The 274,549-nt window shown below is 42.2% G+C and overlaps 3 protein-coding genes and 1 non-coding gene across 4 annotated transcripts; 1 reads left to right on the top strand and 3 right to left on the bottom strand.

The window, feature by feature from the left end:
* Window positions 1-19,418: 19,418 nt before the first annotated feature.
* Window positions 19,419-53,038, bottom strand: CYBB (cytochrome b-245 beta chain). The gene is made up of 13 exons (XM_065901388.1): window positions 52,920-53,038; window positions 50,674-50,769; window positions 48,943-49,053; window positions 39,629-39,713; window positions 38,791-38,936; window positions 36,038-36,228; window positions 32,130-32,259; window positions 29,917-30,009; window positions 26,677-26,930; window positions 25,731-25,893; window positions 23,931-24,077; window positions 21,573-21,697; window positions 19,419-19,629 (listed from the first exon to the last, which is right to left on the bottom strand). Exons 1-13 carry the CDS (start codon window positions 52,962-52,964, stop codon window positions 19,503-19,505), a joined length of 1,713 nt encoding a protein of 570 aa, XP_065757460.1. The 5' UTR covers window positions 52,965-53,038; the 3' UTR covers window positions 19,419-19,502.
* A 38,106-nt stretch (window positions 53,039-91,144) lies between these two features.
* On the bottom strand, window positions 91,145-143,058 carry XK (X-linked Kx blood group antigen, Kell and VPS13A binding protein). The gene is made up of 3 exons (XM_065901243.1): window positions 142,814-143,058; window positions 135,597-135,859; window positions 91,145-91,971 (listed from the first exon to the last, which is right to left on the bottom strand). Exons 1-3 carry the CDS (start codon window positions 143,056-143,058, stop codon window positions 91,145-91,147), a joined length of 1,335 nt encoding a protein of 444 aa, XP_065757315.1.
* Window positions 143,059-154,949: 11,891 nt separating this feature from the next.
* Window positions 154,950-249,842, bottom strand: LANCL3 (LanC like family member 3). Its single transcript, XM_065901239.1, has 5 exons — window positions 248,961-249,842; window positions 171,751-171,874; window positions 170,635-170,832; window positions 162,584-162,791; window positions 154,950-155,559 (listed from the first exon to the last, which is right to left on the bottom strand). The coding sequence occupies exons 1-5, from the start codon at window positions 249,531-249,533 to the stop codon at window positions 155,400-155,402; spliced, it is 1,263 nt and encodes a 420-aa protein (XP_065757311.1). The 5' UTR covers window positions 249,534-249,842; the 3' UTR covers window positions 154,950-155,399.
* On the top strand, window positions 235,117-235,189 carry TRNAA-UGC (transfer RNA alanine (anticodon UGC)). Its single transcript has one exon. It is a non-coding gene; the product is annotated as a tRNA-Ala (tRNA).
* Window positions 249,843-274,549: the final 24,707 nt, after the last annotated feature.

Here is a 274,549-nt window from a genome sequence, read left to right as displayed (position 1 = left end):
GAAGAGGGTGGGGTCCCGAAAAGTCCAGGGAAGAGAGTTTCGCAAGGAGGGAGGGTGTGATCTGTTGTCATGCATGAAGGAGGTGGATGGCATCCCTTGTGGTTGCAGCTGTGGTGACAGTTGCTGCCCACCCCACAATCTCACTGATATCAGTGGACTTTTCTGTCATGTCCAACACTCACTAGTCTTCCTTTCCCAAGAGTTAGAGACAATTTTCATACACGACCGCAAAACACGACTGTCCTCTGTGTTCCGTTCTCAGTTTCCCGTTTCTTGGAGCCCCACTAGATGGTAGACAGCTGAACTCTCATCCCGCAGCAGGAGACAAAGGGACACATCACTCAGAGCTCCTGTCCAGCACGCCCTGGAGGAAGTCTGTAAGAGGAACCCAGTTTTCTCCATTCAGGGTGGTTCTTTTCCACCTAGAATGCTGCTTCGAGTTGACCATCCACAGAGCACCTAGGGCTTCAAGCGACACCAACCCCTTCCACAGCCATTCACCTCTCACATCCAATCGCCCCAGATAATCACAGGTACTCCAGGACCCACGGTGGCCCTAGATCTGGAAACCATACTGCACTATATTCAAGGATTATGCCTTAAGCATTTTGTCAAAGTAAATGGAATCACTAAAATAGGTGCACGTTATTCTTACTCAATGGTTAACTGTTTACTTAACATCATAACCTAATTTCGCTCTTATATATTGTCACTAATTAAACTTCTGGGTTTGAAAGTAGGATTCTCTTCCAAGATCATCTATTTTTTTCCATTTTTCAACTTTTAATTTTGAAATAACTTTCGACTTGCAAAAAACAAAAAAAGTGAGAAAAATACCACAAAGAATTCCTGAATACCCATCCCCTAGTTTACCCAAATGTTATCATTTTTCATGCCACAGAGAAATGATAAAAATAAGAGAGTTAACATTAGCAAAATACTGTTATCTGATCCACAGTCCTTAAGTTCATCAATTGTCTGACTAATGTTCTTTTTCTGGTCCAGAATCCAGTCCAGGTCCACATGTTGCATGTAGTTGTTTTGTCTCCCTTAATATGGAACAGATTTTCAACGTCTTTGTCTTCCATGACCTTGACATATTTGAAGAGTACCTGCCCAGGTATTTTTTAAGAATGTGCCTCAATTTGGGTTTGTCTGATCTTGACTGAATTCAGGCTATGCATTTTAAGCAATTTTAGCAAGAATACCATAGACGTGATTTTCCAAGATCATCTTCTGAGGTAAACTCCTACCCTCCATCCCAGTGAACGCCAGTATCTTCATTCATTTACCTTGATCCTTCGTCATTATTCTATGAAGATCCAGGGTAGTAGTTAAACTTGGTGGGAGACACACCACCCAGATTCAAGTCCTAACTACTTTGTTTCCTAGAGGTATGACACTGGGAAAATTGCTTAATATCTCTATGCCTCAATTTCCTCCTCTGAAAAGCAGGAATAATAGTTGTGAGGATTCAATGAGGTGAAGCATATAGCATCTTTAGCACATAGCAGAAGCAAGAAGATGGAGCCTCCCCCAGCCTGGGTCCATATAGGAGGAAAATGTTGAACAGTCTCCCCTCACCCCCAGCCAACATGCAATGGTCATGTAGTATAGCAAGAAGTAAGCTTCTATTGCTTTAAGTTGGTAAGATGTGGAAGTTGTTTGTTACTGCAGCAGAGCCTAATCCTGACTTACTGACATAGAAACTGAGATCAGAAGTAGGGCATACTGTGACAAAACCTAAAATAGGCCTTCCCTGGTGGCACAGTGGCTAAGAATCCACCTGCCAATGAAGGGCACACGGGTTCGAGCCCTGGTCCGGGAAGATCCCACATGCCGCGGAGCCACTAAGCCCATGCACTCCAACTACTGAGCCTGCACTTTAGAGCCCGCGAGCCACAACTACTGGGCCCACGTGCCACAACTACTGAAGCCCGTGTGCCTAGAGCCCATGCTCTGCAACAAGAGAAGCCACCGCAATGAGAAGCCCGCGCACCACAATGAAGAGTAGCCCCCGGGCTTCCCTGGTGGCGCAGTGGTTGAGAGTCTGCCTGCCGATGCAGGGGACACGGGTTCGTGCCCCGGTCTGGGAAGATCCCACATGCCGCGGAGCGGCTGAGCCTGCGCGTCCGGAGCCTGTGCTCCGCAACAGTGAGAGGCCCGCGTACCGCAAAAAAAAAAAAAAAAAAAAAGAGTAGCCCCCGCTCGCCGCGACTAGAGAAAGCCCACAGGCGGCAACAAAGATCCAACGCAGCCAAAAAAAGAGAAAAACTTAAAGAAAAAAAACTCTAAAATAAATGACTTTGACATAGCGATCTGTTGGTGAGTGGCAAAATAGCAGATACTGAAGGCTAAAAAAGTGAAGATCTTTGCTATGCAAGAGGCAAAGCATTTGTTAAAAATGTTGCCTGTAGTCACTTGGGAAGAAAATCATGTATCTATTAAGCCTGTAGATCTAGGAGGGAAAGATGGAAAACTTAATGTTGGCAACGTGCTCTTGGCTGTTGACTGAGAACTGACTGGCTTGCAGGTAGAAATTACAGTAACTCCTGGGTATCAACCAACATTCCTGGACTTTGAGCTTAATGCTGTGACAGGAAGGGAGACCTTTGGGGTTGTCAACCTTCGGCAAGGGCTGAGCGTATTTTGTATACAAAAGGACCATGAACTACTGGTGCTCTCCACAAATGTCAAGTATTACTTGTAGGCATGTGGCAGGATGGCACTTTCCAGTTCCCTTGATATTAGGTATAATATCAATATTATTAGGTACAAAATCAAGAAGTAAAGAAGTGAAGCCAAAGAAGTAAACACAGTTCCTTTTAAGTCACATTAAAAAGTCGGGGCTCTATTCTGAAGTAGTAGGAAGCCTTGAAAGTTTTTCAAAAGAGGAAAGACATAAGATGGACTGACCGGGATTGCATTTCCCACCGAAATTTAGAATAGGCTAAAGTTTTGTAAGCGATATCTATGCATGAATCTGATCATGTGAAATCTGATCAAAATATCCAAAAAGTAACATAACATAACATATCATAACATACCATAACACAACACAACACAACATGGAGTAAAAGTGAGAATTCCCTTTCACCTAACCCCAAATCTCTCTTACTTCCTCAGATTATCATATCATTATTTTGGTGTGCATCTTTTCAGAACTTTTTACATATACCTAATTCTCCTGTGATTTGTCTACAGGCAGACATCAGAGATATTACAGTACCAGACAACCACAATAAAGCGAATATCTCAATAAAGCGAGTCACACACATTTTTTGGTTTCCCAGTGCATATAAAAGTTATGTTTATACTATACTGTAGTCTATTAAGTGTGCAATAGCATTATGTCTAAGAAAACAATGTACATACCTTAATTAAAAATAATGCTGTTGGAAAAATGGTGCCGACAGACCTGCTCCACACAGGGTTGCCACAAACCTTCAATTTGTAAAAAACACAGTATCTGCAAAGCACAATAAAGGGAAGGACAATAAAATGATGTATGCTTGTAATAATTCTGAAATCAGAAAACCAATAAACAACATTTACATTATTATGACATTATAACATTATACATAATATAGATCATTATTTTTTATTAGTATTATTATCTTCGAGCTGAGTTGTGCTAGTATTATTTTTCCTTCTCTATGGATCTAATGTCATGTCTATACCACTAAAGAGAGAATATTCCTAGAGTGACGTCTGAATGGATTCCTTTTTTTTTTTTTTTAACTCCCATCAAATGCTTTTCCCATATGCTCAAGAAACCCAACTCTCTAACACTTTACTTATTCCATCAACTTCCTTTATTTCCTGGAGATCGTTTTGGAGCACTCTTCTGCTTCTGTCTGAAACAGCTGCTCAGCCTGAAATACACCACAGCCATAATCCTGGGACGTTTTTTCTCTGCTCTCCTGGGTTAGAACAATTGCTTTCTAGATCCTATTTCCTCATTTGTTTTAGATTACTTCCTCATTTTTCAAAAATACAGCCTCAAGTGACTTCTCAGGAAAGAGTTACGGGAGGTTAATTTTAGTGTACCTAAAAATCTGAAAATGTCTTAGAGTTCCAATCGCTCCATGTACCCACTAACACCAAAAGTTTTAATTTTAGCTGTATTGGTCGATACGAGGTAGGATTGCCTTGTGATCTTAATTTGAGTTTTCCTGATGCCTGATAATATTGAGAAATTTTCATGTTTATTGGCTATTTAGATATATTTTGTTGAGAAGTGACTGTCCAAGTGTTTTATTCATTTTGAATTTTTTTGTCTCTGTTACAGATCTGTATAAGTTCTTTATATATTTGGAATATGAGTCCTTTATGGATATATGTATTGTAATTATCTTCTCCCCATCTGTGACTTGTCTTTTTACTTCCTTAATGATATTTTTTGATGAACCAAAGTTCCTAATTTTATAAAGTCGGATTTTTAACTTTTTTCTTTTATGGTTAGTGCTCATCGTATACTGTTTATGAAATCTTTGCCTACCCCCAAGATCATAAATATAGTCTCCTATGTCTTATTCTAGAAGTTTTGTTCGTTACCTTTTCCATTTAGGTCACTTAGGTCTATGCTAATCTCTAATTTTGGTAGAGGTCAAGGTTTATATGGTTCCATATGGATGTAGAATTGTTCCAGCACCATTTATAGAAAAGGCCATCCTTTCCCTTGACTTAATTGCAATCGTACATTTGGTTTACATCAAGTTAATATATTAACTTGATTTATTAATATATATTAAGTTGAATATACATATAAACTTGAAAAAATATATATAGCTTATTTTACATCCTTGCCCTTATACCACACTTTCTTAATTATTATACCTTCATAGTGTGCTAGTAAGTTATAAATTGGGACAACCACTTTGGAAAAGTTTGAAAGTGTCTATTAAAGCTAAACATACACTACTCAGGGACTTCCCTGGCGGTCCAGTGGTTAAGACTCTGCACTGCCACTGCAGGGGGCATGGGTTTGATCCCTGATTGGGGAAATAAGATCCCGCATGCTGCACAGCACAGCCAGGAATAAAAAAATAAAAATAAAAACCTTCAAAAAATACACTATTCTAAAAAAAAAAAAAATACACTATTCTATGATCAAGGAATCTGACTCCTACATATATGCATATGTCTACCAGAAGATATATAAGAATGTTTAGAGCAGCTTTACTCATGATAACCCAAACTTGGAAACAAACCACATGTTTATTAATGGAAGAATGGATAAATGAATTTCAGTGGCATCACACAATGGAAGATTACACCACCATAAAAAAGAACAAACTTCTCCTGCACACAACATGGATGAATCGCAGGAAGATTTTTGAGCAAAAGACACAAAACTGCATATACTACAGGATTCCATGTGTATGAAATTCAGAGCTTGCAAAAAACAACAAGTATATGATATTAGAAGTCAGAACAGTGGTTACCTCTAAGGGGTAGGGGATTGACTGTCAAGGGGCATGAGGGAAATCGGGTTCTGGAGATGTTCTATATCGCGATCTTCATGGTGTTACACGGTGCCTACATATGTAAAAAATTCTCGAGTTGTACAGTCAAGATTAGCGCTCATTATACAACTTGCTTTACATATATTATAAGTCAATAAATAATTCGAGGGAATTCCCTGGCTAACTGCTGGCGGTCCAGTGGTTAGGACTCGGTGCTTTCACTGCTGAGGGTACGGGTCAATCTCTGGTGGGAGAACCAAGATCCCGCAAGCCACGAGGCATGGCCAAAATAAATAAATAATTCAAGAAAAGGAAAATGGAAGTCAGAAAATGTCTTTATTCTGCCTCACCATGGAGTGTTTAGCTGGGTTATGGGATATAAACTATGTGCTTCTTTCTCTCCGATTCTCTCAAATGCCTCCTTTCTTTCCCTCTTGGTCAGAGCCCCATCTGTGTGGGCTGGCTCCTTTCCTCCCCACACAGACTTCAATGAAATGTCCCGACGCAGAGTATGATGTCTTCCTAGTTCCTGACACGTCACTGAGGCTGGACGATGCAACCCAAAAGTGTGACCAATATTCCAACACCAGCCGGTGTCCTACAATTCAATTCAGTTCTGACACCATCTACCTGGAGTTATCAACAGATTACACAAGTTAAAGGCTCAGTCCCACAAGATGGCTCCCATTTCAGATGCCAATCACAAGTCCCAGGTTGTCGCCTGTACTTCTGACCCACGGGCTATAAATTGGGGTTCCCACAATCCCCTCCTCAGCTTTGATAATTTGTTAGATCAACTCACAGAACTCAGGAAAACATTTTACTTTCTAGATTACCAGTTCATTATAAAAGGATACAATTCAGGAATAGCCACATGGAAGAGATGCATAGCTTGAGGTATGGGGGAGGAGCCGCAGAGATTCCACACCCTCTTGGGATGTGCCACCCTCTCAGCACCTCTACGTGTTCAGCAACCTGGAGGCTCTCCGAACTCTGCAGTTCAGAGACTCTTATGGAGGCTCCATCACACAAGCAGGATCAGTTATTAACTCAATCACCAGCCCCTCTCCCCTTTCTGGAGGATAGGGAAGTGGAGCTGAAATTTCCCTGCTTCTAATTATGGCTTGGTCTTTCAGGTGACCAGCCCCTATACTAAAACTCTCTAGAATTCTATCCACCAACAGTCGTCACATTCGAACCAAAGATGCTCCCATCACTCAGGAAATTCCAAGAGATTTAGGAGTTCTGTATCAGCAACTGGGGTCAAAGACCAAATATTAGAACAAAAGATGTTCCTAGCACCTATATTGCTTAGGAGATTACAAAGGTTTTAGGAGATCTGGCCAGTAGTCTGGAATATATATATATATATATCTTATATTGCAATGTCATAGGAGGTTATAGTCCCATGGAATGGATCTTGACCAGTGGAAAACAGACAAGAGGAATACACTGGCAAGATAAATTCCCACCCCTTTCTTTCCAGCAAAACTTTGAGGGCCTTAGTTCAAGGTCTTCTAGTTGCCAGTGTTGGTAGAAACAGTTTGAGTCTTTCTGCATTATGGGTTAACTGTGTTTTGATTTGTTTGATTTTGCTTTAATTTTTCTTCTCTGTAGGCTATTGCCATCTTGCTTTAACCTGATATTCTGAAATGTTGTAAAATTGTGTCTAGTTGTGGGGATGTGTTTTCAATGTACTGGTTACTCAGTGGAATCTATCAGCATGATGACTTGTGTCATTTAGCTCAGATAAATTATCTTATCTCTTTGATGCTTTTCTCCCACCTGCTATCTCTGTACTCTTTCTGGAACTTTCATTGGTTGGATGAGGGATTCTACTCTTGTCAGTCACAGTTGTCACCATTCTCCTTCTTTATCTCTGGTATCTCCATGTCCCTAAACCCTCTGGCATTCTTCAGGATAGGTAGGCATCTTCCTAAGCTTTAGTCTCCTCCTCACATAATTCTGGTTTTGGTTTCCTCCATCCCAGTTCATGAATCACCACTCCTCTACCAATTATCCAGCTTCTAGGAATACGTTGAAATCTTTTATCCCTTGATGGTCCTCTTCTATTCTTTTTGCACGGGTTATACTATTATTATTTTTAAATGTGCTTTATGAGTCTTGGGAGAAAGAGAAGGAGAATTGCTTAGGGTCAGTTCACCATCTTGAACTGTAAGTGTCTGAATTTTTATTGTGTAGTTCAATCTGTCTTTTCCATGTGACTTGTGGGTTTCACGACTATTTAACAAGGCTATGTTTTTTCTAAATGCTGGGTATGCTTTGGATTCATTTTCCCAGTATAATCTTCACTTAGAGAAGAGCTTATAAGTTCTCTGCCATCTGAAAGCAATCAATACCACCTTCAGCAGAACTTTATCCAGCAGGTCAAAACTTCCTCATTTCTGAAAATAACTAATTTTGTTTTTAAATACCAGTAAGAAAGTGAAAATTAAAAGAAAATTTTTTTTTAGTATATTCTGTATTTTTCACTTTCAGCAGAAGATTTTTTTTTTTTTTTTTGTGGTACATGGGCCTCTCACTGTTGTGGCCTCTCCCGTTGCAGAGCACAGGCTCCGGATGCGCAGGCTCAGCGGCCATGGCTCACAGGCCCAGCCGCGCCGCGGCATGTGGGATCTTCCCGGACTGGGGCACGAACCCGTGTCCCCTGCATCGGCAGGCGGGCTCTCAACCACTGCGCCACCAGGGAAGCCCTCAGCAGAAGATTTAAGGAATTGTTTCTGTAAGAATAAAACTGCTTTTCTTTTTCAATGCCTTAAATATCATGTAACTTTGTTTTTCCCTCCCCACTTTTAAAGCAACCTAATTCTTGATTTTTATCTTTAAATTAATTGTAAACAAAGTTTATTTCTTTAAGGAAAACCTATACAAGTTCTCCTTCCCTTTCTCCAAGAAATGTGGACATTCCTGTACTGGAAATTAGACATACTAACTTATTATTAGACATACTAATAATGCAAAACTTAAGCTGTCTAGGAACACCCTGAAATGAGTCATTCTCAATATCTGCACTTTCCAGATAACTGAAAATTTACCCTTTAAACATAGGCAAAAATCTTACCCACTGTGCATGAATATTTAGCTGACTCCACATGATTTAACTCTTTTGTGAAAGGAGTATTAAAAACATCATTGCCATTACACATGTTATTGTGTCAAATTGTAGGTTCTAATGAGTATTCCCAGCCCTTTAGGTTCTGGCCAGTACACTGACCAGAGAAAAAGCTCAGTGTATATAGCATTTGTTGAATATGAATGAATGAATGAATGAAGACATACAGTACCAAAAGAAAAAAAAAAAGAAATACAGTACCATGATGCCTTTAAGTTCTGTTGAGGTATATGGACCTCTTTGCCCTCACACTAAATGACCCCAGATTGCTATGCTTCTGAGTTACGGGCCTCTCACTGTTGCGGCCTCTCCTGTTGCGGAGCACAGGCTCCGGACACGCAGGCTCAGCGGCCATGGCTCACGGGCCCAGCCGCTCCGCGGCATGTGGGATCTTCCCGGACTGGGGCACGAACCCGCGTCTCCTGCATCGGCAGGCGGACTCTCAACCACTGCGCCACCAGGGAAGCCCGCTTCTGAGTTTTTGAGTCTGCTTGTAGCATTTCTTTCTTTGTCCTTTCTTTAGGTTCTCAGATGTCACTTGGTACCATTGTGTGTATACCTCTAATAATTCTTCGCTCTTCTTTTAACCCTGGGACCAAGATCACGAAGCTTGCTATGGCAAGTGTGAAAAAGCTCTGACTGAATTTCAGATTGGTTTTGGCAGATTTGGTTTCAGAATTTAATGTACTGTTTGTGGATTTTAGTTCTATTTTGGCAGCTCAGACACTTCCTCCTGCCCTCATCCCCAGTTTTTAGTTCTGCTTCCGACAGTAAGATTGCCCGATAGCTTATTTCTACATAGACAGGACAACGCGCTAGTCATTTGGGTAGAACTGTCTAAAATAAATTACCTGTATTTTCTACGTGGCAACGATTTGGGATCCACGATCCCAGGGATTTTCAAAGCAAGTAAAACTCCACATATTCAAAGGATATAGTGTTTTTACTCATAGTGAAGCCAACATGTTCTTTATGGTAACCCCCAGAAAACTTTCCCATGCAATGTGAACATGAATATAATCACCTTCAACTCTCATCCTGGACCCCCCCCAGATTTGGCACTAGTAGGCCGAATCTGCTCCATTCTACACATTTCACCTTTGAGCAAGCTAGCCTGGGCATACTATCACGGAAAAGGTAGAGGAGAAAAAGAGAGAAGAGAAGCATGCCAGGTTTCTTGAGGTCTAGACTCTGGAACACACACATCAATTTCACTGCATTCCATGGGTCAGTGCAAGTCACAGGGATAGCCCAGATTCAAGGGGTGAGCAAATACACTCCTCTTGACAGAAGAAACTGTGAAGCCACATATCAGAGGACGTGGATACAGAGAGAAGTGGAAAATTGGGGGCACACTGCAATCAACTGAAATGTTATTTACTTTTTTTAAAGCATGGAAAAAGAATCACTCCATTTTATTTTAATATTCCCTATTTTGTTTCACTCCGTCTAATTAATGCTGTATCATCTAGTGATGTTTCATTTTTTCCCTATTTCCACCTCCACTCTCGATATACAATATCTTAAAGAGGAAGAAGATTTCTCAAAATGCATTTTTCTACCTACCAAGTGGAAAGAAAAATTTGCTGAATGTTTTCTACAAAGGAAAAAAGTGCAAAAAGTCATATTCCTAAAAGGAGTTTTACAGTCTACTTTCATTGTGAGTTGGATGTGGCCTTTGATCTCAGTAAAGTCACAGGCACATTGGCCCTAGAAGAATGAAACACCGAGTAATAAATGCACCAGGAAGTTGACAGCAGAGTTGCCTGAGTTTAATATTTTAGCCAGGGATAGGTGCTGCAGAGCTCCCAACTGGAAAACAGGATCATCAGATAGGTGTGCTGAACTTCATTAGCTACATATGGAATAATTACCATGTGAATCGTGTGCTCTGGTGATTTTCAGCCACTACAGGTGCGTTAACTAACCCCAGGACATGCTTAGATAGCATGATTCTTTTTTCTTATCAACCAATGCAAGGATATCTGAAATTTGCTCTAAAATCTCAGGAAAGACAAAGGTGATTCCTTCCTTCTGCCCTGAATTCCCCACCGTCCCCCATCTGATCTGAAAGAGTGATGTTTAGCTTCTACGTGAGTGGGAGGGCTGGTGATTTTCTTGTTACTTAATTGGGAACTGCATGACTGGAAAGAGGAAGCCATGTTTAGTAATCAAGTGACCTAACATAATGGTAAACTTGTTGATTACTTAATATTCTAATGTAATTCTGAAACTTATGAAGGTCTTTTGAGCCAATTTTTAAAACATAAGTCAGATTTACTGTATTTGGAGTAGTCTTCTCTGAAGGATGAAGTTTCAGAATATAATACTTTGGGCTGTTTCCAGAAATCAGACAGGTACAGTTCTCAGAGTAAGATTGAGAAAATAAATTCATAGCGGCCACTATTCATGTCCAATGTTTCTTAGTACTTCCTTGTCCACAGAATGGTATATACCCAACAACATTTAGAGTTGAGAAACTGTCCTTTTATAACTTAGCTTCTTCCTCATGCAATTTTACTTCATAACACACACACACAATATTGACGATAACTGGCCTTTTCTGTCAGATAGAAATCCTTTATGCACAAAATAAATATAAAAATGTAGATTACATAAATATTATTGAGCCACTCTGAAGGCTTCTTTTCTCCAAGCAAAATCACTCCATTTCTTAATAGGTCCATTTGTAAGTGAAAATTAGGTTACGGGATAGTGACGTAGGAGAACCCAGCTTCCTGATCTCCCTACAAAGATTAATGACTGGACACTCTCCCTGAACAAAAACAGCTCTGGGAGACCGCTAGAGTCCACTTAGGAACTTTCAGCAACACCGTGGAACAAAAAATCCTGAGAACAATCGCACACAAAGAAAAGAAAAACGAATTCTTTCTGCCCCCATCACCCCTCCACCCCAGCCCCTGCAGCTGGCATTGTTCAGGGCTAAGAAGGAAGCTCCCAGTTAGAAAGAGTTCCCCTCACCAGAACTCACCCCTTCCTTAAGAGTGGGGTGAGTGACAGCGTCCTCAGCTTCCTGGGACCCCTCACGAAGGTTCTGCTTCAGTTTCACGCCACCCCACCAGCAAAGCTGAAATGTCAATACAGCCGGCTACGAGCTAGGAAGGAAAGCACAGGCTATTATTAGCAGACACGTAGTGGGAGAGAGCATGATTCACAGAGACCCGCTCTGCGCAGAAACTCAGATTTTCCCACTGATGAAGCCAATGGCCAGCACAGCTGCTGCAGACGCGCTGCTGATCTCTCCAGCTTTTGCCCCACAAGTATTCAATGACGCTAACTACCTGAGTCTCTCCCCGCTCCCCACCTACTGCCACCCCACCCACCAGAAGCGGGATCACACCTGCAGCCAGTGAGCTCTCTGCGGCTGGGCAAGTGTAAGAGGCCAGCCGCCTGAGTCCCTCCCCACCCCTATCAGAGCCCTGGAGCCATGCTCACAGCCGGGTGGAGCTTCTGCAGCTGCCTAAGTGCAAAATCCCAGCCTACCCCCCACCCCTAGGTGATCCCACGGCCATGCCTGCTCTGGAGGCTAGCCCCTGTAGCTGTGCACCACTGCAGCCTGCAAGCCCGGGGGAGGGTGTGTAGCCACGGGTGAGTGAGCAGCCATGGGTGAGTGCACCCACAACCACAGCTGCTTGTGGGCCCAGATCAGGCCGTGTCCTGTCACTGGCCAGCACCACCCTGCCCACCTGTGCCCACCTCCGGCTTTGCACCTGCACGCCCCCAGCCTGAACCCATCACCAGCCTCCACTGCAGGGTGCGCACCCAGCAGGGGAGGGTATGCAGCCACAGGAAAGCATGTGAACAGCCAGGTCCCCTGCAGCTACTAGAGAGCACATAGTTAGCCCGACCCTTGCTACCGGCCCTGGTTCCCACCACTACGAGTGTGTCTGCAACTAGCCTCAGTCACTACATGGGCACCTGCAGCTGGCCTCCACAACCAAGTGTATGTATACCACCAGTTCTGGCCACCCCCACCGCCTACACTAGCTACTGGAACTGGAGGTACAGTTTAGGATCCTAACAGCCCTTGCAGCCACTGCAGACTGCCCCCAGCCCCCGCCCCATGCAGTACTCACCAAGGACCACACAGCGGCCTGAGCTGAAGAGACACTGCACTTCTCCAGACCACACTTGGCACCCTGCACCAGTAGACCCAGGGTCACAACATGATCCAGTATGCCCCCTTCTGCAGGTAAAAGGCTTCCCTTACAGAAGTCAGTCCATCAAGTCTGGAAGAAATGACTGCTTCTTCAAATATGCTGACATCTATTGAAGGCTACAGGGATCATGAAGAATCAGGGAAACATGTCTCCACCAAAGGAATACAGTAACATTTCAGCAACTGGCCCCAGAGAAATGGAGATCCAGGAATTGCCCAATAAAGAATTCAAAATAATTATTCTACATATGCTCAGAGAGCTACAAGAGAACACAGATAAACAATTTAATGATATCAGGAAACAATACAAGAACAAAATGAGAAGTTCTGAAAAAGATAGAAAAAATTAAAAAGAACCAAACAGAAATTTTGGAGCTGAAGAATACAATAACTGAACTGAAGAATTCAATAGAGAGCTTCAACAGTAGACTTTAGCAAAGAGAAGAGAGAACCAATGAGTGCGAAGATAGACCAATTGAAATTATCCAATCAATGAGCAAGAAGAAAAAAGAATGGCAAAGGATGAAGAAAGCCTAGGAGAATTATGGGGCACCATAAAAAATAATGTATACATCATTGGAGTTCCAGAAGGAGAAGAGAGGGGAAAAGGAGAAGAAAGCGTATTTAAAGAATAATGACTGAGAGCTTCCCAAACATGGGAAGAGATTTAGATATCCAAGTTCATGAAACTAATAGGTCACCTAAAAATTTCAACCCAAAACCGTCTTCTCCAAGAGATGTAAAACAAAACAAAACAACAACAACAACAAAAAGCTGTCTAAAACCAAAGAGAGAATTTTAAAAGCAGCAAAAGAAAAAAGAAAGACTCTCGTACAAGGGAACTTCTATAAGGCTATCAGTGGATATCTCAGCGGAGACCTTGCAGGCCAGGAGAGAACGGGATGATATATTCAAGATGCTGAAAGAAAGAAGCTGACAGTCAAGAATACTTTACCCAGCAAAGCTGCCTTTTAGAATTGAAGGCCAAATAAAAACTTTCCCTAATAAACAAAAGCTGAGGGGATTCCTTACCACTAAATCTGCCTTACGAGAAATGCTGAAAAGAGTTCTTCAAGCTGAAACAAAAGGATGCTAATTAGTAACATGAAAACATGTGAAAATATACAACACACTGGTAAAAGTAAGCATAGGGTTAGATTCAGAATACTGTAATATGGTGATGTGTTGACTACTTAACTCTATATAAAGGTTGAAGGACAAAAGTATTAAAATGGCTATAGCTTCAACAATTTGTTAACGTCAATAGTTACACAATATAAAAAGATGTAAATGGTGACATAAAAATATAAAAGGGCGTAGTAGAAGGATTGAGTTTTTGTATGTAATCAAAATGAAATTATCAGTGTACGATAGACTGTCATATATATGTTTTATGTAAGCCACATGGGAACCGCCAAGCAAAAATGTACAGTACATACACAAAAGGTAAAGAGGAAGGGTACCACTAAGGAAGGTAAAGGTAAAGCATACCACTAAGGAATTCCTCAATTTACAAAGGAAGACAGCAAGAAAGGAATAAAAGAAAAATAGAACTACAAAATGGCCAGAAAACAATTTAAAAGATCTCATTAGTAAGTCCTTACCAATCGATCATTACTCTAAATGCTAATGGATTGAATTTTCCAATCAAAAGGCAGAGAGTAGCTGGATGGGTAGAAAACAAGACCCAACTAAATGCTGCCTACAAGAGGCTTACTTCAGCTTTAAGGCCACACATAGGCTCAAAGTGAAGGGATGGCAAAAGATATTCCACATAAGTGGAAACAAAAGAGAGGAGGAGTAGCTATACTTATACCAGACAACATAGACTTTAAGGCAAAAATGGTAACAAGAGACAAAGATGGTCATTATATAATGATAAGGTGGCCAATTAGTCAAGAAGATATAATAATCATAGATATATATGTACCCAGTATTGGAGCACCTAAATGCATTAAGCAAATACTAACGGATCTGAAGGGAGAAATAGACAACCATCCAATAATAGTAGGGGACTTCAATACCACACTCTCAACAATGGATAGGTTATCCAGACAGAAAATTAACAAGGAAATGTTGCACCTGAAACACAATTTAGACCAATGGAACCAACAGAAATATACAGAACATTCCATCTAACAGCAACAGAATACACATTCTTCTCAAGCACACACAGAACATTCTCTAGGATAGATTAAATGATAGGTCAGAAACAAGTGTTAGTAAATTTAAGAAGATTGAAATCATAAGTATCTTTTCTGACCACAATGGTATGAAGCTAGAAATCAATAACAGGAAGAAACTGGAAAATTCACAAATATGTGGAAATTAAACAACATGTTCCTGAACACCAATGGGTCAAAGAAGAAATCAAAGATAAATCAAGAAATATCTCAAAACAAATGCAAATGGAAGTGCAACATGTCAAAACCTGTGGGATACTGCAAAGAGTATATCTTAAATGTTCTCACCACAAAAAAAGCGATGGTAATTATATGACAGGATGGAAGTGTTAGCTAATTCTATCATGGTAATCATTTTGCAATATACAAGTGTATCGAATCAACACATTGTATATCTTAAGCTTACACAATGTTACGTAGCAATTGTATCTCAATAAACCTGGGGGAGAAAAGAAATTGGCAGATTATTGAGGTTTAAGAATCCAGATATTTTGTAACCATCATTATAAAAATTGGTTCAGTGTAATTTCATCAGTGTGTGACAGAACGACTGGGTGAAAGACAATTGGAGAAAATGATATTTATACAGTCAGTACATATTCCCCAAATGCTAATTACTAATTACAAAAGTAAAATAATACCTTTACGTTTATAACAGAAGAATCTGGTGATGAAACTTAATACCACTAATAACAGGACAAACTGAGAATGCCTACCTCCTAATACAATGCACTAAGGATACAATGTCACCTATACGTAGACTATATAGAAAATGTTAGTTTTGTATCAGTGTTAAATTTCTTGGATTGGTTCATTGCATTGTGGTTATATAAGTGAAAGTTGCTGTTCTTTGGAAAAACATTATTTGGTGAATCATCGTGCTGTACGCTTTAAATATCTTATAATTTTATTTGTCAGCTATACCTCAATAAAGCTGAAAAAACATCAGAATAAATAAAAGTAAAAATTAGCATGAATCCAGTTAACGAATGTTTCTAAACTAAGGTACCAAGATAGTTAGATGGCATAAACCAGAGGTTTATACCACCACTGTTACCCAGCTATTCTCGGTGCAGAATCTGTACCTAGCACAATAGCTTTAAAAATATCCTTGGTTACTTATACCTTGTCTAATCTGTTAGTGTGGTGTAAAGAACATGGGCTTTTTAGCTAGAAAGATATGGACTTAATTTTGACACAGTCACCCAGTAGTTGTGGGATAGTTTGAGCCTATCAGTTATCCTCTCTCAGCTTCAGTATTTTTGTTTGTTTGTTTGTTTTTTTTATCAACGAAATTGGGATAAAATGACTTACAGTGTCCTGAGGGATTAGCTGAAGTGGATGTAAAATGTTTGGCATAGTAGGTGTTTATTAAACATTAGCTATTTCTATTATTGACATTTATTTCAGTTAATGACCTTCCCCCCCCCCCCCCCCGTGGCAGCATATGTCCACACCTCTATCCCTTTCCTACATGGGGCGGGGGGTCATAACTGGTTGACTCACTTAGAACAATGACCAGTACAGAACCATGAGCACATATATATATATACTCACCACCTGATTTGATGGCAGCTAATTGCAAAGTTAGAACCGAAAAGGTGAGTGGAAATGAAAAAAAGAGGTCTTACACTAGGACTTCTTTGCCTTTGAAATTCTGTCTGCAATGTCAGGTGACACTCCCTTGTCCATTCCCTTATACCAGTGCTGTGAGGGTCACCAGGACATTAGTACAGAACTCAGTACTCAGTTTTCCCTTCTCAATCCAGAAATTGTGCAGTGTTTGACATATCTACAAAAACACAGAGAACCTCAATCCCACTGGGGCAGAGAAAATCTTTGCCACCTGAATCCACCCTTGAATATGAAGATCAATAACACAGACACAGAGAGAGCTCATTCGTTTTAATAATTGAGCACAGTTTTGATAGTTCTTCCCAAGAATTATCTCCCAGGGTCCCCCCACCCCCCGTAAACTATTCACACACAACAAGTATTCAAATTTCATAAATGCAGTGTTGCAAAAGCAAAAGAAATAAGAAAAGCCTTCATAGCCTTGAGATTAAAAACAATGCTTAATTGTTTTCTCACTACCTGTTACTAAATACTAAATGCTAAAAAAGCTGTGCAGGCAGCCGATGGCTGGGGAGAAGAATGGAGAAGGAAGCTCTCATAATGACAAGAGCTTTTACACTCATTTTTCATCTCATAACCAGGATAACACAGGGAAGATCTCTCTATTTTGGTAACTCTGTTGGTGTCAAAAATAGAAAACCCTGGGGCTTCCCTGGTGGCGCAGTGGTTGAGAGTCCGCCTGCCGATGCAGGGGACACGGGTTCGTGCCCCGGTCTGGGAAGATCCCACATGCTGCGGAGCGGCTGGGCCCGTGAGCCATGGCTGCTGAGCCTGCGCGTCGGGAACCTGTGCTCCGCAACGGGAGAGGCCACAACAGTGAGAGGCCCGCGTACCAGGGAAAAAAAAAAAAAAAAAAAAAGAAAAGAAAACACTGGAGAAACATTTTCAGAGCAACAAATGGAGTTGGTTTTACTTACGCCACGCAGGTGAGCGAGGGCCCAGATTCTCAGACTCCTTATTAACTCTGGCTCACACTTTGGTGTAAAGAACTGAAGCTATCAACACAGAGCCTGAGTCATAGTAATAACACAATAAAAGTTTGTTGAATGAACGAACTGATACCTGGGGTGCAGTGCGAACAGGCTGGACCTAAGTTTCTCTTTGCAGAAACAGTCTTGGGACATTGTGGGGAGGTGACATTCTCAAAGCAAGCCTGACTTGTCAGGACCGACCCTCAGTGCCCGAAGCATCCTGGGAACCCAAAGGAACAACTGAGTTCTTACTAGTTCAGCCCAGTCCCCTGAATATGCCCACTCAGCATCAAATTCATGGCCAGAATTTCAGATTCAATACCATATGTTATCAAAATAAAATGAGTATGTGTGTAGCTCCTGCAATTACATTCAATACGTATAAGACTTTAAGAAATCTGGGGTAGAAAGTGACCCCCTTCACCTACCATTCCCTTTTGCCTTTTTTCGCTTTCTCTCACTCTCCTTCTATTCTCTTCCCCCTTCCCTCCCCTTTCCTCCTAACCCCATCTTCTGCCCTTCCCCCCTGCTCCCTTCTCTTTCTTTCTCATTATCAAAGTTGAATACTTCTAAATATCTGTGGCCCCAGAGGATATAACACATAAAGCTGTTTTTAGTTCCCAGAAGTAGGAGCAGTCCTGAGGGGGGAAAAAAACCTTTCTGGCCACATTAACAATGATTTAGAGACTCTCAAACTCAGGAATATCCAGAACATTCTACCGGGTATGAATCCAATACCTACACAGTAAGCTAGGGATTTTAGTTTCTGGGATGTAAATTTCATCATGATCATGATGATAGAACAATAAATCGTTAGTTACACCAGTAAGATCTCTTTCGCATGTGTATTTAAGTAAAACAAAGTGTGGATGCTGTTTAAAGCAGATGGGCGTACCAGATACATATTTGTCACAATTCTTAATTTCAGATTCACAAGTGCTGGCTGGAGGAGACTGTTTCCGGCAATAAATCAGTTTGCGTTTCTTTCATAGCATAAGGAGCCGGCCAGAGTTAGAACAGGAGTTCAATTCTCTGCCTCTATCTCCCTTTCCTGCATGTTTCAAATAAAAACGTTTGGACAGGACAACCTACTGGTTACTAACCTTAGCCTGTTCTTTACCTTCAAGAGAATCAGGTTCCTTTGGTCAACAAGAGTCTCAGAAGTGATTTCCTCAGATAATCCTGTTTAAAGCTTTCAATTAGTTCTACCTTGGCATTGTATGGTTTTAAAGGTCCTTTCATTCATTCAGCAAACTTTCATTGAGTATCCACTCTCTGCTGGGGCATACATTAATTCCAGTCGGTCTAATATTCTTTTGTAGGAGGAATCTCTGACCCAGTTAGGCTGCTGCATTGGTAAACTGGAGTGTGCTGTCACCATTAAGCGATGAATCACTCTCAACATATGTTATCTCTTATTTGGAAAATTTCCTTTGATAGGACAATAATGATAACAAAGATGACACAAAAGGGAATATGAAAAGTTACTCCCTGGTTTGCTTCTTCTTTGGGGCCGTATACAAACCTATTTCCAGGCAGCCTGGTATTGCTGAAAGATCACCAAACCTAGAGTCAGATGGTCTAGAGCCAGTCTCAGCTTTAATCTTAGGGAAGCTACTTCACCATTTTGAGCCCCCATTTTTTAATCCTGAGACCAGAGTCTGAGAATCCTTGCCCTACCTTTCTCTGGAATTACTGTGAGGAAACAAAATGAAAAAATGTGCATATAATTGCTCTGAAAACCATAAAGCCCCATACAAATGCAAATTTATGACTGTTAAACAATCTTTGACATTCCTTTCAGGGCAAATCATCACATTATAGTTTCTCTTTCTCTCTTTTTCTTGAAAGGAGGGAACTTATATTATCAACTGGCATTATTGGGGCATTTGGCGGTACAACCCACATTTATTTCCTCATGGAAGAGACCAGTTAGAAATTTTCCTTATTGAAAATGAAATGCACTCCCCTGGGGCCAGAGTCAGAGTTGGAGATGCACTGTTTATTGAGGGTTTCAGCCAAGGCTTCCGGTCCACAGAGGAAAACTCCTATTCTGGTACTTTTGGGAAAGAAAGAAAAAAGACAGTTTCAGGCTTTGGGATGGGCTCGATTACAAAGCACATGGGGGGATTTCCTATTGATTTCAGGCCTCAGAGCAGAGTCCCCTCTGCTCCTTTGTCCTTCCGCAAATGACAGAGTTCAGGTTACCATGAGGGAGAGTGGCTCGGCCCTGTTTGCGGGGCTGGGACGGGCGGGCAGCTGGCTACTTCAAAAGGCAGCTGACTTCTCTGAAAAAATGACATGCAAGCAGGGTTTGCGGAAACTTCTACTACAGGGAAAATGAGGATGAATTTGTGAGCCTGTGGGCTACTGCCCTTCAGGGCTCTATGTCCCCAAACACTCCAGCATCTTAAAATCAAGGACAAACCCGCTTCAGGAACACCACCTCTGCCAACAGCTTCGTGTGACTTCATCCCTCAACATTTTAGACTTTAAAGCCTTGCTCCTCTAGCTCTGGTTCCGGACCAGTAGCCTCGGTGTCAGCTTTTTAAGAACGCAGATTCTTAAAGTGGGTCAACTGTGTTTTTAAATTGTTATAACTTCACACCTTTTTGAAATCTGCCCTACAAAATTGGTTTGGCTTAAATGTCAAAGCCGTGACAATTTGTTCTTTGATGTGATTGTATTTCCAATTTCTTGTTCACGTAAGATTTCAGTAAAACTCAAAAATCTATTCAAAACCAAGAATGTAGATTCTTTGGCCCTACCCCACATGTACTAAATCAGCGTTTCAAAAAGCTTCCCCAAGTGATTTATACGTTCATCAACGTGTAAGAAGCAATGGCGTAAAGAGTGTATTTATGGTGATTTCTTGAGTTTTTCATGTGTTCTAGATTTTAGAAATGCAGTTTTCAGACTTCTAGCCCGCCACGCTACACAGGAGAGCATGGAAGAGTGGAAATGGAGCCTGAAGCCAAGAGACAGGTAAGTAGCACTTCTCCTCTTGAGCTTCATTAGAAGTCTTAGTAAACTAAGGCAAATAAAGGTTGCCTGGAGATGTTCTGAGAAATGTTTGTGACTTTAAAGAAGAAAAGGGAGAATCTGAAAACCTAGAGAACGTAAGAGGATAAGCTTGCGAGACAAGCAAGAACTGTAGTGCTTCCTTTGCATCCTGTCTCTTTCTTAAGCTACTTTCCTTTACCAATCAATCTATTCGAGAAACCAACCAAGCCTCATTCACTCTAAAGTGTAAATGACTGATAAAGAGTTTCAAGAACAGTCAGTACAGTAGGCAGGAAAAACTTAGAAATACCAAGGAATAGTAGCACAATGAAAACTGACCTAAAACAGTTTCTCAACCTCAGCACTACTCACATTTTAGGTCAGGGATATTCTTTGTTGTGGGGAGCTGTCTTTTATATTATAGAACATTTAGTTTCATGATGACCAAAGCTTTAGTGAGGGCAGGAAGGACCTGGAATATCTGTCAACTTATGATCTTGGACCCAAAAACTATAAATGAAAGTGGGGACAGTGTCTCCTTAGTAATAAATATAAATCATAGAGAATTAATAGAAGTAGATACACGACTGAAATTTAGGAGGTGAAAGAAAAGAACTGAGTTATGGGCCTATGTGGGGGGAACAGGGTTCAGAAAGTCTGAGGTGGGGCCTGGGAATCTTTGTTTGGTGTGATTTAAAGACTTCCTCTTAAAGTCAGAGATATCTAGAAACCTTTATGGGTGTGAATATGGTAACCTAGGTATTTTAGTTTCCACAATACATAAATCTAGCCATGTTTGGAAGCTGTTGCTTTATGTAGACCATGAGCCTCAAGAACACCTTGGCAAGAGGGAAGAGATATGGGAACATATGTATATGTATAACTGACTCGCTTTGTTATAAAGCAGAAACTAACACACAATTGTAAAGCAATTATACTCCAATAAAGATGGTAAAAAAAAAAAAAAAAAAAGAACACCTTGGCGGGGGAATTCCTTACTTGGGGTGTTGACTCCCAATGGTCTTGAACTCATTATCCCAGTTGGGCCGTCCATACAAGGTCTTTTGTTTCAGGCCTGTGATCACATCTTTCTCCTCGTCATGGTGCACAGCAAAGTGATTGGCCTGCAGGAAAGGACATGAATCCAGACAAAACAGGCATGCTGTATAAACACACACAGATACACTTACATATCTCACAAACCAAGCTCTAATTACCATTCTAACTGTATGTATTTGGGGCAAGGCACCATGCTGGAAGCTAGAAGGTCAACACTGAAGAAACCAGTTCTCAAGTAATTTACAGTCTAGAAAGGGAGACCAAAGAGGAGGCACAAACATCTCCATGAGGACAAAGAAGGGAGCACGGGTGGGAGGATATGGGAAGGTTTCAGGGTGGCCACATTTGCGCCAGACTTTGAAGTGTGGGTAGGATTTAAATTCTCTATCTCACTGTTTTTCTCTCTGCAGTACGTCTGACAGTCTCTTCTCACCCTAATATACTCCCGCTCCTTTGGGAGAATCACTAAGAATTAAGACAACCATAGACTAAAATGTATTCATATTTTGGTAATGTAATGAGACATCAAACCAAGCCTAAAGCTACTCTGTGTGTGTGTGTGTGTGTGTGTGTGTGCAGTCATGTGTTGTTTCCTGTGACCATTCTAGGGGGCCTCAGTTTGAACAACAGGTATTTTTTAAAAATAAAAATGGTTAATTACATTTATTTAACAATCAAAGCAGATTTTAAATTCACTGGACAGGGAATGGATGATGGGGATGGAAGAGGTTAAGAAGGGTAGTTACCCTGGTTTGATAATCCTGTAGGGACAAAGTTTTGCAAAGCAAAATAACTATTTTTCAATGCAAAGAGATTTCCCACTTAAAAAACTGTGTCTGGCTTTTGAAAAAAACAAAACTGCAAAGCAATTTATATATTATACATTTTCCCCCTGGGTTTCATTTTTATCAAATTTTGTTGTTGTTGTTTCATTTTTAAATTGCAGAAGTGGCATCTTAAAAGCACTTTTTCTGGAGCAGCAATTTTCATGGTCATGTGTCCCTGGACCTACGTTTGCAACAAGCCTTTCCTAAGACTTGGAGAACCTATGATAAGCGATATGCCAAAACCTAAATGAGAAGAAGTCGGTTTTCACAGGGACCAGGTAGGTGCCTGTGAAAACTGTCTTGGCTGAGGAGCCATTGTGTGGGGATGGCCATCTGAGGCAGTGGCCAGGAGTGGGCAGAGACCCTTGCCTTACCCCCTCACTCAGGGGGACAGTCATGCTGCTTCCAGGCCAAGTCACTAATGTTTGCTTATTTAGAAAGATGTTACCCCCTGGGAATCATTAACTTGTTTCTGAGTTTCTCAGTCTCATCACTTTGGACATTTGGGGCCAGATAATTCTTTGTTGTGGGGGGCTGTCTTGTGAATTGTGATTATCTTATCAATAATTGTAATTAACTGTAATTGTCTTCTCAATCGAAAATTCACATTTCCATTGCTAAATGTCTCAGGAGGGAGAAAGCATATATACATATACACATACACACACACCTATATATATATATATATATATATATATATATATATATATATACATATATATCACCTTCATTAGATATATATTGATTTATTTACAAATGATAATCACGAACTACTGGGAATACTAAGAGAGCAGGTTCTGGAGCATTTATTACTTCGATGCCCTTGGACAAATGACCTAACCTGTTCTGGGCCTTGGCTTCCCCACCTGGAAAATCTGGAAAAGAATAATAGCTACTTCATAAGGTTGTGGTGAGGGTTTAATTAGACAATCTATGTAAACACTAAGAACAATACTTGGCGCAAGCATACACTTAATAACTATCGCCAGTTATTATGACTCCTTGTTAAATGTATTATGTATAGTATAAAACATGCACAAACATAAATTAAAGGAATATATACACATATATATGCATGTGTATATATAAATACAGACACAGAGAGAGAGAGAGAGAGAGGGAGAACGAGAGAGAGCTGATCTTTTCTCTATTTTCTTCCCATAACCCCATAGATCATCTTGTCCACCTGGTTCGATACCCCTGGTGGAGGCATTGCTCTAACAAGGTCAGACTCATGGCTTTGATTCCCTTGTAGGCTCCCTAGCTTTGACCCGTCCTACAGATACCAACTTTGAATCTAATATCAACCGTCTGAACAAATGGGGATACTGGGTCAGAGTGAATGTGCTGGATCACCCGAACCCATCGACTGTTCTTAAAAACAGTACACAAGACATTCCAATAACCAAGGGGAAGTCGGTAAGCCCTGGGCACTGTGGGAGGGACCTGAGATTGGGGATCTTTTCCTCACCTGAGACTCATCCCAGCCAGTGAGGTAGATGTTGTAGCTGAGGAAGCCGGAGTTGTCCTTCTCCTGCATCTGGGTCTCCAGCAGCTGCAGCAGGTCTGCAAACCACTCAAAGGCATGTGTGTCCCGGCACAGCCAGTAGAAGTAGATCTGAGAGGGGGACAGACCGTGAAGCAGATTATGTTTCTTTCTTTATTTTTATCTTTTTTTGAAGGATAGTTGATGTATAATAGCATATAAGTTACAGGTGTATAATAGACTGATTCACAGTTTGAAAGGTTATACTCCATTTATAGTTATTATAAAATATTGGCTATATTCCCCATGTTGTACATTATGTCCTCGTAGCTTATTTATTTTACACATGGTCGTTTGCACCTCTTAATCCCCTACCCCTGTCTTGCCCCTCCCCACTTCCCTCTCCCCACTGGTAACCACTAGTTCTTTCTCTGTATCTGTGAGTCAAGCAGATTATATTTAAATTGGGACCTATCAGCATTGAAATATGGATTTCTACCCTCCCCACCCCCACCTTTCCCTGCTGCTCAGAATGCCTGGAAACATGGGTTTTCAGAAAGCTCTAGATATTTGACAAACTAGCTCACATGAACCTGCTCTGGCCTTCACACGGCAGGGCAGAAAATAAATAGCTTGTTCTCAGAAATCCGTAGCTTAAGAAGAAAACATTGGCCCACAACTTTCCCCCTGGGTCTGCTCTTGCCCTCCTAGGATCCCCGGCTTCCCTTGACCCTCCTCTCAGAAAGACCAATAGGATCTAGACGAGCCATGGCTACCACCGCGCTACTTCCCTACCCGCTACTGGCGGACTTCCCTGAGTTCGTAGGGGAAAAAGTAGTCCTACCCACACCTCCTCCACATCGAAAAGAGGGGAAGGGGAGAATGAAAAGTCAAGGTAAGCTCAACGTGCCTGTTAGAGGTTCTCTCTACAGCTATTAGAATGACTCAAGCTTTATTAAAGATGTCCTTTATTGGGCAATGAAACCAAACTTACATGTAACCAAAACATCCCCCAGGACTTTATTCTGAGAGGACAGCCATAAGAAAGGAAAAAAGTAAAAGTGTCACGAAAGGACATGTCTCCTGCCCTCCCCCTGCAAATAAATGTGCTGGGGGCTGGAAATGGAATCCATGTCAATATCTAACGTAAGATGATAGAAAAATTATTCTATCCTCTCAATGGAACATGAAAGAATCATCAAAAATGATTATCAGCAAGCTTGTAACAACACTGAAAAGTACTATATGTTTTAAAAAGAGCAGGACATGAAATTGTACATACTCAATATATACAACTTTCTAAAAATATGTAAACATGTTGGAAGAGAATTTACAAAAAGTGTAACTATTGGGTTGGGGTTGTGGACACTTTCTATTCCCAGCTCTCTTCTGACTTTCCAGTAATGCTACACAAATACAGTATATTTGTACTTTCAATAATAGGCTTGCTTATAGAGAACCACATTTATTTATTTGTTTGTTTGTTTATTTTTTTGGCTGTGCCACGCATGGCTTGCGGGATCTTAGTTCCCGGACCAGGGATCAAACCGGCACCCTTGGCAGTGAAAGCGCTGAGTCCTAACCACTGGACCGCCAGGGAATTCCCAGAAGCACCTTTGACTTATCAAACAGCCCTTCTGTGCAAAGCCTGCCTCTCTGAAACTACCTAGAACTTGTCTTCACTTCCCCCAGTCTCTGCCAGCCTCTGCCCTGAAGGCTCTTTGAGGCTTCACTTGGCAGACTGTGGTGAATGCTCCAAGCCCTCTGAAAAAGAAAAGAACCTACCTTTTTGAGCCTCAGATTGGGGGCTTTATTGCAATACTTGTACCAGACCGACTTGAGAATGGATGCAAAGGGCGTGACCCCAATCCCTGCTCCCACCAACATCACCACCTCATAACTGAACACATCTTCACTGGCAGTGCCGAAGGGCCCGTCAACAGCTATCCTGGAGGGAAGCATGGGGGGAGATAGTTACACGGACACCTTGCTCTTCAGAGGAGGATGGGGCACACATTATCACTGCAGGTGTGCAACATGTCACTTCAAACTGGGACAATGTATTGATGTGACACTTTGTTCTGTGAGATAGCTTTCAAGTAACCAACTCAGTGTGAACATCGGGGTTGGAAGTAAGAAGAATTTTTAGCTAACTGAAAACATTTGGTAACTCTCAGGGGTGTTTTTTTCATGTCCCCAACCCCGTTCACTCACTACGCACGCGCGCACACGCGCACACACACACACACACACACACACACACACAAATGTCTGTGTCTCTTGCCAGGTGAGCCCACACTTGAAATTCCTGCTTACACTGTACATTAAAGTGAGAATTTTCCATGTCATGATATCTTATAAATTTAATATCTCTACTTTATGTTGGTCTATTCATTGAGTTATTTGACATACTTTTCTTCAGCATCTACTAAGTGCCTGACACCATGTTAGGCGTGTGGGAAGAAAGAGGCCAAGTGAGTAACATCTGGCATTTACCCTCAAATAATGTACACCAATGAAATTTTAAGTATAGCTTTGATTGCAAGTTAATATACCTTGGCCTTGACCCTTACAAATTTATAGGCACTGGGGAATATCCATGATTAATATTTGATTCAAACATTTTATATTTCATAGAAGATTTATACATATATGCATAAGCACAGCACACGTATAAAACGGGGAACACCGAGATAGCTCCCTATAGAATACGTAGGCGCTTTGTACTCACTTCGGTAGTTTCCAGGCATCTTGAAACTCCTGCTTATCACAGCCACAAGCTTTGAACAGTCCCTCCGTCCAGTCCCCCACGATGCGGACATGGATGCTAAAGAAGTCTTCCTCGGGGGCAGAGGTCAGGGTGAAAGGGTGCCACTCCAGCCTGGACACCACAGGGCACTTGACGAAAATGTATTGGCCCACCTCCATCTTGAATCCTTTTTTCTTCATCTGCAGCTCGATGGTTTTGAAAGGGTGGGTGACCACCTATGGAACAGAATGTGTCTCTGGAAATGAACCTTTCCGCCAGTACTTGCCTTTTCAGTGTCCGTATGGATAAAAGGCTGAGCTAAGATGCCCCACACAGGTCCCTTCTTCAGGGCCAACACAGCAGTTCTTCCAGCAAACCTGCCTCTCGCTGGCAACTGCCCTCGGCTGTAGCCCATGGCCAACAGTGAGCTGGGGCAGGGATGCAAAGGCCTGGCCCTTGTCCTCACTTTGGGACAACTCCCAGGGGCCATCGCAGCTGCAGCACTTCCTGTAGGATCAGCTGAGGCTGCAGTTGCAACCACTTCGGGCCAGCAATTTCCTTCCCCCAATCCTGCCTTTCTTTTCTTTTACAGGTTCACCTCCTGAGAACATACCCCGATAAGACTTCTGCATGCAGTTCTCTGTCTCAGAATCTTTGCCAGGGAATCCAACCTAAGACACCAGCTTAATGTGATTTTTTTTTTTTCTCTAAGAAGACAAGGCAGTTGCTAGAAACAGGAAGAAGAGATGGTTTCCTGGGGCTTCCCTGGTGGCGCAGTGGTTGAGAATCTGCCTGCTAATGCGGGGGACACGGGTTCGAGTCCTGGTCTGGGAGGATCCCACATGCCGCGGAGCAACTAGGCCCGTGAGCCACAACTACTGAGCCTGCGCGTCCGGAGCCTGTGCTCCGCAACAAGAGAGGCGAGAGAGTAAGAGACCCGCGCACCGCGATGAAGAGTGGCCCCCGCTTGCCACAACTAGAGAAAGCCCTCGCACAGAAACGAAGACCCAACACAGAGAAAATAAATAAATAAACTATATATATATATAAAAGAAAAGTACACATTTAAAAAAAAAAAAAAAAGAGATGGTTTCCTGCTCAGCCTTCCTATCTCCCCAAGGGATGATCAAGAGCCTTAGCAGCCGGACAGAAGCAGAAGGAGACCCCATTGGCTAATAATATAGCAACATCGCCCAAACCAAGCCTAAGGTGCTGGTCTGTCTGTGTCCCAAGTCCCACCTTGAACCTGCCTGACTCCATGCATCGTTTTTACATTTCTCCCTACCCGGGGAATACACCATCCATCTCTCCCAAAGCCAGGCCCCACCCACCTGTCGCCATCCTCCTTCTCCATGTACCTGAATGTTCATAACAGCTTTGTTTACAATAGCAAAAAAATTGGAAGCACTCCAAATGTCCATCAACTGGTAAGTTGGTAAATAACAAAATGATTTCATTGTAATATACAAAGTAATATGTTTCTTTGATGATTCCTGAGATCCTAGAGGGACTTTATATGTGCAACTGAAAACAAACCAAGGGACATCAAAGGAAAGAAAAATCAATAGAAACCAAATAGCAGATTCCTAATGTTGACTGATATACACGAGCTTTTCTTTTCACCTGTGAGGAGTAGGACAATAGGAAATCCTTTTAGGAAAAATTGCCAAGCATTTCCAAAACTTGTGATTCAAATATAAATTATATGACAAGGCTGTAACCAACTTCCCTTCATCACTGAAATAAGGAGGTGTAGAGCTTCATTTTGAAACAGAAAATAAAAATGGATGAAAATGAGTTTGAAAATTATGTTGCTCACGTTGCAATTTTGTGTGGTGAGAATGAGTTCCACCATATTGCAATTTTGCTACCACAGGGAACATCGGGATAGAAGGGAATAAAATGCACTAGTGGACAGCATTGTCACCAGAATACTTTTGGATAGTACCTTGTTTCTTATGTGTGTTTACATGAGAAGAAAATGAATACTTATTTTCTTCACAGGCAAACAAGTTTGCCTTAGAAATAGGCTTAGAGGAAATACTTGTCTGGTTAGTTCATTCTAGTCTAGTAAGGGAAATTTTGTGGTGGTTCTTTTTGCTGATCTGTGGGCTTTTTCTCATAGTACAATATAAATATCATAAAAGGAGAACTGTTGTGGCCTCCTATATTTCAAGGTTTCCAATGCCAGCTGGACTGACTTTACTATGACCTTCCATAGATGCCAAGAAAGAAGAGCTAGGGTGGTGGAGTGGAAGATTTTTTGTGTTTTGCAAAAGCAACCCATGGTAAGCTTTTGGTAAATACTTTCTGAACTGAACTGAATTAAATTTTATTTGATAAAAATAGTCCTGTCTGATGTTTCCTGAAACTATAATAAGGCAATTCCGTTTCTATTTATTTAGTTGGATATTTATTTATTTAATGATAAGAAGCAGCATAGACGTGTGGGGAAAAACCACTATATACTTGAAGTTAGCGGATTCAATTCTAAATGCAGTTTAGTTATTAGCTCATTTGAGACTTTGAGTACATTAACTCTGATACTCTGTGACTGTATACAAAGCACAGAGACCTGCCCTTGGTTCCCTGGTTCTTTTGGCATCTGAATATTTTAAGGCTCAGTGCATGACCTTTTGAACTCACCTCTTTTGCTTCTTTACTCTTTTTTTTTTTTTTTTTTTGCGGTACGCGGGCCTCTCACTGTTGCGGCCTCTCCCGTCGAGGAGCACAGGCTCTGGACGCGCAGGCCCAGCGGCCACGGCTCACGGGCCCAGCCGCTCCGCGGCATGTGGGATCCTCCCGGACCGGGGCACGAACCCGCGTCCCCCGCATCATCAGGCGGACCCTCAACCACTGCGCCACCAGGGAAGCCCTGTTTCTTTACTCTTAACTAATCACATCATCTCTCTATGCTCCTCCCCTCTACATACACACACACACACACACACACACACACACACACACAGGGATTCATTTACACAAAACATTTGGGTTCACTTTTCAACAGAAAATGTTAACTTCTAGTTTCCCCAATTAAAAGGCCCAATCATCTGATTATCAAGCTAGGTACATTGAAACAAACTGTAGGTCATCTCTCTGCTCTAAGTTTAATCAAAATAAACTGAGTAAAAGTGAGATCTGACAATGATATAGAGAACTTGGATAGACTTGTCCATGATATAGTTAGATAGTATTAGTAATTCCTAACCCAGCCAATACCTTGGTGATGACCACCTTCTGTTGAGATCGCCAAAACCGTACCAACCTCTCACAGAGATACAGGAACATGGGACCCACTATCCATTTCCAAGTCTGTAATCAGAGCAAACAATGAAAAAAGGATGTGTTATGGGGCGGTAGTTGATAAAAGATTCGTGGGGACAAAACATTTTAGAAGTTCACCTTTTTTGGTTTGTTTAAATATTCCATGATAGACTAGTAAATTTCTTCTAAAATATCTAAAGTTAAAATAAATTTTTGAGCCAGTAAAAATGAACATTCTCCTTGCCCACATTGGGGAACTATATCTACAGTATGGAACTTTCCCAAGAGGAACTTCCCACAAGAATGGGATTTCCTCCTGTTGTCGCAATAGGAGTTGCAATAACCCTACAGCAGAGTAAGGTTGGTTTCAGAATTAACATTTCTCTAAAGGATAGCATTTCAACAACATCGTATTTTTAATGCAACGTTGCAATTACTTTCTCTTGGTCATGTAGCCAAAGCTTCATTCTTTGCAACATGAGAAATTCCACGCTAGAATTTAGCTCTTCCTCCAATATCCTGGCAAGTTCTAGGAGCTATGCAATGCACTTTCTCTAGGGTGCTCTCTTGTCAGAATCTGCAGTGTTTCAGAACACTGGAATTACCCCGTGGCATTACTGGCTATACAAAAACATTTAGGCCAAACAGATCCATCCTGGGATTCAGTCAGTTAGGTTCCTAGATGAATATCTGAAGTAGCAAAGAATTTTAGAAGTCGATATCATCTAAAATACAACATTCCAGAAGGGATTCCAAGAGGGAAAAAAAATCCCAGAGTGCTTCCCATAGTCTCGCCTATGATCTTTCTATGAAAAAATTTTAAGAAAGTTATTGTTGGAAGTTGAGAGCACCCAAATGTCCCTATCTCCAGCCTAAGTTGAAGAATATCTGCCCGGAAGTCATAAATGCTCTGCTACTGGCCTTCATTTTCATGGGACAGTTTTTTCAAACGGTCTAGCATCATCCATCTATGTCCTGGCTGCCACCTGGGGCCCCATTGAACGGAGCCAGGTCTTGGACATCACTTCTAATCTCCCCAGAAACCCAGGAGCTCCTCTGAGGTAGATGCCTGTGAAGGTAGCAGCGCTCTGACTTAGCTGTCTTCAAGGAAATGTGCCTTCCCCAGCTCATAAGAGGACCTGCAATAGAGTTCCCTTTTAATCCTTTCTATTGATGTCTGCATGTAGTGGGGGTAGTTCACTGATGTGTCTGCTTGCTTTCATTAATGAGCAAGGATGCTGAAAGATGTTGAGTCCGCAGACAGCATGCTGTCTCTAGACGAAGAGTACTCCTATATTATGAGAGTCAGAAAAAAGGAAGGAGAAAATGGGTTGGGAAATTTGCCTTTATATTATACTGTGCTTACGGACAAAATAATCCTCCTGTTCAGAAGCCCTGTACAAAGGTTGATTTTTGCTTAGTTTTATACCAATGGCTAGCATAATAACCAATACGGTATATTGCTTGCCAATGGGGGAAAAGGTATGAAGATCACAGCGTCCACTGCTCACTCTGTGGAACGGAGATATTGAGAATAAACAAAACGGAGTTCTTCAGAGCTCCCAACAAAAGGTAAATATTTCAGCATCTTTTCCCTTGGTCATCCTTGCCACACTCCTGCTCTACCATGAAGTGCCAATGGCATGACCCTGGCTCTGCAGCCTCCTTTATGCCTCATAGACGGGACCTCCTGATACCTAATGGCAGCTCTATGTGCCACCTCACAAATTTCATTCCCAGCTCTGAAAGCTGTAGAGAAAGTCTTACTTCCTGGAATCTGAAGAGGCTCCTGCCTCCTTATAAATCATAATCTGAGCTTTCCAACTCGGCTCAGGATGGAATCCCTCTGAAAATCATTAACTGGTATTATTGTGGCCATCACAACCAGAAGAGAAGAGGTAGAACTTCTTGAACCCAAAAGCACTTTAAAAAACAATACGTTTCCAAGTTTTATATCAGGATGTTCATAACAGACTAATGTAAAGCTTACTTTTCAAGAACTAATTCTAGACAATAAGCATAGCAGAAAAACCCTGGATACTTATAACATCCTAGCAGTTCCGTGACATTCATAACGGACAACTCTATGACATTTGTATCTCTTTCTTAGACACAGTTTGAAGATTGTTGGTAATGAAACTATAATAGCTACAATGAATTGTACATACCATAGGAGGGTTCCCAGAGAACTCTGGGATTGGGCAGTCCTTTATTTTTCCCCATTGTGAGATGTTTTGATAACATTCTCTTGGCTTGTGTTTCAACAAACTCTCTGCGGTCTGCCCACGTACAATTCGCCTGAGGAGGAAATGTAAGTCCAGACCATTTAGAAACAAGAGATTAAATTCTTAGTTTTCTGAGATTCTGACATATTTTTATTAGTATTCTCATATGGTTCCTATACTTTTCACTTAAAAGTAATACTTCTTGCCCCCTCCAAATAGATTAGAGGAAGGGAAAGAAAATTCATGATCTTTAGCAATACAAAAAAAAAATATGGGGACTTCCCTGGCGATCCAGTGGTTAAGATTCCATGCTTCCCCTGCAGGGGTTGTGGGTTCGATCCCTGGTCGGGGAACTGAGATCCCACATCCCACATGCCATGCAATGTAGCCCAAAAAAAAGAAAAAGAAAAAAAATATGTACAATGGCACAAAGGATATTTATATATAACATTATAGAGGGTAAGTTTTGGATCATCAGTACATGTTTTCTGAAAGGCAACATTTGTGCTTCTGTTTCAAGTATTATTCTCATTTATAAACAAACAAATAAAAAGAGAAAAACTGCAAATCCAACAGAGCAACCGCTGGCCCATACAGTACCATTGTGCAAATTAGAACAAGATGCCCCCTCTTTGAGGACAGCTCTAGAGGCAAGAGCTTGGCCAGCAGAGCATGGGCTAATTTCCTTCCCCTTGGCCAGGCACCCTTATGTAGTTGACAACCCATACAACCATATACAGTAGCCCTGAGGCTTAGTACAAATCTTTTATTTGTTGTTTCAAAATTGTCTAAATTCAACCAAAACATTTAAATCCACTTAAGACGACTTAATTTTGTAGAGATTATGCCATTCTCACAGACATCAACGCTGATGGTGTGTCCCTTGAAGTGCTCGGAGCCCATTCACTTCAATTCAATAAATATTAATTGAGCAACTACTAAAACATAAGACAATGCAGGTTGAGTGGGAACAGAGGGAGGGAGGCACAAAGTTAAGTCGTGTCCCTGACCTGAAGGAACATAAATGACAAGGTCTTCAGAATATATAATAAGAAAAGACACAGAAGGCCCTTTGCTTCGGGGACCTAAAAGTTTGTTTGGGGGACCTAAAATTTATTATGCCAGTTGGTATATTCAGAGGATGTTTTTTTTTTTTTTTTTGCGGTACGCGGGCCTCTCACTGTTGTGGCCTCTCCCGTTGCAGAGCACAGGCTCCAGACGCGCAGGCTAAGCGTCCGTGGCTCACGGGACCAGCCGCTCCGCGGCATGTGGGATCTTCCCGGACCGGGGCACGAACCCGCGTCCCCTGCATCGGCAGGCTGACTCCCAACCACTGCACCACCAGGGAAGCCCCAGAGGATGTTTTAATTCAAGGTCACTAACCATCGCTTTCTATCCCTAGGTCTTGGGGAAGAGAATTACCATGTATTGAGCATCTATCACATGCCAAGCCTGGGAAAGGCACTGCACACAAATTATTTCAGGTAATTCTCATAACAGGCCTGAAATGTAAGTATTAGTACTCTCATTTTATGTGTGAGGACGCCAAGGCTTAGAGAGACTAGGTAACTAGAAGCAGAATGATTTGGTGAAAGCAATTCTGGACCCAAGCCAGACAGCCTTGGTTTCACATCCCGCGTCCACCCCTTGCTAATTTGGTGGCCTTAGGCAAGTTATTTAACTTCTTTTGAGCCTCAGTTTCTTCAGCTATAAGATAGGTATAAGTACCTCATTAAAAGTTCATTTTAGTAATCAACTGGCATGATGCATATAAAACGCCAGACACAAAGTCAGCGTCCAGCAAATGATAACTATTAAAGTTCTTAATGTTCAAGGTCACTTGGGGAGTAAGTGATAGAAAAAAAATCGGATTTTCTCCTTCTCTTCTCAATGCCAGGACCGGAAGTCAGAAAACCTGGCTTTTAATCCCAGTTCAGCTGCTACCTAGCCAGCAGACCGAGCAATCAGCCAACCAGCATAAGTAGCAGATTCTCCTCAGATGGAGAACGGGGTACATATATCTCCTCTGCCGGCTCCAGAGGAAAATACATATCTATGAAACTATACAAACGTAAAGTGGTGGAATTACTAAGCTAGAGAGGGGAAGAAATTCAGTTTTGTTTTGTTTTTTTTTCTCTAGGATTTTCTGAAACAGCTGGATGATGACCGAGTCCCATTTAAAGATACTCAAATGCTTTTAGGAGAGTTAAGAGAGTCTTCGTCTACACAGATTTTTCAGTGCTTAGAAAGAGATGACCAGGCGTCAGGGTCAGCAAGTTGATCAAGAATGCACTTGAGGACAGGGAACAATATTCAGTATCCTGTACTAACCTATAACGGAAAAGAATATGAAAAAGAATGGATATGTATAACTGAGTCACTTTGCTGTACACCTGAAACTAACATAACATTGTACATCAACTATACTTCAATAAAATAAATTTTAAAAAAAGAATGCACATGAGGGGTTGCCACAGGCTGCTTCTCTCCACCCTTCCCTTTTTTAGGTCTCAGCCACTTCTAGGCTGACTTGACTCAGACCAGAGTCATTGAGCCTTGACACCTACTTCCTCCACCCTTAGTTATCTGGAGCCCCATACCCACCGGGGAACTTCCCAGGTCTGCTTTTTGTGTGCAGGTGGGAGAATCAGCTAGTGTGAAAGAGTAGAAAAAGGAAGCGTGGTATGAAAGAAGGGTCCCAATAAGGCAAACTCTCCCAGCCACACATCCAGGCACCGTGTGTCTCTATGAGAGCATTCATCATGGCCTGCCTTAGCCCATCCGGTCTCCAACCCCAGCTATGCCACAGATAAACTGGTAGTGGCTTGGCTACACACTTTACCTTTTTTGGTCTGTTTCCTTGTCTACAATTTCCCCTGGAAATGGGAATAGTAAGGGCATCTCTACCTTTTGGAGATTAAAAGAAACATTTCATGTCTGCAACAAATGCTCAGTAGAAGCTAGCTTTTCCCTTTATTATGTTAGGATGCTTGAAGGCAATAACCATGTATTTCTCCTTCTAGTATTCCCCACAGTGCCTGAGATAGGTCCTCATACACAGTAGGCAATCAGTGAATGATTGGCTTGAATCAAAACTCATTGAACGGGGACTTCCCTGGAGGCTCAGTGGATAAGAATCTGCCTGCCAATGCAGGGGGCACGGGTTCGAGCCCTGGTCCGGGAAGATCCCACATGCCGTGGAGCAACTAAGTCCGCGTACCACAACTACTGAGCTTGCGCTCTAGAGCCCGCGAGCCACAACTACTGAAGCCCTGAGCCCTACAGCCCGTGCTCCGCAACGAGAGAAGCCACCGACTGCAATGAGAAGCCCGCACACTGCAAGGAAGAGTCGCTCCCGCTCGCCACAACTAGAGAAAGCCCACGTGCAGCAACGAAGACCCAACATAGCCAAAAATAAATAAAATTAAACAAACAAAAAAACTCATTGAACGAGAGCAAACCCTTTCACCTGATTAATCATTAACCTCTCTGGTTTGGGAGCTTGTCTAATTTTCTAGGGATTAAGCCACAGGAAACATCATTGGAGACATCCGAGACCCTGCCAGCACTCTCAGCGTGCTTTCTATATGCTTGCAAAGATATTCAAAACTTTGGTGTATTTTTCCAGCTTGCTATAAATAACCGCACTATGAATAGTTATGAGTCGGGTACCAGAAACTAAAGTGGTGCTGAGTGGTTTCTATCAAAGTGACTTCTGTTTTCCCCTCATATTCCCTCAGCAGACAGGCTAAGGTCACACAAAGACAGGGAGGTCACTGTGCCTCTAACAGAGCATCACATCCGGAAACTGAGGGACATAAAATACTTGCTCTTGGAGTTTAAATACTCACTCAGCTCCATGGATGGCGAGACCAATGAAGAAGATCACAAAGAGATGGTGTGTGTACCAAAACACTTCAAAGTAAGACCTCCTGATGGTTTTGGTGGAGGAGGTGATAATTAATATGAGGCAGAGCGTGATGACAACTCCAGTGATGCCTGCCAGCCGAGTCACAGCCACGTACAGGCCTCCTTCGGGATTCTGTAAAACACACACACACACATTATTTGTAGGCTCTCAAAAGCAGGGCTACCTATTTATAAAGTGTCCAGTGAACAAGGCAATAGGCATTTTCATCCCCCCTTTAGATTATCCTAACCATCCCCCCAACAGAGTGGTGTAGAATTGGAATAGATATTTCCAAATTTTAAAAAGTCTTACATCTTCTTTACCCATTCATCCGATGATGGACACTTAGGTTGTTTCCATCTCCGTATATACAATGGAATATTACTCAGCCATAAAAAGAAACGAAATTGAGCTATTTGTAATGAGGTGGATAGACCTAGAGTCTGTCATACAGAGTGAAGTAAGTCAGAAAGAGAAAGACAAATACCATATGCTAACACATATATATGGAATTTAAGAAAAAAATAATGTCATGAAGAACCTAGGGGTAAGACAGGAATGAAGACACAAACCTACTAGAGAATGGACTTGAGGATATGGGGAGGGGGAAGGGTAAGCTGTGACAAAGCGAGAGAGAGGCATGGACATATATACACTACCAAACGTAAGGTAGATAGCTAGTGGGAAGCAGCCGCATAGCACAGGGAGATCAGCTCGGTGCTTTGTGACCACCTGGACAGGTGGGATAGGGAGGGTGGGAGGGAGGGAGACGCAAGAGGGAAGAGGTATGGGAACATATGTATATGTATAACTGATTCACTTTGTTATAAAGCAGAAACTAACACACCATTGTAAAGCAATTACACTCCAATACAGATGTTAAAAAAAAAAAGTCTTACATGGTTGAGGTATCATAGGAAATATCAATTGATACACAGAAACAGTTCTAAGGGAGTATCAAATAAAGTATCAACTATATGTCCTAAAAGGCTCTGAAGCTCTTTCTCCCTTTGATTTGAAAAGTGTCATAGTGCTTAGTTTGTAGATGTATTCTGTGCATGCCTAACATCTTAGGCTGCGTTCCTCCAAAGCAGATCCTGAGATGAGGATTTAGAAAGAATGCGCTCCAGAAGAAGCTGGTAAGGAGATGGTTAATAGGATAGGAAAGAGGAACAAGTCAGGTAAGAGGACAATCTCGGGCCAAATCTTCAGCCTGATGCTTCAGGGGAACTGTGGAGGGTAAATTACACCTTAGAGTTTATCCTGACTCAAGGCAAGGGAGCTGGGTTTTCATGGCCTGCACCCATCAGTTATTGGTTAAGAGCTGCTCAACGAGACAGCTATCCAGGCCCTTTCAGATATGGGCAAAGGGACTTTGGGCAAAGGGACTCCAGTAGCCCCAGGGCAGTCCTTTGAGGAACAAAAGCAAATAGAGGAAATTGAAAGTGAAAGCACACAGAAGGGTAGGGGAGCACAGACATAGTAAAAGTGACCTGAAGAGATCTGGGCACAGCACTGCAGTGTCAGCTCACTCGATATGTTCACACGGCCACCCTTACGTATCATTGTACAATGAACAAGTAAAAGAAAAATTATCCAAGACATTATAGAAGAAGAATTTCTATTTTATTTGATGTGCTTTAATTCCGTCCCTAAATAGACCAGGCACATTTTTTTATATCAGCCTGAGGATAATTATTTCTACAAAATCATGGAACTCTTCTTGTAATCTATTCTAAACAGACAAGGAAACATGTTTGGAATTCGGCACATGAAGATGACTTAGAGCTTCTCCCTCTGAGTGTAGAAAGCCTCAGCAACTGCTGGAAGGGAAAAAGTCCTTGCCTGAGGGTTCCCCAAATGGCTGCCCCTGGAGCAATTAGCAGACATAGGCCACCTCTCAGATGTTGTAGGCAAGAAAGAGGAAATGCATTGCTGACAGATGTCAGCTGGTGGCTGACCTGGTATTAACACCTCAGCCAGAGGGTTCCCTATTTCACATAAACAATTTCATAGAACACCAACATCAGGCAAGGTCATTCTGTCACTGTGATGGACTGACACAAAAACGAGACCACTCTGAAATCTTATCTGAGCCAAGACAAAAACATGGGTGACTGCTGCTTCTTGACCTATTACAGATTTAACTCCGTTCTTCTGCCTCCTAGAAAAAAAATTATTAAGATACCCAACGCTGGAACTGTCCCCAATTCCTGACCATACCTGATCCAGAGGAAATGCTTGCTTCCTGAAACCCCTCCCAAATCATCTAACACAAGTCCCACAGCAAGCCTTTCTCAACACCCTCCTGAGATGCCCCCGACTTCCTCATAGTGTGAGGTCTCTTTGCTGCAGTAAGTAATAAACCCAACTTTGTTTGACTAGACTATGTTCCTGGCTTTCTTTGACTGTTGGGCATTGCCGTGGATAAGCCTGTGTTACTCCAGGCTCCACGTATACACATTCTGATAGGTGACTTTAAGAAACTGGAGAACATCTAGTGACCCTCTACATATGGGATCAGGAGTGTGGGAGACATTTTCTCTGTGGCCACATTCTTAGAACCTACAGAATTGTCCCTCTGATAGTCAACTTTTGTCATTGTTCTGACCAAGTAGAATTCTTCACTCACTGAAATCTAATCCTCAGTTTTAATGTCTACAGAACATCTGAATCAGGAAATAAGAGGCTTACCTTAATTCTTTGTCGAGCAAAATTGAGGTAAGTTTCACCAGGCTTATCTCCAATGTCAGAGAGTGCTATTGAATAAGGGTCAGAATTGTTGACTCGGGCATTGACACACCACTCCACATTAAATAGGTGTGCAATGGTGTGAATCGCTGAAGAGGGCACAGAAGAGAAACAAAGAGGGTGAAGTGTGTGTACAATTTTATTTGTAGCTGGGTTTCTGGCTGCAGCCCCTGACTCTATGATAAGTTAGTGGAGATTTGATAAGGATCCCTTCTTACACCACCACCACCACCTTAATAATTATAATAATAACACAAAATATACATAAACACATGAATACTATCATATATACATATGTATATATATATATATATATATATATATATATATATATAAACAATAATAAAAAGAAAGTGTTTAGCTAATAAAGGTTATCTTAAGAAATTCTCAACTTATGGGCTATGGCCCTTGTAGGATTATTGCAAGAAATCCATGAATCTACATGTTCAACCAAGTATTTAAAAGATGAATGAATAAAAGCTCTCATATGTGGACTAACAAACAATTTTGATGTTAAAAAGTGTGTAAAAGGGTGAATACACTGGGATTTTTATCAGAAGAGCCTAAGGGGAAAAAGTTTTAAGACCTGAAGGAACAAATCCTAGTGTTGGGACGGCAGAAAGAGGGGCGAATATTTTTTCATAGAACTCATTCAAAAAGTACACATCCAATCACCACCTAGTCTACCTACAAAGGCTGATCCCTTATTTTAAAAATATCTTAGAGGGAACACTCTGGTTCCAAGTTTTCTTTGCAATCTCAAATATCTTAATGAACATACCAGTGTGAAGTGCAATCATCCATGCCACCATTTTATGAAAGGTGAGGTTCCTGTCCAGTTGTCTTCGAATTCTTGTTGAGCAGCACTTTGGATTAAAGGGAAAAGAATGAAATCGTAATTGTTAACAAGAAAGTTTTCTCTGTGCCAGGCATTAGACACATATCATCTCATTTAATTCTTATGACCACCCTAAAAACTACATCATTCTACCCATTTGACAGGTGAGAACACTGAGGCTCAGATAGATGTAGTCATCTTCCCAAGGTGAAACAGCCAATAAGTGGCATGGCTGGCTTAACCAATGTTTTAGGTTCTCGTACTAGTAACATAAAAAGCCTCTCATGGAATCCATTGCTTAATTGTATAAAATATGAATTTGGACAGAAAACATCTAACTACATAGTTTCTAGTTCAGATTAATTTATCTAATAACGAGGGGATATAGAAATTTTAACAGGACAGGACTGCCCTCAAAGACCTGAAGGTCCATGGGGATACAGACAAGTGAACAGTTCTAGAACAAGTGAATAGTTTTAGAATAGCACCCTTTCAGGACATAGACACTATGAGAGGAGAAAAAAAGTGTCCACCTGCATATGTTGATAGAGACAACATAACAAGGGAGATCATTAACAAAATAATCATAGCAAAAATTATAATAGTACTTACAAAGAACTTGTGCAAGGAGCTGCTTTAAGTGTTTTTTTTTTTATTGTTTTTAAAATTTTTGACCGCACTGTGCAGCACGCAGGATCTTAGTTCCCTGACCAGGGATCGGACCCTGCACCTCCTGCAGTGGAAGCGCAGAGTCTTAACCACTGGACCGCCAGGGAAGCCCCTAGGAGCTGCTTTAAGTGTTTTACATGCATCGACTCATTTCATTCTTACATTAATCCTATGTGGGAGGTACCATTATTATCACCACATGACAGATGAGGAAACAAAGGCATAGAGAAGTTACCTTCCCTTAGGTTGCATAGTTAATAAGTGACAGAGCTGAGGTCTAAACCCAGGCTCTCTGATGCCAGAGATATCAACATTCTGACATTTCATACCTTTTATGATTACCTTGGCATTAAAATGGCATTTTGGTCAACTGGTTAGTGTAATTGTCCTACCGACATATGTTAGAAGATGTGGGTTTGAATCTGGATTTATGTTAATGCCCAAAGTAGAGAAAAAAAACAAAACAAAACCTGGTTTCTGGTTGAATCAGACAGAGCTTTGTTCTCTGAAAAGTGGTCAAGTGCTCGCTCTGGATGCTTTGTTTCTAAGGCTAGATGTACTGCCATAGAGATTCAGAAAACTTTTAAGGAGAACAGAGTGAAGTGCAAAAAACCCCCAAAACAAAACAAAAAGCTCAGGTATTTTAAATACCTGGTTCCAAACATATTCAATTTCAATATACGGGTGTTAAATATTTGGCTTATTTATTTATTTGGCTTATTTATTTTTAATAAAATGTTCTGGTTTTATAGAAAAAATAGAATTGCATAGAAAATTGTGCTTACTCCACTACCTCTGAGTTAGCTACATCTAGGGAGGGCAGGCTGTTTGGATCATGAAAGCAGGTTCCTGGAACTGCAGAAATACCAGTAAGGAAGACACTGAAGACTTCAGAGAAAGGAAAAAACATTTAGGCTTTATTGAGTGACTTCTGTGAGCCAGGCAGTTTACCCACAATCATTGCCTCATTTAATGTAACCAGATAAGTATTACTGTCCTTATTTTACAGATAACAAAACTAAAGCTAACTCTCACATTGGCTGGGATCCAAGACGATTTGTCTTCAAGGTTCATTCCCTTTTCCATGAAACCAAATGTAAAGATATAGTCACTATTATTCTACATGTCTAAAAACCAAGACAAGAAGTTAAGTGAAAGTACTCTATCTGGAAAGTGAGGTTAGAGGGAGTAAGTTTGGGAAGGGAAGGAAACCAATAAAGGGTGTATTAGCACATCAACGACCACTACCGTATCTTATCAGCGGGCTCTCCGATCAGGGAACTCTGGGAGACTGTGTAGGATACGCCCCCAGAGGTTTGTTACCTGAGGGGTTAGGAAACTTGGGTAGTCTCTACCAACTCCTATCCATCATTGGCTGAGGGCTCTTCCCAGGGCATCAACTCCCTGGCATTTCCGGCTTGTCCCAGGAGAGGGCTGAAAGAAAATCCTCAGGCAGAGAAGGACCTGAGCTGGCAGAAGACAGCTGCCCCATGTACTGGAACTGACAGTGCAGAGGGAATACGGGTGGAACCCTACCAGCAGCAGCTACAACAAATTGTTCACCGGTGACTCAGGCTCTCAAAATAAGGGTTTCCTGGTTGAAATCATTTCTTTTACACTTCTGTTGGTGAAGAATTGACTGTCCTGTTTTCTTTTACAGCCTCATTGTCTTTTGTGTTTATTTCAAGCGCCGTACATTGTTTTACTCCTTTGTAGTTTTTACAGTTTTAAGGAAATATATTTTTCCTGTTTCCTGATTGCTAGGTTCCTCCACAGCTTCGTAGAGTCCTTCTGGTAGGCAGAATTGTAAGATGTTCCTCAATGACCTTATATAATCTCCTCCCCTTGAGTGTGGGTGAGACCTGACCTATAACTATGATAGGATGACACTCCTGTGATTTTGTTACATTATATGGAAAAAGGGATTTTGCAGAGGTAATTAAAATCCCAAATTGACCTTAAGAGACAGATTACCTGGGTGGGCCTGACCCAATCACACGAGCCCTTTAAATCTGAGTCTAAAAGTCAGAAATCTTAGGTGCAAGAAGTATTTGATACGCTGCTGCTGGCTTGAAGATGGAAGGGGCCACATGGCAAGGAATACACCTCGGATCTGAGAGCAGCCCCAGAGGAACTGTCAGCAAGACACAGGGACCTTAGTCCTGCAGCTGCCAGGGACTGAATTTTGCCAACAAGAAAGAGCTTGGAAGATTTTACCCAGAGTTTGCATATGAGCATTCAGCCCAGTTGACGCCTTGATGTCAGCTTTGTGACACCCTGAGTAACAGGATGCTGGACTTCTGCGCAGCTGTGAACTAGTAAACGGGAGTTGTTTTAAGCCTCTAAGTTTGTGGAAGTTTGTTACACAGAAATAGATCACTTAATACAGTCCTCATTGGAGTGATAGACGCAATTGGAGTCCCAAGAATGAGAGAATGGGAATTAGTAGGGTCAGAAAGCAATTTGCCATCAGATATATCTGTGCTGGACCCCAGCCCTACCACCTAGCTGTGTGACATTGAACAATATGCTCAGTTTCCAGCTTTCTCACCTATATATTTATCATAATTATTCCCTCGTAGGTCTGTTTCATAGATTCATTGAGAGGTATTTAATAAACACTCGCGCTTTTTTGGGTATCATTATTTAACTTTTCAGCTAGTATGGCACGGCTCCCCAGCTAGAGGGTAAGCATCCTGGGTGCAGAGCAATATATCATGTATTTTGAACAATCCTTACATAACTATTTGGTTAAATGACATGTTCACTGTCCTAGAACCCAAGACGATTATTCTAAACCTATAGAGATGTATTTACCCACATATCTATACATGCCAAACGATTTTTTCTTTTCTACTTCCAGACAAATTCTTTTGAAACTTTTGGAGGAAAAGATACTTGCTCCTGCATGCTGAATTTGAAGAAAAGGAATGTAGTTTTCTCATGGTCTTTACACTGTCTCCATAGTTCTACCCTTATCATCATCAACATGGATCGTCAAAAATATGAAACAATAGATTTCAATGTCTCTTATCAGCTTGAGCAACAAACTGTTAGAGAAAAGTTAACTGAGTGCCAGGAAAATGGAGAGATGTGCTTGGGAAACACAAGGTCCATTCAGTAATGGTCTGATCTTAATAGGTGGTTCCAAAAAAATGCTATTTAGTATGAAATACATACATTTTATTAGAAGAAAAAACGGAGACTCTTAGTCACTAATGAGCTAGTAGAACTAACTAAGGTCCTACCAGGGCACCAATCCCTCGTTTTTCCAAGCCACCCTCTATAGTGTGGTCAGGAACGGCAAACACATCCAAAGAGAAGCCGTAAGCCATGATTATACGGGGCTTCCAGATATGATTTCCTCATCATTTCCTGACAAGGGGGCAAGATGGCTGGTTGGTGGGGTAGAAAGGGAGGGCTCTGCTGCCTGTGACTGCCCAGGGCTTTTTTCTCCCTCCCTACCACGCAGAAACCATTTTTATGCTTTTGAGTCACTTGTGAATTACCGCCAGCCACCTACTAATTACCCAAGCTGCCATCATGCACAACAGCTTCCTCACCGAACAACTGCTCTTCTTTTTGCCATCGACTTCTAAAGGGAAGTTCCTCTGTTACTCTCAACTAGAGCCTTGCCCAATCTCAATAAGCTAACATTCAAGTGCAAGGGAGATTATTGAGTTATCTCGGCAGCTTGCTATGCTCGATTCAAACTGTGAGAGCAAAAAAATTCAAAACATCGAGAAATGGAACAAAGAAGTGCATATTTAATGGGGCAAAACATTAGCTTCTGTAACATGAGTGTTATGGAAACTTTAAAGTTCTATTTTATGTACACCTGGGCTCGCCACAGGTGCCATGAATGAATCTGAATTAGCTATTTATATGCAGTTTGAGAGAAATTGCAAAAGCCAGCCTTGAATCTACAGAACTCAGGCAAAGAAACTAACAGTAATGTTGAAACCTGGTGGCAGTAGAATATGTGATAAATATGAAGAACACCACTGGATTTGTACAGCACTGCCTATAATTTTGAAATTACATGTTTATCTTCTATCTCTTCCATAAAGCTCTAAGCTCCCTGAGCTCATGGCTCATCCATGTCTTACTCTCTACTCACTCTACATCCACTGTGCTTAGCATATAGTTGGCACTCAACACATATTTGTTAACTGACAACTCATTAGTTGACAGGCTTAGTCCATTAACCCACTTTTAGAATATCATTCATATTCATTCTTACACTTGCATTATCTCACCTGCTTTTTAGCTAAAAACAACAACAAAAAGAAAAACAACAACTATGAGACAGGAAGTCCAAGAGCCTTGCCCTGGACCACATGGTCAGATATAGAGCTATATCGAGGGCCTCTGACTCCCAGGCTATATAAGGTTAGAGAAAAGAGCTCACTCTCTTGCCTTCCTGTTTCTTTCTGATCTTCAGACTAGAACTTCCAACCAAGTTGAGGTTATTAAGGCTTCTTTGGGGACTTCTGTATGCTGAGTCCCACCATTCCCCATTTCCCTCGACAGAGCAGGCTCAGAGTCTTTACCCCTAGTTTTCCTGGGTGGGCCAACCCTGTGGTTTTCTTTCTTTCTCCAGTTCTGTGACTGTTAAGTTTGCATAAAGGCCTACTAATAAATCCTTGAAGTTACAACACCCCTGTCACTTCTAGCCTAGGTTATTCAGCCTGCCCAAATATTCATATATACATGATGGCCTTTCTAAGACCATAGGACCACCACAAGAGAGTTTTTTTTGTTTTTTGTTTTTGCGGCACGCGGGCCTCTCACTGTTGTGGCCTCTCCCGTTGTGGAGCACAGGCTCTGGATGCACAGGCTCAGTGGCCATGGCTCACGGGCCCAGCCACAAGAGAGTTTTGAGTTTAGGTGGCATGCGGGAAAGTGAACAGGCTCTGGAGGCACAAGCACCTGGGTTGGAATCCCAACACTCTCAATGAATTTCATCCGCACCTCACTAGCCTGACATGCAGATTTCACGAGGTGAGGTCTAGGAAGACTCAGTAAGTGGCCGGTGTTATAATTTCCAACATTGGTCACAGCATGTGTACTCATTTTAATCGCAATCAGAATAGAAGGTTCTTTGCCCAGTTAACATTTCAGATTGGGAAATCTGGAGGAGGGACACACCCCATCTGTAAAAGAATCTTACTTGCTGCTAATTTTTAAAAATATTTTCTTTGACATACAGGTCTCTCTGGTTAGAGAGTTGAGTGTCTCTGCAATTTGAAGAGCTGCCTCATTTCACCCCTGTCTTTAGAGACCCTCATGAGGATCTTCCCTCCTTTTAGGCCACAGGAAGCCTAAAAGTGGCCATTACAACATGTGCCACTCATGGGGCATGGCCACGCAACGGCATCGCAATTTGGGCCTGTGGGGTAACAAGGATTTCTTAACAGGCTGTCCTGGCGAAAACACTGCCTGTTTCTCAGGGTTTACTTCCTCTAAATAGAAAGTATTTGAACAGGGGGTGGGGGGAGAATAAAAAAGCTACAGTCCCCGAACTTCATTTAGCAAATGTTCATTGGGCACCTGCGATACACCAGATGTTGTACTTTACGGGTGGCTCATCAATAAAACTTTGCAATTACCCTATGATCCAGCAATCCCACTCCTGGGCATATATCCGGACAAAACTCTAATTCAAAAAGATACATGCACCCCAATGTTCATAGCAGCAATATTCACAAGAGACAAGACATGGAAACGACCTAAATGTCCATCAACAGGTGAATGGATAAAGAAGATGTGGTACATATATACAGTGGAATACTACTCAGCCATGAAAAAGAAGGAAATCATGCCATTTCCAGCAACATGGATGGACCTAGAGATGATCATACTAAGTGAAGTAAGTCAGAAATAAAGACAAATACCATAGGATATAACTTATATGTGGAATCTGAAATATGACACAGCTGAACCTATCTACGAAGCACAAACAGACTCACAGAGAGAACAGAGAGAACAGACCTGTGGTTGCCAAGGGGGAGCGGTGTGGGGGAGTTTGGGGTTAGTAGATGCAAACTATTACATATAGAATGGATGAACAACAAGGTCCTACTGTATAGCACAGGAAACTATATTCAATGTCCTGTGATAAACTGTAATGGAAAAGAATATAAAAAGAATGCATATATATGAATAACTGAGTCAATTTGGTGTACAGCATAAATTAACACAACATTGTAAATCAACTATACTTCAATTTAAAAAAAAGAAAACTTTTCAATCAAATGGAATTCTACCTCTGTGGTTTCTTAGGTTAAAAAGATGATTTTGGAAATCCTTGTAATCAATGTCTACTGTTAGTTGTAGCCTGCTAACCCTATATTAGTAAATCAAGTATTGTATAGTTCTCAAAGAAAAAGAATCTCCTTAGGATCAATGTGAATTTAGTAAGACTAGAGAAAATGAGGCAGAGCTCAAGGCAAGTTTTGTTATTGGCAGTTTAGATCACTTTCCTTCACCTACTTAGTCTTCGATTACCAATTAAGTATTAACATCTCAGCTATACATTTAAGGTCCTAGTTTACCAGCAAAGCTCCAGCCTGACCTCAGACACCTGCCCTTTAAAATCCCTACACTCCCATAAAAGTAGATTGTTTGCTTCTCTCCACTATAAATGACCTCTACTTAATAGCTAATTTTTTTTTAAAGCTAGTTAATATAAAAAGAACATCTTATTAAAAGGAAAAAGAGAGGCTACTAGTCACTAATGGGCAGTGGAATGGGTCCCACCAGGGTATCAGTCCCTAACTTTGGAAGAGCTGCCCTCTATGGTGTGGTCAGGAATGGCAAACATATCCAAAGAGAAGCCACAAGTCATGATCACACAGGACTTTCAAGGATATGATTTCCTCACCATTCCCTGTGATTTTGCCCATACCGTTTTCTCCATGTAGGATGTCTTTCTCTCTCCTTTATATCTCGTACAGGCTTATTTTATCCTTATATGCCCATATCTGATGCCACCTTCTCTAAGAAGCCTTTTTCCATCCCCTGCGCCACCTGATATAATTTCCCCCTCCTTTGATGGATTCCCTGTAGCTCCTTATTTGTAACATTTTGTGGGACCCATCATATTTTGCTTTGTATCATATTAATGTGAGTACATGTGCAGATTCCAAGTTCCTCTTTTCTCATCTTTGTATAACAATATCAATAAGAAATTCGTATACCATTTTATAGATTACAAAAGCTCTTCCTACATAATCATTTTTTTCTTCTAGCATAGTATATTAGGGGCTCTCTGGATTGTTGAAGTGAGGGTGAAAGAGCCCGGGCATTTAGAAAGCTCTGAACTCCTCAATTCCATGGACATAACACCTGTCACATTCATTACATAGTGACTCATAGCTCATTGGTCCCATCTTCTTTGGATATTATCCACAAAAGAGATTTTCTCTGACTTAAAAGTTTTGAGAAACATGGCACTGTGAGATTAATTCCCAAATTTCACGTCAGTCTCATAAATCTCTGTTTATATACATATACTTATATGTCATATGATGTATGTCTGTGTGTGTACATGCATATGTACTTTATTGCTATTGTTGAGGTATATGTTGATTGGTTGTTGTTTACTTTTTGTTTGTTTGTTTTTAATGTCTGTTCCAGGTTAAATGGCTGTCCCAGGGAGCTCCACCAACAAATAATATAAAAATAAACTAGAGAATCAAGCATTGCTTGGCTTGTGAATATTGTACAGAGGTTGGAATCCTCACAAACTCTTGGTTTGCTTTTCCTATTGATACAGCCACTATGGAGAACAGTATGGAGCTTCCTCAAAAAAACTACAAATAGAACTACCATATGACCCAGCAATCCCACTACTGGGCATATACCCTGAGAAAACCATAATTCAAAAAGAGTCATGTACCACAGTGTTCATTGCAGCTCTATTTACAATAGCCAGGACATGGAAGCAACCTACGTGTCCATCATCGGATGAATGGATAAAGAAGATGTGGCACATATATACAATGCAATATTACTCAGCCATAAAAAGGAACGAAATGGAGTTATTTGTAGTGAGGTGGTTGGACCTAGAGTCTGTCATACAGAGTGAAGTAAATCAGAAAGAGAAAAACAAATACCATATGCTAACACTTATATATGGAATCTAAAAAAAAAAAAAAGTCATGGAGAACCTAGGGACAAGACGGGAATAAAGATGCAGACCTACTAGAGAATGGACTTGAGGACACGGGAGGGGGAAGGGTAAGCTGGGACGAAGTGAGAGAGTGGCATTAACAAATATACAGTACCAAATGTAAAATAGATAGCTAGTGGGAAGCAGCCGCATAGCACAGGGAGATCAGCTCAGTGTTTTGTGACCGCCTAGAGGGGTGGGATAGGGAGGGTGGGAGGGAGGGAGATGCAAGAGGGAAGAGATATGGGAACATATGTATAACTGATTCACTTTGTTATAAAGCAGAAACTAACACACCATTGCAAAGCAATTATACTCCAATAAAGATGTTTAAAAAAAGGGGGGGTGCGCATTGAGCTTGATGGCCTTCGAAATTCTGAGGAACTCAAACTTTGTAAATGTTGGTTCTTACCGCACTGGAACCCCTGAGGAAAGACAGTAGATTTCGACAGACTGGCAGCAGAATCAGCATGCAGTTGAAATTCAGGCAGGCTGCAGGGGCCCTGGCCAGTGCCAGCGCTGACTGGAAAAGGCAGGATAAGAAGCAGGGTGACTCTTGTGCGCCCAGGACACTGCCCGCCCCACTTGCCTATACCCACTCCCCCAGGCTTCCCAGCATGAGGCCCACACTCAAGAGATATCAAGTTATAGGGGCTTCCCTGGTGGCGCAGTGGTTGAGAGCCCGCCTGCCGATGCAGGGGACATGGGTTCGTGCCCCGGTCCGGGAAGATCCCACATGTCGCGGAGCGGCTGGGCCCGTGAGCCATGGCCGCTGAGCCTGCGCCTCCGGAGCCTGTGCTCCGCAACGGGAGAGGCCACAACAGTGAGAGGCCCGCGTACAAAAAAAAAAAAAAAAAAAAAAAAGAGATATCAAGTTATCTGGGAAGGAAGGTCCTTTAGAGCCAGGGCTCTTCTTCATCATAAATGAATAAAATGTTGGGGTGGGGATCAAGGGCCAGATTAAAATAAATATTATGAATATTTTCAAACATAAAGAGAATTTGAAATAATTTCACAATGAATACCTGTTGATTCATCTCCAAGATTCTACCTTTTACATTTTACAATGGTTGCTTTAGCACATGTCTATTCACCTCTCCATCCATCTACCCATCCCTCTATCCATCCATCAATGCATCTTATTTTTGATGTATTTCCAAGTAAGTTGCAGATATTGGTTTACTTCCTCCTAAATATTTAAGCATGCATATCATTAACTAGAGTTCAGTATAGAAATTAGGTCTTTGTAAAGAAGATTTTCTTAGCACATAGACTAACCTCAACAGTAACTAAGTTCGTATGGTATAATTGTTCTTTGTAATGCCTAAAGAAGTTGCATATTTTGGAGGAGGAAAATGCAAAGGGAAATCATCCTTTTCAGCATCAACCTGAATAAGTTAACAACAATTATAATAGTGTAGTGGAATTATATGTTATAATTATTTATGCATATGATGTATAATACATATTATAATTAGTATTATTAAGTAATGGTTTCAGTATGATGTAACAAATGATATCCTCTGGGGGCAGCCGTAATTGTACTTATTTTCTTATTTTCATTTATGAAGAAGAAGAGCCCTGTCAGTTCAAGGAAACTGAGAATGTTATTGGACCCAAGAAAAGTCAGGGGCCTTTGCTCTGCCAGTCGAGTCAAAGAACGTGATCTTTGGGCAAGTTCCTCAAAGCCTCCATATGTAGGGAGAGGCTTATTTCCTGAAGAGTATTTCATAACATGTCATTAGGAGCAGGGCTTTTCATGCACAAAAGTTAATAGGAATCGGATGATTTAGAGAATATAGGAAGTCCCACTTGTGCCACCTGTGTCACCCCTGGATCGATCTTTCCAACCTGGCCATCCATTCTGGAGTCAGTATTAGATTTCTCCTCCAAGCTAAACAGTAGCACAGTAGTTCTTGGGAGGGGAAGGATGCTGCCGGGACCCTCTGCCACACTTCTGTCTGTCCCACACTGGAAGGCCTACAGACTCTTGCCCAGGGGGTTGCAATGGAGGGAGTGAGGCCGATGGTGCTCTTTGGGTTGGTCAGAATACTTCGTTAAAATGTTAAAAGGAATAGGAACAAGAATCTCTGATTAGACATGGGAGCCAGTCAATACTGAGGGAGATGGAACTTATACTTACCCCAAGAAGTTTTCGAGTGTAGAAGAACTTATCTGGAATATCATAAACCCGGTAGTACCAGACAAAGAGGAAGACGTTCATCCCCAGCCATACCAGCTGCACAAACAGAAGTGGTTGCGTGAAGTTGTCATGTTTCAACAGGTAGATTTCACAGCAGTTTAGAGTCAGACCAGGGTCAGGACTTCCCCAAGTACAGCCTTTGATTAAGGTGGTTACAAAGCCAGCTCCTTCCTGCAAGAGTATCACTACACTTCTCTGTAAGTAACCTTTCCTCCCTGTGTTGTCCCCCGTGATTGTTATACTACTTGGGCCGTATGCCGAGTTATTATCTATCTCCCCTCCTTTCTTTCTCCTCCTTTTAGATCGATAGATGACAGCAGGTGATTCTTCTTACAAAGAGAAGGGAAAGGAATCTGTTCCTATACTGTCCCCTGCACCAGCAGGACTTTGTGTTTGATTCTCACAGGTGGGATTACCTCTCTCCGCCACACAGCATCCCGCCCCAGCTAGTGGAGTTCTCATCAGCTAAAATGACAAGGCTTTAATTCTACTTGATAAGTTTTGCTTCACTTTTTAATTTTTTTTTTTTTTTTCGGTACGCGGGCCTCTCACTGTCGCGGCCTCTCCCATTGCGGAGCACAGGCTCCGGACGCGCAGGCTCAGCGGCCATGGCTCACGGGCCCAGCCGCTCCGCGGCATGTGGGATCCTCCCGGACCGGGGCACGAACCCGTGTCCCCTAGCATCGGCAGGCAGACTCTCAACCACTGCGCCACCAGGGAAGCCCTGCTTCACTTGTGAAAGAGGGAATATTCAGCATCAATGAGGGAATGAGAGGCATGGGATTTTTTTTTTTTTAAAGGGAGATCCTTCTAGATTGTGACTGCTCATTTCATCCCAAGCACTGACTGCATCAAATGATGACTCTACCCAGTCCTCCACCTTCAGCTCCACAGTAGCAATCTGTTCTTAACTGTGCTTTGAGGCTATTTGATGTCCTTCGATGCTTGAGAATAGTCTCTCTTTATAAAGAAGAAGGTACTAAAACCACTTCTCCATTTCCTAACCTTGTCATTTTTACTCTTGCCTTCCAAGCTGTGGATTCACTTTCAAGTATATGAGTGTATAATTTAGATAGAGGTCACTTCCCTGGGAAAACTGTGGTAAGAGCTAAAAGTGTTTATATTTGAACTTATTTTTTAAAGGAGTAATCTGTTCTTCAAATGGGGATAAGAAATCAACTTAACAGCTTGGAGTCCTCAGAACAATTCTGTATTGCATTAGAGTGTTGATTTGGCTTAATTTTTTTTAAATGACAAAATATTTGTGATTTTTATTTTATCTGTGCCACTCATTTCTCTCTACCTCTACAGCTCAAAGAGTCATATTTACTTCACGATAAATTCTTTCAAAAAATTCATACATAAGTGTTCTTTTTAACATCTGGGTAATACTTTAATTGGCTATTTGGAAAAGCTACTTATAAATTACATTTCTATCTTCCCAATTGTCTGTGATTGTTTGCTGAGACCACCATCTTAAAAAAATAGTTGATCTATGTTATGTTAAAAACTAAAGAAATCATGTCTGTTCGAAAATTAGCCATATCTTTACTTACAAAAATTGTTTCTCAAGACAGATTATATTGATTTATATACAGCTAAATATAATATATATCATATATACGCTATAAATATGTGTCTAGATAGTTTTTTTTTCAGTTCCCTTCCCTTAAATTTTTTAAAACCTCACAAATAACTAAAGTTTACCTCAGAGAAAAGAAGATACTTTTTTAAAAAAGAAAATTGAGAACTTCAATTATTTTTGGTGTCATTACTGAAATAAAGGCCAATTTCCCATACATGAGCCAGTCTTGCATTTGTTATTTGGAAAACTGTATAAAATTTCAGTTGCCCATTTTTAGGTGGTATAAATACATTAAAAATAGAGAAATTTGCCTCTGAGTAAACAAGGAATGAAATGTCTCCTACTCCCACTGTGAAATGCTGGCTAATTTATTACTCCTAAAAACTCCAGAAATAAACTAGGTGAAGTGAGACCCCAGATACATTCTTTCCATTAATAAGTTTGGAAGAATGGACTCACTCTGCTTACAGATGGATGCATGCTCACATAATAAATCAGTTTCAACACAATTTCTCAAACAAAAAAGCTTTGCTCTATTTTCATTTCCAAGAGAACCCAAACAAGTCAGAGAATTTGTAATTTCATTCTCATTGGTACTTACAATGACAAAGATGGAGAGGCCCTCATTCACAAACAAGTTCCCCATGGTGGCAGAGGTTCAGTGCCTCGAGTGTGCCTTTCTTCTCTGCTATGCTCTTCCTCCCATGAGGAAATGAAAACAGCAGCCTTGGGGCAATCTGTTTCCTTTTCTATTATCAGAAATTAGCTAATCATTGGTCAACTGAAAAGCTTGTCTCCATAACAAATTTAAATCTTTAACCACAAAAAAATGACAGAAAAAATGTCTACCATGATCCAATCACAACTAAACATAGTGGGAAATGAAACTAATTTCTACAGCTGAGAGGCAAATAACAGTACAATTCATGGTGTTTTACACTGTGAATTAATCTTTGGACTGATCAGTTATCAAGTGTCAATTTTTAAAAAGTCACCCAACTAGCCATGACTTTGGGCTAGGTAAAAAACATTAAATAGATGTGGTATCTTCTGATAGACCGGAGCAGCATTTGCAGAGTCTTGTTGAGAAAAATTATAACAGGTGTGATCGCTGATATTTATAGAATGCTTACTTTGTGCCAATTTTCTAAGATATGTATGTGTGCATGTAAATACATGTGTATGTACATATATACACACACATATGTATATATGAGTTGATACATATCTTATGTGTGTGTCTACACACAAAGACACCCATACACACACATACATAAATTCAGTATATAAATAAATTAATTCGATACTAACAATTCAACACTATAAAGTAGTTTCTATTATTAGGATTACATTTACAGATGAGGAAACTGAGACCCAGAGCCGTTAAGTTACTTGGCCAAGGTCATGCAGTTGGGATTTAAAACCCAAGCAATTTGGCTATACTTTTAGCCACGATACCAGAAAAAAAAGCCTGACAGTGGCAACCACATCCCAGATCACTCCTAATACAACCATGGGAAAAGAAAACATAACAAATAGACCAAAACGTTTGAATGACTGTAGTATTCCCAGGCGGACGTGACATTTTTCTAGGCAAGGTAGGTAAACAGGGTCAGAACAAAGGTATGTCAGGTGTGGTAGATGCCAAAGGCAGATTTAGCGGCTTTTTTTCTCTGACTCCCATCCAGTCTTCAGGACATGAAAGAGACAGAAGGGTAGGATGGTAACCCCTGATTGCATCAGGGTGGTTGTACAACAGCTAGAGTGAATAGAGAGGTAAAAGAAGAAACTGGAGGAGCGAAAGGGAACAAGAGAAGAAAAAAGAGGAGAGGCCTGAACTCTTTGGGTTATTGTCTATGAAGCACTTGAGACAACCTGCAGAATTATGACCGTGAGTATAATAATATTGTTTTTCACTTTTTAATATTTAAGGAAAGGTACTCCACTGTGACTTTCTGCGTGGCTCTTGAATCATAGGTAACCCACGTAAAAGACAGTCGGTTCCCTGGTTCAGTTACACACAGAGATGAATTCAAAGACACACAGTTAGACCATCAAGTTATATGCCGGTTATTTGCCTCTCTGCTCTGGGATTTATTCCTCAGCCTTTACTCGCTCTGTTCTGTTTCAGATGAGGAACAGAGGATGGAGGATGAGGGACACCCCCCGCTTTCTGCTTCAAGAGGCATCTTGGAAGTGGCTGCCTTTCCACCGGAAGCTCCGGCTCCCACCGGCCAGCCTTCCCCACTGTGGCCTGAGCTCCTGCTGGCCGTCACCACTGTAGTTCCAGCTCCTGCCACAGGCCCTGGCTTCTGGGCTTGACTTACACCACCTCCTGCCAGGTTTCGTCCAACCCGGAGGGCGGTCACCACTTCCTGTACTTGTTCTTGATGTTGCCTCTGCGCCCACGTTGGGATTCTCCACTTTCCCATCATCCATGTAGCAAATCCCTGGGGTGAAATTCCCTCTGCTGAAATAGGGTGGTTTCTGTTTTCCTGACTGGACTTTGCCTGATACAGAAAGGAATTCAGACCTGTACTCATTTTCTGGTGGAATTAAGGAAGGGAGGCATATATACCTAATGAGGAATAAAACACCTTAAAATCTGCTCTCCCTCTGTCTGTTACTCTCACATTCTTTCACAGTGATGACTGCAGCTCCATCAGGCTCTTTGAAACTTACCAAAGTCTTCCCCTCCCTACCCCTCCTCTCTTTTCTCTTTCCCAGCCTACTGGGAAAGGGTTGATCTTCCCTTATTCTATCTTAATCTTCAAGTCTCTCCCACATTTTTTCATGTACCTCCTGAGGCCCGTGCTCTGCTGGGGAAGCAATGGAGAAGGGACCCTGGATGCTCATATACTAGGAAATAATGTTCCTCGAATATTTCCCAACTTCTTTCCCCTCCCTCCGCAGTTTGAGAAGAAAATTCAAAAAAGAAAGAATATTTTTGTGGGTGATCAACCATTCCCTCCTATGGCTTTTTTCTCCTCCTTTATAAAAGTAATCACAGGGCTGTGAGTAGAGCTGTCTTATGAGCCTTAAGAACTTCAATCAGTTTCACAGCTGGAGGAAGAGAGCTCAGTTGCAATGAAGAGTAAAATCTTTCTTTTATGGAAAGTAACTTCCCTTTTGAGAACACTGTTCCAGTGAATTTCAACGTCCTCTGCTCTTGAAAAGACAAGCAGAGGGTTTGATAAAGGAGCAACAGGTACTGGTTGACTGGTATGGACTGGACACCAAGAATGAAGAAAATTGAACCTCTGTGCATTAGCTAACCGTCTATCTTCTCCCGGTCACTTCGGCTTCCACTGCCTCCTAAACTGTTAATGTCAAGTTAGACTGTGATGAATGTAAGGAAGTATTCACCCCTTCTAGCAGGCAGTAATGACCAACACCATCAGGCTTGTGATTGAAATCCTAGACGCCTCTTGCAGAGGGAAAAAAGAGAGAAGCAGTCCCAAGTCTCTAGGAAACCCCCTGATTTTGCATCCTGACAATAATCCCTTCTTGATTTGTCAAAGTAAAGAAGTAGACTCTTAATTTCTTCCAAGAAGGATGTATGGAATGCTGAAGAAAGGGGGTGTGTTGCCACACCAAGATGCCTGATGAATTTTGTTCCTGGTGATGATGAAAAATGGATTTGTGTTCCTTTTATCTCTACTGTGCATGCTATTTTTTTCAGAACTGCCATGATTCCACCCTCTGTGCATCCATGAGTTACGTGGCCCGAGTTTCCTTGCTTAAGGATGACAAATGAGAGGACTTCATCTCCCTAGATACGGTGATTGTCCCAGGGGTGGGCATTTGACCCAAACGAGGCCAATGAGAGTTATTTGCATGAGGAGGGAGTTGTTAGGGACTATGGAAGAGAGTGGGTGAAGCTTTTCTTTCTTTGTGAGTGATGCATGCCTGCTGCTGCCATAGACCATCTCTATTACCTTGCGCTAAGAAGCTGCGTAAGAATTACACCAACACAAAATCAGATCAGTAGCTGGGGAAGGATTGAGAGGTTTTGAGACAAATACGATGACGAGGTTTGCATTCTTGGGTCTGATCTACCTGAGACACTTGGACATCTCAGTTATTCTTACAGATTGGGTTCCCTGGAAGTATACTCTGAGGTGGAGGTTAGTGTTCAGGAGTTCGAGCTGAGAGTGTCCTTGGAGGTACACACCCGTGGAAAGGAAGGAAAGATAAGAAAACAGGAGCGGGCAGAAGGAGAAGTTGAATTATCATGTGGGCACAAGAAAGGCCTCCGCAATCCTGTAGGCACCACTACCATTTCCTGCTGTAAAAAAACTTTGAGTTGGCTTTCTACCGCTTATATCTAGAAGGGTTCCTACTAAAGCATGGTGTAATGAAACCCACTTTAATTCCATAGCCATGGTCTCAAAGGTTAGTGGAAGTTGAATAAGGCAGCTGGAATGGGATCCAGACGTTCTATTTCCTGTTTGAAGGAGAAAATAACAAAGTGAAAGAACAGATGGTCAGGGAGGAAGGGGCAATTTTCTGATGTAAGTGATTAAAGGCATTAAGAACATGGTTTTACCTGGTATTGTATTTATTAGAAAGTGAAAATGTCTGGTGGTGAGGATTTAAAATTTAGCTCTTTAGGTTAAATGTGATTTGCATACATTTATTCATGAGAATAAGGAAGAAAATGAGGAAAGCTTACATATTTTCTCCTACTGATCATTGATTTGAATTTAAAACTTTCCAGTATGCTTCCTGTGTAAATTATTTTCTCTTGAAAAAAAATCTATTTTTACAGACTTATCTTGGTCTTAACAACAGCCAACATTTGTAAAGCATTTTACACATGCCCAGTGCCTTATGTGCTTTATCTCATTTACTTTTCATGACCACACTATAAGGTATGCAAAATTATCATATGCATTTGAAGTAGGATGAATATTGCCCCCCACCACCACCCAGAGATGTCTAGGTACTGATTCCCAGAGCCTATGAATATGTTACTTTACATGGTTAGAAGGACTTTGCAGACATGATTAAGTTAAAGATTTTGAGATGGGGAGATTATCATGAATGCTTCCGGGGCGGCCAGTGTAATCACAGGGGTCCTTATTAGAAGGAGGCAGGAGGTTCAGAAGCATTGAGAGAGGATGTGAGGGATGAAGCAGAATTCAGACAAGAAAGAAGATGTTATGCTGCTGACTTTGAAGATGAAGGAGGAAAAGCCATGAGCCAAGGAGTGCGAGAAATGCAGCTCTAGAATCTGTAAGAGGCAAGGAAGTGGATTCTCTTCTGGAGTCTCCAGAAGGAATGTAGATCTCCTGACACCTCGATTTCAGCCTGGTGAAAGTGGTTCCAGACCTCTGACCTCCAGAACTGTAAAAAAGTAAGTTTGTGCTGTTTTAAGCTGGTCATTTGTGGTAATTTGTTACAGCAGCCATAGAAAACTCATACACTTTACAGACCAGAGAGAAGAGCTGCGAGGAGAGAAAGTAGCTTGCCCAGAATCACATGGCTGCCTGACACCAGAGCTGAGATTTGAATCTGGGCAGTCTGATGTATCACTGCTTATTTGAGCCACCAGAATCATTTTGTAAAGCTAGGGCTTCATTGTCAATAATAAAGTCATTTTATGAGCATCAGCTGCTGTCCCAAGACCCCTGGATTGAACTCTGCTATCCTGCTGTCGGTTGGCGACACATATTATAGCTCTTCCCCACAGGACTGATCAGAATAGCCCTTGATTTTCAGCCTCCTCCTGACAGCCTATGTGTTGCTGACAGCTTCCTGCAGTAACCATTGGTGTGCAGAACCAGCTCGGCCCAAGAAGCCTGAAGTTTGTTGAGCCACAAGTGTTAGGTCCCTACAACCAGTTTCTGCATATTTCACCTTGACCTGAAGCATGAAAGCTCTGTCTCTGTGTCTCCACTATCACTTTTCCTTGCCCCAGGATGTACCTGAGCTCTCATAGCCCCACTTTGGGCAGTTAGCCAGGGCTCATCCTGGTGAAGGTGTTAACCAGTCACTTGAGTGCTGGCCATGTGAAAGAGTCAAGTGTCGGTTCTTGTAGGAATGCCGGCATTGTAATAGGATTCTCTCCAAGAGAAAAGGCATATTCCTTTCACACGACCCTGAGGTCTAGCTCCCTTGATTGTTTCAGCAAATGATATCTAGCCTAAGAAAACCAATAGTGTCTGACTGCTTGCTAAGGAGAAATTGAAGATGTTTCATGTAAACACGTGTAGTCACATATATAGCCACAGTACAATTATCAAAATTAGGAGCTATAACACAAATACAATATTATTGTCTAATCTACAGTTCATAGTCAGAGTTTACCGACTATCTTAATAATGCCCCTTTTGTGATTTTTTGTGGTCGTTGTTGTTTTCGTGCTCTAGAATCCAGTCTAAGATCATGCATGGAATCCAGTTCTCATGTATCTCTGGTCTCCTTTAATCTGGACCAGTTCCTCAGCCCTTATCTTTTTTTTTTTTCTGATTGTGGAACGCTTGAAGAATGTAGACTGGTCATTTTATAGAATGTCCCTCATTTGAGGTGTGTATTATATTCATGACTAGACTCGGTTATGCCTTTTGGACAGGAATACGCTAGAAGCGGTGTGTGTCCTTCTCAGGGCATCACATCAGGAGGCACATGTTTGTCACATTGCTGGTGATGACCTTGCTCTTAGGAAATACACACAGAAATATTTAAGAGTAAGTGTGGGCAATTTATTTTCAAATGGTTCCAAAAAAATAATATGGAGGGAGAATGATCATGGAAATCTGACAAATGGTAAGAGTTGATAAATCTGGGTCAGGAGCACACTGGATTTCTTCGTCCTCTCCTGATAACTCTTCTGCACACTTGAAATTATTTTAAAATAAAGCAGTTAAAAAATCTGACATATTAGAAGCTGTCTTCAGTGTACAGATTGCCCTGGCAGCTGGGGAGCATTAGTTATGGGGGGATACTGCTCTTTTGTTGGGGAAGGCACTTTGATGGGCTTTTTGGTGATTCAAAGGCACTGCCTGGTCTAGGGGTTAGAGGTGGAGTCAGAGAAAAGCTAAGCTACTCAGCACAATAAAAGGAAAGGATGATGTCCTCGGGTGGAGAAACTTACAGTGTTACCTGACGTGAGGCTTGCACTGGAGACTGTGAAAGAGAGCGCCATGGAGGATAGGTGTGGCCCCAGAATAGGACAGAATGTCTGGCCCAAGAGAGGACATGGGCAATCAGGGACTTTCCTGTTCGTGGTGATGATCTGAGAGAACAGGGCCACACACTAATGATTGTTGGTTTTCCCTTTCCTACATTGTAGTTCCTTTATGTTGTTTCTATGTCTTCACTAAAGCTGACTGACCAGCACAACACAGCATCAGCCTTGAATTAATGGTCATCTTGAGGGATAAGGTGGAAGCTGGCCGGAGGGTGAAATAGACTAGAAGGGCCTGAGGCAGCAAGGAGAGAAAAATGATGAGCTGATCAGAGGTGACCCAGAGGAACAGCGGGAGACATCAGGAGGATACCAACAGTCTGAGAATCCCTGGAAATATCTGGGAAGAGACATTGGACTTCTAGGTGTTCTCTGGCGTTTGAATTGTAGTGATTTGGATATTAAAGGGAAGCAGACTGCAGAACTCTGGGGAACTTCATCATATATAGGAAAGCAGAGTTCAATTGCCACATATGGGTTGCATACAGTAAATGGTTAAAAAATATATTTCAGTGGTTTACTCTAGTCCAAAGGAAGAGTTGGTGTGCCTACCTTCTACTGCAAAAAAAGCGTCAGGAGAATAACGATTTTGTTAGGCAAAGTCGTCCATTGCAGATGAGGTGGATCAAGAATGAGAATTTTCCTCTGTGTGTACTTTCAAACTTTGCTAGTTTAGGGACAATAATAAGATAGATAATGAATACTTATTCTATTTTAATGCAGTGAGATTATTAATTTGGGGTCACTTGTGAGATTTACTGAATCCTTTCTTGAGACTGAGATCTCGGGGATTTAAAAAGTCTAAGAAACTCAACCAGCAGGAGTTCAAATGAATCATAAGGTTTTATTTTCTCACTGATGTGAGAAGACATCTGCACACACTGAACTTGAAACTACAGGCTAAAAATGTGAATATTGCTGTCAGTTCAAAGAAGTGAAGATAATCAGACACAGCCCAGACTGTTCTATAATTCAGAAACCACATCCATGTCCCTTATTAAACTTCCCTGGACTCAATGGATTAATGATTTTGAACAAAGGCAAACATTTTGCTGGAAATGAAACCATGATTTTAAAAAAAGATTTGATGACTATGGATGACACTTAAAATTTATTCAGTTGCCTTGGAAATTTAAACGTCTATATCTATACACATGTCATTGGATGAATATCAGTCCTGTCAGTGTGATTCAGTTTTAAATGTACTGACTGGGCTTAAAAATAAAACATGCCCATAAAATCTGATAGTGTCCGTGGAAATATAACAATATGTGACTATAGATGCTAAAACTCTCATAAAATATCTAGCAATATGGTGCAATGATGAACAATGCTTGGGTCTTAGGTAACTGTATAAAATTGCTGTCATTAATGAAATAGCTGAAATCAAAGAGGCACCATGAGCCATGCAAGCCCAGAGTCAAAGCGAGGTACTCTCTAGCTCTATCCACTTCACATTTCCCCGGGGTGGTTTAGCCTGTTAAATACCAGCACAGCAGGCACTGTTTTTCATTACTCTAAAGATTTTCTTAACTCCCTTCTCGTTTACTGCCTCCCAATATAGAGGATGAAAACAACAAATACTAGGTCTCCCAAAGTTCCCAAACTTCCTTGCAAGTAGCCTTTTAAAAAAATCTTCCAGGAGGATGGAAGATAAAGCATTACGGGAAAGCTTTTTCTTTTATTGAAAAAGTAATAATAAAAATAAAGTCAGGGATGATGTCAGTGAAAGTTGTGACGTTATAGACTGAATTGTGTCACTCTAAAATTCATCTGTGTTTTTTTTTTACATCTTTATTGGAATATAATGGCTTTACAATGGTGTGTTAGTTTCTGCTTTATAACAAAGTGAATCAGCTATACGTATACATATATCCCCATATCTCCTCCCCCTTGCCTCTCCCTCCCACCCTCCCTATCCCACCCCTCTAGGTGGTCACAAAGCACCGAGCTAATCTCCCTGTGCTATGCGGCTGCCTCCCACTAGCTAGTATTTTACATTTGGTAGTGTATAAAAAATAATGATAATAAAATAAAATAGAATAAAATTCATCTGTTGAATCCCTAACCCTCAATGTGACTGTATTTGGACACAGGGCCTTTAGGAGGTAATTAAGGTTACATGAGGTCACAAGGGTGGGACCCTAATCTGATCCGACTGGTGTCCTTATAAGAAGAGGAAGAGACACCAGAGGGCTGTCTCTTTTTCTCTGTGTGCACAGAGAAGAGACCATGTGAGCATACAGTGAGAAAGCAGGAAGAGAGGCTTCACCAGAAACCAACCCTGATGGCAACTTGATCTTAGACTTCTAGCCTCCAGAATTGTGAAAAACATTTTTCAGTTATTGAAGTCACCCAGTCTGTGGTATATTGTTGCGGCAGCCTAAGCAGATAAATACAGGCAGAGTAAGGAAATCCAGGAGGTTATCCACGCCCAGAATCATTGAAAAACTGGGGGAAAGACTGTCAGAAGCCTCATGAGAACGCTGGACGATAATGAAATGTTTACAGCAACAAGTGAGTGCTTAACTAAGACAAAGGCCATGAGAACACAGTAGGAGAGCTTTGTGGCCCTTTAACGTACCTTGGTCCCATCCCTCTCTGCAGGGTGGCAGTTGACTTTGAAGACGGCAGCCTGAATTCCCAGTGTGGGCACCTGGCTGCAGAGGAACTAGAGCAGACCTTAATCCCTAGGAGCTGCGTTTGTCTGTTTTGATCGGTCTGGGGGTTCCCTGAAGGACAGGCACAGGGTGCTTGATTTTGTTTCCCCTAAGTCAGAGCTCTCTCAGGGTGGAGAAGGGGCCATGCAAAGATCCTCCCTCAAAAGCATTGAAAGGAAAGCCAGTACCACTTGGGGCAAAATATAACAATTGGGGCAAATGATAGAAACACTGACAGCCTGGCAGGAAAAGCTAGGTATGAGATTCTTTGGGCAATAAGGGTTTTGACAAGCTGCCTTGTAGAGTGGGGAAACTAGAAGGCCACACACATGTCCAGAGCAGGATGCATGCTCAAAAGAGACCTGAGAAAACCATAAACTTCCACATCTAGCTCATCTTTATGCTCGGAGTAAGTAGGAAGTGAAGGTTAAGGCAGAGTTGTAAATGGTATGACTAAGGCGTGAAGGATTGTGCCAACAGGGAGCCAATCTTCAAGGACCTGGAAAGTATATTTTTCTTTCTTTCTTTTTTTAAAATTTCAATCAAGGCATTTAAGGAAATCTCTGTCAAATGACTAGCTGACCACTGAGCTAAAGGAACAGAGACCTCATATACCACTCATTGCAAAGAAGACAGTCTTTACAAAAGTAGTTTAGAAAAGTCACTAAACAAACAACTACAACCCAAGGCAAGCAACAACAAATCCCAGAGGTGGAGTGAAGAATCTAAGTTACTACATGATAAGATTCAGAATGTGCAGTTTTCAACAAAATATTACAAGGCACATAAAGAAACAAGAAAGTATGGCTCAGATGAATGGATAACGAAAATGTGAGCAGGTTTCCCTGGTGGCGCAGTGGTTAAGAATCCGCCTGTCAGTGCAGGGGACACGGGTTCGAGCCCTGGTCCAGGAAGATCCCACATGCCTGGAGTAACTAAGCCCACGTGCCACGACTACTGAGCCCACGTGCCACAACTACTGAAGCCCATGCACCTAGACCCCGTGCTCTGCAACAAGAGAAGCCACCCCAATGAGAAGCCCGCGCATGGGAATGAAGAGTAGCCCCCACTCACTGTAACTAGAGAAAGCCCGCATGCAGCTGAAAATAAATAAATAAAATAAATAAATTTATTTAAAAAAAAAGAAAATGTGAGCTATATATATGAGTTGGTGGTCAAGGGGTATAAACTTCCACTTATAAGATGAATCAGTTCTGAGGATCTAATGTATAGCATGGTAACTATAGTTAGCAATACTGTATCATATACTTGAAAGTTGCTAACAGAGTAGATCTTGAATGTTCTCACCACAGAAAAGAAATGGTTTGTAGTGAGGTGGACGGACCTAGAGACTGTCATACAGAGTGAAGTAAGTCAGAAAGAGAAAAATAAATGCCCTATGGTAACACATATATATGGAATCTAAAAAAAAAAAGGTTCTGAAGAACCTAGGGGCAGGACAGGAATAAAGACGCAGATGTAGAGAATGGACTTGAGGACACGGGGAGGGGGAAGGGTAAGCTGAGACGAAGTGAGAGTGGCGTGGACTTATATATACTACCAAATGTAAAATAGATAGCTAGTGGGAAGCAGCCGCATAGCACAGGGAGATCAGCTCGGTGCTTTGTGGCCACCTAGAGGGGTGGGATAGGGAGGGTGGGAGAGAGGGAGACGCAAGAGGGAAGAGATACGGGGATATATGTATACATATGACAAAGCAGAAACTAAGAGATATGGGGATATACGTATATGTATAGCTGATTCACTTTGTTATAAAGCAGAAACTAACACACCATTGTAAAGCAGTTATACTCCAATAAAGATATAAAAAAAAAAGAAATGGTAATTATGTGTGGTGATGGAGGTGATAAGTAGTCTTTTTTTTATTTCTTTTTTTTTAACATCTTTATTGGAGTATAACTGCTTTACAATGGTGTGTTAGCTTCTGCTTTATAACAAAGTGAATCAGCTATACATATACGTATATCCCCATATCTCTTCCCTCTTGCGTCTCCCTCCCTCCCACCCTCCCTATCCCACCCCTCTAGGCGATCACTAAGCACCGAGCTGATCTCCCTGTCCTATGTGGATGCTTATTGTGGTAATCATTTTGCAATATGTACGTGTATCAAACCATTATGTTGTACACTTTAAACTTACATAATGTTGTCAATTTTATTCCAATAAACCTGGGGGAATAAAACGATACGGTCATACTGGGGTAGAATGGGCCCTTAATCCAATACAACAGGTGTCCTTATAAGAAAAGGATGTGAAGAAACGAGGGAAGAAAATCACGTGGTGATGGAGGCAGAGACTGAAGTTCAGCAGCTGCCAGCCACGGGATGCCAAGAATGGCTGGCAACTACCAAAAGCTAGAAAGAGGCAAGGAAGGAGTCTTCCCTCCCGGTTTCAGAGGAAGCATGGGTCCTTCTGATAACTTGACTTAGGAATTTTGGCCTCCAGAACTGTGAGACAATACATTTTTGTGGTTTTAAGCCACTCAAGTGTGTGGTACTACTTTGTTAAGGCAGGCCTAGGAAACTAACACATGCCCCCTGTGGAGAAAACAACTTGTTCCAAGGCCTGGAGGCAAGGTCAGGGATCTGCAAAGAGTTCAGTGTATTTAAAGTTTAGAGAGAGAGAAAGGAAGGTAATGCCAAGAAATGAGGCTGGCTAGATAGACAAGCAGGGGCCAGATCATGCAGGACTTTGAAATTTATCCTAAAGATAAAGAAAAGAAAAAAAAGGGGTGGGGTATTCCCTGGCGGCCCAGGGGTTAGGACTCCGCCCTCTCACTGCCAAGGTCCTGGGTTCAATCCCTGGTCAGGGAACTAAGGTTCCGGCAGGCCCCGCAGCACAGCCAAAAAAAAAAAAAAAAGATTCATTGAATGGTTTAAGAAGGAGGATAAATGAGCAGATTTGTGTGTTACAAGAGTACTATGACTTCAGTAGGAAATGGGCTGGAAGCGAGCACTGTAGGCAGGAATAAAAGTTAGGAGGCTACAGAATTTGTCTAGGGGAATATATAAATTGGCTACCACTGTGTAAGAAAATACCCCAAACCCAGTGGCTTAAAATAACATCCAATATTATTTCAGTGAGTATGTGGATCAGTTGATAGATGACTTATCTACGCTGGGCAAGTTAGGAGTCAGCTGATCTAGACTGGGTTTTTTATCCTCCTCCTGGGAACGGTGGGCAAACCTGGGCACATCCTTCTCCTATGGACGGAAGGGGTGCAGGAGAGCAAGCCCAAACAGACAGGCTCTCTTTCAAGCCTATGCTAGCGTCATGCCCGCTAACATCCCATGGGGCAAAGCACACCACCTGGCTGAGCTCAATTTCAAAGGGGAGCAAATACATTTCACCCTTCGATGGGAGGAGCTGTAAAGTCACATAACAAAGGGTGTGCATATAGGGAGGGCTGAAGGATTGAGGCCATTCATGCGTTCTACCTGTCATGTAGGATTCTGTCCATCGTGATGCAATGGTGGCCTCCAAGTACACTACCAGGCAAGCTATATAAGAGGTCACAGAAAAGAAAGACCTTCTGACCACGTGAAAAAGCTTGACTCACTTAATCAATAAACCTTAGAACGCACAGCAAATGGCAAGGGGAAAGAGATGGGGACACTGAATACAGGGTGCAAACAAGCAGAAGTACTACACTTCCTGAATCCAGGAACACGCAGTGGACGAACATCCGCCCTCTCTCTGTCTCTGCTGCATCAGCCTTCCCTGCCGATGGCGTGGTTACAAGCACCAGAGCTGGGGTTTGAGCCAGGGGTCTACAGACAGAAGGGGCCTGGGACCGACAGCACATACTTCCTCTGAGAGACGCAGAGACTAGCACAGCTGGCCACAGCTGTAGCCTGTCAATAAGTCTGCTGAAGAGCTAAGGGTTTACTTGTATTTCTTAGGAAGAGGACACACGGGGCCACGATGGGTGTCACCAAGGCGTGGCTGAATTAAGACTCCATAAGTTTGTAGTGTTGCATAATATCGACATAAAAATAGTCTGCCTCATGGACCTCACGTTTATTTATCATATATAGAGAGAGTATTAGTGTTTCCTTGGTCCTTCCATCCTTTTCTATCTATAGGTACACAAATATGCCTTACTTGCTTTATTTATCTCACATGTCTTCTAGGTTAACAACTCACTTACTGCTATGAACTGAATTGTGTCCCCCACCAAAATTCATAGGTTGAAGCTGTAACTTCCAATGTGAGTGTATTTGGAGATAGGGCTTTTAGGAGAAAATTAAGGTTAAATGAGATCATAAAGGTGGGGTGTCTAATCTGATAGGACTGGTGTCATAAGAAGAGGAAGAGAGAGAGATATCTCTCTCTTTCTCCATGCACATACACTGAGGAAAAGTCAGGTGAGGACACAACAGAAACACAGCCATCTACAAACCAGAAAGAGAGGCCTTACAGGAACTTGACCGTCCTGGCACTTCCAGTCTGCAGAACAGTGAGAAAATAAATTTCTGTTGTTTAAGCCACCCAGTCTATGGTATTTTGTTATGGCAGCCTGAGCACACTAAGACACTTATCTATGTCTAACCCATCTGAAGAGTTCCATGCCTCCCATTTGTTTTCTTGTCTTTTACAGCGGAATTGAATATTCTCCAACAGTACAGCAAATGTACACTATTCCACCGCTGTGAGAGATGGTAGTGATGTGAATTAGACTAGACTAGACTAGAAAGGACAGCAAGGGAGAGAAATGGAAGGATTCAGAATTCGCACTGCCAGCATTTGTTGCCTGAGGAGTTAGTTGCATGAGACTGAGGGACAGGAAGGTTGACCCCAGGTTTCTGGCTTGGGCAGCTGCTTAATGGTGACGCCACCCCCTGAAGAAAAGTGCCGGAGGAACAACCATTGTGCGAAGAGGTAAGGAATTCAGCTTTGCACGGGCCTGAGTTTCAGTGGGTGGGGAAGGGGAGACGAGGTCTCCGAGGAGACGTGCTGGCTGGCTAGTCGGATGTGCAGTTGGAGTTCATGACCGTGGTCTGGCTGGAGACAGAGGTGTAGGCGTCAGCAGTAGAAGTTAAAGTAGAAAGTTACAAAAGGTCACGGGAGAGGGCAGCGGTAAGAAAGGAGGAAGCCCCTCGACAGATGCTTCTTGGAGACCTCGGTTCGAAGGAGAGCAGAAGATGAGGAGACTGAAACGGAGAAGAGGAAAGGCAGGCGGAGAAGAGAGGTCACACCTGCAACGATGGGCCTCGGCAGCCACTGGAGTCCCAGGCACCAGTCATCTGCTGTAAGTGTGATGCAGACTAATAAGTGACCTGGATTCGGCAATGAGGAAGCTACTATGAGTGACCTCAGTGAGAGGTCTCTGTGGACAGCAAGGATGGGAGCTAGATGTTAATGGGTTGGGGTGAGGGGTGGCGTCACCTCAAAATGCTGCCTGTGATGGCGAAGAGAGAGCCTGGCTGGAATCGAGAAGACATGTGGACACCACGTGGAGCTAGCTGCTTTCGATTCGTTTTTGAATAAGAGCTTGTGAGTGTTGTGAAGAAGGAGCCAGGACAAAGAGAGAAGCTAAACACGGGGGTGAGCCAGGCACCTGGGCCCACGGCAGCAGGGAAATGGGAGCAGCCCTTGTCTTGTAAAAGGAGGGACGGAGAGCGCAGATGCAGGAGCGTCTGCAGGGCGGTGGCAGGAAGCTGAGGGACTTCCTCTCTGTGGTTTTCATTTTGTTTGTGAAAGAGCAGAAAAGGTCTTTTGTTGAAAATGAAGTGGTAGGTGGGTGTTTCAGGACAATGAAGAAACTTATCAGGTTTTGTGTCTGCTGTTCCTAAGTGGGGCTTGACTACAGAAGCCCAAATGGCTTCCAGAGACCTGAGAACCCAGTTGAGTCCGTGATCATAAGCCGATAGTGGTCTGAGGCTGTGGGTCACTGTCCCCGCTCTCCTTACCAACTCGTGTGCAGGTGTAGAGGAAGAAGGCAGTGCAGGTGATCGGCTTGGGTTTTGCTGGCAGAGGGCACAGGAGGATAGTGTGCGAGGGGATTCAGGACACGTGCAGGAGAACGGCGGAAGTGACGGATGGTGGAGTCTATGACGGGCGTAGCACCAAGAAGGGAACACAAGAGGGAAGCAGAGCCAAAGGGTCGAGAAGAAACCAAAGGTCTTGATGAGTAGGGCAGTCATCTTGGGTGTGAATGAATGAGGGACAGAGAGGAGGTGGTGTTCCGAGGGGGCACATGTGCGATGGAGATTTTAAACGTGATGCACTTCCGAGAGATGACGCGGTTTAGAGTGTGGCCTTGGAGGTGGGTGGCTGAAGTGGAGGGGGAAGATTTCTGAATGAGAAGGCAAAGGAAGAGTGAGGCAAGGTTCTGGAGCCCCTGAAGGTATCCAGAAGGAAGGCCCTCCTCTCGTTACAAAGGGGTTTAATAAAATTACATAGAAATTGTTTAAATCCTGACCTTCCACTTACCAGCTATATGACCTTGGGCAATCTACTTAACCTCTCTTAGTCTCAGTTTCCTTATCTGTATAATGGAAGAGAGGTATTCATACCTATCTCATTGGGTTGGTGGGAAGATGAAGGGTACACAGTGCACATAGCACAGTGCTTGACACACGGTGGCTGCATGATGCATGAGTTCTGCCTCCCTTTTAATGTTTTAAATTTTAAATTATTTATTTTTGGTTGCACTGGGTCTTCGTTGCTGCGCACGGGCTTTCTCTAGTTGCGGCGAGTGGGGGCTACTCTTCGTTACGGTGCGTGGGCTTCTCATTGTGGTGGCTTCTCTTGTTGTTGAGCACGGGCTCTAGGTGCACGGGCTTCAGTAGTTGTGTCACATGGGCTCAGTAGTTGTGGCTCACGGGCCTTAGAGCGCAGGCTCAGTAGTTGTGGTGCACGGGCTTAGTTGCTCCACAGCATGTGGGATCTTCCCGGACCAGGGCTCGAACCTGTGTCCCCTGCATTGGCAGGCAGGTTCTTAACCACTGTTCCACCAGGGAAGCCCTACCTCCCTTTTAAAATGTGGTCCAAACAAGAGGAAAATGTTCTAGGTGCGGTTGGACTGGTCAAGAGTGAAGGGGAATCCTGACTTCCGTTGTTTTGGAGATAGCATATCTATGGTGTAATCTTAGATCAATTGTGCTACCCTTTCAAAGACTTGTCTCACATTCTTGGCTCACACAGAAGTGTGCAATCACCTTAAACCATGAGAAGATTTTAATGTAAACTGCAGCAATTTAGTTGGGGTAGCTGATAAAAAATACCTGGCCGGTATGATCCAACAATCCCACTCCTGAGCATATCCCCAGACAAAACTCTAATTCGAAGAGATACATGCACCCCTATGTTCACAGCAGCACTATTCACAATAGCCAAGACATGGAAACAACCTAAATGCCCATCAACAGATGAATGGATAAAGAAGAGGTGGTACATATATACAGTGGAATACTACTCAGCCATAAAAAGAAGGAAATCATGCCATTTGCAGCCACATGGATGGACCTATACTTTATCATACTAGGTGAAGTAAGTCAGAAAGAGAAAGACAAATACCATATGATATCACTTATATGTGGAACCTAAAATATGATACAAATGAACGTATCTACAAAACAGAAACAGACTCACAGACCTAGAAAACAATCTTATAGTTACCAAAGGGGAAAGGAGGTAGGGGAGGGATAAATTAGGAGCTTGGGATCAGCAGGTACAAACTACTATGTATAAAATAGATAAGGAGCAAGGTCCTACTCTATAGCACAGGGAACTATATTCAATATCCTGTAATAAACCATAATGGAAAATAACTTGAAAAGGAATACACATATATACACACAACTGAATCACTTTGTTGTACACCAGAAACTAACACAACATTGTAAATCAACTATACTTCTGGGAATTCCCTGGTGGTCCAATGGTTAGGACTCTGCACTCTCACTGCCGAGGGCCTGGGCTGATCCCTGGTTGGGGAACTAGGATCCTGCAAGCTGCACTGTGTGGCCAAAAAAGGAAAAAAAAACACACAGAAAACCAAAAAAACTATACTTCAATAAAAGAATTACTGGGAATTCCCTGGCAGTCCAGTGGTAAGGACACTGTGATTTCACTGCCGAGGGGCCCGGGTTCAAGCCCTCGTTGGGGATCTAACACCCTGCAAGCCGCACAGCACTGCAAAAAAAAAAAAAGAGAAAGAATTACTCACTGAGGGGAGAAATAAATAATGCATCCTGCTCCCTAAGGATAAAAGTATAAACTTGTTGAATCAAAGAAACAAATCAGGATAAAACCAAAAAAAACCTTGATGTCGGTAGGTGGTCTTTTTCTATATCTAAGGGCTGAGCTGGTATTTGGATATGTGTTTCTTCTTGGAAACATGGACATAAATGTTTCTTTGGAGTTTGAGCTATGGAAGAAGCTCTGCTAAAGAGCTGCAGTGATGGTGTTGCTGCCCTGAAGATAGATCCTTGGAATTGATGATAAAGATGCAGTGTAAATTGCACTAAATGATCTGAATTCTCTCATCCAGTCCTTATTTGGAGGTCACACAATTTCAGGATGGCCACATAGGTATGGGAAGGAAACCAACATTTCTTGACATCAACCACTGGCAGGGTCTGTGATAGGTGGTCTGTATTCATTAATTTAATACAGTCTTCATATCAAGATTAAGAAGTATCTCTTCTCATCCCCATTCTACAGATGCGTGTGGTGAGGGTTAGAAAAACCAAGTATTCTACCTGAATTCTTATGGTGGTAGTAACAGAGGTAGGATTCAAATTTACGTTGATCTGAAAACAAAGCATTATTACATTTGATTATACCAAGCAAGTGGGTCTAGACCAGTATTGTCCAATATGGTAGCTACTAGCCACATGTATGCCACACTTTATTTAGCTCTTCTACCTTTGATGACCATTTGGGTTGTGTCCAGTTTTGGACTACTAGAAATGTTTTTCTCCTCCGAAAAAAAGAAGCAAGCTTTTCCCTTCTGTCAAGATGAGACTCAGGGGCTTCCCTGGTGGCGCAGTTCGTTGAGAGTCCACCTGCCGATGCAGGGGACACGGGTTCGTGCCCCGGTCCGGGAAGATCCCACATGCCGCGGAGCGGCTGGGCCCGTGAGCCATGGCCAATGAGCCTGTGCATCCGGAACCTGTGCTCCACAGCGGGAGAGGCCACAACAGTGAGAGGCCCACGTACCGCAAAAAAAAAAAAAAAAAAAAAAAAAAAAGATGAGACTCAGATTAGCAGCAGTTTACAAGCATTTGGGACCTCAGCTACAACAAGAGTCTATTTTATACGGCGAGTCACTACACTCATAAACGTATAGAACTGAAACAAAAATGCCCCCAGAGAATAACCGACTTGACATATGCAAGGCACTCTGATATTTTCCCTTGTATTCAATTCTAGTCTATTTCTTTTTTTAAAAAAAGTCTGGCTGTGACCCAAAATTGATTTTGGGATGCATTAATGGTTCATACCTACAGGTGGAAGAATTCTGGAAGCTGCGTTACATAAGACACGGACGGCAACACGAGGCTAGCAGGGCCCTTCCAGAGCAGGCCTTCCACGGTTTCCATGACTACCCATTTTTCAGGCCAACAAAATCACCCATGCAGTGAACCAAAACTGTCACGGCAACCTGCTCCTTCCTCTCTTCACCAGCACGGGGATGGGAACGCAGCACCCAACTACAGCAGCAGGAATGTGGACTCTGTCACCAGCGCTCTCAGAAAGAATCTCGGCCTGGCTTTGTAGGAAGCCTCATGGCCCAGAAATGGTTTGTCAACGCATCCCACCCAGGTTATGGAGGCGCTGGCCCCTGCCCTTATGTCGGAGGAGAATTCCTCCAGTCAGGAGCTGGCCCCTCCATAGGGTGTGGAGGAATTCCTGGTGACCCCGAGAAGCCAAACCTTAGCTCTGAATCAGAGGACAGGCCTCCTCGTAGGCCTCCCTTTGTGTCCCCCTCCTTCCCAAGTTCACGGGCCTCCTTCAGCACTGCAGACGGTGAGAGTCAGCTCCCTCACCATGTGGCCAACTACCACTGCCATGGGGCTGCCCTGCCCATCTGGGCCTCACATCTGGAGCCGGGATCCCTGAGTGAAGGACCACAGCCTTTCCAGAGAGCAGGTCAAGTTGCCAGGGCTGATGTTTCTGCAGAGCTGTGGGTGATGAGGGGAAGGCAATCTGGGAATTGTGGGTGTGGGGTAGATGTGAGGGTGGTGGCCTTGTTCCACTTTCAGCTGCTGAAGCAAGAACATGTGATGTCCTGGGGGACCTCCAGCGAGTGGGGGTGGGGGTAAGAGCGAGGGTTTTCAAGTCAGTGGCCTGGACTCAACCCCAGCTCTTCCACTTCGGGGCCGCGTGACTTTGACCAATTGTTTAACCTCAGCCATGGCATCCACCAGTGTAACCGCTACAGCTCAGCCCTGTTCTGAAGATGAAATGCGATGATGCCTATGAACCACTGAGCACACGGAACAGGCTCACTGGACGTGGCTGCTGTTATTAACACACCCCTCCATTCCCCCGTCGCAGGCCAACGCTGCCTCAGCGTGAGTAGGGACAGGGTCAGCCACATGGAAAAAAAAGCCCACTAATGTGCATTTGAAGGTATGGTTATTACTCTTACTATAATTATATAGGAGCCGTTTATTGAGGACCAGGTCCTGTTCTGTGTGCTTTACATGAATTAAGTCATCTTAATCCTGATCACCACCTGATAAGCAAACAGGCACAGAGAGGTTAAGTAACTTGCCCAAAGTCACACAGCTGTCAAGATCAACTAGGGATTTGAATGTAGACCGGCTCCAGAGTCTATGTCCTTAACCTCTTCTCTCCCTTCATGAGGCCCCTTACCCTCTGCACGCTCCCCACTTCTCTTCTTGAGAGACACAAAGATGAAGAGCTCCCGGAAAACATGCTTTGAACATGGGAGGTCCATGTTATTAACACCTTGCTGTTGTCGTCACATGGGGTGGGGGAAATGGTGCAGAGGCCTAGGCAGTGGCTCTGGGAAGCAGCTCAACGCAGGTGTAGGGCCTGGGAACTGCACACACACTACACTCGAACCCAGAAGCTTGATCTACCTGAGACGGCAAACATGGGTTTGGCTTGCTCTTCAAGGAGAACGGTGCTGGGAAGGACTCTGAAGCCATGGAGAGTGTCAGGGTGGCCACCGAACGTCAGGATTGGTCACCGTGGCCCGGACGTGGGCTTGGAGTGCAGAGGAGGGGAGAGACTGGAGTGGGGAGACCAGGGGGGCACTTGTCTTTCTTGCCCCTTTAGTGACTTACTATTTAGTGATTAAACCTTTAATCTTCCAGGACGTTCAAGGTGGCTCTTTAAAAAAACATTATTTCTGGTCAAAACCTTGCTGGGTGGTATGGAAGCCTCAACTATATTTCTGCCAGGCCACAGTCTGCAAGGTGCATATTTGAGGAGGCCGTCAAATGCATAATGGAGGTGGGTCAAACAGTAGAGAGGAAAAGAAGAAGGAGGAAAGAAACAGCCAGCCACAGGACAAGGAAAGTAAACAGGAGGGAGAAAATTAGAACATGTGCAACTTCTGAAACAGTGTCCTAAACTCATGCCAGGTCCCAGCGTAAGGCAACTGCCAATAATCTGTACCTGACTGAACAACACTGCCACCTGGTGGCCAGGACAATGTGGCCGTCGAGGGGGTTCCTTTGAAAACCACACAATTTGAAGAAAACCTGGGGTGCCCTGGTGGCGCAGTGGTTGAGAGTCTGCTTGCCGATCCAAAGGACACGGGTTCGTGTCCCGGTCCGCAAACCTCCCACATATTGCGGAGCGGCTGAGCCTGTGCTCTGCAACGGAAGAGACCGGAAAAAAAAAAAAAAAGTGTGAGGAAAATAGGAAATTTAAATTCTTTAAAATATTGTGTTTTGTCACTTGCATGTAAATGTGTGCTACAACTAGAGGGCAGCATAAGTGAGACTGTAAGGTAAATGAGGAACATACATCCATTTTTTTATAGCTGACATTTATTGAACGTTTACGACGTGCCAGGAGCTAGTCTAATTGTTCAATGCGTGTTATCTCATTTACTCCTCACGCCAACCTTATGAGATAGTGCAGTTATATCCCCATTTTCCATTTGTGGAAAATGAGGCATGGAGGGTGAATGCATCTAGCCCAAAGCCACTCAGCAAGGAACTGGCAGTACTAAAATCTCAACCCAGACAGTTTAGCACAGAGCGCAGTGCATATATTTGAAATACAAAGGAAGCCAGAGATTGAATTTAAGTTCCAAAGATTTGAAGGGTAAGCGAGTAGAGATAATTTATTATTTCCTAAGTGAATCAATATACAAATATGTACTGAGCCCCTTCTCTGTGCTCCCTACTGTGCCCCCAAGTTGGGGAAATAAAATACACATGTAGGACACAATCAGGAAACAATATATAATCTCATCAGAACATGTTGTCAGTTGTGCAGGGCCTAGTATAGTTGATGAACAGAAGGAATTAGGAGGCAGTCATGAGCGAGGCTAAGGAGGGAGGGTGGAAACATTTTATAATAAGCCAAACTAGGTTAATGGAGGTCTCTGGAATTCAACAGCGCCTGAAGCAAGGACTTGGACTCCACAGAGACAGATTATATACTGTTGGGAGGGAGAGTTTTAATGATGGATAATAAACCCAACTGAATCGTCTTCCTGCACATATATTTACTTTTTAAATATTGTATTCCAGCTCCTTCCAAAAAGCATTTTGGTAATGAGATATCCTGGGCCTCTCATGTCCAAAGCATGTTTTCTGGGAGCTCTTCATCTCTGTGTCTCTCAAGAAGAGAAGTGGGGAGCGTGCAGACGGTAAGGGGCCTCATGAAGGGAGAGAAGAGGTTAAGGACATAGACTCTGGAGCCAGTCTACATTCAAATCCCTAGCTGATCTTGACAGCTGTGTGACTTTGGGCAAGTTACTTAACCTCTCTGTGCCTGTTTGCTTATCAGGTGGTGATCAGGATTAAGATGACTTAATTCATGTAAAGCACACAGAACAGGACCTGGTCCTCAATAAACGGCTCCTATATAATTATAGTAAGAGTAATAACCATGCCATAAAAGGCACATTAGTGGGCTTTTTTTGCACTTCCATGTGGCTGACCCTGTCCCTAGTCACGCTGAGGCAGCGTTGGCCTGCGATGGAGTAATGGAGGGGTGTGATTGAGGCTAGCACCTAAGAGAGGAAGGTAGTGTTGCCATTGGAGGTTGGCAAAAAGAAGAGTTTTTTGAGTTGTAGCCATGATGTTGAAAGCAGGCTTCATTGTGAGAACCATTCTCCAAGTTCTTTGGTTCTCACTGAGCACATCAAAAGCAAATCCTAGAGGGCTGAGGCCTCTGGAAGAGCAGAAAGGACACTATTTCAGCCTGGGTCACCTAGAACAGACTTGCTGTTCCAGAGAAAAGTGGGCGGTGAGGGAGAGGAAGTGGGTGACGGGCCCGCAGGGGGAGCTGTGGGAAGAGGGCGTACCCCTCATCCTCAGCCTGCGAAGGGACATACGGAATCAGTTGAGAGATTAGGGGCTTGCTTGTGCTTCTCCGCATTGGTGACTCTCTGAGGGATACTTGTCCAAGGCCCAACCTAATCACGAGTTACCAAGGAGGAGGCGAGGTCAGACAGAGGGCAGGGACTTGCCCTCTGGTGTGGCCTTAGGGATCCAGAAGCCCTGCCTTGCCGGGGAGGTGGGATGTGAGGCTGAGGCCGAAAGCCTTCAATGTACCCTCTGTGGAGCAGCCAGGTCGCAGGCCCTGGAGGAGGGAATGGTGCTGGCTCTGGGGTCTGTAGCTCACGGTGAGCAGAGGAAGGCCAAGGAAGGCAGCAGAGGACGGGTCTCGCCAGCTTCACATGTGGGCAGCAGAGCCCAGCAGAAAGCGTAGGGCCCAGGTGTGAGCTAACACTGGCCTGACCTGGCCCCAGGACCAGCCTCAGGCCAGAAGGTTCAGGTGCCCCTCTGCCATGAGGTCGGTTGCACACAGTGTCTCTCCCACACACAGGAGTACCACCATCTTAGTAAAGGAGGAGGGCAGGGAAGGCATCCTGAAAGACAGAGCGTTTTATATATGGGCAGAAGACCTACATAGACATTTCTCCAAAGAAGACATACAGATGGCCAATAGGCACAAGAAAAGATGCTCAACATCGCTAATTATTAGAGAAATGCAAATCAAAACCACAATGAGGTAGCACCTCACACCAGTCAGAATGGCCATCATTAAAAAGTCTACAAACAATAAAGGCTGGAGAGGGTGTGGAGAAAAGGAACCCTTCTACACTGTTGGTGGGAATGTAAATTGATACAGCCACTATGGAGAACAGTATGGAGTTTCCTTTAAAACCTAAAAATAGAACCACCATATATGATCCTGCAATCCCACTCCTGGGCATACATCTGGAGAAAACTCTAATTTGAAAAGATACACGCACTCCAATGTTCATACCAGCACCGTTTATAATAGTCAAGACATGGAAGCATCCTAAATGTCCATCAACAGAGGAATGGATAAAGAAGATGTGGTACATATATACAATGGACTATTACTCAGCCATAAAAAGGAACAAAACTGGGTCATTTGTAGAGACACGGATGGACCTAGGGACTGTCATAAGTCAGAAAGAGAAAAACAAATATCATATGTTAACTAATATATGTGGAATCTAGAAAAATGGTACAGATTAACTGGTTTGCAAGGCAGAAATAGAGACACAGATGTAGAGAGCAAACGTACGGACACCAAGGGGGGAAAGTGGGGGGGGCAGCGGTGGTGGTGGGATGAATTGGGAGATTGGGATTGACATATATACACTAATTGTATAAAACAGATAACTAATAATAACCTGCTGTATTAAAAAAATAAAATTAAAATTAAAAAAGAAGATGTGGTACATATATACAATGGAATACTACTCAGCCATGAAAAAGAAGGAAATAATGCCATTTGCAGCAACATGGACGGACCTAGACATTATCATACTAGGTGAAGTTAAGTCAGACAGAGAAAGACAAATATCATATGATATCACTTATATGTGGAATCTAAAATGTGACACAAATGAACTTATCTACGAAACAGAAACAGACTCACAGACATAGAGAACAGACTTGTGGTTCCCAAGGTGGAAGGGGGGTGGAGGAGGGATAAATTAGGAGCTTGGGATTAGCAGATACAAACCACTATATATAAAATAAACAACAAGGTCCCACTGTATAGCACAGGGAACTGTGTTCAATATCCTGTAAGAAACCATAATGGAGAAGAATATGAAAAAGAGTATATATGTATATGCATAACTGAATCACTTTGCCCTACATCAGACATGAACACAACATTGTAAAACAACTATACTTCAATAAAATAAAGTTTAAAAAATTTTAAAAAATGAAAGAGCATTTTAAGTCTAAGCTGTCCAGTTATTCCAAAGAGACTATTCAATTTAGCCCAGATGGAGACAACCGGCTTAGCAAAGTTTTGTTCTGTTTGGGGTTTTTCGGTGTGTGTGCACCAAATGGGGATGGGTAGTCCATTCTAGAATATAAAGAAGCTCCATTTTACTTGGCTAAGTGTGAGGAAATCAGTGATTCTGTTACCTTTCGACACATATATCTGATGAAATATTCATCTGCTGTTAAGCCCCAGACACCTGCCTTTCTTATACAGCAAGATTTCTGGAATGCTAGAGAGCCCACCTGCAGTGTAGTCATCTGGCGGAACTTTAGAAAAACCCTGACGCCCGGGTCACACTCCCACACTTTACCTCTTAAGTAGTCTGGGGTGTAGCCTGGCTTCAGAATTTTCTAAAGCCCCCAGGTGATTCTAATGGGCAGCCTAGGCCGAGAACCACTATATGGGAAAATATGGGCCCCATTGTTCAGGACGCTCTGTTTGAACACAGAAATAATAGAGTGAGGACTACCTGTTCTTACTGCAAATACAATTTTCCTAGCATGAGGGGAGGAAAATGATATCCAAGAATGAGACCTGGCTGACCTGACATTTTTGTGATGCACTTAGCACTCTTCACAGAAAAGCAAGTCTTCAAGGCATCCAGCTTTCCAAACGTCTAGAGCAGCACCGTCCAACAGGACACAAACCACAAATGCCAACCGCATTTGACATTTTAAATTTCCTAATAGCCACATTAAAGAAGTAACTAGATGGGGTGAACCTAATTTTAATAAATCCCATATTTAGCCCAATATATCCGAAATATTATCATTGTAACATGTCAAACATAAACATTATTAATAAAAAAGTTCTATGTTTTTGGTACTAAGTCTTGGAAATCTGACGTGTGTTTTACATTTACAACACATTTCAACTCAGACTAGGAACATTTCAAGTGCTCAGGAATCACACGTGGGTAATGGCTGCCATACTGGTTTAGAAATCGTGGCATTCACGAGTATTAGATGCTGAATCAGAATGCTATCCAAGGACATGACATTTTAGCATAAAATTTATTTCCCTGTGGAAATACCTCGATGATATCACGGCCCTGAGAATGTAATATTTGTTTTCTCCTGTAATCCCAGGTAGCCCTGTCAGGTTACAGGGTCCTGCCTTACCTGAGGAGTTCTTTGGGACCTAATAGAAACCTTACTTATCTCTTTCCTTCAGAATCATCTCTTCAGAGAAAGTAGAGAATGAATTCAGTCTGGGAGGTGAATGTAAAGCAAGTCCAAGAAGTTCTAAGACCAGAAAAAGTGAGGTCAACATTCAGGCAGGGGAATTGGGATCTTTTTTCTTTTCCTGTAACTCACGGTACTAGGAGAGAGGTTATGACCCTGGTGGCTGAAGAATACCACTCTGCCTCCTTTCACAACTCTTGGGACCCTCTCTCTACTTTAAGATGCCCAGAGCTGACTGGTCAGATTGCAGGGCCAGGATTCATCCACTTAATTAAGCCCTTTACAGGTGAAAGATGTACCCTCTGGCACAGGTGGTGATTTCCCTCCCATTTGTCCTGTAGTTCCAAGAGTTGAGTATTGGCAGTAACACAAAATCCATGGGGTAGGTCTAACAGTCTGCCGTGGAGAGAAGGATTCTTCTAGATGTGTCAGACCAGCTACATCAGGCTTGGGGGAGATAATAAAAGCTCTTGCTTCTTTCTCTCAGGAAACACTGTCCTTGGGGACTTTGAAGAAAGAGATGAATGGTCTGGGTCAGGACTGAAGTCTTTCTTGGGCCCTGGCCTGACACCGTCAAATGTCACTATGACCCCTTAACCAAACTCTTCCTCTACAATGTAAACACTTAATAGTCTCCCTCCTAAACATCAGTTTGAAGAAAATATTTTTTTCTCATTTATCTACTTAAGCAGTGTTAACTTCTTTGGTTCCAAAGAACAAAAAAATGACTTGATAAACCAGGTTTTAGGCTCACCTGTGCTGTGCCTCCCTAGTTGGCCTTGAGAAGTTCTATCAGTTTTTCTGGGAAAAGAGGACAGTGGCCCTGAGCAGAAATGCTGTTGTAGCAGAACAGGACTTCAACCCAGAGTTCTTTCCTCTGGGACCCTCATGGTTTCAGCCCAGCGGCCCCGTTATCGCTCTTCGGAGCAGGGCTCCAGTGCTGGGAGCTATGGGGGATACCCTGCCTCAGCCCCGCTGCTGAGGCCCCAGCAGAAACAACTCTTCCCTACTGGGTAAGGGCTGCCTTATACGTACTCTGCCCCTTCATTCCAGGGTACCCCGGGAAATGCCACCAGGCTTGCTTCTTCCCTCGGTCTCCAGCATCTGCCAGACTTAACCACAACTGCAGTTTGGGTAAAGTTTAGGAGTCAGGAGAGCCTAGTGATTAAATGCTTGAGCGTTGACACCAGACACTGTTGAGCTTGAATCCTAACCATACTACTTACTGTGCAACCACAGGAAAGTTCCTTTATCTCACTAGTCTCGGCTTCCTTTTCTGTAAAATGGAAATCATTGCAGTAACAGCCACATAGGATCGTTGAGAGGAATCAAAGTGGTCACACGGATACGACGCTTAGCAGAGTACCTAGCTTGTGTCAACACTATCATTTTGTTCTCCCTCTCATGATGTGGCCCCTGATCCAACCTCCCCTCTCTCCCATGTTCCAGCAACACTGACCTACGAGCTGTTCCCTGATTATAAATGTCCTTTTTACTAATTCTGGGCTTTTGCACATGGTGCCCCCTTTACCAGGAATACTCTTTCCACTGCCTTCACCAGGCAAACACCTACTCATGTTTCAGATCTCAAGCAGAGGCAGATTAAAGTTTTATGGGGCCTTAAACTTTTAGTTTGGTCTGGGGAGAGGCTTTGAAAAAAAAGATTAAAAAACATGAATTCAAAATTAGGTACAAAATGAAAGAATATTCAGAATGAAAATCACAACAAATTACTGGCGACTTAGAGATTCCAATCCCTTCCCTCTGTGATCTCTTTGGACAATGTAGCAGAAATGCTTAGTAAATGTGCTTTCTAATTGCATCCTGATTTCTCCTTGCTGCCTAGAAAGTGCTACAACTTCCAGCATTCACTGCGGGCCTGAGGCTTAAGCTTTATAAACTTCAGGGTAAATTCACCACTAGTCTGAGATTTTATGTCACCTTCTCTGTGAATTTCTCTGGACCTCCAAGACCAGATCTGGGCTCCTTATCTCTGTCCCTCGGACCTCCTGGGTTATAGTCCCATCAGAGCTCTTATCTCAGTGTATTGAGATCACCAGGTTGGGTGTCTGACTCTTCAGAGACTGTGAGTTCTGGAAACGAGGGCTAGTATCTTACTCACCAGTCTACTGTCAGTGCCTAGTCCGGCACCTGGCACACAGGGGTGCTCTTCAAATATCTGTTGAACTAATGAATGAATATCTGGTTTCCCCCTCTAACCTCTAGGACTCCTGATTCTCCAGAGCTGAGAATTCTCTTCCCTGCTTCCCTTAGATGACCACAGACCCACAATTTCACTCCGGTGACACAAAGACAATCCAACTAGTGGGCATTCTCACAAGATAATTGGATGTAACTGCCCCTATTTATTCAATACATGACGTCTTCCTGAGAGCTTCATTTTTTTATTATTTAAAATAATTTTTTAAACATCTTTATTGGAGTATAATTGCTTTACAATGGTGTGGTAGTTTCTGCTTTATAACAAAGTGAATCAGCTGTACATATACATATATCCCCATATCTCCTCTCTTTTGCGTCTCCCTCCCACCCTCCCTATCCCACCCCTCTAGGTGGTCACAAAGCACCGAGCTGATCTCCCTGTGCTATGCGGCTGCTTCCCACTAGCTATCTATTTTACATTTGGTAGTATATATAAGTCCACGCCACTCTCACTTCGTCTCAGCTTACCCTTCCCCCTCCCCGTGTCCTCAAGTCCATTCTCTACGTCTGTGTCTTTATTCGTGTCCTGCCCCTAGGTTCTTCAGAACCTTTTTTTTTTTTTTAGATTCCATATATATGTGTTAGCATACAGTATTTGTTTTCCTTTCTGACTTACTTCACTCTGTATGACAGACTCTAGGTCCATCCACCTCACTACAAATAACTCCATTTCGTTTCTTTTTATGAGTAATATTCCATTGTATACATGTGCCACATCTTCTTTATCCATTCATCTGTCGATGGACACGTAGGTTGCTTCCATGTCCTGGCTATTGTAAATAACTGAGCGTTTAACCAGGGACATATAATGCAAAAGAAGATAAGAACAGGATTTTTTTTTTTTGGAAAGAGGGTTAGGGAGCTTTCATATTCTTCCCCAAATCATCATCTTAACTGAACCTTTATTTTTTAAAAATGACAGTGAAATGTCAGGTTGCCCAGCAAATGGCTGTTTCCCCACTCATTTTTGTCTGCAGAACCCTATTTTTGTGGGTGTTCTTCCTCCCATAAGCTAAAGGATGGTGGCCCCTTTGCCAGCCCCAAGGGGTGAATGCTGTGTAGTCAAAGGAAACCATGACAATGTCATTCTCCTTGCCAGAGACAGCTTTAGAGGTAAGGATGTGACAACTCCAGCCAATAAGAAATTTGGGGAATTCTGCTGGAGGGGGCTGGTGGCTTCTAGGAAGAGATTTTCCTCCTGAAAGTACAGAGATACGCAAAAGGAAATCCTTTTTTCTTATTTTGGATTCAGTTGTGTAAATGTGACGCCTGGAACCCAGACTGTCATCTTGCAATCATAAAGAGACAAATGTGAAGATGAAGCAACAAAACTTGCTAGGTCAGATAACAAAATCCTATTGTTTAAGCCACTTCTAAGCAGGTGTTCTACAAATTGTAGCTGAAAGCACCTTGATAGAATTTCTGATAAGGCCAAGGAGGTGAATCGGGAGGTGAACTGAAGAATGTCTAGAAATCATTTCATTATTTTGACAGTTATCATGTTTTGTTTTTTTTTGCGGTACGCCGGCCTCTCATGTTGTGGCCTCTCCCGTTGCGGAGCACAGGCTCTGGACGCGCAGGCTCAGCGGCCATGGCTCACGGGCCCAGCCGCTCCGCGGCGTGTGGGATCTTCCCGGACCGGGGCACGAACCCGTGTCCCCTGCATTGGCAGGTGGACTCTCAACCACTGCGCCACCAGGGAAGCCCTATCATGATATTAATATACATTTTTTAGTGCTTGGAAATTGTAAAAGCGTTTCACCTTAATGACATAATGGACTTTCTGAAGGTAGAATACTCACCAATTCACATTATATTTTTAAAGTAAAAAGATTTTCTCATCTCTTGACTCAAGCTGGAAATGAGAGGTGCCAAACGATTTGTGTGTGAACAAACCTCATTTCAAAAGGAAAAGAATAGGGCTTCCCTGGTGGCGCAGTGGTTAAGAATCTGCCTGCCAATGCAGGGGACACAGGTTCCAACCCTGGTCCGGGAAGATCCCACATGCTGTGGAGCGACTAAGTCCATGCGCCACAACTACTGAGCCTGCGCTCTAGGGCCCGTGAGCCACAACTACTGAGCCCACGAGCCACAACTACTGAAGCCCACATGCCTAGAGCCCACACTCCACAACAAGAGAAGCCACCACAGTGAGAAGTCTCCACAGCACAATGGAGAAGCCAAAAATAAATAAAATTTTAAAATTAAAAAAATAAAAATATATTTAGCACAAAAACAGAAACATAGATCAATGAAACAGGATAGAAAGCCCAGAGGTATACCCACGCACTTATGGTCACCTTATCTTTGATAAAGGAGGCAAGAATATACAGTGGAGAAAAGACAGCCTCTTCAATAACTGGTGCTGGGAAAACTGGACAGCTACATGTAAAAGAATGAAATTAGAACACTCCCTAACACATACAGAAAAATAAACTCAAAATGGATTAAAGACCTAAATGTAAGGCCAGACACTCTAAAACTCTTAGAGGAAAACATAGGCAGAACACTCTATGACATAAATCACAGCAAGATCCTTTTTGACCCACCTCCTAGAGAAATGGAAATAAAAACAAAAATAAACACATGGGACCTAATGAAACTTCAAAGCTCTTGCACAGCAAAGGAAACCATAAACCAGACCAAAAGACAACCTTCAGAATGGGAGAAAATATTTGCAAATGAAGAAACCGACAAAGGATTAATCTCCAAAATTTATAAGCAGCTCATGCAGCTCAGTATCAAAAGAACAAACAACCCAATCCCCAAATGGGCAGAAGACCTAAATAGACATTTCTCCAAAGAAGATATGCAGATTGCCAACAAACACATGAAAGAATCCTCAACATCATTAATCATTAGAGAAATGCAAATCAAAACTACAACAAGACATCATCTCACACCAATCAGAACGGCCATCATCAAAAAGTCTACAAACAATAAATGCTGGAGAGGGTGTGGAGAAAAGGGAACACTCTTGCACTGTTGGTGGGAATGTAAATTGATACAGCCACTATGGAGAACAGTATGGACATTCCTTAAAAAACTAAAAATAGAACTACCATAAGACCCAGCAATCCCACTCCTGGGCATATACCCTGAGAAAGCCATAATTCAAAAAGAGTCATGTACCACAATGTTCACTGCAGCTCTATTTACAATAGCCAGGACACGGAAGCAACCTAAGTGTCCATCAACAGATGAATGGATAAAGAAGATGTGGCACATATATATAATGGAATATTACTCAGCCATAAAAAGGAACGAAATGGAGTTATTTGTAGTGAGGTGGATGGACCTAGAGTCTGTCATACAGAGTGAAGTAAAACAGAAAGAGAAAAACAAATACCGTATGTTAACACTTATATATGGAATCTAAAAAAAAAAAGTCATGGAGAACCTAGGGACAAGACGGGAATAAAGATGCAGACCTACTAGAGAGTGGACTTGAGGACACGGGAGGGGGAAGGGTAAGCTGGGACGAAGTGAGAGAGTGGCATGGACATATATACACTACCAAATGTAAAATAGATAGCTAGTGGGAAGCAGCCGCATAGCACAGAGAGATCAGTTCAGTGCTTTGTGACCACCTGGAGGGGTGGGATAGGGAGGGTGGGAGGGAGGGAGATGCAAGAGGGAAGAGATATGGGAACATATGTATATGTATAACTGATTCACTTTGTTATAAAGCAGAAACTAACACACCATTGTAAAGCAATTATACTCCAATAAAGATGTTAAAAAAATCTGCTGTATAAAAATAAAATAAAATTTAAAAAATACATTTAAAATAAAAGGAAAAGAGTAGACTGTAAGTACACTTGAGAAAATATTCTGTCAGTGAAAAAACTTTCTAGGGTAATAATCCCGAACAGGAAGGGATAAATTCGGAGATTGAGATTGACACATACACACTACTATATATAAAATAGATAACTAATAAGGACCTACTGTATAGCACAGGGAACTCTACTCAATACTCTGTAATGGCCTATATGGGAAAGGAATCTCAAAAAGAGTGGATATACGCATATGTATAAGAGATTCACTTTGCTGTACACCTGAAACTAACACAGCATTACAAATCAACTATACGCCAATAAAAATTAAAAGAAAATAATTCCCAACATTTTCAATTACAAAGGACGTCTTTTAAGGTGACTTCCCACATGATGGTGGTTGAATTTTTAACACCTGTTCATGGTAGGGACTGGAGGGGTGATGACGAAGTTACTTTAAATACAGTGGCACTTTTAATCAGTCCTGTTCTATCACTCACAACAGCATACCCATGGGTGTGAAAGACAATTGTACAAATGTGTGCCAGACATCTCTGGATAGTGTCAAACATCCCTAGTTAGTGGAGAGGAGCACAATGCCTCCGCAGTTCTTGGAGGTCTGCAGCTCTACAGCTGGGCATCGTTGTTCTAAAAAATTCTGCCACTCCACTCAAGAAGGTCACCTTGTCAGGAGAAGGCGACACCAGGGAAACAGTCTCCTCTGTACTGGGGTGGTGGTGGGGATGATCCTGTTTTGTTTCTTGAGTGCTATTGCTCCTGACTCATTAACTGTCGAATTTAGGTAATTAAAATAGGAAGCCGACTGATAAGAAATTAAACCAGTATGCATAATGCAGATATCTACGGAGGATGATATTCCCAGGGCTCTAGGAAACAGGCTAATCAGACTTCAATCAGGAACTCATCATTCGGAGAGAGAGAATTAATTCAGGATGGGACGCAGGGAGGGAGCAAAAGCACAGCCAGAATCTCAAAATCTCTCTGGATGAACCTCTCCTTGGCAGGAGGCAAATGCTGAAACCTCACACAGGGGAGTCTGGGTGAGAAGTCTGTTTTCTGATAATCTGCTGCCAAGAGATGCTGCTGCTGCATCCTGCTGTATACTCCTCAAAGATGCTCTGGGTACCAAACCCGGCTTAAACCTGCACTGCTTTACACGTCCTTGGCCTGATAATTTCCAGAGAAACAACCACACAGAGAGGGTGACGGGGAGGCGTGAGGCATCCCCTCAGGCAGGCTTCTGCAGCGGACACACCTTCTTAGCAGGTTAGGGACCTAGTCTGATAGGGTATCTTGTGCGTTGGGAAAGAAGGGATCAGGGATGTTTCTGAATTCTCAGCTCTGTAGAAATCTCTTCTGATACGAAGTGCCTTTTTTGAAAAAGAGAAGAGGCTCAAAACATCACTCATAGAGTGTAGAGTTGGTATTTCTGAGCCCTTTCCCAGCTGCAAAGATGTTCATAGAGAATACAGTCTCCTGGAAGGGGGCACCCGGAGAAATACGGTCATGGAGGAATAATATATACTGTACTTCCCTCACCCCCTTCCAAATCTTTACAAACTTGGGCCTGAACACTGTAAAATGAACTATCACAGTGGGGCAGAGGCAGGGTGTGAGCTACAGGTCCATATATTAAGCAGTCAACACTTGGTGGTTAAAATGGAGATTCATGAAAAAGAATTACCCACAGTTTGCCAGTAAACATCCCAAATTTATGCTTTTAAGCTATTAGTACTGATAACATGCATGTTTTCTTCAAATAGATTTTCAAAGTCTGCTATAGTTTTCAGAGCATTCATAGGGAAGTTAAAATTTACTCATACCTTTAAATAAAGAGAACCCATAAAAGAGGGCTGAGTAGATTCACATTGTTAGGGAAGCTTTGTGAAAACAAATGAAGTAATTGGTACAATTGTTAAATGGAATATGAACTCTAGATTAGATACTAGTATTGTATCCATGTTGACTTTCCAGAATTAGATCATCATTCTGCGGCTGTGTAAGAGAATGCCTTTGTTCAGAGCATAAGAGAATACACACTGAAGTATTTAGGAATAAAGGGTCAAAAGAAGGAAAGTAAGAATTATAAAGCAAACATGACAAAATATTAATAGGTGAAACTGATTGAAGGATAAATGAATTCTTCACACTATTCCTAAGGCTCTTCTATTAGCTTGAAATTATTTCAAAGTAAAACATTTACAAACACCAAATGAAGTAATTTTACATTGACCTACTTAAACACTACACTTGTTGACCTTCAGTTTTCTCAAGGGGTTGATTTAATACCAAGAGATCTCTTTCAAAACATTTCTCCTATAGCCAAGTCTTTCCAAATTGCAAGGTCACCTTCAGAGGAAAGGAAATTATTGCAACAATCCTTGTCTATCTCATGCTCCGAAATAACCCCTTAAATAACTGATTGTTTTTTAGACTCCACATGGAAGTGAAATAATATGGTATTTGTCTTTCTTAAACAAAAAAAAACCCTCATAGATACAGAGAACAGACTGGCGATTGCCAGAGGGGAGGGGAGTTAGGGGGGTGGGCGAAACTGGTGGAGGGGATCAAGAGGCACAAACTTCCAGTTATAAAATAAGTCATAGGATGTAATAAACAGCATGGTGATGGAATGGTAAATAGAATTATTGCAGTTATCATTTTGCAGTGTATACAAATATTGAATCATTATGTTGTACATCTGAAACTAATATAATGTTATATGTCAATTATACCTCAATAGAAAAAATAAGGCCTTTGGACATGCAGAAAAAAGCTGATATTTTTTCCAACCACAGATCGCCATTTACAATTTGACTATTCATTTATATTAATATCAAGTAGCTCATTTGATATTTTATATTTCTGGATCAGTATACCACTTATGTTGGAGCAGAATTTTAGTATTGAGCAGTGCAGCTTTAACAAATGGAGTAAATGCTTATAAAACAAAACTTTCAGGTGAGGTTACAAAATCATAATTAATCACAACAAAACCATTTTCAAATTTGTTTCTAAAATAGTCCTTGAAGTCAAAAAGCCATGAAAGGACTGTATAAGGAATGAAAAGCAAGGAGAAATTGAAAAATTAATTTATTATATGAAGAAACATAAACAATATTTATTAGAGTGAATGGCTGCAGAGAAGCAGCCTGCAAAACTCACATCCGCAGTGTACTGGCTGAGGAGTACTGACACATACAGTCATAACCCATAGCACTAATGTTCTAAGGAGGTTTCCAAGAAAATGCTGTATTTGACAATCAATTTTAAAGTTTATTTTTCCCATTTACAAGGCAGAAAAAATTATACCCACATTCAATTAAAGTCTAGCGGAATCAGGCATTCAAATTGTAAAGAAAAATTAACAAAAGAGGCTGCTATATCCTTTATGAAAGATGACATACAAAAATGATAAGCTCATTTGTTATCAAAAGCAATTTCTCAGATTTCAGTGGGTCTTTTTCCTCCAAGTACCATATGTTTGGGTGCTCTTTTTTTTTTTTTTTTTTTTTTTTGCGATACGTGGGCCTCTCACTGTTGTGGTCTCTCCCGTTGCGGAGCACAGGCTCCGGACGCGCGGGCTCAGCGACCATGGCTCACGGGCCCAGCCGCTCCGCGGCATGTGGGATCGTCCCGGACCGGGGCACGAACCCGTGTCCCCTGCATCGGCAGGCGGACTCTCAACCACTGTGCCACCAGGGAAGCCCTGGGTGCTAATTTTTATAAGCAACTGATGGTAAGAGAAAGGGCAACTGTTGAGTTCTCTCCAAGAGTAAAGGCCATTCACACTTGCCCTTCCGTAAGGCCAAAGGCCGACATATTCACTTAAGACACTCATGTGAATGATGCTACTTGTTTCTTCTCTAACGGTAAAAAAAAAAACAAAAAACAATAACCTGTTATGGGTTTGAATAACTATAAAAACAACTCCTTTAAACATGCATGGCACTTCAAAAATATTTTCAAAGCATTTTCACACCTATTATTTAATTTGTTCTTCTGACAACCTTGTGAGGTAGTCCGGGCAAGTATATCATGCAAATTTTGTGGGTGAGGAAACTGAGGCATAGAACAATTAACTAACTTGCAGGGTTGGACAGGGAGATGTCAACCTCTACACTGCACTGTCTCCAGTAATGAAGAAAGTCTAAACATATTTGATGATCTTATTTCAATATATTTCGAGGAAATACTTCACCTCCATCCAGCCAAATGATAATGAATCAGCTGGAGTATCTGTTGCAACAAGTTATGGTATGTAATTAATTAGACAAAGCACGGAGAGTTTTAAAAATTGGAATTATTACTGAAAAAGACATTTTAAACTCTCAAGATAGGAGGAAATTTGCTGGTTTGTTTGTCTTTAGGGCAACCTAGTTGTGCAGTCTGAGCTATAATTTTGCCATTTCAGAGGTATAATACAAATAATTTAAAAACAAGATTTCTCAGTTCACTATGACTTAAATTGTGGCCATGAAGAAAAAAAGCAGTGGCTTCTCTTCCCCAAAGTGACTAGACATATATGGCCCCAAAGCAGGGGTATCTGCATATCAAGGGTTAAAGATGACAAAATGTCCAATTTAGTTACCAAACCTCTTTATCCTTTTAAATGTGGCTTATAATTGGGCTTTAGGAGTGTGATAGACCATCACTGTCAGTTTGGTTTGGGGTCACTCAATATGCTTACCTACATTCTACCTTAAAATGATTTTAAATGAATTTGAAGGCCCAGATTTTGTAGTGGTTCTTGAGACAGGCTTCCAAACCAAGGCTGGGGAAGTACCAGTCTCTCCATCCCTGGCTAATTCTGGCCACAACTCCTACTCAAACTCACCATTTTAACCTATCCCCTGACAAACTAGCTGTTAGAAACTCGATGGGTCAGAAAGTTCAGCCATTATGAGTCCTAAGACTGTCAACCCTGATCGACCTGCAATGTCCAGCCTCGTCAGTGACGTCACCTGCTCCCAGGTGTTTCATTATCAAGGTTTTTATGGTAGAAATAATGGTACTAGATCTAGGCATTTTTCCAAGACAACTGAGGATATTCTACAAATCCTTTTATGAAAGAAATATGGTTCCAGGTCAAAGGAGAAATTATACTGAAGATAGGAGAGTGTAGGAGGATAAAATTGAAGTTCTCATTCAAATTAACTCATAATCATACCAAATCAAAATGCATTCAATTAAAGATAAAAATCTTCTGGTCATGTTAGCTGTTTCCAAAATTTAAAAGTTTCTGAAGTCAACATCTAACTGAAGGTGGGGAACCCTTTTCCTTCAAATAATGAAAATTAAAATGGCCTATATACATATGCTAGGTGAGAAATGTCTGTGTTTTCTAGAAGAACTTAGGTTAACCAAGGTAACTCTTGTCTAAAACTTTCCTGACAGGCAAGGAAGAGGTGGAGTAAAGACTATGGGTTTTATTTTCTTCTTTCCTAAGAAGGCAAATCCTAGCAAATTCTACTAGAAATTTCCCAGAACTGTAAGACAGGACTGAACCTTGATGAGGTTAAGCCTACCTTCTAGCAGATTCATCTTAAACCATCACAAGAAGGTAAGAACTCTGCTTATAAAAGCCTACAATCACTTTGATATTTTAACAACCTTCTTGATCCAGAATTTCTTCAACATATTGAAGGAACACAACTTTTCTAAAATTCTAGGGCTTCCATAACCAAATTTAGAATTCAACTTTGAATCCATGGATCCTTGAGAATAAAGTCTCCAAGGCTGCTACAGTTGGTTGTGTACAAAGAGCCCTAATGAGATGAAAATGGAACATCTGTCTATTCAAAAACCAAACTTGAACAGCCCTCTCTGAAAACTCTGACAGGACTGTTGTGGCTGATGGCAAAACCCCAGTAACCATCTGTGGTCATCAGATAACTCTTGGGTGAAAACTACGTTCAGGGATAATAAAACATTAGGCTACCTAGACCAGCAGTCCAGAAAACTAGAAAACAAGTAAGCCCCTGCCCTCATTCTACCTGATGGATCTAACCAGCCCAACTCAGATATCATGGGTACTTTGTCAATGAAAAGGCCAGTAACGTCTGGGAGAACATGGTCAGCTGTGAATGGTGGTGCCTTAGGCTGCCCCTGCAACACTCAGGGGTTTCCCTGGCTTCTCTCCATGGTTCCCACATGCCCACCCAAGAGCTCTCCGAAGGGGAGAGACTCACAAGGAGTTGAGATAACTTCCTGCTTTGTTAACTGCGCAGGGCCCATCACTTGTACGAAGAACAGGGATCAACCCAGCAAACAATACATCTGTGCCTCAAGAGACTCAGGTCCCATTAAGCAGAAAAGAGCTCATCGGCATTCAAGATCTGGCTGGGCATAGAACTTATTTTACTGCTAGAAGGGGTTTCCTCTCTGTCTGCGGATGACCTTAGATCCGTCTTTTCTGCAGACTCGGAGGATTTCCGCCGCCTGCAGTCACAGCAAGCACACTTTAGCCACTCCTGAAAGCTTTCAGAAACGCTAGAGGAAAAGAGCTTTTTGCAAGGGTGGAAGAACTGATAGAACACGATCATGAATAGAATGGCCGTGCAGTACCCGATGAGCAACTGCAGGATCAGCAGGGGTGCGCACACATACATGTAGATGTCAGTCTTGTAAAGATACCACATGAGGAGGAGGAAGGCGTTCTCGATGAATCTCAACATGTAGTACACCAGCAGCTGGTACCAGTTCTGGGACTTGCTGATGAGGTCGGGGTTGTTGATTTTCAGCTGTACCGCTGACCAGCAGAACATGTTGATCCCGGCGTAGAGTAAGGTGAGGAAGCACAGCACGATGGTGGTGCCCACCCGACTGAGGGCCTTCTCGATGTTCTCAGGGAAGGGGGAGCCACTGCACCAGAAGAGGATCCAGGGGTAGAAGAGGAAGCTGAGGAAGTTGAGGAGTATGTCTACCACCACCCAGGTCTTCAGAACAGAGGTAAAGAGGACCAGGACAATGACTCGAGTGGCAATCTCAAAGCTCCTCCAGAGGAAGATACAGACATAGGCCAGGGGCTTCACTTTGACATCATATTCATCGTATTTGATCTTGATGGCGAGGATGTTACAGCGCAAGGCTCCATACACGATGGACAATAGGGAGAGGACCATGAAGAGACCTGAGGAGAGAAGAGAAAGAGCGCTCTCAAGTCTCACCTACACCAAGAATCCTACTGTGATGGCCGCTGGTAGTCCTCTACCCATATTCCTTGGACCCCTCTGTTTCATGTGCACGGCTGGCTTCCAGCTATCAGCGTCTGCTCACTGCACCTGAGGGCTTTTCCCAGGGTTGCAGAAGCTTGCTGTGCCCAGGTGCTGGGCAGGCTGAAGTGCCCAGGAATTAATACCCCTGGGAGAGCCCTTCAACACCCCAATCCTAGCCCTGAGAAGAGCTGGAATATAAGGAGCCCAGTTCCCCTACCGTTTGGGTAGAATAACTCGGAGGTGTGTGTTCTATACTGTTTACCGGTGTTTCCTCATAAGATTACTTTCTAGTCACCCATGGTGACCGTTGTCTAGTAACGTTGTCACCTTTATTGGCCGCCTTCCCTTCCCTGTCTCACTTCCCTTCTCCCACACTTCTTATACCTTCCTCCAGACAGACATGCACTCAAATGCTTGTCTCAGGGTCTGCTTCAGGGTCAACTGAGACTAAAACACCTTTCAGACCCCATCTGCTCTGTCTGAATATGTGGAGTCCTTTACATGGCGCGTTTTGTTTCCTCAATCAGCTTACAAGCTCCTGAGGAGTCATGAGTGACCATGTCTGATATTTCTCCTTGATACCCTCAACATATACCAGTGTAGAAACTGAAACAGAAAGCACTCAATAATAAATTGTTCATGAGTTCCTCTCTATCTGCAGGACCTTTTAAATTTATATACTGACTACAGATTGCTCACTTTTCTTTGCTCTTCAGTTATATTCTTAAATTCCATACAGTGCTGAAGAAATGAGAACCTCACTGTTACTGAGTCAATCTGTCTTGGTCTAAAAGGCCTTAATGTTTCAAGAGGTCTCAACTCTAGCTGTTTATTTCGTAAAATGGCTGACGGCTAATGGGTTTACCCGGTTTATACCGAGCAGCAGTGTTAGGGGACAAGATGTGGCTCATTTGAATGGATCATGGTACTATGTTTCAGAGCATGACACTGCTGGCTGTGAGTTCTATTATCTAAAAAATGTACTTCCAACCCATGAGCACAGACTGTGTGGTCGAATCTGAAATACAATCACTTACTGCAGGCTGCCACGACCTCCAAATATTGGAGCAGGGAGGAACCCGGAGTCTGGCTGGGTTCTGTTTTCTTGCCCATAAAATTGAGATAATACCTTCCATGCCCACCTCCAACGTACATATAACAAAATTGTTTTTACTTATAATTTAAAATGCATGGGAATAAAGGGTTCATTTTCTTATTTAAGTTCTGAATCAATGGAAGACATCTACATTTGATGGGCATAAAAACTCGGAAGCTTGGGTAGTTAGTTGCCTGGGAGAAGCTCAGCTTTACTCAAAGCATCAACTCCTCTCATAGTCTTTTGGCACTGACTTAAATCATCGATCTCATTCTCTGGAAAGACTGCCATGTACTAATCAAATTTAAAAGATAGAAATACTATCACAGGAGTAGCCTGGGAAGTAATTGGACTGAATTATTCTTTCTGAGAGGCTAGTTCAATGGAGCATTATAAAGCAGTACATATTGCTGATACACTGTTTTTATTGAAATACAGTTGATTTACAATGTTCTGTTAATTTCTGCTGTACAGCAAAGTGACTCAGTTATACGTATACATTCTTTTTTATATTCTTTTCCATTATGGTTTATCCCAGGTGATATACTTTTATATGTATGGTTACACATTTCTACAGACCTTAAGAATCTAGTATTGGATCCTTTTCTTTTAGTCCTTCAGTTTTTTCTACTACAAGAAAAATAACTTCAAATGTAGAATATGAGCTAAGTGTAAATTATCATATAAATTATGTATTCATACACATGCAGTATTTACACTGTTATATTTACGGTACTTCATCTCCAAGTTACTTATTACTTTTAACAATGCAATGGCCCAAACCATTTTTTAACCATCTATCCATTTTTCTCGTTAGGTCAATTATTTCCAAATTATGGTTTTTTTCTCTATCAAGAGAGTTAGCCAATTATTACCCAATTGCTGCTTAGTAGGAATTAACTGCTAAGGCCTTCTGAGAATGCAAAGAAATGACTGTGAAATCACTAACTTCAATTATAATTCCCAACGTTGGGTGCTCCCTGCTCCCCTAGAAAGGGGCCAGGAAGAGAGATATACTTGGGAGACAAGAAGCTTGAACAAAATGCTTGGAATGTATATTTCTACCTCTAGAGTTAAGCTGTTATCTAATGAATGGCTAGGATGATATTTATGCAAATATCTACTTATTCAGACTTAAATGGAGAAAAGTTCCTGACATCATTTCCCAACCTTCTCTTCCCACAGTCAACACAACAGGGGATCCGTTGGTGGTCCTGACCTTTTAAGTGGCATGTCATAGAAGTCTAACAGCCCCTAATAATCTTTTTTTCTAAACATCTTTACTGGGGTATAATTGCTTTACAATGGTGTGTTACTTTCTGCTTTATAACAAAGTGAATCAGCTATACATATACACACATCCCCATATCTCCTCTCTCTTGCATCTCCCTCCCACCCTTCCTGTCCCACCCCTCTAGGTGGTCACAAAGCACCGAGCTGATCTCCCTGTGCTATGCGGCTGCTTCCCACTAGCTATCTATTTTACATCTGGTAGTGTATGTATGTCCATGCCACGCTCTCACTTTGTCACGGCTTACCCTTCCCCCTCCCCACCTCCTCAAGTCCATTCCCTATGTCTGCGTCTTTATTCCTGTCCTGTCCCTAGATTCATCAGAACCTTTTTTTTTTTAGATTCCATATATATATGTTAGCATACAGTATTGGTTTTTCTCTTTTTGACTTACATCACTCTGTATGACAGACTCCAGGTCCATCCAACACACTACAAATAAGTTAATTTTGTTTCTTTTTATGGCTGAGTAATACTCCATTGTATATATGTGCCACATCTTTATCCATTCATCTGTCGCTGGACTTCAGGTTGTTTCCATGTCCTGGCTATTGTAAATAGTGCTGCAATGAACATTGTGGTACATGACTCTTTTTGAATTATGGTTTTCTCAGGGTATATGCCCAGGAGTGGGATTGCTGGGTCATATGGTAGTTCTATATTTAGTTTTTTAAGGGACCTCCATACTGTTCTCCATAGTGGCTGTATCAATTTACATTCCCACCAACAGTGCAAGAGGGTTCCCTTTTCTCCACACCTTCTCCAGCATTTACTGTTTGTACATTTTTTGATGATGGCCATTCTGGTTGGTGTGAGATGATGTCTCGTTGTAGTTTTGATTTGCATTTCTCTAATGATTAGAGATGTTGAGCATCCTTTCATGTGTTTGTTGGCAGTCTGTATATCTTCTTTGGACAAATGTCTATTTAGGACATCTGCCCATTTTTGGATTGGGTTGTTTGTTTTTTTGATATTGAGCTGCATGAGCTGCTTGTATATTTTGGAGATTAATCCTCTGTCAGTTGCTTCATTTGCAAATATTTTCTCCCATTCTGAGGGTTGTCTTTTGGTCTTGTTTATGGTTTCCTTTGCTGTGCAAAAGCTTTTAAGTTTCATTAGGTCCCATTTATTTTTGTTTTTATTCCATTTTTCTAGGAGGTGGGTCAAAAAGGATCTTGCTGTGATTTATGTCACAGAGTGTTCTGACTAGATTTTCCTCTACAAGTTTTATAGTGTCTGGCCTTACATTTAGGTCTTTAATCCATTTTGAGCTTATTTTTGTGTATGGTGTTTGGAAGTGTTCTAATTTCATTCTTTTACATGTAGCTGTCCAGTTTTCCCAGTGCCACTTATTGAAGAGGCTCTTTTTTCTCCATTGTGTATTCTTGCCTCCTTTACCAAAGATAAGTTGACTATATGTGTGTGGGTTTATCTCTGGGCTTTCTATCCTGTTCCATTGATCTATATTTCTGTTTTTGTGCCAGTACCATACTGTCTTGATTACTATAGCTTTGTAATACAGTCTGAAGTCAGAGAGCCTGATTCCTCCAGCTCCGTTTCTCTTTCTCAAGATTGCTTTGTCTATTCGGGGTCTTTTATGTTTCCTACAAATTGTGAAATTTTTTGTTCTAGTTCTGTGAAAAATACCATTGGTAGTTTGATAGGGATTGCACTGAACCTGTAGATTGCTTTGGGTAGTACAGTCATTTTCACAATGTTGATTCCTTCAGTCCAAGAACATGGTATATCTCTCCATCTGTTTGTATCATCTTTAATTTCTTTCATCAGTGTCTTATAGTTTTCTGCATACAGGTCTTTATCTCCCTAGGTAGGTTTATTCCTAGGTTTTGGGGTTTTTTTTGCGGTACGCGGGCCTCTCACTGTTGTGGCCTCTCACGTTGTGGAGCACAGGCTCCGGACGCACAGGCTCAGAGGCCATGGCTCACGGGCCCAGCCGCTCCGCGGCACGTGGGATCTTCCCGGACCGGGGCACGAACCCGTGTCCCCTGCATCGGCAGGCGGACTCTCAACCACTGCGCCACCAGGGAAGCCCTATTTCTAGGTATTTTTTTCCTTTTGTTGCAATGGTAAATGCGAGTGTTTCCTTAATTTCCCTTTCAGATTTTTCATCATTAGTGTATAGGAACCCAAGAGATTTCTGTGCATTAATTTTGTACCCTGCTACTTTTCATATTCTCATTTCCTATGTGAGTGTGTGGAGTGGAGGGGCGAGGTCGGAGGGCATTTTGCTGTTTCTATCTTTTATTAGAAGGTAAGACATCACTTTGGGTAAAGCTAAAAGGAAGGCTTTGGCAATATTCCAAACCCCTGCCACGCTTACAAAGCTTCTTCCCATGCAATTCCAGCCAAACGAACTCCTTCCAAAGGAACTCTTCCTATTTCACAGAGAAATTAATTGTTATTAGGAATGAATTTGCTAATTTCCTGACCTGACTTCAAGACCCTAATGTTTGTGTTAAGTGGTGGAGAACATTTTATTCCTCAGGATTCGTCTTCGGAGGGGAATTCTATTTGTAGGACAAGGCAAGCACTTTCTCTGTGGCTTATCCTAGCATTCATTATAATACCCTCTCAATTTTTTGTATGTAGGAAAATTTCTATTGATATAATAATAATGCTAAAAGGAAGAAAGGAGGGAGGGAAGGAAGGAGGGAGGGGAGAGAGGGAGGGAGGGAAGGAAGGGGGAAGGAGAAAGGAAAGAGGAAGAAAAAAAAAGGGTGAGCGAGGACCCTTCCCTTTACCTGGCACTCCTTTCTGTCTACTGCCACACTCTCTTTCACACTTTCCTCAACCCTCTTACCACTAATCGAAACACTCGTTTTCGAATCCTCAACTCCTTGCAGTCTGGATTCTAGTCTTGCTCCTTCCTCATCTCTCTGCAACATTTGACATTGTTCATTCCCACTTTCTTGAAACTTCTTCTGTGGAAGTGATCGTATCATTTTCTCCTAATCATCCTCTCACTTTTCTTGCAGTCCCTTCTCAATTTCATTCATAGGTACATCTTTCTCTTCTACTCAGGAACCATGGTTTTATTTTTCTCCTTCCTACCAGATTTCTCTTCCAAGATATCTTTACAGGTGCCTCAAAACAAAACAAAGCACAGAACAAAACTTATATTTCCTTGAAAATCTCCTCTTACATTCCCTCTAGCAGCTCACAACACCATCAGTCCAGATCATTCTATCCAGAAATTTACATGTTAACTAGGGCTTTTCACTTTCCTCTCCCATCCCACTCAAATAGATCTCTAAGCTCTCGTTACTCAGTGTGGCTCATGGATCAGAAGCACTGACATTGACTGGGGGTCAATGAAGTGCTCTAGCTTAGACCCTGAGATTCTGAGTCAGAATCTCTATTTTAACACGATTTTCCATTTTTCTCAGGCTTTAATGTATGACCATTAAAGTCTGAAAAGTACTGCTCTAAGTTCATTTCTTCCTCCCTTTCTGGCTCTGTCCCTTGTTAACTCTCATAATGGCTCTTACCACAGGGTCCTAACTCATTTGTTTCTCTGCCACCAGCCTTCCTCTCCTCTTCGTCTGCCTGGATAAACCCTACTTGTTCTTCAAGGTTCAGTTAAAGTGTTACCGCCTCAATGATGCCTTTTCTCGGCCTTTATTCAACTATATTTATTCAGTTGTGCTAAATGCTTCCAAGACTCTTCTAAGCTCAGTTAACTGCCACTCTACTGGGAACTCACAGTCACTTAATGCATACGTCTCTTTCCTCACTTAGTACCTTTGGTTTAGTGCAATCTCCTAGAGGTAGCTACTGTTTCATACAGATTTTTATTACAGCACCTAGCACAGTGACTGGCACAAAGTTGGTAACTGATACGTCTGTTGAATAAATGAATTAAAAATTGTACAATCTGTGACCTGCCCTTTTTTTTTTAACCACTGAATGAGTAATTGAAGCTCCAAATCTCTCACAGACACGACTGAAGTGAGCCATGAGAACTCTCAAAGCCCCTTCCCAGATGGTGACTTCTGGGGTTATGGGCTTCCTATGCAAATACATCTGCTTTATGTGCCTTTCTCAATCAAGAAGTTGCACGTGTTTCCAGCACTTCCAGAGAAATAGGATCCAAATTAGAAAAGGTCTTTGAGATTTAAGTTTACACTCTAAAAAAAACCTCTTCTAGGTACATGAGAGGCTTGCAAAGCAGGGAGATTTAGGAACAGTGCAGTACTTTCTGACCACAGGAATAACTAAGGACGGTAAGTCCTGCTTCAGGATGTTGGGCCCAGCCAGGATTAAGACAAGTCTGGATTATCTCAGCAGTGTTATCTTCCTGGTCAGTTATCCAGATCACTGCTCTTGCTGGATTCCATGACTTACTCTTACTTGAGTTACCTTTGACCATGTATTACAGGACCCAGGGTTCTGCTTTAATTCCACCCCAGGCCCTGACAACTGGTCAGCAAACTTTTTTTTTTTAACATCTTTATTGGAGTATAATTGCTTTACAGTGGTGTGTTAATTTCTGCTTTATAACAAAGTGAATCAGCTATACGTATACATATATCCCCATATCCCCTCCCTCTTGCGTCTTCTTCCCACCCTCCCTATCCCACCCCTCTAGGTGGTCACAAAGCACCGAGCTGATCTCCCTGTGCTATGCGGCTGCTTCCCACTAGCTATCTATTTTACACTTGGTAGTGTATATATGTCCATGCCACTCTCTCACTTCGTCCCAGCTTACCCTTCCCCCTCCCCATGTCCTCAAGTCCATTCTGTACGTCTGCGTCAGCAAACTGTTAATGAAGAGAGTGAAAATGAGAGAGATCGTCATCACCGTGAGCTTGTACCCACATCTGTCACCTTCTCTCCCCAGGTGCTATCATAAATATTGCTTTGGTCCTTTATTGTAACAGCTTTATTGAGACATAATTCGCATACCATACAATTCACAATTTAAAGTGTACAATTCAATGTTTCTTTTTTGTTAACAATAATTTTATTATCACAGTTATTACTGAACAATTATGATGTCCCCAACACCACGCACTTTACATATATGATCACATTTAATCCTTATCAGTTGGTTCTAGTTTATACCCACTTTCCAGATGAGAAAGATGAGGTTAAATAGCTTTCCCAATGTCATACAGCTAGTAAGTGGTCATGCTTGGATTCAAATTGAGAACTGTTTGTCTCTAAACTCTTTCTTTTTTAGTTGGAGTATAGTTGCTTTACAATGTTGTGTTAGTTTCTGCGGTACAGCAAAGTGAATCAGCTATACATATACATATATCCCCTCTTTTTTTGGATTTCCTTCCCGTTTAGGTCACCATAGAGAACTGAGTAGAGTTCCCTAAGGAGGCAAGAAAATACAAGAGAGAAAAGACAGTCTCTTCAATAAGTGGTGCTGGGAAAACTGGACAGCTACATGTAAAAGTATGAAATTAGAACACTCCTTAACACCACACACAAAAATAAACTTAAAATGGACTAAAGACCTAAATGTAAGGCCAGACACTATAAAACTCTTAGAGGAAAACCTAGGCAGAACACTCTTTGACATAAATCGTAGCAAGATCCTTTTTGACCCACCTCCTACAGAAATGGAAATAAAAACAAAAATAAACAAATGGGACCTAATGAAACTTCAAAGCTTTTGCACAACAAAGGAAACCATAAACAAGATGAAAAGACAAACCTCAGAATGGGAGAAAATATTTTCAATGTTTCTCCAAAAGCAGATTCGCAGATATCTACTTTTAGTACGTTTCATCACCAGAGTCACATTTAGTACGTTTTCATCACTTCAAAAAGAAACCCTGCACACTTTAGCTCTCATTCCTCTACCCCCCTCCCCCACCCAGTCCTAAGCAACCACTAACTACTTTCTGTCTCTATAGATTTCCCTATCCTGGACTTCTGTATGAATGAAACCATATAATGTGTGGTCTTTTGTGACTGGTTTCTTTCACTTAGCATAACATTTTCAACACTCATCTATCTTGTAGCATGCATCAGTCCTTCATTTCATTTCATGGTCAAATAATATTCCATTGTATGGATATACTACATTTTGCTTATCCATTCATCAGCTGATGAAAATTTGGGCTGTTTCCACCTTCTGGCTACTGTGAATAGTGCTTCTACAAACATTTGTGTGTGATTTTTTTTTTTTTTAATTTGGCTGCATTGGGTCTTCGTTGCTGCACGTGGGCTTTCTCTAGCTGTGGCGAGCAGGGGCTACTCTTGGTTGTGGTGCGTGGGCTTCTCATTGCAGTGGCTTCTCTTGTTGCGGAGCACGGGCTCTAGGCACGTGAGCTTCAGTAGTTGTGGCTCACGGGCTGTACAGTGCAGGCTCAGTAGCTGTGGCACATGGGCTTAGCTGCTCTGCAGCATGTGGGATCTTCCCAGACCAGGGCTCAAACCCATGTCTCCTGCATTGGCAGGTGGATTCTTAACCACTGCACCACCAGGGAAGTTCCTATGAATATATTTTTATTTCTCTTGGGTCTATAGGAGTAGAGTTGCTGGGTCATATGGTAACTTTGTGTTTAATTATTTGAGGAACTGCCAGACTGTATTCCAAAGTGATTGCACCATTTTACATTCCCACCAGCAGTGTATGAAAGTTCCAATTTCTCCACACCCTCACCAATGTTTGTTATTATCATTAACTTCAATTTTTATTATAACTTTTTGATTCTAGTCATCCCAGTGGGTGTGAAGTGGTACACCTTTGTGATTTTGATTTGCGTTTTCATGATGACTAATGATGTAGAGCATCTTTTCATGTGCTTATTGGCCATCTGTACATCTTCCTTAGTTGCTCTGGTTCTTAACTATAGAACAAACTCATAATAGATTTCACACTTTCTCATATGTATCCCAAAAACTCTACCAGAATTCAAAGGCCAGATGTGCATAGACTTATTTAAGGACAATATATTAGCTTCACCCTCAGGGGTCAATGAGCATTTAAAATGAAAAAGAGAGTACAATTCTGATTTCTCGTGCTTTTTAACTTCCCTTAAAAAGGCATTAAAAAGCAAAAAAGAGGATTTCCATGCTGACAATGGCAGATTAGTTTGTTTTGGTTCAATATTTCTGCCAAGAGCAACTGGACAAACACCTGCTTAAAGGCATCAGAGATCTACCAAAGAAAGCAGTCAGTACTTTCGGGCCAAGATCTTAAAGAGAAGAAAAGTCCTAAGAGAAAATTCTGAAGCTGCTCTTCCCCTTGAGACATATGCCCATATGATACTGGGTACAGTATCATGGAACATGAACACAGCTTTCAGCAGTCTCTCAAATCTGGTGGGTGTGGGAGCAAATATTGATACTGTGGCCCTATAATGGTCCTGGAGACAGCCAAAGCTTTCTGGTGGGAACCCCGAAGACTAGACACTGGGAGGAAGGGTGACCAGAAATAGATAATCCCTCATAAAGGCTGAAGTACACATTTCAACCAACTCAAGTTATAACTGGATCAATTCAATCTATATCTAACCCATTTACCTGCCATAAACAAAAGTAAAATCTTCCTGGAGAAAGAGAACTCATCCAGAGACTCAAAGTAACTCTCTCTTTTTTTTTTTCTTTGCTGCATGCGGGCCTCTCACTGTTGTGGCCTCTCCTGTTGCGGAGCACAGGCTCCGGACGCGCAGGCTCAGCGGCCATGGCTCACGGGCCCAGCCGCTCCATGGCATGTGGGATCTTCCTGGACCGGGGCACGAACCCGTGTCCCCTGCATGGGCAGGTGGACCCTCAACCACTGCACCACCAGGGAAGCCTTCTTTTTTTTTTAATATAAGCATCTGACATTTAATTAAAAATAACATGGCAGGCCAACAACAAAAACAAAAAAATAATCTAAATCCAAGACTTAAAATATACCCATAGGAAATAGAGATATTGTAATTATCTCACATGGACTTAAAAATATTCATAATTACCCTGAAGAAACCATAATTCAAAAAGAGTCATGTACCACAATGTCCACTGCAGCACTATTTACAATAGCCAGGACATGGAAACAACCTAAGTGTCCACTGACAGATGAATGGATAAAGAAGATGTGGCACATATATCCACTGGAATATTACTCAGCCATAAAGAGAAACAAAATTGAGTTATTTGCAGTGAGGTGGATGGACCTAGAGTCCGTTGTACAGAGTGAAGTAAGTCAGAAAGAGAAAAACAAATACCGTATGCTAAAGCATATATATGGAATCTAAAAAAACGGTACTGATGAACCTAGTGGCAGGGCAGGAATAAAGATGCAGATGTAGAGAATGGACTTGAGGACACGGGGAGGGGGAAGGGTAAGCTGGGACAAAGTGAGAGAGTGGCATGGACATATATACACTACCAAACGTAAAATAGCTAGCTAGTGGGAAGCAGCTGCATAGCACAGGGAGATCAGCTCGGTGCTTTGTGACCACCTAGAGGGGTAGGATAGGGAGGGTAGGAGGGAGACACAAGAGGGAGGAGATATGGGGATGTGTGTGTATGTATAGCTGATTCACTTTGTTATAAAGCAGAAACTAACACACCATTGTAAAGCAATTATACTCCAATAAAGATGTTAAAAATATTCATAATTAATATGTTTAAGAAATTATGACAAGATAGAGAAGTTATCAGAGACTGGAAACTATTCTAAAACCTCAAATGAAAATTCCAGAACTGAAAAATACAATAAGGGCCATTAAGAAATCAACAGATGGGTTTAATAGAATAGAAATTGCTACAAAGATTATTAGTACTAAGCAGAAGGCAAGTCAGAAGAAAACGGAGAAACAAAAAAGCACGAGAGACTTACAGCAAAGTGAAATTGGAGAGAGAGAGAAGAGAAGAAGAAGAATGGGTCGGAACCAATACTTAAAGTGATAAAGTCTAAGAATTTTCCCAAACTGCTAAAATATCAAACTAAAGCCCAAGTAGGATAAATACGAAGAAAACCTCAACTAAGCATGTTAAAACTGCTGAACATCAAAGTCAAAGTGAAAACCTTAAAAAGCAGTTAGAAACAAACGAAAAACCAAAAATCGGATGAATTTAAAGGAGCAACAATAACAAGAACAGCTGGCATCTCAACAGAAATAATGGAAGCCAGAGACAAAGGGGTGGTAACCTCAAAGTGGGAGGAAAGAAACCACTGACCTAGTCTTCCAAACACAAAGGTGAAGGTAAAAGAAAGACATTTTATGACAAAACAAAAATGAGGGTATTTTTCACTAGTAGATCCACTCTAAAGAAAATACTAAAGGTAGCATTTCAGACCCAATGAAAATGATCCCACGTGGAAGCATGGAGATACAGGAAGGTCTGAACAGGGACCAAAAGGATAAATACAACTCAATTTTTATAATCAGCCAAAAGACTTGCATGGTCACTTGACACACACACACACACACACACACACCAAAATGGTCACTAAAAACACGAAAAGGAAGTCAAGCTCATTAGCCATCAGGAAATGCAAATTCAAACTAAAATGAGACACTACTACACACACCCACTGTAATACTGAAAGTAACAGCAAGTGTTGGCAAGGATGTGGGGCAACTGGAACTCTTATACACTGCTTGTGGGAGTGTAAAGTGGTATAATGACTTTTGCAGTTTCTACTAAAGCTAAACATAGGCATTTCCTGTGACCAGCAATTCTACCCGAGTATAGGTGTAACAGAACTGCATATATATATACGTATACTAAAAGGCATGTACGAGGATATTTTCAGCAGCATTATTTTTAATCCCAATCTGGAAAAAACCTAAGTATTAATCAAGAGAAGAATGTGTCAATTCATTGTGGTATATTCATACAATGGAATATTACATTACACAGCAATGCTAAAGAACAAAGTTTGCTACAAGTCACAACATGGATAACTCTCACAAATATAATGTTCAGTGAAAGAAGCTAGACCTCTGATTCCATTTATATCAACTTTTTAAAGACCAGGAAAAATTAATCTGTGATGTTAGAAGTCAGCTTTCTTTTTTAAATTTAATTTTTATTGGAGAATAGTTGATTTGCAATGTTGAGCTAGTTTCAGGTGTACAGCAAAGTGAATCAGTTATACATGTACATACATCTATTCTTTTTCACATTCTTTTGCCATGTAGGTTATTACAGAGTACTGAGTAGAATTCCCTGTGCTACACAGTAGGTCCTTGTTGATTATCTATCTTGTATATGTTAACCCCAACTTCCTAATTTATCCCTCCCCCCACCTTTCCCCTTTGGTAACCATATATTTATTTTCTAAGTCTGTGAGTCTGTTTCTGTTTTGTAAATAAGCTCATCTGTATAATTTTTAAAGATTCCACGTATAAGTGATATCATATGGTATTTGTCTTTCTCTGTCTGGCTTCCTTCACTTAGTATGATGATCTCTAGGTCCATCCATGTTGCTGCAAATGGTATTATTTCATTCTTTTTACGGCTAATATTCCACTGTATACACGTACCACATATTCTTTATCCATTCATCTGTCGACGGAGATTTAGGTTGTTTCCATGTCTTGGCTACTGTAAACAGTGATGCGATGAACACTTGGGGTGCATGTATCTTTTCAAATTATAGTTTCCTCTGGATTTATGCCCAGGATTGGGATCGCTGGATCATATGGCAGCTCTATTTTCAGTTTTGTAAGGAACCTCCATACTGTTCTCCATAGTGGCTGCACCAATTTACATTCCCACCAACTGTGTAGGAGGGTTCCCTTTTCTCCACACCCTCTCCAGCATTTACTGCTTGTAGACATTTTTTTTTTTTTTGGCTGCGCCGCATGGCATGTGGGATCTTAGTTCCCCAACTGGGGATTGAACTCGCACCCCCTGCAGTGGAAGCACAGAGTCTTAACCACTGGACTGCCAGGGAAGTCCCTGTCTGTAGACTTTGATGATGGCCATTCTGACCAGTATGAGGTGATACTTCATTGTAGTTTTAATTTGCATTTCTCTAATAATTAGCGATGTTGAGCCTCTTTTCATGTGCTTTTTGGCCATCTGTATGTCTTTTTTGGAGAAATGTCTATTTAGATCTTCTGACCATCTTTTGACTGGGTTGTTTGTTTTTTTGATATTGAACTGCATGAGCTCTGTTTATTTTGGAGGTTCATCCCCTGTCGGTCGCATCGTTTGCAAATATTTTCTCCCATTTTTTGGGTTGCCTTTTTGTTTTGTTTATGGTTTCCTTTGCTGTGCAAAAGCTTTGAAATTTCATTAGGTCCCATTTGTTTATTTTTGTTTTTATTTTGATTACTCTAGGAGTTGGGTCCAAAAAGATACTGCTGCAATTTATGTCAAAGAGTGTTCTGCCTATGTTTTTCTCTAAGAGTTTTACAGTATCCAGTTTTACATTTAGGTTTTTAATCCATTTTGAGTTTATTTTTGTGTATGGTGTCAGAGAATGTTCTAATTTCATTGTTTTGCATGTAGCTGTCCAGTTTTCCCAGCAGCACTTATTGAGGAGACTGTCTTTTCTCCATTGTACGTTCATGCCTCCTTTGTCGTAGATTAATTGACCATAGGCACGTGGGTTTATTTCTGGGTAGAAGTCAGCTTTCTGCTTAGTGGTTACCTTTTGGGAAGAAGGGTTGGGAAAGCGACTTGAGAAGAGGCAAAGGGAGGCTTCTAGGAGTGCAGGTACTCTTCTGTTTCTTGACCTGCATAGAGGGCTACATGGGTGTGTTTACTTCGTGACAATTCATCAAATTAGACCCACATGATGAGTAAAATTTTCTATATACATTGTATACCCCAATAAAAATCTTTACTTAACAACATTTAGGGGCTTCCCTGGTGGCACAGTGGTTAAGAATCCGCCTGCCAATGCAGGGGCACGGGTTCGAGCCCTGGTCCGGGAAGATCCCACATGCCACGGAGCAACTAAGCCCATGCGCCACAACTACTGATCCTGCACTCTAGAGCCTGCGAGCCACAACTACTGAGCCTGTGCGCCTACAGCCCGTGCTGTGCAACAAGAGAAGCCACCACAGTGAGAAGCCCGCGCACTGCAACGAAGGGTAGCCCCCGCTCACCACAACTACAGAAAGCCCATGCACAGCAACGAAGACCCAACACAGCCAAAAATAAATAATTTTTAAAAATTCTAAAAACATATAGGTGCATTACTACTATACTTACTAGGCAACTCAATAAATTCGTATTAAATTGAATTTTTTTTAAAGGCAAAAGACTACACTTTCATTATTGTAATGAAGTTATTTCAGGAATAGTTTCCTTCACTACCCTGGCAAGATGCCATGGAGAAAACGAAACATACTATAAACACCTACTTGAATCACTATAGCAAAACTGGTTCTACAGATGTAACCAGGATGACATCCTAATACTGTAAAACACATCTTAAACTTCTAGCAACTAAGACCTTACTGTTACCAAAATGTCTCTTGAACATCTGCCAGTTTACCAGATGTTTAGTCAGAAATCGAGGACTTTCCTTTCAATACATAGTTATATCTTGTTTAGTATTCAGAATCGTCAGAACAAATTCTTATGGCATGTCATTCACAGTACATGTGATGTGATTATTACTGTTTACAATCCCTAAAGAGCCCGAACGATTTTTGCTATTTTTCTCCCAGACATATTTCAATTTCTTAGCTAAGGAAACTGGATGATAAAACCTCTTCTGGCTCATCTCTCTTATGCTCAAAAAAATTACTGCAGTCTTCTCATGCCAGGGACTATTGTAAGCACGTTACAGGTACTAATCACTTAATCCTAACAATTCTATAAAGTAGATACTGTTATTATCCTCATTATGCAGATGAGAAAATAAAAACACAAAGATGCTAAATAATTTCCCAGAAATCACTCAGCTAGCAGAGTTGGAATTCATACCTAAGCAGTCTTGCTCTAGAGTCTTGGTCTTAACCAATAGGCAATTCTGGCTAAATAAATATTAAATATAATGAGGCCTATTCCCCTAGCAGTGGTCTTTTTTTTTTTTTTTTGGCGGTACGCGGGCCTCTCACTGTCGTGGCGCACAGGTTCCGGACGCGCAGGCTCAGCGGCCATGGCTCACGGGCCCAGCCGCTCCGCGGCATGTGGGATCCTCCCAGACCAGGGCACGAACCCTGTCCCCTGCATCGGCAGGCGGACTCTCAACCACTGCGCCACCAGGGAAGCCCGGTCTTTTTTTTTTTAAACATCTTTATTGGAGTATAATTGCTTTACAGTGGTGTGTTAGTTTCTGCTTTATAACAAAGTGAATCAGCTATACATATACATATATCCCCATATCTCCTCCCTCTTGCGTCTCCCTCCCTCCCACCCTCCCTATCCCACCCCTCTAGGTGGTCACAAAGCACTGAGCTGATCTCCCTGTGCTATGCGGCTACTTCCCACTAGCTATCTGTTTTACATCTGGTAGTAGATGTAAGTCCATGCCACTCTCTCACTTCGTCCCAGCTTACCCTTCCCCCTCCCCGTGTCCTCAAGTCCATTCTCTACGTCTGCGTCTTTATTCCTGTCCCCTAGCAGGGGTCTTAGCTCTACTTTTTACCTGTTTTATCAATGGGAGGCAAGGAGCAGGAGTCTGCTACCCTTGAAACTGTCCAGGGCCTCAAGGAGTCTGGAGAATCTCCCCCTACCCCCTGCCTAGAGTATTTTGGGGAGTTGCCCAATTCTTCTTTACTCCACCTGAGCCCAAATTTCATATCTATTTTCTATTATATGAGTAGTCTATATATAAAAACTTCTTGAAATCATGCTGTCTAGGTACCTAGGAGTTGGTAAGCCTCACTGCATTAAGCTGGTTTCTGGGAATCACCTCCCAAGGCACAACCGATGATCAGAAAGAAGAGGGGCAGGCTCCCCTATCTGCCCTCCCAATGTTCTTATCATCCTGCCTCAGGCAGAGAGAAGAGGCATCAGTGAGTTGAGCTAGAGAAAGGAACACCCTTGTCCTCCACAGCCAAACAAAGGAAGTTAGTACCTGACCCATGTGCGGGACCCCCTATCAGGTTTTCTAACAGCAAAATAGTTAGCAGGACCACTCAGAACCCCAAGGCGACAGTTCTGCATTCTGCTGCGGATTCTTACCTCTGGCAAGGCAGAGCAAACCTTCTCAGAACACAGTCACTCATGTACAGTGAACTTTGTAGATAATCAGGCACAGCCACTTGAGCCTCCACAACTGAAATAATCTCTTGTATTTTCTGCCTTCGCCAACACTTGAACCATAGACACTCACAAACATTTGCACACACATCCTTACCTCCACTAATCTTTTCTAGTATAATTTTTTTCCCAAATCTATCTTCCCTTCCCTCTTTTCAAATGCTTTATTCTGTTCTTATTTAATAGTCTTGTTTTATATGCGTTCATAGCTATAAGCAACATGAAAACTTAAAAAAAATGTAGGAAATAAATAATTGTAAAAATGGATAAATAAATGGCTTGGAACTTGCAAAGAAGATCTCAGTTCTCCTGTGTATGACTGTACCTGTTCAACACGCCCTATTCTAAGCTGCGCCACCAGGACCTACTTACTTTACAGACATGAGTGAGGAATCAGAAGGTCCTATGCTAGATTCTTCAAACATACGCTCTAGAAGTAAACGTGAGAAGCTACATAAGCAGCACTGCTAGGCTCCAGTGAACCCAAGCACAGCCTTGACAATGCACTTACATGCAGGGTGGGGAGGAGTGTGTGTCTCCCCACTGAATAGCATTAAGTAACTTCCACTGGCTTGTGGCCACAGATTCCAGAAAAGAAAATCGGAGCCTATAACCAGGCAAAAGCCAAGCCTGAATGAAAAGTGTTGGTGGTATACAGAAGCATTTTTCCCCAGTGCATTTGGGGTGAGTTCAGTTTCGGAGCCATGGATATGAACTCACCCACAAGTCTTGCACGCTTCATATTGTCTTACACACTGACATCCACCATTACACAATCATATAGACCATTGTTTAGACTGCTATAGCAGTTATGTACACTATACTGAGTATAGCTGAAAATGCTCTTTGGTATAGAAAAAATTAAATAAACAGTTAATATTCAACTATATATATATATATATACATATATATATATATATCACATCTTTCTTGGATTTGTAATAGTCAAATAAATTCATCTGGGTATAGGTAGATGAGAGCAGTGTGGGATCCAAATCACAGACATCTAACAAGGAGTAGAAGTCTGAGAAACTTTCATACTGGAGCAGTCAACACAATACACCTAAATCAACCTTAGGGTAAGAAGAAAACAAACTACAGTAAATTATTTTACTGCTTTATTGAGCTATAATTTACATACAAATAACTGTACATATTTAATGTGTACAGTTTGATGATTTTGGACACATGCAAGTAAAATTTTGAAACTGAAATTTATTTTATTTTATTTCTTTCTTTTTTTAAACATCTTTACTGGAGTATAATTGCTTTACAATGGTGTGTTATAACAAAATGAATCAGCTCTACATATACATATGTTCCCATATCTCTTCCCTCTTGCGTCTCCCTCCCTCCCACCCTCCCTATCCCACCCCTCCAGGTGGTCACAAAGCACCGAGCTGATCTCCCTGTGCTATGCGGCTGCTTCCCACTAGCTATCTACCTTACGTTTGGTAGTGTATATATGTCCATGCCTCTCTCTCACTTTGTCACAGCTTACCCTTCCCCCTCCCCATATCCTCAAGTCCATTCTCTACTGGGTCTGTGTCTTTATTCCCGTCTTGCCCCTAGGTTCTTCATGACCTTTTTTTTTTTTCTCTTAGATTCCATATATGTATGTGTTACCATAGGGTATTTGTTTTTCTCTTTCTGACTTACTTCACTCTGTATGACAGACTCTAGGTCCATCCACCTCACTACAAATAACTCAATTTTGTTTCTTTTTATGGCTGAGTAATATTCCATTGTATATATGTGCCACATCTAGAAACTAAAATTCAAAATAACCACAAACTTCAATTTGCCCATATTTAACCAAATTTCCAATTAACCAATGCTCTACTTTTAGGTAAAAGAGAAATATTCATATCCCTAACAGAATACAAGCTCAATACAAACAGAAATTTTGTTTTATTCACTGATGCCTGGTACCAAGTACAGTGCCTGGCACACAGTGGGTCTTCAATAGATATTGTTGAATAAGTTAATTAATAACAAGGAGTTATTATTAAATTTTAAAAAACATTGTATTCAAGCCAGTGTTACATAGCTTCCTCGTTTACCAAACTATATGCTACAAACATGTTCCAAATGGTGCACCTCAATCATTGAAGAATGTTTCTAATATTTATGGGCTCTTCTCCAAAGAAAGGTATAAAGATAACAAATATAAGGCTGAAAAACACACAAGAGAAATGTATTTCTGGATGGCCTATGTTTACCAGAAAATCAAATGCCCAGAAATCTCCATTCCCTTTGGATTGTTATAACTGAGTTTCATGGCACATTTGACACTTTTGTTCCGCCAGTCACTTACCTTGAAAAAGAAGAAATTGGATAACCAACTCTCTGCTCAACGTATTACCATCCTTTTTACTAAGCATTCACTAAAATAATCCAAATGTACTTCTAAAAGGCTTAAAAATGAATAAGAAAACTTTGAAATCAAAGACTAATAAGCAAGTTTTCCAGATTCTTTCTAGGTATTCATCACTTTACACACACACACACTTCCTTTAATTAACCTTGTCATTTGGATCCTGGTCCACATACAAAAGAACTCAGAAAATGTTTACAGAAGCAAATGATAACAACTGCATGTCCTTAAGTAGCCAGTTCTCAGAAGGTCTAAAGTCATGAATTTTATTGTCTTACTTTTTCCTCAACATATGCCATTGTAATAACCTTGTTATAAGATGCTTTCAACTTATGTTTAACATTATCTTCCCTAGAGAAAATTCAATTTCATTCTATCCACTGAGCCCAAATTACTTTTTGGTCTCTTGAGGCACAATTAGAAATACCAGAAATAGCTTCCGACCTGAAGCAAGCATTAAAAACTACTTATCTCTGGAAATATAAAGGTTGGCTATCTAAATCTTCTTTCTCAGGCTCTTAAATGCGAAAAAACTGCAGAATCAGTCTTAATAATGAAAGGCCAGCAACACCAATGACTACTACCCATATCATAATATAGCTGTGAGAGCCAGTCTGTCCCTTTCCATGTGTTCCCCTTGTCCATGGGCAAATCTCCAGCCCTTAGCCAACCAAGGGTAAGGCGATCTTTAACTGCAGAGGATGTGGAAGGATTGAGTACGTCACATCTGAGAAATGAAAATGTGAATTCGGTTCAACATTTTAAAAAAGCCTTTAGTATGTCCACATGCCTGACACCAGGCTAGGTACTATTAACCATGTGTTTAAGGCATTAAAAAAGGTGTTTGTAGTATTGTATGAGGGATGCTATTAGTTATGCATATTTTTCTCAAATTAAAGTTCCCATTTGGGGATAGTTTTAAAAGTAGACATACGAAAGTTGATTCTTTGAAAAGATCAACAAAATTGATAAACTCCTAGATGGACTAATCAAGAAACACAAGACACAAAATGAATTATGAATTCCGCAAATGAGGGAATAGCATTACAGTCCTAGACATTAAATTATATAAGGGAATATTACTAAACAACAGTTGTCAATAAATTCAGTAACTTAGGTGAAATGGAGAAATTGGTAGAAAAATAAAACTTACCAAAAGTGACACAAGATGAGGTTAAAAATCTGAACAGCCGTCTAGCCATTAAAGAAATTAAATTATTAGCAAAACTTTCCTACAAAGAAAAATTAATTCATCACTGCTTTGCATCAAGACCAGAGAAGGTGCTGAAACACCTAATCCAAGCTCACCTTACTCACCTTTTGTAAGGTTACAAGTTTCATTAAAATCCATTAAAGTTACCAGTGCTATACAAAAAAAGAGAAAAGTAGGCACATACTCCTTGTGGACTTGCTGTCTAGTTCAGGGACCCTCAAAGGGGACCCTCCGTAAGTAAACAATAAATTATAGTAATTAACCTCCATAAGTAATATAATAAATCAACCTCTAATGAGCATTTCACCAAGGGTCTGCACCACGTACCAACATTTTTAGCTCATCATGTTTAATTTTCACAACAATCCTGTGAAACCCGTGTTGACAGATGCAGTTGTGATAGATGAAGAGGCAAAAGGTCTGTGAGGTGAGACTGGTCACACAGCTATTCGGTGGCAGAACAGGCCATCCGCCCAGACCTTAGTCCAGCACATTTAAACAAAGTAACAGCTGTGTTCCACTAATAGGCTGCCTAGAACGAGAGCACGTCCTGAATTTCCCAGCCACGGATGCCCCAGAGCTGCAGAGAAACTGCCAGCAAGAACCTAACATTATACACTTTGGGCTCAGGCCTCCCCAATCCCCCATTGCCTGATAGTGTCTTCCCATGCGTCTCCGCCACCTAGATTTCTCAATGAGCTCCCATATTTCTTCATGGAAATTCAATTGAGAGCCTACGTAGGCCAGCAAAAAGGAAGGAGGAGGAAGGAAAAAGAAAGAAAAGGGAAGTGAGAAGAGAGGGAAGGAATAAAACAGCCTTTAAAAAAAAAACATTTCAAAGCACTTTCATATCCATCATCTGCCTTATCTTCCTACCCTCCTGAGGAGGCAGGCAAGACAATCATTCTGCTTTATAAAGGGAGAACCTGAGACGTAAAAAGCCATATAAATCAAAAGGAGGATGGAGAAATAGTGTTAGAGTCAGACGGTAGAACAGGGGTTGGCAAACTAAGTCCTATTTTTGTACAGCCCAAGAGCTAACAGTGTTTTACACATTGTTAAAGGGTTGTAAAACCAAAAACAAAGAAGACTGTGACACAGACCACAGACGGCCTGCAAAATCGAAAATATTTTTATCAATCCCTTTTAGAAAATTGTTGCCTGCAATAGAATACTTAGCCACAAAAAGAATGAACTAGCACTACATTCGTCAGCATGTATAGTTCTTAAAAGATTATGTTGAGCAAAAAATGCAAATTACATAACGATAGCTGCAGTTTGAGCAAGTTTAAGACCTACGGAACCAATGTATATTACTCATAGAGACAGTGCACATGTAGTTAAGTTATAAATCATGCATGAGAACGATAAACTCTGAAATCATGACAAGGAAGGGTCACGGGGTGGCCCAGCTGTACTAGTAATGTTTTGTTGCTTAAAGAAAAAAAAAGATAATTCTGAAGCAAACGTGTCACGTGAATATTCGATAAAGCAAGCAAGTAGGTATATGGGTGTTTGTTATATTATTCTTTATTCCTGTCTACATGCTTTAACATTTCATTAATGTACAAAGAAAACCTCTGCAGTTAATAAGTGAGGAGATATTACAGATATCGTGTGTGGTTTTCAGCAAGGCCTCCAGAAGAAGCCCAACAAACCAAAAAAAGCCCTCTCGTGATGTCCTTGTGAACGAGTCAGAGAAAATGCATACGCTAATATGAGTGCAGTGGAGATGGATTTGCAACTGGATGTGCAATCTGCTCTCATACGCTCCACTACGTCCTTTCAGGCTAAGGGGCGATTGTCAAGGCGTCCGCAGGGCTGTGGTTTTGGGGCTGTCCTAGTCTCACTTTCTTGTTAACTACTGCATGGAGACATAAACTTATAGCTGGCCTAAAACTAGGAAGACAAGAGAATCATGATTCAAAATTATCTGAACAGGCTGATATCCTGGGCTTGAATCCAAGAAAAGGAAATGTAACAAGAAAAAATATCAAGTCCTACCTTTATATACGTAAAACTATACTGAGCAGGTACAGGATGGGTAAATCTTGATTTAGCTGCTCTCAGTATGAAAAAAGAACTGGGAGAATTTATAGGACCATCGATCAATATAAACCAACTGTGTGATTCACTTCTTCCAAAAGCTACATTTGGGCACATAAATAAAATCACAGAGTTCAGATTAAAGCAAAAATAAAATAAAATAAAACATAGTCCCACTCCTATAAGCTCATCAAAATAAGTCTGCAATGTCACATGCAATTATGAATGCCACGTGTTAAGAAAAAAGTGACAAGTCAGATTGTATCTCAAGTACAGCGACCTTGGTGGCTACCAAGCATGCCATTAGAGAAATGACTGGAGGGTCTGGAGATCGGAAAAGAAAAAGAAGACAGGACAGTTGTGAATATGTGCATATTTGGAGATCTGCCATGTGGTAAGGGGAAGTAGTTGTGTTAGTGGTGCTTTAGCAGGGAAAAATCAGGTCTAACCAACAGGCTGAAGACTAAAGGAGGCTAATTTCCATATAAGATAAGTGAAAATGCTCTACTTAGTAGTGTCACCTTGGTGGGGTACTATCCTATCACGAAAGGGATTTAATTTTCTCCCCCAATCTCCTCTCAACTGTGCTTTGTGGAAATAGAATGTGGAAGAAGTGACAGTGTCCCAGTTCTGAGCCTAGACCACAAGAGGCTTTGCATTGCACGCTTTGACTCTCTCAGAGCCCTGCCACCACCAGGCCAGCCTGCACAGGAAGTAATCACTTGGAAGAGAGCCATTCCAAGTGCAGCCATCCTAGACCAGTTATTCCCAACTGACCCACAGGCTGAGTGTGAACTCATAGGTAAGTTCAGTCAAGATCAGCCTAGCCGGACCCGGACCAGAACTGCCCAGTTGACCTGTAGACTATTGAGCAACAATAAATGCTTATTGTTTAAACCACTAAGTCTTGGGTAGTTTGTTACTCACAATAGCTAGCTGATACAGTGGAGACTTCTTGTCCCCTTTCCAGGCACATGGCACCATAGTCTCTCCTCACCCAGGCTAGTCACTCAAGTCTCCCTCCTTCAGAAACCTACAAATGAGAAGCAGGCCTCAGTCTCTATGATCATGAATGCTCCTAAACTCCAGGGTACCCACAACAAGCTATTTCTGAGGGAACCAGCAGTGGGCTGGACCTGAGGGCTCCCAGCTTAGAAGGCGGGGAGTCAAGTGCTTGGCTTCCCATGTGGTGAGCATCCTCCATCTTGGAATCTCACTTTAGGTGGCTTCTAGGAGGGCAGGGAGTGGCCTCTACCATAAATAGCATATTACAGAAACTCCTATTCTCTCACACCTTCCCCCAGGTATTTCCTTATAGAATCTGAGAGTGGGGATGCAGGGGGTTGACCCTGGTAGGGCTGGTTTGTCACTCTTGGAAAATCCTGAAAAAAGGAATCTGGCCAATTCTTAGTGGCATTTTTTTCTGAATGTGGTGTATCCAGCACCTAGGACTGATATCATTTTTTGGTGGAAAAGTCTCATTTAACTTACTATACAAGGAAGAACATTCTAACAAGAGTGTTTTGTCAATGGAACAGTGCATTTTGAGTACTGAGAGCTCTACTATTGAACATAATCAAGAAGAGAGAGGCCGGTGGACCAACTTTGAGGGACACTAAGGAAGGGATTTCTACAGAGAGTGCAAAGTCAGACATGATGACCTCTTAGATCCCTTCTACCTCTTAACATTCTACAACCCTGTGCAAAGCAGTGCTGGGTAAAAGAACTAGCTGTGGGTCAAGCATCCAAAAACCTGGGTTTGGGTCTCAGCTTTAAGTTGGGCCCTTAAACTTCTTGAACCTTGGTATTGCAGATACTATGGGCCTTCCACTTAATTGGTATCCTTTTTCCACTCTTCCTTGAAGGCAGAACTCTAATTGTGATTACATGCTAACCCTCCCACGTGTTCAAAAAAAGATGATACCAGGTTCAGCCCCTGGAGTAAATCAAGATTTGTGTAAGACCAGTCTCCTATTTTTTTGTGTGTCACAAATAGAAAAAATGATATTTGCATGGTGTATTCACTGGGTTAATTGGATGAAGTCGATCTATCCATTCTGGGCCCTATCTATACCTTAGAGGCCTCTACATTCTACTTTCTATCCCTGTGTCTGGGGATCAGCTTAGCATGCACATGTGACCCATGTCTGGCCAATGGAACCTGAGTAGAATTATGCTGAAGGAAAAGGTATTCATCCCCACTAAGAGGAAGTATACAGGAAGAAACCTCCCTCTTCTTCCTGACTTGGTCATACCTGCATATGATGTGTAGGCCTATAAAGACCTGTAGGTCTTTTAAAACATGGCTCCCCAAATTCTTTACTATTCCTCCCATCAAGAAGTAGAGTTATGTCTTCTCTTCTTGAATCTGAGCTCTTTTGACTGCTTGAATAATAGAATATGGCAAAAACGACGGCCAGTTTCTGGGCCAACGTTATTAAGAAACAAAACTTCCACTTCATCTCTCTTGGGACACTTACTCTTAAGACCTAGCTGCCATGCTATGAGGAAACTAAGGAGAGGCCCACATAGAAAAGAACCAGCTAAGCAACCAGGAGGAAACACAGTACCAAACTGTCAGCCATGTGAGTAAGCCATCTTGGAAGTATCAATAGATTCTCCAGCCCCCAGTCGAGATGCTCCAGCTGATGCCACATGGAGCAGAGGTAAGCTGACCCTGACAAGACTTGTCCAAATTACAAATCTGTGGGCAAAAGAAATGACTATTTTTAATTTAAGGCACCAAGGTTTCTGGTGGTTTGTTACGCAGCAATATATAAAAGATACACAGTCTTCTTGCAATCATGAGGGGAGAAAGACACAAAGATAGAAAATGCCTAGGTCCTTGATGATACTGCTGTGCTGATAAATGAGCCAATCATGGGTTCACTCTGCCTCTGAATTTATTATACAAGGCAATAATTTTTTAAAGTCCCTTTTAGTTGGGTCTTCTATCACTTGCAACTCTGATATCTTAAATGATACCCTGTTTTTTCATCTATAAAAATGAGATTAATATAATTGCCCTGCTTGTTATTTTTCACCATTCACTGACCATACATTGAGAACCTGTATGTGTCAAACTAAGCATGCAGAAATCAGTAAGACAGAGACTCTTGGCTAGCCCCAGTAGCTCATGCCTGACCATCCTCCCTGCCCCCAACAAAAACTAACAAACACTCATTGTGGAAACATGAAAAACACAGATAAATGGAAGGCAGAAAAAAATAACCCATAACCTCTGTATCCTAAGACAACAACTAATTGACATTTCGTTTCCGACTATTTTTGAAGTTTTATATTTTGTGTACGTATCTGCATATGTGTACACACATGCAAAAAACTGAGACGATGTTGTGGCAGAAGTTTATAAGCCTATAACATGTAGAGCAACACACATGCTTGTGCACGTGTACACACACACACACAACTATCCTTCAACTTCTCTCTCAATGGGCCTCTGAGAACGTATGAATTAAAGCTATTATCTTTTTTAATTAAAAAAATTTATTTATTTTTGGCTGCATTGGGTCTTCATTGCTGCACGTGGGCTTTCTCTAGTTGCAGCGAGCGGGGGCTACTCTTCGTTGCCGTGTGTGGGCTTCTCATTGTGGTGGCTTCTCTTGTTGCAGAGCACGGGCTCTAGGCGTGTGGACTTCAGTAGTTGTGGCTTGTGGGCTCAGTAGTTGTGGCTCGAGGGCTCAGCAGTGTGGCTCGCGGCCTCTAGAGCACAGGCTTAGTAGTTGTGGTACATGGGCTTAACTACTCCGCGGCATGTGGGATCTTCCCAGACCAGGGCTAGAACCCGTGTCCCCTGAATTGGCAGGCAGATTCTTAACCACTGTGCCACCAGGGAAGCCATAAAGCTATTATTTTTAGATTAGTTCATAAACTGCAATTGGTTCTGGAAACAGGCAACACATTAAATAAGTTTTTTTCTGAAGCTAAACAATGTGCCTGGCCAAGGTATATCTCGGGGCAGTAAACTGAGTAGAAGAAGGCAATTGTGTCATGTTACCAAAGTTAAAAGAACTGTATTATAGATTTAGACTTCTGACTGCTAGCCTATTCAGCCTTCCCTCAAATACAGGAGAAATGAAATAGTAGGGATGAGTTTTTAAGAGTGCTTTTCTAGAAATCCAAGATGCAAGAAGCACCTCTGAAAGCACTAATTGAAACACCCTATGCCAACTACCAACTTCTACACATTCAACTCACTTGTCTAAGAACTACCATAACTTTTTATATCCTTATCAAGCCCTCAAATCAAACAAACCCTCTATTTTCCCTCATCCAGCTAAGAATCCTTGGTGCCCAACTTCATTCAATCTGTTACGCAAACCTCTCTATTCTTGCCCCTCTATTCTTTTGCAGCCTCCATCACAACATGTACCCTGGAGGAACTTAGCTGCCTTTTCCACAGCTGCACGTGCCGGGCCTGCTGTGACTCAAATGACCACCTCCACTCAGATGACTACACCAATGGCAGAGCCTGAGACAAGCATTTGGATGCAGGCAGTTCATCTGGGAGGGGAGCCTAGGAAACAGAGTGAAGGAGGGAAGGAAGCCAGGCTCATAAAGACTACGTACACTATTAAAGCTGGTTACCACTGTGGCAAACGGGCCTCATTCCCACTGGGGATCCACAAAGGACCATATATACTGGACCTCAAATTATCCTTCTTAAGGACAGAGGCTGAGGTTTTATCCATAGACTACTATCTCCCTTAGTCGGAGGTGGCCCTGCAGGCATTACCTTGCCCACACTTCTCAAGTGTACCTGAGCTGTGTTCCCTAGCATAGGAGAAAACCCTGAGGCAGAAAAGAAGAGAAGCACCTCAGGGTGTGTTGGGACACAGGCTTGATGTGGGATGCTAGCAATGCACACAGAACTTTTCACCACAACTGCACTAAAATCAAAAGGGCCAAGGACAAGTGACTCACAGTATCCAAGAGCCTACTATAAGCCCCAAATTCAGCTCTCCAGGCTATACGTCCATTCTAAATCCTCAAACTCCATGGGCTATCTCCTCTCAGATGTCCCATAGACATTTCCAACTCAAATTGACAGAAACTGAGAGGAGTCAGAAGCACACCCATGGATCCAAATTCTTTAATAACATCTGCTGACAGCAGCAGCATGGGGGTCCCTCAACAGTGAGTGGGTTTGACAGTGGATGAGGCTCTGAAGGGCCCCACCAGGCTCTGGAACCCAGAAATTGCATTAGCAATACTTCCTGAATTGGAAATTAGACAGATGGTCTCATCCCTAAAGAAGAGGTGGAGCTCAGGGTTGGGCACTGCCCTCTCCACATGTTGGGGGCAATGCACCTCCTGTGGTGGTCATGGGCCTTGTTGCTTGCCAGCTCCAAGATCCAGGCTGTCAGGTCACAGATACACATGCAAAATGCATTATCCAGTAGAGGTTCAATTGTCTCCCCTCTCACAATGTAATAAAACCAGTCTTGTTTCCAATTACACACTTTTTTCAATATTCCTGCTCAACATTCCTTTGTTCCCTTTTGAACTGGTTTTAGCATCTGTCCATTCCCTCATGAGTAATAAAATCTTTAATGTGTCCATATCTATATGAGCAACAAGATTTCATCCTTTTTGAAAAATATCTTTTAACCGCTCTCGAGCTCACAATGAGATACCCAATAGATTCACCTGTCAGAGCCAGGTAAACACTGTTCACGGAGAAGTGTGCCTTGTATGCAGTTAAAGCCCAGACGTGTCTTTTCTTGGCTCTCCTGGGTGAAGCCAGAGCGTGGACAGAACTGTGTTGACTCTGTGTTCCTCTAACTTTAAATTGCCTCTCTACTAATGTCATGTTTCGGTTTTGTTTTCTTTCATTTATGGCCATTAAGTTATTTCACATCGTTGGCAGAAATGGATGGGGATTTGGTTTCAGGGTCTGACCGTCTGGAGCCCTCTCTAAATGGGTTCATGGTTTAGAGAGATTCAGGTCCATACGATTCAGGTCCCTGCTAGGTGTGAGGCAACAGAGAATCTGGTTTGTCAGATTTATTTGTCAGTCCATTTGTCAGTTCATATCAATTTAAAATTTCATGCCCTTTGGGAAGAAAACAGCTCTTTGAAATCTGGACTGGGGAGTAATTTCTGTAACTGTAATTCAGAAATTTCTTCATCTTTGCGTGAGTATGTAACATTTTCCTACCTTTGGATAGTATTAATACATTAGATTATAAAGTCTCTTAATTTAAAGGACCTCTGTTCTGATTGGCATACCTAAATAAACAATTGCTTATATAAATTGAATATAACTAAAATTTCCTAAAATACAAACATGGGACGTGGATGCATCTAGAGACTGTCATACAGAGTGAAGTAAGTCAGAAAGAGAAAAACAAGTATCGTATATTAACTCATATATGTGGAACCTAGAAAAATGGTACAGATGAACCGGTTTGCAGGGCAGAAATAGACACAGATGCAGAGAACAAACGTATGGACACCAAGGGTAGAAAGTGGCAGTGGGGTGGTGGTGGTGGCGGTGGTGGGATGCATTGGGAGATTGGGATTGACATGTATACACTGATGTGTATAAAATGGATGACTAATAATAAATTAAAAACAATTGAACTGCTAGTATTTTCAATGTGCTAGATTTTAGAATACTTTAATAGTTCAAATTTACATAATTTACGTAAATCTTTGACAATGACGACTAGTATAATATTTTGGGTTTAATGACAACTAGGTCCTCTCTGATTCATCAGTGTTAAGTATAATACAAGCATACATTTTTAAGCCTCTTGGGTATATTTTTCTTAAATTTGTATAGGTTTATGATCAAATGAGCTAGAATTACTCCTACTGAAGGTCTAAGATTATGAAAAAAAGTCAATTTATGTTTAAGCAAATCGAGTCATTGTTCTGACAAACCAGTATTTTCCACAGTAACGAGATTTTATAGTACGTCCCCTTGAAGAGCATTTCCAAAATCTTTAGATAGCTGAAGTCTCTGGATTGATATTATGAGATAATTTATAGAAATTCAATGGATGCCTAGAAAATGTCTAAGAAAGGATACTAAAACATTGATTACTAAGCATAATTTGAGTTTATATACTTTTGCTTCTTATTTATATATTCTACAAAGAGGCTATATCTTTGGGTTTGTAAATGAATATGTTCATTTCTGCCACGATGTGAAACTATAGAAAGGAATTGCGTGGCTGAATAAAGCTGGGTTGAATGTATTCATGAGTTCTACTAAAATGACAGAAATTTACAGCGATCAACCCCCTAGTTTGCTCCATGAAATACAAGTGAGTGCCTAAAAGTTATAATTAATTTATGTAAATGAGACTCTAGAAGAATGAGTCTATACTAGGAGTCTGAAGATAATGAGACACTTTTAAAATTAGGGGCAAAAAAGGGAATGTTTCTGTCCTGAAGTAAAATGACTTGTTCCAGAATGGAAAAGAGGAAGAATGGTGAAGAAAAGAACCTGAATGAATACAGAAAGCTGTAAGTCTGTGGAAAGAGAATCTGAAAAGTAATACCTATCTGTGTTAAAAGTTTGCCAAATCTGCCTCAGTTTTGATGGGTTTACTTGTAAGATTGTCAAAAAGAGATTGTGGGTCCTTTAAAATGAAATATTACATTGAAGCAAGCCCAGAATTTATTTGCTCTCTGTGAAAATGAGAAAGTTTTTATGGAGTATTGGTCTGCTCCTAATAAGAGGTTACTCTGCACCTGTATTAGTTTCCTATGGCTGCTGTAACAAATTACCACAAACTTGATGGCTTAAAACAACACACATTTATTCTTTTACAGTTTTGGAGGCCAGAAGTTCCAAATCAGTTTCTCTGGGTTAAAATCAAGGTGTCAATGAGGCCATGCTCCCTCCAGAGGCCCTAGAGAAGAATCCATTTCCTTGACTTTCCAGCTTCTAGAGCTGTATACCTTGCATCCCTTGGCTAGTGGCTCCTTCCTCCATCTTCAAAGCCAGCAGTGTAGCAACTTGCTCCAGTCCTCACATTATCATCTCATTCTGTAATCAAATCACCTCCTGCCTCCCTAAGGACACTTGTCATTACATTAAGGGCCCACCTGGCTAATCTACAATACTCTTCACGTCAATCTCTTTATCTGGATAGTCCTTTGGGCCATATAAAGTTCACAGGTTCTAGGGATTAGAAACTAAATATCTCTGGGGTCATTATCCAACCGCCCACCTCACCTTCTAGGTAATCTATCCAAATAGCAGAGAATCGATATCTCACCACAATAACGCTTTGCTATGACTTTATCATGCCCTTGATTATTCTCTTTAAAGTAAAAGAAACAATAGAAGTTCTGCACTTACCATTGTGCTAATGATTTTTTTGTATTTAATTAAACGCTATATTGTCACTTTATTTAATAAATAACCAAGCTATAATCATTCATGTACTCAGATACCCACGATCTTATCTTAATTCTCAAACCTCCTGGAAATTTTTCAATTTTGCCTTCCAACACTGAATCCAAAATGAAAAGTGAAATGAAACTTCAAAACATCTTTTGGACTTAAAACTGTCTGAGATTTCCCAGAGGCCCCTAGAAAGTAAAAAAGGTTTGTTCTTTCACCTTATAAAAAGAGAGGTGTTAGAAATAATTCGCTTTATTTCCTATGTTAGTATTGATTAGTTGCATGAAAAAAAAAGTCAAATCAAAAGAGGTATTAGCCTTCCCCAGATTAAATGTGAATAGGGAAATATTATTAATATCAGTATTTCAGAAGTTTTATGTTGTAAGTGAAGTTCTTGGATATTTGTCAGCACCCTTACTGTCCATTATATGTTTCTAATTATCAGAGTCCTGCTGGTGCCTTCCCTGACGGTGTTAGGTAACAAAATTAGTGTTTTTGGTCATATTTAAGTAAACTAAAAAAATAGTCGGGCACACCTTTCTTCTTAAATTTTACTAGCAATTTCTAGACCAGTGCTTTTATTTATTATATATATATATATATATATATATATATATTTTTTTTTTTTTTTTTTTTTTCGGTACGCGGGCCTCTCACTGTTGTGGCCTCTCCCATTGCGGAGCACAGGCTCCGGACGTGCAGGCTCAGCGGCCATGGCTCACGGGCCCAGCCGCTCCGCGGCATGTGGGATCTTCCCGGACTGGGTCACGAACCCGTGTCCCCTGCATCAGCAGGCGGACTCTCAACCACTGTGCCACCAGGGAAGCCCTAGACCAGTGCTTTTAAAGTGAGGAGGCACATCAAACCCTTCTATGGAGTTTTATTAACATAAAGATGTTTAAAATCTACTCTAGACTTCATTGAAGACAGGCTTAATCATTACATTTATAGATATTTTCCCCATACCTCTTTTTTTTTTGGATTGGCTTTATTATCCTATTTTGCATGTTACAAAAATTTTCCTCTTCAACTGTACCATTTTCATTATGCATTCCTACCAGACTTTTCACCTGTGAAAATTATCACAAGTCATAAGTGACCCCTAGACATTTAAAGTCTCTGCCATCTCCAGATACATTTTTACTAACTCTGAGGCTACCCTGAACGCCCTACAATCAGCTAAAGGACAGAAATCTTGTCTTCAACAAAGCAGGATGGTCTCAGAACCCTGTGGAAAAGGACAGTAACTCTGGTACTTCAAGAAAAGGCTGTTGAGCACAGGCTTCTGACGTCATCACATAATCCCCTTTGAGACCATGTCAGTGGACAGAGTCAGAATTTCAAGAACACCTTAATTGAGAAGGAAATGGATTCATCACACGGCTCTCACACTGTCCAATGGAACAAGGCCTAGGTATACAAAGTCTGAAGACCTGTACTATAAAATCAGCCCTTTGATCCTAATCTGTCTGGCCTCCAAACAAAACACAAGTGGAAGTTCTTGAGAGTGAATTGTTGAGAATGTTTTCCTGGAAACCCAAGACACCTCTACACTGAAGAGTTTGGCTTCTTTTCCCCAGGGCAGACCATTAAACAGGGCTTGCATCCATATCCCCTACTTTGGCAGGCAGATTCTTAACCACTGTGCCACCAGGGAAGCCCCATTCTTAGTTTAAAGCCCAGGAGTGCCTTGTCTTGTTTCTTCTAGGTGATTCCAATGCACCAGTAGGACTTACATGATTTTTTTTCTAATTACAAAATTTTCCTCTATACTAATTTTGTGGTTCTATCTTGTTTTTGCTCATTTACAGATGATAAGTTATTCCCATTGTTGGCAGAAATAGTGGAGAATTTGGCTTTAGGATATGACCATCTGGAGACCTCGATAAATGGGTCCACAGAGATTTGGTTTCCACTGAGTAAGAGACAACAGAGAATCTGGTTTTCTAGTCTTCGTCTATTTGCTCATTCAAATCATACCCTCTAGAGGACAACAGCTTTTTGATATCTGGACCAGTTAGTTTTTCTATGTTTATACTTGACCCATGGCTGAAATGGTAGAATTGAAGCTATAATCTCAATTTTTCTCTGCGTGTATGTCCATATGTCTGTAACTCAGAAATGCCCTCACCTCTGATTGTGTGAGTGTGTAATATATTCCTATCTCTGAATTATATTAATATAATAGATTATAAAATCTCTTAAATTAATGGGGCTCTGTTCTGACTGGCATATCTAGATAAATTCTTATATAAATTGAATATTCCTAAATTTCCCTAAAAATAAAGAAGCTGAATTTTGGGACCTTAAATGAGCTACATTTAAACAATATACATTCTCCCAGAAACCAATTCATAACTATTTTAAGAAATCAACACCTCCACATTGAAGAGTTTGGCTTCTTTTCCCCAGGGGAGACCATTAAACCCTTTATATATCGAGACCACCCATTTCTCAGGATACAGCAGAAGAGGCTCAACAACAGGCAGCAGGGCTGGGCTCTCGTCCCTACCGTGGACCCACTTGCCACGTGACCTTGGGAGAGCTGATCGGCATCTCTGGGCCAAAGTGGCCTCAGCTGTAAAATGGAGACCCTAAAAACCAATCCCTGTCCTCTGTGCCCCACTTTCAGTAGAGAACTTTCCTTAGGAAAAGCCCACAGACTGGTAACTGTACACCTCAAGCAGATCTTTGAGATAATTTAGTCCAACCTCCTCATCTTATAGCCATGGAAGCTGACGTGCCCCAAGTAAACTACACTTACGGGTGACCAGAACACAGTTTCCCCCCATCTTCTTTCACTATTTTGCACTTTTGTGCCATGAAGACTCTCTCTTCCACAGTCCAGTTGGTGAATTCTTCTCATCCTACATCTCAGAACCCAAGTATCTCACAGCCGCAGTATCTAACCTGTCTCCCTGCTGCAAATTGGTTTCCTTTAGTAGATTTTGCTTTAACAGAAGTTTAGACAGATTTTCCCCACCGTGATTCTGCAACCCTAAATATCAGAGAAACCAATCTTCCGTGTTCACGAAGAACTGTAGAGAAATACTAAACGATACAAAATGAAGTTCCTTAGATTTAAAACCATACCCCTAAAAGAATAGAATAAAATAAGTTCATTATCTCAATCTGTTTGAACTGTGGATTGTGGACTGCTACTGGTCAAGGAACTGTTTGTTACTGGCCAGCTCCAGAAATGAAAATTGAGAGTCAGCATTTAGGAACACAGCAATCTGGCTTCACCCCAATATTTAAGTGAGTGGGCTCAGCCAGTGAATAGGGTCTACACCAGTCCTGGAGGTGTGGTACTCCAGTGATGAGCCAAATGTGAGCTGTATAACAGCCATGCACAATAGGACCTCCTATCAGTTCATAAGGAATTAGAACAAGAAGAACGGATAATACTGGCCCTACACTAAAGGCAGTTTGAGAAGCCCTGTACTATAATACATCATCAAATGAGAAAATTGATCCTTCTGAATACTGTGAACTGAGAATTAATCTGTGGTGTGAGTAACAAGTTCAAGTCTCTGTAGTGGCCAGACAGTTACTAGAAGTGAGTGAAGTGGGTGAGACATGAAACCCAAAAGAGACAAGTGGCAGACCAGAGGCCGGACCTTAATGGGATAGCATCTCGTATCTCCAGTTCACTGCAACCACAGGGACACCCAGACATTTTGATTTCACGAGAGAAGCCAGAAATCCAGATATTCAGGGAAAAAGTCTGTGATTTTAAATGTCAGCAGCTTATGAATTTTCTTTCAAGACATCTGTGTAGGACTAACAAATGCCATCCCGATTAGGTCTGGAAGCCGCCACTGTGCAATTTATGCTTTCGGAAAGGATGTATTAGAGGTTACTAGAAGGTCCCTCATTTTAAAATTCTAATTTGGGGCCCCAAGTCCTGTTCTGAAGAGTCAGAGCCACATGACTGCAGGACCTGTCAGACTCGGGGACCAGGGGAGCCTGGGCCTTCAAAACACCTCTCTTCTCAGAGGTTGTCTTCAGTGGGAGGCCAGCCTAGGTCCCAGGCCTCGCGTTCATGCCAACAGCAAACCGACGTTACTCTCCAAGATCTTTCCAGGATCGACTCGTGGGCTCACGTCGTCCCACACGTGATGTTTTCCCGTGTGCCGACCTGTGTCTGGTGTCTGACCCTGGCCGGCCCTGACACTGCTTTTGATCACAGACCTCGTTTGGCAGCCACACCCTCCCCAGCCTCTGCCCCTACTCATGCCGGTTTTAGTTTTCCCACTCCCAACAGGGCACTGGTCGTCACTGGTGTTCTCTCTGTAGGGTTCACATTAGAATAAATCCTTCTTCACCATCCCCCTTCCCACCTGTTCAAAACGTACAAAAAGCCTAAACTTGGGTGCCTCATGCTTTCCCAGGGGCAGTGGTTCTCACCCTCTGCCTGCCTTCCTCCCCTGCGTGGACGATTCCCGGTCCCGTGTAGGAGGGGATTTGGCAGGGGGCGCAGTTAGACTGATGACGTGCTGGCCGGGGCGGGGGGGGGGGGGGGGGGGGGGGGGGGGGGGGGGGGGCATGTCTCCTGTTAAAGCCACAGGCACAGCTGAAGCACGATTCTTAAAGGGATGGTGGTATAGCTCTGCCTGATTCTCCCATGTCCAGGTGACTCTGCAGAAGGTTTGCCAACACGAGGTCAGTAAAGCTCAACCTCCAAACTCGGACATCAAACACAGAGTGTAAAAGAGCTCAGGAAGCCTGGCTCCCTGCAGGTGTCCCGGAGACCACTACTGCTGACTACGGCATGGACTGTAAGGGGACCCCCGAGCACACAGACCTGCTAATCTGATGTGGTTTACCCACCTACTATGACTTCTCTGGCCCTTAATGAATTCCTCTGGTGTGACTTTTTTTTTTTTCACATCTTTATTGGAGTATAATTGCTTTGCAATGGTGTGTTAATTTCTGCTTTATAGCAAAGTGAATCAGTTATACATATACATATGTTCCCATATCTCTTCCCTCGTGCATCTCCCTCCCTCCCACCCTCCCTATCCCACCCCTCCAGGCGGTCACAAAGCACTGAGCTGATCTCCCTGTGCTATGCGGCTGCTTCCTACTAGCTATCTACCTTACGTTTGGCAGTGTATATATGTCCATGCCACTCTCTCGCTTTGTCACAGCTCACCCTTCCCCCTCCCCATATCCTCAAGTCCATTCTCCAGTAGGTCTGTGTCTTTATTCCCATCTTACCCCTAGGTTCTTCATGACATTTTTTTCCCTTAGATTCCATATATATGTGTTAGCATACGGTATTTGTCTTTCTCTTTCTGACTTCACTCTGTATGACAGATTCTAGGTCTATCCATCTCATTACAAATAGCTCAATTTCATGTCTTTTTATGGCTGAGTAATATTCCATTGTATATATGTGCCACATCTTCTTTATCCGCTCATCCGATGATGGACACTTAGGTTGTTTCCATCTCTGGGCTATTGTAAATAGAGCTACAATGAACATTTTGGTACATGACTCTTTTTGAATTATGGTTTTCTCAGGGTATATGTCCAGTAGTGGGATTGCTGGGTCATATGGTAGTTCTATTTGTAGTTTTTTTTTTTTTTTTTTGGCGGTACGCGGGCCTCTCACCGTCGTGGCCTCTCCCGTTGCGGAGCGCAGGCTCGGCGGCCATGGCTCACGGGCCCAGCCGCTCCGCGGGATGTGGGATCTTCCCGGACTGGGGCACGAACCCGTGTCCCCTGCATCGGCAGGCAGACCCTCAACCACTGCGCCACCAGGGAAGCCCTATTTGTAGTTTTTTAAGGAACCTCCATACTGTTCTCCATAGTGGCTGTACCAATTCACATTCCCACCAGCAGTGCAAGAGGGTTCCCTTTTCTCCACACCCTCGCCAGCATTTACTGTTTCTAGATTTTTTGATGATGGCCATTCTGACTGGTGTGAGATGATATCTCATTGTAGTTTTGAGTTGCATTTCTCTAATGATTAATGATGTTGAGCATTCTTTCACGTGTTTGTTGGCAATCTGGATATCTTCTTTGGAGAAATGTCTGTTTAGGTCTTCTGCCATTTTTGGATTGGGTTGTTTGTTTTTTTGTTATTGAGCTGCTTATAAATTTTGGAGATTAATCCTTTGTCAGTTGCTTCATTTGCAAATATTTTCTCCCATTCTGAGGGTTGTCTTTTGGTCTTGTTTATGGTTTCCTTTGCTGTGCAAAAGCTTTTAAGTTTCATTAGGTCCCATTTGTTTATTTTTGTTTTTATTTCCATTTCTCTAGGAGGTGGGTCAAAAAGGATCTTGCTGTGATTTATGTCATAGAGTGTTCTGCCTATGTTTTCCTCTAAGAGTTTTAGAGTGTCTGGCCTTACATTTAGGTCTTTAATCCATTTTGAGCTTATTTTTGTGTATGGTGTTAGGGAGTCATCTAATCTCATACTTTTACATGTACCTGTCCAGTTTTCCCAGCACCACTTCTTGAAGAGGCTGTCCTTCCTCCACTGTACATTCCTGCCTCCTTTATCAAAGATAAGGTGACCATATGTGTGTGGGTTTATCTCTGGGCTTTCTATCCTGTTCCATTGATCTATCTTTCTGTTTTTGTGCCAGTACCATACTGTCTTGATTACTGTAGCTTTGTAGTATAGTCTGAAGTCAGGGAGCCTGATTCCTCCAGCTCCTTTTTTCGTTCTCAGATTGCTTTGGCTATTCGGGGTCTTTTGTGTTTCCATACAAATTGTGAAATTCTTTTTCTAGTTCTGTGACTTCTGGTCAGGCATCCAGGAGACTATGCTTTCTGCTAAAACAAGCCACGGCCATAAGCCAAAGTAAACAGCTTTTCCTAATCAAATGCTATTTAACCAACATGGCAGGATTTGAGTATCATGATTGATTCCCTGGCACCACCCACCCTGGAGGCAACTCCCTGTTGGCTGAAGGTCACTGGAAGATGAGGAACCACGCCCTGGACACCAAGAGGCTCCACTTCAGGGACGGGGTGGCACTGTTGGTGCCATGATGTGACCAGCTAAAGGTGACTCTCCACCTGCAGTCGCTGGGGAGAGGCCTGCTGGCCACTCACGTGAGCAGAAGAGCAAGAGGGGGGTTTGGTGGAGGCCAGGAGGCCTTCACGGCTCCTCTAACGAATCACAAATTTGTGCGGTGGACATCTTGGCAATGAGGCTTCTGTAAATATTTGGCTGAATGAGCACCAGGTGTCAAGAAAAGTGTCTTGGATTAAACAAGCACCTACTCCACTGAGCTCTAAGCACACCTGACACTGTTACTCTAGATAATGCTGTGAAGTTGGCAAAGGCTCAGTCAGCTCCAAGCTTTATTAGATGGTACAAGGAAGCAGAGACGGTGAGTCACCGGGCAGAGGGGAGCAGACAGGGCGAGGGCTGTCTGGTTCCCGGATGCAGCCCTGGCTTCCCCCCTGCACGGGAGGCACTCTCACTCTCGTCTCCCCACGAGCTTCGAGCTTTGGCAGGCCGGGGTTTTCACAGCCAGAGGCCCAAGCATCCAGCAGTCACGGGAGAACCAGGCCTGGCGGCACCTTGGGGAAACCTGTCTGAGCATCTGGTACACGGGGAGGGAGACACAGGCAGCCATCTGTTAAGGGCGTGCCCTGTGCCAGGCTCTGTGTTAAGCCGTGGTTTACAGGCACACGGTGACTTCGTCTTTGGGAAAATCCCAAGATGGAGGAACGCTGATTATCCCCGTTTTACAGGTGAGGAAGCTGCTGCCCACAGGAAATAGATGAATGTCCAAGATCATGTAGCCAGAAAGTGGGGAACTGGGATGGTGAACCCAGGTCCACTGATGCCACAGTTCAAGCCAGCTGCACAGCCTCTGATCAGTCCTTTATGACAGGCCAAGAGGCAGCAGAGGGTGGCCCTTCAGCATATGATGCACAGGAGAAAATGCCGGATGTTGACACTGCTAGGAGAGCAATTAGTATACATCACTTGACATGACAATTTTTGTTCAACTTAGCACATGAGAGTGTTTATAAGAACTGTGTGTGCTTTCGAGTCCATCACTTGGGACAGAATTTATATACTTATACATCTTAAAACATGTATTCAGCCACTGCTAACTCTGTTCCTCTCTCAAATAAATGATCATAGGTTAGGTGTTTCATCTGAGAATGAGATTTATAATTGTGTTTACAATGGGATACATTCAAAAATAAGTCCAGTAATATTTAGTAATCACAAGAACTGCTTGAATTGCAGATGGTAGGTTTATATAATATTACTATTTAATTTACCAGTGTCCACAAGAGAGGACAGAAGGGTATCTTCCACAGAGAGTATCACAGCACTAGCTAAAAAGCCCTGTCTCAAGTGCTTGTTTTGTAATGAGGCAGGATATAACGAAATAATATATGTCAGGAACCTGGGAACCATTTTTGACATCTCTCTCTGCCTCACCTTCCCATTCAATCATCACCTTGTTCCACTTCTACATCATTAATATGGCTCCAATAACCCATTTCTCCTGTTCCAGCCCAAGCCACTATCATTCTCAACTTGACCACTGTAGCAGCCCACTTCCTGGCCTCCTTGTTTCTCCCCTCACCCCCTTCTGATCCATTTTCCAGAGTAATCAGCTTCTAAAACTAAATCTGATCATGATACTGTGTTGTTTAAAAATCATCAATGGCTTCCTCTTGCCTCTGGGATAAAGTGTGAAATGCTGGGATGCCCTTTCTTGCTTTTCCTTCATTTGACTTCTCCTCATCTACCAGATTTTGGTTTCAACTTAAGTTCCTCTGGAAAATTTTCCCTCATCTCCCAGACTTGGTTAGATTCCCCCAATAGACCCTTACACAGGACTTTCACTTTGCAGGATTTACCTGAAATAAAATAAGTATATGACTATCTGTTTCATGTTTCTCTATCATGTTCCAAAAGGATATGTGCCAGTCCACCTTATTCACCACTTTACCCTCATAGCCCAGCACAAGGTCAGGAACACAGGACGTTTTCAATACATATTCATTGACTTCATGAATGAATTCACATAAATCTAACCCCAAATCCTGCCTCCTCTGGTAGACAATGAGTACAATTTCCAACTTTAATAAGATGGAGGTAATCAGATCTACCTCACAGGGATGCTGTGAACATGAAACACAATCATGCCAATCACAGTGCCTAGCACAAAGCAAGGATCTGAGAAACAGTCATCATTACTACCGACAAGACCACCTTGACTGGAAGAGACAAGGGCACTTTGAGATCCAGGCAGGCCAAATGGCAGGATGCAGGGGCCTTCACAGAACACAGTAACCTTGGTACACTCACCTGGGCCTCAGACCAACCTATCCTCCAAGGTCCAGAGACTTGATCAAGCCCCTGAGAGCTGACTAGTCTCACGCAAAGACTGAGGCTCATAGACAGTGTCCATTATTCACTGACTATGGGAAAAAAAAAACTCTCCAATAGTGTATGATTCCATTTATATGAAATATGTACAATAGGCAAATCCATAGAGACAGAAAGTAGGTTAGTGATAGCCAGGGTCTGGGGAGGGGAAATGAGGAGTGACTGCTAACGAGTATGGGATTTCTTTTCTATGTAATGAAAATATTCTAAAATTAGATAGTGGTGATGGTTACACAACACTGTGAATATCCTAAAATCTACTGAATTGTACTCTTAAAATGGTGAATTTTATGTTATATGCATTATACTGCAATTAACAAAAACCTCTCCAGTGGACCACGTGGCCAGCTCCACCTCCCCTTTAAGCTCTGCCAAGGCCAAATTCATCAATGTTTGCTCAGTGAGCATAGAATCAGAGAGAAGGGGTTATATAGACTTTGAAAGTTGAATGGGGTCAGGTTCTGATGGACTTCATGTCCCTCTCCTGTCAAGAATGGACATTTCTATCGGTCTGGACACAAGGTGTGGCAGATACTGTTAGCTGCCCACTCAATATCCATTCCTCCTCTTATAGTTTAAGAAAACATAATTTCCTTGTGGGTGGCAAGGGGCCCAACCCTGGGCAGGTTATGACTAGTCTAGTCCAGTGTTCCCAAACTTTGCTGAAGATAAAAATTACCTGGAGCATATATTTAAAAAACAAAAGAGAAAAAATCAAGAGACATATCGTAGGCTCCCATTCCATACCCAGCAAATCACAACTTCCAGGTTATCTGTAGAGTTTTAACAGGCTCCCCCCTCCACCTCCTGTGACTCTAATCAACGTCAGCAAAGTTGAAGGAATGCTGCTGTAAGCCACTGGTGGCAATCATTTCTATGCCCAGCTTTCCTAGCATTTCTTGCACCGAGGTGACCATGTGACCAGTCCTGGTCAATGAGACCTAAATAAAGTCTATTAGGGAGGTTTCTAGGAAAGCTTTTACTTACTAATAAAGGAAGAAAGACACTCGCCCTTCTGCCTTCATCCCCTCTTTCTACCTTGAATGCAGCTATGATGGATTCTATGCAGTAGCAACCCAAAAGAAAGACCAATGGAACTTCAGGAACATCAACTTTACCATTGTGAGCAGCTGATATAATGCCAGCAACGGCCTAACTCCAACTTCATCTTAGATAAGCAAAATAATGGGTTGTTTAACCTTGTAGTCAAGTGTTTATTCCTTGCACCAAATGCATTCCTAATCATATGACAGATATTGCCAATGTTTGCCTCTGTGACACACCCCAGCCTGTCCTCCAATTACAACTGCCTTTCCCCTTCCGGGTGAGGGATCCCTTCCTCAGATATGTTAAGGCAGTGATTAGGGTTAGTCAAAACCTATACAACTGGCAGTCATCTATATTTTTAAGAGGACCATGCCCACTTCCTTTCTCTCTATATATTTGATGGATCATTTAATTCTCAGAGGACTTATTCCAAGTTCTTGGGGGGCATGTCACAGATATTCTTTGTGACACTGACATTTTATGAGATATCTCATATTTTATGAGATAGACATTTCATTTTCCTGAATAGAATTCTGTCTGAAAAACTGTAACTAGGGTTGGCAAACTTTCTGTAGAGAGTCAGACAGTAAATACTTTATGCTTTGTGGACCATACTTTCTCTGTTGCAACTACTCAGTGACTCAACTCTGCTAAAAAAACAAACAAACAAAGCAGACATAGAGAACAGGTAAATGAAAGGGTGTGACTGCATTCCAATAAAATTTTATTTACAAAAACAAGCAATGCCTGATTACACCCATGGGCTGCTGTTTGCCAACTTCTGAACTAAAAGACAATCTTCATTTTCAATAACTTGAGAAAAAAATTGAATCTACTTGTAAAAATCAAATAGATTATCACCACATCTGGTCTCTTGCTGTGTTCCTGCCACACAGAAAAATAATGAACTGGGAAAGGGGTACAGTGGCATGCAGAGGACTCACCTTGGTCAATGCCCATTCTAGTTATAAGTCCTTAGAGAACAAGGATGCTGCTACATTTATTGAGCACCTACTGTCTACCTGGGGCTGTGGGAGGCATTTTCACATAAAGGTTAATCCACCAAGGTCCAAGATCTCAACCTAAAGTCCTGATATATCTTAAGAATCATAGTCACTTTGAGGTAACCTGGATAAGGGATAACAGTTGTAACATGCAAATATCCTGTGACCCAGCCATAAATTAAAGTCATTTTACCATCCAGCTTAGATTATAGGCAGAAAGAGGATAATACTGAGGGAAGTGAGATTAATGAGTGATTTATTTTAAAAGATTCCAGTTTCAGTGCTGTCTTAAATATGTATTTTTTCAGCCTAAGGCTTTTAACTCACTTTTGTTTATCTATATAGCAAAACTTACCAGAATATCTGGTTTTCATTTACTAATAATATTAATATTTGTGAAGGATTCTTTCCTCTTTTCATATGAAGGTTTTTCACTTGTGTCCAATGCATGTACAGGTTTTTTCTTTTTTTTTTTTTTTTTATTGTGGTACGCGGGCCTCTCACTGTTGCGGCCTCTCCCGTTGCGGAGCACAGGCTCCGGACGCGCCGGCTCAGCGGCCATGGCTCACGGGCCCAGCTGCTCTGCGGCATGTGGGATCCTCCTGGACCGGGGCACGAACTTGCGTCCCTTGCACCGGCAGGCGGACTCTCAACCACTGCGCCACCAGGGAAGCCCCCAGGTTTTTTCTTTAAAATTTGGCTTAATCAAAACCTGCCCTCAATTTGATGATGCGAGAATAGCCCAAAGGTCAGAGAACTGTGTTCATTTTAAAGCTGAGATACCTATTAGAACTTCAAGAAAACAGGACAGTGCTCTTGATTCCCTCATTCACCACAAAAAAGCTGTTACAGCCAACTGTGTATCAGCTGGTTTACAACTATCACTGAATGACAGAGGCAAAAACCAAAGAGGCCCAGCCTCTGGCGGCTGTATCTTCAGCCTACGGCAAGTTGTATTCTCCAAAATGTCACAGCAGTGAACTTCTAGAACTCTGCCATTCCCCAACAAAAGTCAGAGTTTCCTTTCCTCCCTTTCCCTTGAACCTCTACAGGATTCCTGACTGCTTCAACAAAGAAAATACAGAAGTGATGCTGCATGACTTCCAAAGCTGGATCACAAAAGGGATACTCTACCACCTGGCCCTCTCTCACTCTCAGGATACTTGCCCTTGAAAGCAGCCACCATGCTGTGAGGAAGCCCAAACTAACCTACATGGAGAGATGAAGTGGGGAAGATCTGAAGCCCCGAGCAACAGCCAGCATCGACCGTAAGAAATGCGGGTGAATGAGTCCTCAATGGATTCTAACTCTACATCTTTGAGCCACCCCGGCTAATACACAGTGGAGCATAGGTGAGCCCTGCCTAAAGGGCAGATTCATAAGCAAAATAAACGTCGTTATTATTTTAATCCACTATGTTTTGAGCTTAGTAACTGGAACACAGACTTAGGATTGGATGCACATATAAACGAACTTCGCCAAAAACAAGATAAACCTTATGTTTTGCTCTCCACTTTGATTCCCAAATGCAAATAGAAATAAAAAAATATACATACATCTTCCGATAGTGACATCCTGCTGCAGGGCGGTTATATACAGCTGCAGGGTCAGCTGAGGGGCTGAGCCCAGGAAAGCCTGGATCACTGATGCCCGGCTGAACGCAGATCGGTGGGTGAATAGCTTGCCCTCTGCCTGGCCCACTTCCTTCTCAATTTCCTCTGAGAGGCCATTTTTTGGCATCTGTCGCTTCTTGGTGATGCTGACATAAGGCTCTTCGATGTGGTTTGACTGACAATAGATGCAGAAGACTTCAAAACACCTGGAAACAAACCAGCAAGTCATGATAATCAGAGGCAGACAGGATTCTGTCTTTTCTCAGTTACCCTGCTTTCACTTAGCCTGATTCTCAAAGCCTTGACTTGGTTACTCTGAACTGTAGCCTCTCCTCTAAAATCATCCTCTCTAAGGACCAGCTCTGAGCATGCAGTCCTCTTGAGGCCCTCCACCAGGCCAACTGGCCTGAGTGTGAACCAAATTCAGAGGTGACACCGAAGGCCACTGAGGCAAGGAAACCAAGTAGAGAATGGAATGGGAAGTGGTTCAGGCTCCAGAGCCACAGAAAAACATTCCATTTCCCTTCCTGACACATATTAGCTGTGCAGCCCTGGACAGGTCATTTAACCCAAGCCCTTTCCCTCAATTACAAAGCAGAGATAAAACCTACTTTGCTACACTATTATGGAGATAATACAGTATATGGGTATGTGTGTATGCATGTATATACACACACACATATATTTGTGTGTATATATATATATATATATATATATATGCACATATATTTTTTTCACATCCAATAGATGTCCCAAATCACCTCAGTTAAAACAGCAGCTATGGGACTTCCCTGGTGGCGCAGTGGTTAAGAATCCGCCTGCCAATGCAGGGGACACGGGTTCAAGCTCTGGTCTGGGAAGATCCCACATGCCACGGAGCAACTAAACCTGTGCGCCACAACTGAGCCTGCGCTCTAGAGCCCTTGAGCCACAACTGCTGAGCCCGCGCACCTAGAGCCCGTGCTCCACAACAAGAGATGCCACCGCTCGCTGCAACTAGAGAAAAGCCCGCGGGCAGCAACGAAGACCCAACGCGGCCAAAAATAAATAAAATAAAATAAATTTATATATATTTAAAAAAACCAGCAGCTATGGTTGGAAGATCCCCCAGTAGTTTCCCATCTAGAATTCCCCTGGAAGACCACATTACCATCTCTGCTCTCTTAAGCTTTTACGGGACATGCCTGGAAGCCTGCCAGCTCTGTCTTATCTATGGAGTTTCAAGCCTGCCCTAGGGATGGAGCCTTAAGCAGTCACCTTTCTAGACTGATAGAGTACCTGGCTTTTAAAATTGGATTTCCCTCTTTAGGTAATGATATGGGTATCAAAGAGAGGAAGAGTACCGACGTATACGATTTATACACACACATTCACAAATGGATTGAGGGATTGATATAGGAATGGACAGATGTGTGAAATAAAACATTAACTGTAGAATCTAGGTGACAAGTACTTGGGTGTTCACCGTACAATTCTTTCAAGTTGTCTTCTGTATGTTTGTAAATTTTCATAACAAAATGTTGGGGAAAAGTATTTTTTTCCTAGGAATAAGAAAAACGTTCATGGCCTTAGGTTTAAAAATTGTTAAAGGACATTTCTTTCCCCAAACGTGCATTTTTATAACAACCTTATAATGCTGCCAGAAGATTTTATGGCTTCGTTTATTTTATTGAGTATTGTTAACTTTGTACTCTCACCTCGAGGCAACCAGGGCAACAAGAATACATGCATAATTCGAAAGAATAAAACCTGATGTAAGAAACGAAATGCAGGAACTTCTTTAGTAAATACAAAGTGGATGTATTTTGTGATTATTATCCTTGTTCGTTTGTTCCTGAGAGAAAAAGAGGTACGTAGTAGTATGGGGGGAAGGGGAGGGAGAGCGACAGGCAATTGTCTGCTACATTTTGTCCACTGGGGTCATGGACACTTTATTACATGAAAACATGTAAAACAGTGTGGACCAGCTTGTTCAGCTGAAAACAATGAAGTTCAAGGTTTTGAGTTCAAGTCCAGCTGATCCAACTGAATTTGTTCTGAGGAAAAACTCAAATCTATGACTGAGGACTGCTTGAGGCCTAGCAACTTTACACTGTTGGACCACTGACCACAACAAGGACTAGAAGACAGAATAAACTGACCATCTTCTTTATTCTCAAATATGTGATGAATGCAGATGCACTCTGCTAAGTGCTGTGGGGAATGCAAAGATAGCTGGATACCCGCCTCATTCAGAGGTGCTCACAATCTAAGCAAGAATATGGGACCTATACATAATAAGGATAATAAATAATTAATACAACTAATATTTATATAGCACTTTCAGTTTATAAGATATTTCTCATATATTTCCTCACTTAGAAAGAAAGCCTACTGCAAAAATTTGAATCATACCATTATTTGTAATAGCAAAATTCTCGAAATACTCTAAAGGTCCTCAAATAAAACAATGATTAAATAAATCCTAATATATGTATTCAATGAAATATTATCCAGTCCTTAAAATTGATAGTATACACATACATATACTGATATATAAAAATGTTTCCTATATTTGGTAAGCAAAAGGAGTAAATTACAATGGAATATATATAGAAAATTCCATTTTTAATAAAAAGAAAATTACATATATATACATACACACAAATCACACAAACATACACACCTATACACATAAATAGTGAAGTGCCTGAGCTGGCTCATACTGACTCATGAGACAATTAAGTAGTTTGGAATTTTTTTTTTTTTTTGGCTGCATTGGGTCTGTGTTGCTGCACACGGGCTTTCTCTAGTTGCAGCGAGCAGGGGCTACTCTTTGTTGCGGTGCACGGGCTTCTCATTGTGGTGGCTTCTCTTGTTGCAGAGCATGGGCTCTAGGCACACGGGCTTTAGTAGTTGCAGCATATGGGCTCAGTAGTTGTGGTACGCAGGCCCTAGAGCACACAAGCTCAGTAGTTGTGGCATATGGGCTTACTTGCTCGGCAGCATGTGGGATCTTCCCAGACCAGGGATTGAACCCACGTCCCCTGCACTGGCAGGCAGATTCTTAACCACTATCCTACCAGGGAAGCCCAATAGTTAGGAATTTTGTGAGCCAGTTCTTAAACAACTTCATAACTTGAAATAGGCCATAATGGAAATACTTAAATCACAGAAATCAGCAAATACTGCAAATCAGGGCTTCCACCCCTGCCCTGCCACCCCCAGACAGTTTACGGTTTACCAGCTTACCACTGTAAAAATATTAGTAAGGATATACAACAAAACATTAAGAATTGTTTTCTTTAGTTAGCTGGATTAGAACTTTAAAATTTTTTTAGTTGTACTTATCTGTTTTCTGCCCTTCTGTTGTTTCAACAACAAATATATTTTACTTGAATAATAAAATCAAGCTCAGAACTTTTTTTTTTCTTTTTTTTTTGCGGTACGCGGGCCTCTCACCGTTGTGGCCTCTCCCGTTGCGGAGCACAGGCTACGGACACGCAGGCTCAGTGGCCATGGCTCACGGGCCCAGCCGCTACGCGGCATGTGGGATCTTCCCGGACTGGGGCACGAACCCGCGTCCCCTGCATCGGCAGGCGGACTCTCAACCACTGCACCACCAGGGACGCCCAAGCTCAGAATTTTTAAAGACTAAAACAAACAAACAAGTGAAACACCAGCGCATGTTAAGAGCTGAATGAATAAAATGAAGGTTCAGAGGAAAAAGCAATTCTCTGGATGCTGAGGAGGGGCTGTGTTTAATGGAAAGCATTTGCAGTCTACCAATGGAAATGAAAGAAGGTCCCAGAAGGAGCTAATCACAGAGGTGGCCCTGAAACCCAGGTGTACCCCCTTGCAATCCACTGTTCTTCCCAACTAATAAAAATCTTAGCACAGAGTTTCACATGTAGTAGGTGTTTAATAAATTTGTGAAAGGCCCTAAGACTTCTGCTATTTGCCACTACTGGTTAAGAAAGCTGATAAGAAACACACTTTACTATTCTTCTTGGAATTCTGCAAGACTCATACAATTACTCCAAATGAGTTTTGTTTTGTTTTACTTGAGAAGTTGTCTAAATGTAGCCATAAATTAAGTATTTTCATCAAAATCATTCAAGGTAGTCTTTCAGTATTGTGTGGACCAAGGTTTGGCAAACATTTTCTGTATTTACAAAGAGTAAATATTTTAGGCTTTGCAGGCCCTGGTCTCTATCGCAACTACTCAACTCTGCCACTGTAGTGCAAAGGCAGCCACAAGACTACACAGAAACGAATGAGCATGGCTGTGTGCCAATAAAACTTTATTTACAAAAACAGGCCATAGGGGGATTTCACCTGTGGGACATAGTTTGCTGATTCCTAATGTAGGTAATCAGCAGGTTGATCTATTTTTTTTTCCACTTTATCCCATTTTCAAGCACCATAGTGGAAAGAGTTTATTCCTTAGCTGAAACCATGCATGTTGGTGTCAGCACAAATAATCTGTGGTACCAGAGACCCTCTAAGGTAGTTAATAAAAACACGTTTTCAAAAGAAATACTGATTATGATTTCCTATACGCCACGTTATCTTCCTATGACACACATGCTCTGAGAAGCTACACAAGAACCAAACTGGTTAAAAAGAAAGAAAAGCCACTTGCATAATCTCACTGAGCCTCAATTCTCAACTGTAAAAAAAAGATAATGACAGTTAGCTCACAAGGTTTTACAGTGGATGGAATTAAATACTGTATGTAAAAGCACTTTGCAAACAACAACAAGAAAACTCTTCAAATTTAGGCCATTATTATTTTAAAGTCTTTTGAAAGTTTACTAAAGAGCAAAGTAAAACGGTGAATCATCTTGCAATGTTCTATAAAAAATACTAGACTCACAGATATAGAGAACAAACTAGTGGTTGCCAGTGGGGAGAGGGAAGGGGGAGGGCCAATATAGGGGTAGGAGATTACGGGGTACAAACTATTAGGTATAAAATAAGCTATAAGGATATATTGTACAACATGGGCAATATAGCCTATATTTTATAATAACTATAATTGGAGTATAACCTTTAAAATTGTGAATCACTATATATTGTCCACCTGTAACTTATATAATATTGTATATCAACTATACTTGAATAAAAAAATTACTAGAACTTCTTAGCTTTTACTTTATAAAGCCAGATTTTTATGTACCATTTTTCCTCATTATACCAGTGAAGAAGAATGGGGGGAAATTCCTAGAACCTGTAACTCATTTATATTTACTCCTTCTCCCAGTTAATTTAAAAAGTTAACATAACTGTAAAAGAATGATAAACAAATTTTGCTGTTGTTAAGAGGTGCTTTTCCCCACTCTGGTTTTCCAGAATATCTATTATCATTCACAGTAAGATTGTCCTTAAAATAGAAAAAAATAAATTCAAGACATCATTCAATGTTTGTATTGTTCCAACCTAGGCTTAATGAGGAAACAACCCTTCAAACTGCAACTACAGTTTTAAATATAAGACTGATATAAATGAAATATGGTGCTCTCCCAATGCCTCCCTAAAGAAGGAGCGGGGCCTAGTTTGCAGTCTTTAGCCCGTAATTATTACAGTGTAATGTAATGCAGCTGAACTGAGTGAACTCAAAAACATCATCTCACCTAAAAAGAACATGAGTTTGGTTAGTTAGTACCCACCCCAAATTAAACAGAGCTAAATTATCCCAAAACAGTTTTAAAATATTACTAAGTTCAATCGATAAGAAGGGAAGAGAGACTCTCCTTTGTTTGGGGGAAATAATTTTGATCTTTATGTGAAGCTGATGTCTTAGAGTTAGAATAGAAGCAAACAGTCAGCTGGAAGAACTTGCAATAAGATATTAAGTCACACTAATACACAACATCAAGTTGCTTTTCTTTTCATCTGGAAGCTAAGAGGCTTGGAACCACAGTTTGCGTATCTCAGCGTGGGTCCAATATCTTCTAGAAAGAAATCAGCTGCATTAGAATGAAAGCGCCCTTGTTAACGGAAGCGGGTTGTTTATTCCTTTTTTTATGTTTTATTTTGCTTTTCCCCCAAAAAGACATTGACCCATTCAGAATTTTCTGGAAATAGGTCTCTTTATGGTGTTGAAACTTTATTTATAGTTCAGAAGTTATCTCTCCAAAGCACCAAACTTTCTTTCTTTAATAAAGTTAAAATATTTTTACTGTAAAAACTGAAACATGTAGAAAAGTATAATAAAAGAGTAAATGATGCACTTTTCTATATTTTTCAGGAGAAAATGAAAATCACCCATAACTCCATCATCCAGAAATTACTACTCTTGCGTCTCTGGCCTTTCCACCTCTTCCAATTCTTCTACCACCTACATCTAAAGTTCAGTATTATAAATTTGTTTCTAATCCAGATAGAAACCCTTTGTTTTGCTTTTCCTACAGAGATGAAAGATATCAAAACAACACATTTAAAACTCTCTTCATGGTCCTTAGATAAGCCAAACTCTACTTCATTACCAGGGATTTCTTTTTCTACTTGCTTTGTGTTAATACAGTTTAATTTCCAGAAATGTCACTAACAGTTTTTCTCAACGCCCAGCAAGTGTTGGGGTCTTCATGGCACTTGTGTTCCAACTTCATTGACTGCGTTTAGAAGTTAGGCAGGGGCCCGAAGACATTTCTACAACCCCGTATGTTACACATCCGAGAGAAAAGAAAGATGCGTGGATTTCTAGAGTCATGTATGTCATGTATGAGAATTACGTAAGTTAATATTTGTAAAAAGTGCAGAACAGTGCCTGGCACACTCCACGTGTTTGATCAATTTAAATTCAATCAGCTGTATACACTTCTACTCTAACGGCCATTTAGAACCCACTTCCTAAGGGCCCGTCACGACACAAACTCATCCTGCCAGATCTCACCTGATCTCAGGGAAAGCATGTCTTTTATGAGGTCGAAGTGTATAAAACTGACCTTTCTGTTCGTCAAATTCAGTTGACTATCAGCAATTTCCTACGCTCGCCCCTAACAGGAAGGCGGTACGCGCCGGCTCGATTCCCACTCCCCCAGGTTCCTGCCGCATTCCTGTGACAGCAACGGTGGAGCTCAGGAGCCGAGGGGCCGGCGTGGGCCCGGTCCGCGACTCCGGCCACCTGTCCCCTCCCCCGGGAGGCCCGACCCCGCCGCTGGGGGTCCCGCACGCACCTGAAGAGTGGCCCGAGCTGTAGCAGGTGCAGCAGCAGCACGAGCGGCCGGTCACGGCTGAAGTCGCGGTGCACGAAGAGGAGCGTGAGCTGCACAAGGGCGCAGGGCAGCAGTGAGAAGAGCAGCGTCAGCGCCTGCCACATGCCGTCCCCGCCCGAGCGGTAGGTGCTGCTCAGGTACAGCGCCGCCGTCGTCTCGGCCACGAACAGGAACACGGACGCCAGCACCGAGCCCGGGAATTTCATCTCCGCGCGTCAGCGGCGCGCACCGGCGACAGACGCGGCGGCGGTGGCGGTGGCGGTGGCGGCGGCGGCTGCCCCGGGGGCTCCCGGCATGCCCGGCCCCAACTGCTCCCGCGCTTTGCGTTGCCCGCCAAGGGCGCGAGACCCGGGCCCTGGAGCTGGGCCTGGGGTCAAGCAAACCCGCGGGGCTGGGGCGGGGCGCGCGGCCGGGTCGGGACACGCCCACGCGCACCGTGCGCCGCCCGCGCGCCTCAGTGCCAGCCGCGTCTCTGCGGTGACGAACCGTGGGCAGGCCGCGAACCTGCGCCCAGCTATAGACCGCGCGGAGCCCCACAGGAGGCGGCGGGCCCCGCCGGCTCCGCGCGCAGCCGCTGGGTCCTAGAGCCCTTTGGTCAGCGCTCGCGTGGGAAACCGTCACATCCCTTCGAAAACCCGCAGCCCATGGGGCCCGGAATCGGGGTCAGGATGCCTTTCCAGCCCAGTCTCTATTTTCTGGACCTAAATAACTCCTAATTCCTCAAAGAACCAGCGTTTCCGGTCACTTAAAAATAAGCAGACCACACAGATGCTTTTCAAAGTACAAGCACCCAGGATGTACCTTTTCACTGGGCCAAGTCTGAAGCATTGCTTCCAAGGTGAAAGAGCATCAGTGATAATCCCCAAGAGCCAACGCTCTTTCCCAGAAAAACTGCCTTCAAAATATATTCCTCGGGGCTTCCCTGGTGGCGCAGTGGTTGAGAGTCCCGTGGGCCATGGCCGCTGAGCCTGCGCGTCCGGAGCCTGTGCTCCGCAACCGGAGAGGCCACAGCAGTGAGAGGCCCACATACCGCTAAAAATAAATAAATAAATAAATAATAAATAAATAAATAAATAATCCTCTGTGGGCTTCCCTGGTGGCGCAGTGGTTGAGAATCTGCCTGCCAATGCAGGGGACACGGGTTCGAGCCCTGGTCTGGGAAGATCCCGCATGCTGCAGAGCAACTAAGCCCGTGAGCCACAACTACTGAGCCTGCGCGTCTGGAGCCTGTGCTCTGCAACAAGAGAGGCCACGATAGTGAGCGGCCCGCGCACCGCGATGAAGAGTGGCCCCCGCTCGCCGCAACTAGAGAAAGCCCTCGCACAGAAACCAAGACCCAACACAGCCAAAAATAAAAATGAATAAATAAGTTAAAAAAAATATATATATATATATATTCCTCTGTAAGTGATTAAATCAGCCAGGCGAAGACCAGGACCTAATAAGGAAACGGTTTTCTAGCCCACGCCATATCTCCCTCTACTTGCTGCTGTGTGCCAGCCCCAAGACTAACACAGTTCCTTTTCACTTTTTGGAACTGTGACAATCTTCTGCACATCAGGATGGGGTCAGCCCACCGTTGTCGCTCAGAGCTTGAGCAGTCACTAAACCTCTCTACAACTCGGGTTCTAACTGTTCCATAAGAAACTAGACTTGAATAATTGCAAGATACCTTTCCCTGCTGAAATTAGGTGATTTCATCCATCTTCAGGCATCTCTTGCATTTTTCTATTTAGGAATATGATGGCAACACAAATAAAATGTGAAGATTCAGTAGGAATCAAGACAAAAATTGTAGAGAGAGAGCACATGAAGGGCTGTTTTTCTTCATTCTTCTGTGGCATGGGAAAATCTATTTATAAGAGTTAAGGGGAGGTATTCAGCTCACAGCTAAGTGCCAGGCCCATTCTCTAAAAGGATTACTAATATCTATTTATAGAAACCAGCAGGTCATCATGTCCTGGATCAAGATACACACACTGTCACAAGAACAGAATAGGCAGCAACACTCCACAGAGTATTCGTGTAATATTTTATTTGACACTGTCTTAAGTGTTAAAGGAAAAATCAATTTGTAGCTTAAAATTATTAGAACACAATATTTAGCATTAGATTTTATTTTTAAGGCAAAGGATTATCACAGGTTTTATATTATTAAGTAAACTACATAAATATGTGAGGGGCAATAAGCCAATAAATAACGTTGCTTGAAACACTACAGAGTCCAGTTTATGGCGTATTATTTTCTACAGTACAAAACAAATATAGAAAACACATTTGGAAAGATCACAGTGTTCAGAACATTGTAACAGCAGTTTTAAAGACAGTGAGGTGCATCTCTAAGCTTCTGACTCAACCCTGCTTCCAAAGAGATTTCACTATACCATGCACTGTGAGCAAGTCCCTCACCTAAGGGGAGGCAACATCAACTGACTGTAGCACTTGCCCTTCCAGGAACAATCAATAACAAAAAATCTGATGAGCATTGGCAAGTTGATCCTTTTCAATCTGCACACCAGCTAACTGGCCCCAGTGACTATGTCTTTATGTATTATCGTTTGCCATTTTGTTCTTGAGAATAATGTATACATTCAAGCTTATGATTGCTAGTTTCCCTGTCAAATACCTAAATGGATTTTGACTAAAGATCGACTGAATGTCACGTATTGCATTATACTTTCTTGCTTGGACTGAAATACCCATTATTTTCTTAAAATATTATATACACAATAATAGACAGCTAGAAAGTGGTTTTTGGGTATAATAATATGTAATATATCAGAATACTTGAGAATTTGGTTTTATTATAAAATACAGTACTACAACATTTTGTGATATGGCCAAGTATCTGACAGAATGTTCTGCTCTAAATTTAGATCTAACTGCTACAGATACGTCTTTGAAAGCGCTTCAAAGTACCCCTAAAGAAATATAATAATTAGCAATAGGTCGTAGAACCTGTTTTTGGCAAAAAAGGCATTTTTGAAGAAGCCTCTCATTTTGTGTGCAAGACTTTCAACATTTTAGTTATATACAACACATAACGGGTGTGGGATTTAATGCTATTGGAAATTAGAATTTTAAAGTCATGATAACTAACCTGTATTATTTGGTGTATTTTAAAATAAATTTATGTTTTTAACTGCATTTGTGCTGAGGCAAATGTAAAGAGTACAATTTTATTAATAATACGAATTTATTGAGCAGTTCTTCAAAATTCAATAGTACTTTAAATAATAGTATATATTCATTTCTAAATACAGTTAGGAATAAGCAGTTATATTCTATGGACAGATTATTTTTTTGCATCCCCCCCAAATAATTAAGGAATTACACTAGTTTACTAGTGAATGTGAAATGTATCATTAGAGAGGTGAGCTTTTTTTTTTTCTCCAGTGATACAATCATATTTCTGTAAGTGTTGTGAATTGTGCAAAAAAATCTTTTTGGTGAAGTAAATTCTATTCACTTGGGAAATGCACATTCCAAAACTAGCACGTGGTGTTTGGCTAGTCCCCAGTATATGGCTTTGCTAAATGATTTCCCCTAATAGTTGGATTCTACAAAATCCATTTTAAAAATTTGTGTTAATTTAGCGCCATTAAATCCATGAGATTAAAATTCAGACTTCTTTTCCAAGTAGAGCTCCCCGAGATGTTCAAAGTTGGGAAGGCTGTTACCTTTCTAGGGAATGGGCTGCCCCTCCTAATCAGACAGATTCTAAAGCCAAACTTTTGCACTTAGAATGTTCCACTCCTACTTCTGGAAAGCCTATGTGAAACTCATGGTATAATTTGTGTTTTCAAGAGCGAAGGGATTCTACTGCTACTAGAGTCTTCAGAAGACATCTCTAATATTGAAATACTAAAGTGCTGAAAAACAGAGACAAAACAGATCATTTAAATCAATCTTATTTAAATACATCCACATATAAGCATTACTACAGTCAACTTGGACCAAATTCAGCGATAGAAGTTATTTAACTGGTAATTGCCACTTAAGTACAGATCGTAAAACAAAACTTACGGGGGCAGCTTCAGAGGTCCCACTAAAACAAAGGCAAAAAGATCATTTGCTAAAGATTGACAGTTGTCAAGTATAGTGTATATCTTCTTCAAACTGATTGCTATCACAACTACTTTACACACTTTACAATAACAGTACACATTAAAGCATGTAAATTAACACCACACACAAAATATTTTTTAAAAAAGCATTAGCAGGAACGGTATTACTGTACTTATGAAACTGTATTCTGTGTTTACACAGATACACATTCAGATGTTTCTCCCCTCATCTTTGTAGAGTGCTCATCATTTCTGAAAGAATGAGAGGAAGGTGTGTATTTGGGTACTTTCTGAAAATCTGTGTCCACATACAAGACATTACAGCCATCTGCCGGTTTCAATTTAGTAGGTGGTTCTAGATCAAGAAGACATATCTTGGCTCTCGGGTGATTCTGAATACAAAGAATAAGTAGAGATAGGCTCTGAAAAGGCTGGAGGAAGGGAAGACACAGTTTTCCTTACGCAGAGACACTTGTGGCAATTTCCAGAATTCTCGTCCCCAAAAGTGTAGTAAAGAATGACCTCAGATTTTTGTGAGGGCAAGATAATTAATAGGGATAAATACTCAGGGACAGAACCATTGTTCTGGTATCTTTCATGGGCCTGGCGGGGTAAGCGCGGGGGAGGCTTGCAAGGGGTGTTAGAACACCTCGGGAGGAAAAAAAATATTATAAGCATACCATAAATGTACCATGCCAGACTAACCATGTTGTTATAGTGGTAGCTGGGTAACAGTCACACTCAGGAGGTGGAACCCTACAGACACAGAAGCCAACTTCCAATAGGCTCCTTTACCCAAGAGAGTTTTCTCAGACTCTGTGCTATGTTAGCACACCATGTAAATCTCCAAAAGGGGGTACTAGAATAGAACCTCCCTAACTTATTTCATCACCGAATCTATTTTTCCACAGCTCTTGATCCTAGTGTCCTACACTTGGGGAAACACCACAGTACTCAAGTAACATGTAGCGTTTGGTTTCCTTTTTCTCTTGTAACAACGAAAATACACATACGCTGTAGGAGGACCTTCTCAATACTGTGAAACGGCAGAGGGATGCTAGCCCTGCTGTCCAACGCAACAGCCAACCCACATGTGGCTCTTAAGCACTTGAAGTGTGGCTAGTCTGATTGGAGGTGTGTAGTAAGTGTAAAATATACACCAGATTTTGAAGAGTCAGTACCCAAAACTGTCAAATATCTCATTAATAACTCTATATTGATTACATGTTGAAATGATAATATTTTGGATAGACTGAGTTAAATCAAGAGTCACATCATTAAAGTTAATTTCACTTTTTTTGCACTTTTAATGTGGCTGCTAGAAAATTTTAAAACTACATATGTGGCTCACATTTGCGGCTCTATTTGTGAAACTCACATCTGTTCTCTTCTACAAGATGGCTACTAATGGCTTTAACCTGGCAGCAGAAGTTTTAATGAAAGTGAATGCTTAAGATAGACAACTCGAAGTATAACTAGAGCCCTCATTAAATACGTGGTAATTTTTTAGAGAGCAGTTAACACACAATGAAGAGCCCCTCATTCATGTTTACGCTTGCATATATCTGTTCGTTCAGATACATCTCCGAGCTAAATATGGGGTTTTATTTCATATGTGATTCTGACTCTCAGTCAGTCTCTCTCCCTCCCTCTCTCTCTCTTTCACACTCACACAGACACACACACAAACTATTTCCTATAGGGACAAAAAAAAAAAAAAACCCAAACAGGAAACAAACAGGAAGTCCTTGCAAACTGTGTTTTCACCGTCTTTGGCAGTCAAGGCTTGTGTATCTTTTCCCCCCTCTCCCTCTCCTTCCTGGATATTGTGTGTGGAGGAGAAAGGCAAGGAAAGAAAGGGTCATCTGCTCTTTTAATCATGCTATTCACCAACCCCCATCCCTGGCAAAGAATAAAAATATGGATGACTTGGTTTTCATTTTAAATTATTTTTTCAAATTCGGTTCAGGGGGGTAATGGGTACACAAACGCAAAAGAGGTGCAGGAAATTCTGCAGATAAGGGACTTTGCCATTTGTGGAGAAGTCCACGTGGAAAAGACAAGCTTCAGTACTTAGAGAAAATAAAAACAAATATATTTTCCACCCCACAGGCATCATCCATCAGGCCTCAATTCATTACCACTTGCAATTAAAGAAACAAGGAGAGAGAGGGCACCCTCCCTCAGTATGAGATTTATGATAATGCAGGAGGCCCAGATATTTAATGTAGCATGATTTTTTTTTTAATTTTCCCCACAGCAGTACAAATAAAATGACCAGGTTTCTTTATGGAGGAGAAGCAGGATAAACACGGCCGCTGTTCTCCTCTCCTGAACAGCTGTACCCCGGCTAGCCTGTCTTGGACCTGTGATCTGACTGCAGAATGGGTCCAACTCCTTCTGCTGCTGACCTTGAGATCGGCCCTTCCACCCAGAGGGGAGTCCAGCCTTCCTGAGCCTGGAGCTCTTAGCTACCAACTGACATGGATGGAAGAGATAAGGAGAAAGCCTGCCCTCCCAGGTGACAGGAGGTCACATGATTAACCAGACACAGAAAAAAAAAAATCAGAACCTACTATTTAAGAGAAGGACAAGAAGTTGCTGAATCAGGGGTGGTTTGGGATTAGTGGTCCCATGAAGCAATAAAACCCATGACTAAAATGACTTTTTTTTTAACATCTTTATTGGAGTATAATTGCTTTACAATGGCGTGTTAGTTTCTGCTGTATAACAAAGTGAATCAGTTATACACATACATATGTTCCCATATCTCTTCCCTCTTGTGTCTCCCTCCCTCCCTCCCTCCCACCCTCCCTATCCCACCCCTCTAGGTGGTCACAAAGCACCAAGCTGATATCCCTGTGCTATGCGGCTGCTTCCCACTAGCTAGCTATTTTACGTTTGGTAGTGTGTATATGTCCATGCCACTCTCTCACTTCGTCCCAGCTTACCCTTCCCCCTCCCCATATCCTCAAGTCCATTCTCTAGTAGGCCTGTGTCTTTATTCCCATTTTACCCCTAGGTTCTTCATGACCTTTTCTTTTCTTTTTTTTTTCTTAGATTCCATATATATATATGTGTTAGCATACGGTATTTTTCTCTTTCTGACTTACTTCACTCTGTATGACAGACTCTAGGTCCAATCACCTCACTACAAATAACTCAATTTCATTTCTTTTTATGGCTAATATTCCATTGTATATATGTGCCACATCTTCTTTATCCATTGATCTGTTGATGGACACTTAGGTTGCTTCCATGTCCTGCCTATTGTAAATAGAGCTGCAATGAACACTGTGGTACATGACTCTTTTTGAATTATGGTTTTCTCAGGGTATATGCACAGGAGTGGGATTGCTGGGTCGTATGGTAGTTCTATTTGTAGTTTTTTAAGGAACCTCCATACTGTTCTCCACAGTGGCTGTATCTTTACATTCCCACCAACAGTGCAAGAGGGTTCCTTTTCTCCACACCTTCTCCAGCATTTATTGTTTCTAGATTTTTTGATGATGGCCATTCTGACCGGTGTGAGATGATATCTCATTGTAGTTTTGATTTGCATTTCTCTAATGATTAATGATGCTGAGCATTCTTTCACGTGCTTGTTGGCAGTCTGTATATCTTCTTTGGAGAAATGTCTATTTAGGTCTTCTGCCATTTTTGGATTGGGTTGTTTGTTTTTTTGTTATTGAGCTGCATGAGCTGCTTATAAATTTTGGAGATTAATCCTTCGTCAGTTGCTTCATTTGCAAATATTTTCTCCCATTCTGAGGGTTGTCTTTTGCTCTTGTTTATGGTTTTCTTTTTCTGTGCAAAAGCTTTGAAGTTTCATTAGGTCCCATGTGTTTATTTTTGTTTTTATTTCCATTTCTCTAGGAGGTGGGTCAAAAAGGATCTTGCTGTGATTTGTGTCATAGAGTGTTCTGCCTATGTTTTCCTCTAAGAGTTTGATAGTGTCTGGCCTTACATTTAGGTCTTTAATCCATTTTGAGCTTATTTTTGTGTATGGTGTTAGGGAGCGTTCTAATTTCATACTTTTACATGTACCTGTTCAGTTTTCCCAGCACCACTTATTGAAGAGGCTGTCTTTTCTCCACTGTATATTCTTGCCTCCTTTATCAAAGATAAGGCGACCATATGTGCGTGGGTTTATCTCTGGGCTTTCTATCCTGTTCCATTGATCTATATTTCTGTTTTTGTGCCAGTACCATACTGTCTTGATTACTGTAGCTTTGTAGTATAGAAGATGACTGGTTTTTAGCAGCATTAAACGTGCCTCCACAACTCACGCTGAGATGCTGGGCTGAGGCAAGCTTTCCTCCACCCACCCCCTTGCCTGCCTTCTCATTTGCTTTCCTTGCCAAGTTTATACCAAAATCACCTGGCCTTGGCGAATATGAGGCTTCGTCATTTTTCTGTCGATTTGGGACAGTGTTTCTTTCCACGTCCCCAAAGGAAGGCCTTATATGCCGTGGAGAGTATATTTCTATTGCTCCATGTCATGCAGTTCTGAGGCCTGAATTAAAGTGCAGACCAAACTCAACCCCAAATTACTTTATTTCCCAGTTCATGTTTTCTCTGCAGACCTAGCCTGCAGCTCCTTTTCTCAAGTTACTGGCACTGTAATCCTTTGTTTCTAGTGAGCAAAATAAGTATTTCCATTAAAAGGAGCTCCCCAGCGAACCAGCCTATTCCTTTTTACTCAGCCCCAGTGAATCAGAACTTTCTGAGGCACAAATGCTATAGTCAGGATTGGTTCTAGAATATAAAGAACATACTTTGTTTTTACCCATCAAGTGATCCAGACTCCAAGCTCTGCATCCAGACAGGGAGATTCCATTTGGCTGAAATGCCTACTTGAAGTCATAATCGAGCATGGTTTTGTATGCACGTAATAGGTACTTAAAATATAGCCTTCCTTTTAAACATATAAAGGACCTGCCTATTATAAAACTCTCTTATATCCATTTTATCACTGACTACCCTGTGAGGTGGAGAGGGTGATGGTGATGATGATGGTGATTATAGCTGCCCATGGAGGTCACCGAGCAAGGATTTGAGATTTCCAAAACAGGGCTCTTTGCATTACTAATATTTTTTCTTTTAATCATGTGTTCCCTGAACATGGCTATAAATCACAAACTTACATTTGTTGCATTGAAATTATTGAGATTTGCTCTCTACAGAAATGGAAACAATTTGAACACTGTCTTGATTAAAACCTTTAGTGTGTCAAAGAAAGTTAAAGATACAAATTGCCATGGAAAAGTTCCAATTTAGCACAGGCCAAGAAAATGACTCTGTTTCTCAGAGTTATCAGAAAGTGAATACAATTATCTTAATAGTGTAGTCAATTACCTAAAGAAGCACAGGGGAATATATGCTCTCAAACCTCTGTTCTCAGTTACCAGGTTACAAATGGAATAAAAAAGTAAAATCTGATGACTGAAATGGGATTAGGCAAAATAAAGATACATGGGGGGGGGGTACATGAAAGAGAAGATACATAATTTTGTTAATGAAACAAAATACACGGAGTTGTAATATTTTCCAAAACTTCCTGTTCTCCAAGTATAAGGCAGTCTCCCCCATTGTTGAGAGATTCTTTCAATCTATCCTCAAATTTCCACTGTTACCTTCAGGTTTATAATTGTTCATATCACATATAGTAAATAACATTAAAGTTATACTAGTGGTGGTGAAAATACCCTCATAGCCTTCAAGAGGCAACACACTTCAGTGCTATTCAAAAAAGGATATTACATTGAAGGGAACAGGTTGGTTAATTAAGCAAGAAGTGACATGCCACACTTTTCTACAGCAACACTAAAGGGTCTTTTTCCCACTTCTTGGGAAAACAAGATATTAGAAGACCTACCCAAACTTGTAATTCTACTCTCAGGAAAATAAAAACGATCGACATGTTTAAGTGCTAAACAAGCTTACCCTTGTTTCTAATTTACTGAGGTGTCAATTCATAAAGACACAAACATGGCCTTTTCTTGGATTTGACAAAATGGTTGCCTTTCCACAACGATTAGCACAACAACATCATAGTTACCATACTGGACCTTAGAAGGGCAGGTGAGCAGAAATGAATCCAGTTTTTCTGAAGTTCCTAGAGATGAAACTGGTATGTTGAGCTAGATTATCACTTCTTAGTGCTTAGGTTTTAAGGATGAATGGTGGAAGGATCAGCAAACAGAAACAGAAGCTAACTTCCTAGGGTATTTTGTTCACTGCTGTATCCCCAGGTTCTAGTCTAGAATACCAAATACATACACGTGGGAAGTGAAACCCTGGGTCTGAATCCTCATTCTGCCCCTTCCTAACTGTGAGACTTTGGATCAATTACATAAATCACCTTGAAGGGTTGCTGGACGATGAAAAACGCATGCGTTCTATAAAGCCCTGTATATTGAATGCTTATTACCGTCAGCCTATAGGGGTCAGATGAAATGAATTTAAATCCAGATGGTGGAAAGCAGCTACCACTATCATTTCAAAAGGAGACTACTTTGTAGAAGGCATTTTGTCTTAAGGCTTTCTGAGAGGTCCTTGACCATTCATGAAAGAACTTGTAGAACCCAACTTTGGGAGTCACCTGAAAGCTGCTATTTATGTGGTATTGCCCCAATCTGAGTATGTTCAAAGATGAACAATTGAGGCCAATTTTATATACTTATATCTGAGGATGTGAAAATGAAACAATGAGCTACAAACATACATGCTTTTCAAAACCACTTTGTCCTAGTTCTGATGAGTGCAAACATAAAGAGAGTCAGAAAATATCCAGACAGTTCTTACCTTTCTTCAGCCCCAGATTATTTGAGAATCTTGTGAATGCTAGAGATCCTCTTCCCAAAAAAAAGAGCGCACGCGCACACGCGCACGCTCACACACACACACACACACACACACACACACAATTTTTAGGCAACAAAATATTCCCCAACTCCTCCCAAAGTTCATCTATGAATCAAGAAGTTAGGAACTACTGAACTGAATAAGCGCTTAGGTATCTATCTATCTATCTATCTAGATACATATCTAGATATATATACATCCTGATGTAAACCTAAGCACTTAATGATACATATTCTACATCTATCACGTATATCCAAATATTTAATGACTATTTAAATAATTGTTAAACCTTATACAGTATGCAATTCCCTCCTCACTCTGATATATGTAATTGACACTGGCCAAATTCTAGAAAATGGATAAACTCGTGTTCTGAGTATTGAAGTGACAGATGCTCCCACAACGTTCTGGAAACACTATTTACTTGAAGTAGTTTTACAGCTTCTATGTGTTTATGGCAGGGCTGAATTTAATATGACAACTTGGCTCACTGGGTATTGTAGACAAATTCTAGTGGAGCCTGTGTCTTGGAGGGTAAGGTGATCAGCCAGGGAGTTCTCGCATCTCTTAATCTTACAGTATAAAATTGAGCAGTGTTCTTTTCATAATCACTGGTCCCTTTCTAGGCCACTGTGTGCCTGTCCCAGGGGACACAGTATTCCATCCAAGGCGGAAATGACCCACCTTCATAGTGGTTACCCTGATCTTTGAGATGAGTGATTTTTTCCATGAGTATATTTTACAGTTCAGCTAATAGCTTCATAGGGATTACATAAGCATTTAAAAAATTACTCACAATAGACAGTACACAGCTTATGCTTCAAATTGAGAAAAACACTTGACAGTATAACACTTGCTACGGTATTTGCTAGCCTGTGAATTTTGCTATTCTAATTGAGCTTTCGGAAAGAAAAAGGAACCCAGGAAGAGAGACGCTCTAAGACCCAAGGGAACTTGGAATTTGGGGGTTTAAACTAAGTTATGATATGATCTCTTTAAAGTGCCCAGGGTAATGATAAAAAATAGAGATTCATATGCAAATTTATCCATTCATTTAAAACCATGAATTTCAATAAGTAAAGGCAAAGGACAACCAAGAATTTCCCTTTTTGTCCTTCGGCAACCTGACACGTCCCTCCTAGCAGTTTTAGCTGGGCAATTACTTTAGTTTTCTGATCGTCTCTATTTCTGAATTTAGGGGTGGAGGGCACCCACAAATGGTCAAATTCTCTCTCCAATTGCAAAGGTATTTTTGGCATTTCATTGCCATAGTCCACATTTCAATTTTGTTTTCTATCCCGCAAGTGAAAGACAGATGATTTCTCTTTCCCTTTTTCCTCTGATCTCTGGTCTCACATCTATACCCTGAACTATTCCATCTCTAGGGGTTTTAGAAGAGTCGTGGTGTCTTTATGTTTGCAGGTTCTCACGCGGTTCTCCCTTCAATCAGGTATCATGTTGCCTTCACCTGCATGCTCCCTCCCTTCCGACAGCAATGTTAAGGCTCATGGTTGTGATACCATTGAATGTGGCTTATGTGGAAACTGCCTCAGGTAGTAAGCTCAGGAAATCTCAGGAACCTTCTGCAGGGCCACGGTGGGACACGGAGCCTTCTAAACAAAGACGCTGAAGAGAGGGAACTCAGCCTGGTTGGGCTGCAGCAGATCGATCAGAAAGCACACCGTCCCGGAGAAGCCTTCATACAAGCTGTATATACTTTCAAGAACCCGGGAACCAGCCTTGAATTCCTCGGTAAATAAAAATTCAGCAAACCTAAGAGAAGGAGAAAATATGAACAGTTTTCACATGAGTGTTTCCACATTACTGGCCCTGGGTTGCTTCTTCCTCCTCTCCACTAAGTTCAAGTTTTAGCATCATTCTCTTTCCAGACGTGTATAATATCTTAAGGAAGCCTTCTTCCCTGTTAAAAAACGGAGAAGCCATTATGCCATTGTGTATGTTTCACAACAGATCATGTTGGCAAGCAAATTCAACTATTTTCAGCATTTGCAAAGCAAAGCAGTTTCTGAGGATTTCATTCCTTCTGTCATCCGATAATTAAAAGTAAAAAAGACAGATAAATAGCCATACTTTTATTTATCTTGAATAGAAGCAAGCTGATATAGGTCTCTGCCTTTAAAAAAAGTAAATATGCTGTGTTTCTGCAGGCATATTATTTCTGAGCTAGGTTTCATTTATATGTGACAGAGAGCAGAGACTGAAAATAAATGGGCAAGATTTTATACAATCTGTGCTTTGGGCAAACAAAAGAATAAGATGAATGGGAAAAGGCAAGCAACATTTTATAATCATGACATCAAACAGCAAACTCAGCTACAAGATAGATTATTTTTAGGACACCTGCCTTAAAAATAAATCACTGACCTCCAAATTCTCTATGAGAGATCTTTTTTTCTTTTACCTGTATTTGCCACAAAGCCTATTCAAATCATTTATAATGAGTAACATTTTTAGTAGCTTACAGGTTTTAAAGTGCTGTCACCTCTTTACAGACTTGCTCTACCCATTCCCATCAACAACAAACATAATCACCAATTCAGAGGCTAGAGCTCACAGGTTGAAAAGACCTGACAGCTGATTCTGCCATAAATTTAGATTACTGCTACTACATAGGGGGTCCTATGAAGAGTAATTACTTGTTTGATCTTTTTAGGGCTCTTTGAATTGATGGTAGCTTAAAATAAATCAACAGGAAACATACTGCAATTCTGTCTGGGACAATTTTTCTCTCAACTGTTTTCCTGAATATGCAACAATTTTTAATGGAAGTCAAAATTTTAAACAGTAGAATAATGATGCATCTTAAGAGTTCATTCAAAATTTGTAATTACACACTGAAACTTTGTGGTATAGTTTCAAGGAGTCTTAACTGTTTTAGTGCTATGGATCATTTGGCAGCCTGGACTCCTCAGAAAAAAAAAAAAAGTCTTCAAATATGTAAAGAAAAATACACAGGATTCCCAAGGAAATTAATTATATTAAAGCATGGTTAGCAAAAATTTTTCAACCGAATTTGTGATACAGTGATATATGGATTCTTTATTAACACATTAAATAACAAGATCTAGTAGTGGGTCTAATAACTGCTGACATTTCTAAGTAGTGGTGGGAGTAAAATATATTTCACAATATCTGCAACAAGACTAATAACATGAGAATATCTACGACATCTATTGGTGACAGAGTCACAGCTACTGCGGATTCAGAATTGAAAGAAATGCTACATTTCAGCTTGAAATGTAATACTTTTCTCAAGTAAATTCACGAATCCTAGATTGCGAAGCCCTGGTGTAGCAGGAAGAGGAAGGGCTTTGGGGTTGCAATATGCAACTCTGATAATTTCAAGTCAGATGACCTTTGGCAAATTTCTTAATCTGACTTTAAAACGGTGAAGTTGCAGAATTGCATAAGATTATCTGTAAAGATCAAAGATGCCATAAATTAGGGCTCTGAGCAGAGAGCAAGCATTCGATACATGGTAAACAGAATTTTTTTCACAAAAACATAGTATAGCAGAATATTTGTAAAATAGAGAGAACCATCCCACCACATTTTAAGAGAAATCCACAGTTAATTTTGCTCCCTCCTCTGACCTTTTTCCCCCCTAGGGTTAGATTTATTTACTGCATTATTGAAATCATAGTCTGTATAATATTTAGTATCCTATATTTTTTTATTTAAAATATGATAAACATTTTTTGTGCTTTTCAAAATAACTTCTAAATGATACATAGCAATTTACAAGAGTACCAGCAATGTGTGAGAGTAGCAGTTTCATTGTATTCTGACCTACACAGCATGTTATCATACTAAAGTGAAAATGATTGTTTCCAAAAACTACCCAATGGTGCAAAATTCAAACAAACAAATTCATTTTTCTAAAAAACTCTGTCAAAATAGAAGTCAGAATGGTAATTATGGAACTAAAAAGAATTACAGACACTGATAACATTACATATCAAAACCTATTGACTATGACCAAAACTGAACTCAGAGGAAAATTCATTGATCTGAGTTGTTGTTGTTGTTGATGTTATAAAGATGGAAGGTATTCTAATTAAGCACTTTTTAAAAACTGTAGAAAATAACAAAATAAAGGGAAGGAACACTGGAAAATCAAAAATAAAGGCAGAAAACAATGAATTAGGAAACAAAAGAGAAAAACAAAAATAATTAATAAAACCCAAAAGCCAGTTCCTTGAAAGGGTAAGCAACATAGACAAAATGCTGGTGTGTCTGGCCAAAAAGGAAAACCATTAGGAATGTGAAATGGCATGTAATCACAGACATGGGAAATTTTAAATATCCTGGAACTATACTGTTAGAACTTTATGTCAAACATTTGAAAATACATATGAACTAGATGCTTTTATAGTAGTTTATTCACTACCAAAAATAATTCAAAAAGAGGTAGAAAACCTGAATAATTAAATAATCATAGAGGAAACTGAAAAGGTGGTCAAATATTTTTCTGGAACGATAAATTCCAACTCTGTGTTAAAAGAGTAGTAGGCGATGACCATGTTTATTCCAGGAAGGTACATATTGTTTGACTTTACTGTTTTAGGAACGGCCAAAGGATGTCTCCCCAATTTGGACCACACCATATTTAACTTTGAGTTATGATGAAGTGGAAATTTCAGTACACTAAACAATTAAATGCAATGCCCAAACAATATTCAGATATTACCTGCACATTTTCAGTCTTTACCTGTAAGTGAGAAATTTAAGTTGTCTGAAGGGCCCTGTAATCCCAGACTTATAATTAAGACTCTGTAAACTAGGACCAGTGTCCCAGAAAAATAGAGGGGTTGTTCTGATTCTTTTTAATAGGCTTTCTAGAGAATGACAACCCCGATGAAATTTATTCCAAAGGTGATATCACATTAGCCTAAGTAAGATCCCAAATGACTTTTTTTCCCTATATTTGGGAAATAAAGGGTCAGGTTGCAACCTAAACAGATTAGGGAGCCATTAATCAAAATATAATAACAGACTTCTAAAACAATGGAGCTACAAATGGGGGACTCACATATGTTAGTATTTTTCCTTCTGTGCATACATGCAAATATCATAAAGGGTAGTTTATGGGTTTTTTTAAAGATCGAATATTAGAAAAATTGCCTTGGGAAGACCTCTCTGACAAAATGACTTTTGTGTGATGGTCTGAATGAAGTGAGAGAACTGGGACATATAAGTAGAAAGTGAACATCACAGGTGAAGGAGACAAAAACTTCAAAGGCCTTGAGGTACGTTGTACCTGGCATCTTAACAGAGTAACAAGGAAGCCACTGTGGTGCAAAGAACCAGGAGCAAGACAAGTAGGGCATGATATCAGAGATGTAATGGGAGGCAAGATCCTGGAGGGCTTTTTGTTCAGAGAACAGACTTTGGCTTTTACTCTGATTCATGTGGGAAGCCATCAGATTATCCTGAACAGAGGAGTGTCATAATCCGACATGATACACATTATAAGAAGCAAATTTAAAAGATCACGGTGAGGGCTTCCCTGGTGGCGCAGTGGTTGAGAGTCCGCCTGCCGATGCAGGCGACACGGGTTCGTGCCCCGGTCTGGGAAGATCCCACATGCCGCAGAGCGGCTGGGCCTGTGAGCCATGGCCACTGAGCCTGCGCGTCCAGAGCCTGCGTGTCCGGAGCCTGTGCTCCACAACGGGAGAGGCCACAGCAGTGAGAGGCCCGCATACCGCAAAAAAAAGAAAAAAAAAAAAAAAGATCACGGTGAAACACAGACTCACTCTTAATGAAATAAGCATAAAGGCAAGGATGTTTATTATCCTTTTCTTCTTTTTTTTTTTTTTGCGATACGCGGGCCTCTCACTGTTGTGGCCTCTCCCGTTGTGGAGCACAGGCTCCGGACGTGCAGGCTCAGCGGCCATGGCTCACGGGCCCAGCCGCTCTGCGGCATGTGGGATCTTCCCAGACCGGGACACAAACCCGCGTCCCCTGCATCGGCAGGCAGACTCTCAACCACTGCGCCACCAGGGAAGCCCCTATTATCCTTATTTTTATTGAACATTGTTATGGAGATTCTGACCCATGCGATAGGAAATGAAAAAAAAAGAGTATATAGTTGAGAATGGAAGTAACAAAATTATAATTATTTGCAGATAATATGTGTGCCTACTTAGAAAACCCAATGGAATCTAATAGAAAGATGAATGGAGTTCAGTAAGGTGGCCAGATATATCATTTTGATATTTATCAAAACTAAGATGTTTGTAAGATAAATGCAGATTTATATGAGAGAAGGGTGTCTTAGATTGCTAAACTGCAGTAATATGTACGTTTTTTTAAGTCTTCATAAATGCCAGTAATAAATGACCTGAAAACATAAGGGAGGAAAAAATTCCACTCACAATCCTGGAAACATAAAATACATAGTAATAAAATTAACAAGAAACATACAAGTCCTTCTTCATAAGATCAAAACTTTACCAAATGACATTTTTACAAACTTAAATAAAGGGAAAACATACCATACTCTTGGATGGAAAAACTCAATATTCTAAAAATGTGAATTCTCACTAAGTAACATATAAATTCATTGAAATTCCAATCAAATGTCCGTAGGATGTTTTAATTTTGGAAAAATTGACTCTAAAATACAACTGGAAGAATAAATGAGAGAGAACAGCTAAGAAAAACTAGAAATAAATGAATAATGAAATATAGAAAGTCCAGAAGCAAACCCACACATTTATTTAAATTCAGTTTATGATAAAACTGGAATTTTAGATGATTGGGGTTATTGGCCAACAGATGTTATGGGAAAGTTTTGTTTTTTCATTAAAAAGCACAAAGATAGATATCCATCTGACACTATTTTAAAAAGTAAGCTCTAAACTAATCAATGATTTAAAAGTTAAAGTAACTTCTAAATTGGTGGGAGAAATGGGTGAAGCGGTACAAGTTTATTTTAAAAATGAAAGTAAAATCATAAAAGTATTAAAAGTCAATGTAAATTAATATTTTTATAATCTTAGAGTGGGAAAGGTCTTTTTTTTTTTTTTTTTTTTTTTTGCGGTACGCGGGCCTCTCACCGCTGCGGCCTCTCCCGTTGCGGAGCACAGGCTCCAGACGCACAGGCTCAGCGGCCATGGCTCACGGGCCCAGCCGCTCCGCGGCATGCGGGATCCTCCCGGACCGGGGCACGAGCCCGCGTCCCCCGCATCGGCAGACAGACTCTCAACCACTGCGCCACCAGGGAAGCCCAGGGAAAGGTCTTTTTAACTATAACACAAAGTCCAGAAATCTTTAAAGTTTGACAACTTTATCAAGAAAAATACTTAAAATTTTTGTCTGGCAAAAGACCATGAAATAAGTTGAAAGAAAAATGGCAAAGTAGAAAAAAAATTTACAGCATATATTGACAAAGAGTTACAGTCCTCAAAATAAGCATCACAATAGGAAAAATGGGCAAAAGACAAAGACAGTTTAAAATACCTCTGGATTTAACGACTTCAATTTAAAATTTTTCTCATAGTGCACAGAAAGGTATGTATTGGATATTTGGGACAATTTTGTTTGTATTAGTAAAGATTGCACATATACCAAGTGTCCATTACTTAAAGATTGGTTAAATTAATCATGGTACAACTATAATAAATAACTATATAGTCATTAAAACAATGAGATAGATCTATACAAACTGAAATAAAGGATGTCCCTTAAAAATTGTTTATTTAAAATTATAAACTGCAAACATTATGTATAGTACTGTTACACATACATAATTGTTGGATCTTATTAATATGTACGTATAATACATACACACATATATATATAGGAACATACATTCATGCACAGAGAAATGTCTAGAATGATATAACTCAAATTGTTAGTGATAATAACAGTGAACACTTACATTGCAGTTACTATGTGCCAGGCGCTGTTCTAAATGATAAATGAGGCCATTATGCTAAGTGAAATAAGCCAGTCGCAAAAAGACAAATACTCCATGATAACACTTACATGAGGAATGTACAAGTCAGTCAAGCTCATAGAAGCAGAGAATACAATGAGGGCTGCCAAAGGCTGGGGTGGGGGAGGGGAAATGGGAAGTTTTTGCTCAATGGATATAAAGTTTGTTACTGAAGGTGAATAAGTTCTAGAGATCTGCTGTCCAACCTTGTGCCTATAGCTAACAAGATATTACTGTACATTTTAAAATATGCTAAGAGAATAGATCTCATACTAAGTGTTCTCACCACAATAAAAAAAAAATCACAAAAATACATATCCTTTGGCCCAGTAATTCCACTTCTAGGGATTTACTTACAGATGTACCCATACCTGAACAAAATGATATATGTACAAGGTTTTTCATCATAGCATCATAGGTAATGCAAAATATTGGAAAGAATCCAAATTGCCCTCCATATGGGACTGGTTAAGTAAACTATGGCTCATTCAGAAGATGTAATACTATGTAGCAATAAAAATGAAAAGTCCTTTATTTACTGATTTAGGGTGATCGTTAAGATAGCAAAGTGCTACCATTTGTAACAAAAAAGAGGGACAAAATATTACACATATGCCTATCTGCTTGTGTATATCTACAGATATGTATATCCCTGAGAAGATAACTAAGAGACCGGTAACTGACTGTCTCCTGGGAAGTGAACTAACTTGCTATAGTGCACAGTGGAAGTATTTCTTTTTACACTTTAAAACTATGTGACTCTATTACCTGTTCAGAACATTAATTGTATTAACATTTGGAGAAAAAAAAAAAAACATGCAAAGAAAGGCTGACCTTTGGGCTCGGTAGATGTATTTAGAGTTTCCCGTGAGCCGGTATAGCAGCAGAAAGACATAGGCACTGCCAGCTACCCCGTGGCAAATCCCTGGCCCCTTCTTTAGCAGGCCCTTCTGCCACGTGAGTTCCCCACACCGGATACATGTGTCCAGGTACTGTGGTTTCTTGGAAACCAGATAAGCTTTTGCAAACAGATAGGCAATTCCTGTGAAAACATCAAAGACATTAGAGGTGATTTTCAGGGCTTAATACTATAGAGAGGAACTTCTCAAACTCAGAGGCTCACAAATCACCAATGTATTGGTAGAATACCCACTCTAATCTAGTAGGTCTAAAGTGGGCCCAGAGACACTGCATTTCTAATGACAGCCCTTCCGGGGACCACATTTTGAGTAGCAAGGCTATAGGATCTTCTCCAGGGGAGTCTTATTTTACCGGTGAGATTTAGTTTAAGTTGTTTGAATTGTATGGTGATACTGGCCCTGAGAGAAAGAGCAACAAGTATCTAGATTGGCAAAATCCATAATTTACCAATGGGTTAATATTTGATGACACATACCCTGGTAAGCATTATGCATATGTGGCTATTTGGGATGGCTAAATGTTTACACAGTTTGCCCATCCCCCCACGGATGTTCAGAATTCCTAATGTTAAAGTACTTATAACTACACACCTTTTCTTAAGAGCCAAACTGGGAGTCCTTCCAAAAACAACAATGATCCCAAGTGACCTGGCCAAGACTCTGGCTTCAGCCGCGAAGTGAGGCCCTCCCCACTTGATTGTTCCAAGGAAAGACACGTTCTTTCAAAACTCCTCAGCCAAGGCAATCTCAATTACACAGGCAGGAATGGAAACAAGAGAAGTGACAGCTATTAATAGAAACAATTTCCTCCACATTCCAGGTGCTCATATTCAGAGAGGAGATTAGTAACACAAGATCACTCTCTCTCCTGCCTCGCCTACCCTTCTCATATAGAAAGTGGGAAAGACTGGAATTTAGTAGATATTTTGACTAGCTCATCCGTCAAGGTTACCTCTGCCTTTGTCTTTGACTAGCCTATTTTACAACTGTGTAAAGACAGAAATTACCTTGTAGAAAACTGACAGTAATGTAAATAATACCTGTCTCTAGAAACTCACATTCTGTACGGTAGATGCTGCAATGACTTCCCTCAGTCTTCGTGGAAGCAGCTAGTTTCTGCATCTATTAAGTAAATTCATGTCAGCGTTCCTAATAGCCTAGAAATTATGTCCACTCTTCGGATTTTCCTTTGAACCAGTTGTAATACCTATGTGGTTCCCTCATCAATTTATGAGTTAAAATTGTTGACATATGTTTATGTTTGTTTGAGAGTCATGATTTTATTCTCTTTTAAAAATGTATCCTGGGCTTCTGTGGTGGCGCAGTGGTTGAGAGTCCGCCTGCCGATGCAGGGGACACGGGTTCGTGCCCCGGTCCGGGAAGATCCCACATGCCGCGGAGCGGCTGGGCCCGTGAGCCACGGCTGCTGAGCCTGCGCGTCCGGAGCCTGTGCTCCGCAACGGGAGAGGCCACAACAGTGAGAGGCCCGCGTACAGGAAAAAAAAAAAAAAATGTATCCTTTAACACTCCCTGTGACGAACACATAACAACGGGCTCTCCTCAGCCAGTGCTTTCCAGTCAACCACTGACAATGGTCACCTATAGCACTGTCTTCCTTCAGTTTTAGGAAGAAAGTGTCATTCCCACAAAGAATGATTTTTAAAAGAATTGAACTTAGTTAATTACACATTCATTCATTCACTGTATCCATTCATTTGAAAGTGCTCATTGATGATCTGCTGTATGCACAGCCCTAAGCAGGGCCAGCTTCATGGGCATGTGACCTGTACAGCCTCACAAAAGGCCTCCAGAAGGGCCCCACCCTGGATTGAATGCTCTGTTGTTGCCATCTTGAAATTCTTAATCATTTTTTAAAAAGGGGTCTGCATGTTTATTTTGTACTGGGTCCCCCAAATTATGTCACCAGTTCTGGCACTGGGTGATATAAAATAAATGCTAAACACGATTCCTGCCCTTCAGGAAGGCACTGTCTAGAAAGGGAGAGAAAATTATGTACTTTTGACTGATACATAATAAGACATGTAGTTCATGATGCTGTGGGGACATAAAATGAATGGCCCTGAAAATAATACTAGAGGGATCAGAAAAGTGGAAGCTCCCTGAGGGAGACAGTCAGGGGAAGCTTTGATGGAAGTAAGGCTTTCTTCAGGACTGTGTAGGATGCATAGGAAACTGCAGGCCTGAGGAGATGGAGAGAGAGCATTCCAGGCATCAAATCAGCAAGTGCAAAGTTTCTAAGCCACAATAAACAAGTCACATGAAGACCAGTGGGGCAGTGTTCTAAGCAACAGGACCATGGGCTGGAAGGGTAGATTGGGCTCACATATTGGATGATTTTACAATTCCAGATGGGCAGCTTGGACTGTATTCGTGGGCAGTAGGGAACCAGTGGGACTGTTTTGTTGTGAATTGGTTGGTTTATATTTTTAATGATGTGATTAGTATTATAGACAAAATGCCCCACTGTGGGGTCAACCAAGACTGAAAGAAGGGCAATAGGGTAGCTATGAGCTGATCGTGTCAGCAGAAAGATGGCAAAGAGGCTAATGAAAGAGACAGTTCACAGGATGGATGGCTGTTTAGATATTAATTGAGCACCTACTATATGCCAGGACAGTAGTAGGTACTAAGGTTTTTTAAAAGCCCCTGCCAGGGCTTCCCTGGTGGCGCAGTGGTTAAGAATCCTCCTGCCAATGCAGGGGACACGGGTTTGAGCCCTGGTCTGGGAAGATCCCACATGCCGCGGAGCAACTAAGCCCGTGCGCCACAACTACTGAGCCTGCGAGCCACAACTGCTGAAGCCTACACTCTGGAGCCCATGAGCCACAACTACTGAAGCCCGTGCACCTAGAGCCCGTGCTCCACAGCAAGAGAAGCCACTGCAATAAGAAGCCCGCGCACTGCAGCGAAGAGGAGCCCCAGCTCACCACAACTAGAGAAAGCCCGCGTGCAGCAACGAAGACCCAACGCAGCCAAAAATTAAATAAATGAATAAATAAATTTATTAAAAAAAGAGAAGCAGATGGTTTAAAAAATAAATAAAAGCCCCTGCCTTCATTAGTCTTTACAACCTAACTGGGGCACTCATTAGGCTACGTGAGGGGACAGAGAGGCGTTGAGGAAGCACAGAGGAAGGCTCCTAACCGACACTTGGAGGTAGGAAAGGCCCACTGGTGAAATGACACCATCTAACCTGGGTACCAAAGGAGGAGGAGGAACAGGCCAGGTGAACCGGAGCCCTTGGTGCTCTATCGGATCCCTTTACTTTACTGGCAGGTGCCCCATCCCCCAGCTGCTGTGAGTTGACTGCTGACAAAGCTCACTGCTGCCCTCTTCTTGGGAGATACGGCCTCAGCCAAAGGGGTGGCTATGCTATGCACCTCCCCTAGAAGGTTTTGGCCAATGATTGGCTGCCTCAAGACAGAGCAACTCTGTGGTGTCATCTGTGCTTCTTAGCTTCCCCACCACCCAGAATCCAGGTGAAGCTACTCTCCAGGTGAGACACAGAGAGCCCTTTGCCACCCAGCTTCTACTCTGTCCTCCTGCCACTTCTCCCCCATGCCCTCCATGAAGCGTTTACTTCAGTGAAACCAAACCACCCCACAGTTCCCCTTCCTTCACCATGTGGTTCCATGCCTCTGACTGACTTTTCTCGGAACAAACTTCCCACCTTTCTTAGTCTAACTTATCTCAGGCATCATCTCCTCCAGGAAGCCTTCCCGGAACCTGGAGGAGGACCAGAAATCCCTCCTTTGAGCTCCCATCACTCCTTATACAAGCCTTAGCACTCACACAGTATCATATTAAAATTACCTGTTTTTTAATATAAATAATTTTTAAATTGAAGTATAGTTGATTCGTAATATTATATTCATTTCAGGTGTACCGGATAGTGATCCAGTATTTTTGCAGACTAAACTCCATTAAAAGTTATTACAAGATGACTATAATTCCCTGTGCTATACAATATATCCTTGTTGCTTATCTATTTTATACATAGTAGTGTGTATTTCTTAATCTCCTACCCCCATCTTGCCCCTCCTCCCTTCCTTCTCCCCACTGGTACCCACTAGTTTGTTTTCTACATCTGTAAGTCTGTTGAAATTACTTGTTTTCATGGCTGCCGCCCCTAGTATTGTGCCAGCTACCCAAGGGCAGGTACTCTGTCTTGTTCATTTTTGCTCCCCAATCTGTGGCATGGTGTTTGACACATGGCAAGGACTCCACAAATGTCTGCTGACGCTATAATGTCCCATTTCTCACCCCAGCGCAGGCCGATGCTGAAGCGGAGATGAAAGATGTGGAAGGAAGACGGGTTGAGATGGTCTAATTGCTAAACCAGGCCATTAGCCCCAGGCAGCTTAATGGGTATTGATCCTATGGCTCTGGCCAGAGACAAAGGGCCTCTTCCTGCAGCCTGGATCATGGAATGGTACACGGACAGGACCTTGAAAAACTTCTACACCTGTTGTCTCCTTACCTAACCTAATGAAATCCACAATAAGGTGGCTTAACCTAAAAGGAAAGGACGTTGGATTTCTTTGCATTTGCTGGGAACGGTGTCATTTCATCCTGGGAACACTGCTTATTGTGCACTGCCATGAAACCCGGAGGCAGCAATGATATATGTCTTTGTCAAATACAAATGGGAAAATGAATTATTACTTAAGAAGTATGGTTTGAGAGGCTAAATCTTGGAAACATGTGGCCCAGCAGAGCCTCGTGAGAGCCAGACTTGGCGCGTTTCGTTTCAACATCCTACGGAATCAGCGCACAGGTCCATTCCGGGATCCGGAATTTCACTGAAGCACGCATTGTACGGTGTGCACTATAAAGCTTAGTGACCAAAGACACCTGCACTGTACAAGTACTTACTGTTCTCTATTCAAAGTCACCTACGCAGGAGCCCTCATGAAATGATTTAAAAAAATATAGCTACACCTGCGTTTCACCCAGAGTAAAGGAAATGCGCTGTCAGTGTGACCACAGATGATGTAACATAATGCGATCTAGAGTTTCTTTTAGCCACAGCATTTGTTTTAATGATTTTGCAAATGATTTTTGTCCTGTATTACAGAATCTTTAAGGCTAGGAAGGGGTCAGGTGAATCTGCCTGCTATACTTCGTTGTACTTAGTGAGAAAAGCTCTACGTCGCGCTGGGTATTTATAAATGTGGGTGCCTGCAAATCTTTTGGGCCATATCCCTCACGAACGGTAAGGGTCCACAGGATTAAAGGGGTCTGTGGCGAAAAAAAGACTGAGTTTCACTGCTCCACCTCGATGCACTCCTTCCACAGATGAACAAAGACACAAAAGAAACAAAGTGGTTTTCTCAAGGTTACTTAGCTGGTTAGTGTCTGAACTATAATTAGAACCCGGAGTTATTAACTTAAGAGTCCAGAAGTATATTCACAGCGCATAAATGATAACTAAGGCTGTCACCTGTAGAGGTGGGTTGAAGGAAAGTCAATGGGAAACAATTATAGTATCATTGATGAAGATAAGGTATCATTGATGAAGTTCCACACTGTGGATTATTTCTGGCAGGTTTTAAATCACAGAATCAGTCTTCCGCCCCAAACCATCTGCACTGTTCATAAATCTACTCTCAAAAAATCTTCTCACATAAGTGAGAATTATTTTTCTAGGTCATCTCTTGTTTTAGAATTTTTGGAGAGCGTACTGTTGCCAACTTCAGAGGCATCTTCATGGTCTTTAACCTGCACTTATCAGATTTATAATCACTCCTGATGCTATTTTTAGCACATCTCTTAAAAGGAAGACCAATACCCTTGAGATGGAAGTGCGGGTTGGCAGACATAATGGGCTCCATTTGGTTCTTTATTCATTTGTGAATTCGTTTATTTTTGGCAGTCCAGTGAATATGAGGATTGAATGATTTTGCCCTGCAACCTGCGTTTAATCTAACCAAGATACTGAACATGAATGATAAATGAGGATAAATAAAGTCCCCAAGGTGATGAATACTCTGCTGTACTGTTATGGTCCATGATTTACAAAGACAGATGGGATGTGATGTACAGAGAGAAAGGAATAACCGCCCTTCAAGAACCCCACATCAATTAAGTGACCCAGCCACTCATTTTAGTAAATTATCTTCCCACTCTTCACAGGGCTTTTACTATACATTGAATCCTTTCAAAATAGGCTGTATTTAATTTGGAACATCTCCAAAATTCAAGGATCCTGGGGTGCTTGGAGGATACCCAAAGGCCTTCACTGAAAATGATGAAAGGGAATAGGAAATGGGAGCGTTGAGCGTAACATGAAGAGATATCATTTCCAGAATGGTAAATAACTGCTGTTTTTCTTCAGAAAGTTCAAAGCAAGAAAAAGGTGGGCTCAAATGATCACTGGTGGGAATTAGCCTGGACGTAATGCACAATGAATGCCCTGGCGCTGGTACAAGCACACACGGGAGCCTTTGAAGTCCTTCCTTAAGTAAAAATGGAAGGCAGAGAAAATATGGCCAATGGACTAACACTTCTATTATTCGTCACCTCAAACTGTACCGAAGAAAAAATGCAATTCCAGTTGGATTAAAGAACATTAATTAGGTAAGGAGGGGAAAGGAAGTAATAAAAATCAGGTAACAAATGAAAGAGAAATCAAATATATTTTAAAGCTGTACTCATGGCACTGAAGCATAGCCTTGAAAATTAAATAACACTCCTAATCAAAAATGTGTGTGTTGGGCTTCCCTGGTGGCGCAGTGGTTGGGAATCCGCCTGCCGATGCAGGGGACACGGGTTCGAGCCCTGGTCTGGGAGCATCCCACATGCTGCGGAGCAACTGAGCCTGTGTGCCACAGCTGCTGAGGCCCGCGCGCCTGGAGCCCGTGCTCCGCAACGAGGGAGGCCACCGCAGAGAGAGGCCTGTGCATTGCAGCGAGGAGTGGTCCCCTGCTCACCGCAACTAGAGAAAGTCCATGCACAGCAATGAAGACTCAACACAGCCAAAAATAAATAAATAAAATAAATTTATAAAAAAAAATGTGTGTGTTATTTTGGTATTTTAAGTCTCTCTGGCCAATCGACCAAAATGCACTGTCTTTTTTGAACTGCCCCTTCTCTAAGGCCTAATTAGCAGTGTAATGGGATTGAAAAAAAAAAGGAAAAGATGGGGTCTGATAAGTTTCCAGGCTCGATTCCAGAGAGTTCACTGCAAATGGCTTCTCATTTCTCTAGACTTTTCATTAGGTGATAATGGAAACCCGTCATTTGGAGAAGAATTACAGAATAGTCCATCTTCAACCTTAATGTGCATACAAATCACCTAGGGATCTTGTTGAAGTGCAGATTCGGATTCAGTGGGGCTGGGGTGGGGCCTGAGATTCTGGATATCTAACAAACTCCCGTGCCACTAGTCCAGGGACCACGTTTTGAACTGCCAGGTTCCAGATCTGCACTGTCCCATGAAGTTACTGAGCGCTTGCAACGTGGCTAGTCTGTATCAGGATGGGATGTAAGTATAACAGAGACACGGGATTTCAAAGACTGGATATTTAAAAAATATGAAGTCACTCGATTTTTAAATTTGTTGCATGTTGAAATAATATTTGGCGTATATTGGGGTAGATCTATTATTAAAATTCATTTCACCTGTTTCTTTCTATGTTTTAAACAGGGCTACTAGAAAGTTAATTTCATATGTGGCTCGTATTATATTTTGTTGGACAGCACTAGTTTAATTTGTATACAAATATTGTAGATAAAGATCATATATTTTTTTAAACACAGGATCATTTCTGGACATCCTTTACTGACGGAGACTTTCTTGGCTTTGAAAAGTTTCATCTTGACCTTTTCATCTCCCACGGTAATGGCATAAGATGAGAAATACCCTCACTTCTCAGAAAAGGCACCCGTCTTTGGCTAAGCCCAATGAAAGGGAATGCTACCAGATAATAACATGAGTGAGACCTGGGGCGCCGTGGCACCAGTGCACCAGCTCGTTCTCCCTCTCGATGGCCTCGCCGAGCTCAGGTGGCCAGTTGCAGTTTTGTTCCTGCTCCATAAGGAAGTCCACGCTCTGCCACACCAGCTCCTGATCTGAGGGCTTAAGGTGCTCATGGTAAGAAAGAAGCATCTGGAGGATGGACGACAGGCCATGAGCTGCTCCTATACAGACAAGCACAGCATCATTAATTCACATAATTGGGAGGAGAACCAGTTTGAAGTCTGGGCGTAAGTATTACAGATTGATGAAGGGGTTGGGGAAAGCCAGGCATTCTAGGCAAAAGGAACAGGCACAAAGGTTACAAAGGTATGAGAACACTTTGCCTGCTGGAGACTTTATAAATGTGAACCAGGGAAGGGAGAGATAAAGCTTGAGTTTGGAGAGGGAGGCAGGCGATCTGCAAAGGGGCTTGCAAGTCATGCTTGCAAGGAGTGATGGGGAACCACTGAAGGATTCAAAGGGGTAGTAACTAACTTTCACTTTACAAGCCTCATATCTCAAAAGTACTCATTGTGATTCAGTAGTCTGTTATTAATCCACTAATATTAAAAACTTGAAACTGTCAGTGGCTGAATCCTGCTTCCCTGTGCAGAGGTACTATTGGCAGTGAGCATATAAGCTGTTAATTTTCAGCAAAATTAGGCCAGTGAATTCACAATCAAGAATAAAGGATTTGAGTCTTTAGTGAAAGTCATTGTTAAAATAGCTCCATTTCTTTTTTTTTCCTTTTTTTTCTTTTTTGTTTTAACATCTTTATTGGAGCTTTACAATGTCATGTCAGTTTCTGCTGTATAACAAAGCGAATCAGCTATATGTATACATATATCCCCATATCGCCTCCCTCTTGCGTCTGCCTCCCACCCAAATAGCTCCACTTCTGACAGGTAGACTCTGAAAACAAATATGAAGTTGTGCTTTGTAGTATCCGTCAATATTTGTTTTTAAATGGCCTTTCAAAGGGTTCCCAGTGAAAGCAATAGTGATGACCTACGTCAAAAACAAAATCTTCCAGTCTTTAGCCAATGCTGCTGTTAGAGACTGCCTTTCTCCTCCAGGCCTTTGCCAACACCCTCACTCACCCAAGTATTCGGTTCCATAGTAAGAATACATCAGTGGGAATGGTTTCCTCTTTTTCATGGCATATTGCTTCCCGGAGTCCAGGATCGCCTGGCAAATTGATTTGATCTGTGCTGGGGTCAGCACCTGAATAAGGAAAAGAGGCAGAAGTCAAGTCAGGATCATCATTATTCCTCAGACACTGGACTTTCTTGCTTAAAAAGTCCATCAGCATATCCCCCCCTCCCAGTCCTTTTCCTATTTGTAAATAAGCTCAGCCCACCATACCTTTTTTTTGGAAACCACTGATTCTCTCTTCGTTGTCAAGTTTATCTCCCCTCTTCAGAAAATTTGCAGTTCTGATGGGAAACACACACCTTTACTGCTATAGGCTTTTATAAATGGCAGAGGCCACCTAACAGCTGTTATATCATTAATCCTTGTCACAGGAACAAGAAGTTGCTCAGGAAAGAACAAAGACTGGTCCTAAGCGACCATGCTTGGCAAAGCTGTTACTTCTGATGTATGGCGCGGGTCTGGCTCAGACAATGGGCCTTCAGTTTGTGTCATTTCGACTGTGCTCATAAAGCCACAATTCTATGACAAGCTGCTGCATGACAGACCCGCTGGAGCCTTTTGCAGTCCATGAAGGAAACCTAAGTCCAATAAGGACCAGGACCAAGGCAAAGGAACTTTTACTATCAAAATGATGCTGAATAGAGAATGGCTAAAAGGCCGTCTCCCATATTTTATTCAATCTAGGTACCGTAAGTTTTAGGGCTATACAGGTTAAAATGTTCTCAAGCCTACATAGCATCATTGCATTTATTAGGGTTCTGCTCACGTTTGCAATGTTCTCTGTCTGCCAGTCTGCCTCGGGGCTCACTGGATGCTCCCTTTGGCACAGCACTTGACACCTGTTGCGTTCTGTCTCTCTCTACTGGATGATCAGATGCAAAGACTGTAATGTCTCGTCATTTTGGTATCCTTGGTTCCTGACTCTGAGCCCGAGGGGGCCTTTGGTAACTGATGAGTGAGTAAGTGCCAGGTGGACTGCCATGAAAAGCAGAGCCCCCCTCTCCTCTTTTCTTTATTCACCCCTCCCTCCCTCTTCCCCTTCCTTCCACAATTATTTCTTAAGCCCTTACTATAAGCAGGAAAGACTGTTCTAGACGCTGGAGATACAACAGTGAACAACATGACAAGACCTTTACTCTCATGAAGCCAACCTTCCAAAAAGGCAGACCTACACAGGAAAAGTACTAGCCAGAGTAACCAAAGAAAGAAGAAATCACCTAAAGTTCAGCCTTGGCCTGACTGGATGAATCTGGGATCAAGGAACAATCTACTGGATTTTGGCCTTTCTCCGAAGACTCGCACATCCAATTTTCCTACCTGATATCTGCCATTAGACACACCCATTCCTTTTGAAATAACTAATTTCTTAAGTCATAACTTGCTCCTCTGATTTATGCAACATTAGAAGGGCAAAATATAATCCAGGTTGTGGCCCCTTCAAATCCAGCATTTAATTTGGAAAAATAATCACATAAAGAAGAGGAAGTTGTTCATTAATTAGTTCTGCCAGTTAACATTACTGAGCTACTATTCCAGTGAGGCCCTCTAGTAGGTATTGTGGGGGAAACTCTAGAAAGCCTAGGACACATTTTTTTTCCTACAAGGAACTTACTATCCAGCACTGGAGATAGACATAGACAAAAGTCTACAATACAGTGATTAAAGTTCATGAGCCCACCTCACACCGGTCAGAATGGCCATCATCAAAAATCTACGAATAATAAATGCTGCAGAGGGTGTGGAGAAAAGGGAACCCTCTTGCACTGTTGGTGGGAATGTAAATTGATACAGCCACTATGGAGAACAGTATGGAGGCTCCTTAAAAATCTAAAACTAGAACTACCATACGACCCAGCAATCCCACTACTGGGTATATACCCTGAGAAAACCATAATTCAAAAAGAGACATGGGGCTTCCCTGGTGGCGCAGTGGTTGGGAGTCCGCCTGCTGATGCGGGGGATGCGGGTTCGTGCCCTGGTCCGGGAGGATCCCACATGCCGCGGGGCGGCTGGGCCCGTGGGCCATGGCCGCTGGGCCAGCGCGTCCGGGGCCTGTGCTCCGCAGCGGGAGAGGCCGCAGCAGTGAGAGGCCCTCACACCGCAAAAAAAAAAAAAAAAAAGAGACATGACCACAATGGTCACTGCAGCTCTATTTACAGTAGCCAGGACACAGAAGCAACCTAAGTGTCCATCGACAGATGAATGGATAAAGAAGATGTGGCACATATATACAATGGAATATTACTCAGCCATAAAAAAGAATGCAATAATGCCATTTGCAGCAACATGGATGGACCTAGAGATTATCACACTAAGTGAAGTAAGTCAGACAGAGAAAGACAAATATCATATGATATGACTTATATGTGGAACCCAAAAAAATGATATAAATGAGCTTATTTACAAAAGAGAAATAGACTCACTGATATAGAAAAAAACTTGTGGTTACCAAAGGGGAAAGCGGGGGAGGGATTAAATTGGGAATCTGGCATTAACAGATATACATTACTATATATAAAATAGATAAACAACAAAGACCTACTGTATAGCACAGGGAACTATATTCAATATCTTGTAATAACCTGTAAGGGAAAAGAATCTGAAAAGGAATATATATAAATATATATATGTGTATATATATATATATATATATATATATATATATATGTAACTGAACCACTTTGCTGTACACTTGAAATACTGTAAATCAACTATACTTCAATTAAAAATTTTTTTTTAATTAAAAAGTTCATGAACCCAGGCAGGGGTGGAAAGAAACAGTAATGCAGAATATTTAACACATCAGCTTCACTAAGACTTCATCTCCTCATTTTCCATCTGGTTGCTCAGAAACAATTACATCATGGGTTCCAACTTAAGTTTCCCTTTTATTAGGTACCTATCTTTGCCTCTTGGGTTTACTTCTCCTTTCTGCCTAGAAATCCTAAAGACCCTATCTTCCCATGTCTTCCCACTGTCATTTCAGGGTTCAGCCTCGGTCTTTCCTTAGATGGACGGCACATTTCTCCTAAATGATTTCCTCCTCTGCATCCGTTCGAATTGTTACCAAAATTTCATTTGCCACTGACAACATCTTGCTCTCTCTGTACCTTTATCAGCACCAACTGACCTCACATTTAGTCTTACTCTATGTAATATCTTGCATCATCAGCCTCATATCGACCCCCCCATCCTGGCTTACTCTCAGAAACCTGCCAAGAACCTCAAAGGGCATGAACTTAAGAGGAGTCTATCCTGGTCCCATCCCATAATTTCCTGGGAATATATCTGGCCCTTCACCTTAACTGAGGTCCTGTATGCCACTATTGGTCTTGAATCCATGTGACAGAGGCAGTTTTTGTGACAGGAAAAGGCCACTGGATTTTCAGCGTACGAGTACGTACTCATTTGAATGACTAGAATTCTCCCTATTTGACTTCTGTGCTGATAATTGAAAACTGGATTATTCTTTCCTCAGCTGAACATTTATTCATGTCTCCTTTCTCTCCCCGCCCCACCTGCTTGTTTTTAACCCAGAAAAGGAAGATCAACTTTGGTTCTATGTGGTGCCCTCTTTCTTTCCATCCCTGATCCACAGCTCAGAATAGAGAATGAGTTTATAAAATATTTCAAAACTTCCCCGGTCATGCATCATGTCTGGGTGGTTTCCTCTTATCTTGCAGAAACACTGTGAAAAACAAAGAGAAACGGCACTTGTCGGGCCGGATAAAGACTAGTTATGCGTGCAGTTCTTTATCGCTGGGAACAGACAAGACCTACCCTTGGCTTTATTGATCAGCAAATAAAAAGGGGAAAAACAGTGTACATGAAAGTGTGCAGAGGAGAGCACTGAAGAAGAGGGTACTGGTCCCCGCCCAACACACAGTACGTTAGGAAGAAAGGAGATGAGACACCGGGCAGGGGCTGCTTCGTGTTCTCTCATTTGTCTGCCCTCTCAGACATCCCTCCAGGCCGCACTCCCAGCACAGAGGAGCACACGAGCGCACACACTTCCAAGAAGACGGCCTCCGTGCTGCTGAAACACTCTGAGGCCTTGGGAATGAGGAAATGGCATTTCCACTGGGGAAAAAAGTAACTGGGGATGGCAGAGAGCGGCTCCCTGCGCATTAGGCCTTTATCAGGACAAACCCAAATTCCCTCTCCTGTATCTGTAGCACATAAGGCTATGCATGTGTTGATGTCTTGGATGGATTTGATTCTTTTTTAAAACATTTTTTTTTAATTAAAGTATAGTTGATTGACAATGTTGTGTTAATTTCAGCTGTACAGCAAAGTGACTCAGTTATACACATATATACATTCATTTTTTTAATATTCTTTTCCATTATGGTTTATCCCAGGATATTGAATACAGTTCCCTGTGCTATACAGTAGGACCTTGTTGTTTATCTACGTCTGTATCTTTATTCCTGTCCTGCCCCTAGGTTCATCAGAACCATTTTTTGTTTTAGATTCCATATACATGTGTTAGCAATACGGTATTTGTTTTTCTCTTTCTGACTTACTTCACTCTGTATGACAGACTCTAGGTCCATCCACCTCACTAGATTCCACATATAAGTGATATCATATGGTATTTGGATTTGGTTCTTTAAATAAAAATTTGTTTTTACACTGAATTGAAATAAATTAAGATATCTCAAAAATACAAAGCAAGTCTCTGGTGGTTTGGTGTAAATATTTTCATTAGTCTAATCGATTGCCTTCGCTGATCCTTGAACAGAGGTGTTTGCTGTGAAATAGTCCCATTGGGCTGGGCTCTGAATATGAAGAGACGAGAGAGTAATAAAGCCCATCCTGTGTTTCCTGGCCCCGCCTAAAGGTTGTGCTCTGATGCAACCAACTCCCTGCTGAGGAGAGAGGACCTTTGTTAAGGAAATGAATGAAATGGGCCAAGCCACAGAAAGCCTGCCTCACCACAGACCCCTTTCCAGGGTTAAGTGTCCCGCCCACAGGCCCTCTGAAGTGGCAGTCTTTGCTAGCTTGATATCAACCACCGCCAGCATTAGCAAGCAGCAGTCCAAAATGCCCAAAGTATGTGACTGCCCATCCAGATGGAATGCAGAAGGTCACTCCAATATCATGCCAAACACATATGTAACAGAGCAAGAATCTGACATTAACTTAGGTGATTTCCTCCAGCAATTTATTTCATCCACTCCTTTGCCCTGCCTTTCTGGTGGTAGCACAAGCTTCTGCCTGAGAGAGAAAAGCCATTTGATGACCAATGAACATCGAAATGACTTTTTTTTTAGGTTAACTTAAAAAAAAATCTTATTGGAGTCTAGTTGATTTACAGTGTTGTGTTACTTTCAGGTGTACAGCAAAGTGATCAGTTATGCATATACATATATTCATTCTTTTGTTGAGACCCATGGAGATAATAGCTCTGAGGAAAAAAAGGCTGTTGAGTTGTAGAAACTGGGTATTTTAGTACTTGAAGTTGATAATACAAACAACAGACTTGAAGGATATGTAGAGTCAGGATGGAGCTAAATCTGTTCAAGGTGGAAAGAGGCGAAACCAGGAAAGTGAAAGTCAGTGTGGAGCTCCTGCTCTCCTAGCCCCACTCCCTTGCGCTAAGCATTAGGGAGAGATCCTATAATCCCCCCAAAAGGTTTGGGGATCTATAGGTAGTTAGGATGTGTGTCCCCCACTCCCACCTGGAATTGGGGAGATGGCAGCCTCAAAGATGTGGCTCTTGCCTCAGGGTCTGGGGCCAGTAACAGAGATACCGCTGCATGGCATGTCCACAAGAGAGCCAGAGACAATCCTGAGTTTCCTGTGGGTACCACGGTGGAGCAGAAAAACATCCCATACCCTAAAGTAAATTTTTCTAAAAAAATTCACTACCCAAATTTAAAAGTTAGGGACACTTTTTGGGTACAAAGTCAATATAAACATATGGTTAGAGTTTTACTTTTGAGGCCTGTTTGGGGCTTAGATTCAGTTGGAAGCCACTAGGTTACAGGTAAGGGCCAGGCCTTCAGGAAATCTCTGGAGTGGGTGGAGATGTACTTCAGGTGTTGAGAAGACAAAAACTCAGGGGAGCTGCTTTGATGCAGAAGAAGCTTAAAGAGATAAAGTAGGGCTAAGGGAAGGCTTTCAAATAGGAAACAGATCTTGATGAATCAGACAATTCATATTATGTGCCAGGCCTGTGCCAGGCACTTTGAGAGATGATACCATCTTAACAAATAGACTTAAGAGGTGAATCATTTAAATAATGAAGTATTTCGCACTTGTTTAAATTCTCAAAGTTATGATCTATAGGGGTAAGGTGGAGGGAGCGAATATTAAGGGCTTCACAGAGGGAGAGGGACATGAGCTTAAGCTCTGAAGGACAAAGAGGAAGTGGATAAATGCAAGTGGCGGGGGGGGGGCGGGTGGGTGGGAGGGAGAGAGGGTATTTTAAGCTGCGGGCTGATGTGGAAAACCTTGTGTATTAGGGCAATGCTTCTCACACTGCAATGTGCACACAAATCACCTGGTGCTCTTGTTAAAAATGCAGATTCTGATTCAGTAGGTCAGGGACGGGGCCAGGAGAATACAGTTCTAACGAGCTCCTAGGCGAGGCTGCTGCTGGTTCCAGGACCACACCTGAAGTAGCAAGCGATGGGATTATGGGCGCACAGAGGCTGGTTGCGGCAGAGGATTTCTCTTGGGAAGGGTGAGAACTTGGAAGGAACTGTAGGAAGTCCCCAAAGACATTCAAGGAAGCAAGAGGGAACACCAGGCAAGAACACTGCACACCATAATTTCAATGACCACATTACCCAGAAAAGAGAAGTGGCAACAATGGGAAATTCTCTTCCAATAGGCCATGTGTAGGAAAAGTGTGTCTAAATCTGCAAAACCCAGTGGGGAGCTCTCTTAGCCAATGTGGCCAAGTTTATTTTCTTAATTAGTCTCCAAATGGGGCGCATGTGCTGGTGCAGAATAAGCAAGTCCCTTCCATCTGGTTTTCCTGATGCTCCCTGACCATCATTATGCTGGGCAATGAGGAATCAGAAGGGGATTGCTCTACTTAATGATTATCTTCCAATGTTTTAGAGGGATTCAACAGAGAATTTCACTTATAAACACTTGGTCCCAGATACCATTTCAAAGTTGTTTCTTTTCCCTTCTCATGTCAAGAAACCCAAGCCAAGAAAACAATGGAAACTAGAAAAGAAAAACAGGTTTTACCCCATTCTTGCTGACTGACTGCTGGCTTGAAAGATTTATTACAAGTACCTGGTAACCCAGTCTGCACCAAGGGTCGCTAGATGATTTCCTGTTCTATTTCTTGCAAGACACGAAATGTCTCAGAGCCTGAGTTTCCTTATCTACAGAAGGGGGATCACAATGACTTGCCCCACCTACCTCCTCAGGTGATGGTGAGACTATTACTAAAAAAGCAGTTCCCATTTGGAATTAGCAGATGCAAACTAGTATGTATAGGATGGATAAACAAGGCCCTGCTATATAGCACAGGGAACTGTATCCAATATCCTGTGATAAACCATAATGGAAAAGAATATGACAAAGAATGTATATATATGTGTAACTGAATCACTCTGCTATACAGCAGAAATTAACACAACATTGTAAAACAACTATACTTCAACTAAAAAAAAGAAGTACTTTACTTTCTTGTTAACTTTTATATTGGCTTTCTATTGCTGCTTAAACTTGGTGGCTAGAAACAACATGAATGTAGTCTCTGACCACACCCCAAATCGATGACATCAGCCTCTCAGGGTGTGGGACATAGGCATCAGTATTTATGAAAACTCTCCAGGTGATTCCAGAGTGCGGTCAAGTTTGAGAATCACTGAGAAACTTCGCTTCACCACTTCCTAGCAGTGTGGATTTAGGCGAGTTACTCGTACTTTCTAAGCCTCAGTTTACTCATTTGTAAAAAGTATCGATAATAAGACCTCCCTGTCTCACTGGATCGTTATGAGGATTCCATATAAGACACTTAGCACAATTCCTGCCATGAGGCACGTGTGCGATGCAGTAAGCTGGGGTTAAGATAGACGTTGCAAGTCCAGCAGTGACCCAACCCCACCATTCAGCACCACAGGCCTTGCAGGTCTGTGCTCGGAATCTCCCTCAAAAAATAAGCCTGCTGTTGTTGCTCACCTCCCGCACCCCATCTTCCATCCAAGGACCAGCTTGTGTCAGCTTGCATTCCTAAGTCACCGTAACTTGTAAGTCATAGATTAGTAACGTACGGCTCTTCATGTCTGTGTATTTACTTTTCTTTCCTCATCGCCACACTTTGGGCGTTTCACTGTCCCACTATCTCCAAACCACATTGCTTTGCTCTTTCAAAACTACTTCTCAAGTTTACCTGGTTTCTAGACAAGTCTCTGTCACTAACTTCGTTACTTTAGACCAATCACGTAACCTCTCTGGTCCTCAGTTTCCTCACCTGAAAAAACAAGGAGTTAAGCTGAGGTGGTCTTTAATGTGTCTTTCATCAATAGTATTTTGTCATTTTGTGATTCAACACTTTACGACAACCATTTTACAAATCTATAAATACTTATTTGGGCATTAATTCTGGGATGTGGATCGGATGGTATGTTTCAGTGGTTTCATTTTCTACAGGCTAGGCAAAAAGCCCTTTGCAATGAGATTATAGTGCATGTTTAACTTGACCTCTATTCTAGGCATCTTATTTTATGAAGATGCATATTCTCCCATGTGATCCAGCAATCCCACCCCTGGGCATATATCCAGACAAAACTATAATACAAAAAGATACATGCACTCCTATGTTCATAGCAGCACTATTCACAATAGCCAAGATATGGAAACAACCTAAATGTCCAGGTACAGATGAATGGATAAAGAAGATGTGGTACATATATACAACGGAATATTACTAAGCCATAAAAAAGAATGAAATAATGCCATTTGCAGCAACATGGATGGACCTAGAGATTATCATACTAAGTGAAGTCACACAGAGAAAGACAAATATCATATGATATCACTTATATGTGGAATCTAAAAAATTATATAAATGAACTTATTTACAAAACAGAAGTAGACTCACTGACATAGAAAACAAACTTATGGTTACCAAAGGGAAAAGCGGGGAGGGATAAATTGGGAATTTGGGATTAACAGATATAGATTACTATATATAACATAGACAAACAACAAGGACATACTGTATAGCACAGGGAACTATATTCAATATGCTGTGATAAACCATAATGGAAAAGAATATAAAAAAGAATATATATATGTATAACTGAATCACTTTGCTGTACAGCAGAAATTAACACATTGTAAATCAACTATATACTTCAATAAAAAAGTCATAACTTCTTCCAGGGCTTCCCTGGTGGCACAGTGGTTGAGAGTCCGCCTGCCAATGCAGAGGACACGGGTTCGTGCCCCGGTCCGGGAAGATCCCACATGCCACGGAGCGGCTGGGCCGTGAGCCATGGCCGCTGAGCCTGCGCGTCTGGAGCCTGTGCTCCGCAACGGGAGAGGCCGCGACAGTGAGAGGTCCGCGTACCGCCAGAAAAAAAAAAAAAAAGTCGTAGCTTCTTACTAAAAAAAAAAAAGATGCATATTCTCTCATGTGCTTTCTTCCTAGTAGAAAGCTTAGGAAACTAGAAGTTGTTTTAGCCTCTTGGCATTGGTTAGTTGACTAACTGGAGTCTTTGTCTCCCGATGCCTCCAAAGCGAATGACCACGTTATTAAGGCCTGATGCGTAATTGACCATTTCACGTCAGACTCTCCTCTAAGCCACGGTTATGTCATTGCACTAGTCTCAAACCATGGTTCAACGGACGTTTTTCAAGTGCTTGCTGCGTGCATGACACTGGGCTAGAGACTACAGGAATACAGAGATGAGTAGTTGTGGATAGTCAGGTATCGAGTAAATGCCTTTCTTACTTGGAAAGTTCTCCCCTTATTCCTTGCTAACTGGATCTCAATTTTATTAGGCTGACAATTGTGTTTAACTCCAGGTGATAGTGAATATGAGCTTCAGCCAGTCATGTCAATCCTATTGTCCCTTGCCAGATACTCAGTTCTCAGCCTTCCTTGAAGCTCGAGTTGGCTATGTGACCTCACTTTGATCAGTGGAGAAATCTGCTGAGGTGGGAGCTTCTTGGAAAGCTTTTGATTTCATGATAAATGGAAATAAACTGGACAGACTTGGCTGTTACCTGCCTTTCCTCTTTTTGGTGCCCTGAATGTTTATGTGAGGCCTGGAGCTGTAGCATCCACTTTACATCCTGAGGCAATAAGCTTGTGGATGAAACACCAACACTCACAGAATGATAGAGGAAAAAGATCCTGGGGGTTGTGGACATCGTTGGGCATCTGTACCACAACTAGGAGCACCTATCTGCAGACCCTTGTTATGAGAGAAAAAGTACTCCCTTTTTTAAAGTCACTGTTCATTGGATTACTTACAAACTCACATCAGCTGGGCAGCTGTAAAGTGCCAACCTAACAGCACTGCTAGCATTCATTTCCCTGTAAAGCAATTTTTGCCCACATATTTCTCTGCTTCCATGGAAACCTCTAGTTCCGGAGCTCTTTAAAGTGAGGCTGACTGCCTGAGTGGACAAATTCAAATGCAGTTTTCAGTGCTGGCTGTACTCACAAGGTTGTGATTGATTTTTCTTGTTAAGTGCTATCCTAGAGCCCGGAGACAAAGCCTGGCGAACACACTGTCACCTTGCTGCCATTGCCCTGGGTGACCTTCCTATTCCTTCCACTTATCTTGCTCCAGGTCAGGGACAAGGGACACTCTCCAATCTGCCCCCAGGACAGTAGATCCTCCAATCCTCAAAGTCGATTTGGGGAGACAGAGAGGAGACTTGCGGGAGCCTCAGCAACAAGTGCTGTGAAGCAATCTTCTTCCTTACCAGGAACCGCTGTCACCTCAACTTAAGTGACAGTATTATGTACTACCTGCCCTGTCACTTGAGAGAGCTAGTCACGAAAATGGTCCTAGAAGAACAATATCCGAGCCATTTGCGACATTTTAAAGCTCAATAACTCTTTCACCTAGATATTTTCGACAAAGTAAGTAAGCTAGGAGGGTTTCTTTTCCATGGGCCTGTGGGATTGATGGGTGCCCTGAAGGTCACAAGTGGTGGAGATTCTTTAAAATGGCTTACATCTTTTTGTCTTCTTTTCTCCCCCAATACCTCAAAATACATTTTAATAAATGTGTTCCTGGCGGGGGCGTGGGATGAAATGGGAGATTGGGATTGACACATATACGCTACTATGTATAAAATAGCTAACTAATGAGAACCTACTGTATAGCACAGGGAACTCTACTCAATGCTCTGTGGTGACCTAGATGGGAAGGAAATCCATAAAAGAGGGGACATACGTATACGTATGGCTGATTCACTTTGCTACACTGCAGAAACTGACACAGCTGTGTAACGCCAACTAAACTCCAATGAAAAAAAAGTGTTCCTTGGGACTAAAGGAAGCTAAGGCCCTGAATAGTACCTTCTCTGCAAAATAAAACCTAAACCTATTGCGGGGGGTGGACTGGGTGGCCGTGGCTGGGAAATTCGGAATTTCTGGTTTTGTCATTATATGGCCCTGAACAAGTGATGTAACCTCTCTGCCTTCAGTCTTCATTGGTAAAATGAGGTAGGTGACCAAGTAACTTCCCGAGACCTTTCTGGTTCATGATGGTTTATAAGTATGTATCGAACTTTCCTTCTTCCTCTTGTATTCATTGAGGCATTGGAGGGAATCCTCCGTGTGATCCTGTCCAAAGTAGTTTCGTTATGGTGACACCGTGCTTTCAGGTACTTCGAAGGGAAAATGATTCTGGTTTTTTGTTTTCTGGTTTCTTTTCGGAAACAGTTGTAGCCAGGGGTCTTTAGGAGAGCTAGGTTATAAGATTCCGAAAGAATCGCGTTCTATATAAACAACATATCCAAAAAGGAGATTTGAGGTGACCTGGGCATGCAGGTACGCTGAGGGGAGTGGCCACCCCCCACCCTCCCCCCACCCCACCCCATTAGGGACCAGGCAGCCAGGATGAACAAAAGAGTCTCTGTGGCTGCTTTCAATTTTCATTTTAGGCCTAGGGGAAGGAGAAGAAGAGAGGGTCTCAGGAGGAGCTGGCTCTGTGGCTGAAGAGGAGAGAGGAGAGAAGAGCGAAGTAAATCGACACCTTTGCTCTGTTAAGGACACCGAACTCCCCAAAGCCGCCTCCTTAGATTTCAGTATCCACAACTTCCACGTGGTTGCTATGGAATCAACACAGCTAGGGAGGCTTCTTCCTGGTCCTTACAAAGGCTGGGGTGAATCACCGGGTTATATAACCAGTACTAAGCAAAGCAGGATTTACAACCTTGTGAGTTAGTAGCTAAGGTCTTTGTCTTATATAAGCTTTATCCTGTAAATGTTAATCAAGCCCTACTATGGCTCACTCAGAGAACGTCTGTCAACAAAAGAGAGAAAAACCTCTGCCATTGTGGAGGTGACATTCCAGTCTGAATAAATGCATATTGTGCTCCATATTTTATTGCCCCCAATATGTCCTATGCGGCCACTTTCCATAATTTGTTATTATTTTAATGGGGCTGTGTTCATAAAGAAATCAATGTTAAGTAAATTGTGTGCCACATCTCAGGTTGCCTGGGAAAAATTTAACAGGAGATGAAATCCATTCACAGGCTCCGATGTTCAACTGAGGGTAATCACCAAAAGTGTAAGGATGTACATAGGACAGAAATGTCCAGCTGGCCAGTTGCTATAGCAGATAATTACATGGAAAGGTTTAAAAACAGAGCTCCCAGTCTATACCAAGATTTTATAGGAGGTAGGACTGAACACTCATCTTATTTTAACAAAAGCTCCACTCAGGATGCTGGGACACAGACATTGCTTTACATTGCAAATCCAGCATGATTTAGTATTGCAAATAGCACGGGTGGTTGGAACAAGGAACTCAGCTTAATCTTATGTGGTTCATGTAAGCTGTGCTGCTGCTATTCCTGGTCACGGACTAGACTCTTAATTATAAGCTTGATGCCAGGAACCATCTCTATAAATATGCTTCGTTAGTTGTAACACAAAATACTACTGACCATTTACCAATTTTTCAAAAGCACGTATATCTCCGTGATACTGAGAGAGGAGCCCCATGTTTAATATGTAAAGGGGGGAGATACATTAAATATATAATTAGTTATGAAGAGGCACTTACAAAATAAGGTCTCCCAACTACACGATGACGGAACAACTCCAGACAAAACTGATCCACGTGATAAATGCATGCGAGATAAATAGATTTACTGTGAAAGATGTACAATTTGGACTTCTACTACAGTACATCCGCGTCCAAAGGAAAGAAGTACCTAGGTCCACTAGTATAAGAATGTCCACAGCAGCTTAATTCATAAGCTTTATTCATGAGACCTGGAAACATCTTAAATGTCCATCGACAGGAGAATGAATAAATTTGGAATATTCACACAATGGAATACTACTCAACAATAAAGAGAACAAATTGCTGATACATACAACAGGGAGTGGATCTCATGAACATGCAGAACTAAAGGAGCCAGGCACAAAAGAGTACTTGCTCTATGATTCCATTTATATGAAGTTCAAGAATAGGCAGAATCAAAGTATGGTGATAAAGATCAGAAGAGCGGTGAACTCCAGTATCTTTTTTTTTTTTTTGCGGTATACGGCTTCTCACTGTTGTGGCCTCTCCCATTGCGGAGCACAGGCTCCGGATGCGCAGGCTCAGCGGCCACGGCTCACGGGCCTAGCCGCTTCGCGGCATGTGGGATCCTCCCAGACCGGGGCACGAACCTGCGTCCTCTAAATCAGCAGGCGGACTCTCAACCACTTTGCTACCAGGGAAGCCCGCCAGTATCTTTTTTTAAAAAAATTAATTACTTAGGGCTTCCCTGGTGGTGCAGTGGTTTAGAGTCCGCCTGCCGATGCAGGGGACAGGGGTTCGTGCCCCGGTCCGGGAAGATCCCACATGCCGCAGAGCGGCTAGGCCCGTGAGCCATGGCCGCTGAGCCTGCGCTCCGCAACGGGAGAGGCCACCACAGTGAGAGGTCCACGTACAGCAAAGAAAAAAAAAAAGAATTAATTATTTTTGGTTGTGTTGGGTCTTTGTTGCTGCGCGCGGGTTTTCTCTAGTTGCGGCGAGCGGGGGCTACTCTTCATTGTGGTGCGCGGGCTTCTCACTGCGGTGGCTTCTCTTGTTGCGGAGCACGGGCTCTAGGCAAACAGACTCAGTAGTTGTGGCTCGCAGGCTCTAGAGTGCAGGCTCAGTACTTGTGGCGCACGGACTTAGTTGCTCCGCGGCACGTGGGACCTTCCCGGACCAGGGCTCGAACCCGAATCCCCTGCACTGGCAGGCAGATTCTTAACCTCTGCACCACCAGGGAAGTCCCTCCTCCGGTATCTTTTGTGTGTGTGTGTGAGGCAAGTGGTACTAACTGGGATAAAGGGACTTTCTGGGATGATGGAAATGTTCTTTTTCTTAATCTGGGTAATAAATATATGAGTCACAGTGACATCATTGAACTATGCACTTAAGATTCATACATTTTGCTATATGTAAACTATACTTCAATTTTAAAAAGCAAAATAAATCAAGGTATTGAACAGCTTATCTATCAAATGATAGAACAAATGGTTTAGCTGTTCATTAACACATTTTGTCTGAATGTCAAGGTCCTTTGGTCAGAAGACACCAACTTTGCTAGGTATCCTGAAGAAGGGCCTTCCTAAATCTTGTGTGAAATTAAAAAAAAAAAAAAAAAGGTGGTCTCCTTTCCAGGCAGATGAATTGCATAAAGTGGCACATTACCTCTGGGCTGATGCAGCCCCAGGCCAAGGCTTAGTGACCAGGACACTGAGGCTGGATTTCACTTCCCTCGCCCTTTTGGCCAGGTGCCCTTGTGCAGGGCACAACCCTGCCAATCACACAGGGCTGCCCAGTCCTCTGGAAGGAAGCTAGGGATCTGAGGGCAGCCAGGCCTGAGAAGGGAGTCACACTGGAAGCCAGAAAGCTGACATATCCCAGGCAGTGTTCTCTCTTTTGGTGACACTGCTCTCTGCCTCTCTCTTTCACCTTCTACAGACCCATCTTCTCTCCTTCTCTATGGCTGAAGGTGACCTCCAGCACACCATGATACACACCAGCTTGCAAGTCTTATAGTGTCCCTCAGGTTTAGTCACACTTCAGGATCAACTAGAACCAGTGAAACCTAATTTCAAATCCCTGAGAGAGAATCTGATTGGCTCAGCCTCGGTCAGGTGCATTCACCCCAACTGCATCAATATGGGTGCAAAAATCCACCCAGAGAGGGAGGAGGATGGTGTTTCACAAAGAACTGGGATTATTCTGAGCTAGGGAGACTTCCCTAAAAGGGTCTACTATACTCATAAACTACTAGAAAATCCGACTTCCAGTGGCTTAATCAAATAAAAGGTTATTTTCTCACATGAAAGAAAGTCTAGAAGTGGCTGACTGCTGATAATGTTTACTGGTTTGTGATGTCACAGCCAGGATGTCACAATTCTCTCTTCCTTCCCTCATATTGGCCCATAGGCACAAAATGGCTGCTGTAACTCCAGGCGTCATGTTTATATTCAAGGCAGGAAGAAATGCGGAAGCCAGCACCAGTCATGTCCATTTTCTCAGGAAAGCAAAAGGTTTCCCCAAACTCCCGAGCAGACTTATATTGACATGTCATTAGCTAGTACTGTTTGACACAGCCACCCTGACGGAGAAGTTGGAAAACCAAATAATTATCTGAGAACATTGCTATGCCAAACAAGATTAGGCTTTTGTTAGTAAAGACAACATGGAAAATGAGTATCTGGCAGGCAGCAGTGTCTGGCACCAGAATGAACTATAGGAATCCACATTCTCTGAAAAATTTATGTTAGCCATTCATGATCACGTCTGAACACAGGTGATGGAAAGCACACTTAATTCCTTCTTTTAAAAAAATTCACTGCTTCTCACCACACGCTAAGCCACTCGATTTTGCACTCCACCACCTAGGATCCTTTGGCTAGGATTTGCATTCTCTCTCAAAAGCTGTCAAGGCAGGTTTATCAGCTCCCAGTCTACACAAATGCCTTTTCGACACCAAAAGACAATACAGGATCACAGGAAGCATGATTAAAGGAGCTCTGCTTTCTCTAATTATACTATTTCAGAAGTGATCTCAAAGATAATTATTTCGGTATATGCAAATAGATCCTATTCCATTTAAAATCTGTTCCTTAGTGTGAAACAGGTGTAGGAGTTGAGGTGAGAGTGAGTAGCCAACCGCAGGCAGGCTCACCTTTCAAAGGAATGGGTGGGACTAGATGACTTCTAGGAGTCCCTACATGCCTGATATTACGCTTTCTAAATGGTCGGCAATCACAGTCTCTCCAAAGCACCAGGGACATTTCCAAGAATCAAGTGTCGATTAGCGTTACCTTTCCACCGACAGACAATGTATTCTATGAGGTGAGAAAAGGGGCACGGGAAAGGACAGAATGTACCTACCCACATGGTGAGTGGAGAAATTCAAATATTCTAGCTGATTTTCACATACAAATAGAATTGTGTTCAAAGACAACGACATTGCTTTTTATGTTTAAATATTGTATTTATCATATATACATGTAATGACAAAATTGGGGGAGAATCATGGGGGGGGATCTTGTTTAGATATTTGTTCATAAAACCTACATTCATGTTACTGCATACTTATATACGTTAATCTTGTTCTTACATCAACTCATATCCTAACTTCAAAGTTTAAGGAAAAGAATAAACTTTGGGGATCCATTTATAAACCAATATGAAGAGGAATTCTAAACCTCTACAGTTGGAAACTGAAGTAATCATCTGTGATTCCCTGGGCAAATCACTTTTGCTGTCTGGATCTCAGTTTTTTCATCCATGAAATGAAGACATGAAAGGACCTTAAGAGCCCTTTCTTGCTCTAAATTTCCAGGTTTCTATCATTTCATTAAAGAAATTTACCAAGGTCAGAGTTTGCTCTGGTGGCTTCACTTCAAGTTCCCAAGGTCCCCATGTTGCCCTGAGTCTGACATCTCTTCATTTAATTCTGTGAAGTTCCCCAGGATTCTGTTAATAAAACCCCCTTTTAATTTTATTTTTGTAAATGTTCAGTATAGAATTCCAAAGGATTATAAGAATGATGCAAAATTTTCCATATACCATTTACCCATAGTCATCTTTCGTTAACATTTTGTCACATCTGCTTTATCACTGCTTATTTTCGAAGGGGGAATTTTAGAGTAAGTTGCAGACAGGATGCCCCTTTACCCCCAAATACTTCAGTGTATATTTCTTACAAACAAGGACATCCTCTTACCTAACTACAGTGTATTTATCAAAAACCAGGAAATGCAACATTGATACAAATATTATTATGTAATCTCTAGTCCATATTTAAAAATTTCCAATAATCCCACTAATGCCCCTGAAAGATATATATACACACACACACACACACACACACACACACACACACACACACACACGTGTGTGTGTGTGTGTGTGTTTTCTGTTACAGGATCCGATCCAGAATCACACATTGCATTTAGTTGTCATGCCCTTTAGACTTCATTAATCTAGAATAGACCCTCAGCCTGCCTTTGTCTTTCTTGACTTTGACATTTTGGAAGAGTACGGGCAACTTATTTTATAGGATGCCCTCCATCTGGATGTGTACAGTGTTCCTCATGATCAGATTCAACTTATGTATTGGGGGCAGAAAGCTCCCAGAAGTGATGTCATGATATTTGATCCATACTGGCGCCCACCTCCACCCTTTTAGAATTAAGCTACTTCAACTTGAATTTCCACCATCTGAGACTTTTTAAGTTATACACACAGTATTAAAAGTTATACACACAGTATTAAAAGAGCTTGTGTGAGTGCTGAACACACACAAGCTCTTTTAATACTGTCTCAACAGTAAGGTGTGTCACCACTTAGGCCTGGCTACATCCCAGCTGGACAGGACCAGAACTTAGGCATCTGGGCCAAAGAAGACCAGCTGTTAGACTCCGGGAGTCATCTGAGTCAGCTAAGTCGGTGGAGAGCAGACAGGTATAGGTCCAGGAAGTCAGTGTCCACGAGGTCAAAATTGGCAAGCGCCGGTCAACAAGGAACGTAAACACTGATTGCAGGGCAGGGATTATGGGCTCATTGCCTGGCATTATAAAGCTGATGGGTGGAGCTGGCCTTGGGCCCATGGGTGTTAGTCACAGACCTCAGATGAGGGCAGGAGTAAGGTGTTCCTGCCCATGGCAGCTTCTGAGGTGCCTGCACTCTCACGTACCTCAGGCTTGGCATTACTGTGTGATTCCCCTTACTCCAGACCAACGCTTCTCGCATTTAAACATGCATCTGGATTCCCTGCGGATCTTGTGAACGTGTAGAGTCAGATTCAGTAGGTCTGGAGTGAGGCCTGAATTTTCTGCATTTCTAACAAGTCCACAGGTGATGCCGGTGGCGCTGGTTCAGACCACACTCGGAGTTCCAGAACTGTCGGAGAAGACTGTTTTTGGCTGTGGCAGAAATGGAGGTGCCAACACTACCACACACACCTTGGAGTCAGCATTACTGTGAGATTCCCCTCTGCTCTAAATACCATCACACAGAAGCTTCTTTGAGTCTACTGATTCAGAATTCACTGAATACCCTACTAAGTCATTTAAATCCAAAACGTGACTCCCAAAAGATAGAGAGGTGAAAAAGGAGAAGATGACATATTTGGCACCCTGCCAAGCCAGAAATAAAGTGGAACTCCATAAACGTTAAGCAGTGAACAGTGGCTTTATATATAAAAAAAAATCACATGAAATCTCCTTTTGATGGCCCTGGAAACATGTGTGTCCTGAGAAAGGGTGGCTCCCGCCCCTGGCAGGGGCCAGTGCTGGCTTTGCAGCAATCCTCACCTTTTCTACACAAAATTATAGTCTACCTCCATAACATAACAAACCTGGTGACTCAGGCTAATTTCCTTTTAGCAAAGCACCTCTAAATAGGCTTGTCACAGCCTTCCCATAATACTCCCAGATGTTCTAAAACTGAGAAGGTTAGAAATTGAAGTAGCAAGGGCATTACTCACAGGAAACAAGAACCTGCTTATTGTTAACAATTCACAATTCTGGCAAATTCTTTAAAGTCAGTCTCTTTTGTAAGGCTCTGTTTTGAAAAGGCAAGAGTGCCGGTTGGTATTACAGCTCTGTGGCAGGTAAATTTAGGACGTGGCAGCAGAAACACTGTGTGAAAGGTCAGTCTAGCCATGCAGCAAATTTTTGATTACATTTGCTTTCAATTAAAGGGAAAGGATGTTCAAGTCTTGAGGACAAAACCTGATGTTTTACTCCAGCAGAGGGAGCCTATGAAACAGCCAAAGATCAATCCTAAAATACCAGTGTTTGTATGCTCTTGTCAGACTGAATTAAGTGTCATGTGCCAAAAAAAGAAAAAAAAAGTTACGGTTTACTGAAGCATGAAAGCATGACAATGACCTTGAAATGATGGGTTCAGGTATTCAGTGAATAAACGGATTGCCTCCTTCCGCAGGGAGCCTTGATGTTGACTTCTCAATCCACTCATCAACCTCAGGGGAAGCCAACATTAAATCACATGCCACACCTGACTTGGGGGAGGAACTCATTAAGGAACAATCAGAATTTGGTTGTGGGGGCAGGGGAGGGCCACCTACGGTACATGGTCTATGTTTAATCTTCATACCAATCCAGAGCAAAGAGCCCTGTGCCATCTGGAAGATGAGGAAACGAAGGTTCTAAGAAGCTAGTGATTTGTTTATGCTCACACGTCTAGCAAGTGCGAGAGGTTGGATTCTTATTCTAAATCTACATTCTACTCTTACAGGATTATACACCCACACCTTTGTCACATAACTGCAGTACTTCCCATTGTGGGCAGAGCATATTTTGCTGCCTTATATATTGACGGTCTTGGCCATGTGAACTGCTTTGGTCAGAGGAATGTTAGTGACATAAGTAGAAGCTTTAAACATGCTTGCATAGTTTGTCTTGTTCTGAAACACGTGAAGTGGGGCTAAATCCTACTCATGGCCTGAAGCAGAGCCACCCCACCCCCTCCAGATAACCTGCAGACCATTAGCAAGAAAAATCAATATATGTTAGTTATTGTAAGTTACCGAGATGTGGGATTGTTTGTTACAAAGCAAATCGGACTAATACAACAACACTGTGAAATATATCTAGCCCCAACTTGCAGATAATGTCGAGGAGTTGAGAAATTAAGTGGATTACTCAAATAGGAAAATAATTTCCCAGGGGCACCCAGCAGGGTTCTCCTGATGTCTCATTGGCCAAAACTGTGTAACACGGCTACCTACAGCTGCAAGAGAGGCTAGAAAAGTATCTGGCGTTATAAGCCCGTACTGTGGGAACTAGTGTCCACCAGCATGGAAGGAAGAGGAGACAGTTTTTGAGCAGGCATTCAACAGTGTCTGCCGTCCCAGTGTTGTCAGGCTCCAATGTCCATTATCTTCACCAGTTCCCTATATTGTGTTCTATCAGAGGTAGGCAGAAGCTACTTGGAAATCCCTTCAACTTGACCTTGGTGAGCTCAATATGGTAATGTGACTTGGCCCGTCCTTTTGCACTTGCCATGAGAAGAACATCCTCCAGGTAACTGACAGCCCAAGGAGAATGAGGACACACATGGAGCCAACTTGAACCCACACGGAGCTGCCCCAGGAGTGAGGAAAAATAAATGTTTGTCATTGTAAGCCACTGTGATTTAGGGGTGTTTGTAAGAAATTTTAAAATGGTAACAATGTTTTGAAGTTCATTCAGCCCCACCTTGCTATCAGTTCCAGACTCCAAACTAATGCTAGAGGTGAGCTCCACCCAGGGGATGTGTAACCACCCAGGGGAGTCTGCACACGGCAGTGCATGTAGCTACCTTAGTCAAAGCACATTCCAAAGAATCTTCTAGGACATCCCCCTCTCCCCACTGCCCTCAGTTTGACTGGTATACAGTACTGTGCGTTTTCTTCCACTCAGAGACAGTTGAAGGTGACCAAATCTCACGTGGGAGTGCCAGGAAAGTGCTGAATGTGGGGTGATACGCTTCTGGGTGCTATCCAAGGCCCATCATGAGGAGGAAGTGATGGAGGTCAGGGTGGAGGTCGACTCCTTAACCATCACCATCACCTCCACCGCTGTTGCCCAACTGCTGCTATTTCGGTAAAGTGTGGTATGGTATGGCTTATCCCTCCCAAACTTCAGGTCAGAGAATCTTTTGAGAGAAAGTTGGTAAAACGAGCAAAGAAAATGCCAGAAATATGCTACCCATTGTATCTTGGCCACAACTGGCACTAAAATAATGTGTGAGATATTAGGTATACAACGGCTAATTTAAAACTTGGCCTCTATTCCCATGGAACTTACAATCATTTAGTATAATAAAATAATTTCCAGATGGATAAAATATTAAGACAACATTTAAAAAGTAATCAGAAAAGTTGTAGAAGAACACACATTAGGAATGATTTTACATATGTTGGCAAAATATATGACAGACGATATTAACACTTAAAATTTCACAAACCAGTCAGAGAAAGAGTAACAATTCAAAGGAAAAAGGAAAAGGACATGAACAAAGAATCTGCATATAATGATATGCAAAAACCTTAATAAAACTTATGCAAAGATCATCTTTGCAAATAATCAGAGAAATGCAAATTAAAATTAGATACCATGTTTAGCCTAGCAGAGGGGCAGAAACGGGTAAGTAAAATTTGTAGCACAGGCAACTTGTTGGGAAACACTCATACACTATTAAGGGGGAAAGTAAATAGGTGCTGCCACTTGGGAAGGAACTTCACAACACTGATCAAAAATTGTCTTAGCAATTTCAACAAATATTCGTTTCCAGGTGTACGAAGATATATGTATAATGCACTGCAGTGTTATATACAATGGCAAGAGACTACAAACAACCAAAATGCCTGTTACCAGGGTACTAGTTAAATGAATTGTGGTACCACCCACTCAATGAAATATTATTCAGTAATGAAAGGTATAAAGTAGATCTATGTGTGCTGATATGGAAAGTTCTCCAGCTTACCTGGTTGGATTAAAAAAAAAGTAGAGTGTATAACAGTGTTTGTAGCATGTTCCACTCACACGTGCATGTGTGGTGGAGATGTTAAAATATTCCTGGGAAGATTTACAAGGAACAGGTAAAACTGTTCCCTCATGGGGGTAACTGGAGACTGAGAATCTGAGGTGAGAGGAGGACTTACTTTTCATTTTATGTAGTCGTCCCTCGTATCTGCACGGGACTGGTTCCAGGACCCCGCAGATACCAAAATCCTCAGATGCTCAAGATCCTTATATAAAATGGTGTAGTACGAAAAATACGGTCGGCCCTCCTCTGTATCCCTGGGTTTCCCATCCCCGGATACAACCAACTGATCTGCAAATCAGTGGACGAGAAACCTGAGGATACGGAGGGCCCAATGTGTACCCTTTGTACACTTGGTTGTGTGTGTTTACCAAGTACACGCAATACTTTAAAAAATGAAAATCTAGGGCTTCCCTGGTGGCGCAGTGGTTGAGAGTCCGCCTGCCGATGCAGGGGACCGGGTTCGTGCCCCGGTCCGGGAGGGTCCCGCATGCCGCGGAGCGGCTGGGCCCGTGAGCCATGGCCGCTGAGCCTGCGCGTCCGGAGCCTGTGCTTAGCAGCGGGAGAGGCCACAACAGTGAGAGGCCCGCGTACCGAAAAAAAAAAAAAAAAAAAAAAAAAAAAAATGAAAATCTAGTTAATAAAAGTAAAAACTGAACAGTCCCTAAAGGTATACAGGAAAAACAAAACAAAACCTAACTGCCTTTCTATTACTCTAGAAAAACTGATGCATTTAAAAGGATAAGCTTTTTTTTAAACAATGATCTAGTGATTAGACTGCAGAAGTCTGAATTCCCAAGGACTATTGAATTTCATTCAGTAGACAGAGAATGACCTGAAAAGCAAACTAATGACAGTTTTTCAGTCAGTAAGGAAGGTAGGGTCATTTACATAACTCTGAGGACACATGAAAGACAATGTCTGCATTATCGTCATGGGTCAACTTCTGCTGCAGAGAGGTGGAAGGAACAAGACCCTCAAGTTACCACTGTGGTATGACTGGTCCAGGGAGAACTGAAGTGTTTCTTAGGCAGTGAGCCATTATGAAATTTCTAAGCCGTCACTGTTGTTAAATCAGGGGGGAAAAACCCCATAACATTCATTCTCTCCTTAAAGTAGAAATAAGTATGCTAGGCTTTCATGGGGGTAAATACAGGGTAGCCGCATTCTCGGGAAGAAGTGAACTGTACCTGGTTAGGGAAACCGCACTCCATGCCCCCAAAACTGCAGATCAAAAGGTGCCACTTGTATGGTACCTTGTTATCCATCAGTCAACGAAGAGGTGGTTAGTGCGTTTTTTACATCCTCAAAAGAAGCGAAGGAGAAACGGTGCAGTTGGATGTGATACGGTCATGCCTAATGGGAATGTACACTTTCATTGCTGGGAGAGAATTAGGCCTTCACTTGGCGCAGGACTGGAGACAAAGCGTATTGGCAGTTGGAGGGCTGGAGAAGGCTTCACACGGGATATGGAACATAAGCTGTGCCTAAGGGTAAAAGGATCCAGGTGGGTAAAAAGGCACGAGCAAAGGCCTAGAGGTGGAGGGCCAGCAAATGCAGAAAATGGCCCCCCGGTGGCATAGTATATCACATTCTGAAGGAGAGACAGAGAACATTTGGGCTGAGTAGAGAAGCTCAGTCCACTCTGCAGCAGGCTTGGAAACCATGCAGAAGTGTGCAACTCATGTATTACCCTAGTGTTTGCAAAATTCTGTCCTACTCGATGATAACAGATGATCTATGGTGGAGGGGGAAGGCACGGTCCTGGTCTTTGTGGTTAAATATTTGAGAAGTGTTAAGCTAAAAAAAAAAGTGAGGTTTTTTTCCCCCAACGCAGAATTTCTCAGTGTAGTATGTGTCTCCAAGAGTGGGTCAGAGTTTGCGAAGAAAATATTTGACCAAAAGTCCCCCTTTTTGCACAACCTCCAATTATATCACGACTCTGGGGAACAGCAGGGAGGCAATGGGGAACCCCTTCCAGAGAAAGGAAGGGATCCAAGGACAAGGTCTATAAACTATGGCTTGTAAAATGAGTTAAAGCCGCAGTCCCCAGCCTTTTTGGCACCAGAGACCGGTTTCGTGGAAGACAATTCTTCCACAGACCGGGGTGCGGGGGTGGAATGGTTTGGGGATGATTCAAGCGAATTACATTCATTGTGCACTTTATTTCTATTATTGTCACATCGTAATATATAATGAAATAATTATACAACTCACCATAAGGCTGACAGGAGGCGGAGCTCAGGTGGTAATGCAAGCGACAGGAAGCAGCTGTAAATATAGATGGAGCTTCACTTGCTCGCCCGCTACTCACCTCCTGCTGGGTGGCCCGGTTCCTAACAGGCTGCGGACCAGTACCGGTCCATGGCCCGGGGGTTAGGGACCCCTGAGTTACAGTATGGACATGGAAACTTTGGAAGCTCTCCATGATGAGTACCCAAATTTCTCCCCAACTTGAGTTCCCCTCTCACATACATACAATCTAACGCCTTTTCACCACCCTAAGAACTGGTGAGATGCCATGTGGGAGGTCCATCCTGGGAGGGGGGTGGCTCTTAGAATAAAGAGGGAGCTGAGAATTAGGAGGTAAAACAGATGGTGAAGCAGCAGGGGCTCTGGAAATGATGTCTTGGGAAAGACAAAGGAAGATGAGATCAGCCTTGACCTCAGAACTGGAAACTCTCCTTAGGGGCACCGGAGAGAGACGCATGTGAGAGGAGCTGATGGCAGGGGCCCTGGCTTGGGCTTGTGGGGGTGGGGGGGCGAAGGGATCCCACCAGTTAAGGGGCTTGGGGCAGGAGCTGAGCTAGATCCACCCCAACAGAGCTTTTTCCATCTCAAGCTTCCACGGGCCTCCACACTCCTGGGATACGGTGGCTCACTAAGGTGGACCACTTGAAGTTCAAGGTCAACAAGTTCAAGTCGTAAAATCAGAAGGACTGAAATGCTGGACACAGGACCAGACACAGGCCAAAACTGGCTTTTCACACACGAATATTTTCTGCAAGAAAGTAAATCATTTTCTTGCAATTGGAGAGAAGACATAATTCTCACGCAAGGTGAGGAAAATTTAAAAAAATCACCAAATATTAACTGAAGGTGATAAAATGTTATTAATATCCTATTTAGAATGCCGGTTTTAATGTTTTGTTTCAGTGAATGTGAAAATATCTGATAATGGGTTGCCACTGATCCACCCACCCTTACCTCTGTCGTAAAGATGACCTTCAACCAGGATTTCCTTTAGCCTCTGGGTTTTCTGGAACTTAATGCCTACAGCTAGAGAAAGACTACATAACTGATCTTCTTCAGAATCAACCAAACGCCTTGAATTTACATGTTAAGCAACAGTATGTCTGTGTCCGGCAACTACTGTGTCGAGCTCTGCGTAGAGTCTGAAAAATTAATAAAAGACACAGTGCATGACCTCAAAGCATGTGTAATTGGACAAAAGGGGCAGGGCTACACAAATACTGTATCAGAGCTGTAGACACTGCCTCAGGAGCAAAATAATGGACTGAAAAGGACAAAGGTACTTGTTACTGAGATACCCAAAGCCGGCCTGGTCCAATCTGGAAACGATGAAAGATTGTATTAAGATCTTCTTCATTTGGATTTAAATGAGACAGGCGAGCTACTGATGTGACAGAAACTAGGATGTGATCTGTGGGGATCAGCGTTGAGAAGTTGTAAGCTAAGCGTCGGTGCCACTTCACCGGCCCTTTTAGGTCATTCCAGGAGTGCTCTAGAAGAACTCGTGTGATGGCAAGGGCATCTCAAGCGTCTCTGGCAAGGACACTCCTTTAAGTCGGGCATGTGGGGTTCAACATTAAAGGACAGCCAAGGATCCAAATGATTGTACTGGAGACAAGATCTCATTTATCAGTTTTCAACAGTTGCTATCAAGGCTCTGAAGGCGTTGAAGAATATAGCTGAACTCCTCAGTCCTGGCCATAGTCTCATGGTTAGTTCTACAGTCTTGGCCCCATTTTCAAGTGCCCTGCGGCACTTGGATGCAAAATGGCCATAGGCATGCTGGGATCTCTGGTTCTGGACGTGGGGCCACCAGCAATTAAGAACTGCATGGGCAGGCAAGAGTTTGTGTTCCAGTGGTACCCAAATCCAGGCCACACTGGACTTAAGTCCTTGGAACTTCTCTGCAACTTGCCCCAGCTTCTGTAAGACCACACAGACTCTGGAGCTGGTCCCTGTTTCCCTGGACCTGATGGGAACTGGGTAGATGAAATTCACTGACTCTATCACAGGTCTGAATATCTGCCTCCTTTTCTTCCTTAGGAGAGCTTTCATCCTTCAGCAGCCAAGTGGTACCCAAACCTCCAAGTGTGCCCTGTTGGCCGTAGTTGTCTTCCCGTGTCTGAGACCTCAAGAGTCACCTGCTCTTTCGCCTCGGGCCTTCTTTCTCTGGAGACTCCCACACACTGCATTTCATCCTAGAAGTTAGCTGGGTTTTAGGAAAGTAGAGATCCGGAAAACCCCAACTGGTCGATAACAATGAGCACTTGAGGCATGACCGATTAGGAGGGCTACAGGGAGAGATGAGGAAGCCAAGCTGCGTCACCTCAGGATGTGTTTACCTGCCTTTCTGGGGGCTTCCCCATTTTATGGCTTCCTAGATGTGCTCCAGAACTCTCTCCTCGGCTAAGTATTCAATGAAGAAAGGAGAGATTTTGGCAGAAAATTCAGAGGGAAAAGCATTCTAGGTAGGCATGACAGTGTAAGCAATGGTTTGGTGTCACGCGTCAAGTGCTCTGATGAGGAGAAATGAATGGAGCTTGTTGATGGACTGGGATAAAGGAGAGAGAAGACGTGATGACACGAATAAGAATCTCTGAGTACAGGGAGGGCTGAATGGAGGTTCTGTGCAGCTGTTTTTCATTTGCAGAGAAAATGGGGTAAGAGGAAATTTCCACTGAGTAAGAGGAAATGATCGTAACATCTGACAACTGGTCAAACGCAAGAAAGTGGAGAGACCAAAGCTAGTGTCGTAACTTCCCCTTTTTGCTTCCTTGATCAAGGGCAGATTTTTGTCACTAGTAACTAGTATTTAATTAGCAAGTTTCCAAGCTTAAAAAATAAAGCATGTCGCCAAATTAGGACCATATAACCTAAAAATAACTTGGCTCAACCAAATTTTGACCCCACCTTTGTCAGTGCCCTTACCAAAAAAAAAGGTTTTTTTTCTATAAATTCTATTCCACATTTCTTCAGTGTCTCATTTACTCTCTCTCTCCATCTTCCCTTACTTGGGTTTCAGCTCAGTGTGGCATGAACTCTGCTCAATTTAGGAAGATCCGGTTACATCTCTAAGTAAAGGGTTTTCTGCAGACAATCCTGTCAGAAAACATCCTCAAGGAGAACTTATTATGAGGTAAAAGGGGATGGGAACAAGGGATCTTGACCACTGGCAAAAAAAGGAACGTGTTTCCGAATGAGAATGTGTGAAAGCGCTATACAAATGATAATTGTGGTAAAATTATAATAATTATTATTCAGTCTTTTTTTTTTTTTTTTGCGGTACGCAGGCCTCTCACTGCTGTGGCCTCTCCCGTTGCAGAGCACAGGCTCTGGACGCGCAGGCTCAGCGGCCATGGCTCACGGGCCCAGCCGCTCCGTGGCACGTGGGACCTTCCCGGACCGGGGCACGAACCCGCGTCCCCTGCATCAGCAGGCGGACTCTCAACCACTGCGCCACCAGGGAAGCCCTATTCAGTCTTTTGATTCCATTCTTTTTTCTTCAAACTTAGGATCCCATGCACAAGATTGAATATAGGTATATAATTTAGTCCCAGAGTTTCTTTTAATACACTATTCTACACAATCATCCCTTCAAACAGAAGAGTCAGGTTGAAATATTCCTTGAAATCACCCACCTTCCCCCACTAAATTCCACTGGTGTAAGAATTAAGTGACTAGACTGTGACCACTGGGAACAAGAGTGGGAGGGGAAGGATCCAGAGAAAGGGAAGTGGGGGTTTGGAATACGGGATGTGCTATGGACTAAATTATATTGCTCCAAAAAAGAGATTTTGAAGTCCTAACCTCCAATACCCGTGGGTGGGACCTTATTTAGAAATTGATGGTTAAGTTGAGGTCATTATGGTGGGCCTTAATCCCATGTGACTGTGTCCTTATGAAAAGTGGAAACTCGTCACTGAAGCACTATTCACAACAGCCAAGACATGGAAGCAACGTAAAAGTCCATCAACAGAGGAATGGATAAAGAAGATGTGGCATATGTACACAGTGGAATACCACTCAGCCATAAAAAGAATGAAATAATGCCAACTGCAGCGACATGGATGGACCTAGAGGTTTTCATACTAAGCAAAGTAAGTCAGACAGAGAAAGACCAATATATGATATCACTCGTATGTGGAATCTAATTTTAAAAAAATGATATAAATGAAGTGATTTACAAAACAGAAACAGACTCACAGATTTCAAAAACAAACTTACGGTTATCAAGGGGAAATGTGTGTGGGGGAGGGATAAATTAGGAGGTTGGGATTAAAATATACACACTACTATATATAAAATAGATACCCAACAAGGACCTACTGTATAGCACAGGGAACTCTACTCCGTGCTCTGTAACAACCTATATGGGAAAAGAATCTGAATGAGTATATGTATATGTATAACTGAATCACGTTGCTGTACACCTGAAACTAACACAACATTCTAAATCAAGTCGACTCCAATAAAATGTTTTTAAAAAGTGGAAATTCACATACAGATGGACCCACACACAGGGAAGACAACGTGAAGGCATAGAGGGAATACACCACGTGAAGATGAGGGCAGAGATCCACAAGCCAGGGAGTGCCAAAGACCGCCAGAAAACCACCAGGAGCTAGGGGAGAAGCCTGGAACAGACTCTCCTCCTCAGTCCTCAGAAGGACCCAGTCCTGCCCACACCTTGGTCTTGGACTTCTGACCTCCAGAATGGTGAGCCAATACATTTCTGTGGTTTAAGCCACCAAGTTTGTGGCATTTTGTTATATCAGCCCTGGGAAACTAATACAGGCTGGTGAGGGCAGGAGGCGAGGAGGCAAGCCACTTCCCACAAGGAACACAGCTCCCCTTCCTCTGGCCGTCTCCTCACGAGGCTCTCCTCAATTCCTGTTTTGGTGATTCAGGGTCAGGAAGAGGATGGAGAGGTGCGGGGCCCCATGTGGCATTTTCAAAGCCCACCACCATAAAAAGAAGCACGTGTGGGCTTCCCTGGTGGCGCAGTGGTTGAGAGTCCGCCTGCCGATGCAGGGGACACGGGTTCGTGCCCCGGTCCGGGAGGATCCCACGTGCCACGGAGCGGCTGAGCCCGTGAGCCATGGCCGCTGAGCCTGCGCGTCCGGAGCCTGTGCTCCGTAACGGGAGAGGCCACAACAGTGAGAAGCCCGCGTACCGCAAAAAAAAAAAAAAAACAACCCAAAAAAACAAGCACGTGGACCCAGGCTGGATCATTATTATTTCCCATACATAGCTGTGAAGTTCCAGTTTGAGGCCAGATAAGGGACCTTACTAATTGTACCTCATGGTCTCCTGCAAGGAGAGGGCCCCATGGAACCTCGGGCATGGCAGGGTCATAGGAGCAGGGCCTGGGGCATCGTTTTTCAGTCTGGCCTTTAAGAGGCCCTTTCGGTACAACACACGGTGACTATAGTTAACACCGCTGTATGGTATATTTGAAAGTTTCTAAGAGAGGAGAATCCCAAAAGTTCTCATCACAAGGAAACAAATTTTTTTTTTTGTAACTATACAAGGTGATGGATGTTAACTAAACCTATGGTGGTATTCATTTCACAATATATGTAAATCTAATCATTATGCTGGATACCTCAAACAGTGCTGTATGTCAATTATATCTCAATAAAACTGAGGGGGGGAAGCAGCAGCAGCCCTCTTTCAGCTGGGGTAGGCCAGAGGCTGAGCAGGCCAGCTCCAGGACTCCCATCCTACTTCTGATCAAAGCAGCTATGCTCTCCTCTCCTCTGTGAATTGGGCTTCCACAGAATAAAAATAAATGTCTGGAAATTCCTTTGTAGACCCCTGCACTTCAGTCAAACTCATCTGGTAACTATTCTTCACACACCCTCCACTCTCCGTGCTTTTGTTAATGCCTCTCCCTCTCCTGGGAACGCCCTTACTCCTGATTTCACCCACTGAAGTCCTGTGCCATACAGTGTTGGTGGATTACTCCAAAGCTCTGCCACTTACAAATACTTATTCCCTGCTTGAAACAAGCCCAATTCGACATAAGTATTGGGCTAGGATTCCTAGAAGCCATGGAGGGTAGACCAGCCCCTTGTGGTCATATGCCCCAGTCCTAGTCAATGGGGCGAGGGGAGAGTTTGCTAGGAGGCCTCTAGGAAACAGCTGCCTCCTTGATAAGAAAGCAGAAGGAGAATCCTTAGGCCCTATGGCCCTCTGCGTCTTGCATTTGAATACAGTGGGGTGAAGATGGGATTCCTAGCTTGCCACAGTCATCTTGTGACCCTAAGGGGAAAAAAAAAGAGGGCAGACATCCTTCGGTACCTGAATCAGCGCTGGAGGCCACCTACCTCCAGGCTACTTCTTCTGTAAGAAAGAACCACCCCTCTTCCTTAACTCACTCTCAATCAGCTTTTGTTACTGACAGCCCAGGGCCTGCCTAGCCAATACATTTCCTATCCTCCAAGGCCCTCTCCAGGAAACAGATTTCCCCACCCGCCGTCAAGCAAAATTCCGCTACCTCCCGTCCTTCTTTGTTCCCACAGTCATGTAACATCTGTTAATGTTCCTTCTTATCACATTCGATCAGTCATATTCAAATTGCATTTTTTCCTTTAAATTGCAGACCCTTGAGGAGAAGACCTTAGTGTGTTCTTCCTCTGTTACAAGTGATCTTCTAAAACAGTGCTTCTAAAACTTTAATGTGCCTACAAACTACCTTAGGATCTTGCTTAAAATACAGATCCCTGGGTCCCAACCACAGAGGTTCTGATTCTGTGTACCTTTTGTATTATCCTTGTCACATACTAGCTCTTGCTGTTAACCTCTTTCCTTTTTGTACAGTATCCTCAGTAATTCTGTGAACGCCTTGAGGGCAGGCACCATGTTTTATGTTCCTTGGGACCTTCAGAGTACCTAACACAGTGGCACTCAACAACTTTTATTGCGTAACTGAATGAAATGAATGAATGAATGAATGAGTGAGTGAGTGAAGTGAATACAGCCGCTAATCTTCAGGTCTAATTTCTCATTCCCAGCAGTGACTAATATGAGACAACCAGTACCTCAACTGACATTTCTGCAGAGAGAATAACAGCTTCAGAATTCTAGTCAATAAAATACAGCCAAGAGTCCTTTTCTTAACACTGGACCCCATTATAATGTAGAGATGCTAGGATTTCACTCTGATTTCTGTTGCATGAAATCACATATTTTTTATAAGTCACGTATTTTCTATTACACATTTTGCTCCCTCCAGTTCTGAGCCAAGAAGTGCCTCTTAAAATAACCTAATAAGTAAATAAATTTTCTTCCAGGCAAAGCCTCTTTGTCACATATACAGTCATCCCTCGCTATTCACAGGGAACCGATTCCAGGACCTCCCACAGCTACCAAAATCCGAGGATGCTCAAGTCCCTTACCTACAGTCAGCCCTCCTTATCAGCAGACACGGAGCCCATGGATACGCAGGGCTGACTGGATGCATTATCTAGCTGGAAAACATTGTCCAGGGTGGTGGGAGTGCACAGAGAGCTCTTCCCGGAACCTATAACTGTTGAATTGTTGCAAGGAACATGAAATTTCATTCTTTTTTTTTTTTTTTTTTTTTTTTTATGCGTTACGCGGGCCTCTCACTGTTGTGGCCTCTCCCGTTGCGGAGGACAGGCTCCGGACGCGCAGGCTCAGCGGCCATGGCTCACGGGCCCAGCCGCTCCGCGGCATGTGGGATCTTCCCAGACCGGGGCACGAACCCGTGTCCCCTGCATCGGCAGGCGGACTCTCAACCACTGCGCCACCAGGGAAGCCCTGAAATTTCATTCTTATTTTGTTCCGATGGCCTTGTTCTCAGGAGGCCCCTCAGGGAGTAAATCTCTGTTATCAGGACAGAGTGGCTGGTGAGAGCTTGAATCTCATCCACCGCACAATTGAACTGGGCCTCCTGTGCAACTGCAGGCAGGGGTCAAGGCTATTCGTGGAAATATTTTCTTTCCTCCAAAAAGTGGAAGACAATCTCTTTGCTGATGACAAAACCTTAAATAGTGGCATTATTTCCAAATGAATATTGCTTCTACATCTACTGACACTGCTGTTCAGTTTAGTAAGAAATATTCATGTCAGCAGGATGCCAGATCTGTGCCACTTTTTCCAAAGCAACAGACACACGGAAAGGTAACCCCAACGAACACTTGCTGAGCTGTTTTCTTTATGCTCTATCAACAGCAAAGGTGCAAGGACCTGCTTAGGCCATGAGAAGAAAATGTGGTCAAGATAAAAGCTGATCGTGGATTCAGTTCCAAGGTGTAAAAAGTACCGACGGAAGATACGTGATTACCTGGGTTCTATTCATTATATTCCAACCTCTGGCTACACACTGGTGATCTGTTAGACCCAGCACCCAATGCTTACTTATGGGTGCATTTTACTGAGTGCAAGTTATACCTTTACTTACTCACTCAATAGCTGTATACCAAGGATCCAAGCATATTGGTTAAAACACCACCTTTGAGACCCCATTGCATGAATTCTAATTATAGCTTCACTGTATATTTTCTGCGAGAAGCTGGTGAAACCACTCTCCTCTCTGAGCCTCAGAGTACTCACCTGAGAGTGGGGACAGAAATAGAAACGATCTCACAGGGCATGTCCTTGCTACTCAAAACGTGGACTATGAACCTATAGCATCGACACTACCTGAAAGCTTGTTAGAAATGCAAAATCTTGGGTCCTACCCCAGATCTAGTGAGCCAGAATCTGCATTTTTAACAAGATCCCCAGGTGATTTCTACATGCGTTAAAATTTGAGAAGCACTGGGTAGATGATAAGGAAACAGCCTCTGAGCCCAAATTTCTTGAATCCTGGCTCTACCAGTTACCAGCCGTGAGCCCTTGGTACGGAACTGAACCAATCTGTGCCTCAGTTTCTTAACGCATAAGATGGAGATAATAATAAAAACTCAACTCATAGGACTGTTGAGTAGAGTAGATGAATGAATGCATGCAAAGAGCTTAGAAAAGGGGACAGTGTGGGGCTTCCCTGGTGGCGCAGTGGTTAAGAGTCCGCCTGCCGCTGCAGGGGACGTGGGTTCGTGCCCCAGTCCGGGAAGATCCCACATGCCGCGGAGCGGCTGGGCCCGTGGGCCGTGGACGCTGGGCCTGCGCGTCCGGAGCCTGTGCTCCGCAACGGGAGAGGCCACAGCGGTGAGAGGCCCACGTACCGCAAAAAAAAAAACAAACAAAAAAAAGGGGGACAGTGCATAAGTGTTCAGTAAGGCTGTTGTTACAGTTGAGGATTAATTCAGTTTTAAACGCCGAGTGCAGTAAATAACAAATGTTAGCTGCAGTGGACAAAATACTGTTGGGTACTGTCAGGAAACAGATGATTAAAAAATAGACCCTGACCTCATGCCACTTCTGACCTGGTGGTACTAATTCTGTTTACATGTGGTGCCCACTTAAAAATAATCACAAATAACAGTCTTTCAGACAAATAACATATGATATCACTTATATGTGGAACCTAAAATACAACACAAATGAACCTATCTACAAGTCCGAAACAGACTCACAGACATAGAGAACAGACTGGTGGTTGCTGAGGCGGAGGGGGGTGGGGGAGGGATGGACTGGGAGTTTGGGATTAGCAGATGCAAACTGGTATATGTAGGATGGACAAACAGCAAGGTCCTACTGTATAGCACAGGGAACTATATTCAATATCCTGTGATAAACCATAATAGAAAAGAATATGAAAAAGAATGAGTATCTATGTATAAGTGAATCTCTCTGCCACACAGCAGAAATCAACACAACATTGTAAATCAACTATACGTCAATAAAATAAATTAAAAAACAAACAAACAAACAAGTAACAGTCTTTCAGAAGTACCCATCCAATGGTACTCAAGGCGTCTCTGCCACAGCCTGGAGCTTAAATGGTGGATCTCAATTGTAATACATGAACCAAACTTGAATTAATACTGCTCTAGACACTATGGAGTGACTAATATGGTGGAAGAAAAAGCCACATTCCTTGACTTCCTCATTTTTAAGCAGTTCTAATATAAACTGCTCCCTGCAATTTATAAAGCTGACAACATGCAAACGAGCCCTATCTAGTAAGTCCTATAGAAACAAGTTGATTCTGTCTGATGGGGGGAAAGGGGCTGAGCTGATTCTACACATCTGCACCATTTCCTATGATAAGATGTGTCCTCTAATGGTTCTCAAACTTGGCTGGCTATTAGAATCATCTGGGAAACGTACCTAAAACACTGATACCCAGGCATCACCCCTCCAGAGACACTGATTTAATTGCTTTGGAGTGGGGCTCAGGCATGGTGGTGTTCAAGGTTCCCCAAGTGATTGTAATGTGCAGCTGTGGTTGAGAACCCCTGTTATAACACACATGAGGCCCAAAGGTGACCCCAGTTAGTGGAGGGAATTAGCAGAAAGTGAACAAGAATCAAGGACAAAAGAGGAAGAGAAGGGAAGGCCACCAGGAGGGATAGCTAATAGCGTTTTGCTTCTATGTCTTGGGAATGAACCACCAGGAATGTGGCTTTGCTCTACCAGGCCAAGTAGGGGTTTTGTAAATTTGACTTGAGTTCCGGGCAGACATCACAGGTCCAAGCATAATCAGAACCCTGACAAAATAGGAGGAGGGGCAGAGTTCCAGAAACGGAGGACTGAGAAAATGGGGTAAGAGTAAACCATCCAAAAAAGTTGCCATGACATTCATGCCCTCTAACTCACAGAGCTTTGCAGGACCATTCTCAAAACTTATTTTCCTTATTTTCCTTAGCAGCCAGACCTGGAAACAATCCACATGTGAGCAGAATGGGTTAAATATATTGCAATAAATTCACTCAGAACATTGCAAGTAATGAAATAAAGCATGAGGTGCCGCTACACTCAACATGGATGAATCTCACAGGCGTAGTGTTGAGAAGGCTGACACATAAGAACACAGACTACATGGTTACATTTACATGAAATTCAAGAATGAGCAAAACTAATCAATGGTGGTGGAAGTCAGAAGAGTGGGTACCTTCTGGAGGAGGTGTTGACTGGGAGGGGTCTCAGGGAACTGCTGGGTGGGTGCCAGAAAGGCGCTGTATCCTGCTCTGGGTGGGGTTACAATGTGTGCATGCACGTACACCTGTTCGTTGAGTCGAACACGTAAGATGGGTGCATTTTACTGAGTGCAAGTTATACCCTGACGAAAAAGAGAAAAAAAAAAAAGAAATTTATCTGCTATTATTATTACTCACTCAATATTTATTAAAAACCTATTCTGGGCTTCCCTGGTGGTGCAGTGATTGAGAGTCCGCCTGCCGATGCAGGGGACACGGGTTCGTGCCCCGGTCCGGGAGGATCCCACATGCCGCAGAGCGGCTGGGCCCATGAGCCATGGCTGCTGAGCCTGTGCTCCGCAACGGGAGAGGCCACAACAGTGAGAGGCCCGCGTACTGCAAAAAAAAAAAAAAAAAAAACAAAAAAAACCCCTATTCTGAGCCAGGTCAGGTTCCAGGTGCTGGATGCAGAGGTGGACCAAGCTGCCCTTTTGGCACTTACATCCTAGTGAAGAAGGCAGACCATCGAACACAAATGCATACATGTAACGTGTCATCAGGAGGCGACAAATGCCACGAAGGAAAGTCAATCAGTTCAGTGTAAGGGGCTGCCGACCGTGATGGGGGGAGGGGGGCACACTATTTTAGACGAAAAGGTCAGAGAAGGCCTTTCTGAGAGGGCAACGTTCCAGCCAGTTCAGGGTATCCAGTTTCCAGCCCACAGCAGATTAGAAGCAGTGCGTTAGATGAGGACAGGAATGTCATTTGAAGGCAGGCAAATTGACAGAAGCAAGGAGTGTCAACTGACAGCTAGGGAAGGATGCAGGAGCATCAACTGGCAGGACCAAGCACTCAGAGGGCCCAGCATGAGGGCCACATACCCCCCGCTCCCACTTCCACAGTCTTTAGGACATCGCTGTGACAAAGCTCAAAACCGCCTTCTGTCCTATCAGCCCTCTTGCTGCATCAGCGCCATTTCCTGGCCTTTCCTTCACTAGACGGTGAGCATCTTGAAGGCAGGGTTTTGGTCCTGTTTGTCACTGTATCCTCAGCACCTACCACACTAAGGGGACACAGCAAGGCCGTCTGTAAATATTTACCATCTGCATGACTGTCTCCTCCCAAAGTACTGCTAACAACACTACTATTTCCAGAATTCTCTGTGCAAGCGTGTACTAGAATTTAGACTTCAGGACGAATAATACATCAAGTTTTAACTTTTATGACTGGGTGTTTAAAACAAGAGAACAGCTCCAGACATCTGAGAAACTGACTTACAGGAAACTCCTCGTTTCCTGAAGTTGCTGGAAATGAGATGCTGCTGGGCTAATCAATCTTGCCTTGACATCACCTGATAGCTCTCTCCGTCTCTCAGCCTGGAGAAGTGGTGTTCAAACTTCAGGATGTATATGAATCACACACGAGGGGCTGGTTTGAAATGAACGTTTCCAGGCTCTATCTCTGGTGATTATGATTCACTAGGTCTGGGATATGGACAAGAATGATAATGAAAACAACAACAAGCACCACTGAGCACTAAGTAATTGCCAGGCATCATTCTATATGCATTTCATGTTCTCTCCCATCTAATCCACAAAACAATCATATGACACCCTTTATAGAGGAGGAAAATGAGGCACAGAAGGCTCAGGTAACTTGCCCAGGGTCAAACAACTAGTGAGGAACTCTGGGATTCAAACTCGGGCAACTGGACCCAAAGCTTGGAAGCACCCCAGTCTACTGCCACCCGACACGTATTCACACCAAGCAGGCCAGGTATATTGGTGCTGGAGGAGTGTCACTTTAAGAACACAGGCCTGTATCAGTCTTCTTCAACTCCTTCATCCTCTAGCTATAATTACTATGACCTTGACCCTGGCCATTCAAGGAACCCTTCCATTTCCCACATCAGAACGGGCGACAGGCCCTGTCCTCTTTGTTTTAAATCAGAGGATGACTCAGATGTAGAAAACAAACTTATGGTTACGGCGGGGGGGGGGGGGGGGGGGGGGGGGGGGGGGGGTGGAAGGGGGAGGGTGGGATAAATTGGCAGACTGGGACTGACACATACACACTACTGTATATAAAATAGATAACTAACAAGAACCTACTGTATAGCACAGGGAACTCGACTCAATACTCTGTAGTGGCCTATATGGGAAAGGAATCTAAAAAAGAGTGGATATGTATAGCTGATTCACTTTGCTGTACACCTGAAACTAACACAACATTGGAAATTAACTATACCCCAATAAAAATTTTTTTTAAAATGAGAGGATGACTAGGCCTGCCTCCATGAGAAGGATGGAATATGACACAAACCATGGTGAGATAGGTAAGCAAAGGCATCCTTCTAACCATGGTTTGGGATGGGGGACAAAAAATTTAAAAAAAAAAAAAAAGGAAACCACCAGAGCCGTGGAGCAGAGGAGATGCACAAGGGCTAGGGGTGCTGCGTGGGAAGAGGGGGAGAGAAAGCTAGTCGGCATTCAGCAGTTTACTTTTCTGTCTTGGGCTGAAGCAAGAGTCTCATGCGGGAGACAATATCACGATGGGTACTGTCTGCCTGAAGCCCTCCTTTGGCTTCGTGAGTGTGTTTGGTCTGGGCACGGGGCAGGCTAGAAGTGTCAGGGTTAATGCCCCCAACAAACGAGGGACAGGAACTGGTGGATAAACACTCCACTCTCCTCATTCCTCCTAAGGGATAGCTCTGGGGTGTGTTCTACACCATCTATCAAAAGTCCCCATGGGACTGTGTCCCAGAAGCCCACGGGGGAAGCGGCTCAGTATCATACACTTCGTTGGCTTTCCTCCCTTCCCTCCCTTACTTTCTACTCCCTCAACTTTCTACTCCCTCACTGTGCTTCCTGAGATCATCTCCCGAGTAAACTACTTGCTCCCAAATCCTTGTCCCAGGGTGCACTTTAGTGAAACCCAAACTAAGACAAGGAGTATACACAACTAACATAGGGCCCGCTACAGGTGAAGTTCCAGAATCGGCGAATCTCTTAGTGTGTTAGGGAGGGCCGCTGCCGGTTGGAAAGGCTGCTGATTAATACTTGCAACTTCCGCTTCTCTTGTGTAATTCTTTTTGACTCTCTCCTTCCCAGCTCTGTGACCTGAAATGTTTAAAAATGGCCCAAATTGTCCTCTTAAAAAAAGATGGGAGAAGATTAGGGTTGCTGCTTCTAGGACTGGACTTTTAGTAAGGGCTAAGCATTCTGTCTACAGGGATAAAAGGAGGAAAAGAAGCAAGGTGAGAAGCACTGAGACATGTGTTTGACTTTTGTAAACACCAATTCAAAGCCTAGATCATGCCTTAGGTTTCCCTGTGTGGCAGATCACCCCAAAATGTCCATCCATGTGCTTTTCCAGGGCCTTTCCATTCCCCTTCTCCTTGAGCCTCAAAGGACACCGTGACTTGTTTTGACCAGAGTACTTCAGAAGTGACAGTATATGACACCCGAGGCTAGGCATGAAATGCCATGCACTTTTGTCATATTCTCTTAGGATGCTCACTTAATCCAGCCACCATACTGTAAGGAAGCACAAGCAGTCCATGGAAAGGCCAATGGGGAGAGAAACCAAGGCTCCAAGTCCAGATGAGCTCTCAGTAGAGAACCAGCACCAACTTGCCACCTATGTGAGTGAGCCATCTTGAAAATAATTACTCTAGCCTCAAGTTGAGCCCTCCCAGCAGACAAAAGCAGAAGAAAAAACAAGCCCTCCCTGCTGAACCCTATCCAAACTGCACATTTTTGAGCAAAGTAAAAGATTTTTATTTTGAACTACTGAGTTTTGAGGCAGTTTGTCATGCAGCAATAGGTAACTGATACACTCAGTTTCCCCAGAATGGAAAGGTGACTCAGAGTTTTTACTAGAACCTTTTTTTTTTTTCTGAAACCACAGTATATTTTTCCCTTTTTGAGGCCTGTAAGTCTCAAGTTCTCCCCTGTACCTCCATGCCCCTATATCTTTTACCACTTCCGCTGGAGCAGTGTGGAATGTTTCCCTTCTCACCAACAGCAAGAGCCCTCATGTGACTGTAAATATTTGTTAATTGATAGATAGGCATAATGTTCCTCTTATCCCATCCAGGCTGGTTTCCTTGGAAACCTAATTTTCCATGGATTCCCTTGACTCCCTCTTGCAAACAAATTTTATTAGAGCAAAGACTGAATCGTAGGTACTTTCAGTAAACTTAATAAATCCAGGGACGCATGTGGTCTAATCTTGGATCAGTGTCTCTTTTAGTAGCTACAGACCGTCGAAAAAGCAGCTCTTTTCTTTGTCTTTCAAAACATAGTAACAGAGATCCCTTCATAACCCACATAACACTTTCTCAACCCCTTCCCCAGTCACTAATTCCTTTGTCCCTCACAGTTGCTTTGGAACCTTTTACACACAAATGATCTGTTGAGCCCCAGAATCCTTTTGGGTTCTTTTTCTCCACTCTGTCTTCTCTCCCCTTCTCCCAAAACTTTGATTTAGTCTCTAGGCCAGCAAGGAATAGTTTCTTCCTACTCTAGGAAGGTGAAGGGGACAATTTAGAGAGATTCTGAGCAGGCAAATAGGGGTTTCTTTTTAGCAGGTAGGAGATTTCTGAAAAGAGGCAGGAGGAAAGGTTGCGACCAACAATTTTGATTTTGTCTCAATGTATTATAAAGCATCCATTTCAATCTAACTAGCTAATGAATACCGACAAAAAGATAAAAAGAAGAAATAAAGATAAACTTTATGTTAATGAAAAGATGTGCTTAGAATCTACCATGAGAACTTGGTTTTTAGACATCATCTTACTATCAGACAGTGTTCACATTCTGTAGCACCAACGGAAACGTAAAGCACATTTCTGCTAATTGGCCCAGAAAAACAAAATTTGGAGCGATAAAATTCCTGCTTTAAGTTCAACTCTCTTTGTCAACTCAATTAACCAATTTTTTTGTCTGCAGTCACCATTTCTGGCTCTCTTTTTCCCTATGTTAATGGGGACGCTCAAGATGAGTAAAGGCAACTCGATGATTTCCTGGTAATGATTTTGATTCTGAAGAGGTGTCTACAATCAACCATTATTCCATATTTTAAAATACCTCTTAGGGATTTTCTTTTCCTTGGCACTGACTTGCTGTGGTCCCCTTTACCCATTATCCAGGCCCACAATAGGTCATAATTCTGAGTCAGGAAAGAAATTTACCACTTGGGCTAATAGTAGAAACCTTATTTAACAATAAGTACAAGTACAATAGGAAACGTAAAATTACTAACAGACCTTCTATTCTCTGATTATGAAGATACTCAGGAGTAGCTAAAATCAATCGGTCAGTCATTCCCTCTTCCCCTGCAGAAAATTCCACATTTATTCTTAGTTTCCTCACTATCCCTTCCAACCCTTAGCCCAGGGGTTCTCCAACTGTGGTCACTGGACCAGGACCAAGAGCATCACCTGGGAACTTGAGAGAAATGCAAATTCCCTGTCCCTATCCCAGACCTATGGAAACAAACTCTGAAGTAGGACCCAGGAAACTGTGTATTAACAAGCTCTCCAGGTGATTCTGATGCCCCTAGATTTTGAGAACCCCTGCCTTAGACCAGCAGTCCCCAACCTTTTAGGCACCAGGGACCAGTTTCATGGAAGACAGTTTTTCCTCGGATGGGGGCAGGGGTGTGGTGGCGGTGGTTCAGGCGGTAATGTGAGCGATGGGGAGCGGCAGATGCAGCTTTGCTCGCTCGCTCGCCGCTCCCCTCCTACTGTGCGGCCCCGTTCCTAACAGGCTGCGGACTGGTATCGGTCTGCGGCCCGGGGGTTGGGGACCCCTGCCTTAGACCATATCATTGGATCAGAATGGCACAGCAATCTGAAAGTGAAAGAACCTGAGTTCTGTTCTGTGCTCTGCTTTAGTTTACTGTGTGGTTCTCATCAAGTCACTGCACCTCTCTGGACCTCAGTTTTCTCACCTATAAAATGAAGGACATGGGGCTTCCCTGGTGGCGCAGTGGTTGAGAGTCCGCCTGCCGATGCAGGGGACACGGGTTCGTGCCCCGGTCCGGGAAGATTCCCACATGCCGCGGAGCGGCTGGGCCCGTGAGCCATGGCCGCTGAGCCTGCGCGTCCGGAGCCTATGCTCCGCAGCGGGAGAGGCCACAACAGTGAGAGGCCCACGTACTGCAAAAAAAAAAAAAAAGAAAGAAAAAAAAAGAAGGACATGGATCAGAAATTTTTTTAGGTCCTTACCAGCTCCAGAAAGTAACAAAGTCACTGTCCTCAAGAGCACTGGCCGAGTACTGTAATATCCTGCCATATGATTCCCTTTATTCTAACATGTCAGTTTTGTTTTGTTTTTTTTTAAGTTTCAGGAAGGGCTAACCCAATCTTGTCAAGATGACTAAATACTTTAAACATCTAGAAGCTGTATTTAAAATGTTTCTGTCAAGACCAAGTCATTTGTTAAAGTCGCTGGTGAATGCTCCCTGACAGTTTTCTCCCTCAGAATTTACCATTTCTCAGCCAGAAATATTAATTCATCTGATCAGTCTGGCAATCTTGATGGGCAATTATTTTTTATTTGCCCATTTTTTATTTGCCCATATTTTAAGAGTAGATTCATAATTCCTTCCATTCAGAAGAATATTCTCCCTATACGAAAGTGACTCAGCATTAGTTAGAATTGTTATTAATATGCCAACCTAGCCTATTCTATTGGTAGGAATGATGGGTCAACACATTCTTGCAATAATATTAAACCTTAATTTTGATGACGAATGTTACATGAGATTTATATTCTCAGATGGTACTATGATATGCATTTAAAAAACCTTTCATTTTTTTTTCCTGCTGATAAATGCAATTTAGTATTTTTGAGCTGAGACCAATCTTAAGCTGAGACATAGAATATGGGGCTGGGCGCTCTTTGCTGAATTTCAACAAATGATTCATTCCATCAATTTGTCAAACTTCAGAATGAGACAAGCAAGCCTTTTATGAAACAGACTTTCCAGATGGGATGAAATCCTGACACAAGTAGTTTTGAAATTAGCTTAATCTTTCAATTACTGAGGGAACGGAGAATGAAAAACTGAGGTTTTTACCCTGAAGAGTCACTGATCATAGGTAAAACTACAGAGCTTACAGAGTCACGGTGAAAAATGGTTCAGAATCTGGAAACAGAGAAGGAGGAAATGTGTATCGTGTGAGGGAAAAGTCCTTTCACATGGCCCTTTTGCCTTTAAAAATCAACACTAGAAGAAGAAACTAAGACATTGCTTGCATAAATGTCACAACCAGATGCAGGTCAAGTCAAATGGTCCACAACTAGGCCAGTTTTCATCCCAACCCTCGGCACTGTGGGATGGCAAAAAACAAACATGGGAAGAGGAAAACCAGGATCAAAAGACCTGGATCCTCACCAAGCAACTACTCTGAACACGTTGCTCCTGGACAAATGGACTTGTGAGGGTGTGGAGGCCGGGCTTGTTTCAGGTCCCCTGGACAGGGGCTGTCTGGATGGGAGTAGTTCGTATATGGGCCTGCTGCTTCAGGTAAAGCCCCGTAGGGGTAAATCAGGAGACTATTCCTCCTTTGTGAGGTACTTCTGCCACAGGGAATGGTCCACCCAAGGGCCTGTGTTCCCCCTCTTCATTCAATAAATATTTGTTAAGCACTTGGAGCACTTACTATGTGTCAGACGCTGCTCTAGGGGGCGCATGATGGCACAAAACAAAGATCTCTGTCCTCAAGGAGCTTAGGTTCCTGCGTGGTATGGAGAAAAAAGTTATCACAGCAGGCCCGAGACTGCCATTCTTAGAGAGGCCTGTTTGCAAGGCTGGCCTTGGCTGGCATTTGAGAACTTGGATTTCTAGACAACCACGCCCAGGACTAGTAAAGGTGTGCCTCAACTGTTTGTGCAAACAATATAGTTTATTCTGAACACCTGCTTTCCTTCTGGGAGTCTAGAATTTTGATACATGCTGGGCAGAGGGCGCCTACATGACCAGCCCCTAGTAAAGACCCGGGGTGCTGAGTCTCTAATGGGCTTCCCTGGCAAACCACATCTCCCATGTGTTGTCACAACTAGCTGCCAGGGGAATGAAGCGTGTCCTTTGTGACTCCGCAGGGAGAGGACCCTTGGAAGCCAGTGCCTGGTTTTCCCCCAGATTTCACTCCTGGCACCTCTTCCCTTCACTGATTTTGCTTTGTGTCCTGTCGCTGTAGTAAATCATAACCATGGTCATGACTGTGTGCTGAGTCCTTTGAGTTCTCTGAGTGCATCATCAATCCTGGGGTGGTCCTGGGGGCCCCCAAAACACAGGAGGAAGAGGTTCAGAAAACATGCAATTAATATGATAAACGAGTATCTAGTATACTAAAAGGTGATGAGCATTACGGAGAGAAGAGAATGTAGAGCGGGGAAGGAGGTTTGGGAGGTTGTAGGGAGGGGTACAGTATTCTGTATTAAACAGGAGGGTCAGGGCACGTTTCGTAGAAAAGGTGCCGTCTGATCAAAGACCTGAAAGAGGTGAGGACACTAGCCAAAGTGATGTGTGAGGGAAGAGTTTTCTAGGCAGAGGGCACAACTCATGCAAAGGCCCTAACGTGGGAGGGTATCTGTGTGTTTAAGGAGGCCGGTGTGTCTGCAGCAGTGAGAGCCAGGGGGAGATAGGCAGGAGATGAGGTCAGAGAGGTGAGGCCAGGAAGGGAGGATGCCCAACATATAGGACCTTGTAGGCCACCATGAAGATAACAAGAAATAAAAATAAGCAGGATAACTAAGATGAAGCCAAGGGTGGGGTAACTACACAAAAATATGTACACCGTGGACCTTCATAGTTGGTAAGTAGGCTGTATATTTGGGTTGGTCTGAGGGGAAAAAAATCTCAGGTGTCGAGTCATTGTATTTCAGTCTTCAAAGGTTTTTTTTTTTTTTTTTTTTTTTTTGTGGTATGCGGGCCTCTCACTGTTGGGGCCTCTCCCGTTGCGGGGCACAGGCTCCGGACGCGCAGGCTCAGCGGCCATAGCTCGTGGGGCCAGCCGCTCCGCGGCATGTGGGATCCTCCCGGACCGGGGCACGAACCCACGTCCCCTGCATCGGCAGGCGGGCTCCCAACCACTGCGCCACCAGGGAAGCCCCTGTATTTCAGTCTTAAGGCAAGAACTATGGCAAAAGCAACCATATTGGGTTGACCCTTGAACAACATGGGTTTGAACTGCACAGGTCCACTTATATGCAGATTTTTTCCCAATAAATACGTACCACAGTACTACATGATCCGAGGTTGGCTGACCCCATGGAGGTGGAACTATGGATATGGAGAGCTGACTGTAAAGTTATAATGCCGAGTTTCAGCTGTGCAGAAGCTCACTGCCCCCAACCCCCACGCTGTTCAAGGGTCAACTGTAATTGCTTAATAATTGGGATAAATAATCACTATCCATTTTCGGCTCTTCATGTGAACAGCAAACGGCAAAAGCACGTTACTGAACACCACCACACTGTTCTGGCCTCACTCTGTAGTTATATACATTTAATACCTAGCATTGGCCTTCTGGGAAGGGCAGGAGGATAAAGGGTCTATGATACCCGTGAGGTGAAGGAAGCTGTTGGGGACTGTTTACGGCAGCCCTAATGAGAGATGCTGAAGGCAAGGGGATGTGGAAAGCTCCTCAGCACCTGCCCCGCCCCCTCTCCAGCACACCTGCCTCCCCACACCTCCCCAAAGCCTAGAACCCTGAGGACACACATCCACACCCAACACACGACTTCATGCTGCCTCTGACATCACACACTGACAGACTTCAAGGCTGGCCAAAGTCTCTCCCCCTCTGCATCCAGGCCCTTGCAGTTTTACTTTGTACTTCCTCTCATCAAGAGGTGGAGTCCAGCTGGCTACCCTTTGACACTGACTGCCCACGTGACTTTGCTTCAGTCAACAGGCACGGAAGTGGTGATGCAGCAGTTCCGAACCAAAGCCTCCAGAGGCCTTGCATACTTCCATCCTCACTCTTGGAGTTCAGTCACCCCAGACCAGCCAGTTCCAGCTGACCTTTCCGCTCAGTGCAGACACGTGGGCAAGCCCAGCCACGATCAGCCAAGCCTGACCCAGACCAGCCAAACCACTAGATGGACTCGGAAGCACTAAATCATAACCAAAACAGAAGCCAGGAACTTTTAAGGTTCTTTGGCAGCAACAGATAACTGAGACACATGCCCAAGCCTGAATGTCTCTGCAAAAGCTCTCCAGATGCCTCCTGACAGGGGCTTCAAAGTCGAAATCACTGCAGAATCTCTCACGGGCTCTCTCAGGACAAAGGCAGGTCTGACAACCATTTCAAAGCCGGAAGGGCTTGGAGGGTGGCCACTCACTTTAAAGATGGGATGCTTCGCTTTGGGAAAACCCTTACATTTTGGCTTGAGAGTCAAACAATTGTCACACGGCTTCTCCCTCTCCCTCTCTCTCTAGCTCCCCAGGAGAAGAGCAATTGAAATGCTGGAAACAGTCCCTGCTCAAGTACAACAAAGGGCAGATTCTCTCCCAGCTCAGGGAGGCTGGCCTTTGGCAAAGCGGGGAACAGCAGGAAGGGCGCAGACGCCAGAGCAGCTGAGAAAGAACTCAAGGCCTGGGTGAAATGCAGGCAAGCTGGCCAGCAGTTAGACTGGCAGCGTTTCAATATCACAGCCTCATTTTGTAGAGCTCAGAGAATATTCTCATCTCCCAAGAATAACAGAGCTGCCCACTTCACTGTATGCTTCTTGGGCAGTGACATGTCAAGTTAACTGAAAACCTGAATGTATCCATGCCCATCAACGTCCATGCTTTTTTCATTCTCCTCAACTCCCCACTTTTTTTTTTTGGCTTGACTGCTGCACCAGGTATCCCCTTTTAATCATTGTGCTCTGAAAAGAATAGGTCAAGATATTTTGAGTGCCTTTTGAAGTCACACCAAGAACTCTCTCAACATGAGCGGAAGAAGTACAGTGAAAGCAGCCATAACGTTCCCTTGAAAATGGGGATCATAAGATGAGAGATGAACTCAAATCGAAGCATCACAGTGGGCTGCTTCAATCCTGCGTCCGTTTACTTGGTACCGTGCATGGTGAGAAGCAAGACCGACACACTCCTTGCCCTTTGGAGTCTGAGGCCTTGGGTCTACCCTCAAAGAGCCCTCTGCCCTGGCAGAGCTCTGGACACAAAGTGCCAAGTGCTATGATAGGAGCAGGTTCCAGGTTCTAGGCGAACACAAAAGAGGGAGTCATGCTTACGGGTCTGTCAATAAGGGCGGAGGCACCGATGTCAAATCAGAGCACAGCTCTCCAACATTCACCTCTCCCAGGGTGTGTGAGTTCAGGCCATCCACTTGGAGGTACACACGGAAAACCCTAAAACTCTACTTTGTCTTATCTCTGCCACACAATCCCACCAGGACCCCAACGGGCCTTTAGACCCTGACACAAGCTATTCCGCATTCTCTTTGGAAAGCAGGAATGGGAAGTCTGTGTAAGAACTCATCTCCTGATTCAAGACAGAGCAAAAGAAGCGCACCCATCTCTCTTCCCAATCTCCATCTTCTGCCAGACTTTCTATGGGAATCTGTGAAACACTTCTATGGCCTTTAGATGAATGAAACAAAATGAAAAGTTGTCTTTTATTGCACCTTTCTCCTCCAAATTCTAAAACCTGCACCACACAAATCATCATTCCCTCTCACCCAGTGACCAGGCTACAGATAAAAATGTATGAGCTACTTCAGAGCCAGAAAGCACAGAGAGAGAGGATTAAACAAGGCAATCACCTTCAAAATGTTACAAAGCCAAGCTAAAAGGCCTGATCTTGACCATATACACACACTGTTTTTAATCAAGAAGGAGAAATACACCACCCTCTCCCCCACCAAACCGTATTTTCCTTCATCTTCAAAATAAGAGTGAACTCCTAGCAACTAAATTATTTTAATAAGGTTAAATGAAGAAGAATTAAAAAAGCAGTTACCCAGCTCCACAGTGGGCAAAACCCTCATCTAATGCAGGTCTAATTAACTCTAATTGATGCAAAAGGTCATCTAAAAATCAACAGAAAATATACAGTAACATCCTTGGAAAGATAGTCATTATTTAAGAATCGATGTCCAAAGGACGTTTCTAAAAGGAATATAATACCCCCCAAGATGTTCGTGTTCCATGCTGCTTCATTCTTTATCAAAAGACCTTATCAACTTCTCCTTATCAAGAACTGAATCTTGAAGTGTCCCAAGAGGCAGTCTAATTATAATTAATAGTACAAGGTTTTTTTTTCAAAATCTTTAGGGATTCATTAAGCTGACAACAGAAGCTGTTTAATACCTGAACTGTCTAATAAAATTGCAGGATAACGGGTACCACCATATTTATGACTTTGGAAATTCTGTTGTTGAATTTCCAAACTACTCTGTGTGTAGTGTGATGTCTATTACCTTTCCTCTTGATTTTAGGTGTAATTTGCGCCGTCAAAACCCAATATGTATATTTATCTCACTCGGAGGAAACGGACTTTGGATGTTGAAAGGCTGTTTGACCTTTGCTTCTTCACTCTACCAAACCCAGCCCCTACCCCCAGCAGACACTGGCTCTCTCTCCTAGTAGTGAATATTGGATTCTGCTAAGAACAGTTGAATGACAGAGGCAGGGACATTTTACTTCTAGTTACTTTATGTGTGGCGTATAGTTAGCTGCTTACCCAATATCCATTTATCCCTTCTTTCTTCCTAACAGAAACCCAGCAGTTTTCAAGGTGGCCCAGATAAATGAAAGCTTTCCCAGTCTCCCTTGTGTGGCCATGCAACCGCCCTGCTCAACAGATACAAGGAGAAATTTGGTGATGTCTTGGACAGCTTTTGCTTCCCTGGTCAGTTCAGACATACTTAGTACAGCCTTCCCTCTGCTTCCTGCCTTGAATATAAATCATGGTGTCTGGAGCTTCCCCACAGATTCTGCAACTATGACCTGGGAAAGACCCTGACAGCACCAACTCATTTTACAAATACCAGCAGCCATCTAATGCCAGACCTCTTTACATGTTAGAATAATAAGCCTAATCTGTTTAAGCCACCGTAGTCAGGTTTTCTGTCACCTACAGCTAAAAGCACTGGTAAGTGATACATCTGGCCAGGAAAGGAATCCAGCTTCCACCCTCAGATCTGAGTAGATATCGTTGTTTGAAATAATCCCTGTTAGGTTATGGTAATTTGCTCCTTGGGAATAGAAACATATGAGTGCCTCGCAGTAAGCAATGGCCGCACACAAGCTCTAATAATATCTCTCATCACTCCTGTTTCACCCAAGACCAAAGCAAGCAATGAAACCATTTTATTAAAGTAATACCCGGTCTCATGCACCACTGATCACAAGCTGAAGTTTACAAAGGAAAGCTGTGCCCTTCTGAGGACATCATTAAATGGCACAGCACAGAGTCTGCATTGTATCTCTCTCCTTGGGATTTGGGGTTCTCTTCTGCTACAATGCTATGGAATTACCTTCAATATGACATTCATGACAACTCTTCCCTCAACAGCATTTTTTTTTTGGCCGTGCGGTGCTGCTTGCAGGATCTTAGTCCCCTGACTAGGGATCGAACCCGTGCCCCCTGCAGTGGAAACGTGGAGTCCTAACCACTGGACCACCAGGAAGTCTCCCAACAGCATTTTCTGATGAAAATAAAGTTGACCTTTCTAATGACCAAGGTAAAAAGTTCTTAAAGGACACAGACATAAAAGCAGTAGTTGCTAATGTGAATACTGTCCACGGAGTAAGCAGAATGTTTTTTACTAAATGAACATAAAGAAGCAGGTAATGCCTTTAGGTGACCAGGCTGAGCTTCTGGGTGAAGAGGTATACCAGTACCCCACTTGCTAGTTTGCAAGAAGGGGTACTCTATGAAAGCACACTGTTCAAAAGTGTTCAGCAAAGGACCACTCAGTGGAACACTGGCATCACCTAGGGGCTTCTAAGAAATGCAGAATCTCAGGCCCCATCCTAGATCTTTAATAGATTCTCCAGGTGATTCAGATACATTAAAGGTTGAGAAGCACTGGTTTAGAACACTAAAAATGTTCCTAACATGTTATAACACCTGAAATCAGGAGATGTTAATTACTCCCACCCCAGCGAATGGCAGGCATTGCCCAATATTCAGAGGGCCATAAATGTTGCCTGTGGACCTTGCAAGGATTTACAGCACTTGCCATGGCAGCAAGAAGGAAATTTATTCTGCCCATGCCACCAATGATTAATATATTTGACTCACCTAAAGATATTAATTTTCCCCTAAAGGGTCATTTATCAAGGTCTCTGAGGTTAATTTATATTCTTCAAGACGACAGTGATAACAAGAGTTGTTGCTGGGAACTATGCAGTGGATATGCAATACCAATTTTTCATGAAGATGCTTCCTCCTGTCACCTCAACAAGGCAACACAAATAGCTCAGAAGTCTGGTGTGCGGTCTGGTTTACAGTGGAAAGGGTTATCTTGGGCATTGGTGCTATTTGACCAGACCCTAGAATGCTGTCAGTGGACTGTCCATGGCATTATCAAAAGAACTGGGAGCTTATTTACACCCAACCATGGCATCAATTCACTGAAAAAATAAAATGCACATTTTGCTCTTCTAAGGAGAGTGTGAACATCTAACCAAATACGATCGCATATACCTTGCAGCCTACATTGATTGTGACAGCCCTGAAAGTCAGTGGTGTTCTGAACGGTGTACCAAGGAATGGAGCTGAAACAAACTGAAGTTTAGAGCAGTTATTCTAAATTCATTAAAAAAAAAAAAGTGATCACTGGAAGCAGGAACTTTCCAAGAGAGCATCAGGATTTCTTGTCCTACAAACCAAGCCGGAAATCCTTGGCAATAAGATTTCTGCTTCCAGCAATACAGGAGTCTAGGGCAGAGGCTCTGGAACTGTGGTCCCTAGGACAGCAGCATCAGCAGCATCTGGGGACCTGTTAGAAATGCAAATTCTCACACTCTATCTCAGACCCACCTAAAACCTGTTTCATGAGCCCTCCAGGTGATTCTGCCGGAAGTTAAGCTTTGAGACCCATTAAGATCAAGGCTATCTACTAACTATCCTTGGTGAAAAGACCAATTTTGTTTATTTCTAATACATCATGGGCTGATGTTTCTGTAAAATAACATCCTGATATATTGCCAGAAAATTAAATGGAAAAGACATATGAAATATGAGTCCCAATTTTTTTTACTAGATCCAACTGACAAAACAATTACTTGGTATAATTACTAAAAAAGTTCCTAAATGCCTAACTCTCCATTTCTGTACTTATATCCTTTTACACCAGGAACAAATTTGCAGGATGGCACTGGCCTGCAAGCCACACTTTCAGTAGCACTCATCTGGATACTCAGAAAGGTCTTTCCCTATAACAGAGGAACTGCATAATTTTATGGATTCTAAGATGCACCATTTTTTTTTTTTTTTTTTTTCCGGTATGCGGGCCTCTCACTGTTGTGGCCTCTCCCGTCGTGGAGCACAGGCTCCGGACGCGCAGGCTCAGCGGCCATGGCTCACAGGCCTAGCTGCTCTGCGGCATGTGGGATCTTCCCAGACCGGGGCATGAACCCGTGTCCCCTGCATCGGCAGGCGGACTCTCAACTACTGCGCCACCAGGGAAGCCCTAAGATGCACCATTTTTAAAAATTTTAATATCTCTGTAATTAAAACGTATCTCAAAATCACTATCTCCCCAAAGGCAGTAGGACTTAGCTCTCCTGGTCTGTGCACGGTGCATCAAAACCTCCACAATGGGTGTCAAGCACTTGGAAAAATGCCAGAGACAAAGTGGAACACTTTTTAAAGAAATGCTGCATCACCAGTGCTTTTCACAGCACAGAGGATGATATTTTGCAGAAAAATCACAGATGCTAGCGACTCTAAGCAGAAAGTAATTAAAGCCTGCTGGAGTATGAATGTAAGAAAGTGTTGTGAATATGAACGAATTTATTTTGCTTATATTTTTCTCCTAGGTATACACAAGAGTGATATATGATAAAAAATCACTGTCTAAATAACTCTAAACGAGCTCTTTCAATAAGTGTAAAATGCTAGTGATAAGAAGTATTACGTCAGTTTAATGGACCTTTTTTTTCTTACTGGTACATAAAAAATGCATCTTAATTTGGCAGAATCTTGTAATTGATTAAATACCGCATATCCTTTATGAAACTTATTTACCAGTATATAGTTAGGCTCAAGTACAGCAAGGGGAAGCCCCAAGTCCCCCTAAAAAAGCAAAATGAAACAAAAAGCTTGAGCAGAACCACAAGTGATCAGCCAGACAAGGTCGCCCTGAGGGCAAATGTTGCATTCTCCTGCATCGAGCTGGGGACACCAAGGAAAAAGGCTAAAATGGTTCCAGGCTGGCAGTATTCCTGAATCCCAGAAGCAGCGAACACAGATCTCTGCAAAGAAGCATCCTCCATTTAGACACCACATATTAAAATCAACCAAATATATGTGCATGGTAGAAGATCAAGGACCCAAGGAAACAAGCCCCCATAAGTGACAGTATGCAGAAACCACAAACAAGAAAATGACACCATCAAGGACTTCCAACATTTACATTACCAGATATGAGGTACCCCCCAAAACTGCATTCAATGTTCCCCCAAAAAGGTCAAATCACAAAACTTAACAAGCAATATGAAACCATGAGAAAAGCTCAGCTGGAACTTACAGAAAAGAAAAATAAAGTTGATAGATGTAAAACCCAACAGATGGGTTTAACGGCAGGTGAAACATGGCTCAAGGGAGAACTGGTGAACTGGAAGATAGATCTAGTGAAGTTACCTAGAATGCAGCACAAAGAAATAAGTAAATGGAGAACATAAAACAGAGGATAAGCAATATGAAGTGATACAAAGATGGAATATACATGCATCTGGATCTCAGAAGGATGTAGAGCAGGGGTTCTCTACCTTGGTTGCACTTGTGGAGCTATAAAACTATTGATGCCTAGGTCCCACCCAGGACATTCTGATTTAATTGTTCTAGAGCATGGCCTGGGCTTCAGAATTTTTAAAGCTCTTCAGGGGATTCTAATGTACAGCCAAGGTAGAGAAGCACTAATATAAAAAAATAATGGCGAAGATCACTAACTTGATTTAGTCACTCTTCTTAGAAGTGATGCCAAAAGCACATCTGGCAAAAGAAAAAGTAGATAAATAAGGCTTTATAAAAATTAAAATTCTGTGTGTGCTTCAAAGGAAACCATCAATACAGTTAAAAGATAACCCACACAATGGTACAACATATTTGTAAATCATATTTCTGATAAGGGATCTGTATCCAGAATATTTAAAGAAATTTTACAACTCAATAATAAAAAACAAATAATTAAGGGCAAAGGATCTAAAAAGACATTTCTCCAAAGATGTGCCAATAAGTACATGAAAAGATGTTCAACATCATTAGTCATCAAGAAAATACATATCAAAGCACAATTATATACCACTTTACACCCGCTTATGGCTATAATCAAAAAGTCTGATAATAGTAAGTGTTGGTGAGGGTGTGGAGAAACTAGAACCCTTGTATGTTGCTGGTGTTGATGGAAAATGGCACAGCTGTTTTGGAAAACAGTCTGACAGTTTCTCAAAATATTAAACATAAAATTACCATATGACCCAGCAATTCCATTCCTAGGTATACACCCAAGAGAAGTGAAAACATTGCAAACAGATGTCCACAGCAAAAACCTACACAAGAATGTTCACAGAAGCATTTTTCATAGTAGCCAATAACTTTTAATTACTCAAATGTCCATCAACACAGAACAGGATGAATAAAATGTGATATATCCATACAATTAAATATATTTGGTAATAAAAAGGAATGAAGTACTGATACATGCTCTAACATGGATGGACTTTGAAAACATTTTGCTAAGTGAAAGCAGCCGATCACAAAAGACCACATAGGCTATTGTTCCATTTCTATGAAATGTCCAAAACAGGCAAATCCATAAAGACAAAGAAGTAGATTAGTGGTTGCCTAGAGCAGTGGGACTAGGAGGAGGGGTTGGATGGAATAGAGGAGTGACTGCTAACGGCATCAGGGTTTCCTTCTGGGGTGATGAAAATCTTCTAAAATCGACTGTGTTATACGTATAGCTGATTCAATTTGTTATACAGCAGAAACTAACACACCACTGTAAAGCAATTATATTCCAATAAAGATGTTAAAAAAAATAAATAAAATCAATTGTGGACAACCGTATGGATACATTAAAACCATTGAATTGTATACTTTGAAGGTGTGAATTGTTATATCTCAGTAAAATTGTTAAAAAATGAAGAGGTGATATTTGAAGGGCCAATGACTGAGAAATTTCCAGAACTGATTAAAGAGACAAATCGATAAATATAAGAAGCACAACCTATAACAAGGAGGGTTATTCACATGAAATCTACTCTAGACACACTATGGTGAAACTGCAGATAGCCCAAAACAAGGAAATCCCTGGCAATCAAAATTCAGAGGGCATTGCGAACACATTGAAAGCATCATAGCACCTTAACTGCCAGAACATCAGGAGAAGAGACTACGCAGAAGGTAGCACCTTTGGCCTGAAATCTCTGGAAAAAAACAAAACACTAGGCAGTAACAGAAATCAAGAGTATTGTTCTGTCTTTGATTCACATTTGGCCAGGAACACGGCTTCCCTAAAGAAAAAAGAATGCTTCAAGCTTGAAAGCTAAATGTCAAAAGCCATTTTACAGAGTTTTAGTTAGAATCTCTAAGAAGTCACCTGCACCAAGAAGAATTGGGGACTCTTCTCTGACTGCTAAAAATACTGATGGGGAGTTAGTTATGTGTTGGTCAATATTCAATAGTATAAATCAGAAATAGCTGTGCCATACGGGGTACTGCCTTGCTAATTAAAAGCTCATGCTGTCTAAGATGAAGAGAAATATTAAGTCACAGTATGCTGTAGAAAAATGCTGAGGGTACATTTTTCCTTCTAATTTCTGATTTAGTTATCTCTTCAGGTATTTGTTTATTCACTATGCGATGGACGTGATGAGCTATTCATTTCTTAGCTGTAGTAAAAGTATACTTACTGAAAACTGGCTTTGATTCTTCTACTCCCCTATGTATTCTTATTCATAAATATTTACTTTAACAGTTGTTTGAGGAACGGTATTTCGATATGCAATTAAAGGGATAGTTTTCTACATTCAGTTCTCCTTTGCTGGAAAAGCATAAGTCCTTCCAAACAAACAAAAAAGAAATTCTAACAGCTGATTTGATTATGTGTCTACATCTGTCAGTGGTTAATTTATCAAGAGTGAATGCAAGTTTTAAAGAGAGAGATAAAGGTTGAGAAACACACGCAAGTTTTTATCACCCGCATGAATATAAAAGTAACAGATTATTTTAAAAACAAAAGCCTTTTTAGATGTCACGTACTGTACAAGTCCAGACTTAAGAGTTTCCTAAAAAGTCTATTAAATGTTAACAATCGGAGAGTTCTGTGTGTCAGCACAGAAATGCATAAGTGGATCATTTTGACCTGTCACAAGCTGGGCACTCTTCTCATTTTGTAATGTAAAAGTGGTAGAATTTTACCATCTCTTGGCTATCACAAGGCTGACTGCAAACGAAAATATGACAATATTCACGACCAATCAACTACCCTGTCCATCAGGTATTTCATCCTATGTGGCTCTGTCAAACCCCAAAAAGCTAAAACACATTTCAATAGGAGCTCCTTTTAAAATGTGGGTTGTCTCTTCTTGAGACTCAGATACAGGGGATTATTTAGTTTCATGAAATTAAAAACAGTTCCTCTTCATTCCTTCCTTCCTTCCGTGAATATGTATTAAGAATCTTCTGTTTGCCGGGAGTCTGCCTATTATTCAGCTCAGTAGTAGTAAAAACAGAGTGGAGATGAAGAGCTTAGAGCTGCCCCAGTCATGCTGCAGGCAAGGCTCCCTAGGAAACATGTAGGATGGAAACAAACACGATATGTGCATTGAACAGTACATCCAAAACGGGCAGCCAGAGGTGCCGGGGAAAGGGATCGATTGAGAAAAAAGGCTTGTGAGAAAAATAACAAAAGATCCTACATGCTGCGGAGCAAGTAAGCCTGTGCACCACGACGACTGAGCCTGTGCACCACAACTACTGAGCCTGCGCACCACAACTACTGAAGCCCGTGCCCCTATAGCCCGAGTTCCGCAACAAGAGAACCCACCGCAATGAGAAGCCCGCGCACTGCAACGAAGAGGAGCCCCTGCTCACCACAACTAGAGAAAGGCCACACGCAGCAACAAAGACCCAGTGACGAAGACCCAATGCAGCCAAAATAAATAATTTTTTAAAAAAGGGAAAATAACAAAAGAAACTCAGGTGGTGTTAGGCACTTCCGGCTGAGCATCCTTTCTCTCACAGTTTGCCATCCACTTTCAATCCCCACACTTAATCATCCATGCTTGGCTCCAATATCACACCCCCAGTTTTTTTTTTACCATGTTCTATTTGGGAACTTGTCACCTGTAACTGAATGCCTTCCAGACACCTCCTCTCTTTGAGTTTTCAAGCTGCTATGTGGAATCTGGGGTGAGAGTGAGCAACTAATTTGGTCCTGAAGCCCCAGAACTGATTCAGAAGCTCCACCTACTCCCTCGAGGGTTCTCTCAACAGAAACAATTTGCCATTTATCAGTCAACATTTATCGGTGTATTTACGGAATGCGGAACTTTGTTTAACACTAAGGGTACCACCAGCCCAAGGTAGCAGAAAGAGCATGAGTTTGCAGAAGAACTTGAGTTCTAGACTACATGTAACCTCATCAATTGGGGACCGTAAGTCCCATAGGCAAGTCTTGGTTTCTCTCTCTTGTCTTACATTCTCAACTGGCTGGTTCCTACCAAAAGTATCCTGCTTGGGCAATAAATATTATCCTACTCCTCGACCCTGCGTCCTCGGGAAAGTTACTCAACCTCTCTGCAATGCTTTCTATTTTCTGTTCAGAAGATGGTAGTAGTAATAATATGTAACTCGAAGAGATATTGTGAGAATTAAATGGGACAGCTTACGTAAAAAGTACTTAGCTGACTTAATGTTCTATATAATAATTAGTTACCACTGGCTGCAATGACTTGGAAGCATTTTAGAATCTTGGAGCGGCTTAGAGCTATTGCCTCGAAAAAAAAAATTATTCTTATTCTGCTTTATGTAAGTGGTTCCACCAGTCTTCATTGTATTCTAACCATCTATCTTTTCACTTTTAATTATCTTAACTGGGCTCTCTCCTCCTTCTTCTTGGGTAGCAGCTTAATAAATATAGCTCTGATCCTCATGATTTTACTCAATACTTTATTAAGGAAGGCACAACTATTTAAATTAAACCATATGAAGATTTTAATTGACACAGAGCTATTCGACCATTCAAACTAATACAATGTCATCACTAAATCCTAATTTAGTATTATTTATAAGAATAAAACGCATATATCCAGTTATATTTTTGATGGGGAAATATGTTGACAAAATTTATCTATATATGACACCAATTCTATTATTAGGAACATTCCATAGATGCTCTCTGAGAACAATCATCGAGCAGGAATAAGATATATGTGAAGAAGAGAATATGGAGAAATCACAGCTAAAAAGCACAGGTGAGATTAAGAAAAATAGTTCTTATTTTCTTGGCATTTATATTTCTCAAAGAAATACATGTGCATAACTTAAAAAGTGAAGAGTTCTTTAAAATAATAGCAGGCTCCTGCCCCACCCCTCCCCATCCACATTCTGACTCCTCCAAGGCAAAAACTGAAAACATTGTTTTGGGCATGTTTTCTAGCTACTTATCTTCATATTTCTAGATGAGATGCTTGTACAGCTATTTCTTGACTTTTCCATCAAAGGTGTTATCTATTAATCTCCTAACATGGAAGATGAAGACTTAGCTCTCTTATAATCTCTCCACACATACATTTCCTTTCCCAAATACCCAAAACAGTTATATCACTTTTTTTCCCAAACAATATGAGGTTAAATCAATATCCATTAAACAAAGCCATGTGCAGTGATTACCATTTCCTTTCTCCCCGTGCCCCCCGCACAAGTTAATAATTTCCTTTTTAAAAAAAATTATTTTATTTTTATTTATTTTTGGCTGCATTGGGTGTTCGTTGCTGCACAGGCTTTCTCTAGTTGCGGCGAGCGGGGGCTACTCTTTGTTGCGGTGCGTGGGCTTCTCATTGCGGTGGCTTCTCTTCTTGCTCTAGGCACGCGGGCTTCAGTAGTTGTGGCACGTAGGCTCAGTAGTTGTGGCTCGCAGGCTCTAGAGCACAGGCTCAGTAGTTGTGGCACACGGGCTTAGTTGCTCCGTGGCATGTGGGATCTTCCTGGACCAGGGCTCAAACCCGTGTCCCCTGCGTTGGCAGGCAGATTCTTAACCACTGTGCCCCCGGGGAAGCCCAATTTCCTTTTCTTATAATATTGTTCGGTTTTCTATTTTGTCTACACCAAATTCATGCCCAAACTTTCCAACAAATTTGCAAAACTCCCCTAGGTACAGCCAAACATATCAGGTAAGCTGCCTATTCTATTTTTTGTTTTTTCTCTTAGCGTCATCCAGGCTGTAGCTCTGCTTCAGTACTTACCAGCTGCCTTCAAGGCCTGATACCGAGCTGTCATCTCGGGCTGTCCCTTACCATCACTCTCGAAGTTTTCTGATCCCACCTGCATTGGAGCTCGAGGTTTTGAGATCTCATATTTTCCTATTTCTTGGTTCATTCTCCCATCACAATGGACCCCCCTTAAAAATGTTTTACCAGCTCTTGCAGTGTTCCACATGGTGGCTGGTTCATTTGGAACGTCTGGCCCCTAAGTTTTTTTTAACACATTCTGTGAAGCTAGATTACCTCTGCCTCATGCTTTTGAAAGAAAAAAAATGTTCTGTTTTTTTGAGAACTTGCAAAGATTTTTTTCTACTCTCACGTTTGATAATTTTGGCTGCTATAGAATTCTAGTTGAGAATTTTCTTAGTGAACTTTGGGGGCCTTGCTCCATTGTCCTGTAGCTTCTTAAGTTGCTATTCAAAGTCCAGTGCAAATCCTTTTAAGGAAGCAGTTTTGTTTTTCTTCTTAGAAGCCTTTAGAATCTCTTTTTATTCTTTTTCCATCCAACCTGCTGGTGGGCCCCTTAAATCCAGCAACTCATGTGGCTTCACATTTGCCCCACGGTTCCAGAAGCCTTGAAGTACCCGGAGATCACCCCCCCACACACGCAGCTGTAGTGAATTACTGGTGGGAGAGCGATACCTCTAGTCAGGACAAACTCTGAGATGTGATTTACACTCCGGAGCTCCCCTACAGAATGAGACAGAAAGCTGGGGCTTAGCCTAAAATCACACCTTTGTTTTGGCTTCTGACCCTGCACTGTTTCCCCCACTCCCATACTGGTTTCTCCTGAGAACTCTTCCTTAATGGAGCGTGCCCATATCTGAGTCAGGTTTTGGAGAACCTGGCCTAAGACCATCATTTAGCTGCTCGAGTTTGGGAAAGGATCCCGGAGTCTAACCACTCTATCAAACTTGTAAATGTCAAAGTTGAAGTTGAGTCTTACAGGCTTCTGGAACTTTGGGACCAATGTAGAGCCCTCTCCTGTACTGCCATTTTTATTCAATCTTAAGTTGAACTTCAGAAACACCTTGAGGTTCAGAGAGCCAAGTTAAAACTATCCTTCCATATGGCTTGGGGTACAACTCACTCTCCTCTTGGCAGTGTATACATTACTAGAAAAACACGCAGAAATCTAACCTGACTTAAAGCTCTAAAGGAAGCTCTGTAGTCTGAAAAATGTGGCTTTAACTGCTTGACCAGCTGTGTGATGACAGGCAAGTTACTGAACCTAAGTCCCAGTTTTCTCCCCTGAAATGGATATAATATGTTAACCACAGTGCCTGTAACATAGTGAGTCCTAGCTTTATATATATATTTATTTATTTATTTATCTACATTTTATTTTTTGCTGCGTTGGGTCTTCATTGCGGCGACTGGGGGCTACTCTTCGTTGTGGTACATGACCTTCTCATTGCGGTGGCTTCTCTTGCTGCAGAGCACGGGCTCTACGCACGTGGGCTTCACTGATTGTGGTGAACGGGCTCAGTAGTTGTGGCTCACGGGCTCTAGAGCACAGCCTCACTAATTGTGGTGAACGGGCTCAGTAGTTGTGGCTCGCGGGCTCTAGAGCACAGCCTCACTAATTGTGGTGAACGGGCTCAGTAGTTGTGGCTCGCGGGCTCTAGAGCGCAGGCTCAGTAGTTGTGGTGCACGGGGCTTAGTTGCTTAGCGGCGTGTGGGATCTTCCCGGACCAGGGCTCGAACCCGTGTCCCCTGCATAGGCAGGCGGGTTCTTAACCACTGCGCCACCAGGAAAATCTGAGTCCTGTCTTTTGAGTTCTTTTCTGGTGGTGGTGATAAGTTTGTGGTACTACCACCGCATGCCTTCGCCCAGTTCCCACATGTCAGACACGCTCAGCCAAGGTTAAGGGTATGGTCTAAGGCAGTGGTTCTAAAAAAGTAGTCTCCAGGCGAGCATCAGCATCAGTGGAACTTGTTAACAGCGCAAAGTCTCAGGCCCGACTCCAGACCTACTGAATCAGAAACTCTGGGGATGGAACAAGCCCTCCAAGGGACTCTAATACACCCTCAAGTGTGCAAAACACTGACCTAAGGCCACAGATCAGAGGAAGGTATAATAGACCCCCATGGAGATGAAGGCCACAGACCTAGAAACTTGGTATGGTATTGAAGATTGTAAGCAGAACTAATGATTATACATGACACCTCAATGACTAGGGATAAGAACTCAATGATGCCTCTACTAACAGAGTAGTATAGTTTATACATATCAAGATCATCATGTCATAAATGAATATGAATAGCAGCTAAAGAGTAAAACATAGATTTAAGTTTGTAAGATTGACAGTGAGTCCATATGACATAGCCTTGAAATGCAAATAGAAAAGTGCATTAATGCAAGAAAAACATAATTTCTGGGCCCAGAAGCTGAAGAAACACTTGGAAGAATCCTTAATTGTATTAATCCTTTTCTGAAACAAGCTACCGACTGTACATGATCGGGAACATTTGCTGAGGAAAACTCATTTGAAGTTGTCATTTCGCCAGAGACACAACTACTGAAATTTGTCTGAAATTCTGAATTAGCGCCATGCAAGCAAATGATCTTTAGAAGCAAAGAAGAGAACTTAAGAGCAGGAAAGAGGTCCTTGAATCTACCACTCAGGTTCTGGGGGAAGAGAGCAAAAAACAAACATTCCAACATCACCTGCATAGCAATTTACTGCCGATAAAGCCAATTAGGTGATTTACTCTGAGGAGTACAAATCAGACACAGGAAAGCCAATTCCTAGATTAAGTCTTCAAGGAGCCTGAAATTTTAAAAAGAGAAAAGAACACCCTCCTGGAGGAAGCAAAGTGCAAAGGGTAACTTGCATGGCTTCGGGCTTCGGGGGTGGTGACCAGCCACTCAATTTACTTTGACACCATCTCTGTGAGCTGCTCAGCTTAATCTCCTGTGTGGCAGAGCCGAGGATATTTCCCTCCAGCCCTTTATGGCCTCTGTTTGAAGATCTCAAAGCCTTGCTTATGTTATCAGGGGCACAGCAGCTCTGACTAACACCACAGGGAATGTTAGACGGGCTGAATGTCCAAAACGCATACTTGTATTATTTAGTTAACACAGGGTCTCACTTACATTAATGACAATAATACTCAAAATACTAATAAAACAGGACTGACTTATACAGAGTCTTTACCCTGTGCCTAGCAGACCCTCTGCTAAGCATGTTACATGCACATTCTCAGTGGATCTTCATACCACACCTATGAAGTGGGTGCATTTAATAGCTTGTGTTACATTTTGCAGTTGAGGAAATCAAGCCTCAAAGATGCTAAGTAACATGGCTGAGGTCAACCAGCTACTGTGATGGAGCCACGATTCAATCCCAAGGCTATATGACTGAAAGCCCTGTTCTTTTTAAGTAATCTCTTTTTTTAAAAAAAATACTAATTTATTTATTTAATTTCGGCTGCACTGGGTCTCAGTTGCAGCACACAGACCTTTAGTTGCGGTATGCGGCCCTGGGCTTCTTAGCTGCCGCCTGTGGACTGCTTATTTGCGGCATGTGTGCAGGATCTAGTTCCCGGACCAGGGATGGAACCCAGGCCTCCTGCATTGGGAGTGCAGAGTCTTACCCACTGGACCACCAGGGAAGTCCCAAAAGCCCTATTCTTAACCATCACCTTTTAATACCTTCATTGAGACGCTAACCTATTTCAACAGCTGCAACTGATACACGGGCAATTCTCTTTGTCTTACAAGGGAAGAGGAAACATTTTAAATAGCAAAATTATGTTACTGAAATGTGCATGAGAACAATACCTCCTTTCTGGTTGAGCACTGGTTCTCTTCAGCCTTAGATAGCTGGAAAGTTTGTTAGGAATGTGGCTCCCTCCTAAAGTCACTGTAGGAGTGGAGATTCAGCTGGTCCCCATAGTATTTGCTTTGAGATTGGTGATGCTTCGGTTGTCATGGACACCAGACTTCAATACACCACTGAGCAGGGGGAATCCATTCTATGCAAAGCAATGGAGCCAGTAGATGGGTACAGTAACAGCTAACTTCACATAATGCTATGACCAATATTTGTTTTGCCACCTCTCATTCAGATGATGTTCTCACCCATGAAGTCTGTAAGACTGCCTCTCATGTGGGAAACAGCTTCTTTATGGCCCAGGTAGCAATGCTCACACTTCACAGTGTCAAAGGCATTCATTTGTCTGGGTTGTTGAATGTGTAAAGCTATTCAGAAAAGGAAATGTGACCTTACACAAAACACTTCTTTGTTCAGCTTGCTAAAAATTATGCTAAAAATTAAGAATGGATCAGGGGCTTCCCTGGTGGCGCAGTGGTTGAGAGTCCGCCTGCCGATGCAGGGGACACGGGTTCGTGACCCGGTCCGGGAAGATCCCACATGCCGCGGAGCGGCTAGGCGCGTGAGCCATGGCCGCTGAGCCTGCGCGTCCGGAGCCTGTGCTCAGCAACGGTGAGAGGCCACAACAGTGAGAGGCCCGCGTACCGCAAAAAAAAACAAAAAAAACAAACAAAAAAAGAACGAATGGATCAAATGACTTCTTGAAAATTCCATTTGTCCAAGTGGCTAGCACCCCAAGAATAATGAGTCTGTTAACTTGGTAGGTTTCCTTAGCAGCTAGATCCATAAAGAAAGTAACTAGGAAAAGATAAGAGGTACTTAGATATATATAAATAACGCATGAGAAAAACATGTTTTTGAGACAAACCAAACATCCAACGTCCAAGGCATTGTACTTAATTAGTGAATGTAGGTCAGAGAGTAATCAGTAAAAGTGAATCACGAAGAGAAATGCTTATTTGGACACATCATGGCAAGTTTACCAAGAGACCATCACCACATGGGAATATTAAAGGACCCCCTCCACATGGAGGAAATCCACTGTGTGTTGTGTAGGAGCCAGTCGAGTGACAAACATCTCTCATTAACCAGCAAAGAGGAAATTAGCCAAGTTAATAAAAAATTAATACAATCTATCATTTTCACATTCAGAAGTCAATAAATATAGTGAAATTCCATTAAAACCACCTTCTTATGGAACACTGAGAGGTCAGGTTATTGGCAAAACAAATAATTCAGTACATTTAAAATAATTTTGGGACTTCCCTGGTGGTCCAGTGGTTAAGACTCTGCACTTGCAATGCAGGGGGCACAGGTTCGATCCCTGGTTGGGGAAGTTCCGCGTGCCACGAGGTGCAGCAAAAAAATAATTTTTACTCTGCACATTTCCCCAATTGACTTCTTCAGTAATAAGAAAATTACGAACCATGCTCTCTCCAAGTAATTACAATACAAACGATAAGTTCAGGGTTTAGTGGAGTGTATATTAGTAGATTAATTAAAAGGGGCAAACAAGTTATCTCCAGGGAAATCCACATTATTCTGAGTTAAATTACTGTATCAGAAGAAAAAAAAGGAAAAAAGTCTACGCACCTTCAACTTAATTTATGTCACACAGGTAAATTTAACTGAATGATTCTAAAATGGGAGCAGTTCTATGAGCATCATGTTTTCGTTCTGATCTGGGAATGACAGTGTCTCTTATTATGAAAGGATTTAAAACTGCTGGAGCATGGTCTATTCGGGCCTTTAAAGAAATGTAAAAAACAAACAATAATAACAACAAAATACTTGTGTATATAGTGCGAAATTACATTTATCAGAAAAAAAGAAATCCATGTAGTCACTCAGAGTCCTTAAACCTGCAAGAAGATGTGCCAGGCAGGGATTCTTTCCTTCAGCGTCACCCCCGAATTGGAAAGCTGATATTCTGGCATTTGTGGAAGAAATCATTTTCAGTACAAAGGCCAAACGATGAAAATCATGAAGTTTGGCGGAGGCGGGTGGGGGGGGGGGGGATCAGTCAAATCTGTTGACAGGCAATCCCATAAAATTGAAAAAAAAAATAGTGACTTCAAGCTTTTTACTCAAATCTTCTCAAGGAACCAGCAGCAGCAGCGTCACTTGGGAGCTTGCTAGAGATGCAGTATCTTGGGCCTCACCCCAGACCTGCTGAATCAAAACCTGATTTTTACCAGGATCCCCAGGAGATCTGCGTGCACGTTAAAGTGTGAAGAGCGCGCACTGAAAGCACAGATTTGGCAACCAGCCTGTGGGGATGGAACCCCCCTCTGCCGCTGACTAGCTGTGTAACCTGGAACAAGTTCCACAGCCTCTCTGTGCCTCGGTTCCCTCACTGGGGAGGATGGAGATAGTACTGGTGCCTAGGTCATAAGTATTAAATGACATAATATCTGTAAAGTGCTTACAACAGTGTGCACAACAAGGGATCAAGCAGTGCTAGCTCTTATGTCCTTTCAGCCATCACAGGGTTCTGGATCAAGAGTAACAAAGGATCTAGGATGCAGCCCACAGAAGTGCCCCATTTCCTGATAGGTCTATAATCGAGCAATTAGGAACTGGATTCAGCTTACAAAAATCCAGCTTCCCCAACCTGCTGTCATTTCAAGCCAAACTGCAGGGTTTACTTATGCAATGAACAACACACAGCTGCTTACAAACCAGGGACCACTTAAATTCAGACTGCGTGAAATCTTGCATATGCATTTTGTTCAGTGAGTGCTGAATGGAACGAAAAGAGGACACATTTCCTATCTGAGAAATTTCCATCCTCATTTTTTACCCATCAGTTTGTCATATACTAAAAAGTCTCATGAAACGTAGTACTGAAGCTAATGTGGGATTGCAACAAAAAGAATAAAATACCTAGGAGTAAACCTGCCTGAGGAGGTGAAAGAGCCGTATTCAGAAAACTATAAGACACTGATGAAAGAAATCAAAGATGACACAAACGGAGAGATATACCGCGTTCTTGGACTGGAAGAATCAATATTGTGAAAATGACTATACCACCCAAAGCAATCTACAGATTCAACGCAATCCCTAGCAAATTACCAACGGCATTTTTTACAGAACTAGAACAAAAAATCTTAAAATTTGTATGGAGACACAAAAGACCCCAAATAGCCAAAGCAGTCTTCAGGGAAAAAAACGGAGCTGGAGGAATCAGACTCCCTGACTTCAGACTATAATACAAAGCTAGTCATCAAGACAATATGGTACTGGCCCCAAAACAGAAATATAGATCAATGGAACAGGATAGAAAGCCCAGAGATAAGCCCACACACCTATGGTCAACTAATCTATGACAAAGGAGGCAAGGATATACAGTGGAGAAAAGACAGTCTCTTCAATAAGTGGTGCTGGGAAAACTGGACAGCTACATGTAAAAGAATGAAATTAGAACACTCCCTAACACCATACACAAAAATAAACTCAAAATGGATTAAAGACCTAAATGTAAGACCGGACACTATAAAACTCTTAGAGGAAAACATAGGAAGAACACTCTTTGACATAAATCACAGCAAGATCTTTTTTGATCCACCTGCTAGAGTAATGGAAATAAAAACAAAAATAAACAAATGGGACCTAATGAAGCTTAAAAGCTTTTGCACAGCAAAGGAAACAACAAACAAGATGAAAAGACAACCCTCAGAATGGCAGAAAATATATGCAAACAAATCAACGGACAAAGGATTAATCTCCAAAATATATAAACAGCTCATGCAGCTCAATATTAAAAAAACAAACAACCCAATCAAAAAATGGGCAGAAGACCTAAATATACATTTCTCCAAAGAAGACATACAGATGGCCAACAGGCAGATGAAAAGCTGCTCAACATCACTAATTATTAGAGAAATGCAAATCAAAACTACAATGAGGTATCTCCTCACACCAGTTAGAATGGGCATCATCAGAAAATCTACGAACAACAAATGCTGCAGAGGGTGTGGAGAAAAGGGAACCCTCTTGCACTGCTGGTGGGAATGTACATTGATACAGCCACTATGGAGAACAGTATGATGGTTCCTTAAAAATCTAAAAATAGAATTACCATATGATCCAGCAATCCCACTACTGGGCATATACCCAGAGAAAACCATAATTCAAAAAGACACATGCGGGCTTCCCTGGTGGCGCAGTGGTTGAGAGTCCACCTGCCGATGCAGTGGACACGGGTTCGTGACCCGGTCTGGGAAGATCCCACATGCCGCGGAGTGGCTAGGCCCGTGAACCATGGCCACTGAGCCTGCGCATCTGGAGCCTGTGCTCCGCAACGGGAGAGGCCACAACAGTGAGAGGCCCGCGTACCGCAAAAAAAAAAAAAAAAAAAAAGACACACGCACCCAAATGTTCACTGCAGCACTGTTTCCAATAGCCAGGACATGGAAGCAACCTAAATGCCCATTGACAGACAAATGGACAAAGAAGATGTGGCACATATATAAAATGGAGTATTACTCAGCCATAAAAAGGTGGGGGTGGGATGAATTGGGCGATTGGGATTGACATGTATACACTAATATGTATAAAATAGATAATAAGAACCTGCTGCATAAAAAATAAATAATATTCAAAAAAACAGTTTCGATTATAAAATGTAAAAAAAAAAGAAAGAAAATAATGTGGGAAAACAGGCACCCCCAAACGCTCAAGGAGAGAATGGAAACTGATGTAACCTTTTTGGAGAACAGTTTGATAATCTCCATCAAGAGGAAAATATCTATAAACTTTGACTCAGCAATTGGGCTTTAAAAATTTATCCTACATATATACTTGCAACAGAAGGCAAAGATACATATACAGACATATGTATGTATGTATATGTAAATGTTGTATACATATATATGCACATTATATGTAGTAGTGTGTATACTTTACAGCATTAATTTTGATAGCGAAAAAGGAAAAAAGTTTGAATCAACTTAATGTCCATCAATAATAGTTAAATTATGGTACAGCTATTAAATCAAACCAGTATAAAGAATGAGATCTCTCTACACAGTAATGTGCAGAGATGCACAAGGCACATAAAAGAACAAGCTGTAGTGTGTGTATGCATGTATTGGGTTGGCCAGAAAGTTCGTTTGGTTTTTCCATCAGATCTTACGGAAAAACCCAAACGAACTTTTTGGCCAACCCAATACACACACACACTCACATACACACACACACACACATATAGAATATCACATAAATGGATAAAAGTATAGGTATTTTATATATCCAGAATATTTCTTTAAAAATGTTCAAAGAAGACATTTTTTAAACACGCATACCTTGTTTTATGCACGTCATTGTGCTTCACAGACATTGCCTTTTTTTTCTTCCTTTACAAATTGAAGGTTTGTGGCAGCACTGTGTCAAGCAAATGTATCAGAGCCATTTTTCCAACACCATTTGTTCACTTTGTGCCTCTGAGTCACATTTTGGTAATTCACCCCCTATTTCAAACTTTTTCATTATTATTATATTTGTTATGATGGTCTGTGATCTCTGATGTTACTATCATGATTCGCTACTGTTAGGCTGAGATGGTTAGCATTTTTTAGTAATAAAGTATTTTTTAACTAGGGTGTATACACTGTTTTTTTAGACATAATGCTATTGCACACTGAACAGACTACAATATAAGAGTAAACATAACTTTTATCTGCACTGGGAAATCAAAAACTTCATGCGACTTGCTTTATTGAGACATTCGCTTCATTGCAGTGGTTTGGAACTGAACCCACAATATCTTTGAGGTATGCCTGTATATCTTTCTGTATTCTCTTATTGTTTGTGTTTACCTTGTGAGTATGACAGTAATAATTCTTAAGAAAAACTCAGGAAAAAAACTCTCAAACAACCTAACATTTACACCTCTAGGAACCAGAAAAAGAAAAAAAACTAAGCCCAAAGTCAGCAGAAGGAAGGAAATTATAAACAAACATTAGAGCCAAAATAAATGAAATGGAGAACAGGAGTAATACGAGAAAAAAATCAATGAAATTAAGAATTGGTTCTTTGAAAAGACAAACAAAATTGACAAACTTTTAGCTAGACTAAGACAAAAAGAGAGAGAAGACCCAAAATCAGAAATTAAAGAGGAGACACTAAAACTGATATCACAGAAATACAAAATATAAGAGACTACTATAAACAATTATATGCCAACAAATTGGACAACCTAGAAGAAATGGATAAATTCCTAGAAACATACAACTTACCAAGACTGAATCATGAAGAAATAGAAGTCTAAACAGACCAATAATGACTAAGGATATTGAATCAGTAATCAAAAACTTCTCAAAAAAGAAAAGTCCAGGACAAGATGGTTTCACTAGTGAATACTACCAAACATTGAAAGAAAAATTAATGTCAGTCCTTCTCAAACTCTTCCAAAAGAAGGAGGGAACATGTCCGACTTCATTTTATGAGCCCAGCATTACTCTCATACTAAAGCCAGATAGGAACACTACAAGAAAAGAATACTGCAGGCCAATATTCCTGATGAATAGAGATGTAAAAATTCTCAACAAAATACTAGCAAACTGAATTCAGGAGCACATTAATAGGATCATACCCAAGGATCAAGTAGGATTGATCCTTGGGATGCAAGGATGGTTCAACAAATGCAAATATGTGAGGGGATGGATGTGTTAATTAACTATATGGTGAGCATCCTTTTACAATGTTTACATATATCAAGTCACCATGATGTACACTTTAAACATCTTACAATTCTGTTTGTCAATTATACCTCAGTACAGCTGAAAAAAAGAAAATAAAAATGAATACATAGTACAAAGGACACTGCATGGCACATAGTCTGTTCAATAAGTAATTGAATGAGTAAATAAAAAAATGTTTTCCTCTAAAAACGTGATACATCACATTAATATAATGAAAGATATAATGATCATCTCAATAGATGCAGGTAAAGAAAGAATCTGACAAAATTCAACATCTTTTAATGATGAAAAGTGAACAAATTGGGTATAGACAGGATATACCTCAACCTAATAAATACCATATACAACAAGCCCACAGCTAACATCATACTCAATGGTGAAAGGTTGAAAGCTTTTACTCTAAGATCAGGAACAACACAAGGCTGCCCACTCTCACTTTTATTCAACATAGTACTGAAGTTTTAGCCAGAGCAATTAGGCAATAAAAAGAAATAAAAGGTATCCAAATCAGAAAGGAAGAAGTAAAATTGTCTGTTTGCAGATGATATAATCATAATCGTATATATAGAAAGTCCTAAAGAGTCTACCAAAAAACTGCTAGAATAAATGAATCCAGTAAAGTTGCAGGTTACAGCATCAACATACAAAAATCAGTTGTGCTTCTGTACACTAAAAGAACTATCTGAAAAATAAAGAAATCCCATTATAATAATAACATCAAAATAAAATACTTCTGAATAAATTTAACCAAGGAGGTGAAAGATATATACACTGAAAACTGTTAAGACTTGGATGAAAGAAATTAAAGATAAATAAATGGAAAGAGATCCTGTGTTTGTGGATCAGGTATGATATTAAGATGTCCATACTACCCAAAGCTATCTATAGATTCAATCCAATTGCTATCAAAATTCCAATGGCATTTTCACAGAAAGAGAAACACAGTCCTAAAATTCATACAGAACCACAAAAGACCCCAAATAGCCAAAGCAATCTTGAGAAAAAAGAACAGGGCTAGAGGCATCATACTTCCTGATTTCAAACTATATTACAATGCTATAGTAATCAAAATGGTATCATACTGACATAAAAACAGACACACAGACCAATGGAACAGAATCGAGAGCCCATAAATAAACCCTCACATATATGGTCAACTAATACTTGATATGGGAGCCAAGAATACTCAACGGGGAAATGATAGTCTCAATAATAAATGGCATTGAGAAAACTGGATAACCACATGCAGAAAAATGAAACTGGACCCCTATCTTACACCACTTACAAAAATTAGCTTGAAATGGATTAAAGGCTTAAACATAAGACCTGAAAATGTAAAACTCCTGGGAAAAAACATAGGGGAAAAGCTCCTTGACACTGGTCTTGGCCGTGACTTTCTGGATATGACACCAAGAGCACAAGCAACAAAATCAAAAATAAGTGGAACTACATCAAACTAAAAAGCTTCTGCACAGCAAAAAGAAACTACTAACAAAAAGGAAATGCAACCTATGGAATAGGAGCAAATATTTTTGAACCATAAGAGGCTAATATTCAAAAAATATAAAGAACTCATACAACTCAATAGCAAAACAAACAACTCAATTAAAAAAATGGGCAGAGGAACTGCACAGACATCTCTCCAAAGAAGACATACAAACAGCCAGCAGTTGGATGAAAAGGTGTGCAGTATCACTATCAGGGAAATGCAAATCAAAACCAAGGTGAGGTATCTCCTCACACCTGTCAGAATGACTATCAGCAAAAAGGCAAGAGATAACAAGTACTGGTGAGGATGCAGAAAGAGAACTGTTGTACACTGTTGGAAGGAATGTAAGTTGCTACGACAACTACGGACAACAGTATGGACGTTCCTCAAAAAAGTAAAACTAGAACTACTATATGATCAAGAATTCCCACTTCTGGGCATTTATCCAAATGAAATGAAAACAGGATCTGGAGGAGATATCTGCATCTCCATGTTCATTGCAGCATTATTGACAATAGCCAAGTGGGAGGTCATGAGACAGACCTTGGTAAGGGAGCCAAGGGGCAGACACTTTGGTAACGACCCAACAGCCATTGCCCTCCCCTTTCTTCTTGTCAGAACCTGCATCCACTAGAGGTCAGAGGTTAGAAATGAAGGATATTAGCCTTTTCGGCATCCCCAGAAACAAGAAGTGGCCAGGGCTGGGTTGTTGACCAAGTGCTGGGCAATGAGGCAGAAGGGAAATTCTTCAAGGATAGAATGTTCCATACGATAAGAAAAAAAATTCAAAGAAAAAAACCTCAGACCCAGTTGTATGGGAACACAATGCTTGGAATGGCAGCAGCCATCTTGCAATTTTTAAGAGTGATACAGCTCACACACCCAGAATAGCAGAGAAAAAGGTCGGAAAGGGCTTGGGTTCTGATGATTTTCCTGAGTTGCTGAACCAATCCTGTAATGACCTAGCTCTACACTCCTTGTCAAGTGAGGTAATACTGTTCCCATTATTTAGATCAGCAGTCCCCAACCTTTTTGGCGCCAGGGACCAGTTTCGTGGAAGACGATTTCTCCATGGACGGGGGGGAGGGGGAATGGTTCAGGTGGTAATGTGAGCGATGGAGAGCAGCAGATGAAGCTTCGCTCTCTCGTCTGCCCGCCGCTCACCCCCCGCTGTGTGGCCCGGTTACCTGATTTAGATCATTTTCCACTGGACATTCCATTATTTGCAGCTAAAGGCATCCCCGCTTAGACAGCTGCCAACCACCTGCCTTAGCAATGAGCTAAGGACACAACTAACAATCTGGCAAAAGGTGTTTTCCCTTAATCATGGCAGTAAGATAGATTCCTTGTATTGGGTATAATTTTCTATGTGATGTTCAGAATCCCTTTTGATTTGTTGTTAGTAGGTGCAAAGGGAAATAACATCGATCTCATTAAGCAGGTACTTTGTGTCAAGCAGTACACTAGGCACTTTATCTAGGGTGAGTCATTGCAGCAACTTCCAGAACAGTCCCCTTTGGGAAAAGAAAATCACATCTATATTTTCTCCAATCTTATTTAAACAACTTGGCACTTCCTTTCATTATGAATGCAGACCACGAACCACCCAGGAGTACTTGTGACTTTGCCACCTATAGAAATCACAGATATATTCATGTCACGCTGCAGTTGTTGAAGATATCTTGCAATATCATTGACCCTCATGATACAAATGTACAATAATCCTTAGGCCCCGCTGCAAAACCTTATTGAATGTGTTAATCAAGCAGCACGTATGCTACTGCATCACACATTTTATAAATGTTTTGGTAACCGAATGTTAATATAATTAGCTTCCTTTGTAATCCTGTGTATTTTATGCATCTAAAAATGTCCTTGAAAAAGAGGTACTGTAGGTTTCACAAGATTTACAAAGGAGTCCTTGGCACAAAAGGGGTTTAGATCCCCTCTAATCAGCCCCCCTTGTGACCCTTCTTAATACTGGTCAACCCATTATCTACACAGAAAACCAGGGAAATCTTTTTTTGAAAGGTGACTAAGATGAAGACATTCCCGTTTCAACCTGAAACAAGTGCGAACTCCTCACTTGGACTGCCCCGGCCCTGCAGGATCTGCTTTTCCCCTGCTCACAGCTGCTACCTGGTCTCCAGCCCTCTAGCCCTTGCGCACTCTGCTCCAGCTGGGCAGGCCACCTTCCTTTTCTTCGAAATCTCTAAGCAGTTTCCCACCTCGGGGGCTTTGTCCTTGCTGTCCCCTAGGAACAGCAAGGCCTGGGATGCCTGCCCTTAAGGCAGCCACTTCATTCTCATGCTTCAGTGATGAGCTAGGACATCACTTCCGCAGAGAATGCTTCCCTGCTAGTGTATGCCAGGCGGCACCCCTCCCCTCTCCCGCCCCACCTGCACTTATTTCCTGTTTACCTCCTTCCAAGCCCTTCTGACAAAATAACTATATATTGATTTTTGTTCACTGCTCAATCCTGGCATCTAGCAAGGTGCCTGGCACCTAGCAAGGTGCCTGGCACACGTGGAAACCTGACATTCACTGAATGAATGAATGACAGACTAAGCGAAGGAGGAAGCTATTATTAATCCATTTTACAAGCGAGGAAATTAAGGCTCCAAGATGTTAAATTATTTGTCCAAGGTCACCAGGGGGCAAAAGTTATTATTTTAACTGTGGTCCCTAGGCCTCCCCCTTAATCCCTCCACCATACTTTCTAACTTCCTTTTCCCTGCAACATTTCCACCAATCTGGAAAGCAGAATAGACCCAATGCAAGTATTTATGGTGTGATTTCTTAAGACTTTAGCGCTCCGTTGCTCAAGGCTATCTGCCTAACAAACCCTCTAAGCTATTTCCCTTGAGTATTTCCAGGAGGGCCAAATTAACCAAAAATACATTACCTGGATAGAGTGGTTCGTTCTGTCTGTCTGTCTCTCTTTCTACATACACACACTTTCTTTAATGTATGAATCTTATAAACAAAAATAATAAAATCAAATGTAAGGAAGAAAATTCAGAAAACCGTAAATGAAAGACGAAAAAAAATGAGATAAACCCGGGGCAAAGTCTAGTATGCAAAAATACACGTGATAAGGTATTGTACATAAGCTACCTGGACCACAATTCTGCCATATGCTTCCTAGTAGCCAACATAAAGTGAGAAACACAATCAGTTACACAATTTATCCTGGAGATTTAAAAAATTCAATCCATTTCCAATCCAGTTCCAATCCATTTCAACTCTTCCTGTTTCGAAGCCCTGACAGAAATTCCTCTTGTGGATCCTTATAATGAAAGCATGGTAGGATATAGTGATCAGTATTCTAAACTAAAACCTTATAAATAAATGTATCAAGCTTCACAAAACGGTGTCTTAATAGCCCTGGCTGGTATAATGCCGAAATCTCTGCAGCACTGTATTGCCTTGCTGGTCAACGTGTGGCCCCTGGACCAGCAGCATCAGCGTCACCCGGGAACTTGTCAGAAATGCGGCATCTCAGGCCCCATTCCAGCCCTGCTGAATCAGAATCTGTATTTTATTAACAAGATCTGCAGGTGAGGCCTATAATGGTAAAGTTTAACAAACACTGGTCTAGTGGTTAAGTTTGATTTGAGGTCAAGTTTGTACGAAACTAGTATCCATTTATTCACGCATTCAACCAATATTTACTGATATCTTGGCAGTAGGAAAGGATTTTTTTAACGTTTTTATTGAAATAGGAAAGGATGTTTTTAAACATTAACACCAAAAGCACCACCATAAAGGAAGATATTGATAAATGGGATGCCATTAAAACTGAGTGATGAAGCAAGCCACAGAGTAGATAATATTTGCACCACCAAAACAAGGCAGGTTGAGTACCCAGATATATACCAAATACCCAAGTTGAGTACCCAGATATATACCAGGCACTGTCTTCATGCTTAAGTACAGAAATCAAACAAAAACTCTCTACTCTTATGGAACGTACATTCTAATTAAGAAGACATAAACAGGGACTTCCCTGGTGGTGCAGTGCTTAAAAATCCACCTGCCAATGCCGGGGACACGGGTTCGAGCCCTGGTCCTGGAAGATCCTACATGCCACAGAGCAATTAAGCCCGTGCGCCACAACTACTGAGCCTGCACTCTAGAGTCTGCGAGCCACAACTACTGAGTCCACGTGCCACAACTACTGCAGCCTGGGCGCCTAGAGCCTGTGCTCTGCAACAAGAGAAGCCACCGCAGTGAGAAGCCCGCGCACCACAACGAAGACCCAACACAGCCAAAAATAAACAAATTTAAAAAATAAAGTATGTTCTCTTATTTTAAAAAAAGACATAAACAAAATAAGTAAAATGCAGTAAGAAAGGGGCATAAGTCAGGGGACAGGTGGCAGTTTCAAATAGGGTGGAGAGGGAAGGCCTCATTGAGGAGCTAACTTGGACAAGGTCAGGGAGCTAACCATAAAAATAGCTAGGGGAAGAGTATTCCAAGCAGAGGGAACAGAGAGTACAAACACTCTGAGACAATAAATACCTGAAACAGCAAGAAGGCTGGTCTGCTTGAAGCCGAGTGAGCAAAAAGTAGAACAGGTAAGCAGGGGCCAGGTCACATGGGGCTTCGTCAGCCATTTTAAGGATCTTAGCTCTAACGGCGAGTGAGATGAGCAGCCACTAGAGAAAAGGTAATAGGGAGCCACTGCAGGATGTTGAGCAAGGTAGTGACATAATGAAAAGTGTTTTAAAGAAACCTAGGGTCTCAGAGATACATGGAACGGCTTGAGTGAGAGAAGCCAGCTCAGAGTACATATATTGCACTAATCCCAGTACAGGGTGATTCATTCATTCAGCTACTTATGAGGTGGCAAAGATGTGCCTAGTAGGGTAGGGCGGAGCTAGACTAGGGTGGTGACCGAGCCAGAGGAAAGTCAACATAAATGACATTGGAGGAAAAGAAACCCAGGACAGAATGACACATTATAGAGAAATGACAGAAGTTCACAATTCAGTTTAATCAAGGCTTATGGATCATCTACTGAGGGCAAAGCCATATGCAGGCTAGGACGTGGGGGTGGGGATGGTGCAGAAGACGTGTATTTTCCCCTCAAAGGGCTTCCAGCCTGGCGTGCTTAGCCTCTGCCCTGCGCCTTTCAAGCCTGAACTTTTTGGGTTACCACAGCTGAGGCTGGCACTGAGACTAGCTGATTTGCTCAGGCTAAGAGATGGGTTTTGTTTTGCTTTTTGTTTTACTCTCAGAGCTTGTTCTATGTCCTGGGAGCAGGGGACAGAGCACCTCAACTTGATTAGTATAAAAAGAGAGATCTGGTTTGGCAGCAGGGCAAAAGAGACGTCTTAATAAATGTCTTCGTGAATCAGCATTGCAGACTGGCCCTGGGCCACCAGTCTTGGGGCAAGGAGTCCTTCTGATCTGCTGCCACCTGCGTAGCCTGATGGGTCTCCCACTCTGCCATTCCATTCCAGAGAAAAGCAAAGAAAGGGAAAGCAGCAAGTTTAAGGAAAACAACTGGGGGGGGGCGGGGAAGAAAAACCCGCACAATTTGAAAATTGCCTGCCGCCAGACAGCAAGGTCTGAGAAGCAGATGCAAATATAATGCAAATGAGATGTAAATCGCCCTGTGGCCTTCTCAAAGGGTTTATACAACTGGAAGGGCCCTTGGGAAACCGCCAGCAGATAACAGTGACTCAGAAGCAGAGTGAACTATTTCAAGACAACTTTGTCACACAGCCCTTTGCTTCCCTGCTAGCACAGTGCAGTCTTTAGTAATCTTTTTTCTCACTTGAATTAACCTGCTATAAATTAAAACAAAAATCAAGCCTGCCTCTGTAGAAGTTATCTAAGTTAATTACACTTTAAAACACTGTGTGCCTTTAATTGTTCTTCAAACGCCGCTCTCGCCCAAGCACAGCCAAGTTAAATGTGTCACGTCCTCCCTAGAACAGTATTTGGCTCCAGTGGGTTATGAATGAAAGTACCTCTCTTTCAGTTCTAGTTACTATGATCCTTTGGAGGATTTTTTTTTCCTACTCTATAGGAACTGGCACATTCTCTTCTAATATCCACAGGCTGCATTCAAAGTGAATCCGGAAAAACAAACAAACACACACCCCATATGCAGTTGTGAAATCCAATTCACTTCAAGGAGCCACTGGAAAGCTATTCATTAAGAAAACCTGCCCTGTCAAGTATGCTGTCGTCTTGACAATCCTAAAGACGCATTTGAAAATGAAAAAAACAAAAACACATTCGATTACAATGGGGTAAAATTCTGTCTACATTTATTTAAAAGAGGACACCCCATCAGATATGCATGTTAGGAGAGCCATAAAATGAACTGAATAGAAAGCAACACAGGAAGCACATCAGACCTATAGCTGGGCAGTTATTCTGGGTTACAGACCTGGGGGTCGTAGAAGCCACTTATCTTCACCTTAATGATGGAAACAATAATAGCATAATCAGGCCCCCATACTTCTATTATTTTCTAGTATTCTAACATTCGAGGGTGCTTCAGCTTTTGACAGGAGGGTCAAAGGAAAGGAAATCTCTTTCATTTGGGATTAAAAAATATCTCACTTGAAAGGGCCTCCAGAAAACTACTGGGCAAAGAGGCTTTTGGGGAGGTGCCACGTCCGCCGTAAAACGAGCAAAGCGCGAAGGCTCAGAATCCCAACCGAGAGACTGAGCGTGGGTGGGGGGAGAAGAGGGAGAGGGGAAAAGCCAGGAGATAAACCTGAAGGTAAACCTGAAGATAAACCTGAAGAAACGACACTGTCAGACAAAGAGTAACAAAGAGAGGTGGAGAACAGCCAGGGACGCTGTTCCCGGAGCCGCGAGTCCGGGGCAGGGAGGCGGGGCAGGGCCGGGCAGGCGGCGAGCGCCGCCTCGCGGCCGGGGCTGCCTCTTACCTCCTGGGCGAGTTTCTGCTTGAGCACGAGCGCGGCGCACAGGTAGCCCGCGCGGCCCACGAACAGCTCGTCGGAGCCGCACTCGAGGAAGGAAACCGGCGCGCAGACGGCGCACAGAGACCGGAACTTGCCCAGCGGCTGCACGTAGTCGGACCGGCCCAGGGCGTGGTACACAAGCGTGGCCACGGCGTACACGCCCGCGCCCCCGAGCAGGAAGGCGGCGCGGGTGTCGGCGTCCGGCTCGCCCCACTCCTCGTCGCGGGCGCACGCGTCGATGAGGCGCTTGGCCGAGCGCAGGTAGCGCTCCCGGGCCCCGGCGAAGAGCGGGCTCTGAGAGACGTGGTAGAGCATGTAGGCCACCCCGGCCACGCCGCCGTACAGCCCTCCCTGGCAACTGCTGGCCGCGGCCGCCGCCCCCCGGCCCTCAGCGCCGCCCCCCAGCGGGGGCAGCTCCTGGAGGATGCGCTCGATGGTGGCGGTGACCAAGGGCGCCACCGCCTCCTCGCACTGGCCCGCCAGCAGGCTGCCCTGGTAGTCATCGAAGCGGTTGGCGAAGCAGCGCTTGGTGTCCATGCTGCCGCCCGTGCCCCCCAAGGCCGGGCTGGGGTCTGCCGGAGGGCGCGCCTTGCGGTCCCGCGCACCACCTCTCGCTCTTTGAGGCACTCGGATGGCGGTGGATGCGGCCGGAATGGAGCGAGGAGGCTGAGACGGGAGGTGACAAGAGGAGGCGGGCGCGAGGAAGGAGCGCGGAGCGGATTGCCAAGTGGGGCACCGGATGGCCGCGAGGCTCCCGAGTGGCCCCGGCGAGCGCGGGGGATGTGCGTCTCGCGCTCCCCTCACAGAGGCCGCGCCCTTGCCGAACCCGCCCCCTCCTGCGCCGCCGCAGCTCGGCCGCCTCTCCTAGGGGCCGAGGTGATTGATCTTCGGCAGGACCCACGCGGGGGCCGCGCCACTCCTCTCGCTCCGCCCCCGGCTCCTCCCCTCTCGGCGGAAGGCCAGGAACGCGCGGGACACCGATCCGGAACGCCGAGGCTGGGTATACGCACACCTGGCGGCGGAGGTGAAGACCTCGAATCCCTCGTGTACTCCAGGGTGGCCCTCCTCGAGTCAGCAGATCAGCATCACCTGGGAGCATGTTAAAACTGCAGCAGCTCAGACTTGACCCCAGAAGTCTTTGATTAGTGAATCAAAATCAGCATGTTTAGCAAGATCCCCAGGTGATTCTCATGCACAGTAAAGGTTGAGAAGCCACGCAAGTAGTAGAGGCTACTGGGAAAAAACTGAGCGCCCTCCTGAAACTTGTTTTTCGTCTTGGTCAACTTGGCTTTCTCATTCTGAGTGTTTCATCCCAAAGGCTGAGAGATTTGAATGCATCACGCACGTTTCGTGCGGTAAAACGGTGAAATGCCCCGTAGGGTAATTTTTTCTCGGCCTTGGCTGTCGTGTTGTTTTTCTTGGACTATCCAGGAGTAAAAGTTCAAAGAACCACACCAGGATAAGGTAAGGGATGGGGGTCTGTCTTTCTCCTACTCTAGAGACCGCCCCCGACCCCCACTCATGCGTAGTGAGCGCCCCATAAATGTCTTGAGGCCATTAACTAGTGAATATAAGGGTAAACGGTGCTGAGAATTTTAATTAGGCGTTTTGACCCTTTTCTGTGTGTCCTTAGTTACTTCCTTCCCTCCTTTCCTTCCTTCCCATGTTTCTTCCCATCTGCTCCTCCGCCGCCCCCCCCCCACCCGCCACAGGCGTATTGAGTGTCTCCTATGGGTCCTGGACCCTGAAAATAGATGGATAAACAAAATAGACATGGTCCTAGACCTCTTGGAGCTTACAGTCCAGTGGGAAAGACAGAAAATGAACAATTAAACAAATGAATTGCCTTTCTTTTGCTCAGCTGTTTGAAATAATTCTTCCTTTCCCGAAGTGTTGACTAGTGAAGGCCAAAGAGCTCACCTTTCGCAGGGGTATTTGCATTTTGATAGGGACGGTGCAAGACAGAAAAGAATGAGTGACTCATGGAAAAGTTTCTGACACTTTGTTGGGAGAGCAGCAACTCCACTTACTTGAAAGGCCAGTTTTGCTTGGAGGTAATTGTTTTCCTCAAAAGTGTTCATTGTCGCAATGATTTGGAAGCAGAGATTAAATAGGCTGCCCCTCTGTCCTTGCTTGATGTATTCTGGAGAAGTTCAGTTTGCCAAGGTGACCGCCAGGACTGACACATCCATAGAGTGGATGGCATGGCCTCCGTTCTCCTGTAACGTGCCGAAACAGGTTCATTTTTAATTATAATAATAAAAAGCTAAGTCCACTTTTAGGCAGGGAGTGTGATGGGCTAACGGTATCAAAGGAGCATCTGGAATGTTCTGTTTCTCCTTGGGGCTTCTTGCTCATCCCTCAGTCGTAGTAGGCATTAGGAGTGATTTTTGCCCCTTTGGGCAAGGAGTCATCAACTGCAAACCTGCATAAGCAGAAATGAAGCCTTATTCTACTTTATTCCTCCCCACCTCACCCTCGTCATGAATCTAGAGGCAACTCTGTTCATTCTGGCTCTGATTATCCTTCCACACAGCCCAGCACCAAGGTAGCAGCAGCAGCAATGAAAGGGACTTGGGCTGATTGCCTTCAGAATTAAATGGAAGCAGGTGTCCGAGAGAAGGACTCTGCTTTTTTCCAGTCGTGTGCCCCTCCCACGTCCCGCCAAAAAATGCTGCATAACAAGCAATCACGACATCTTGTAGCGCATCATAATACGTTTATTGCTCACGCGTCTGGGATCTTGGCTGCGCTCTGGGGGTGGGCTGGCTGTTGCCTGGGGAGACTGGGTTGACTGGGCTGTGGTCCACATGTCTCATCCTGCAGCAGTTCAACTCCGGCATGACTGCATGGCAATGGCAGAGGGGCCAGAGCACAAGAGGAAACATGCAAGACTTCTTTAGGTCTGGTCTCAGAGCTGACACACTCTTGTCTGCCTTATTCTATTGGCAAATTACCTCAGGAAATACAAGGTGTCTTTATGTAACTCCAAAGCTACATGACAAAGGGTGTGTATACAGGGTGGGGTGAAGTATTAGGGTTCCTAGGGGTTTCTTTTCTGCAGTGATGCCCACAAGTAGAACAAAGGTCACAAGATGGATGAGAAACAGCCTGGTGTGGGAGAAGCAAGAAATTAGTGGTATCTAGAAGCCCTCTTAAACTCACAGGAGAAATTAACCCTTTTACCTGTAAACTTCTTTCCCAAAGACCTTGCCGCTTTGTTGCACAGTTACCTGGCAAATTCTCGGCACAGAACATTCTTCAGGGCAAAGTTAGCTAGTTAGACCACGTGAAGCCTCGCCTCTAATCGTCATTTACTTAATTTGCAGGCAGTGTCGTTGATTTTAATATCATGACTCCACTGGAATATACTCTCCGTGAAGGTAGGGCTTTTTGCTACGTTAATTTACTGATCTGTACCAAGAGCCTGGAATAGTCCCTGGCACGTGTAGTAGGCACTCACTAAAAGTCTGTGAAATGATGAATGAATTGCCATAAGAGAACCGTTAGCCAGGTTACCTGGGGTGTAGCATGCAGTGAAGCCTTTATTGAAACTTTAGCCTGACTTGACTAAACTCCCACTGTTTTCTTGGATCCTTTTGCTCTTTTGAATGTGAGGATGTAAACATTCTGCAGTTTCTGCCTCCTTACTTTGTTTCTCCACGAAGTCTGGTGACCTCTACACTCTACCTTGTATTCAGTGACTTCACACATTCTATTTTTAATAACTAACCCTGTATGGGAGATTATATTTTCCAACTACGGCCCCAACAATATCTGCTCTGCCACATGTGACCTTGACACAATGTGACCTTGACACTCCTCTCATCAGGAGGTAAGGTATGTGCCCCCAGAGTGGGCTGAGAATCTGAGTGGGAATCTGAGTGGGCTTAGGACTCCAGGATCTGAGTGGGCTTATGGCTTACTTGTAACCAATGGAATGTGATCAAAATGACACTGCATGTCATGCAAGGCTAGGTGATAAAAAATGATACAGCTCCCGGGTTACATGCTGCAACACTCATATTTGGAGCACTGAGCCACCTTGTAAGAATCTAAGAGAGGCTGCCATTTTGTGAGGAAGCGCAGACAACATGAAGAGGCCATTTGTAGGTGCTTGGATCAACAGCCCAGCTGAAAGAATCAACTGACAGTTGTGTGAGTGAGCCACCTTGGATATACAGCCCAGTTGAGGCTTCGGATGACTACAGCTGCATGAGAACCCCATCCCAAACCCTTCCAGGATTCCTGACCCACAAGATTATGAACAAAATAAAATAGTTGTTTTGAGCTCCTAAGTTTTAAGATAATTTGTTTTTCAGCAATGGTAACTAGAACATCCTGCTAGCTTCCCATCATCCAATGCCATAAAATCCCTGTAATCAGCAGTGCACTCAAGAGGCTTTTTATGGAGGAATCTAAGCAGGGAGACAGCAAGGATGCAGGCACACAGAAAGTTGTGTTCCAAAATAGTCTACTTGGACTCTTTAGAAGTAGCACTGACCCCACAAGAAATATGCAGCCTATACAAAACCTGCCAAAGCCATTTATTTTGCCCTTACCTGCAAGATTTCTCCTGATATTTACAGAATCTCTAGCAGCATTTGCTGACAGGCAGCTCCCAGCACGTGGTTTCTGTGATCCTGCTGAATTGCCCAGTTCCTAGCTCTTCCTCAGTATTTCCTTAGTATACGGATTATGCAAAACTATGGGTGGAAAATAGTTTTAGTGGGTTCATCAAGGAAATCATGTAAAAATTATGCAAAACTATCCAGGAAAAACATGTTAAAATTAAAAGGCTTCTCTCATTGCTATCTAAGGGTGAATATGAAAACAAAAGTCGTTGTATAACTGTGAAACCTCAACATGTAAGGTTTAGTACATTTTATGGGATAAACCATCTTAAAATTACTTTCAGAAAGTTTTCCAAAGTTTTGCTCAAAGCGTGCGTTTTGAAAATGGTTTAGATAACTGAATCAGTGCTATGTCCAGTCCTTATAGCACATTCTCTTTGGAGATGCATCTCTGATTTTGAAAAAATTTTTACTTCATATTAGAGTATAATTGATTTACAATGTTGTATTAGTTTCAGGTTTACAGCAAAGTGACTCAGTTATGCATATATATATATATATATATATATCCGTTTTCAAATTCTTTTCCCATTTAGGTTATTACAGAATATCAAGCAGAATTCACTGTGCCATACAGTAGATCTTTGTTGATTATTTATTTTAAATATAGTAGTGTGTATATGTCAATCTCAAACTGCCAGTTTATCCCTCCCCCCACCTTTCCCCTTTGGTAACCGTAAGTTTCTGTTTTAGGTCTGTGAGTCTGTTTCTATTTTATAAATAAGTCCATTTGTATCATTTTTTTAGATTCTGCTTATAAGGGATATCATATGATATTTGTCTCACTTCACTTAGTATGATAATCACCAGGTCAAACCACGTTGCTGCAAATGGCATTATTTCATTCATTTTTATGGCTGAGTAATATTCCATGGTATATATGTACCACATCTGCTTTTTCCATTCATCTGGCGATGGACATTTAGGTTGCTTCCATGTCTTGGCTATTGTAAACAGCACTGCAGTGAACATTGGGGGTGCATGTATCCTTTCGAACCATGGTTTTCTCTGGATATATGCCCAAGAGTGGGATTGCTTTATCGTACTGTAGTTCTGTTTTGAGTTTTTTAAGGAACCTCTGTACTGTTCTCCATGGTGACTGCACCAGTTTACATTCCCACCAACAGTGTAGGAGAGTCCTCTTTTCTCCACACCCTCTCTAGCATTTATTGTTTGTAGACATTTTGTTGATGGACACTCTGACTGGTGTGAGGTGATAGCTCACTGTAGTTTTGATTTGCATTTCTCTGATAATTTGTGATGTTGAGCATGTTTTCATGTGCTTTTTGGCCATCTGTGTGTCTTCTTTGGAGAAATGTCTATTTAGGTCTTCTGCCCATTTTTTGATTGGGTTGTTTATTTTTTTGATACTGAGCTGCCTGAGCTGTTTGTATATTTTGGAGATGAATCCCTTGTTGGTCACATCGTGTGCAAATATTTTCTCCTATTCTGTGGGCTGTCTTTTCGTTTTGTTTATGGTTTCCTTTGCTGTGCACAGGCCCAGGGATCGAACCTATGCCCTCAGCAGTGAAAGTGCAGAGTCCTAACCACTGGACCACCAGGGAATTCCCGCCATTTTGTTAATTGTTTTGGATTTGTTTTTCAAGGTCTTGTTTTCTTCCCTTCATCTTTTGTTCTCTTGTGATTTGACGACTAACTTTACTGTTGTGTTTGGATTCCTTTTTCTTTTTTGTGTGTGTATCTATTGTAGATTTTTGGTTTGTGGTTCCCATGAGGTTTTGACATAGTAGTCTATAAATAAACAAGATTGTTTTAAGTTGCTGGTCTTTTCATTTCAAATGCATTTCCAGTATCCTGCATTTGTACTCTCCTCTTCTCACGATTCCTGGTTTTGATATCATATTTGTGTGTGGATGATTTCCTACCTTTACTTTATGTTTGCCTTTATTGATGAGCTTTTCAATTCATAATTTTCTTGTTTCTAGTTGTGGTCTTTTCTTTTCCATCTAGAGAAGTTCCTTTAGCATTTGTTGGTAAGCTGGTCTGGTGGTGCTGAATTCTGTTAGCTTTTGCTTGTCTGTAAAGCTTTTGATTTCTCCATCATATCTGAATGAGAGCGTTGCTGGGTAGAGTATTCCTGTAGGTTCTTCCCTTTCATCACTTTAAATATATTATACCACTCCCTACTGGCCTGCAGAATTTCTGTTGAAAAATCAGCTGATAACTTTATGGCGATCCCCTTGTATGTTAATTGTTGCTTTCCCCTTGTTGCTTTTAATATTTTTTCTTTGTATTTACTTTTCGTCAGTTTGATTAATATGTGTCTCAGCATGTTCCTGCTTGGTGTTATCATGTATGGGACTCTCTGGGCTTCCTGGACTTGAGTGGCTGTTTCCTTTCCCAGGTTAGGGCATTTTTCAGCTATTGTCTCTTCAGATATTTTCTCAGGTCCTTTCTCTCTCTCTTCTCCTTCTGGGACCCATATAATGCAAACGTTGGTGTGTTTAATTTTGTCCCAGAGTTCTCTGTGACTGTCCTCATTTCTTTTCATTCTTTTTTCTTTGTTCTGTGGCAGTGATTTCCACCATTCCGTCTTCCAGCTCACTTATCCGTTCTTCTGCGTCATTTTTTCTGCTATTGATTCCCTCTAGTATATTTTTCATTTCAGTTATTGTATTGTTCATCTCTGTTTGTTCTTTAGATCTTCTAGCTCGCTCTTAAGCATTTCTTGTATCTTCTCGGTCTGTGTCTCCATTCTTTTTCCGAGATCTTGGATCATCTTTATTATCATTACTCTGAGTTCTTTTTTTGTTTTGTTTTGTTTTGTTTTTGCGGTACGCGGGCCTCCCACTGTTGCGGCCTCTCCCGCTGTGGAGCACAGGCTCCGGACGCACAGGCCCTGCAGCCACGGCTCATGGGCCCAGCCGCTCCGTGGCACATGGGATCTTCCCGGACCGGGGCACGAACCCATGTCCCCTGCATCGGCAGGCGGACTCTCAACCACTGTGCCACCAGGGAAGCCCTGAATTATTTTTGAGGTAGATTGCCTCTCTCCACTTCAGTTAGCTGTTCTTCTGGGGTTTTATCTTGTTCCTTCATCTAGTACGTATTCTTATGCCGTCTTGTCTAACTTCCTGCGATTGTAATCATCTTGCTTTTGCTGTCTGCCGCCTGGTGGGTGTGGCTGGTCTAAGAGACTTGTGCAGGCTTCCTGGTGGGAGGGACCTGTTCCTGCCCCCTGGTGGGTGGAACTGGGTCTTGTCCCTCTGCTGGGCAGGGCCATGTCAGGGGATGTGTTTATCAGGCAGCTGTTTGTTCAGAAGACTTTAAACAGCCTGTCTGCTGATGGGTGGAGCAGTGTTCCCATCCTGTTGGTTGTTTGGCCTGAGGTGTCCCAGCACTGGAGCCTGCAGGCTGTCTGGTAGGGCCAGGTCTCGGGGAGAAAATGGCGGCCTCTAAGAGGGCTCACTCTCATGAGTACTCACCAGAAGTGCTGCTGCCAGTTTACTTGCCCCTGCAGTGAGCCACAGCCACCCCCCGCCTCTGCAGGAGACCTTTCAATACCAACAGGTAGGTCCGGCCCAGGCTCTTAGGAGGCAGCTGTTTTCTCCCCTGTGTCCTGGTGCGCACGAGACCTCGTATGTGCCCTCCAAGAGTGGAGTTTCTGTTTCCCCCAGTCCTGTGGAATTCCTGTGATCAAACCCCACTTATCTTCAAAGCCAGATGCCCTGTGGCCTCCTCCTCCCAATGCCAGACCCCCAGGCTGGGGAGCCTGACGTGGGGCTCAGAACTTTCACTCCTGTGGGAGAACCTCTGCAGTATAATTATTTTCCAGTTTGTGAGTTGCCCACCCAGCAGGTATGAGATTTGATTTTATCACGGTTGCACCCCTCCTACTGTCTCATTGTGGCTTCTTCTTTGTCTTTGGATGTAGGATATCTTTTTTGATAGGTTTCAGCCTTTTTTTTTATCAATGCTTGTTCAGCAGTTAGTAGTGATTTTGGTGTTTTCATGATGGGGGATGAGCTCACTCCACATCTTGTCTCCACCCTCCAGTCAAGTGGTTTGTTCAGATCTGCGTCTTCTGGCGTCTAAGAGCCAAGGAGCGTGGTGCAGCCACCTTACCCTTCTCAGTTCTCCCGTGGCACACCGACAGCTGCCGCCTGGGACAGCCCAGCTGGGGCCTTGGGGCTGCCTCCCCAGCCCAAACCGGGTGCCACATCTCGGATCTTTTAGCTCAGCAACCTAATTGGAGATTTCTCCTGCTTCTGCTCTTTCATCCTCTACAGGCTCTTCAAAGTAGCAGCCAGAATGATATAAGCCATATCATCTTGTAACTGATGATATCATTGTTTCACATGTCCCTCAAAGTAAAATTCAGAGTCCATAGGATGGCCTCATCACTTCCCCAACTTCTCCTCTTTTTCCTCTTCCCCTTGCTTTTTCAGTTCCAGCCACACTGGCTGCCTTGATGTTCCTCAAACGTATTAGTCCTAGCCTTAACTTAGAGAGTTTCCTTTGCAGTTTTCTCTTCCTGATATACTCTTCAAAAGATATACTCATGTCTTGCCCCTTCCAATCTCTCTCAATGAAGTATTCCCCGACTTCCTATTTTATTTTAGTTATTTAAAAAAATTTTGTTACACAGAATGGATAATTAACATTTTTTTAAAAACTTTTATTAATTTTGGCTGCATTGGGTCTTCATTGCTGTGCACAGGCTTTCTCTAGTTGTGGTGAGGGGGAGCTAATCTTTGTTGCGGTGCATGGGCTTCTCCTTTCAGTGGCTTCTCTTGTCGCGGAGCACGGGCTCTAGGCGCGTGGGCTTCAGTAGTTGTGGCTCACAGGCTGTAGAGTGCAGGCTCAGTAGTTGTGGCCCATGGGCTTAGTCGCTCTGTGACATGTGGGATATTCGTGGACCAGGGATCAAACCCGTGTCCCCTTCATTGGCAGGCAGATTCCTATCCTCTGCGCCACCAGGGAAGTCCCCGGACTTCTTATTTTAAATTACAACCCTTCTCCGAACCATTAGTGTCTAAAAGGTATTTACTTAGTGTCCAAACGTTTTTACTGATTTATGTTTTTTCTTTTCTGTCTCCCGGCACTAGAATGTCATCCACATGAGTGCAGGAATTTTCATCTCTCTTGTTCCCTGCTTTATCCCCAGCATCTAGATTAATGCCGGGCACAGAATATTTGCTCAGTAGATATTTATTGATGTCTGTGGTACCGTTGATAATATCACAAACTTCCACCGATCCCTGACTGATGGCTGAGCTTTGTTGTCTGCTTTCTTGACCAGTTTCCTGATTGTGCTCCTCTGCACAGGCGGCCATAAAAACGTGCATTTTTAACATAGGATTTGATTCTTGTCTCTTTTTCTGTAGTTCCAGTATTATCAATTTGAAGCTGTTTTTAGCCATTATGAGTCAAACATAATCACACACTGTAATGGCAGAATTAGAAACCAGGTGCAATAAGTACGTGGACTGGCACTCATTGCTCCATCTGAAGGAGGGGCAGCCCAGTTTGATCAGTCACATTGGCCAAGAGCAAGTAATAATGCACACCCTACTGTACTGGATGTGAGAAAAATATATTTACTATTTTCTATGGGTACTATAATGTGTGTGTATGTACATATGATTTGAATGTACTATAGTAAATCATTGCTGTATGGGGCAGTGCTAAAACAGGTATGCCTCTATTTTATTTTTAATCTATTTCATGTTAAGAGTATCGTTGATTTACAGTGTTTTGTTGGTGGCAGGTGTACAGAAAATTTATGCCTCTATTATTTTTTTAAGTCTTTATTGAATTTGTTACAATATTGCTTTTATTTTATGTTTTGGGTTTCTGGCCACGAGGCATGTGGGATCCTTGCTCCCCGACCAGGGATCAAACCCACACCCCCTGCATTGGAAGGCAAAACCTTAACCACTGGACCACCAGGGAAGTCCCTGTATGCCTGTATTTTAAGTTGATGAATCTGTGTTGTTACCTTAAATCGGCGAGTGGAGATGGAGGTGTTCATTTGGTTAGAGTAAATTCTTTTAACTTGAAAGTTATAACAGTTTCCTACATGTAGTCATTTCCAAGGATTTCTCCAATATTCAGGATATTAGGAGGAAAGGAGTGATTAAAGATCTCTATGGTGGTATAGTTCAACAGATGTCAAATAATAACGTAGTAATGAATAATGCATTAACATTTCTGCTCTTCATCTTATGATAAACCAATATTTCTACTTCTGCATCTATATAGTTCTCATTGTTGGAAGAAGTTCCAATATCAGAAATATAACATAGTTTATTCTCTGATACAGTCAATCTCTAGACATTTTCATGAATGTAAGTGGTGGTAGTTAAAGAATCAGATATGTCTCAAATAATTTATATTGATTTTGACTCTGCAATGCCCATGCTTACACTTTTCCAGCTGTTCTCAATGTGAGATGACTTCTCAAGATAGCTTGACCCAGCGTTCCTATGAGGTACAGTAAGGAGTGATACCCAGAAAGAACCTGAGTCTTAGCCCATAATCCAAAAGGCAGAAAAAGCCATTACCAGATGGCCAAAGACAAATAACTGCTTTAGGTTGGCACAGGTTAAAAGAATTATGGAGCTGGAAGGATCCAAGAGATCATTAATTGAATCCTTTCCTTTAACAATAAGGAAACTGAGATCCCTGGCAGTCATACAACAGGGAGTCACTGAATGGTTGTAAAGAGGAGAGTGATGGGATCATATCTGTGATTTAGAAAGATTATTTTTCTGGAAAATTGGACAATATATTTGAAAGGAGTAAGATGTATTGGGATGGTAAGTAGAAGAGTCAAGAAATGAGGAAATCTGAGCTAGGTCTGTAGCAGGAAATATGGAGGGACTTAGAAGGAGTCAAGAGATATTATGCAGATAGGATTTACAGGGTTTGATGACCAACTAGATGTGGGAGTAATGTAGGATAAGAGTCAAAGATTATGGCTGTTTTCTGCTCTGGACAATTGGGCCAATGGAGGTGCTCTACACCACGCCAAAGGATACAGGTAGTAGAATAGGTATGGGGCAGGAGGGGAAGGACAATGGCGAATACAGTTTTGAAGCTGTTGAGTATGACTTTATAGTCTTATTATGGGATATATATAGATATAAAATGTCAGCACTTAAGTCCTGAAGATGCACTCAAAATTCGGTAAGACTGACTAAAGGAGGCTGATGGAGGTAGGCTTTGGAAATGGGATAATGTAGTGACAATATGGGAAAAGGCGTGCAGCTAGACGTCAGAACGAGGTCTGTTGTGCTTGCCAACCCAGCTTCCATTACATTCTATCAATAATATCTTGAGTTTCCTTTGAAAGACAACCATCCCCCATTACCATAACGTGTGATTTGAGTGGAGCTAAACGATTTCCATGTCCCCAAGGGGAAGCACATATCCCAGGCCTGCTCTAGGAGAAGTAATTCTGAGCTTTCTCCGCTAGAAACATTGGGAAAGCTGGGATTGCTAAAGTAAAAGGATTAAACTTGCTGCTTCTGGTGGCCATCCTACCAAGCTGAGGATAAAGCCACACAGTGGGAAGCAGAACTGAGTAATGGACAAAAAGTGTGACCTGATGACATAGTTGGCATGCCTGTACCTGGCCTTATCTGAAGGGCTATTCAGTTATAAGGCCCAGTACATTTTTTTCTTTTGCTCAAGTGGGTGACTGTCATTTGCCAAAGAAAGAGGTCTGGACTGATTCGGGTGTTTGATCATTCAAAGTAGTGTGCCGTGATTTGTTTAGAGAAGCTGGGGAGGTAGGGAGAGGAGCAAGGGAAAATGTTTGGAACAGTTGTAGAAGTCATGTTGGAGGAGATGATTGAGAATAAGAGCTTTTTGAGAACAGCTCTTGAGAAATGAATTAGTGGAGGTGTTGCATTGAGACCTGATGTCAGATTCCTGCTCCGCCAAATCTAACTGTGTGACCTTGGGAAAGTTATTTAACCTTCCTAAACCTCAGTTTTCTCATCTAGAAATTGGTAGTGATAATAGAATCTGCCTCACAAAATGGTTAGGATAAAGCTTATAAAGGGTATGACTTGTTGTCTAACACTGAATACATGTTAGCATTTGTCCACAGTCATCATTATTCTGCATGTAGTTGCTTCAAAAAGTGAATTCCCACTGCCTGCTTACCACCTAACCTCTTGTATCTTTGTCTTGTTCTAAATTGGTTCTCCTTAGAAGAGAGTCATGGGGCAGGGGTCAGGGGTTGTTTTGCTTATTCTTTCTCAATGATTCCTAAATCAAACATGCTCCATTTACAAGCTTAAAGAATGTGTTTTTTTATGTGACAAATTCAACTTCTAAGGTGAAAAGAGAGATTATGCCGTGTTTTTCAGCTTTGATGTGATCGCCGGTAATAAAGATTCAAGTTGACAAATTTTGTTGCTAATGCATAAGACAGAATAAAACTCTTTTTCGAGGTTTTCTGGTTCTACAGTGGTACGAGTGGGCAGGAAACTAAAAAGATGTGACATAAAGCCATGCTGGTGAGCATGTCTGCAAAGAGGGGTAGGCGGGCGCTACATGAGGGGGATATTTGACTCAGTGGTTTTCGATCTTTTAAATGCAATGGAAGATTTCCACCATTTCTCCTTACTTTATCACTGTCTCACAACTTTTAGAAGAAAACCTGCAAGATATCTTTGGTTTCTTGGGTTATTTGAGCTGCTTCTGGAAAGATTGATAGAGAAATTTGCTTTTATTATTGGCTGGAAGTGTACAAGACAAACTTAGTTAAGACAAGAAATCAGTATTTTCAGTTTTTAATTATATTTTCTCTTTCAATAAAATGTTCTAGAAAACCGTCAATATTCTCTTTCTATTGAACGTGTGGGTGAGAGTGGCTCCTACATGGTCACTCGAAATTCACAATTAGAACCTCCACGTAACTGAACCTTCAGGCCACCACTACTCAGTAAAATTGGTGTTTATTCAGATGGGGACATTTAGCCTTTTTTCTGTCAAGAACACCGTACATTTGGACTTTAAGTTTCGCATGAGATGTACAAAATTGGAATTCAGATATCGAGTACTAGCAAGGGCAAAAGAGATAAATAGGTAAGTATATATAAATGAGGAGTGTAAAAGCATCTGAAAGATTGGCTTTCTGTAAAAGGGAGCCTGGCAATAAGTCAGTGGAATAGAATATCATGACAGTCTAATAGGTTCCTGCTGCCAGATAAATGTCATGGAAAAGCAGAGATATTTATCTCGTCTCAACATTTATTTTTAAATCTGAGGTCTATTATCTCTTCTAATGGCTTTATTTCATTTACCAAGCGGTTAAATATAAATAAAATCAGACCTTTTTTTAATACAAGCTGACTTGGGTTTCTGAAGCAGACTTAGTTTCCAGACCAAAGAAAGATGTGGAGTAGGAGGGATTAACATCTGGATGTCTGTCCTGTTCTTCCTAATTAACCAAAACAGCATGAAAGCCATTATTTTCCTATGGGTAAAAACAACAAAAAAATCAAAGAGGAGGACTTGCTTCCCTGGGAACTACACTTTTATGCGTTTACATCATTTCGTTTTTTAAATTTTTTATTGAAGTATAGTTGAATTACAATGTTTTGTTAATTACTGCTGTGTAGCAAAGTGATTCAGTCATACATATATATGCATTCTTTTTCATATTCTTTTCCCTTATGGTTTATCACAGGATACTGAGTATAGTTCCCTGGGCTATACAGTAGGACCTTGTTGTTTATCAATTCTATATATACCAGTTTGCATCTGCTAATCCCAAACTCCCAATCCAACCCTCTCTCGCCCCCCTTGCCCTTGGCAACCATCAGTCTGTTCTGTATGTCCCTGTTTCTGTTTCATAGATAGGTTCATCTGTGTCATATTTTAGATTACCTATATTAGTGATATCATATGGTATTTGTCTTTCTCTTCCAGAGTTACTTCACTTAGTATGATAATCTCTAGTTGCGTTGGTGCAATCTCTAGTTGCATCATGGTGCTGCAAATGGCATGATTTCCTTCTTTTTCATGGCTGAGTAGTATTCCGCTGTATATATGTACCACCTCTTCTTTATCCATTCATCTGTTGATGGGCATTTAGGTTGTTTCCATGTCTTGGCTATTGTGAATAGTGCTGCTATGAACATAGGGGTGCATGTATCTTTTTGAATTATAGTTTTCTCTGGATATATGTCCAAGAATGGGATTGCTGGAACATATAGTAATTCTATGTTTTAGTTTTCTGAGGAACCTCCATACTGTTTTCCACAGTGGCTGCACTAACTTACATTCCCACCAACAGTGTAGGAGGGTTCCCTTTTCTCCACTCCCTCTCTAGCATTTGTTGTTTGTAGATTTTTTAATGATGGCCATTCTGACTGGTGTGAGGTGGTACCTCATTGTAGTTTTTGATTTGCATTTCTCTAATGATTAGTGACGTTGAGCATCTTTTCATGTGCCTATTGGCCATCTCTATGTCTTCTTTGGAGAAATGTCTATTTAGGTATTCTGCCCATTTTTTGATTGGGTTGTTTGTTTTGTTGTTGCTGAGTTGTGTGAGCTGTTTGTGTATTTTGGAAGTTAAGCCCTTGTCGGTCGCATCGTTTGCAAATATTTTCTCCCATTTCATAGGCAGTCTTTTCGTATTTCTTATGGTTTGCTTTGCCGTGCAAAAGCTTGTAAGTTTGATTAGGTCTAATTTGTTTATTTTTGTTTTTATTTCTATTGCCTTGGGAGACTGACCTACGAAAATATTGGTATGATTTCTGTCAGAGAATGTTTTGCCTATGTTCTCTTCTAGGAGTTTTATGGTGCCATGTCTTAGTTTAAGTCTTTAAGCCATTTTGAGTTTATTTTTCTCTATGGTAAGAGGGCATGTTCTAACTTCATTGATTTACATGCAGCTGTCCAATTTTCCCAACACCACTTGCTGAAGAGACTGTCTTTTACCCATTGTATATTCTCGTCTCCTTTGTTGAAGATTAATTGACCATGGGTGTGTGGGTTTATTTGTGGGCTCTCTGTTCTGTTCCATTGATCCATATGTCTGTTTTTGTGCCAATATCATGCTCCTTTGATTACTGTAGCTTTGTAGTATTGTCTGAAGTCTGGGATGGTTATGCCTCCTCCTTTGTTCTTTTTCTCCAGGATTGCTTTGGCAATTCTGGGTCTTTTCTGGTTCCATATAAATCTGAGGATTATTTGTTCTAGTTCTGTGAAGAAGGTCATGGGTAATTCGACAGGGATCACATTAAATCTGTCGATTGCTTTGGGTAGTATGGCCATTTTAACAATATTAATTTTTCCAATGCAAGAGCATGGGGTATCTTTCCATTTCTTTGAATCACTTTCAGTTTCCTTTATTAATATCTTATAGTTCTCAGCCTATAAGTCTTTCACCTCCTTGGTGAGGTTTATTCTTAAGTAATTTATTTTTGGGGTTGCAATTTTAAAAGGTATTGTTTTTTTTCATTCCCTTTCTGATATTTCATTGTTGGTGTAAAGAAATGCAGCCAATTTCTGTAAACCTTGTATCCTGCTGCCATGCAGAATTTATCAGTTCTAGTAGTTTTTGTGTGGAGTCTTTAGGGTTTTCTATGTATAGTATCTTATCATCTGCATATAATGACAGTTTTACCTCTTCCCTTGCAATTTGGTTACCTTTTATTTCTTTTCCTTGTCTGATTGCTGTGGCTAGGACTTCCAATTCTATGTTGAGGAGAAGTTGTGAGAGTGGGAATCCTTGTCTTGTTCCAGATTTTAGCGGGAAGGCTTTCCACTTTTCACCGTTGAGTATTATATTGGCTGTGGATTTGTCATAAATAGCTTTTACTATTTTGATATATGTTCCCTCTATACCCACTTTGGTAAGAGTTTATCAGGAATGGATATTGAATTTTTTCAAATGGTTTTTCTGCATCTATCGAGATGATCATGTGATTTTTGTCCTTTCTTTTGTTTATGGGGTGTATCACATTGATCGATTTGCATATGTTGAACCATCCTTGTGAACTTGGGATGAATCCCATTGGTCTTGGTGTGTGATCTTTCTTATGGGTTGTTGGATCCAGTTTGCTAATATTTTGTTGAGAATTTTCACATCTATATTCATCAAATATATTGGCCTGTAATTTTCTTCTTTGGTGGTGTCTGTCTGGTTTTGGTATCAGGGTGATAGTGGCTTCATAGAATGTCCTTGGGAATGTTCCCTCCTCTTCAGTTGTTTGGAAGAGTTTGAGAAGGATCGGTATAAGTTATGTTTAGTAGAATTCACCTGTGAAGCCATCTGGTCCTGGACTTTTTTTTGTAGGGAGTTTTAAAATTACAAATTCTATTTCAGTTCTAGCGATTGGTCTGTTCAAACTTTCTCTTTCTTTTAGATTCAATTTTGGTGGGCTGTATGTTTCTAGAAACTTGTCCAATTCTTCTAGGTTGTCAAATTTGTTGGCTTATAATTGTTCATAGTACTCCCTTATGGGTTTTTGTATTTCTGTAGTATCAGTTGTTGTGTATCCTTTTTCATTTCTTATTTTGTTTATTTGGGTTCTCTCTCTTTTCTTCTTGCTGAGCCTGGCCAGAGGCTTGTCAATCTTATTTATTTTTTCAAAGAACCAGATCTTGGTTTTATTAACTTTCTGTATTGTTTTTTAATCTCTTTTTTAAATTTATTTCCTCTCTGATCTTTACTATTTCCTTCCTTCTGTTGACTTTAGGTTTTGTTTGTTCTCGTTTTCATCATTTCTTAAAATTTCCTCTTTTTCATAAAATATTTGGGAGAAGAAAAATAATTTGAATCTTAGATTTGGATCATCCTAGATTTGTAAAGTTTTAAGACTTCATCTAGTATTACCTACCATCCAAAGCAGGCATCTATCTGCATCCATTCAAATTATATTTAGCTGCTTATAAAGAAAAAATATATTTGAGAAAATTCTCAGTAGAGTAGAAGTTTATTTCTCTCTGCTGTTGAAAAAAAAAAAGTCAAAGGTATAGGGAGTAATGTCAGCAATATGGCAGAATAGAAGCCCCAGAGCTTCCTTCCTCCCGAGGAAATACTGATTCAAGCATGCAACCGGTCACACTGAAGTCCATAGGAAAATTTGTGACAATCTCTTGCTGTAGTCTCTTTCCCTGCTATGGTGCTATGCAATCGTGGATCAAACTTCTAGCTCCTGGCTTTTCCCTGGGGAATGAAAGGGAAGACTAGACCTTACTTTCAATGTTCTGACTTTTAGGGGGCTGCCCAAAGTACTGGTTTCTGTTTCACCTGTCTTGGAACACTTATGTGAACTAGCACACTCTAGATGCCTGGAGTTGCTGAGCTGGATGGCATGCTAGAGCTCCAGGGGAACCACAGTAGACAAAGGCTGATACAGCTTGGTGGCCTCTCCCTCAGGGGACAGGAGTGGAGTGTGCATCCAACATTCTGGCTTTTCAGGGGGCTATGCAAGGACTAGCTTCTGTCTCACCTGTCTCAGAGCATAAAGAGGAACTGGCATTCTGTACTGCTTGGGGGCCCGCTGAGAACAAAAAAAGAGCTGGCCAGCATGCTGCTGCTTCAGAGAGCCCGCAGTACAGCGGACAGACAACAGAGGGAGCAAGAGATTACAAACTACTGAAAAAAGAAACCAGCAAATCCCTCTAATTAGCGGTTTACATGCCCAAGTTTAGAGAAGAGACATCCACAGAAAAGGTTTGAGAGGCCCCCAGAATCTCTAACTGGGCTGATTGGTGAAAGTTTTTCCCTGTATGATGTCGGTCCACAAAGCCTGGGAGAGTTGACTGTTTTCTCAGTTGTGCAGATACCAACACAAAATTGCAAAGAACACAAACAAGGGAAAATGGCCCAGTCATAGGAACAAATAAATCTCCAGAAATCAACCTTAAAGAAACAGGGGTATATGAATTACCTGGCAAAGAATTCAAGATAACTATCATAAAGGTGCTCAAGGATCTCAGGAGAAGTATTCATGAACGAAATGAGAATCTCAACAAAGAGAAAATATAAAAAGGAAAAAAACAAATTTTGGTGCTGGAGAATGCAATAACTGAATTAAAAAATTCCTTAGAGGAACCAGACATGAACAAGCATAAGAAAGAATCAGCAAAGTTGAAGAAAAGGCCATTTGACTTTATCTACTCAAAGGAACAAAAAGACAAAAGATGGAAAAATAGTGACAAAAGCGCAAGGAAATTATGGAACATCAAAAAGAGGACCAATATATGCATTATGAGAGTCCCAGAAGGAGGGGAGAGAAAGAGGCAGAAAGCTAATTTAAAGAAATGATGGTTATACTTCCCTGTATAGTCAGACAAGAAAAAGAAATGAAAGCCATCCAAATTGGAAAGGAAGAGGTAAAACTGTCACTATTTGCAAATGACATGATACATTACATAGAAAGCCCTAAAGTCTTTACACAAAAACTATTAGAATTAATAAATGAATTCAGCAAAGTTGCAGGATACAAGATTAATATGCAGAAATATGCTATTTTTCTGTATACTAACAATGAACTATTAGAAAGTAAAAAAAAAAAAATTCTGTTTAAAATCACATCAAAAAGTAAAACTAAAATACCCAGGGGGGAAAAATACCTAGGGGGAATTTCCTGGCAGTTCAGTGGATAGGACTCGCACTTCCACTGTAGGGGGCATGGGTTCAATCCCTGGTTGGGGAACTAAGATCCCCCAAGCCATGTGGCATGCCCCCCCCCAAAAAAAAACAAACAAAAATAACCCTAGGAATAAACTTAACCAAAGTGGTGAAAGACCTATACTCTGAAAACTAGAAAACATTACTGAAGGAGGGGCTTCCCTGGTGGCACAGTGGTTGAGAGTCTGCCTGCCGATGCAGAAGACACGGGTTCGTGCCCCGGTCCGGGAAGATCCCACATGCCGCAGAGCGGCTGGTCCCTTGACCCATGGCCGCTGAGCCTGCGTGTCCGGAGCCTGTGCTCCACAACGGGAGAGGCCACAACAGTGAGTGGCCCGCATATCGCAAAAAAATAATAATAATTACTGAATGAAATTAAAGATGATAAAAAGAAATGGAAAGATACCTGTGGCTCTTGAATTGGAGGAATTAATATTATTAAACTGGCATTACCACCCAAAGCAATCTAATCTATTTTGATAGGAATTTAATCCAATTCCTATCAAAATACCGGTGACATTTTTCACAGAACTGGAACAAATAATCCAAATTTATATGGGACCACAAAAATCCCCATATTTCCAAAGCGGTCTTGAGAGAAAAGGACAAAGCTAAATTTGTCCCTCCCAGACTTCAGACTATACTACAAAACTACAGTAATTAAGACATTATGGTACTAGTACAAAAACAGACACATAGATCAATGGAACAGAATTCAGAGCCCAGAAATGCACATTATGGTCAATTAATCTATGACAAAGGAGGCAGGAGTATACAATGTAGAAAAGACAGTCTTTTCAACCAGTGGTGCTGGGAAAATGACAGCTACCTGTAAAATAATGAGATTAGAATATTTCCTCACATCATATACAAAAATAAACTCAAAACGGATTAAAGTTCTAAATGTAAGGCTTGAAACTGTAAAACTCCTAGAAGATAGGCAGAACACTCTTTGACATAAATCACAGCAATATTTTTTGTCGGATCTGTCTCCTAAGGCAAAAGAAATAAAAGCAAAAATAAACAAATGGGACTTAATTAAAATTCAAAGCTTTTGTTCGGTAAACTATTGACAGAATGAAAAGACAACCCACGGAATGGGAGAAAATATTTGCAAATGATATAACTGACAAGGAGTTAACTTGTATAACTGACAACTCCTTGTCAGTTAATATCCAAAATATATAAATAGCTCATACAAATCAATATCAAAAAACAAACAACCCAATCAAAAAAGGGGCAGAAGACGAGAAGAAACATTTTTCCAAAACAGACATACAGACAGCTAACAGGCACTTGAAAAGATGCCCAACATCACTAATTATTAGAGAAATGCAAATCAAAACTACAATGAGGTATCACCTCATACCTGTCAGAATGGCTATCATCAAAAAGGTCTACAAATAACAAATGTCAGTTTGCCTATATGCAGTAAAGTCAATTTACTAACACTGGGTTGTGGTGAAGGAAAGTGCAACATTTACTATGGGGCACCAAGCAAGGAGTAAAGGTGACTAATGCTTAAAGGCCTGAACTCCCTGAAGTCCTTCAGAGAAAGGTTTAAAAAGACGGTGGAGGGGCTTCCCTGGTGGCGCAGTGGTTAAGAATCCACTTGCCAATTTAGGGGACATGGGTTCGAACCCTGGTCGGGGAAGATCCCACATGCCATGGAGCAACTAAGCCTGTGTGCCACAACTACTGAGCCTGCGCTCTAGAGCCAGTAAGCCACAACTACTGAAGCCCACGCACCTAGAGCCCATGCTCTGCAACAAGAGAAGCCACTGCAATGAGTAGCCCGTACACCGCAACAAAGAGTAGCCCCTGCTTGCAGCAACTAGAGAAAGCCCACGTGCAGCAAGGAAGACCCAATGCAGCCGAAAATAAATAATTTTTTTTAAAAAAGGGGAAGGGGGAGAGTTTCAGGGTGTATAATCAGTTTGTGGACATTCTTCTGATTGGTTGTTGGTGAGATAATCAGGAGTCAACATCATCAACCTTCTGGTTCCAACTGGTCTAAAGTCTATGTGCTTGTGGTCAGCACATAGTTAACTTCTTCCACCTGGTGGGGGTTTCAGTATCTTCAAAACAGCTCAGGGCTTCCCTGGTGGTGCAGTGGTTGAGAGTCCGCCTGCCGATGCAGGGGACACGAGTTCGTGCCCCGGTCCAGGAAGATCCCACATGCCGCGGAGCGGCTGGGCCCGTGAGCCATGGCCGCTGAGCCTGCCCGTCCGGAGTCTGTGCTCTGCAACGGGAGAGGCCAAAACAGTGAGTGAGAGGCTCGCGTACCCTCAAAAAAAAAAAACCCCAAAACAAAAAAGAAAACGGCTCTAAGCATTTAGCTCAGAATTTTATCTATAGCCCTTGGAGAGGAACTAAAGGTCCTTGACTTAGTTTAATGGCTAAATTATTATTTTGTCTTGTTTGTTTTCCTTTGTTTCTGTACTTTCTTACTCCGCTGATTAAATTTATCTGTTGGAATTCGGGGAAGGCCTCGGGGGTAAAGTTTTTCTACAAACAAGAGTCAGGCAGAGGACATGGGGGGTTCTTTCCCAGGAATGCCCCATGGAGTCCTGGTTAGTTATGAAACTAAGACCAAAAATACCAGAAGGAAGGAAATTATAAAGGTTAGAGCAAAAATAAATCTAACAGAGAATAGAAAACGAATAGAAAAAAACAAAGTAAGGTTTGGTCTTTTGAAAAGAACAACAAAATTGACAAACCTTTAGCTAAACTAAGAAACAGAGAGGACTCCAAAGCAGAAATTAAAGAGAAGACCTTAGAACCAATGCCACAGAAATAAAATGGGTTATGAGACTACTGAGAACAAGTATACACCAAGAAATTGGATAACCTGGAAGAAATGGATAAATTCCTAGAAACATATAACTTACAAAAAACTGCATTACGAAGAAATAAAAAATCTGAATAAACCTACAACTAGTAAGAATATTAAATGAGTAATCAAAAACTTCCTAATGAAGAAAAGCCCAGGATCAGATGGCTTCATGAGTGAATTCTGCCAAACAATTTAAAGAACAAATAATGCCAATCCTTCTCAAACGCCTCCAAAAATTTGAAGAGGAGGGGAGACTTCCAAACTCTTTTTATGAGACCAGCATTACCCTGCTAACAAAACCAGAAAAAGACAGTTCAAGGAAACTACAGGTCAATATCCGTGATGAACATAGATTCAAAAATTCTCAACAAAATACTAGCAAACTGAATTCAACAGCACATTAAAAGGATCACACACTCTGATCAGGTGGGATTTATCCCTGGGATGTAGGGATGGTTCAACATACCCAAATCCGTAAATGTGATACAGCATTAACAGACTTAAGGATACAAATCTCATGGTTACCTCAATATATGCCGAAAAAGCATTTTACAGAATACAACACCCTTTCGTGATAAAAACTCTGAACAAGGGAAGTATAGGAGGAATTTACCTCAACACATTAACAGCTATATATGAAAAGCTTGAGGAATTCATTTTGTGAGCTTTAGTGAGAGGCAGAATCTACCTCCTCTTATAGAATAAAAAAATACCACACTCAGATTTTTCCCAGCATCCCTTGCAGCTAGGATGTAGGTACATAACTACATTCTGTTACTCAGATACATTTGTCAGTCCATTCAGAGTTTGGATTGAAGTCAGCCATGCACAAAATCCATAGCTGTGGAGATTCATCGTGGGTGGAAAGTATGGTTGTGTCAAGATAGAGTTCTCAGGGCAGCAGAGACAGGATCCTAGTGGCAGCATGTAACGTCCGATACTGTGGTAGCTGTGGCACAAACTGTAGTATCCACTGCCCAGAGATTGTGACAGCTGAGTCCTCAATAGGCTGTTCTGTCGGGTCATTTAGGTCAGTGTCCCTGCCTTTAGTCTCTGAGCCTAGCTTTCCACCCCTTCCAGAGTTTCTATGAGCTACCCAATTTCCTGTTAATAAATCACTTTTCTGTTCAAATCAGCCAAGGTTGTTTTCGACTCAGATAACCTCCAGTCTCTGTAAGTGTTCCTGGTTTCCATTTCCTCCTGATTTTTGTTGTTCTGACATTTTCAATTTGAGAATAATTGTCCTCAATGGAGAAACAATAGAAACAGAAGTGGAATAGTTTTAACTTTCCTTCTATCATCTATTATGACCCAACACATACTCCTATAGTTTCCTGTATCTTCTTGCTGAGAAAAGAATTTTTAAAAAAGGATTGTATCTTATTTTTGCACACTTACTTAATGACCTAAGCTCTCTCTGTGTCTTCCTGATGCCTTCCTTAGACCTTCATGCTACTCCTCCGTATTCATGTTTGGTTAGTTGCTCCATCGTGTCTTTGTCTTTCTAAAATATTTGTTGCTCAGCAAATGCGCTGTGCAACTACATTGGATTCTTTAGATGCCTCTGAATTAGGCAGAACTCAGCTCAACCTTTCTACCTGGGCTTTGCCAAAAGGCTCAGAACCAAAATATCCTGGCATGGCTGGAACCAAGTACTAAAATAATGATGTTAAGATAGCTCCTCTCTCTCTGCCCCTTCTCCCCCTCCCTCCCCCTCTCTCACCCTCTCCACTCCCCATGTTGGATCCCTTCTTAAGCAGGTTCTTTTCTTATACTGACAAAATAGCCACCATCAGACGGTGGAGACAGGGTTAAGTGCTCCAAATTAATGCCCTAATAAAAGTGCTTCCTGGGGACTTCCCTGGCAGTCCAGTGGTTAGGACTCCATGCTTCCACTGCGGGGGGCCCAGGTTCGATCCCTGGTCAGGGAACTAAGATCCCACAAGCCGTGTGGCTCAGCCAAAAAAAAAAGTGCTTCTCTCAAGGTTTTGGCTCTCTTTGGCCTGATTTGGGTCACATTCCAGAACAAATCTGATTGTCCAGACTTTGGTCATATGTATGACCAAGTAATATGTATTTATATGTGTGTGTGTGTATATATATGATAGGGTGTTTGTTGATGCCACATCAAAGAAGAGGGATGCCGGGCCAAAAAATCCATCCCAATCTCTTAGTCTTTCACCCCCACACATATAACACACCTGTCAAAAGAGTTTATTCCTGTTTTTCTTCTGTTAAAATTTTGAAATCTCTGCTTACCAAATATCTAGACAGATATATCCAGGGTCATCTAAGTCAGACAATTTCTAAAACAATAAGGCACTATTCTTCAGGTTCCTAACACTTCTATAGCACCACCATCACCAGCCAATTCTTCCTTGTGATTAGAATTAAAAGCAACAGTTCCCTTGTTACCCTCACTCTCCATTGACAGATGAAACTTCCACTTGGGCTAAATAAGAATTTATCAAACATTTCATGTGTCGTAGAATGAGATTTCTGAAAGTACCTGGTGGCTGAAACCCTCCCTCTTCACTGAACCAGTTATGCTATAATATTAAGTTAATTGGAAAGCATTAGAGGTAAAAACAATTCAAGGCTCTCAATCTCTCCCAAGTTTTATCTCTTCTTTTCCACCAGGAAGGAAGCATCAATACAAATCTTAGTCCTGGTTTTGCCACACACTAGCATATAACCTTAGGTGAGTCTTCTCAACCTCTTTGTATCTCAATTTTTAAAATCTATTTCAGAGGTTGCTTTAGACTAAAGTGTGGTAAAATATCATAAAATAATTTACAAATAAGAGACTCTAGGGACTTCCCTGGTGGCACAGTGGATATGAATCCGCCTGCCGATGCAGGGGACACGGGTTTGATCCCTGGTCCGGGAAGATCCCACATGCAGCGGAGCAACTAACCCCGTGTGCCACAACTACTGAGCCTGAGCTTCAGAGCCCGTGAGCCACAACTACTGAGCCCATGCACCACAACTACTGAAGCCCGCATGCCTAGAGCCCGTGCTCTGCAACAAGAGAAGCCACTGCAAGGAGAAGCCCGTGCACCGCAACGAAGAGTAGGCCCTGCTGGCCACAACTAGAGAAAGCCCGCGCACAGCAACGAAGACCCAACTCCACCGATAATAAAAATAATTAAAATTAATAGACTCTAAGATCCTGGTTGTACTTATTAGAATACTTTTGGTTGGAAGTGACAGAAACCCAAATCAAGCAAATCTGGACAATAAATTCAGGCAATTTATTGGATCACAAAACCAAGGGAAGGACAGGGAGCTAGTTAGACTTCAGGGACAACTGGAATTAGGGACTTGAGTATTTCTAGGACAATCTCATTCTGTCTCTATACTTCTTCCAAACTTAGGGGAATGTGGCAACCTCACAGCTCACAATGTTCACCATCAAAGGGAAACTGAGGCTCTTAGTAAGCTCCTAGTATGTAAC

This window comes from Phocoena phocoena, chromosome X (genome assembly GCF_963924675.1).
Source record: "Phocoena phocoena chromosome X, mPhoPho1.1, whole genome shotgun sequence".
NCBI lineage: Eukaryota > Metazoa > Chordata > Mammalia > Artiodactyla > Phocoenidae > Phocoena > Phocoena phocoena.
The sequence above is the reverse complement of the archived record's forward strand: the minus strand, read 5'-3'. Positions and strand labels throughout refer to the sequence as shown.

Excerpts from the sequence above, each read along its gene's own strand:
- XK (XM_065901243.1), bottom strand. The coding sequence starts at position 143,058 with ATGAAATTCCCGGGCTCGGTGCTGGCGTCCGTGTTCCTGTTCGTGGCC. Across the intron at positions 135,860-142,813 it reads CAGCTCGGGCCACTCTTCAG|GTGTTTTGAAGTCTTCTGCA; the intron begins GTGCGTGCGGGA and ends GTTTGTTTCCAG. Across the intron at positions 91,972-135,596 it reads GGATGTCACTATCGGAAGAT|GTCTCTTCATGGTCCTCTCC; the intron begins GTATGTATATTT and ends TTCTCTCCTCAG.
- LANCL3 (XM_065901239.1), bottom strand. The coding sequence starts at position 249,533 with ATGGACACCAAGCGCTGCTTCGCCAACCGCTTCGATGACTACCAGGGC. Across the intron at positions 171,875-248,960 it reads AGCAGAAACTCGCCCAGGAG|GTGCTGACCCCAGCACAGAT; the intron begins GTAAGAGGCAGC and ends TTCCTTATTCAG. Across the intron at positions 162,792-170,634 it reads CTGGTGCCACGGCGCCCCAG|GAATTGCCTATCTGTTTGCA; the intron begins GTCTCACTCATG and ends ATGTTTTCACAG.
- CYBB (XM_065901388.1), bottom strand. The coding sequence starts at position 52,964 with ATGGGGAACTTGTTTGTGAATGAGGGCCTCTCCATCTTTGTCATT. Across the intron at positions 50,770-52,919 it reads GCCTCTCCATCTTTGTCATT|CTGGTATGGCTGGGGATGAA; the intron begins GTAAGTACCAAT and ends CTGTTTGTGCAG. Across the intron at positions 26,931-29,916 it reads AGAAGGTGGTCATCACCAAG|GTGGTCACCCACCCTTTCAA; the intron begins GTATTGGCTGGG and ends TCTGTTCCATAG.